Here is a 268,500-nt window from a genome sequence, read left to right as displayed (position 1 = left end):
GCATCCTAGCCCTAGGTGGATGTTCACAGAGGGAACCTGTACTCTGATTTCTTAGGGGTGCGTCCTGTCCACGCGCCTCTCGGAGCCCTGGATCCTACTGGAATGGAGGCCTATTCTAATCCGCGCCTCAAACCCATCCACTGGACTGGTCTCTAATTCCCCTTCCAGGGTAGCCAAGGGGACGGGGCTACCTGTTATCCAGGTCCCAAACCTGGGGTTATCCTGGAATTCTCTGCTGCACCGGTCAACAAGGTTCCTCCACCCAGCTCCGCCACTGCAGCCATTACTGGCTTGGATGGCCTCACCGCTCCTTCCTGGCCTCACCACAGTGCCTCGTCTACGCACAGCCAAGAGGGACAATATCACTCCCGTCCTGGGAACCACAAACTGGCTTCCCCCTGCTCCTCGGGCATGTTCATCTTCAGCCCACACACTCTGGGACCTCATGGACTTCGCACATGCATTTCACACGTGCCCAGAGCCAGCCTTCCTAGGTAGTTGTTCCCCTGACTGCCCCTTGTCCTCCTTTGGCAGTGTCCCCCTTTCATGCACTGAACACGCATGTTCCCTCCATTGTGCTCCCCCCGGGGATATGCTCAGGGACCCAACACAAATGAACTCCTGCTCTGGGAGGTCAGGAGGCAGAGGTGAGCAGGGACACAACACACAGGAACAAGTAGCAGGCACGACATGCAGGGCCTCGAAGAGAAGCCAAGTGTAGCAGGGCATGGGAGCATGGGGTGAGAGTAAGAGCTGAAGGAAGCAAGGCAGGGAGCAAGCCGTTCAGGCCTGGCAGCTTCCGGGACAGAGGCCCTGAGGTTGGAATGATCCTTCCACTTTCACTGCACAGGAAAGCGGAGCCATTGAGCTGTATTGAACATAAGTCCGGGCAAACGGATGGGACCCCAGCCAGGCTGGTGGTAGCTTGATGACCTTAGCATCTAGAAGGATGATGCATAGCTGTCTGAGAAAGAGCAGCTTTGGGGCTGACCTGACATGGAGTTTCAGCAGGGTAGTCTTGTTTGGTGGCACTCACAATATGTTGGGTTCCATTATCTCTGCCAGTCTTAACAAGGCGAGCCTGACAGTGCAGCCCACACAAGGGAAGAAAGATGGACACGTGCCCCGGAGCTCCCTGGCTGTGCACCCAATAGGCTCCCAAATTGGGAAAGCCATCGACGGGGAGTCTGTGCACCCCCAGGATACTGGGCTGGGGGGAGTCCTGCGCCCCAGGACCAACACTCCTTTGATTCCCCCTTCCCCTGAGGTCGAGGAATCGTGCGCCGTGGACCTGGAACGGAGATTCAGCTGCCTCTGGAGAGGGCGGCTCCGCGTGGGGAGGGGGCGCCCGGGAGCGTAGGCTCCGCCCCCCGCCCCCTCCGGAAGGGAAGGAGAGGCGACGGCCGGCGCGGAGCAAGCGAGCGAGACGCGGTGGCGAGTGCGGTTGGGGCGGCCGGCCGGGGACCGGGCGGCACCGAGCTGGTCGGAGCTGGCTAGCAGCCAACGCGATCACGTGTGCAGCCCCTCCTCTCGCGCCTACCTCCCCCGCGCGCCGCGCTCTCCATTCATAAATTCTCCTCCTGCTGCTACCGCCGCTACCGGGCGCCGGAGCCAGCCGGGAGCGCCGCGCAGCCGCCTGCCCGCCGCCCATGGGCCGCGCACCCCGGCGCTGAGGTAGGCGCGTGCGGGCCTGGGGTTGCACTGGGTCGGGCGGGGGGCAGGGCGAGGCCGCACGGCTAGCTCTGGCTAGAGATCTCCGGCCCTTGCCCGCGAGGCGGCGAGGCCGGAGGCTGAGAGCGGAGGAGCCGTGGTCGGCGTGGGGGCCAATCTTTAGCGCTCTGCACCCGAACTTCAGCGCCCGTGATAGGGACCCTGGCCCACGCCCACCGCAGCCTGTTTCCCCTTGAGAGATTCGGCCAGAGCCGTGGCATTTCCGCCCCCTGGCTTAGCCCGAGATTGAGACAAGCCCAAAGTCGGTTATCTGCATCTCACTTCTCGCCATCCCCATCTCCGGGGCCGGTTGGGGACGCGGGGGTGGGCGCAATGGTGAGCCCGATCCGGAGCCGAGACCCCGCGGGTCTTAAGGGTGGCCTGTGGCCAACCTTCGCCCTAGGTTCACGTCCCCGACTGCCCCCTAGAAGCCCACCTCCCTTACCCCTGGGCCTCCTACTGTCTTTCCTGGTCTCCTGTCAACGTCTCTGTGCCTCTGCCACCTCCTCCTCTAGCCTGAACTCATTTCCCGACCTACATAGAGGGGCCCCCTCCCCCATGGATGCAGGGGACCCGCGACCAGCCTCTGACCCGAAGTGCCGAGGACACCTGGCTTTTGCCAGGCCCCTCCCCTGCTATGGGCCTCGGTGCCCGCCTCCCTTCGTCCAGTTGGGTGAAAACCCCGATGGATTGGGGGCGCTGGAACCTGTGCACAGTCTCCCATTCCTGTGGGCAGGGGCCGCGCGCAGTGCCCACTCAGAGCTGCTGGTCATCCTTGCCCCAGACTCCGTTCCCTGACAATCCAGAGTGCAGCCGCCGGTCCTTCCCACCGGGAGGGCGCATTGGGGAGGGCGGTCAGGTGCAACGTCCAGGCAGTCCCTCTGCTGAGATCTGAGACCCTTCCTATCTCGGTGCCCCCAGCGTCAGGCAGACGTGGAGCCGGCCGGCTCCGGCAGGGAAGGGTGCGGCGGGGGCACGCGAGCGGCCGGCACCGGCGGGCGGCGGCGGCAGCAGCCATCTTGCCGCCCCGGGCTGGCTCCAGCCGCCCCAGTAGGAGGCCTCCCTCCCCCGCGCCCCCTCCCCTCCCCAATGCTCCCTGGCAACCCGCCTCCCCCTCCTCCCCCCCCCCCCATCTCGGCCTGCTAGCTCAGTCACCATGGGAACCAGATTCTTGAGGGTTGGGAACAGATGCGCCTCCTTTGGCCTTGTCACTCCCACTAGCGCTGGGCGGAGTGAGTCCTGAACCTCCTGGAGTCGTGACCTGGGGATCCCAGGGCTCGGCCTCTCCGCCCCCTCCCCTGGCTGGACAGCCCGGCGGATGGTCCGAGTCCCGGCTATTTTGGAAGCCGTCTCCTGGGGCCGAGGCAGCCCCTCCCTCTCCCCGGATGGGGCAGGCCGGACCCCAGAACCCTGGGGTCTGGCGGTAGTGAGCTGATTCGGGTCTCAGTTTCCCCTCTCCTGGGCAGGGCTCCCGGCCTGCGCCACCTTGCCGGGCTGGCCCCACCGGCTGGGGAAGCTGGCTATTGGTACGCACGCGCCTCCTCCTTTACAAAGATGGGGACATGGAGGTCTGATCTGAGCCAGTGGGGGCTGCCTCGTGGCTCCCCCAGCACCACCACTCTGTGAGTCACCGCCCTGTGTGGGCCCCTGCTCCCGCTCCCGGGAAGGAAGACGGGAGAGGGAACGCGGGAGCTGGAGCTGAGCAGGCCCTGCCTCCGCCCCCCACCCCTCCTCCTAGCCTCATCATGCAGCCCACGGCCACCATGGCCACGGCCGCCGCCGCCACCACCACCGCCACGGTTGCCCTCACCACGACGTGGGACAACGCCACGGATCGCCCTACAGTGAGTGAGGGATGGGGGGAAAGGGGGGGACGGGGCTGCCAGAGGTCATGCCCACTGGCCCTGACCCCTGACCTGCTGGCCCCGCAGGCAGAGCCTGGCCCAATCCTGGACAGCTATCTGCTGCTGATGGTGGTGATGGCGCTCTTTGTCGGGGGCGCCCTCGCGGTGCTGTCGGGTGCGCTTCTGCTCTGCAGGCGCTGCTGGGAGGCGCACCGACGCCTCCACAGGTGCGCAGTCCCCTCTCCCCCACCCCCTCGGGGAACTGGGACAGGTCAGCGTGAGAGCTCCCCTAAGAGCAGGTGCAGGCATGCAGGCGTACTTCTAAAGGACAGTGCCCAGGCTCCTGTGAGCTCGGGATGCTGCCTGTTGGGAGCCCTGCTGGGGCCCCAGGGAGGGCAGCCAATCTGAGTCCTCAGGCCCACTGTGCTCTCTCGCTGCACTCCCCAGAGCCCCAGAGGAAGCAGAGAAGACCACCACCACCTACCTGGACAACGGTGCCCACCCCACCCAAGGTGAGGCTCCCTTCCAGGCCCTGTCCCAGCCTGTCTGCCCACACCTGGCCACCCCGCAGCCGCCCCCCTTGGGCCGCCTGACCATCTGTGTCTGTCTGTCTCCCCCACCAGACTGGGCGCGGCTCGATTCCGACTCATCTCTGTTTCCTTAAGCCCACGCGTAGGTGCTCACAGGCGCGTGCTGCGTGAGTGAGTGTGTGAGCGGATGAGCGAGTGCCCGTCCACCTTCCCACCCTGCCCCGCCCCTGGTGGTTAGCCGGGCCCTCTGTGCTCCCTTCCCAACCACTCCCCTCCCTAGTCGCCTGCCGGCCCACTCGTGGCCCACCCTCTCTTGGCTCTCCTCGCAGACCCCGAGTTCAGGGGGGAGGATCCGGAGGGTCAGGACACCGAGACCCAGCGCTTCTTGTCCACCAGCTCCACCGGCCGCCGGGTGTCCTTCAATGAAGCAGCCCTGTTTGAGCAGAGTCGGAAGGCGCAGGACAAGGGCCGCCGGTAAGGAGGGCCAGTGCAGCGGCTAACCTGGGAACTCGCCTTGCCGCCCCCGCCCTCCCCAGCACCTGGTGGGCAGTGACAGCGGGGCTGGAGAGGGCACTGGAGTGTGTGTGGGGGCCCGGCTTGCCCGAGGTGACAGGCAGGCGCGCTGGGCGCAGGTACACCCTGACGGAGGGGGACTTCCACCACCTGAAGAATGCCCGCCTCACCCACCTGCACCTGCCGCCCCTCAAGATCGTCACCATTCACGAGTGTGACTCTGGTGAGGCCAGTGCAACTGCCACACCACACTCCACGGTTGTCCCCAAGGCCAGCCTTGCCATATTCCAGGTGAGTCAGGTGGCAGGTGGCCCGGAGCTCAGGGGTGGGACCCCAACCCCACCCCCACCCAGCAGGCACCACCTTGCCCACCCACACCCTCCCCCAGCTGTGCCCCTCACCTCAGACTGGGAAGTGGGGCCTGGCCAGGTCCAGTGGGTGGGGGTCCAGCACGCCCCCTCACCCACCCATGCTCTTTGACCTGTCACTGCTTCCTCCTCCCCCCTGGCTCTGTCCCACAGCCCCCGGGGAAGGCCCTCACCGGCCGCTCCGTGGGCCCCAGCTCCGCCCTGCCAGGTGACCCCTACAACTCGGCCGTGGGCCCTGCCAACTTCGGGATCAGCCCCTCGGCCTCCAGTGACTCCGGGGAAGGCAGCTCGGTGAGGCCTCCCCAGCTCCGTCCTCTGCCCCTCTCCAGCATGGGTCAGCCTATGGGCCTCTACCTGGTCCCCGCCCCGGGAGGAAGAGGGTCAGGTTATACATGGGGCCCACGTGCATTTGGCTCACCTCCTCCAGGATTGTCCAGCAGCTGGAGAGGGCATGGTCAGGACCATCCCAGGCTGTGGGACAGGACACCCCCTACCCTGTCCTGTTCTGGGCTGGGCAAGACAGAGCTGGCCTTTGCCTGGAGAGCCTCTCAGGCAAGGTCTGGGGGTTGGGGAGAGGCCCAGCCCCCCCTGGTTTAGCGTGGCCCCCACCCAGCCCCAGCTCTCTGCTCTTCCTCTGCACTCCAAGTGAGTGACAAGTGGCCCAAGCCAGGCGGGCACTCGGGCAGCAGGGAGGGGTTAGCGGATCTCAGAGCATCTCTCTTCTCTCACAGCTGGACACTGGGGCCAGGAGCGCCAAGCCTGGTGTGCAGGGGGCTGCAGCAGGGCCTGGGGAGGCGGGCCCAGGCTCTGGGGCAGGCCCCGTCCTGCAGTTCTTCACCCGCCTGAGGCGCCATGCTAGCCTGGACGGGGCCAGCCCCTATTTCAAGGTCAAGAAATGGAAACTGGAGCCCAGCCAGCGGGCATCCAGTCTGGACACAAGAGGTGAGCTGCAGCCGCTGGTGGGGAGTGAGGCCCAGGGGGATGTGGAGCAGCAGGTGGCTCTGCACCGTCGGGGGGGGTGGGGAGGTGGTCCCCAGTCCCCACCCCAGACTGGCCAGCATCATCTGCTCACTAGTGGGCATCTGGCCCACAAGCTGGTCAGGAGGATGACCGGGGCTGCACACAGTGAGCCAGTAAAGCCAGGGCTTGTCCAGCTAGAGCGGACAACAGTGAGCTTCTCCCTTGAGGCCTCGTACAGTGTTTCTGGCGCTGTAGTCAGCTAGATGACATGTACTATGGTATGGCTGTGTGCCAGTAAAACTTTATTTACAACCACAGGTGGTGAGCCTTTGATGCTGCAGACCCCTCCTCATGGTGCCCTGGACACAGGGCTTCTAAAACCTCAACCCAGGGGCCATGCAGGTCGGGGGTGGCGGTGGCGGGTGTGGCACCAACTCCTGGGACCAATGCTGCTCACTGGAGCTCAGGAGGGCCAGGCTGCTAGGGCACTTACTGCCCTGGGTCCCAGTGCCAGGAGAGGCAGGGTGAGGGGATTAGGGACAGCACCTTGTTGGAGCCAGGCTCCGGCGCCATGGGGCGAGGGAGGGCTGATTTCTGGTTGAGTGCTCCTGGCCGGGAAGGGGAGGGGAGGGCTTGTCCTGCTGCCCCACTGGGAGCCTAGGTGGAGCCTGTAATTCCAGAGGTGATTACAGGCAAATGCACACAAGAAGCACGCAGAACCTGTCTGCTGGGTTACTACCATCCCCACCCCTGAGGCTCTACCACCAGTTTCCCTGGCCCACCAGTGAGGTGGGATCTGGAGCTGGCAGGAGAGAGCATCACCTCTCCCCCTCCCCTGTCCCTTACTTGGCCCTACCTTCACCCTTCAGCCAGGCCGTGTCTTACTTGATGACCAGGACAAGTCCTTGCTCTGGCCACACCTGCCTGCTGCCTTGGCACCTCCACGCATGCCCACCCTGGCCGCTGGGCTTGGTCCTGGTCTTCCGGCCCTCAGCACCTTCGTTTCCCAGCTGCACCACAGGGTGGGATAGACACTCACCTGGTCCAGGCTGGTGTCTGCTGGCCTGGCTCAGATGTGGGCAGTGGGCCTGGTGCCAGGAGGGACTTAGGCAGGTGGTCGGTTTTCCTTTACACAGGCTCCCCCAAGCGACACCACTTCCAGCGGCAGCGGGCAGCCAGTGAGAGCATGGAGCAGGAGGAAGGGGATGCCCCCCACGTGGACTTCATCCAGTACATTGCCAGCGCGGGTGACACCATGGTCTTCCCAAGCCCCCGCCCCTTTCTGGCCAGCCCCACCAGCCCGCCCCCCAGTCTCGGCAGGTATTTTTCAGTAGATAGAGGTGCTGGGGTGGACCTGTGGGCCCCTGCCCCATCCCATCCCCCATAGGTGGCCCCGAGGAGGGGCGGTCGAGTCCCTCTGGCTCCACAGTCTTCCTGGAGGCTGCCTCACTGGGGCCATCTCTCCAGCATGGGCCGCAGAAGGGAAGTGGGGGAGAATGGGCAAGGGTTGAGGGATGGGTGGGGCCCCTGCTTCCTGCTGAAGCCTAGGGCGTGAAGGTCTCTGCTGTGGACCCAGGGTACCTCCCGCTTGCTGGTGCTCCTGGGGCTGGACAGCTGCTACTCAGAAACTGTTGTGACCACTTCTGGGGGTGCCACCCTCTCCCTCAGCCTAAGGGCAACTCCCAGGAAACTCTGGGCCCCTGTCAGCAGGATGGACAACTGGACCCAAGGAGCAGGGCAGGCTTCCAAGTCCTGGGTGCTTCCTGGTCAGGGAGATCACAACACTTTCTATGTGTTATCTTCCTCCTGGGTCCCTGTCAATCTGTGGTGGGGGCCCCTGGAGGGGTCACCCAGGTGTCCGGGCTCAGGTGGACTCCACTTGGTCCAATCCAACCCCAGCAACCCCTTGGTACACGAAGTTCTTAGTAAGAAGGCATTTCCTGAGAAGAACCTTAACTCTTTCAGGGCGAGGGGCCAACCCCCTGCACTACCAGCAGATGCCCTGGTCACATTTTCTTTTAACATTTTATTTATTTTTAATTGAAGGATAATCGCTTTACAAATCGTGTTGGTTTCTGCCATACATCGGCATGAGTCAGCCATAGATATACGTGTTATACATATATCCCCTCCCTCTTGAACCTCCCTCCCATCTCTCCTGTAAGACCCTGGTTGAACTGGCAGGCGCCAGGACGGCTCTGGGTTAACCCAAGAGCATCCAGGCCAAAGTGGACAGGCAGCACTCAGAAACATCATCTTCCACAGCCCGGCCAAGCCTAAAGGGTTCCCATCTGTGCCCATCGTCCTGGACCGAGAAGCAGGGTGGTCAGGAGGGGGCGGGGAGGGGACGCGGGGCGGGGGGAAGAAGGGGGGCCAATGCAGCCTCCTGACTGCGGCCTGGTTTGTAGGCTAGAGGCAGCCGAGGAGGTGGGCGCCGCAGGTGGAGCGAGCCCTGAGTCCCCCCTAGAGCGTGGCATCATCGCGGGGCCTGAACAGCTACAAGACTCAGATGGAGAGCGAGACGCGGGGCTCGAGCAGGGCCCGACCATCTACCGCGATATCTGGAGTTTGCGCGCCTCGCTCGAGCTGCACGCGGCTGCCTCTTCAGACCACAGCAGCAGCGGCAACGACCGTGACTCGGTGCGCAGTGGCGACAGCTCGGGCTCGGGCTCCGGGGGCGCCGCACCCGTCTTTCCACCGCCCTCGCCGCCACCCACACCCATGCCGCGGCCGGCGGATGGAGAGACGGGCGGACCACGCAAGCTGCTGCAGATGGACAGCGGCTATGCCAGCATCGAAGGCCGCGGTGCGGGGGATGATGGGCCCCCTAGCGCGCCCGAGAAGCGCTCCTCCTTTACGAGTGCAGGCCGCGAGGCCACCGTGGGCTGCAGCTTCGAGAGCCCCGCACCAGAGACACCCGTCCGTCCCCGCAGCCCGCGTGCCTGGCCTCGCCGCGCTCCGCGCCGCGACTACAGCATCGATGAGAAGACAGACGCGCTGTTCCACGAGTTTCTACGCCACGACCCGCACTTCGACGACGCCCTGTCTGCCACAGCACGCCATAGGGCGCGCGCGCACCCGCACCCTCATGCACGCAAGCAGTGGCAGCAGCGGGGCCGGCAGCACAGCGACCCTGGAGCACGCGCTGCGCCCCCCACCCCATCCACGGCCCAATCTGGTGCCCCCCGCCCCGCGCGCGCACCCCTGCGCCGCGGAGACAGTGTCGACTGCCCGCCCGACGGCAGAGCAGGCGATGACCCGGCCACGTCCTCCATCCCCGTCATCGAGGAGGAGCCCGGTGGTGGATGCCCGGGGTCCGGCCTGTGCGCTGGGACCCCGGGTGCGCTGCTGGACAAGCTGGCGGCCAGCCTCGACGACAGGCTCTTCCCACCGCGGCTGGCCCAGCCGGTCGCCGTGGCCCCTGCGTTGGCCACGGCCGCGCCCACGTCCCCTGACCACAGCCCGGTCTAAGCCTGCGCCCCGTGCCCACCTCGTCAGCTTATTCGGCACCGGCGGGGCCCCGGTGCCGAACATACCTGGGGTGCGACGCCCCGGCGCGCCTGCGCTGGGACCGCGGGCCTGGAGCACCAGCGCGGTTCCCCAGGCGCCCCAACGAGCGCACGCACAGTCCCCTCCAGGCACTTGGTAGAGTCGACTAGAGGGAGTGTGGGGGATTCTAACCTTGGGGTCCCGAGGGCCACACTCAACTTCCCTTGGCCCCAGACTGTGGCCTCGGGGTGTTGACGGGGGTTGCCAAGTGCGCGGCGCTGCGTCTCTGGCACATAGATACGGAAAGCGCATGCGCAGGGCTTGCATCCAGACGGTGTGATACGGGCCTACCGCGCAATACGCATGCGCACAGCGCCTCTTCCAGAGACCAATGAAGCCTCGAGATTCGCTCGAAGCGCACGCGCCACGATTTGCGCCAAGACACAAGCGCAGGGACCGCAGGGCGTCAAAGCTCAATCTCTTGATTGAGCCGTCCCTGGCTAGGAGGTTAGCTCGAGGCCGCAGCCACCAACCCTTCGAAGCCGTTTACCTCACCGCGGCGAGTGCTCGCGGCAGTCCGCACCCCCCCCACACACCCCCGAGCAATAACCGCTGCCGCCGCCCCCAGCCCTGCACACGCCTTCCACCTCGCTCCTTCCCCGTGTCTGCACCCCACACCCGCCCTCCGCATGTTGAGCGGCCGCACGCCCCGTAACCGCTCCGTCCAAAGAGCCGCCAGGACTCACCAGTGTTTGAGACATAAAACCCAAATGGTCAAGGTTTCAAGTTTCCCAAGCTTTATTTATTGCCAAAAGATGGGGCAGCCCTCGCCAGCGGCCGAGTCGCCCTGCCCCGCCCCTCCTTTCGAAGCTTCCTGCAGTCTGTGTACCATCCAGTGATGGAATTTGTGTTCTGTTTTCTGGTTGATTATAAATATTTACTGCATACTCTTGCTTGCTCTGGGTTGTTTCTGGGGACCCGAGAGCGCAGACATCTTGGGGATAAGGGGATGAGGCACCCCCTAGCCACGATGCTGTGAAGCTGTGGGCCCTGGGCTGAGCAGAAGGGCCTGTGGAAATTTGGGGAGGCCGGGCTCCCGCTGAGAGCAGAGAGATCCAGCATGGCTAGAAGCAAATATGCCTAGGAGGCCCAGGTCTCCAGCAGGTAGCCCGGCCAGCCCCTCCACTGTGGGACCCACAAAGGGACCCAGGCTCAGGCTCAGATCCCCTGACAGCATGCTGCCACCCATAGTTCCCAAACATCCCTCACAACCACAGCTCAAATCCACCTGTTTTATTTTTTGTTTAAAAAATAAAAATAAAAAGGAACCAACCAAACAACAAACACAAGGAGGCCGCCTGGTTCCCTTGGGCATGGGCATGCATCTGGGTCAGCAGGCCTGCACATCATGCCCATCCCGCTGCGGCTGTGGTTGATATGAACACATCACCAGGTGTGGGAGGTGCTAACCAGTGGCAGAGTAAAAAGAGGAGTTGGGGTGGACGAGAACCAGTAGTCTCAACGTAAAGTGCATGGCGAAGGCTGGCATGGGGCCACGCCGGGCCCTCTCCCTCCTCCCCTAGCTGGGGGAAGGGGCTCAGCACAGGATTGCAGTCAGCAGGAGGTTGTGTCCACCGGCTACCGAGGGAGGGCCAGATTCCAGTCCCTGCTGTCCCCCAGCCACAGCCCTCCAGGACCCTCTGGCTTCCAGAGGAGCAGTCAGCACAGAGGGCGCTGTGGCAGCCTTCCTGGGCGGTGAGCAGCAGGCCAGCTGTCGATGGGAAGACTGAGCAGGACCAGGCCAGGCTCCTGGGGACGGACTAAGACCAGGACACAGGTGGGTCACTTCTGGGCCAAGCAAGGTCCTGTGTCACAGGCAGCATGCTCTCCCTGGATCCCTCCAGAGGGTGGGGAAATGGAGACCTAGTCACACAGTGCTGTCAGACACCTCCACTGGCCAGGGAGAGCTGCGCTGCCTCAAGGGCCCACCCCAGGAATCTCTGGTCGCCTGGTGGGATTAAGCAGGGCCCTTGTGCCACAGATCCAGGCCTCCCTGCAAAGAGCTTCTACCCTACCTGACCGGTTCTGATACTGGCAGGTAAGTTCTGTGGGGGCCATTTCAGGGGCAGCTCCCAGGGAGAGGGGGCATGGATGGACAGGGGCTGGACCCTCAGGCCTCCACCCCACTGCTCATATCCTGAGTGGCAATGAGTGTGCAAGCACCTGTGAGGCCCACCCAAAACACCCTTTGTGGACTGGGTGGTCAGGGCTGGGAGGAGGGAACAGGGAGAAATGACAGCCTCAGTCAGAGCACAGCCCCCTGCACTACCCCACCCCCCAAACTCCTCCAATGCCAGGAGCAGCCCTGGGCTGGACAGGAGGCAAGCCCCTCGGGTCTGCAAAACAGCCTGTCAGCTTGAGGGGCCCTCCTCCTGCACACACACCCCTCCAAGCCCCCGCCCCACACCAAGTAGCCAGTGTTCTGCAGAAAGTGACTTCCTTCAACTGCAACCCAGACCCCAGGAACAGTGACACAAACCAAGACAGTAGTGTCCACAATGTGCCCCACCCCCCTGACCCCTCTGGTCCCGGTCCCATCCTACCTGCGGGCAGCCACCCTCATTGCTGTTTGCAGGCCGACAGCCGGCGGATCTTGCTGCTGGCCGAGCAGGCCTTGCGGGCAGGGTTGGAGGCGGCGCTGGCCCGGCGCTCTGCCCTCGACCTGGTATTCAGCTGGGTGGTGTCGGTGCCATTCACGCACACAGCCTTGGGAAGGACCCGGTTCTGTGCGCTCCGCCCAGCCTCCTCCTCCAGAACCTGACCTTAAGAGGAGAGGGCCAGAGTGTGCTGACTGGGGATCCCAAAGCACACACACTCTGCATCATTCCTGCCTGAACCCAGGGCCCCCACCACCTGTCCCATCTGACCTGCCACAGGGCCTCATCCAGGGAGCGGGAGGGCGGGCCTTCGAACCAACCGACCAGAGTCAGGCCCAGCCCACGCTCACCTGCCCGTTCAGCTGTGAGAGGGGCTCCGCACTCAGGTGAGTGGGAATGTGGTGGAGGACCAGAGGCCTGGGGCCCGAGCCTTAGCTCTCTCACCTGGGTGAAGGCCAGAGCCCACTGGGCCCTGTGGAACACAAGTGGCTGTACTCAAGCCAGGCGTCCAGACTTGATGTCTCTCTCGAAACAGCCCACCCTGGTTCTCCATGCCAGGCACAAAAGAACACAGAGGCAGGTTCGGGCGCCTCCCATACCCCATGCCTTCCTGCACGGCCTGCCAGCCCTCACTGGTTCCTGGGGCCCTGCTTCGTGCCTGCTGAGCGGTGGGGGAGGGAGGGGTGCAGGAGCCCATGCTGACCACAGCACACCCTCCTCCCGTGGATACCAGGAAACCACCACAGCTGCCTCGAGCCCGTCTGGTCCTCACACAGGAATGAGTTTCCACCAGCGGCATGTGGGGCCTGACTCGGCCTCTGGACCTTACTGGAAGCCCCCTAGGCATGTGTACAGGCAGCAACTCAGGTCAGAACTCAAGAGCATGGCAGGGTGGGCGGGTGTCAGGAGCCTGCTCTAATGGGGGACGGGAGTGCCAGGGCGCCGAGTACCACAATGCTGCTCAGACCACCAGGGTTCAACCTCCAGCACAGCAACCAGAGCTGGGGGTTGGCCGGCAGGTAAGGAATCTGCTCCACTTGCCCTCAAGGCACCAAGGGCACTGGCCCAAGCAAAACCCCTCAGGGTGGGTGGCAGGACGAGGGACAAACCAGGGAGACCCTGGTGAGCAGATCATGAGATAGGACTGAGCACATCATAAGACGGGACTGGAGCAGCCCCAACACAGCCTGCCGTTGGCCTAGGGCAGTTCGGCAAGGGGCAGCTGCCTGATCCCGGTGCAGGCTTGTCCCCCATCTGGAGTACGGACATTTCTGGACTAGGGGTCTAGCTTGGGCCCAGACAACTGCTCTTGAACAAACATTTCACACCAAGGAAAAGTAGCCCAGGCCTCTGGCATAGGCCTTAAGGGACAGCGTGTAGTCAGTGCCCAGCGGGGCTTGGGGGGGGCCCAGCAGGGTCCACACTCAGCCAGCCAGACACCTGTCCCAGAGCCCCAGTGCCTCCCAAAAGAACACCTTGATCCTATCCTGCCAGGAACAGAGGTCCAGGAGGCCTGACTTTGGACTGGGCTGTGGCCGAGTTTCCCAGCACAGGGTCTCTGACCTGACCCCAAGACCCCAGTGGGAAATGGCTACAGCCAGCCACCATGCGCACCAGAGGCCTGACATGTCCTGGGAGTTTGGGTCCGTGCCCACAGGCCACCCTGCACACAGGCTCTTTCTACAGACAACACCTAAGTCCTGGCCGACGAGCCAGAAGGAGGCAAGCAGGACCTCACGTGCGATGCAGGCAGACCTTTATGCGGAGCCAGTGGAACCAGCCCTGGGGCAGCACAGAACCGCGGACGCGGTGGCGGGGCAGTGGCCCAGCCTCCCTCACACCCTGGGCAGGGTCAGCGAGAGCCCGCAGTGCACAGGGTGCGGGCAGGGCGGTGCTACACTAGGGCCTGGGCTCTGCCTGGAGCTCCTCCAAGGCCCTGGCCTCAGCTTCCTCTCCAGAAAGTTCTGAGCACGGGCTCTCCCGTGGGCCTCTCTCTCTAAGCCCTGCCTCAGACGCCTCCTCGCCACCTGGGGAAGAAGGCCAGGCATCAGCAGGGCACTGGCGCCAAGAGGGCCACTGGACCCTTGGGCAGAGCCCCCGGCCCTCCCCTCGATCGGGGCTCACCCGGCACTGTGAAGTCCTGAGTGTAGATGACGTCGTCCTCAATGTCGAAGAGCTCGTCGTCCACGTCGTCAGCACAGCCGTGCAGGTCCTCCAGGTAGGGCATCACTGTCATGCCCCGCCACCGGTCCTTGCAGTCCGCGCTGGGCGGGATGGGCACCGGCTGCTCAGCTGGTGGGTGCTTCTTCCGGAACCAGCTGTGGGAGCAGGGCATCAGGGTGTCCAGGATGGCTCCCCACACGGGCCCACCCTCAATTCCCACAGAGAACTACGTGGCGTGCAGAGATGGAGAAGGGTGGGGCCAACAGGAAAGACTGAGCCGGCAAGACCCCTGCACCCGACCCTCCCCCTCCAGCACCCAGCCGGGCCAGGGACTCACCTGTGCTGCCGGATCTGCTGTATGGAGAACCGCTTGGCCGGCTCATACTCCAGCATCCCTGCCAGGAGACCAGCCGGGGGCGGGGTCAGCGCGGGCAGAGGCCCCGCCCCTGCCTGGGAGGGGTGGGGGCGGAGGGCGTGGCGCATGTGAGCGGAGCCCCGCCCCCGCTGCAAAGCGAGATCAGGAAGGAGACCGGAGCAGGCTGGAACACAGGACAAGAGCCCACCCCAGGGATCCTGAACCTGTCCACACGTCCCAGGAAGACAAAGCACAGGGGTCGACCCTGCAGTGCCCACCCGGCTCTGGCCAGCAAAGCCGGTGACTGGCAATTCCTGCCGGAACCCCAAATCCCCAAGGCGGCAGCAGGAGAACCAGGGGCCTCCAGGGGGACACACTCTAGAACCTGTGTGAAGGCCTTTGCCTGGAACCCGGACATGCAGAATGGGCAAGGCAGCCCATAGGTCTTGCTGGGCTGCCCTGAGGTGGCAGGGCTACAGGGGTGCAGAGCCCACAGTCCCTGTCTGCCCGGCCCCCCGCAACCACCGCCCCCCGCAGGTGGCTCTGTTCTCAGAAAAGTGTAACTCTGGGATGCTGGCACTCAGAGCTGAGCCTGAGTGGTGCAGAAGAGGAAAGATCATGGTCACAGCCCTGTTGTGGGAGAGCAAAGGCAGGGCTGGGGTGGTGTTCCAGAGACCTGTGGGCAGGAGGCTCGCCACCCAGCTAGGCAAGACCTCTAGGCAGGCCCAGGCAGAGAGGACAGGACACTGCCTGGACCTGGGGGACAGGGACAACCAAGACCCTCCGCCATCTCATCAGCCAGACTTGGGGCTGCTTCTTATTTATTTCGTTGCACTGGGTCTTAGGTGAGGCATGAGATCTAGTTCACTGACCAGACATCGAGCCAGGGCCCCCTGCATTGGGAACTTGCAGTTGTAACCACAGGACCAGCAGGGAAGTCCCCCTAACTTGGGACTGTTTCAAGTGTTTTATGAGTGTGAAGGCAATAACAGGTCATCATCTGTGTCACTGGAGCAAAGAAAGCTTAAAACTGAGAGAATTCCAACCCATCAGTCCTCGATGAAGGAAGGTCTAAAACATCAGTCCTTGCTAGAGCTGGGGGGGCTGGGGGTGTGTGGTGGGGGGTTGGGCTGTGAGCCTTCAAGGAACACTTGGGCAGGGAGGGCCAGGTCTGAGTCTGTGGGGCTGCCACCTCCCACATTCCAACAACACCCTGGGAGGGCGGGAGCCCAGTGCCTGGCTGCCAGGGTGACCCTGATGCGGAGGGTGGGACTGGGTTGCACCACTGCAGAGCACTTGAACTGCAGCTGCTCAGCTTCACTTCACCTTCACTAACAACCAGAGAACTGGCGTGACTCCGTCATCAGGAGGCTCCGGAGCCACGCAGGACTGTGAAGCTGCTTGTTCATCTGTAGGCCACATACAGGCTAAAGCACGGATTAGGTGTCCGGCACAAGCCGAACGTCAGGTCAGTTACACAAGGCCCCAGGATTGCGGGCAGAGGACCTAGGACGGTACCAGTCACACAGGCGATATCCTGGATGTGCTGTATCATCAAAACTAACTTCACCAGGGAGCTCCCTGCCAGTCCAGGAGTGAAGACTCTGTGCTTTCACTGCTGTGGACCTGGGTGCAATCCCTGGTCAGGGAGTAGGATCCCATAAGCCACGTGTGGTGTACAAAAACATAAAACACTAACTTCAGCCAAACCCCAGGATGCTGGTGTGGCTTTATGGGGGCCACCTTGGGTCAGGCTCCTGTGGGGGGGGGCAGTGCCACCTACTGAGCATCCTGGGAACTGCAGCAGAAAGAGGTCCTGCAGGAGACCCCCCCACTCACTGTTACTTCCCCCAGGGATGGGTAATCAGGACAGGGTGGAACCAAGACCCAGGGCAGGTGGCAGAGCCCAAAGGAGCCAGCGACCCCTCCCATGCTCCACTCGGGCTGCTCTCCAAGCCTGGCTAGGCTGTGCCCACCTCCCATGGCGGGGGGGGGGGGGGGGGGGTGCAGGCGGCTGCAGCACAGAGATGGCTCAGCTCTCAAGAAGCCAGTGGTCTATGGAAGACCTTCGGGAGCCCCCACACCTGCAGCCTAGCATTCACCCTGAAGGCCTCACCTCTGAGCAGGTCTGAGAGTGGGGGCCCACAGTCCCCCGGTATGGTGTAGTCCCCCTTCCCGATGTTCTCAAACAGCTTGTAGATGTTGTCGCCCTCGAATGGGTACAGGCCTGTTGTGATGTTGTAGCTGTGACCCAGGAGGACAGACCAGTCAGAGCCTGCCCTGTGGCCCTGGAGCCTCTGCCACACTCCCCCACCCCCACTACACACACACACACCCCACCCCCTGCAGGGATTGGACGTGAGGACGATGGTCTGGAACACACAGTGCTGCTGGCTCACTGTGAAGACACGGAAAGCCACTGGACTGCGCGCTCTAACAGGATGGGTCAGGGGACATCTGTCAGTGAGCTCTCAGTGGAATAAAACGGATGCCTCTTTGCCCAGACCATTGGCTGCCTCACGGGGCTGCAGCACCAACTCGCCTTGGGCGGGAGAACACAGGCCCCCTCGCTGCTGCCGGGCTTATAGAGGGATAGATGCAAGGCAGTCTGGGTGGGAGCCAAGCATCACTGGCGACTTGTGGTATCTTTAAGAACTCAGGCCCAGGAGTCAGGACAGAAAGCCTCGCCCGAACAGTGATGGGTGACTCACGCAGAACACCAGCACAAGGCCGAGGTGGGCAAGAGGACAACTGGTCCCAGTGCATGTGCCCCTCCCCACAGGCCTCCTGACCGTGGCCTCCCCAGACATAGGGGACCTGCCAGGAGGGGCAGGTCGTGAAGGCCTGGAGTCTGAACCGAGTGCCTGGGGCTGGGTTGGGTGAGTTAGAGGGACCCTGGGCTAAAGGCACCAGGCCCAGGGCACTTACAGTGTGACTCCAGCTGACCAGATGTCCACCTTGAAGCCAGAGAAGGTGTCCAGGCCATTGGCAATCTCAGGTGGCTGGAATGCTGGAGAGCCCTGGCTGGTCCGGCACGTGTCATCCTCAGCAAACGGGTGCAGTGCCTGTGGCAGCGCCAGGTAGCCCTTAGGAAATGGCCCCAGGGACTGGACCCCGTGCCCCGTCCGCCCCGGGCCCCCCTACGCACCTCAGCCACACCCAGGTCAGAGATCTTGAGCGTGCCACCAGTGGTGAGCAGCAAGTTGCCGGGCTTGATATCCTTGTGCACGATGCCCTGGCTGTGCAGGTATTCCAGGCCGTCCACCAGCTGGCAGAAATACCTGCGGGCACAGCTCTGTGACCACCACCCAGGGCCAGCCACCTGGGCTGTGCTGTCACCCTAGTCTCTGGCCTGGAAAGAGCCATGCTGCTCACCGCCCCTGCCCCCCGTCCCCTCCTACCACAGGCCAGCTGGTCCTCCAAGCAACTGGGGGCTGACTCTCCAGGAGAAGTTGGCCTTGGGGCAGTGAGGCCCAGTCAGGGGCTCCCCCAGCACCAGGAGGCCTCACAGCCTCAGGCAACGGGCATGCAGGGCAGTGTGTGTGCAGAGAGGAGCCAGTGGGCTGTCACAGGGCATGCACAGCAGCCAGGGTACACAGTCGCAAACTGGGCGCCAAAGCCCTGAGTTTTAAAACACACTTGAACTTCCATCTCACTCGTGCTCAGAATAACCTCTCTGAACACAGGACCAGGTCCCTTAAGGCCCTGGCCCTGAGTGACCTGCAGGGGCAGGGGCAGTGGCGGAGCTCGAGCTCACTCACCCATGGGCCTGGCACACAGGGAAGCGCTTCTCGGGCACACTGTCCAGCATCTCCTGCATGCCACACACGCAGTACTCCATCACCATGTACGTGGGCCGTGCTAAGGAAAATACGCAGCAAGCACCCCGCTCTGGACAGGACGGGCCCTGGGACACAGACAAATGCTGGGGGTGGGGCTGCACCAGAGGAGTGAGTGGGAGCACTTGGGAGGGATCATGGGCATTGCAGTGGATCCCCACCTCTCCACAGATCCTCCAGCGCCTTCCTGTGGAGCTCTGTGCCGCCTCCGGGCTCAGGCCACACAGCCCAGCATGAAGGCCCCTGGTTGTTCCATCCCAAGGAGGAGCTTAAGCCTCGCCCCCAAGGGGAGTGAGGGATAGAGGCCCATGGGGGCCCTGGGGAAGAGAAGGCTGGAGTAGTGGGGGGGTGGGGAGGGAGTGAGAAAGGGTGGGAGCCAGGGTCAGGTCGAGGCCCCCCAGCCACACCTCTTTGTGAAAAGCCCAGTAATTCTGCATCTAAAAGGTCAGAGATAGACCCCTCAGCAGGACCCCAGGCCCCTAGACCTGGCCTCTGGGAGTCGCAGCTCAAGAGGAGAGGGGAAGGCCAAGCAGACTGCCAATATGCCCACCCACCCGTGGGGACATGCCCAGCTCCCCACCCCCTGCAGGATATATCTTCTGCTTCTCCTCGTTGTACAGCACATCCACTAGCTGGATGACGTTCCTGTGCCGCAGCCTCCTCAGCAGCTGGATCTCCCTGGAGAGAGGACGGGTGGTCAGTCGAGTCCCGGCAGCCCGGGCGCACCCAACATGTGGAGGGCACCGCATGGAGGGTGCCAGGTCTGCCAGAGCCCAGCAGGGCTTCAACACAGCAACAAGACCAGGAACGTCCAACACTTGGACTGAAGATGCATGGAGACCACAGCAAGGGCGCACAGGGGCAGCACAAGGGGTGTGGGAGCTGGGACTCCAGAGACAGCCTTCTCCACCCCCACCCCCACCCCGTTGCCAGTGCAGCTCCTGAGGATTCTCTGCAGGAGTCGGTGGTAGTAAAGGCGGAAAAGTCAGAGGTCTGTGAGGCGGCTTCGAAGAACGCCGAACAGTCACCAACTGACCCAGCACCTTCACTCAGGGTATGTGCCTTGGAGGACTGAGAACATGCGACATGCGCACATGTGCTCATGGCAGCACCATCCATGGCATGGAAGCCCAAGGGTGGACACAGTGTCCCTCCACACCCAGGAGCATCCCTCAGCCCTGAAAAGGAGAGAAGCCCTGATACTTGCTACCACATAGACGGGCCCTGAGAACACGATGCTCAGTGAGAGAAGCAGACACAGGACACGCAGGGTGTGATCCCACTGATGGGAAACGTCCAGAACAGGCTGATCCACAGACACAGAGAGTGGGTTCCTGGTTGTCAGGGGCTGGGGAGGGGATAGAGTGACAGAGGAGACAGGGCTTCTTTTTGGGGTGATGGAATGTCCTGGACCTACACAGAGATGACCATTACTAAAAAGATACCAAGTGCCACGAAACTGCATGATATGTGAGTAATACCTCAATAAAGGTTTTGTAAAGTTCTCACCAGGAAGCCCATGCATGATACATAAGATATCAGGGCAGGTGAGGGCCCGCCCTCTTGAGACTCAGCTCCCACCCCTCTCACTGTCCACATTTCATGAAAAGGTCGCCTATTCCAGAAAACCCACACCCCACCCTCACAGACCAGTGCACGATCCTGGGCCCTCATAGTGGAGGTCCTCCTTCCACGCGGATCATGGCCCGGCACTCAGAGCCCCCACTTCCTAGAGCCAGTGCGCAGGAGGCCCTCCACTTGCAGGAGGAAACACAGCTTCACAGTGGCTTCTTGCAAGCCCACTGGCTGCTCCGTCCCTGCCCAGGGTCCCCTCTAGGCCAAGGGGATGCACATCTAAATTCTCCTCTGAACTGAAGCAGGGGGAGGTGACTCAGAGGCTGAGCCCCGGGTTCACATCATCTGGCCACCAGGGTGAGCAGGGACCACACACACGGCAGCTCCACCTGGGTACTGACCCTGGCTGTGCGGGCTCTGTGGGTACGTGGGGAGCAGACTCTGATGTGAGGAGTCCCCCTACATCGTGACACAACCACCACGATGTCTCCCAGTATCTCTGGGTGTCCCTGGGGACAAGGCAGTATGGTGAGTCCTGGTGGGTGGGAGCAGACTCCCCAGCCTGCCTCTGGCAGGGCCTCCCTCAGCCTGCCCAGCTTGGGCCCACTGTGGACCAGCAGGTCCCACTCACTCCTGCAACAGGCCTTCCCAGGCTGCTGTGGGCCAGGCACTGGGTCCGTGGGCACCCTGTCCTGGGGGTCCCCTCAGACGCTCCAGGCCCACCAGCACTCCTTGGCAGTGGCCCTGTGCTCCCAGGCTTCCTTCCCCCATCATCTCATAGCTCTGACTCCCAGCCTGCTGCCGGCTCCCCAGGGCCAGAGCTCAACTGTGGTGACTCAGGGCCCCTCCCCTGCCTTTAAGTTCTCCACCCCTTCTATCCGACGGAGAGGTGGACACCCCAGGCCGCCCAAATGGAAGCCTTTGTCCTGACAGTAGTGACGAGGCCTCTGGGGTCTCTGCCGCGTGCTGCCTGGTCGGAGTACAAAGCAGCTCCTTGCAGAGGTGCCAGGAGAGAGGGCCCCAGGGAGGGGTCCTGGGGCAGCTCCCTCAGTGTTTGATGTCTGCTAAGGTAACTGGCCAGCAAGGGCACCCACCACGGGGACGGGATTTGCAGCCCAGAGGGGAAAGCGGCACATGGTGGCAAACTCAATAGAGAGCCCGCAGGCTGGGGCGGGGATGGGACACAGGGCCCAGTGCAGACCAAACTCCTGAGGCATAGGGACAGCTCAGGTGACCATCCCCATCAGCCTCCTGAGAAGTGAGTGAGCCCGATGTCAACACCAAGGAAGGGGCAACACCACCAGGGAAGGGGTCACGGTGTCAAACTCTATAAGAAGAGAATTGCACGCCCACAAGGCCAGGACTGCAGCGTAGACAGCACAGACACACACTCCGAGTGGGTGAGGGGATGCAGGAGGATCCCTGAAACATGCACTGCAGGGGCCGAGATGTTCTCGTCACCTAGGAATAGCACCACTGGCCAGAGAAAAAGAAAAACATTATTTAAAGAAAGAGGAAAGCCGGGCGCTCAGCCAGGATGCAGGAAGTGAAATGAGAGGAAGCAAGCCTTCCGGTCCAGCCACAGTTGCTCAGGGCAGGCATCGCAGGGACCTGCCTGTGGTGCTGGGAGCAGAGTGGAGCTGGGGTGGGCTCGCTGACCGCCCACAAGGGGAGGGCAATGAAAGAGCCGCGTCCTAAAGCACTGGAGTTCACAGAAGAGTGCAGCTGCCCCCATGGCAACCCACCTCAGGGCCCCGGGACCGGCCACCTCGTTCCCTCTAGATGCTGACCGGTCCACAGAGAGCAAGGAAGGGGTGATGGCTGCTCTGGCCGAGGGACACTGAGCAAGACCCCCTCACCCCTTGGTCCTTCTGCTGATGCTTCCAATCATGTGGCGAGGGGCAAGAGACGAAAATGAGGAGAAACTCAAGAAAAGTGAAGTTCAACACAACACGTGCTCGCACAACTGCCAAGCACCACAATTCCTAATGGGCATCAACAGGGGATGACCCATGCATCCACTGATGGGGATGGATACACATGTCCACACACAGGGGCAACAGGAGTAGATAACCCACACGTCTACTGCTAAGGATGGATACACACGTCCACACAACACACCCACGGGCATCAGGAGGGGATGACCCACACATCCACTGATGGGGTCAGATACACATCCCCCCCCACACACGGGCAGCATCAGAAGCTCTGACACTCGCTATCATGTGGATGCACCTGAGAACACGAGAGGAGCAGACACAGAACACATAGCGTGTGATTACACTGATGGGAAACGTCCAGAACATGCCGATCCACAAACAGAGAGTGGGTTCCTGGTTGTCAGGGGCTGCGAGGGGGAGCAGGGGTAACTGATGACAGGGATGGGGCTTCCTTTTCGGACATGGGCTGTTCCAGAACTAGAGATAGGTTGTGGTTGCACTCTCCAGGAAAGTACCTGACCCTGAGTTACCTGCTCACAGCTGAGTTTCAAATCATGTAAAACGTGTCTCACTAAAGCTGTTCAGAGAACATGCCACCTCCAGCTGTGTAGTAGACACATGATGATGGGCGACTGGGCTGTGACTTCCAACAGGCTTCTGGGTGAGGGGCCAGCGTCCCCCATGCTCTAGCCTGGGCTGTCCCTATGGCCCCTGGGCTCCATTGCATATAGTCACCCCTAAGTCAGGACATGCAATGAGATCCTGGGTGCCTCAAGGAGCAGCTGTGCCCTAGTGATGACAGGTGGCCTCAGGGAGGAAGCTTTACCAATACCTGGATAGTGGGGGTACCAGCAGATGCCAGGACCTGGCAGAGGCCACTTGGGATGGGAACGAGGGCCAGGAAAGTCCAGGCTAGGCTACAATCCCAAGTACTCACTCTCGGGTCCAAGAGCCCACCAGTCACCACTGCTGGCCTGGAGACTGGCACTGGGCACTTGGGCCAGGACGCAAGGCAGGAGCACCAGGAACACTGATAAAGAAGGAGGCTGGCAGGGCCCCAAGTTGCCAGTCCCGGCTCTGCACAGCTCACCGAGCACATGCATCAGGCACACAGCAGGCACAGGCCCTGAGCTGCCCTCTCACAGAGGGAACGTGGGGCGGGAGCATGGAGACTGTCCCTGCTTCTCAACAGCTGATGGAAAAGCTCACAAAGAATAGGACCTTGTGACAGGTGAGAATCCTGTGAGCTGGGCCCATCTGCCCTCCCAGGGGTCAGGGCAGAGGGGTGTGTACCCACCATCTGTACAGGCATGAAGCCCCAGGGCTGCTCCCAGCCAGGGAGGCACCAGCATGGCCTCTGTGGCTGACCGGAAAAACAAGCAGATACAACTTATATGGAAAATGACCCTTTTCATTCAAAAGTCCTTGGATTGGTAAAGAGAAGTTCAAAGGTGTCAGTGTTAAAATGACAACTGCTTTCTTTTTCACTTCTTGATGCTTTTCTGAATGTTCCTATTTTACAACAAGAACAAGTTAGCAGGACTTCCCTGGCAGTCCAGTGGCTAAGAGTCCAAGCTCCCAATGCAGGGGGTCCAGGTTCCATCCCTGGGTCGGGAAGATCCTGGAGAAGGGCATGGCAATACCCTCCAGTAGAAAACCCACGAACAGAGGAGCCTGGCAGGCTACAGTCCATAAGGTTGCAGAGTCAGACATGACTGAGAGACTTACACACATAAAAAAAGAACAAAGAGGGACAAGCACAAACCACAGCAGCCCTCCTGGGAGGAGTCACAGGAGGGGAGACTTCCTCTGTCACACACTGCATTTCGTAAGGAATGCGTCCATCCCAACTGGAGCTGCGGGACTCCTGAGGCTTGTCTGGAAAGTTCTGGACACTTCACTCCATGAGAAGAGTCTGGAGTTGAGTTTATTAAGTCTCTCCAAGACAAAGGAGCCTTTTTTCTTCTTTGTAGCTGCCTGCCAGCAAGGCTGACCCAGAAGCCTGGATCTTGGGGCCCTGCTTGAATGCCCGCACAGAGCAGTCCAGCACATATCGTCAGGATTCAGGACAAGGGAACAGGGCACTCAGAGCAGGGCTCGCCCTCATGACATTCAGGAAGGAGGCACGGGGGTTCTAACCTGAAGGCACATACCCAGCAGGCCCTCCCAGCACCAGCCCACAGGTGGCCAGCCGGCACGGGGCCAGAGCTGAGCTCCGAGAGGGGAAGACCTGTGCCTCTGGGGCTGAGACGGACAAAAGGGCCCGACCCTGCAGCTGTGGCACCTCACAGCAACTCCCAGGCCGCTGTGGATGCCAACCACCCTGCCTCCCCAGGCTCAGTCTCCCCAAGGCTTCCTCCAATGGACACTGTCTTCACAGTTCCAGAGACCACAGCTGATGGCTCAGGAAACCAGAACTGGGAGCCGTGATCTTCCGTCGGATGGCCAAGCAGGAGGGAATCTCTGGGTGGTGATCGCCCTGTAACTTGACCTTGGGCACATACATTTGCAGATGGGGAGGGGCTACCTCAGATGTGCGTCACCCTTTGGAAGAACTGGGCACTCACCCACCTGACACCTCTCCCTCATCTCAGGGTGGGGCATCTGCAGATGTTCCGGGTGCCCCACTTTCTCTGAAGCCCCCGGGATGGCCAGCAGTGGCTGGGGTGGCCCTAACCAAACATCAATTGGTGCTGGAAATGAGCCTGGCCCCTCCCAGCTTGGGATGCAGCAGAGCATAAGGCACCAGACACTAGGGCGACCTGCGCCAACTCCATCCAGGAGGGCTTGTCCAGGCTGGAAGAGTCCAGCACCCCACTCCTGGGACAGACCAAGGAATGAGGCCTAAGAGGAGCCAGGAGGACAAGGACCAGCCCTGGAGAGAATGTGTGTGTGTGGGGCTTCCCTTTCTGCCAGCAGCATCCAGAAGCCCACTGGCCCTCAAACCACAGTGGTGGCCAACTGGTAGCCCGAGGGTCACCTCTTCCCCACACACTTCTGGATTAAGAAGAAAAGGTGACTCAGAGAAACAGGGAGTGGGGATTGGATCAGAAGTGTGGCCTAACTTAGCCTGCAGGAGGGCACTGGCACCCACTGTCACCTGGCCTGTCTCACCCAGGACACTGGTGGCCCCTGCCTAACCCTCACCATGCAGGTGGCAGATGTGCACAGAGAACTGGCTGGGCTGGCTCTGGGACGCCTGGTCCTGCCGTTGCTGGGGGTCCATGGCTGGGGCACAGTCTGCAACCGGTCTGGCCCCACTGCCCTGCTCTCCAGGTGTCCCACAGCAGACAAAAGCAGCTGGGCGCTCACTGTCAAACTGCCCGGAGAGCAGGGGGGCTGGGGGGAGGGGTGAGAGTGATCAGGGAGCAGCACTCCCAGGACCGGCCAAGGTCACCAGCCAGTCCTGCCGCCTGGCCCGTTAGATAAAGCCTTGGGCTGGGGTAGGGTGGGATCCCCAGGCAGCAGAGATAAGGAGAGGGTGTCCCCTCCCAGAACTAGCATAAAGGACGGAGGCAGGGCTCCCACCGCCTTGGGGATGCCTATGGCCAGACAAGCGCCTGAAAAAAATCTGTGTAAAAAGTTCGCCTGGACACAAGCCGACCCCCACTTCTCAGGAGCCACCGAGCCTGCAAGTCGTGGATGTGTCCTGTGGCACATCCCAGGCGAGTGAGAAAAGGCCAAGTTCCCCTCTGCAGACTGATAAACCGGTGCAAACAATTATTTTTGGCAACCGCAGCGTCCCCCTCCAACAAGGTAAACAAATGGCGTGTCCCGTCCCTAGTAACAGCCTCACGCTGGGACGAAACCTGCTGGCGGCAGGCAGAGCCCTTTCCGAACCCAACTGCTTTTGGTTTTCCGAAGCCAAACCAACGCTGGCCGCCTCCGCCGGGTACCTGAGCCCTCCGGACAGCTAAGAGGGCACAGAAGGAGAGGGGCGCCCCCTTCCGAGGAGGGCCCCGCCGCGGCTGAGAGCAGGACGCAACGAGCGATCCTGACTTCACTAAAGTTCCCCAAAGAGTTGCCCACGACTCTCCCTGGCTGGTCGACTCGGGTGCTTAAGGAAACGGAGGACGGAAGAAAATAACCGAGAAGAGAAGGGAAGAGGAAGGGAGGGAAGGGGGAAGAAGGGGGCCGCCCAGCGGCGCGCGTCCCCACCCAGGAAGCCCGGACTTACTTCTTCACGTTGGCCTCCCCGTTAGGGATCCTCCGCAACTTCTTCTTCTTGAGGATTTTGACGGCTCTTCTGCACAGTGTCTCCGAGTCCAGCACCTCCTTCACCTTGCCGTACGACCCCTCCCCCAGCAGGTCCCCCATCAGGTACTTTCCGATGAGCTTGGCCCGCTTGCGGCGGGGCTGGTAGATGACCTCGGTGGAGTCGATCCGGTGGATGAATGTGTCCATCCCCACCGACATCAGCTCGCCCTCTGTAAACATGCCCAGTTGCTGCGGGTCCGCCACCTCCATCCTGAACTCCAGACCTCCGACTCCGGCCGGCGGTCCCTTATCCCCTTTGTGAACTTCGCGGGGAGCGGTTCTTCCTTTTGTTTCTCCCTCCCCGCCCCGCCTCAAAATTCCCTTCTCCAAAATTAAAAGTCAACAAAATCGAAAAAATAAGAGAAAAAGAAAAAAAATAACAAAGGAAAACCCTCTTGGAAAAGAAACGATTGTACTGAACCTAAGTTCAAAAGGCGCGGCTGGTCCAGAGCCCGGGCAGCCGGGCGTGCGCAGCGTCCCAAGTTTGGGGGCCACCCGACCTCGGAGCTTCGGGGCGGGCAGGCGCGTCCACGGGGGCCCTCGGGAGGCCGGTGGGGCCGGGAAGTGCTAGGTCATCCTCCAGGGACTTTAGACCCTCGAACGAACACGGACGCGGCCGGGCCGAGTCTTCTCCGCGCCGTCCATTACCAGCGGGCCATGGCGCGCGCCCGGGGTCCCGCGCAGGCCAGCTCTGGGGCTTCCAGAGCTGGACAGGTGAGCTTTGCCGGGAGCAGGGCGCGCAGCTCGGGGGCGTCTCCCGCCGTCCGGGGCGCCCGGGACGCCGGCAGGTGCGTATCCGGAGCGCGCGGGGCACCTTCGTCCAGCTCGGCCGGCTCCCGCCAGCGCCGGGGCTGCCCGGGGCCCGCCGGCTGCAAGGAGCAAGGCTCGTCCAAACCAGCCGTCGCCCGGGCGCCCGCACACCGGCCCGGGACACCCAGCGACCGCGCGGGCCCGGCGGGCGCCTCGCCCCAAACGGCAGCCCGCGCTCGCTCTCCGCCCGAACGCCGTCGGTCGCGGACAGCGGGGCGCGCGGGGCTCCGGGCAGCCGAGGCGGCGCAGGCCGCAGGCCCCGGACCGGGGTTCCCGGAGTTGCCGGGGCCCGGGCGGCGCGTATCGCGCCGCGGCCGCCGCGCGCGTGGAGCAGGCGGGGCGGCGCGGGGGCCCAGCCCATGCAAAGCGGCCGCTCTGCCGGCCGGCGCCCGCCGCCGCTACCGCCGCGCCCCGCCTCAGTCGCGGGCGCCCCGGGCCTCCTCCCCCTTCCGCGCCCGACACGCCGCCGCCATCTTGTTTACCTCCTCCCCCGCCCTGCACCGCCTCTCCGCCGCACGCCCGCCGCGGGCCCGCCCCTCGCGGCGCCGACGTGCACGCCCGTTGGCCGAGCCTACCAGCCCCGTCCCCTCAGCGAACCCTGCCGCCACCGCCCATTGGGCCATCTGGACCCAGGCGGGCCCCGGAGCGGGGATTGGTTCTCGTTCGGCCCCGCCCCAGGGGTGGTTACTGCTCGCTCATTGGTCCGCGGACACGCCCGTCAAGTGGAGGGGGCGGGAAGCAAGTGCGGGGAGGTGAGGCCGTGGCGTTGACCTGGGAGGGGTTGAAGGCTGGGGTTGGAGTTCGCGAAGGCCGAGGGTCGCCTCGGAACCGGGAGTCGTGGGAGGGAGGGTGTCTGAGCACAGCCCTGGCTGTCCCGGATACGGCCCACAGATGCTGGTGGGCGCCTGCTAGGGCCTGTCCCCCGAAATCTCTTTTGAAGCGAGGTGAAGGGTCAAAAAGTAGCCGAAAGTGGCCAATTGAAGGCAGAAAGCCTTTATTAAGCATCTCTCAGGCCAGACGGGGCGAGAAGTGCGCTGGACCGTCTCTACCCTAAAGAATCTCACGGGGTAAAACGCAGTACTCAGCTGGCATGGTGCCAGCAAAGTGCTTTGGATGAAAAATACAGAGATGGCAAAATACTAGGGCTTGATGAAATTGAAAATTCCTCCAGGCCTGTGGGTTTTTTCTACCTTTCTGTTTTTTATCACTTGATTATTTTGCCAGAGCAAACTGCTTGAGTGGGAACGGTGGGAGCTGACACTGTCAGATTCGGGCTCTAGGCTGCGAGTTCTGAGCCTGACACCTGTGGACTGCCTAAATCTATGTGTGAAATTGAGTGTGTCCTTGTGTGTGTTCTTGGGGACATCTAGGACTTTCATCAGATTCTCAAATGACCCACAGAAGGCAGATTGCTGTGGCTTTGGGGATGGGGGGACCACAAGTCACACCAACATACAAGCCAGCCCTAATTAGAACATGTAGATTAGCCCCAAATTCCTTTTCCTTAATCATAAAGAGCAGAGCAGAAACCAATGAAACAGAATAGAAAAAAAAAAAAAAAAACAGGGAAAATTGATGAAGCCAAAAGACTATTCATTGAAAGGATCAAAACAACTGATAAAACTCTGGCAAGATTAACCAAGAAAACTAGGTGACCTAAAAGGATTAGATATAGGAACAACTCTATGCCCAAAATTCAATAGGAAATAGACCAACACCTGAAAAGGCACTAAAATGAAAACTCAATGAAGAAGAAATAGATAATCTGCATAGTATTATATCTTTTAGAGAAATTAAATCTGTAGGGAAAAACCTTTCAACAAAGACAATTAAGGCCCAGATGTTTTCATTCATGAATTTCCATCAAACTTTTTAGGAAGGACTTCTCTGCTGGTCCAGTGGTTAATTGAGAATCTGCCTGCCAATACAGGAGACACCAGTTCAATCCCTGGTCCAGGAAGATGCCACATGCATCAGGGCAGCTTACCCCCTGTGCCACAAAAACTGAGCCAGCACTTTAGAGCCTCTGCTCTGCAATATGGGAAGCCCCCAGCAATGAGAAGCCCCCACTCTGATGCAACTAGAGAAAGCCCACAAACAACAATGAAGACCCAGGGCACCCCCAAAAAATTTTTAATAATAAAAAATTTTAAGAAGAAATGATATTGGTTCTAAACAATCTTGCAGAAAACGAAGAAGAGGCAACACTGCCCAACTCAAATTCCTTTTGGTATTTTCTGTTTTTAACTGCTGACTTATGCCCAACTTTCTTAGAATCTGGGGGTATTTGATAATCTTGGCATCCCACTCTCCTGATGTGCAGGACATATGGAAGGACATAGGAAATGTTTGGTGACCATTGCAGAAAGAGTACATGAAGGTGAAATCTTGGCTCAGATGTGACCTCCTCCAAGAAGTCCTCCTGGTCATTCCCTCGAATGTAGCCCTTTTCAAGTTTAGTTTTCTTCTTAACACTTGTCACCAGCAGAAATTATTTATATATTTCTTTCCCCATATTTCTTTAGTCTCTGGAACTGCACTGGAAACTCTCTGGGGCTGAGGCTGGATATGTCTTGGCCACTGCTGTGTCCTCAGCAATTTGAGCTGTGTCATTCAGTACAACAGCCACTGGCCACATGTGTCTGTTAAGCTCCTGTAATGTGGCTGCTGGAACTGAGATGTGTTATGAGTGTAATACACACTGGATTTATATATACATACACACACACACATATATATATATATACATGTATATATATATATATATATATATATATATATATAATGTATTTATTTTTTATTGCGCTGGATCTTTGTTGCTACGCTCGGGCTTTCTCTAGTTGTGAGTGGAGGCGACTCTTCGTTGTGGTGCATGCACTTCTCACTTCAGTGGCTTCTCTTGCTGCAGAGCACGAGCTCTAGAGTATAGGTTCAGTAGTTGCGGTGCATGGGTTTAGCTGCTCCTTGGCATATGGGAGCTTCCCAGACCAGAGACTGAACTGGTGTCTTTGCGTTGCAAGGCAGACTCTTAACCACTGGACCACCAGGGAAGCACTACACACTGGATTTTGAAGGCCTAATGTGAAGGGAAAAAAAGTATGTATGATATTTACGTATGGGGCTTCCTGGTGGCTCAGCGGTAAAGAATCTACCCGCCAATGCAGGAGATGCAGGTTCAATCCCTGAGTCAGGAAGATCCCCTGGAGGATTAAATGGCAACCTGCTCCAGTGTTCTCTCCTGGGAAATCCCATGGACAGAGGAGGCTGGCAGGCTACAGTCCATGGGGTCACAAAAGAGTCAGACACAATTTAGCGACTAAACAACAACAACAATATATGTATATATCTTATTAATAACTGTAATATGAAAGCACTCAATAACATATTAATCGCATAGTGAAATGATAAATTTTGGATATATTAGGTTAAAAGAAATATATTATTAAAATTAACCACTTCAGGGAATTCCCCAGTGGCCCAGTGGTTAGGACTGGGTGCTTTCACTGCCTGGGCCCAGGTTCAACCCCTGTTTGGGGAACTAACATTCTACAAGCCACAGGGCGCAAACAAAAAAATAAATAAAATAATATAAAAGTAACACTTCATTGGAGAAGGAAATGACAAACCACTCCAGTATGCTTGCCTGGGAAATCCCATGGACAGAGGAGCCTCGTGGGGTACAGTTCATGGGGTTGCAAGAGTCTGATACAACTGAGTAACTAAACAACAACAAAACCACTTCATACCCACTATGATGGTTATGATTTTTTTAAAATGGAGTATCAGCAAGGATGTGAAGAAACTGGAACTTTCATACAGATGGTATAGCCAGGTTGGAAAACCAGTTGAAAGGTTAACACTAAACCCACTCCAGTGTTCTTGCCTAGAGAATCCCAAGGACGGGGGAGCCTGATGGGCTGCCGTCTGTGGAGTCGCATAGAGTCAGACACGACTGAAGTGACTTAGCAGGAATAAAAGGTCATAATACACTTTGTGAATGAAACAAAAAAAAAAAAAGAAAGAAAGAAAGGTTAACACTGAATCACCATATGACCCTTTAATTCCAACCTGAGATTTCTGCTCAAGAGAAAGAAACATACATCCACATAAGAACCTGTACACGGATGTTTACAGCAGCACAATTCACAATAGTCAAAAAGTGGAAACAACCCACATATCCAGCAACAGATGATGGACAAACTCATCATGGCATGTCCACATACTGGAATATTATTCAGCATGAAAAGGACAGAGGCATTGACACACATGGATGAACTTGAGAACTCGATGCTCAGTGAGAGAAGCCAAACGGAAGGAATCTCATAGTGTGTGATTCCATTGATGGAAAACATCCAGAACAGGCAAGTCCACAGAGACAGGAGAGTGGATTCCTGGCTGTCAGTGTCTGGGGTGGGGATGGGAGTCAGGTGGGGGGTGTGTGGCTGCTGATGTAGGCGGGGCTTCCCATTCCTCTGAGTGAGGAGTAGGAGTACCATATGTCATGAAATATAAGAGGCCATTGGAAGTGAGGTGTGCTATTACTTTATCAGTTCAGTTCAGTTCAGTTGCTCAGTCGTGTCCGACTCTTTGCGACCCCATGAATCGCAGCACGCCAGGCCTCCCTGTCCATCACCAACTCCCGGAGTTCACTCAAACTCACATCCATCAAGTCAGTGATGCCATCCAGCCATCTCATCCTCTGTCATCCCCTTCTCCTCCTAACCCCCAATCCCTCCCAGCATCACAGTCTTTTCCAATGAGTCAGCTCTTCGCATGAGGTGGCCAAAGTACTGGAGTTTCAGCTTTAGCATCATTCCTTCCAAGGAACACCCAGGGCTGATCTCCTTTAGAATGGACTGGTTGGATCTCCTTGCAGTCCAAGGGACTCTCAAGAGTCTTCTCCAACACCACAGTTCAAAAGCATCAATTCTTCGGCGCTCAGCTTTCTTCACAGTCCAACTTTCACATCCATACATGACTACTGGAAAACCATAGCCTTGACTAGACGGACCTTTGTTGGCAAAGGAATGTCTCTGCTTTTCAATATGCTATCTAGGTTGGTCATAACTTTCCTTCCGTAACCCTGGGGAAAAACAGCTTTTACGGCATGCTCTCACCCTCACCATTCTTCAGGTTCTACTAAGGACTCTGGGTTATAGGTTGGAGGTCCCAGGGTTGGGTTTCAAGTTATCACTGAGAGGCCCATTTCTAGGTGGGGTCCCCAGGTTACATGTGGAGGCTCTAGGTTACAGGTTGGGGGCCCAGGTTATAGCAAGGGGTCCAGGGTTATAGATGGGAGTCCCAGATTATAGGTACAGAGCCCCAGGTTACAGGTGGGAGGTTTCAGGTTATAGATGGGGGCCCCAGGTTATACTGGGAGACCCAAGGTTATAGGCTCATGTTAAAAGTGAGGGGCCCCAGGATTGAGGTGGAGACCCCAGGTTATAAGTAGGGGCACCAGGTAATAGCTGGGGGAGCTAAGGTACAAGTGGGGAACACCTGGTTATAGATCGGAGCCCCAGGTCATAGCAGGGGGCCCTGGTTACAGGTGGAGGACTCCAGGGCAAACATGGGTGGCCTCAGATTATAAATGGAGAGCTGTAGCTTACAGGGAGAGGCAGGTTATACTCAGACCCCTCTAGGGCTCAGTCATCCCCTCTGCCTACCCCATCCCTCACACCTCTATCATTTCTCCCGCCCCGCTACAATTCTCACAGACACGCATGCACAGCTGGTCCCCAGACCCGTCTGCTCCTTCGCACTCCTCTGGCTGACCCCCTTGCTTCCCTCTGATGCCAAGTCCCCTCTTACCCCCTCCTTGAGAACCGAGGAGGCAGACGTCCTTCTGGCCCTTCTCTTGGCTGACTGCCCCACCTTGGGTCTCCTCCCAGTTGGTGCGTCTCTTAAATGTTAAGCTCTTGGCCCCAGGGCCACCCCTTTTCCAGGGGCCCAGCTGAGGTCCCCACTTGAGAAATGAGGCCACTGGGAGTCAGAGAAAGTGAAGTGAAGTTGCTCAGTCGTGTCCAACTCTTCGTGACGGCCTGCCAGGCTCCTCTGTCCATGTGATTCTCCAGGCAAGAATACTGGAGTGAGTTGCCATTTCCTTCTCCAGGGGATCTTCCCAACCCAGGGATTGAACCCAGGTCTCCCCCATTGTTCAGTTCAGTTCAGTCACTCAGTCGTGTCTGACTCTTTGCGACCCTGTGAATCGCAGCACACCAGGCCTCCCAGTCCATCACCAACTCCCGGAGTTCACTCAGACTCACATCCATTGAGTCAGTGATGCCATCCAGCCATCTCATCCTCTGTCATCCCCTTCTCATCTTGCCCCCAATCCCTCCCAGCATCAGAGGCTTTTCCAATGAGTCAACTCTTCACATGAGGGGGCCAAAGTACTGGAGTTTCAGCTTTAGCATCATTCCTTCCAAAGAAATCCCAGGGCCGATCTCCTTCAGAATGGACTAGTTGGATTTCCTTGCAGTTCAAGGGACTCTCAAGAGTCTTCTCCAACACCACAGTTCAAAAGCATCAATTCTTCGGCGCTCAGCCTTCTTCACAGTCCAACTCTCACATCCATACATGACCACAGGGAAAACCATAGCCTTGACTAGATGGACCTTTGTTGACAAAGTAATGTCTTAGTCAGATGCTTTTACCATCTGAGCCACCAGGGAATGCTGGGAGTCCTAGGGGTCCTTCCAAAATCAAGGTCAGTCCCCACCAGGAATCCAGCAGGCATTGGTTAGGGGATGGCTCAGCCTGGGCTAGTGTGGCCACCAGGGGGCAGGTAAGGATCATGGCTGAGGCTGGCCTGGAGTGGTATGAGCATGTATTTGTGTGTGTATGTGTGTGTGACCTTCTGTGTGTGTGTGTGCATGTTGTATATGTGAGCATTTGTCTGTGTGTGAGCGTCTCTGTGTGAGCATCTGTGTATGTATATGTGTATATGTATGAGCTTCTGTGCATGTGTGTGTGTGTGTATGAGTATCTCTGTGTGTATGTGTGTGTGTGAGTATGCATGCCAACATCCACTGCATGCCAAGAGAGTCCCCAGTGGTGACAACTGCAGATGCCCCCAGAGGTGGCTCAGTGACCCTTGTGGGGCAGGACCACCCCACACCCCCAGTTGGCAATCAGAGCTTTAGAGATACACATTGAATTATCTACAGATAAAAGGACATAATGTCCAGGGTTTTCCTTCAAAATGTTCCTGGGTGTGCTGTTCAGGCCCAAGGATTTGGAAGAAAGTGTTCTGATGTGGCCACTACTGTTTTGTGTGTGTGTTTAAAAATATTTATTTATTTGGCTGCACCGGGTCTTAGCTGTTGTATATAAGATCTTTAGTTGCAGCATGTGAATGCTTAGTTGTGGCATGTGGGATCTAGTTCCCTGACCAAGGATCGAACCCAGGCCCCCTGCACTGGGAGAGTGGAGTCTTAGCCACTGGACCAGCAGGGAAGTCCTGTCACTACTGTTTTCATTTTTAAGTAAAATGTAACATGTTGAGTGGAAGCTCCCCAAAGAAATGTTCCTGTCCAGATCCCCAGAACCTGTGAATGGGACCTCAATTGGAAGTAGGGGGTCTCTGCAGTGGTCATCAAGATAAGGATCTTGAGGTCAGCCTGGGTTACTTCAGTGCAGTTCAGTCACTCAGTCGTGTTTCACTCTTTGCAACCCCATGGACTACAGCATGCCAGGCCTCCCTGTCCATCACCAACTCCCGGAGTTTACTGAAACTCATGTCCACTGAGTCAGTGATGCCATCTGACCATCTCATCCTGTGCCGTCCCTTTCTCCTCCTGCCTTCAATCTTTCCCAGAATCAGGGTCTTTTCAAATGAGTCAGCTCTTCACATCAGGTGGCCAAAGTATTGGAGTTTCAACTTCAACATCAGTCCTTCCAATGAACACTCAGGACTGATCTCCTTTAGGATGGATTGGTTGGATCTTCTTGCAGTCCAAGGGACTTGCAAGAGCCTTGTCCAACATCACAGTTCAAAAGCATCAATTCTTTGGTGCTCAGCTTTCTGTATAGTTCAGCTCTCTCATCCATACATGACTACTGGAAAAATCATAGCCTTGACTAGACGGACCTTTGTTGGCAAAGTAATGTCTCTGCTTTTTAATATGCTGTCTAGGTTGGTCATAACTTTCCTTTCAAGGATTAGATCAGATCAGATCAGTCGCTCAGTCGTGTCCGACTCTTTGCGACCCCATGAACCGAAGCACACCAGGCCTCCCTCTCCATCACCAACTCCTGGAGTTCACTTAGACTCACATCCATCGAGTCAGTGATGCCATCCAGCCATCTCATCCTCTGTCATCCCCTTCTCCTCTTGCCCCCAATCCCTCCCAGCATCACAGTCTTTTCCAATGAGTCAACTCTTCACATGAGGTGGCCAAAGTACTGGAGTTTCAGCTTTAGCATCATTCCTTCCAAAGAAAGCCCAGGGCTGATCTCCTTTAGAATGGACTGGTTGGATCTCCTTGCAGCCCAAGGGACTCTCAAGAGTCCTCCCCAACACCACAGTTCAAAAGCATCAATTCTTCAGCGCTCAGCCTTCTTCACAGTCCAACTCTCACATCCATACATGACCACAGGAAAAACCATAGCCTTGACTAGACGAACCTTTGTTGGCAAAGTAATGTCTCTGCTTTTGAATATGCTATCTAGGTTGGTCATAACTTTCCTTCCAAGGAGTAAGCGTCTTTTAATTTCATGGCTGCAGTCACCATGTGCAGTGATTTTGGAGCCCAGAAAAATAAAGTCTGACACTGTTTCCACTGTTTCCCCATCTATTTCCCATGAAGTGATGGGACCGGATGCCATGATCTTTGTTTTTTGAATGTTGAGCTTTAAGCCAACTTTTTCACTCTCCACTTTCACTTTCATCAAGAGGCTTTTGAGTTCCTCTTCACTTTCTGCCATAAGGGTGGTGTCATCTGCATATCTGAGGTTATTGATATTTCTCCCGGCAATCTTGATTCCAGCTTGTGTTTCTTCCAGTCCAGCGTTTCTCATGATGTACTCTGCATATAAGTTAAATAAACAGGGTGACAATATACAGCCTTGACGAACTCCTTTTCCTGTTTGGAACCAGTCTGTTGTTCCATGTCCAGTTCTAACTGTTGCTTCCTAACCTGCATACAAATTTCTCAAGAGGCAGATCAGGTGGTCTGGTATGCCCATCTCTTTCAGAATTTTCCACAGTTTATTGTGATCCACACAGTCAAAGGCTTTGGCATAGTCAATAAAGCAGAAATAGATGTTTTTCTGGAATTCTCTTGCTTTTTCGATGATCCAGCAGATGTTGGCAATTTGAACTCTGGTTCCTCTGCTTTTTCTAAAACCAGCTTGAACATCAGGAAGTTCACAGTTCACATACTGCTGAAGCCTGGCTTGGAGAATTTTGAGCATTACTTTACTAGCATGTGAGATGAGTGCAATTGTGCAGTAGTTTGAACATTCTTTGGCATTGCCTTTCTTTGAGATTGGAATGAAAACTGACCTTTTCCAGTCTTGTGGCCACTGCTGAGTTTTCCAAATTTGCTGGCATATTAAGTGCAGCACTTTCACAGCATCATCTTTTAGGATTTGAAATAGCTCAACTGGAATTCCATCACCTCCACTAGCTTTGTTGATAGTGATGCTTCCTAAGGCACTTGACTTCACATTCCAGGATGCTGGCTCTAGGTGAGTCATCACACCATTGTGATTATCTGGGTCATGAAGATCTTTTTTGTACAGTTCTTCTGTGTATTCTTGCCACCTCTTCTTAATATCTTCTGCTTCTGTTAGGTCCATACCATTTCTGTCCTTTATCGAGCCCATATTTGCATGAAATGTTCCCTTGGTATCTCTAATTTTCTTGAAGAGATCTTTAGTCTTTCCCATTCTATTGTTTTCCTCTATTTCTTTGCACTGATTACTGAGGAAGGCTTTCTTATCTCTCCTTGCTATTTTGTGGAACTCTGCATTCAAATGGGTATATCTTTCCTTTTCTCCTTTGCTTTTCACTTCTCTCCTTTTCACAGCTATTTGTAAGGCCTCCTCAGACAGCCATTTTGCTTTTTTGCATTTCTTTTTCTTGGGGATGGTCTTGATCCCTGTCTCCTGTACAATGTCACGAACCTCAGTCCATAGTTCATCAGGCACTCTGTCTATCAGATCTAGTCCCTTAAATCTATTTCTCACTCGCACTGTATAATCATAAGCGATTTGATTTAGGTCATACCTGAATAGTCTAGTGGTTTTCCTTACTTTCTTCAATTTTAAGTCTGAATTTGGCAATGAGGTGTTCATGATCTGAGCCATAGTCAGCTCTGGGTTACTTAGGTGGGCACTAAAGCCAATGACAGTTGTCCTTATAAAAATCATACAGGGGAGATCTGACTGCCAGAGAGAAGCCATGTGAAGATGGAGGCAGAGACTGGAGAAGTGCGGCCACAAGCCAGGGCACCTACAGCCCCCAGAAGAGGCAGGAAGGCCCCTGCCCTGGAGCCTCCAACACTGCTGTCACCTTGACCTCTGAAGTCTGGCCTGCACAGTATGACTGTGTACAGTTTTGTTGTTTAAAGGCCATTTGTTATGGCAGACCCAGAAAGCTCATATGCAAGTTTCTGAGAATTATTTATTACAGAAAAATTCACCCTTTTTAAGTGCACAGTTCTATGAATTTTGACAAAAGGATATAGTTGTGTAATCACCACCATAATTAGGAAATAAAATATTTTCATCACCCCAAAAGGTCCCCTTTGCCCCCTGTAGTCACCTCCCTCCACCCCTAGCCCTCCCCAAGCACGCATTGAGTTTGGCCTCATAACTTGGTCTTCTCTGAGGTACCATGCAATGGAGTAGGAAAGTATGATCCTGGCTTCCTTCATTCACCCACAGAATTCGTCTGAGATGCATATGTTGTGACCACTGGCTCCGTGTTAGGTCTGGATGATGTCCGTTCATATGGACATTCTGTGTTGTTTTTTTCCATCCATGCACCAGTTGAGGACCATCTGGGCTGTCTTCAGTTTTCTGTGATTACAAATCCTCCTGCTGTGAACACATGTGCACAGCTTTTTTGGTGTACAGAAGACTTTATTTCTCTTGGGGTAACACCCAAGAGTGGAACAGCTGAATCACCTGGCAATTCTGGATTTCCCATTTTGAGAACCCTTGATCCGTCTCCCAAAGTGGCTGCATTCCACTGGCCAACAACATCTGAGGGGCCCGATGGTTCTGCCTCCTTGCCAGCAGTTGGTTTTGTCTACTTTTTTTGGTTTTGGCTTTACCATTCAGATAGGTGGCACATTAACATATGCGTGCGCAAACATGCAGCCACATAGAGGAAAGGATGAATGTTCAGTTATGTGCTAAATAAAGTGTTAGTCGTAGGAAGTAGGTTTTGTGTTTTTAACCACAAAATCCTTTCAATTCTTCTCCACACTTGAAAATATTCATAATAAAAGGTTGGAAAAAAATAATCCAAGGGTGGACTAGAGGGAACACAAGACTCATCTGGAGTCGATACTGGTTGAAGCTAGATAGGGGGATGGAGGGGTCAGTCTACCTTTTCCTCTCCCATGTGTCTGAAGTACTCCACAGCGAAGAGTTGGGAAACTCATACCTCATGCTCCTTAGAATGGCTATGAAGAAAAAGGAAAGCCAGAAATAACAGGCATTGGTGGGGAGGTGGAGAAATTTTTTGGAAGCCTTGTGCACAGCTCATGGGAATGTAAAAGGGTGCAAGCACTGTGGAAAGCAGTCAGCAGTTTCCTCAAAACAATTAAACATAGAATTACCACATGACCCAGCAATCCCACTCCTGGGTATAGAACCAAAAGAGTCGAAAGCAGGGACCTGAAGAGATATCGGTAAACTGGTGTTCACAGCAGCATGACTTAAAACAGCCAAAAAGTGCAAGCAACTGAGTGTCCATCGATGGATGATGGACAGACACAATGTGGTCCATTCACACCACGTGGTATATCCATGATCATCCCCAGCCATGAAAAGGACAGAAGCCATGACTCTCGCTACCACATGGACAGACCCTGAGAACACAAAGTTCAATGGGAGAAGTGGACACAGAAGGACAGACACACAGTTTGTGATTCCACTCATAGGAAGTCTTTATGGTAGAGATGGAACTCTCTATGGTGAAGATATAAGTCTTTGTGGTGAAGATGGAAGCCTTTATGGTAAAAATGGACATCTCTATGGTGAAGATGCTGAGTTTTATGAGGGGGGCATACCTTTTTGTGGTAAAAACATAACATAAAATTCACCATCTCAGCCATTTTTGAGTGCACAGCTCAGTGGCATTAAGCACATTCACATTGTCTTGCAACCATCCCCACCATCATCTCCAGAACTTTCTCATCTTCCCAAATTGAGGCTCTGTCCCTGTGAAACACTGACTCCCTGTCCCCTCCCCCAGTCCCTGGCCCCACCATCTACTTCCTGTCTCTGTGGATCTGACTCCTCTAGGGACCTCCTGTGACTGGAATCAGACAGTGTGTGTCCTTCTGTGTCTGGCTTCTCTCACTGAGCATCACGTCCTCAGGATTCATCCCTGTTGTAGCAGGCGTCAGAACCTCCTTCCTTTTTAAGGCTGAGTAACATTTCACTGTGTGTATGGACCATGTTTGTTCATCCGTCATCCATCGATAGACACTTGGGTTCCTTGTAACTTTGACCATTGTGAACTCACTACCAGGAACAGTCCCACACAAAGGGTAATTGGTCAAGTCTCTGCTTGCAGGGCTTGGGACTCACACCTGGGAAAAGAACTTCTAGGTCAGGTGGTGATTCTGTTCAACATTTTGAGGAGCTGTAGGAGTCTCTCCCTGCAGCTGCCCTCTTGGTGGACTTTTGACTCTCGAGTTTTGAAACAAGGGGATGAACTACATCTTTGAAAATTTAACTCATCACAGGGAAACACATCAGCAAGTTCTAGACTGTGGGAAACTTAACAGGAAAAACAACCGGGTTTCAAGCAAAAAAACAAAACAAAACACACAAAGAACAAAAAAACCCACCAAACCACAGAAAAGAATGGGGGAGGGGAGTACAAAGTTATAAATTGAAATGTGAGCGGCATCAGCTACACTTTGTTTACATGTTTATGCATGAGCAGGTCGGACTGGGTCATCAGGGCTAGCATCTACTCAAACGCTTGGGCACCAGAAACCCTGAGTGGATGAATGGGTGATCAGGGTGACGAGGGGGAGAAAGCCTGCCCAGTGCTAGCCACACTATCCATGCCTGCTCCCGCTCACTCAGGACCCCAGTTCCCAGCCCCAGCTCTGGGGTCTCATACCTCCTTTGGGCCTTGGCAGGCTCACCTATGCAATGGGCCACTCACTGGGACCCAGGGTTCCTGGATGACTGTGGAATCACCAAGGAAGGGGCAAGGCAGGTGGCTAGCCCCGTGAAAGCGGGGTCCTAACAGGCGGGGGTCACTGGATATTCATCCCCAACTGTGCCCAGGACTCTCCTCTCCCTGACACCCACAGCCTCACATTGATCCCTCTTGGCCTGCATGGTAGGGTGGAGGCTCTGGGAGAGAACTTACCAGAATCAGAGAGCAGGGACATTGTCAGCATCCCCCAGCCCCGGACCATTGGCCCATTCCATTGCTCAGTTTGGCCTGGGGAGCCAGAGATGTGGTGGCCAGCTTGGCACACAGTCAGGCCAGCACAGACCTGAAATTCCAGGACATCACTGGGCTCTGGCCGCCATTCTGCAACTGGGGTCAGTGAGGCTTGGGGGAAGCTGGACTGGAGGTGGAGAGGGCCCCGCCAGCTCTGTGTGCTCAGGTGTGGCCCTGGCTAGGGGTCATTTTGCTCCAGCCACATTGTCTTTTCATCTCCAGTCATCAGACCAACTTCTACCTCACCCCAGGGCCTTTGCTCTTGCCCCTTCCCTGCAAGTGTCCACACCACTCCCTCTTTCACTCATTCCAGTTGCGGCTTCATGTCCCCTGACCTCCCTGGCTAAGCCCCTACCCCTGATATACACTTGCTGCCCCCATCAATGCAGGCTGCAGGGTCCTGTTGCCCCATTTGAGATGATCTCACAAGGTTGTGCTATGGTTCTAAGACCATTAGAATGTGCAGAATGTGGCTGCGTTTCCCACCTGCTGCCTGTGGATGCCCCTGCCCCAGGCCACCCGAAGAGCGACAGTGATCATCACCCAAAGGTCACCTCTTGCTGGCCTGGTGGCCAAGGTCCTTCCTTCCTCTCACCACCCCATTTGAGAGAGGAGATTTCTGGGCTAAGAGAGATTACAGCATCCTTTGTCAGGGGCATCATCATCGTTCAGTTGCTTAGTCATGTCTGATTCTCTGTGTCCCCATGGACTAGAGCACACCAGGCTTCCCTGTCCTTCACTATCTCCTGGAGTTTGTTCAAACTCATGTCTGTTGAATCAGTGGCCATCCAACCATCTCATTCTTTGTTGTCCCCTTCTCCTCCTGCCTTCAGTTTTTCCTAGCATCAGAGTCTTTTCCAATGAGTCAGTTCTTTGCATCAGGTAGCCAAAGTATTAGAGCTTCAGCTTTAGTATCTGTCCTTCCAATGAGTATTCAGTGTTGATTTCCTTTAGGATTGACTGGTTTGATCTCCTTGCTGTCCAAGAGACTCAAGAGTCTTGTCCACCACAGTTCAAAAGCCAGGAACATAGGACCGTGTAGAGCAGGGCTCAGCCAGCCCTTTGTGTCAAGGGCCTGAGAACAAACATTTTCAGCTTTGTGACTTGCTGGACTCTCTTGATTGTCCACCTCTGTCCATCATGTCATGGAAGCAGTCACAACAGATGCTTAGTGGGAGGTATACATCTTTGCCAGGGAAACTTTACTGGTGGACACCAACATGTGAATTTCACGTCATTTTCATGTGTCACGAAAGAAGTCTCCTTCATTTTTTTCACCTACTTTGAAACGTAGACATCACTCATAGGGTGATGCGGTCCTCATACACACGGACGGCAGTTGGCCTGGGCTCATGGGCCGGGATCTATGGATGTCCCTCCAGGCGATGTCACTCTGACACTCAAGCTCTGAGCTACACAAGGCTGATGTTTCCGCTGCTGAACCTGGAGGCTGTGTGGATGACAGACCCTAATGTGACCCAGATCCTACCTCCTGCTGGCCACTTCCCTTGAGAGGGTGGGGCCAACAGACTGTGGACAAGGTGACATCATGCCATGCATGGTCAGACCTATATCCCCTCCCTGTGGGTTTGACAATGTGAGTATCCGAGTTGGAGGAGCCCACGTGTGGCTGAGGGCAGCCTCCAGTCAACACCTAGCAAGAAAAGGGTCCTCAGTCCTAAAGCAGCAAGAGTATAAATCCTGCAACAATGTGAGGGGGCTGGAAAGTGACCCCCTCCCCAGTCAAGCCTCCCAATGAGCTCTGATCCCTGGTCAACACCAGTGATGCAGCCTATGCAAAGGACCCAGCTCCACTGGCCCTTGGAGGGCCACATAATCAATGTGTGTGTTGTTTTAAGCCTCTATTGTTTGGGGAAATTTGTTACATGGCAGCTGCTAACTAATACAGGCCACATGTGGTGATAACCCCAGCTTCTGCCATTTGTCCATCCACTCACTACTTTACATCCAGCATGCATTTACTGAGCACTACTGGAGAAGGCAATGGCACCCTACTCCAGTACTCTTGCCTGGAAAATCCCATGGATGGAGGAGCCTGGTGGGCTGCGGTCCATGGGGTCACTAGGAGTCGGACACGACTGAGCAACTTCACTTTCACTTTTCACTTTCATGCATTGGAGAAGGAAATGGCAACCCACTCCATTATTCTTGCCTGGAGAATCCCAGGGACGGGGGAGCCTGGTGGGCTGTCGTCTATGGGGTTGCACAGAGTCGGACACGACTGAAGCGACTTAGCAGCAGCAGCAGCAGTATACCACTCACTCATTTATTAATGCTGCCCTGCTAAAGCCCACAGTGGGATGACAGGCCAACCTTGCCCAGCAGGAGACTCTACTGCCCAGGGTTACTCCCCCTGCTTCCAATCCAGTCCACAGTGTACTCACCCCATTGGCTGACTCCATATACCCCATTGGCTGACATCATGGGGTTCTAACCCCATTGACTGACTCCGTACAATCATGTGATCCCAGTTTGGCCAATGAGGGCTTTCCCTTACCTGGCCACAGAGACTGATTCAACAAGGACATGTGACTAAAGTTGGGCCAATCAAAACCTTCCCTGGGACTTTTGCTGCTTCTCTTGCAGAAGAGGTGCTGACCTTTTGCTGGGGCTGTTAAGCTCATGTGGGGATTTAGTCAAGGGCTGCTGCTACCATCTTTGTCCCAAGGTGGGGAGACTTGAAGAAAAAAACCAAGAGCAAAGATGGCAGAATTGAGAGATGGAGAGGTGGACAAATCTTTGTGACACTATTTGAGGGTCCTGGATCCAGCTGAGTCTGAAACCAGCTGGATCAGAGGGAGTCCTGCTCCCAGGGATACTGGGGCATCTGTGGTTGTCAAGACTGTGGGGCTCCTGGCATCGGGTGGGTAGGGAGCAGGGATGCTGTCCATACCCCATAGTGCCCAGGACAGCTGTAAAACACAAAGAACCATCTAGTCCCAAATGTCAGCTGTGCTAAGGGGGAGAACTCTGAGTTAAATCTATCCCTGGACCTTTCAGTTCCACAAGCCCAAAATTCCCATTTAAAAGAGGAAAAAAAAAAAAAAAAAACTGCCAGTTTCAGTTGCAGTTTCTATCACTTGCAACCAAAATATTCTAACCAAACTTGGAGGGAAGACTCATGCAGGGGGTTTTGGCAATGGAAGCTGCAGGCGTCCAGCCAAGGAGGGCTTCATCCCATGGGGTGGCGTGGGAGGATGGATCAGGTCTTATACTTTGATCATTTTTAATATGTTTAGAAATCTAAAGTTGCAGGGAATGGTACAGGGAGTTCTCGTCTTCTGGCACCCATTTTGTCCTGACGTTAACATCTTCCATGAGTGTAGAGCATGTCATTATATTGTGAGCGACTAAATTTCTCACTTCAAAAAAAATATTTCTTTAGTTTTTCCCTAAGGTCCTTTTTCTGCCCCAAGACTCCCCATCAGGATCCCACATGACATTTAGTTATTACATCTCTGGGTTGTGACAGTTTTTCAGACTTACTTTGTTTTTACTTATTTATTTATTTATTATGGCTGCATTACAGGGTATTTGGGACCTTTGTTCCCCTGAGCAGATGTCGAACCTGTGCGCCCGCATTAGAAGTGTGGAGCCTTAACCACTGGACCACCAGGGAAGTCCAGATTTTCCTTGTTTTTGATATCTGGACAGCTTTGAAGGGAGACTGGTGGGATATCTTGTAGAATGTCCCTTGATTTTTTCCAGTATTGTTCTCAGACCTTCACAGGCAGCGCTAGTGGTAAAGAACCCATCTGCCAATGCAAGTAGATGTAAGAGATGTGGGTTTGATCCCTGGGTCAGGAATATCCCCTGAAGGAGGGCATGGCAACCCACTCCAGTATTCCTGCCGGAAGAATCTCATGGACAGAGGAACCTGGTGGGCTACAATCCATAGAGTTGCACAGAGTCAGACACGACAGAAAGCAACTTAGCATACATGATGTTGTTCTCAAGGTTAGACCAGGGTGATGGGCTTGGGGAGGAAGACCACAGGGTGAGGAGCTATCCCAGCCCATTACAACAAGGGTCCCTGCTGTCCACACTGAAGATCACGGTCAGTGGTCATGGAATTTCTCCAGTGTGTCTGAAACCTGTTTCTTTTGGAGGCCTTCCTGGGATCTGAATGCAACTTTAGGATTTCATGACAACTTGATTGTGACATCTGTCACCCCTTTGATTACAGGGTTGATTGCCTTTTGCTTTCTCTTTCGTTAGTCTGGTGAAATTCACATGACATACAATTAACTGTTTTAGTATTATTGCTTATTTATTTTGGCTACTCTGTGCCCAGACTTTGTCTAGTTGTGGCAAGCAGGGGCTACTCTCTAGTTGGGGTATGCGGGCTTCTCTTGTTCATGAGCACAGGTAGGGCACTTGCACATCAATAGTTGTAGCACATGGGCATATTTGTCCCTTAGCTTATGAGATTTTCCCTGACCAGGGATATTGAACCTGTGTCCCTTGATTGGCAGGTGGACTTTTAACCACCAGGGAAGTCCACAATGGACCATTTTAAAATGTACAGTCCCGTGGCGTTTAGTACATTTACCTTGTACAACCACCACCTCTAATTTCAAAACATGGTCATCACCCCTTTAAAACATCGAATCCCCAATAAGCAGTCATCTTCACCCCCTCCCTAGCCCCTGACAACCAGGAACCCACTCTCTGTGTCTGTGGATCTTCCTGTTCTGGATGTTTCCCATCAGTGGAATCACACCCTGTGTGTCTGTCTGTCTGCTTCTGTCACTGAGCATCATGTTCTTGGGGTCCATCCATGTGGTACAGAGTGTCAGGGCTTCATCCCTTTTCATGATGAATGATGTTCCTGTGTGTGGAGGGACTGGTGTGTGTGTCCACCCATTAACTGAAGTTGACGTTGTTCCTGTTCAGTCGTGTCCAACTCTTTGCGACCCCATGGACTGCAGCACACCAGGCTTCTCTGTCCTTTTCACCATCTCCTGGAGTTTGCTCAAATTCATGTCCATTGAGTTGGTGATGCCATCCAACCATCTCATTCTCTGTCATCCCCTTCTCCTCCTGCCTTCAATCTTTCCTAGCACCAGGGTCTTTTCCAAAGAGTCAGCTCTTCGCATCAGGTGGCCAAAGTATTGGAGCTTCAGCTTCAGCATCAGTCCTTCCAATGAATATTCAGGGTTGACTTTCTTTAGGATCGACTGATTTGATCTCTTTGCAGTCCAAGGGACTCTCAGGAGTCTTCTCCAGCAACATAGTTCAAAAGCATCAATTCTTTGGTGCTCAGCCTTCTTTATGGTTCAGCTCTCACATCTGTACGTGACTACATTAACTGAAGTACATGGGGTTGTTTCCACTTCTGTTATGAATTGTGTTGTGATGAATGTTTTTTTAAAACATTTTTACCATAACGTCCCCAAGCTCACAGTGATCCTCACCAAATTCTCACAAAAACCCTCCAAAGGAGGTACTGTGATTTTTCCATTTTACAGGTGGAGAAACTGAGGCACGTGGAGGTTAAGTAACCTGCCTGGGGTCCCAGAGCCACTAGCAGAGCTGGGATTTGAACCCAGGAGGTAGTAACCTCATGCTCTGCTACTGGAGCTCCATCCTCTTGGCTGGTCATTTGTACAGCCCTGGGGATATCAAATGACCAGCTCAGTATCCCACTTGGAGAACAGCTCTGATACCCCCAAATTCTCACCCTTTGTAACCCAGCTTCCTGGCTTCACCCAGCAGGTTCTGATGGGGACTCCTGAGCTGAGGCTGGGGAGTCTGGCTTCTCCCTAAGCCTGGGGGCAGATCCCACAGAGTGATCCAAATGCCCCCGATGCCCCTCAGGAACCTGGCCACTTGCACGCCACTGGAGCCTGGACATGAGTCAGCTGGTCCCCGCCTGGCTTGGAATTTCCCTGTGGGTCCGGGCAGATCCAAGGTGAAGGTTCAGGAAGTCCCAGCACAGGTGACATCAGTGCTCAGAGCTGGCTGTGGTTTATAGCCGGGAGGTCAGGCTGGGGCAAGGCAGGGCCTGGTCCACCTGCCTGGATCCTCCTCTGGCACTTGTGTTGCAGGGACCTGTCCTGCGCCACAGGGGCAGGGGGCCCATTTCCTTATGACCCAGGAGCATAACGGATGTGTCCGGTGCTCTGTTCTATCCCTCGTGCCTGGCCCCGGGATGATAAACATTTAGTGGATGAATGCATGGCATGGCACCAAAGCTGAGGTCCACCTCCTCCCCTCACCACAGCCCTCCCACCCTCCTCTGGGTAAGCACCCCCCACCCCTGGCCTACATCTACTCCTGCTCCCCTCACCAACCACCCCCACCTTGGCCAGCTCACTACTGGCCCTGGATAGAAAGAAATGCAGAGGGACTTCCCTGGGGTTCCAGCAGTTAAGAATCCACCTTCCAATGGAGGGGAAGCGGGTTAGATCCCTAGTTGGGGAACTGGGATTCTACATGTCTCAGTTAAGCCTGTGCACTGCAAATAAGATTCAATGCAGCCAAAAAGAAATAAATAAGAAAGAAATACAAACTTTGGCTCTTTTGGCTTTGGGGCAACAGCTCCACCTCCTCCAGCCTCTGTCTTTCCACCAGATGAAATTCGCAGATGTGGCCTCTTGTCCAGCATATGTGGCAGATCAGGTGACCTCCAGCCCTACCCTGACCATACCATACCATTGCTTCAGAACCTTCAGTGGCTCCCTAGTGCTCCAAAGGCCTCGCCCTAGCTTTCTGTTGGGTGGGGGGTGGGAGGAAGGGTAACAACACCTCCTCCCTCTTCGCAGCCTCACTGCCCGTGCCCCCCATAGGTGTTCCTTGGGACCTTGGCACATGCCAGCTCTCCCCCTACACTTCTTCCCCTGTGGGCTTGGTGGGTGAACTGCTGATCTTTCTTCCCCTCCCACCTGCTCCCCAACCTCAGGGCCCAGCCAGGACCCAGCCTGGGGTTGGGGGGTAGTAGTCAGGTGTCACATTTAACCCCTGCAACCCTGGTGTCCCCGGCCCAGCGGAGAGGCGGGAAGCCCTGTCTGGGGCGGATCTCAAACCTGTTGGACAGGTTTGCGGTTCCCAGAAGTGGCCCCGGCTCAGAGGCAGCCTAACCGAGCCTGGCAGGATCCAGCTCCCGGTCAGACCCGGCGGGAGGGAGCTGTAGGGCCCTGGAAATCGCCAGCCAACGCCGGTGACTGAGGACGCCTCGGGGCAAGTGTCAGGTGGGCACAGAGGGGGCGTGGTGGCTGGACAGGGCGGAGTCGGCTCCGTGTGTGCGGGAGGACTGGTGGAGCCGGGGACAGAGGTTGGGACGAACCGAGGGACAAGGGGACAGCGATCGAGAGAGAGACTCGGGGTGGGGGCGGAGGAAAGACGGAAAGTGACCGGAGGCCGGGGGACACGGACATGGCTCGTGGGACCTTGCTGCCTCGGTTTTCTGTTCTGCACCCTGGAGGCGCCGACTGGGTCTCCAGGAGGAGAGAAAAAAGGAGAGCCGGAGAAGAGATGGGAAAAGGAGAGGAGGCGGGGAGAGGAGGGGAAAGGGAGCCGGGAACCGACCACTGGGCTGGGGGGAAGCGGGTGCAGAAAGGAGAAGTGGTGAGGGACCCGGGCCCGGAGGAGCCGGGAGGGAGGAGGCGCTCCGCGGCCCGGGAACGCTGGGGCTTTCCAGAATGTGGAGAAACAGGAAGTGGCGAGTCCCCGCCCCTGCCCCCGGGCCGGGTCCACCTGCCCCGCCTCACCTGCTCATCACCCGGCTCCTCCTCCCTGGGCGGGCCTAGCTCCGGGGTCCTTCCCGGGAGGGAAACCGAGGCTGGTGGGGGACACCTGACTTAGGCCGAGAATCGCCTGGCTCAAAGGCAAGCCCCCAGTGATCTGACCTCCATCCGTGTGAAGTTTTCTGCTCTTTTGAAATAATGATCCGCATGGGGAACTCGCCTGTGTGTTTGGTGCTAACATCTCGCCCATTTAGCAGGTGGGAACGCCAAGGCTCCGCGAGAGGGAGCCGCTCGCCAGGGCTTCTCCTGGGTCCCATTTCTGTCCGTGGTACTTCCCACGTCGAGTGCCTGAATTTCACCAATAAAAACATAGGACTTCCATCCCAGTTAGATGTGAATTTCAGATACACGGAGGGTAGTTCTTTGGTATAAATATAGCCCTAACGTTGCCTGGGCTCTACTGGCAAGAAAAATTATTCTTCCTGTACTTGAAATTCACACTTAACTTTGTGTCCTGCATTTTATATGGCGACCCTACTTCCTTGAGCCTGGTCAAAGTGTCTGGGGGACAGTCAGGTGCCCCTCCATGGGGCAGGGGCAGAGGGAGGGGTTGAAGAAGAGGCTCTTTAACTTTAAACAGAACTCCACCAGCAGACCCGTGGTCTTCTGTGAGCCTGTCCCCACCAGATGAAAAGCCTTGGTCACTTCTGACGATTGAATGGGGTCACTTAGGTGACCCCATGATCCAGACATTCACCTGGAAACATTCATAACATCTTAATACTAGGCACTGTTCATTTAGCTGTCTGAAAAATAATAGCCACTATTATCTGTGGGAAATGGAGGCACAGAGAGGTTAAGTCACTTTCTGGGGGTCACACAGCACCTAGGGCCAGGTTTTGAGCTCCAAAGCAGCATCCATTCTGGTCTCCCAGGCTGCCTTTCGCAATTCCCTGGAAATCCCCAAATCTGACTAATTCCCTAGACATCCCCAGACTTGGCAGTTTCCTCCATGCTGAGATGGCTGGACCCACCCCGGCCTGGGCAAACTGCCCCCATTTCAGGCAGAATTACCCATAGAGATCTCGTGCTTTTCTGAGGTGGACGTGGTGGAGGTCAAGTCCACGCCTTTCAGCGGCTCTCTCTGTGACCTGGGCCATCTGTGGAACAGTTCTGCGCCTCAGTTTCCCCACCGGCAAAATGCAGGTACTATCAGTCAGACCCCAAAGGGCCACAGTGGGGGCAGGGCCAGCTTCATGGGTGTGTAACTTGGGACTTCACTCAGGCCTGGAGCTTGGGGGGCTGTGCTCAGTTTAACGGTCCCAGTCTTGAAGTTCTTGCTACTTTTTGAACAAGGGGCCCTGCGTTTTCACATGTCACTGGGCCCTGCAAATTGTTTGATGGTGTTGTGTGAGCAGAAACTGGAACATGCCACCAGATGGTCCGCAAATCAGTTTATTCACCCTTTTGAAGCTTAAGTCTGTTGCTCAATTGGATTTCTTCTCATTAGCTATAAAGAATAGTTCCAGGGTCAGGGTTACAACTCAATTGCCAAAGAACGCACGCCAAAGTGAAGCTCCATCTGGATATGACTTCTCTCTGGGTCCCAGTTTCCCCATCTGCTCCCTTGTGCCTGTGGGTTTGGGTACAGGAGGTCCTGAATTTTTACGGCAAACAGATTTTTTCTTTTTTTGGCCACACCCCATTGGGTTGGGATCTTAGTTTCCCAACCACGGATTGAACCCACACCCCCTCCAGTGGATGCAAGGAATCTTAACCACTGGACTGCCAGGGATGTCCCAAGGCAAACAGATTTTTTAAACATACTCATCTTCCTTACCAGATCTGGCCTTTGAACAGCTTTTAATTTGCTCTTCCTAAGTTTAACTGTCTGGGAAACTCCTACTTGAACTTCAAAGCCTCAGCCTCAACACCCTCTCAACACCACCCTCCATGATGCCCTAGGCAGACTTTGTTCCTCACTGGCCCTATGCCTGATCTTGCAGATGGGAGTGTCTGGTCCCAGCTCTGTTTCCCCTAGACTGGAGGCTTCCTGAGGGCAAGGATGAGAACTGAGTCCTCTCTGGGGGCCCCGGACTTGTCCAGCTCAAGGCCAGGCACATAGCAGCATCCATAAGAGTTCACTGAATAGACAAGCAAGTGAAGAGGTGGCCTCTAAATTCAAGGGGTTGGACCAGGTACAGGAGGTCTCTGGCTGGCTGGTGAGGTGGGTCCAGCAAAAGGCGGCAATGTCTTCATTCCCTGCTGGGGAGGGGGTGGTGCCTCCTGCACTGGCTCTGTCTGACCTGCCAGGCCCAGCCCCTGGTGGGTCCAGTAGTTGCCAGTCACAGGAACACAGCAGGCCTGTGCCACAGCTGAGTCCCATCCTGTGCCTGACAATGAGGCAGATCCCAGCGTTGTTTGCATGAGGCCCCTGGAAGCCCTGATGGGGAAGGAGACAGCAGGGAAGCCACTCAGGTCTCAAGGCCCCTGCCTGAGAGGATCCTGCTTTTCTCAGGGTGGCCTCTGGGGCTAATCAGACCCTGTGTGCCTGGCTCCCTGTCCGGGGGCGGGTGGTCCCAGGACTCCTATTCTAGACTGGAGATAGATTAATGAGCAGACTACTATTGGTAGGGAAGCAACAAAGAGAGGGAGCATGATAGGGGGACCCAGGTCCCTTTCAGATGGTTGCGAGGCCAAGGTCTGGGCTGTCCGAGAACCCCAGTGGCTGAAAGGTCAGGGTCAGAGTGCACCAGGGGAGGGCAGAGTTATGCAAAGATCTGCAGGTAGGCATTGTACTTCATGCTGCAGAGGAGGAAACTGAGGCTCACTCGAGAATTCGAGCCCCTTCCAAAGGCAGAAGGGCTTCAAGGGGCTGGGGGAGGGGGGTCACCGCGAGAAGGCCCCGCGCCCAAACCCCGCCCACCAGAGGTTCCGCCCCCACGGCATGACCGGAAGTGCGCGAGCCCCCCCAAGATGGCGCTCGAAACCCGGAAGTGAGCGCTGCCGCGGCGAAGCTCGGAAAAACGGAGGCGCCGCGGGCTCCGCGCCCGGCCGGACCCGGGTCCGAGGTGAGGCGCGCCCGGCTCCACCCCTGGCCCGCTCCCGCTACCCCTACCCGGCCAAGCCGCTCTCCCCGGCCCGCGCAGGCCATGGCACCTCGCGGCCGCCCGCGCCCCGAGCCGGGGGTTACGGAATTCTGGGGTTCCGGGACCGCGGGCGGGGGGAGCGCGGCGGCGTATCCCCGCCCTCATGGGCGACCCCCTGATCCCGCCCTCCGCCGCGACCCTCCCGATCCCGTCCTTCGCAGTCAACTCTAACCCGGTCCTCGGCGACCCCGGACCTTGCGCCGCTCCGTCACCCCCGCCTGACACCCGCCTTGGCATGAACCCTGAAACAGGGCGACTCCCAACCCTTTCCTGTCTCTTTCCTCGCTGATTCCCTGATCCCCCTCTATCTGGCGGTCCCTGGTGATACCCGGACTTCACTTTGGTGACCCTTGACCCCGTGCTTCTCTGCTACTCTCCTGCACTTGGTGATTTCCTGGCTGCTCCCGGGTCATTCCTTGACTCTTCTCTTCTTGTGACTCTCCAGCTCCGTAACTATAGCCCCTCCCTCTCTGGGTGACCCCTGATCTCAGGCTCCTCGCAGATTCCCACCCTTTCTCCGCAGTGACCCTTCTCCCCAGATTCCTGCAGTCCTGGCTTCTCCGCCCTGCGTTTTTACTGGTGCGATCCCATGGCCTTGGGATGGGACCCTTGCTGGTATAAATTGAGCAGGCAGAGCATGTTGGGTGGGAGTGTCTCCTGGAGCTGGGCGGGGAGCGCTGGTGGGCAGAGGTGGCCCCCACCCCAAGGCTGCCGAGACCTGGAGCCTGTGGAGCAGTAGCCTGTGTGGATTGATGGGGAAGGTGAGGTGTCCTCCCAGCACCAGAGCACTGGCAGGGAGAAGCTGGTGCCTGGGAGCAGAGGCGTGGATAGCCAGGCAGGAGTGTCTAGCATCATGTTGTTACATTCTGGAAAGGGAGAGAGAGCTGAGTGTGGGAAGTGTGTTGGTCCTGCCTACCCTGGGCCTCCTTTCTGCCTGTCCACTGCCTGATTGGCCAGGTATGGTCCCCTCTGTTTGCACCTGGCCTGGAAGCTGTCTGGGAGGAAGCCTGCTGGCAGTTGGAGGGGTGGTGAATGTTGCACCTGTGATGAGGGGGGCTGGTGTTGGACAGACTTCAGGTGGGAACCTGCCTACCTCCTGCCAGGCTAGGTGACCCACCTCAGAGGCCAGTGTGGTGGATCTGTCCCTGCAGGAAAGATTCGAGGCAAGTGGGGTTGGGCCCCCAGAGTCCAGAGGGAAGAAGGGCCACCTGTCAGAGGCTGAGGTTCCAGGGAAATCTGGAAATCCAGCCTGAGCTGGATCTGACCCTGATTTTGTGTCCCCGCCTGGGGCTCTGTGTACCTGACTGGGGGCGGGGGGGCTCAACAGTTACAGAAGCTGCAAGCAGAGGAGTGGCTGTGTACCCCATCCTTGGGCTGAGACTTGGGCCTGCTGGGCGGCCTGGGGAGGCCACTCCCTGCCCATCTGCACTTTTTCTTCCAAAGGCCCTGTATTTTCCTAGGGGAGTCCCCAGAGGTGGGTGATGGCTCCTCAGGGCTGTCTGCTTGGGCCCTGGGTGAATGGGCAGGAGATGGGTGATCCCCGGACACCCCTGAGCCGGGGAGACCCAGGTGGGCATCGGACAGACCCTGGGGAGTCTGACAAGCGTGAGATGCTATCCCCAGGGACAGCCAATGTGAGGACCTAGGGGAAGGCATTCGGGGATTTCAGAGGACGGGAGGGCCCTTTGTTTAACTCTGCCTCTGAGCAGATGTCTGCTCACACCTGTCTGGAGCTGGACCTGCCGAGTGTGTGTGTGTGTGTGTGTGTGTGTGTGTGTGTGTGTACGCGCGCGCACATTTGGGGGAGATGTCTATGCTTTGATAAGCGGGTGAGGGGCTTTGTTTCCAGGGGAACCTGTGTGGCAGAGCGCAGAGGAGGCAGTTGGCTTTGAAGTTGGGGTGGGGCAGCATTGGCCTCAGGTGTGCAGTCCAGGGCCAGGTCTCTCCAGCTGCCTGACCACCCCGACCCTTGGTGGGGTGGGGAACAGAGGCTGGACCGCCACTGCGGACATGACCAGCTGGCTGGCCCAGCTCATTTCTAGTAAAGTCTCAGAGCACCCCCCACCCCACCCCCACCAACCAACAGGAGCTGGGCCGGAAACGCTGACCCAGCAGAGGGCTCTGGCCTCATGAGCGAGCCGGCTGGGAATAAAGAGGCAACTGTGTCCAGTCTCCAGAGGCTGCCTCCCTCCTCACAGGGCCTCTGCCCGGTGAAGCTTTCACAGTTGCTGGCGGGGGCGGGGTCTGCCTGTTCCTCATGTGGGGTCAGGTCATGGAGAGGTGGGGGCACCTAGAGTCTGACACGAAGAGTGGGGACACGGGCCCCCTGGGCAGCCGCACAGGTCCAGGGTGTGTGTGTGAGTCTGCCCACGTATGTGCCAGTGTGTGTCTGTGGACACACATGTGCAGCAGTGCACGTACTTGCTGGAGTGTGCGTGTGTCACGTGTGAGTGCTGCGTGCACACGTGTGCGTGGTGTTGCCTGTGTGCATACATGTGAGAGTTCATGCATGTGTGCCTTGCGTACGTGCAATCAGTCAGTGGGCCAGCTTGGAGCATCTCCAGCCACTTTTCCGCAGCCAAGGGCTGCGTGGTCAGGCTCAGGGAGGGCTGGCTGCAGCCAGCCGCCTGGGGTGGCCAGGAGCAAGGTCACTCAGGCCCAAGCTTGGCCAGCCCTGCTCGCCCACCATCTCCCTGTCTGCTCAGCCCAGATACGGCCTGGTGTCTGTGGGCCCGTATTCCCCCTGGAACTGCCCTCTCCCCTGCTGCTGGCAGGTCAGTCCCCCTTGGGACAGCTGAGCAAGGCTGGGACAGAGCCAACTTTCTGCATCTTTCTGCCATGGTGACAGCTGCCAGCCTCCCTTGCTGGGGGGTGTGGCTGCCCTGTCCTCAAGTGGGTGTCTCAGGTGAGGACGATTTCTGATGCTCTGGGCTGGCCCAGGTACCCACTGCTAAAGCCTGTCATTTATATATGGTGATGTGGATCCTGAGAACACAATGCTCAGTGAGGGAAGCAGACACAGAACGACACGCACGGTGCGATTCCACTGATGGGAAACGTCCAGAACAGGCAGATCCACAGACACAGAGAGTAGGTTCCTGGTTGTCAGGGGCTGGGGAGGGCGTGGGGGAGACTACTGATGGGAGTGAGCTTTTCTTTTGGGGGTGATGGAATGTTCTGGAATTAGATGGAGGTGGTGGTTGCACAAGTCTGTGGATGTATTGAAGGCCACTGTGCTGTTCACTTTAGATGGATGAAGTATATGGCACGTGAATTGTGTCTCCATAAAACAGAAAAGTAGTTAAAAGAGAGAGACAAAAAAAAAAAAGACAGCAGGGCCTGGCCTGGGGTGAGTGGGTGTCGGCTGGCCCCACGAAGAGGGCAGAGGAGGTGCTGTCTCCCTGTTTTATGGAGGGTGAACAAGACTCCCCTGGGAGCTCCCCAAGCCCCAGCTCTGCCCTGACAGCTGCCGGCAGGAAGTGGGCTTGTGGGGAGGCAGGCTCCTGGTGCAGGGGTGCCTGAGCCGGGTGTGGGCAGTAGGAGGTCCAGGAGCCCCTCCCTGAAGCCTGGCCCTGTGGGAGGAGGCGCCCTGGTAGCTGTAGATGGTAGTGCCCTGATGCTCCTGTAGGCTCCCGGTTGGCTGCGATACCCGGCACGTTTCCCCAACCCCTCCCCCTCCACCCCCCCATTACTGTGACTCCTCTCCGGTCAGCCCTACACTCCCCCTGTGCTGCCCACGGGGCAGAAAGGGAGTCCACGGCCAGCTATGCTGGGACACTTCAGGGAAGGCGTTGACTTGACCCCTGCAGGGGGTGGGGCGGGGGAGCAGTGGTCACCCAGTACCTCCCTGGGTCCTCAGGCACCCCTTCCGTGCCAGGCGCTGCCTAGCCTCCCCTGGGCCCCAGAGAGGGGCAGGTGCCTCCAGCCTGGCCTCCGTCCCCAAGTGAAACTGAAAGTGGCCTCCCTGGCCTTCCTGCCGGGCCACATCCCGGAAGGCTGGCGCCTGGCATTTCCCGGGAGTCCCGGGTGGGTGGGAGTCACAGCAGGCTGAGGTCAGAGGCTGACCCAGGAAGTGGGGACGAAGTGGGGAGGAGTAGTATTGCGGGGCAGGGGGCCTGTGTGGCTCTGAGTCACAAACTCGGATGGGGTGAGAGTCCCGCCCAGAGATGCCCAGAGCCAGCAGGAGCCAGGGCCGCCCCCCCCCCCCCGCCCCCGGAGGTGAGGTGCAGTGAGGGAAGGCTGATCTAGGAACTGTGACAGTAGGGGCAGGGGTGGATGGACAAGCCTGAGCACTCCGCCCCTGAGCTCTCTCCTATTCTGAACATTCGGGTGTGTCCTCAAAGATCAATGCCACCAGGGCCACTCTTCCCCAGCTTGAGGGTGTGGCTTCGCCCTGGAAGCTGCAAAGTGGGGTAAGAGACCCCTCCCTACCACCTACCAATAGCCCTGTGGGGGCCCTTCTGCTGTCGCTTGGGGTATGTCAGCTGACTGGAGATTTGAGGGGGGGTTTCATCAGATTTGGGAGCTCAGCCTGTTGTCTGGGGGGCAGGACTCAGAGTGAGTGAGCCCCCAGGTGGGCGTCGGGGGCTGTCCGGGACACCCTTGGGGGTGGGTGATCTTTACCGTGGGAACCTGGAGGAAGGCGCCCCATGCTGGGACAGAATTGGAGTGCAGCTGCCCCCACCAGATCCAGACCTGCCACTTGACTTGCAGAACCTGCCCATCTAGACTCCCCAGCACATTCCTGCACTTGAGAGGGGGAGGCCCCACCAGCCTACAGCTCCTCCGTGGCGCTGAAGAGGCTGCCCCGTGAGGGGCCACTGGGGGCTTCATCACCTCCAGGCACTTCTGGGGTCTTACTGTGCCTAGCCCTACCGGCCACCTGTCTACTCACGGGCTGTGTCCTAGCTGTGTTCTGGGGTCAGCTCAGTAAGGGCCCCGGAGATGCCCCCGTCCTGATCCTGGGACCTGCAGATGTGTCCCTTCACATAAAAAGGGATTTTGCAGGTGGGATTAAACTAGGGGCCCTGAGATGGGGTGACCCTGGGTCCCTGGGGCTCCAGCATCATCACGGGGTCCTCATGAGCCGAGGACTCTCTCCAATGAGGCCAAAAGGGACGGAGGGTCAGAGTTCAGTGTCTGTGTGCTGCGACTGCGGCTGCCCTAAGCATGGGGCAGCCCCTTGGAGAGCTCTGCCCTGCTGGCAGTGTCAGCGCTGAGCCAACCTTGGGAGACCCAAAGCCAAGGCTGGTAAGCTTGCTTGGACGTCTGACCTGCAGGCCTGGGGGAGGATTTGAGTTTGTGGATGCTCATCTGCACAGGAAAAGCAGACATAGGCCTGTTGGTGGGTCTTGGGACCCCTGCTGCTGCGACTTAGGAGTGTCTGCCCTCTTCCCAGCACAGACCCTTTCTCCTGCGGCACAGGGGTGCCCTTTGGCTTGGGCGAAGGTCTCTTGTGATGTTCTTGGCACCAGGCTGGACCATAGGAGCCCAAGGAGGGCGCTGGCCAGTCTCACCACTCGCCCGGGACTAGTGTGATCTAGCCGTGGGGAGCACCCTCCTCTCTCCATCTCTGGGCTCTCCAAGGAGCTGGGCAGAGGGACGTGGTGTGCCAGCTGGCCTGAGACTCTTGTCATCAAGCAGCAAGCGTCAGGAGGAACAGACTCTTCTCCCTGCCGACCCTGGACATCAGTGTCCAAGGACTAGGATGTCAGGCCTGCGGGATTCAACTTAATGTCCACTCAGGGGAGGAAGATCCGGGGGTCCAAGGAGACCACAAGCTCAGTGTATCTAAAGCCTTTTCAAGACCACGAATAAACACGAGCCCTGAACAGGCACTTCCCAGAAGAGGAAGCCTGCGTGCATGTGCCCTGTCATCATGGGCAGCCACTCCAAACCTGTCCACACAGATGCAGGTTGGAAGGTCCATCAGCTGCAAGGGGAGGCCAGCTGGAGTGCCATCCTGCGGGCTCTCTCCTGATAAGGCTGGACTGCACCTGAGAGTGGGGACCAGGGATCAGGGCCCCGAGACCTAGGCTCAGCATTTCCAGCTGTGACTAAAGAAGCTCCTTGTCCTCATCCCCCTTCCCTTCTGGGCTATTGACTAGGTATGAAGGGCTCCATGCCCCTAAGCTGTGTCCTCAGAGCTGGTGGGGGTGCTGGCTGACCTCCCGAGGGCTGTGAGACTCTGACAGGTCCTTATAGATTTGAGGTGGCCCTCTAGGTGTGGGAGCTGCTTTGAGAAGCACCTGGCTTGCGGTCGGCCCTCAGAGTACCCTCGGCCAGCAGCTCTGTGCCCGCTAGCGCACAGGTCTGCGGGCGCAGACACAACCAGCGCAGGTGACCCTGAATCGGTGCCCACAGGACTCAGCCTTAGGGTCTCCTCTTCTACATAAACGTTCATTTCCTCAAACATCACTCCGTCACCTGGGTCTGGGGTTGGTTCTCCTCCAGCTAGGGTTTGTCTTTGCCTTCCATCTGAACGTCCATGGGCGGCTGTAACAGCTGACCACAGGCTCAACTTAAACCACAGGGATTTACTCTCCCAGTTCTGGAGACCAGCTGTCTGAGATCAAGGTGCAGCAGGGCGGTGCTCCCTCCACCCACTCCAGGAAAGGGTCCTTCCTTCCTCTCCCAGTTTCTGGAATGGCCTGTGGTCCTTGGTGTCCTGGCCTTGTGGGCACAGCACCCGTCTCTGCCTCCATTACCACACGGCCACTCCCAGGGTCTCTGTGTCCAGATTTCCCTCTTGTAAAGACACAGGCCCCACCACCCCATCTTAACTGGTTTTGTCTGTGAAGAGCCTGCTTCTAATTAAGGGCCTGTTCCTGGTGGACCTGAGCTTGGGGGTCACCCCTCTCTCCAGCATGCCTCCTCTGTTCCGTCATTTCCGCCCACACACGCTGGGCCCTCCTCCATAGCCCTCTGCCTCCATTGCCCACCAGCTGGCCCTGTGTCCCCATGTGTCCCACCTGAGTACCTGGCCTGGTCAGTCAGTGAGGAGGGGCCCCTGAGGCTTCCCTTGGGACCCACCCCCTCCCTTTTTGGCCCACCCACGGAGATGGCCATCCAGGGGCCTTTGCCCTTCCAGGGGTCCTGACAGAGTAAGCTATGCCAGCCAGCCCAGATGGGACCTCAGGACGTGGCCAGTGCCCCCAGAACAGAGCTCCTTCCCCTTGCCTGACCTTCCCTACCCCTCTGCCCCTCCGACTGCAGCACATCCTGACCCAGCTGGACCCCTCTATCAGGAGTAGAGGAGACTCTCCGACTACCCCTGCTGGGGACTGACCCTAGGCTTTCTCTGACCAGTAGGGCAAGAAGGGGCGTCCGCACCCCAGCCCTCCCCCAGACATCCCGGACCCGGCCCCCTGATTCCACCCAGGCCACTGCCCCCACCAGCCCCCCAACTCATTCCCCCATCCCAGATCCCAGGGCCAATGCTCAGAGTCTAGCCGAGGGGTGGCCAGAGGGACTGCTGTCCTGTGGCCTGGGGGAGACTGGCAGGTCCCTGATGCCTGGAGAGGGGGTTCCTGGGGGGCCTGGTAACACGTGACCACCTGGGCCCAGGCAGCACCAGGCAGGGGTCCGGGTGGCTGGTTCCGAGGGTGCCTGGGAGGCTGAGCCCTTAGTGCGCATCAAATGGCCCACTCTTGGGGCACTGGCCCTGCACTGAGGTCTGGCCAGGGCACCGAGGTGAAGTGGGCTCAGCTGAGAGGCAGGAGTGGCCATGGTCACCCACCAGCTGGATGTATCCCAGGGATCAGGCTGCCCCAGACCTGGCCTCTTCCCACATTCCATCCCTTGCCCCACCATCGTCCTGTCCAGGCCACCAATTCCTTGATCTTTCTGTTGTACAATGACTCATTTGAAATGTGATCTCAAAAGGAAATCCTGCAACTCAAAGCTGGATGAAGTGCTGGCCCCTCCCCGAGAGCACCTTGCGAGCAGCCCTGCTGCACGTGCCATGGGGCTCACGTCTCAGCAAACATATGCTGTGGTCCGGCCTCCTTCATACCCGGATAGTGCAGCCTCTGAAGCTTGGGAGCTGGTAATGCTGTCCTGACCCCAGGGAGGTGGGCAGGTTGGGGCCGCTCAGCAGAGGTCAGAAAGTTAGGGGATGGGAGGACTGTGTTTGAGTGTGCAACAGGGTGAAGTGGGCTGAAGTTGGTGGTGGGGCCCAGAGATGACCTTGAGTCTGGGCATCCAAGGACGGCGATGCTGTAAGGGTGGCCTCTGGGGCTGTGGGGATGGTGGTGGGCACAGTTTCAGCCCCACCCCAGCCCCTGACAACCAGGAACCCACTCTCTGTGTCTGTGGAGCATCCTGTTCTGGACGTTTCCCGTCAGTAGAATCACACCCTTTGTGTCCTTCTGTGTCTGCTTCTCTCACTGAGCATTGTGTTCTCAGGGTCCATCCACATGGTAGCGAGTGTCAGGGCTTCACCCCTTTTTGTGGTTGAGGGGTGGTCCCAGGTGTGGAGGGACACGTGTGTTGATCCATCACCCGCTCGGGGACACTCGGGCTGTATATGCCCTTTGGCTGTTGTGGATGTGAGTGTTCAGGTTGCTGTGTGGGTGTGTCTCCATTCCCCCGGCTGGACACGTGGGAGCAGGACTGCTACCTCCGAGGTTACTGTGTAGCCAGGGGAGGTGCTGCCAAGCCCCAGGTGGCACCATGTCCCCTCCCCCCATTTGGGTTCACGATCCCCAGCGGCCCTCTTGACTCGCAGCCCCATTGATCCCCTCCCCACAGCGCCCCCCCAGGTCTAGGTCTGAATGCTCTGCTTGGTCAGAGAAGACCTCTGGGGTCCCCAGGGCATGCCCCCCCACATGTCTTGGTAGGACAGGACAGACAGGTCCCGTCACAGTAACCCCCCTTCCAGTCATGACTTCCCCATGGAGCATAGAGAGGCCTCCCCACGGGGACAGCCTCTTCCTCTGGAAGGATGTGATGCCCTGGGTTGTGATGTGGGGCCTGAGCCTGCAGGGCCAAACGCTCAGAATGGGTGTAACACAGGCCTGGCCTGCTGCCAGTGGGGGTCCCTGGGGCTCCATGCACCCCAAGGACAGCCCAGGGGTCCCCCTCCTGTGCCATTCGGCCATGGTCTCTGGATGGTGCTTCCCAAGGGAGCAGCCCCAGCCTCTGCAGGTGTGGAGCTGAGAAGCGCCTGGGAGTGAGTATAGGATTGGCCCCATGTAGACCTGTTGAGGAGTCTCTTAAATCAAGGAGCTTGAATTGAGGTTTTCTGTGATAGCGCAGTCACTTGAGTGGCTTGGGGTCTTGGAGGCTTCAGGTTCTATGGAGCTCCTGACAAGCCTTATGCCCAAACAGCCCATTCTCCTGATGATCAGACTGAGGCTCACAGAGCTCTGGGCCCCGAATCTTTGGAGGTTATCCAACCCTTAGACGTGGAGCTGGGTTTGACCATCCGCTTGACCGAGGCCACGGGTCCCAGAGCAGCCATGTGTTCCTCCTGGTGCCGCCAGGTCCTGCTGAGAGCCGGGGGGACTGGCGTCCTGCCAGCCTCTCTAGCCGAGGCGGGGCGGCCCAGCCCCCAGGCTTCCTGAAGGGCTGGATGCAGCCCCTGTCCCTCTGGACCTCGGGTGAGGCACTCACGGTCAGCGAGTGGGTGCAGGCGGCTCTCCCCGCCCCCCCGCAGGATTGCACAAGACTACGTGTGGCAGAGATTACTGGAAGTCCTGAGGATTTCTTCACTCAGGGCTTGGCCGGGAGTGGCAGCCGCCTCCCCTTCCTGCCTCTCTGGGTGATTAACGTCCCGAGGCCTTGTCCTGAGGGGCGCTCAGTCAGCCTGGGGTCCCCACCCTCCACTGGCGATGTGGCCTGCAGTATGTTGGTCTTACCCAGGCCATGGGCAGGTGGGCATGGCGGGGTGGGGAGATCACATGGGGCTGGGTCGTCCTGCTTTGCTTTCCCCAGCTGGGTGTCTGCCCCCTTGTCAGTGGGACCCTATGTGACCCTACCTAGCCCCACCCAGGTCTGGGGGCTCCTCCTGGCTCAGCCCAGCTGCCCAGAGAGCCTCGGCACACTTGACCTGGCTGCAGTAGGATGGGGCTCCCGTGGCCCTGCGGCCCCTCCAGCTCAGAGCTGCCAAACCTCTTCTCTTCCAGACACTAGTCACAGATCTGGGGGTGTGTCCCTGTGGCTCAAGCTAGGCTCCCAGGGCTCAAGGTTCCCTTTGTGGGTGGTGGGAGCAGCCCCGGAGCCCACAGGATTCAGGGGCCTGAGAACAAGGGTGGGAGTGCAGCAGGGCCCCCACTCCCAAGGGGCTGCCCTTATCCTGGAGGTCTTGGCCATTTGCCTAGGAGGGAGTGATGGGGCAGTTGATGGATCCCCCAGCATAGCCCCCGTGTGGGTGGGGTAGTCAGGTGGGCTGGGGTCATCTGAGGGTTCCCCTAGGGATCCTGCCGCCCCCAGCCCACTGTCCCCAGAGGCACCCTTCCCCATCCTTTGGGGTTGGAGGGCAACCTTGGGACATGCCTGTCTTTCCCCAGGTCATGATGCCACCACCGCGGAGCAAGAAGCCCAGATAGCTGCCCCTGCAGCCTGGCTCCTGGAGCCCCCTGATGCTGGCAGTGGGGCCCGCCATGGATGGGGAGCTCCCTCCGCACGAGGCCCCGCCAGCTGGCAGCGTCCTATACAGCCCGCCGCCGCTGCAGACCCCACTGTGTGGGCCCAGCGTCCAGGTGAGCCCCAGCCCCGGGTGTGTGGGGAGGACCCTCTGGGGGTCATGCGCCACCCCCGAGTCTCTCACACATTTGCTGTATGGTTTCTGATGCCAGGACCACAGCCGGCCCTTGGGAGGCTTGGCCTGGGTTACTGGCCCCACCCACGAGACATCAGTGGCTGGGATTGCTGGCCAGTCACGCTCATCCACTCTGCCACGGCACTTCTTTCTCCTTATTTTTCAAGACTTTATTTCTGAAGCACTTTTAGGTTCATGGGAAAACTGCACAGAAAGTTCCCATACAACCCTCCCCGCTCCCCTCCCCTCCGTTAGTGTCTCAGGGTCCTCAGGGTGCTGAGCCCAGGAGCCGGTGCCCATCAGCATCACTGTCTGAGGACCATAGTGACATTTGGTTCACTTTTATTGCTAGGTGTTCTGTGGGTTTTGACAGATGTCAGGTGACCTGTATCCCCTGGTCAGCATTACAGAGCAGTGTTGCCACCTAACCCCACTGCCCCATCCATCCTTCTCTCGAGTCTCACCTTTTTCAGAATGTCCTAGGGAGGACACTAGGACACTGTGTAGACTCTTCAGACCAGCTTCTTCCCTTTAATGATGTGCGTGCAGGGCTCTTCTGAGTCTTTCCATGGCTTCACAGCCCATTTCTTCCCATCGTCCACATGTCCCACGGTTGGTTTATGCTTCCACCTGCCGAGGGACACCTCACTCGCATCTGAGCTCTGACGGCTGCAGTGAAGAACCACAAGTGATAGAGTGACTGTGGGTGCTGGGCCTCCTCATGTCACAGAGGGTGTGGAGGCCTTGCACAGAGGGGCCAGCGTACTCCAGAGTCCGGCCTGCCTGGAGCAGAACAGGGCTCCTTCCCTGCAGAAAAGAAAAGAAGTTGAATGTCTTGGTGGGGAGACTTGAGCTGCTCGGCAGGGGGAGCAAGTGGGATGTGGGCTGTGTGGGCGCAGCAGCAGCAGCAGGTACACTCAGGCATGTCTTCCCCCGACATCTGCCGGGATGGAAAGGAAAGGCCGGCAGGGGGAGAAAGCAAGGATCCAGCTTGGGGTTCAGAGAGGCCGGGCACTAGGCCACTGGAGCAAGGCAGAGTTCCAGGTCAAGGGCCCAGAGCTGTCAGGAGGCACCCCAGACTTCCAAGTGTAGTATCAGACGGGGCTGTAGGTCATGCACAAACCCAGGATCCACCCCATGCTCAGCTGTGCCCACGAGGCGCCCTGACATGGCAGAGCACAGCAGCAGGTCAAGTCGAGCAGGCCTCACTGTTTGGTAGGGAGGGAGCGAAAGCAGATCCAGCTGAAGACCCCCCACAGCCTCAGGCCAGGCCTTCCCCCAGGCACACCTGTACCCATGTAGCTATGCCCACAGGGGCCCTGCCCTCCTCGGCCCTGCCTGTCTCCAAGCCTCTGCCCACCCATGCCCTCTCTGACTTGTGGCATGAGGTGTGTTCCTTCCTCACATGCCATGTCTCTCCGTTTCGTGGGCTTGGAGCCTGTGCCTGTCATTCTTAATAACCCTTCAGGATTCCTCCTCCTCAGCGTCTCATCATCTGCTTAATTATTTCCCCGTTGTTGCGCCTTTGGGGTGACTCTAGTTTTCTGCCGCTATAAATAGTGCCACTGTTTTCTCCCCGCTCCTGGATGAGTCCCTGGGGGTGTGCTTCTGGAGTAGAATTCCTGGGTCAGAGCAAGCCCCAGCTCAGGCAAGTTTGCAGACGAGGGAGCTCTTCTGCAGGGAGTAGGCTCCTGCCATGTCCCATGGTGGTGACCCAGGAAGCCAGCCACAGGCCAGGAGGCAAGATCTGCAGGGACAGCACATGCGGACCACAGGGGCTGAGATACTGGAATCTGGGGGAGGATGTTTGGGCCGAGATGGGGACCTGAGTACAGGGAGGTGCTGCGTGGGGGCTGAGCTTCTGCAGTTGGAGCCCACAAAGCAGGCTCTTGGGCTGTGCACAGAGCCTGTCTGTCTCTGGCCACTGAACGTGGGGGTGGCCCCTCAGGCCACACTGGGACTGGCCCACAGTATTGACACTAAGAGCTATCTTTTCTTTATCTGAAATTCCAATTTCATTGGCCAGGTTTCACTGGCTGTTCTGTATCTTATCTGGCAGTTCTATATTATCTGCTGCACTGCCTGAGCAGGAGTGTCATCTCCTTCATCAGTTTACATGAGGCCTGGGAAGCTCCTGGCTAATCTCCCAGGACGTTTTCCTCCCCAGGGGAGGGCCAGCCTCTTTTCTCCAGGCAGGCTCTGATTGGCTAGCCTGCATAGGGACCCATCTTGGGACCAGTCAAGTCCCCCAGGCCTGCCTTCTGAAGGCGGTGTCAGTCCCACTGGCTGTAAATATAAAATCCCAGGGAAGGCTCTGACTGATAGGTTGGGGTCATGTGCCCCCTCTCTGAGCCAGTCATATTCTATGGACCTTCCTGTTCACCCTGGCCCTCTGGAGAAACGGAGGCACAGTGAACCTGCTGGGAGGCCCCTGGTGGGAGAGGGGCTCAGTGCCCTCTGGACCCTGCCCCAGGGCAGTGGCGGGGACCAGGGACCCTGCCCCACCACCCCCTCCCCTGATGCCCACTGCTTTGTCATAGGACACCATGCTGCACTACCCCTGGTGGAACAGCTTCTCGCCCACGACATACCCAGCCTTCTCCAGCGAAAGCCAGTAAGTGTCCAGCTCCTAGGGTCCTGCTAAAGGGTCCCCACCCACAGGGCTTCACTTTGCTTCTCCATCCCACAGTTGGGACTAAATGGAACCAGAGCTGTCAGTTGGGGAGTGGGGCTTCAGTGTCCAATCAGGAGGGTTGAGACCCAAGCCCTAGACTGACCTGCTATGATCTGCCTTAACGAGAACCCTCCAGGGAGACAAGCAGCAGTAGTGGGGACAAGGGGCCCAGGAAGGGTCCCACTGTGGGGACATCATGTGGGCAGTGAGAAACTATGGGGCTGAAAGGAGCCTGGAGGGGAACTTCTCTTTGAAGGGCATTGGCAAGCTGGGTTTTGAAGGATAAATAGGAGTTTGCCGGGTGGGGAACAGGCCTGGAATCTGGCCAAGGAATGGCCTGTGCAAAGGGCATGAAAAGAGCATGCAGCCAGAGCCTCAAGGTTTTTCTGGGGTTCCGTGTCTGGGGATGTGGGCACGTGGGCCCTTCCTAAGCAGAGTTTCTGAGGTACCAGAATTGTTCTTGCAGGCTGGTGACCCCCACCTCTGTCCTGCATGCGGGGTGGGTGGGCAGAGTTCTACCACGCCCACCAGCTCAGCTTCCTTTTCCTCCTGCAGCCAGTTCATGAATTCCTCCTTCATCATGGGCCAGCCCTGCACGGACCCCAGCTATGGCCCCGCGGCCACCGCCCCCAGCTTCCCACCAAAGAGCAGTGATTTTCCTCAGGTAGGAGACCTTGGCTGGGCTGTGCGCCTCTTGGAGGTGTGAGTGCCAGCGGACGGGGCTTGTGTGGGGGGATAGCCGGTGTCACTTTTCCGTAGCAGGGATGCTGGGTCAGAGGTCATGTCACTGAGGCCAGGGGCCCATCTGCTGTCACTCTCACCTGCATGCAGGTCATAGGCCGTATCACAAGCGCTTTGCCCACGCGCTTTCTCCATTCGGGCGCCTTGGTGGGTCCACAGTCCCCATGCCTCGTCCAGGGGGTTCACAGGTGGTGCCGCGCTTCCCTCCACTCAGCAGCCCTTGATCGAGAGCTGCAGAGGGGTCTGCGGGAAGAAGCCCAGTGCTGTCCTGGGGGGGCCTTAATGCCAGGGTGACCCCCACCTGGGGGCAGGAAGTAGGGGCAACAGGGGCTGTGTGGTGCTGAGTCTCCCTTGGAAGCTTGGAATTCTCGGCCCCCAAGTGGCTTCTGTGTCTGGGCAGACTCAGCGCACAGTCTGGGGACGATCCAGTGGACCGGCTGGGGTGGGGGTGTCAGGTGCTCAGGTTTCCTTCCATAAAGTGGGAGCTTGTGGGCCCCACCAGGTGACAGGCTGAGGAAGGCCATGGACACACAGGCCAGTGCAGGCCTACTGGGCTCTCATGGACGAGGCCAAGGCCCTTCCGACTGGTCTACACCCACTGGGGACAGCAGGACTGGCCAGAGAGCTAGACGGGGCGGTGGGAGTGTGTGCTGCGATGACTGCATCCCCCCAAATTCACATCCTCCTGGGACCTCAGGATGAGAACCTACTCGGCTGTCGGGACTTTGTGGGTCAATTAGTAAAGACAGAGCTGAGGTCATCCTGGTTAGAGTGGCCCTAACCTTGCCAGAAGTCCCTGTAGAGACACAGCATGGGGAGGCATGTGATGAGGGAGGCAGAACCTGGGCACTGGGGAGGCAGGGAGATCCCAGAGCCTGGAGGCGTTGCCCCCATGCCATGCCCTGGACGCCTGCCCTGAACGCAAGATGTGTCTATCATTTGAGCTGCTCCATCACTGACCTTTATGGCTGCCCAGGAGGTGACATGATGGTCTTGTGGCCTGGGGAGCAGAGCCTGAGACCCCGGGGGACACCTGAGACCCTCAGGGCAAGGGTAGTGGGGTGGGGACAGGAGTCCCGTGGGTCTAGCCTCCCGGACTCTATAGAAGGATTTGCGGTTTCCACTGCCGGCCACTGGTCCGTGAGGACACCATTGACCACCAGAAGAGGAAGGTTTGTGGGTTCACACTCCCAGGGCGTCTGCCATGACCCCTCATCTCTGGGCATTTGCTAGCCATGCGCTGGCAGCTGATGGGCCTCTTGTCCACTGGGTCCAGGGCCTGACTCTGTGTCCAGGCTTGTTCCCTTGCTGGGACATCCTGTTCTAGATGAATGAGGCCTAGGCCATGCCGAGTCTAGGGCCAGTGGAAGCCTTTGTGGGCTGACCCAGCTCCTGCGGTGGCTCAGGGGCCTCACTCCCCATCCCACTCAGCGCTTCCACCGTCTCCTGGGCTCTGTCAAGAATTCACACGGCTTCCGAGCCAAGAATCCCCTGGGGCACTACTGCATCCGCTTCTTGCCCCAGGTGGGAAAGAGCACCCTCATTGGAGGTGATTGGAGGTCACATTGGAGGTCACACATCCACCCAACAGAAGCTCAGAGTGTGGCCGCGGCCCACTCATCCTCCAGTCTCCCATGTGGGGGCCGACTTGGACCAGGTCTTCCTTTAAAGCAGTGAAACGTCTTCAAATGAGCTCTCACCCCATTGCCGACCATGGGGTCACACAGGTGCGAGACTGTAGTGCAGCCAGGGTCTGACTCTGTCGTCAGCATCCTCCATCTCCCCTGGGACCCCATGCCTGTAGCCAAAAGCAGGACAGAGTCCAGAGTGGGCCTGGCGTTCAAGGTTGTTCCCAGCCCAGCTCCTGCCTGGTGGGTCCACTCTGCTCCTGGTTCAGACTGAGTGACATCGCATGGTGGTTGGCACAGGGACAGCCCCAAAGACACCCTCATCTTGGGACCTGTGGACGTGTCACCTCATGGGGCAGAGGGGACTTGGCAGGTGGAATTAAGCTAAGGCCCCTGAAATGGGGTTGACCCCTGGGGTCACAGTGTCATCACAGGGTCCTTATAAGAGGGAAGTAGAGGGTCAGAGACATAGAGACAGGAGATGCTGCTCTGCTAGCTGTGAGGATGGAGAGGGAGAGGCTGTGAGCCAGGGATGTTGTACCTCTAGAAGCTGGAAAAGCGGGGAGCCAGTGTTCACTGGAGCCTCCAGAGGTTACCAGTCCCATGAACCCATCTCGTACTTCCGACCTCTAGAACCATGAAGTAATAAATGTGCTGTTGTAAGCCATGGAGTTCGGGGTAGTCTTATTACAGCCGCTTCATCACGTGAAGCCCTCATGAGGCCCATGACACATACCAGCAGCTGTTGCTCCTGTTAGTACATCAGGAGTTTTGGAATGGGGAGTGCAGACCTGGGCTGGCGGCAGGCAGTGGATGTACACCTGCAGGCCCTAACACATCCCCCTGGTAACTAAACCTGAGCCCTGAGTTTCCTGCTGGCCAAAGTGAAAAGGGAAAGACTGTTGGGGGGCTGTGTGACCCTCACAGCCCAGAAGCAGAAAGCTTCCCCCTGCCTTCCCTTGGGGCCTGGAGCAGTTCCCTGGAGGCTCCACACAGCCAGCTTGAGCCCAGGACCTGGTGGGGTCCCCATCCACCAGTTACCTGGGAGGGATCTACAGCCGAGGGAATTTGTTCAGCCGAGGGAATTTGTTCTGGGGGTCTAGGGCAAGAGGTCAGTCTGGCTCCCACTTGGAGGTAGCTCTCTTTGTCTGGACAGTCCTGGCCATCAGACCAGGCTCCCGCTGAACTGCCACAGCTGGGGGCCCTAGTTCCAGCCAGGGAGGGGTCCGCTGAAAATTTCATCCCTGATGCTCTTTTCTGTATGTTTGAAGGTTTTTATAAAACACAATGAACTTTAAAATGTTTTAGCCTTACAGGGACTTGGCTGGCAGTCCACTAGATTAGAACTCCTTGCTTCCAATGCAGGGGGATGTGGGTTCCATCCTTGGTCGAGGAGGTAAGGTCCTGCATGCCACATGGTGTGGCCAAAAAATAGAGAAAAAAAAAAAATCTTAGATTCTCAGCAAAGTGGCCAAAATGATACAGAAAATCCCTGAGCGCCCTGCCTCATCTTGTGGCTCATATGGTAAAGAATGTGCCAGCAGAAAGAATGAGACCCAGGTTCAATCTCTGGGTCGGGAAGATTACCTGGAGGAGGAAATGACAACCCACTCCAGTATTCTTGCCTGGAAAATCCCATGGACAGAGGAGTCTGACGGCCTATAGTCCTTGGGGTCGCGAAGAGTTGGACACGACTGAGCGACTAACACTTCCACTTTTCTCACTGCTTCACCCAGTTTCCCTGCATGTTACATGTACCAGCTTACATGGCCAAGGCCGACATCACAGGTGCAACCCACATGACTACACTTGTGTGCTGAGGCTTCGAGGAGAACCAACCAGGTGTCTATAGGGTGCCCCATGCTGGGAGGGGTCAGAGTCCCTGGCGGGAGGCCCCCAAACATAACACATCAACTCCAAGGCCCTATCTCGTTGCTGATGGGTTGACTTAGACCCCTGCTGGGGCAGCGTCCACTGAGTCCCTCTACTGTGCACCACGGTTGGCACTAAGCCACTCAGACCCCTACACCCCTGACGGCTCGAGGGGCCCCATGTGGGGTCTCCAGGCCTGGGGTGTACTGTGTGTTTGGGGGATATGGCTTTTGTTCATTATTTTTTAAATTAAAATATTATTTGAATTTCTTACAATTTAGCAGTTTTAGTACATTCATAGTTGTACAACCATCACCTTTAGATCCAGAACATTCCATCCTCCAAAAGAAGCCCCACCCCCATGACCAGTCACCCCCACCCCCTTTCCAGTCCCTGACAACCAGGAACCTACTCTCTGTCTGTGGATTGTCCTGTTCTGGACGTTTCCCATCAGTGGAATCACACCCTACGTGTCCTCCTGCCTGCTTCTCTCACTGAGCATCGTGTTCTCAGGTCCCCTCCGTGTTGCAGCCAGGGTCAGGGCTTTAGCCTTTTTCCTGGCTGAATCATATTCCACTGTGTAGAGGGACCACATTGTGTTTATCCATCCTGTGGATGAACTTGTGGGTCATTTCTGCTTTTCCACTACTGTGAATCGTGCTCGTGTGAACATGCATGTACAGACTTTGCTGTGAGTGTGTGTTCCAGATGGGACTGAATCTCCTCGGGGGGATGTTTGGGGCCTTGTTAGGGTCCGGGCTGAGGGGGAGTGCTCAGCCTTCCAGACAATTGTTCAGGCTTTGTACCTCCAGCTGCCCCTACCCCTCCAGGCCCTCCTCTAGTCCTCCTTTTTCTGGAGTCCTGGCTGCAGGGGTAACCAACCCGCCCTCCTCTGTTGCTCCCCAGTGCCCAGCCCCCTGCAGCCCCCCGGGAGCAGGTGCTACCCTGTCCCTTCCTCATAATCTTCCCTGGATCCTTGCATCTCTGCCAGGCCCTGGGGAAGGGGACTCTTTGCAGTCCACTGAGCCCTTCTCTGTCTGTCGTCAGGGTGAGCATGTGCCCTGAGGGTCCCTCCAGGCATCCCAGGTGGGCCTGGATGAGGGTGCTGTCCGTTTGCCAGCTGGGCTTCTGGGAAACAGGATGAGGTCATAGCTTGGGGAAAGTGCTTCACAAACTCTCAGCAGCATCCTATGCGGGTTGGGGGGAGGAGCAGCATCATCTGCGTTGCGGGTGTATCTCCCACAGTTGGAGGCCCCGCCTACCCAGCCAGCAGTTCCCACAGCTCCTGGTACTGGCCGCCAGCACAGAGTTGCTTCCCACGGGAAGCCCCTGGTTCACTTCCATGGCCAAGGCCCCTGCTCCGGGGTCCTCTGAGGGGAGGGCCTGTCCTGCCTCTCTCAGCACCTGGGCCCCAGGTGTCCCGGGATTGTGGTCCCATCACACCCCTCTCACCTCCATCTTCACCCAGTCTTCTCTTGGTACACATCCAGATCTCCTTTTGTAAGGGCACCAGCCATTACTTTAGCATGACCACATTTTAGTTGACTATTTCTGCAGCAACCCATCCCCAAAGAGGGTCCCATCATGGGCCTCACCCACCCCTACGTGCCCAGCCCGGTGGTGGCCTGGGGACCCGAGAGCGTCCTGGCAGCTGGGCAGCCCCATGCCAGTCAGGGACGACCAGCCATCTGGTGATGAGATACAGGGGACCGAGTGTGAGCCCACTCCTGGCAATCTGACCAGTTTCCTGCCCCTGAAATCTAATAACAAAAGTTTGTGCTTGTCCTTTGTGGGTCTTATCATCATGTCAGTTTCCTAGTAGTTCTTTTTAAAACTGAGACAGAATTTACACATCTTAAAATTTATTCCTCCAAAGTATATTTGCACAGCTGTACAACCACCACCTTTATGTAATTCCAGAACAATTCCATTACCCTAAAAAGAAACCCCATCCTCATTAGCAATGACTCCCCAGCCTCTGATAATCAGGCACTCTCTATGTCTGTGGATTGGCTTGTTCTAGACATTTCCCATCAGTGGAATCACACCCTGTGTGTCCTTTGTCTGCTTCTCTCACTGAGCATTGTGTTCTTGGGGTCTGTCCACATGGTAGCAAGTGTCAGGGCTTCCCTGTTTTCCATGGCTGAGTGATGCTCCCGGATATGGAGAGACACGTGGCTGTGTTCACCTTTGGGTGCTTTGCATGTGTGGGTTTCCATGTGGACCTGTGTCTCTGTTGCCCCTCATGGGTGCCTGGCGGTGGAATCACAGGGTCGTGGGGTGACTTTTCTGAGGACGCTGCCCCGTTTCACAGCCCACCTGCCGTGTGGGGTTCCAGTTTCTCCTCATCCTCCCACACTGGTCCCTGCCGGCTTCATGGATCCAGCCATTTGGGCTGGTGTGGAGTGTGTCCTGCTGGTTTCAGTTTGCATTTCCCTGTTGCCAGACTGTGTACGTCCTTACCTCTCCTGGTTGCCATTTCTACATGTTCCTTGCCTTCAGCAGTGGCCTCCAGGCCATGTGCCCCCCCACCTCCTCCCCAGCTGTGGGCTGCAGACTGAGTGGGGCTGCAGCATTGGGCCAAGTTCTCCCTGACCTCTGGGACCCTCCCCAACTAGAGTCCCGGGGCACTGGGCAGGTGCAGGGAGGCCTACAGGCCCACCTGCTTCTCCTGGATATGGGCCAGCATTAAACTGTCCTGGGATGGGGGTGATCAAAAGAAATAGTCCAGGATGGGGCGCCCAGCCTGATGGCTTTGTGCTCCCCAGCCACTGGCCCTGTTTGTATCTCTCCTTCTGTGCTGGGCTATGGGTCGCAGGGGGAGATGGAGCTGGGGAAGGACAGAAACCCCTCGCCAAGGCAGGAATGGGAGCTAGGTGGGATCTCAGAGCCCTGCCAGGGTGGCCCTCTAAGTGGGAGGTGGCGGGGAGGCTACAGCATAGGCAAAGGCCCTGGGCTGAGCCTCCTGGAGAGGCAGACACTGAGGGTCAGCTCTAGGGCAGCCAGGACAGGCAGTGAAGGTCAGGGTGTAGGCTGAGGAACCGAGGGCAGACCCAGGAGGGGCCAGCCTTGGTTTCCTCCCTACAGCACGGGGTCTACGCCCCTTGAGTTCCTGCTATGGGCACCCCCAGGACAGCCATGGTCCCTGCCAGGCACAGTTGGGCCTGGGCTCTGGGGGGCAGCGATTTGGGGAAACTGAGGCTGGGGCGGGGAGGGTGCCAGGGCAGCAAGGTACAGGCCAGCAGCAGCAGGGTTCAGGCTGGTGGCGGCAGGCCGGCATTGTTGACAGCCGTCTGTGGCTAGAATCCGCCCCGTTCAGTAATTCTCTGCACTCTGCCAGTAATCGCCCTGACTTACCAGGCAGGCATCATTTCCTGAAAGTCAGCCGGCCTTAGGGGAAGTAGGCGCCGGCGGTGACTAAACCAACATGCAAATGCAGCCGGGCGGGCGCAGGCTGAGGGCTGAGGGCCGGCCGGGCTGAGCCCCCGCGGTCATGAGGCAGCCGCTCCCGCCACCTCCCAGAGACCCTGCCATCACCATGTCCCAGCTGCGCTTCTGGCTGCAGTTCGCCACTATCGGCAAGGTAATCCCGCTCCTGCCAGGCGCCCAGGGCTGGTGGGGTGGTGGGGCGGCGCGGGGGGAGGGGGGGTGGGCGGGCCGGCCCGTGGGAACAACCAGGGTGGGGGTGGGGAGGCGGGCTCCGTCCGGCTTTTTTGGCAGCCAGGGTGATTCCGCTGGAGTTTTCCGGGCAGAGCCACGTGGGATGTGGGGACAGCCAGGGAGGGTAGGCAGCGGGGAAACAGGGGGCCAGAGCCACCCCACCTGGAGTCTCGGGGGCATTCTGGGCACAGCGGCACTGGCTCCATGGGACCGGGTGGGGCACGGCTTGAGACGGGCTCTGATGGGACAGGTAGGAATGGTCCTTTCCTGTCCTTCTGTCCTCCCATCCTTCCGTCCCCCCTTCCCTTCATCCTCCTCTTCTCCATCCCCCTGACCCCATCCTCCCATCCCTCTGTTTCCCGGTCTGCCCTCTGGGCCCTGGATCTGTGTCGAAGGGCGTTTCTGGTGTCGCTTCCCCAGCTGGGAGGGGTTGCTGAGCAGACCCAGAGCCAGGTCCAGCCTCGGGGCTGCCCTATTCCGTCCTGCTGGGTACTCGTGGTGGACGTGAGGGGGCATTGCTGCGTGGGCAGCTCCTCCAGGTCCCCCCAGCTCCTCACTGGTCCGGGGTCTCTGGGATGCTGAGAGAACTGTCAGGGTAACCAGCCAGCTCCCCACTCGGGCTGCAGTGGAAGAAGCAGGGTGGGGACACAGGTCAGGAGGTGACGGGGGGTGGACACAGGCTGCTGAGTTGGCTCTGGTGAGGGCCGGGGAGCTGCTGCCCTGGCCTGACTGGGCCCTGGGACCCAGAGAGGGTGGATCTGGGTTCAGGTCATCTTGCAGGTCTGCTGTGGCTGCCGAGGGTCAGGTCCTGACATGGGCAGGCGCCTTCTCACTCGAATCCAAACACCCACCCTGCGCAGGGCAGGAGGGGCCCTGGGAGCCCCACCCCCAACCCTGGTGACCCCAGTGAGGCCCCACCTCCCTTTGCCCCTGAGGATTCAGGGGCCCCCAGACGATGCTGGCTGCCCTTCTGGGCATCTGGTAGGGACAGTGTCCACAGACAGGGGAGAGGGCACCCACTTCTTTAATAAATTGTACTTTTCAGAACAGGGTTAGGTTTATAGCGAAGCTGTGGATCAGTTCAGGGTCCCCATGGGTCACACCTCAGCTCAGCACCACCTGCATCCCAGCTGATGGGCTGGTGCTGATATGTCATCCTCAGCCAAGGTCTGTACGTCCCCTTGTCCTCTCTGCCCCAGGACCCCATGTCACCATGCCCCCTTGGTCTTGCCATTGTCTCCCCTTGGGAATGGGGGCCTGGGCAGTTGTGAGTGGAGAGCTCGGGTCGGTTGTCCTGCAGGATGTCCCCAGTCTGGGCTTGTCTGGTGTTTTCTTATGGTCACCCTGGGACCATGGATTCCTAGGGGAGGGACCCAGGAGGAGACGTGCCCTTCTCATCTGTCACACCAGGGGTCCCTGCTGCCAACCTTGACCTGACCTCCTGGCTCCTCCATGGGGGAGGGGGTGTCCTTCCTCTGCACGCTGTCCTGGGAAGGGTCTCCATGCAGCCCTCTCAGAGGGTATAGTTCCCTTCAGCCCAGGGACTCTACCATGGTCAGGGCTGGCCCCCCAGCCCTGCCCCGCTTCTTGCCCACTGCTCAGCAACTGTTCTGCCTTCAGGGAGCAGGGCAACCCCTCAGGGCTCCAGGTCTGCTGGCTAATGGCTCGGGCCATCATCACTCTGCCCAAGCTCAGTGCCATGCACTGAGGAGGACCACGCAGATGTGGTGCCAGGGGATTTCAACAATGACAGCTGTCCTTGCTTGTACCCAAACCCACCCCAGCCAGCCTCAGTGTCTGGGGACCTCCTCATTGTCCACCAGGCTCAGGATGGGCCACCTCTGACCCCAGCTGACCAGGGATGGGCTGGGGAGCAGGCAGGCCAGACCCCCCAGCCCTCACTCCCTCAGTGTCCCCTGAGATGGGTGCTCTGGCCTGTTGAGTCACCCAGCTCTTGTGTGAGGGTGCCAGGAACCTCAAGTGGATCACGGAGCACCTCTTCCCACTCCTGGGGTTGGCATTCCCCTCCTGCTTCCCTTCCTGTTCTGTCCCAACCTCGAAGATTTTATTCACTGCCTCGCCTAGATTTCACCAGGTCATGGGGTCCTGCCATTGCAGGTGGTGGGGGAGGCTGGGGTCTGTCCCCGCAACACCGTGAGACCAGGCTGTGGATGGCAGGGGGCAGAGGCCCGTAGGAGCCTAGTGGGCAGAAAGCTGTCCTTACAAACCCCCCAAGCCAGGGCAACCGGGTTGTGGGAAGCCGTCTTCCCAGGGCCCCCAGCCTCAGACTGGCTGACTTGGCCCTGACCCTGCCATGCCCCTTCCTGCCATTCCCCCTGTCCTCTGGGCATGGTGGGTCCCACCTGCCTGTTTGGGTTCCCCTGCCTGCTAGCATGGGAGCATGGGGGTCTGGGGAAGCTGGTCAGTGTCACCTGGAGGTTCCTTCACCCCAGGGCCGGGGCAGGTGGTTTGCATGTAGATCAGTGGGAGGGGAGCCCCAGAAACACTCTGCAGGGGGGTGGGGCAGGGCTTGGCACTGCCTGAGCCAGGATGCCTAGTCTTAGTGACTTGGGGGGGACGTCCCCCTCTACCCCCCCCCACCCAGCCAGGAGCTAGCTCACCTGTGGCCTCCAGGCCCCAGCTGGGCACATCGGGTGGGCCCCACTCCCCAGCATCCCTTCCTCCCCAGAGTCCACTGATCTTGAGTCCCTAGGTTGGAGACCCAGCTGGTCTGTCCCTCCCATCTTCCTTGCCTCCCCCACCCCCTGCCACAGGTTAGTGGGACACATGCAGCCTTCCTGGCAGCCTGCCTGAGCCCACCTGGCTGTGGCCCTCCAACTGCCCTAGTGGGCGGGTGACCTGTGGAAGGTGCGCTGGACTGGGTGCTCCCAAAGGGCTTGTTCCCTCCTCCTCTGCCTTGGCCCCACCTCCTCCTTGGCCCCTCCCTGCTCAGGAAATGCTCTCACTGACATGCCCTCTGGGACCACAGTCTGTCCATAACCCCTGCCCCATGTCAGGCAGGCTTGGGGGCTCATTCCCTGGAGTGATTAGCTGAGCGTACCCCACATTCGGGCACGGAGGGGCTAAGGGAGGTGGTTGGGGCCTTCACCTTCCCCAGCTTCAGGCACTGGGGGGGCCCCCTGCATCTTGGTATCACCCTTCACAAGGATGGGTGTGCCCTAAGTAGACTCCAGCGTGTACTTGTGGGGTCTGCTTTCTCTTACCTCCCCTTCCTTTTCCCCTTTCTTTTTTAAAAAGAAAAACCAGCTTTATTACTATAATTCACATACCATACAGTTGACCCATTTGAAATGTGTAATTCAGTGTTTACAGTGCATTTACAGAGTCATGCAAGTGTCATCTCTGTTTAGTTCCAGAACATTCCATTACCCCCCGAAGATACCCCATCCCCAAGAGCAGTCACTCCCCTCTCCTCCCCAGCCCCTGACCACCAGGAACCCACTCACTTTGTGCGTCAGCCTGTTCTGGACGTTTCCCATCAGTGGAATCACATGCTACGTGTCCTTCTCTGTCTGCTTCTCTCACTGAGCATCATGTTCTCAGGGCCCATTGCGTGGTAGCGAATGTCAGGGCTTTATCTCTTTCTATGGCCAAGCATCATCAATGGCATGGCTGGGCCTGTGGCTCTGCCGGTGTGGCCTCACAGCCGCCCATACCTAGCCTGTCTTCCAGGACTCCTCATACCTCGATGACCTCTCCAACGCTTCCATCTTCTCCTCATCCGTGGACTCCCTCTCGGACATAGCCGACACGCCTGACTTTCCGCCCGCTGACAGCCTCAGCCAGGTGCCTACCATCTGGGACGTGAGCACCGGCCCCTCCGCCCACGACAAGGTCAGTGCGCCCAGCCTCCAAGCTGGCAGCCATGCCAAGGCCACTCAGACCCAGACAACACTGCTACTCAAGGTTGCTCCTGTCTCCTATGTGGGCCTAAAGATGCAGGGGCTCCCAGGGGGAAGGGGGACTCTGGGGAGCACAGCACACACTAGTGGATATTGGTGGATATCTGCCCAGCTGCCTGACAGGTTCAGTGCCTGTGAAACCCCTGGACCCTCAGGAAGGGTTAGGGAGATGTGACATGCCCAGAGCAGGTGCAGTAGGCAACGCAGGCCCAACCCACCTCTGGCTGCAGGGGCCCAGTGGGGCAGTAACCCTGCCCTCCCCTCACCAGGGCCCTCCCACCAGCTCCTAGCCTCTGCCAGGCCCAAGCGGGCAGCTGAAACCCCACACGTACTCCTGCTGCGGCCAGCAGGGCTGCAGGAACCTGACTCAGCCTTCCAGGAACCTGAGCCCGAGGCTGTTTGTTTGTTTTTGTTAATTAAAAAAAAAAAAACGGGAGAGGGAATTGAGGGTAGGTTTCTGATCTCCTTGTACCTCATTTCCATTTTATTTTCATTTCAAGAAAACTTTGTGTGTTTTTTTTGTTTTTAACTTCCCTGGTTAAGATTTTTTTTTTAACTTCCCTGGTCCAGGGGCTAAGATTGTGCTTCTGCCATAGGGAAACACAGGTTTGATCCCTAGATGGGGAACTAAGATGCCGCATGCTGCACAGCACAGGCCCCCCCCTCCAAAAAGAAAAGAAAAGGAAACTACACTTTGATTAAAAAAACAAAAGTTTGTTTTTACTTTCCTTCCAGTTTTATTGAGATGTAATTGACACATGGCACTAAGTTTAAGGTGATGCCCACACAGCACAACGATTGACTTGCATATGTCATGAAAAAGGACCACAATAAGTCAGTGAACATCCACTGTCTCGTATCGATATAACAATAAAGAGATAGAGGGACTTCCCTGGTGGTCCAGTGGTTAGAACTTGGCACTGTCACTGCTGGGGGCCTGGGTTCAATACCTGGTTGGGGAGCTAAGAGCCCACAAGCCACACAGCATAGCCAAAAGAGGAAAAAAAAAAAAGTAGAAAACCTTTTTTTTTTCCTTGTGCCTAGAACTCCTTGCATTTACTGTTAATTTTCATATACAACGTACAGCAATGTTGTCTACTTATCATGCTGCCTCTTGCGTTCCTAGTTCTTATGTGTCTAGTGCTTTGTATGCCCCTAGTACTTATTTATGCAGCAGATCTAAGCAGGCAGACAGCAGGAGGGAGGCTTGTAGCCAGCTGAGGGGCTTGAGGACAATCAGGCGAGCCCTCCTGGAGGCTGGGGGCCTATCCAGGCACTTCAGCCCCACCTCTGGCCTGCAGGCTCATGCCCCCTCTCCCTGCCTCTCTCTCCTCTCCAGCTGTTCCCGCCCAGTGGGACATTTACAGGCCTCGAGGACCCTGTGTCCTCCCTCTCCAGCACCCCACTTCTCATCAGCTACCAGGTGAGCCAGGTACCTTCCCTAGCCCTGCCCAACCCTCCCGGACACCAGGGAGGGCCACTCAGGCACTTGCTGTGTGCAGTCTGGGCCAGCTTGGGAGCACGGTCTATTTTACAGACGGGAAACTGAGGTCCCAGGGAGGCACCATGCTGTGGGGGGCAGGTGGGGAGGGTAACACCTTCCCATCACCTGAGTCACTGGGCTGGCTAGTGGTTCAGGCTCCTGCCCCTGACGGGGAGGCTGGCGGGCTGCAGGGGACAGGACAGTCCCCAGTGTGACAGCATGTCTCCCCAGGCTCAGAGTCAGCCTGAGGAGGACGACGAGGCTGAGGAGGATGAGGCGGAGGAGCTGGGTCACGCGGAGACGTACGCTGACTACGTGCCATCCAAGTGTGAGTATCCTGCTATGGAGACTCCTAGCTGCACAGCGCCCAGGGCCTGGGTCCTCTGGCCTGGGGCGCCCATTTCGGGGGTCTCTGAAGGTCCCAGGGAACCTTAAACTGCCAGAGCAGGTGTGGGTGGGCTCCTGAGGGACTCTTCTGTAATCAGGGTTGTTTGTGGTCCTCACCTGGCACAAAACCAGCCGCAGGCCAATGTTGCAATGGAGAGGCAGGCCGCCTTCCTCTGCACCTGGGAGGGTTTTAGGAATCTGCCACTAGCTGGCACTACGCTGATGGGCCCTCCCTTCCACTTCGTGGGGCGTGCCCCACCCATCCTGGCCCCAGGTGGACCTCCCTAGTGCCCTGGTCACATCCGGGCCACACCCCTGACCTGCCCCCTCTGCACATCCCTACAGCCAAGATTGGGAGGCAGCACCCGGACCGTGTGGTGGAGACCAGTACGCTGTCTAGCGTCCCGCCGCCAGACATCACCTACACCCTCGCCCTGCCCTCCTCAGACAGCGGGGCCCTGTCTGCCCTGCAGCTGGAGGCCATCACCTATGCCTGTCAGGTGATCCCGGGGTCTCCCACCGGGTCTGCGGCCTGCGTGGGGATAGTCTCAGTGCCCACTCTGACCCTGTCGCACGCTGACCCCCTCTTCCCCCACCCCCGCAGCAACATGAGGTCCTGCTCCCCAGTGGGCAGCGCGCAGGCTTCCTCATTGGCGATGGCGCGGGTGTGGGTAAGGGCCGCACGGTGGCCGGCGTCATCCTGGAGAACTATCTGCGGGGCAGGAAGAAGGCCTTGTGGTGAGCTGCCTCCCCTGGGTGTGGGGCGGGCCCGCAGCCGGGGAGGGGGCTCCTGAAGCCTACTGGCCCGCAACCCCAGGTTCAGCGTCTCCAATGATCTCAAGTACGACGCAGAGCGCGACCTCCGGGACATCGCCGCCCCCGGCATCGCGGTGCACGCACTGAGCAAGGTGGGGTGGCCGCAGCCCCAAACCTGGTGTGGGTCGGGGTCACGGAGCCCAGCTCTGGCCAAGCCACCTCATGCACAGATGTCCGCCCTCTCCCCCAGATCAAGTACGGCGACAACACTACCTCAGAGGGCGTCCTCTTCGCCACCTACTCTGCCCTGATTGGTGAGAGCCAGGCGGGTGGGCAGCACCGCACGCGCATCCGGCAGATCCTGGAGTGGTGCGGGGAGGCCTTCGATGGCGTGGTATCCTCGATGGGATGGGGGCGGAGCCAAGCGCAGAGGCGGGGCTAGAGGGGCAGGGTCTAGGACAGGGGGCTGGGAGACCCTGACAAGTCCCATCCTGGCAGGCTCTGGAGAGGTGGAAGTGCGGGAGGAATTCCCGGCAGGGAGGGTCTGGTGTTGCATGCTCGCCCTCAGTGACCGTTGCTACCCGTCCCTGGCTGTCTGCCTAGGCCTCCTGGCTTCAATGGGCCGGACCCATGTCCACAGGGTCAGGGTGGTGGTGGCTGAGACACTCCAGGCGGTGAGACTCAAGGCCTGGAGAGCACTTCCTGCCCTGTCCTCATCCACCTCCCTAGTAGTGGAGCTGAGTGGGCCGGCTAGGCCAGGCGATCCAAAGGGGAGCCAGGCCAGAGGGCCCCCCTGCCCCAGCTTGGCCAGCTGGTGTGGGTCCCAGGCCTCTCTCCCTCCTTTGCTCTTAAGTCTGAGATCACTTCCTTTTTGTTCACACCAAACTGTAGGAAAATGAAGTGTAGGAGAGTATAAGCTAGAGTCTGATGTTTGTGTCCTGTCCACCTCTTCATGTTTCCACATACTCCTTTTACCAGTAACAATCTTCCAGAGGACCCACCTTGGCCTCCCTACAGCTTGGGCAACTTCTCCTGGGGATTTCTGCAAGGGCCCACAGAGGATCCTCAAGCTCTATCCTCCCAGGATCCACCCTTGTTCCCAGAAGTGGGGTGGCTATATTCTCTGGGGGCTCCCCCTCCCTCTTGATGAGAGGAGACCTGGGGTCCTCTGCTCACAGGGCGAAGTCTGTACAGAGGCCCTCAAGCAAGACACAGCAGCAGGTCTACTGATGCATCAGCTTAGCAACAGCATGAAAAATAACAAGGTTGATCTCACACCCGGGGGCAGCCTGTCGGCATCAGGCTAACCTTCTCACCCATGTTCCCACAAGTTCTCCTTCGACCTTCTGTACATTTGTGTGGACACGTGTGCACACACATGGCACTCACACCTTGTCTTTCAGATAGGTTTGTGACAGACTTGTTCATAACTTGCTCCTCTGAAAACATGAAGAACTGTCTATGTTTTCCAACTCCTGTGAACATCACTGGGGTCTAGAGGCTGTTTTCCAGTGGCCCTGGTGGCCTCACACCCCAAGGACCCCGCCCTGTGGCCAGAGACCCCAGGCACCTTCTGGAGTTCCCCCAGCCAGGAAGGGAGGCAGTGTGGTGGGTCTGTGGGGTGGCCTGCCTTCCAGAACAGTCCTTAACCCATGCCCAACCCAGATTGTGTTCGACGAGTGCCACAAAGCCAAGAACGCAAGCTCCACCAAGATGGGCAAGGCCGTGCTAGACCTGCAGAACAAACTGCCCCTGGCCAGGGTGGTCTATGCCAGCGCCACAGGTGAGGGCCCACTCATCGATGGGTGATACCTGCCCCAGCGCAGCTGTAGGGGCATCCAATCTGCAGCCCAGCTCCTGCCAGCCACCTTGCAGCCTGTCTGCAGAGATACCAGCCCCTGTCACTCTGCCCACTGGCTGTGGGCACTTTTCCAAGAGCCTCAGGTCCTTGTTGCTGGCCCTCATGCCATTTCTGGGACCCCATCCAAGGCTGCCAACCTAGCCAGGTCAGAGGAGCTGACAGTGGCCCCCTTCCCCAGGTGCCTCTGAGCCCCGGAACATGATCTACATGAGCCGCCTGGGCATCTGGGGTGAGGGCACGCCCTTCCGGACCTTTGAGGAATTTCTGCACGCCATTGAGAAGAGGTGCGCTCTTCATGTCCACGTGATGGAGGTGGGGCCACAGAGGGCCCTGCTTGTCATATGTAAAGGTGCACCCCTCCCACTCACTCTCCTGTAGCAACCAGGGGGGGTTTAGAATGAAAATTCCATGCTTTGTCTGCCTAGTACTTCCAATCATCTCAGGATAAGGGCCTTCCCCTGCCTCCTGCCAAGGTAGACCACTTTCTCTTTCCAAGGTGCACCCACAGGGCCTTTGCATATGCTCCCTGCCCCACACACCGCACCCTGTGCACCTAGTCCTTCCTCACTCTCCACAGTGACAGCCCCCACCTCGCTGGCTCCATCTCTTGGGACCCAGCATGTGGTCCCTAGCTGGCACCCAGGCAGCCTGTGCTTGCCCACAGGGGTGTGGGCGCCATGGAGATTGTGGCCATGGACATGAAGGTCAGTGGCATGTACATCGCTCGCCAACTCAGCTTCTCTGGTGTCACCTTCCGCATCGAGGAGATCCCGCTGACCCCGGCCTTCGAGCGCATCTATAACCGGGCAGCCCTGCTGGTAAGCCTCTGACCTAATGGACAGCCTTGGTGTCCCCTTGGAGTTCTGCCTCATCACCTTCAGTGTCTGCCCTTGAGGGCACCACTCAGATTAGTAAGACTGTAGACAGGAGGAAGCGGCTGACCCACCCACCTCATCCTTGGCGGGAGCCCAGCATCTCAATCCCATTCTAGCTGGGGATTCTGTCGGACTCCCCTCCCCACTTTGCCCCCAGGTGTGATCCAGAGCTTCAGGCTCTCTCTGTGGGGCCGTTCTAGGTGTTACAGGGTGTGGAACAGCCTCTCTGGCTCCACCAGGTCAACACCAAGAACCCCCTCCCTGGTGACAACTACAGATGCCCCAGACATGGCCCGCTGTCCCCTGGGGGCCAGTGGCAGGAGGCGGGCAGGGCAGATATCCCCACCACTCTGGAGGTGTTGTCCATTTACCCTCTGATTACATGAGTGCCATTTTCACTGTGGCTTTCTGAATGTTACACATTTTGGATTTTTGGCATTTCTGACCATCCAGCTATCGCCAGGGCCTCTGTATAGCCCCACTTACAGCCCCCATCCTCTGGCCCTACATTTCTGTAGGGCAGGGGCTGGCAGTAGCAAGCTGAGCTGGGCATGTCGTTGCAGTGGGCCGAGGCCCTGGGCGTGTTCCAGCAGGCAGCCGACTGGATCGGCCTGGAGTCGCGCAAGTCCCTGTGGGGCCAGTTCTGGTCAGCCCATCAGCGCTTCTTCAAGTACCTGTGTGTGGCTGCCAAGGTGCACCGGCTGGTGGAGCTGGCCCAGGAGGAGCTGGCCCAGGACAAGGTGAACTGGGCTGGGCTGAGTCCCTAGAAAGAAGCAGGCACAGGCTTATGTGGAGATCGGGGTTGTCTGGGAGCTGAGGCCAGCCATTGGTGCCAGGTTAACATCCCAGGGGATATGGGCTTGTTGGGGTCTGGCAGCCTGAGTAACACAGGGGAGGGGAACGGAGTAACAGGTCAGCCCCAGGTTCCCAGCTGCAGGGGCAGGTGTGGGGGCAGGGGTGCCAAGCCTGCTCACACACACCCACCCCCGCAGTGTGTGGTCATCGGGCTGCAGTCTACAGGTGAGGCGCGGACCCGGGAGGTGCTGGGCGAGAAGGAGGGACAGCTCGATGGCTTCGTGTCCGCTGCCGAGTGAGTGACACATGAGGGCCCTTTCCCTGTGTGACCAACCCTGGGGCCTGGCCCTGCCTGTGACCCCAGCCGAAGGAGCCGACTCCGACCCTCAGAGACCTTAGGTCCAGCCCAGGTTATAAAGCCAGAAGGGGTAACCATGGGGACCTAGGACTCGGTGGGCACCAGCCCAGGGTCCTGAGACTTTTATCGAATGAGGTTTTCCCAGCCTTGCCCCCTGCATGCGTACTGGGCTGATTCAAGGACTGCACAGATTTTAGGGACTGTCCCTGGTGGTTCTTAAAGCCCCTGGCCTCCCTTCTCATCCTGGATGAGGATCCCAGCACAAGGCCCCTTGTCCGCTCTGCCTCATCCCGTCTCTTCCCACATGGTCCAGCATGTCCTTCCTTCCCCTGGGCCTCCCACCCTGGGATGCCCCCCTTCTACTTCAGAGCCATCAGCACTTGCAGGCAGAGCCCCACCCAGCCCCCCACCTGTATTTCATCCATTGCCCACCATGTGTGGGTAGGACCCCAGTGGGACCCCTGCCCGGTCCCTGCAGCTCCTTCCCTCTCTTACCCATCTTCTCTGAGCCCCTGTGCCCAGACCCACCCTTTGGGGCCCCTTGGTGCTAGGCGTCCACTCTGCAGAGTAGCCCTTAACACATGGGACCCAACCCCTCCATGTCTCCCAGTGAAAACAAACTCTGTGTCTCACTTTCAGAGGCGTCTTTTTGTCGCTAATTCAGAAGCACTTTCCTTCGACCAAGAGAAGGCGAGAGAGAGGAGCAGGCAGTAAGAGAAAGCGTAAGTGCCCACTGCCTGGACCTTGTGCCTATGGCCCCTCACTGCTCCTGCCGGTCCTCCAGCCTCCCTCCTTTCTGACCCTCGACCTGGGTTGGTGTGCTGCCACACAGCCACATGGCCTGAGCCCGTCCCCACCCTAGCTCTCCAGCGCAGCTGCTCAGTCAGCAAAAAACCCCAGTGCTGCAGGATGATGGTGTGGCTAGTGCATCCCCAAGGCCTCCAGCCTCATCCCCAGAAGGCAGGGCCTCGTATTCCCCAGGTAAAAGTGAGCCTGAGGCTGAAACTGCACTGGTTCAGGGGACCAGGATGGGGCTTATACAAAGCACCCCAGGATAGGGGAGTGGCCCGAGCACCTACCTGCAGGCACACACTGCACCCTGTTCTTGCAGGCAAAGGCTGAGCATCCTCTCATCAGGGGGAAGTGAGGCTCAGAGAGACCAAGCAACTCACCTGAGAGCACACAGCCAGCCTTGGGGCCCAGTCCTGCCCCTCTGGCTGGGAACACCCTGCAGGGTGTCTGGGACAGTATCCAGGTTACTTGGGCCCCTGGACTGCCACCCCCCAGGGCTTGGGCATGTCCTCTGGCCTACCCACCCAGTGCCACCTTGTGAGGTGGGGCACGTGGCCTCCCCGGGCACCACCCAAGGACACACTGCTATGTCAGGAAGTCTGGCAGGGTCGGTAACACGTCCCCACCACCAGCAGCGCCCAGACATGCCACAGCTGCACAGGGGGAAAGGGCTTGGGCTATAAGCCCTAACCATCCAGGCATGCAGCCTGTCCATGGACCACTGGGAGTCTCCCTGGGACCAGGCTGCAGTGACCCTTGACTGCTCCCCTGCAGGGCGGCCACGGGGCCGTGGGGCCAAGGCACCCAGGCTGGTGTATGAGGCAGCAGGTGTGATCCGCATTAGTGACGACAGCAGCACAGAGTCGGACGGTGGCCTGGACAGTGACTTCCACTCCTCCCCCGAGTCCCTGTTGGACGACGATGTGGTCATCGTGGATGCCATCGGGCTCCCAGCCGATGACCGCGGTGAGGCCCAATGCCGCCTTCCCCATCCTTGCTTCTCATGCTCTGAGCAGGAAGTCAGGGGCACATGAGCAGGAGCAGCCAGGGGTTCGGGGAAAGATTCTAGACCCCCACTACCCATGGACTCCCTCACCCTTGAGGGCCCAGGGAGGGGAGCAGGGCTGTGGACAGGCAGCCTGGCCCAGTTCCCCCTGACCCTCTGGCCCCACAGGCCCCTTGTGCCCCCCACAGCGGGACCTGCATGGCCCCGGAGTCCTGGAGCGGGTTGAGCGGCTAAAGCAGGACCTGCTGGCCAAGGTGCAGGCGCTGGGCCGGGAGCTGCCAGTCAACACCCTGGATGAGCTCATTGACCAGCTGGGGGGCCCAGAGTGCGTGGCCGAGGTGAGCTCTGGTGCCCCCTGGTGGCCAGCTTGGTGGGGGTGGCTGCTGGGTCCAGTGTCCTGCTCTCCCCTTCAGGCAGTGCTGCCCAGGCCCAACCCCCAACCCCCCTCCCTTTCCCTTCCTCTCCCCCTGTGTGCCTGCGCGCTTTCCCGGGACGGGCCCTGGTGCCACCTCAGATCTGTCTTGGTCCTGTGTGGTCGGGTTGCAATAAAAAGACTCAGGAAGATGTAGTGACCGTGCCTGCTGACGACCCCATGGGTACCCGAGCCTAGGGAGAGGCCAGGTTCTGGCAGCCCCCACCACCCACCCACACCCAGGAGCCCCAGGAGCCAGGTGGGGGGACAGATGGGGAAACTGAGGCCCGTGGGGACCAGCCCCTGGGTGGCCACACCAGCTGACAACCTGTCCTCTCTCCCCACCACGGCCATAGATGACCGGCAGGAAGGGCCGTGTAGTGTCCAGACCTGACGGGACGGTGGCGTTTGAGTCACGAGCGGAGCAGGGTCTCTCCATTGATCACGTGAACCTCAGGGAGAAGGAACGCTTCATGAGTGGGGAGAAGGTGGGGGCCCTGGGGCACCCCGGGTGTGGCTGCATGTGGGCTGAGAGGCGCAGGGCTCTTGATAGACTGGCTGGAGGACCACCAGCTGTGTATAGGGGTGTGTGCTGTGCTTGTGTGCCTGAGTGGGCCCCCAGCCCTCACCAGTCCCACTTTCAGTTTGAATCGTCCAGGCCCTCTGTCAGTGCCTAGCCCGCTGATGCTGAGCCACCCCATGGGAGCTGATGTCTGCAGGGCCAGCAGACTCTAGGGGTGCCTCAGGATGGTCCTGACTCTAAGCCCACAGAGGCCCCTCAGGGACACACATACCTGACCTTCTTGTGTGGGTCACCCTGAATGCTTCCAGTTAACCCAGGGCACATGGGGTGTGGGGCAAGGTGGAGCAGGCTGCCCGCCCTGCCACCCCTCTGATCCATCCCCGACCCTGCGTCCCAGCTTGTGGCCATCATCTCAGAGGCCTCCAGCTCCGGTGTCTCCCTCCAAGCTGACCGCCGGGTGCAGAACCAGCGGCGCCGGGTGCACATGACGCTGGAGCTGCCCTGGAGCGCTGACCGAGCCATCCAGCAGTTTGGTGAGCCCTGCTCCCGACCCAGGCCACGCCCCAGGGGGCCCACCTGGTCCCTAAACACCTCTTCTGCCTCCAGGCCGGACCCACCGCTCCAACCAGGTCTCTGCGCCGGAGTATATCTTCCTCATTTCAGAGCTGGCAGGGGAGCGCAGGTTTGCTTCCATCGTGGCCAAGCGGCTGGAGAGCCTGGTGAGCCTTAGGCCGGGGGCGGGCTGGTAGCTCCCCAAGTGGGGCGGGCCAGGGAGGAGCAACATATGAGTAACATGTGACGGCCTCCCATCCTGGGCAGGGGGCTCTGACCCATGGGGACCGCCGTGCCACTGAGTCCCGGGACCTGAGCAAGTACAACTTTGAGAACAAGGTACCCAAGGAGGTGGGGCCCAGGAGAGGAGTGTTCCCGGGGTGCTGAGACCTGGGGTGCCCTGGTCTCTGACATGGCCCTTGGGCCTCCCCGCAGTATGGTGCCCGGGCGCTCAGCTGTGTCCTCACCACCATCCTAAGCCAGACGGAGAGCAAAGTGCCACTGCCCCAGGGCTACCCTGGAGGGGATGCCGCCTTCTTCCGTGGTGAGCTGGTAGACCCCCCCACACATACACACCAGGGGCACAGGAGACACTGGTGGTGAGGGGGAGCCCTGGTAGGCTGTGGCCAGCAGTCGTGCGAGGCTCCCCCTCCCCACAGACATGAAGCAGGGGCTGCTGTCAGTGGGCATTGGCGGGCGCGAGTCCCGGTCCGGCTGCCTGGACGTGGAGAAGGGTGAGTCCCTCACTGGCTGGCACCTCCAGGATGGGGAGGAGGGGGCGGATATGAGGGGAGAGGGGGAGACAGGGAGGCTGCCTGGACATAGCCTGAGGCACCCTGCCATCCGCAGACTGCTCCATCAGCAAGTTCCTGAACCGCATCCTGGGGCTGGAGGTGCACAAGCAGAACGCACTCTTCCAGTACTTCTCCGACACCTTTGACCACCTTATTGCCGCCGACAAGAGGGAGGGCAAATACGACATGGGCATCCTGGGTGAGCCCTGGGGGGATGCCCTCCCCTGGGCCCGGCCCCAGACTACCACTCGCCCCACTCACCCGCTCGCCCCACTCACCCGCTCGCCCTCTACAGACCTGGCCCCTGGCATTGATGAGATCTATGAGGAAAGCCAGCAGGTGTTCCTGGCACCTGGACACCCGCAGGATGGACAGGTGGTCTTCTACAAGGTGAGCAGCCCTGCCCCTCCCCGCCCCACTCACTGTCCCTTCCCGCCCTGTTCACTGCCCCTCCCATCACCTGACACCTGCGTGCCCGCAGATCAGTGTGGACCGTGGCCTGAAGTGGGAAGAGGCCTACGCCCGGTCGCTTGAGCTGACGGGCACCCACGACGGCTTCTACATCTCCTACAAGGTGGGCCCTACAGCAAACCCCCAACGCTCTCCCAGGGGCAGGAGCCAGGCTGGTGGGTTGGCAGGGGAGGGCGGTGGCCATCCTCATGCCGTCTCGCTTGACATGCCTTCTCGTATATGTGGTGCACTGCCCCATCCAGGTCCGCGGCAACAAGCCCAGCTGCCTGCTGGCCCAGCAGAACCGCGGCAAGCTCTTCACCGTGTACAAGCCCAATATAGGGCGGCAGAGCCAGCTGGAGTCCTTGGATAGCTTGAGCCGGAGGTTCCGCCGGGTAGGTCCCCGGGGCACCTTCTGTATCCTTAATGCTCCAGTGTCCAGCAGCCCCCAGGCTGCTCTGGCCACTAGGTGGGGGATGAGCAGCCCTGGGTCCTTTGCACCGCAGTTTCCCCCGACTGGCTAGGGAGCGCAGACAGGCTCTTGCAGGGGCTCAACCCACTGTGTCCACAGGTGACGGCAGAGGAGGCCAGGGAGCCCTGGGAAAGCAGCTACACCTTCTCGCTGACGCACTGCAGCCACACCACATGGTGAGGGCCCGGGGTGGCCTGGGGGGACTGTTGGGGGCACGCGCTCGCTTGCGCAGCAGTTGGTTTGAGCCGCGGTCCCCCACAGGAACCGGCACTGCCGGCTGGTGCAGGAGGGCAAGGACTGCGCGCAGGGCCTGCGGCTGCGCCACCACTACATGCTGTGCGGGGCCTTGCTGCGCGTGTGGGGCCGCATCGCCGCCGTCATGGCCGACGTCACCAGCAGCAGCTACCTGCAGATCGTGCGCCTCAAGACCAAGGACAAGAAGAAGCAAGTCGGTGAGTCAAGGCACCAGCGGGCTGGGGGAGGTGGGCGGCCTCAGCCCCGCCCAGCAGGCCCTGATGCTCCAGCCCCGCTCCACACCGCCCCCACAGGCATCAAGATCCCGGAGGTCTGCGTACGTCGGGTCCTGCAGGAGCTGCAGCTGATGGATGCCGACGTGAAGCGCAAGCAAGCGCGCACTCGGGGTCTCCTCGCGCCGCCTTCCACCCCACGCCCCCTTGCTTTGCCCTTCGGCCCCGGTGAGGTCCTGGACCTCACATATAGCCCGCCGGCCCAGGCCTTCCCCGCGCCCTCACCATTCACCTTCCCGGCCCTGGGCCCCGGCCCCGGCGGCCAGCTGCTGGGCGCCCCCGACACCCCCGACGCCCCGGCTGACCCCGTGGCACTCCTGCACCAGGGCTGCGAAATTAACTTCAAGGAGGTGCTGGAGGACATGCTTCGCTCCCTCAACGCCGCGCCACCCGCCGAGCCGCCCGGCCCTCTGGGCCCTCTGGGTGCAGGGGCTGCGGGCGCACCGGCAGGTGGAGCACCAGAGCGGCAGAGCGTCATCCAGTTCAGCCCCCCCTTTCCCAACTCCTAGGTCCAGGCATCCTTTCCGAACGAAACTTATTTATCCGTAATAGGCTCCCGTCTACACGGGGAAGAGGGTGGCTAGCCGAGCAGGGCCAGGACCCCAGCCGACTACTGAGAGGAGCAGGGCTAGGGGCCCCTTGTCCAGCCTCCCGAGGCCTCTATTGCAGTGCCTTCCCGCCCGGTGCCTGGGCAGATCCCCCAAATGCTGTCCGCCCTGGGGGGCCCTCCAGGGCCTTGCCTGGTGGGCAGTGGCCTAGTGCAGCCCCCACTCAGGATACTTGGGGCCAGGCAGGGCCTAGAGTGGCGGCCCTTCTTCTCTGTGCCTCTATCCTCTACTGCCCCACTCCAGGCCTGGGTTGGGGCTCCCACCCCACCCACCTTAGAAGGCCCGGTCAGGCCTGTACCCCTGACATCCACAAAACTGGGTGGCCCCAAGAGCTGGAAACTCAGGAAACCCCAGGTGCTCAGGGCCCCACCGCTTCTGGGGGGCTCCAAGGGGCAGATCCCCTCTTAATATATGCAACCCCTCCCTGCTCTCTGTGCCCTAAATTATTGTCCAGCCACCTCTCAGGGGCCTGGAATCCCTGCAGAGCTGGTGGCTGGCCCCCTGGTTTCTATGTGTATTTATAATTAATTCAAGTGTATATATGTAAAGAGATCTTTTTTTAAATATATGTGCCTTTTCACTACTTCCCAGGCTGTCTGCTGCTGCTATCTGCAGGGCAGCGGGGCGGGAGGTGGGGCAATGGTGGTGGGTGTGCACTGCATGTTCCTTCCCAGTGGGGTGTGGGTGAGATCAGAGTGACTTCTGGCCCTCATCTCTGCCAGCTCATCTCACCGACGATGGCACCTGGCCTTGTGGATGCCTGGGGCTAGGCTAGGGGAAACCCCACCCCACTGGGCCCTTTGTCCAGTATGATCCTGGCATCCCCGCAGCAGGCCAGTTGCCTCTGAACTGACTATACCAAGCCCCTGGAGCCTTGGACCAGATACCCTGCTCCCTGCCCACTTGAGATGTGACCCGCCCACCCATCCCACCCCACCCCCATCCCACCCCTCCCCAGGCCCCTCTTGGTGATGCTGAGTCCTGTTCCTTAGAACCCCTTGATCTGAACTGACTGCCATCTCTGCCTTGGTTTCTTCCCAGGTCTGCTCCAGATGGTGTTGGGTATGGCAGGCAGGGCAGCCCAGGGACAGGAGAGCCCAAGAGTTGGGCTCAGTCTGGAAGGCAGGACGGGATGCCCAGCTGTTCCTGGAAACTGGGGAGCATGCCCAGCCCATAGCCTGGAAGTTGGAGAGGGACTAGGGAGCAGTCAGGAGACCCTGCTATAAGCCGCCAAGGGTGGTGGAGGTGGCTCTTGACCCTCCATCCAGACCCAGCCAGTCCCCTCCCTCATAGGTCCCCCACTCCTGGGGGAAGGCTGCTGATCTTTCTGGCTGGTGGAGGCAGGAGAGGAGCCAGCTCAGCCATTCTACAGCTGTCTGCCCGCCCCCCACTCTCACAGGATGGCCCCTTTGAGCAGCAGGCAGGCTGTACCCACCCACAGCCCTTCCCGGGGAGTGGGGCTGCATCCGCCAGGTGAAGCCCATGGGCAGGCCTGATGCCCGGACTCTGTGTCTTCGTCACAAGGCCAGCATGGTGAGCAGGCCCTGCCAGGCATGGCTCGGTGCTCAAACCAGCTTGGCCTGATGCCCAGCCTGGGTGCAGCGGGCCTCCCAACAGCAGGGTCACCAGCCCAAGTCCCCTGATGTCCCCACACCTGGGTACACTGGAGGAGACCAAGGCTGAGAGCAGTAGCCAATGAGGAGGCATTATCTCCTCCAGCGGCTGGGCCGGGCTAGGCTGGGCTGAGGAGATTAGCAACCCCAGGCAGGACAGGTGGAGCCCTCTGAATCCTGAAGGAACTCCACCTCCCACTTGCCCCCACCCCCCTCAGCCTAGGGAGTTGATGACACCTGCCCCTGAGCCCTGGGTTAGCAAAAGCCAGGAGCAAGCCAATCTGTGTTGTACATTTTATTCCCACAAGGCAGCCAGAGGTGGGGTTGCCAAGCCGCAGCCAGGCCAAGGGACCTTCCTCCGGAAGGAGTGCACGCCAGGTTCTCAGGTCTGCCCCACCAGGGGCTGGTTTTCAGACAGACCGTCATAGGCACCGGGGGAAGGCTCCTCGGAACACAGGCAACAGGCTTGGGTAGGGGCAGCACCTTGTGGAGCTAGAGGTAGCACGGCAGGTCCTTCTCTATCACCTGCGGGGGAGAAGGGGGTGAGGGATGCCTTTTCCCGAGTCCCCCCAGCGGGCTCCCCAGACAGGCACCTACCAGGGGCTCTTCCATGGGACCATACCGCTTCACCACACAGCCGTTCTTGTCAATGAGGAACTGCAAGGAGGCCACCGTGGGGCTGAAGTGAGCTAGTGGCCCCTACCTGCCGTCCCCATGGCTCTGGACTCTCAAAGCAGTACATCTGTGGCTGGTGGCTGTGTCTGTCCACCCCGCCAGGGCCCCTAACCCCCTTACCTTGGTGAAGTTCCATTTGATGGCGCTACAAAAGAAGCATGAGGTTGTGAGGAATCCCCTGGCAGTTGCAGATCCCCTCTCCACTGCCCTGGGGAAGCCATCCTGTCCTCCCCTGTCCCCCAACCCCCAACTCACTTTCCCAGCATGCCTCTCCCCTTGGGCTGGACTTTCATCCATTTCCACAGAGGGTGGGCGTCGTCCCCATTTACACAGATCTTGCTGAACAAATCGAATTTGACGTTATAGCCAGCGGCGAACTCTTTGATCTCTGCATTACTCCCTGGCTCCTGTGTAGACCCGGGTTGGGAGGTGGGGGTGAGTGGGGAGAGGCCTATACCCACTTCAGTCCCCGCTTCCACAGACAGCTCTTCTCCCCAGCCCGCACAAAGGGACACACAGGGACACCCAGGGCCAGCCAACGACGCACCTGCCTCCCAAACTGGTTGCAAGGGAAGGCCAGGATCCGTAAACCACACTCGGCGTATCGGGCGTGCAGGTCGACCAGCTGAGTGTAGTTTACGTCAGTCTTGCCTCATTGCGAGGCCACATTGGTGACGATGCACACGTGGCCCCTGGAGACGGGATGAGGCGGTCAGGTCAGGGCCACGACCTTACCCTCGCCGCCCCCACCAAATGGGCAAGGACCCACCGGTACTTGTCCAGGTTAACCATGCGCCCGTCGATGTCCTTGGCTGAAAATTCGTGCATGGAGCGAGCACAGCGCCAGTCGTCGCGGGACGCGCACTACAAGGCAAGGACTGGCTGAGCGGCCGACTGACCTCGGGGCGTGGCGCCCGCAGCCGTTCGGCCCACTCACCCAGCCCAGGGTACCTAAGGGAGAAAAACCCGGGCCCTGGGACTAAGCAAAATATGAGGCTCCTCCTCAAAGGCTCCCCTGTACAACACGGCGTATTGGGCCGGAGTCATTGAGACCTAGGGAAGCTCGGAACCCTGCCAGGTGCCCCACCGGATGGGGGAGGCCGCTGGGTGTGGGGGCCTCCGTGCGCACCGGGTCTTGGGATTCGGTGGCGCAGCCGCTCTCCCCGGCCGGGGGTCCCGCCAGCCCAGGGCTCTCAGGAGCTGGCCTCCTCCGCCGGGGGCGCGCCCTCCTGCGACGGCATATCCGAGCCCTCCTCCTTCGGGGGGCTCGGCGCCGTCGCCCGGCCGGCAAGCGGCGCCGCTGCCCGCGACGGCCCGGGGAGCAGGCGGCTGCGCGGCCCATGCCCGCAGGTCTCTGACTGAACTTGTGCCCACCGAGCGCCGGGCCCCGGGGACAAAGGGCCGGTAGCCAAGGGCGCCAGGCCGCTCCTCTGTGACGCCACCGCAAGGGGCCCCGGGGCGCGCAGGGCTGGGGAGGGGTAGTGACGACCCGCGGCGCGTGATCCCGGATTTCCACCCCTTCGGCCGCCCCCGCTCTCCAGGCCGCAGTCGGGGAGCCAGAAACCGACGGCGCCACCCTCAGCTGCCCCGATACAGGAGCCTGTGCGCGTCAGGGGCTTCAAACCGTGGGTTCCGACCGCCCAGCCCTGTCCCCGGCCCCCCGGACGCCGCCTCGGTCCCTGACCCAGACTCTGACCGTGACCCCACCCCCCACCCCCGCCCCCGCGCTCTAGCCCCGGTCCGAATGGCCGCGGGGGGGGGGGCGACCGGCGCCCCCCGCCCAAGGTCGCCAGAAGGCAGGTCGCGCGCCCGCCCAACGGCCCACTGGCCGGCCGGCGGCGCCGCACTCACCATGGTGCTGGCCAGGCCCGGCGCAGCCAGAGCCCCGCAGAGTAGCGCTGGCTTGAGCAGGCGGTACAGACGGCTAAAGCTCATCTCGGCGGTGGGGGGCTCGGGAAAGCAGCGCTCCTCCCCTCGCCGAACCGACCAATGGACGCGCGCCGGCGGGCCTCACCTCCCCGCCCTACGCCACGCCCAGCAACACTCTCACTGGTTGGATGCTCAGGCGTCGCAGACGCGTGCCCACACAAGCCAATGGGAGGCCGGAGTGAGGCTGGCGGGGCGGGGCCTGGGCCGGGCTGCGGTTTTTTTCGCTGTATGTGACTGCGCATGCTTATGCGCAGGCGGGCGGGCGGGTCTACGCGAGCGGCGCGTAGATGGGTTGCGGACAGTTATCCGCACTGAAGGATGCCCGACAACTTGAGATACTACTGGAAGCCCGTGGCAGCGGATCGGGGTGGTGGGGGGAAAGGTTGGCTCGAACTTTCAGAAAACATGCCTCAGCTTACTGAAAACGTATTTGTTTCTTTGAAATGTAAATAAAACCACGCTGGGCGTCGGACTACCCCGACTCGGGCTGCGGTGTCGCTACGAGGGCCTGGAGGTCACCGGCGGCGATAGGCCCGGATGGCGGTGGCGCTGCCGCAGGGATGCGCCATGAGCGCACGGCTGAAGGTTGCCGCCCTTGGACAGTGCAGGCTTAGCCGTTTATATAAGTGACACGTGAGCCCTGGGGGGGAAGGGAAGCTCGGGCAGTTACCTTGTGGTCCCGCCCCCTTCTCTGAGTGGACTGGCAGGTGTGTGCTTAGAAAGGAAAACACCAGAGAGATTTTTTGTCACTTCCAACGTGACACAGCACGAGTGCACGCGGTAGGGGACAGAGCGCCCGCTGATCTGGCTCCTGGAGCATTTCCCCTAGAGGCTCAGGCGTTGGGCCACCGGCCAGAGAGCAGGCCCATCCCATTCTCGGGACCTGAGTCACGGAATTCCACAGCCCGCCTGGCTGCCCCCCACCCTCAGCCGCGGAAGGACGTTGACCTGCGGCCTGAGGGTGGTTTCAGCTTGTGCTGTTGGTCAGTTTCTCTCTTCTTGGATCCTCCCCCGTGGACGTTTCTGCAGAGGTCTTGGGGGCAGGACTTTTGGGGCTGGGCTCATTTGGGGGAACGCCCCCACACACACATACACACACTTCCTGCAACCTAGGCCTGCCCCAGGGGTCTTAGTAGGCCTCATTTGGTGGCAAAGGGGACAGGATCCCTGGGGCCAGGTTGCCACACTCCTGTCTTGCACAACAGCCTTCATGTACTTATGCCTCTCAGCCTGATCAACCAGAGCCGGTGAGTTCTGAAGTCACAACGAGCTGGAGCCCTCATTGTCTCAGCTTAGCTATCTCACTTCTCAGGAAATGCCCCCTCACTTCCGCCGGGGGTGGGGGGCGGGCAGCACTGGGTGTCATCGCCCACACCAGCCAGTCTGAGTGGCCCTTAGAACGACACAGCTGTTCCTAGTTTCCCTTATGGTGGGATCTGTAACTTTGTCATGAAGATGGCCACCCTCTGACTGGTTACTTGAGGGTTTCCAGGAAAATAGCTTAGGATGACTCCCCCTCCCTGTGGAGCCCACTGCAGGGGAGACATGGGCAAGGTCTCACCCCATTCCTGACTTCATACTAGTTACAGTGAGAGCACAGGGGGCAGGACGAGCTGCTGGCTGTGGTTCCACTGGCTCTGGGAGGGCTTTGTGCCTGGGGATTCACTGCTTTTCCAAACATTCCTCCCCTTACAGAGGAGGCAGTGGAATCTTGGGGAAGCCCCAGCCAGACTCCAGGAAGGCTCCCCTGGTGGTGGCCTTTGAGTTTAAAATTCACAGGACATAAAATTCACCATTTTCACCAAAGCATACAGTGATTTTTAGAATATTCACAATGTTGTGGGACCATCACCACTACGCAATTCCAGAACATTCTTATCACCCCAAAATAAACTCCATCCCCGTTTGTAGTCACCCACCCCAACCCCTGGCCCCCACCATCTATTTCCTCACCCCGTTCAAACTCCTGTGAGTGGAATTAGACAGCACTTCTTTGCTTTCTATGTCACTTATGTCATTCGAAAAGAAACCCTGTCCCCATTACCAGTCTCCTCCATCTCCTTACCTCAGCCCCTGACAACCATGAATCTACTCTGTGTGGATTTGCCTGTCCTGGACTGTTCACATCAATGGAGTCATATACTGGTGGCCTCTTGTGTGAGGCTTCTCTCTATGAGCATCATGTTTTCAAGGTTCATCCACATTATAGTGTGTGTCAGTGCTGCTTTTCATGGCTGAGTAATATCCTATGATATGAATGGACTATATTGTGTTTACCCATGTATCCATTAATGAGTATTGTGCTGTTGTACCATTTGGCTTTGTGATGCTGTACAAGACTTTTTGCATGGGCTTGTGTTTTCATTTCTCCTGGGCATGCACCATGGAGTGGAATTGCTGGCTCACATGGTCACTTTAGGTGTTAAAAGGAGCTGCCAGGTTTCCCCACAGCTGCTGCTGGATTTCACATCCCTGGCCAGGAGTGTGGGGGTGGTGGCCTGATTTCTGGCCCCTGGGCTCTGCCAATTGGCAGAGCTGCATGGTGGCGGGTTCCCAGGAGAAAGTTGCAACTCCATGTCCCATTGCTGAGGTCATGCAGTCACAGGCAAAATTCTGATTCATAGGCGATGGGGTGGGGCCCACCTGCTTCTGTGAGCCCATTCTCCCCTCTTCCCTGCCCCAAGGAATAGCTGCTGCTGCTGCTAAGTCACTTCAGTCGTGTCCGACTCTGTGTGACCCCATAGACAGCAGCCCACCAGGCTCCCCCGTCCCTGGGATTCTCCAGGCAAGAATACTAGAGTGGGTTGCCATTTCCTTCTCCAATGCATGAAAGTGAAAAGTGAAAGTGAAGTCGTTCAGTCGTGTCTGACCCTCAGCGACCCCATGGACTGCAGCCTACCAGGCTCCTCCGTCCATAGGATTTTCCAGGCAAGAGTACTGGAGTGGGGTGCCATTGCCTTCTCCCCAAGGAACAGCAAGGTCACCTAACATCCCCTGCCACCCACACCTGGGCCTTCCCCGGCTAACCTCTAGGCTGCCCTCGGGAACTTCCAGCAGTTCTGCCCCCTCCCCCACTCAGATTTGCCCATCACCTAGCCAGACACTCTTTCTCCTGTCTTAAAACTCACTCTAGGACATCCCTGGTGGCTCAGTGGTTAAGAATCCACCCGCCAATGGAGGAGACATGGGTTCAATCCCTGGTCCAGGAAGATCTAACATGCTGGAGTAAGCCTGTGAGTCACAACTACTGAGTCCAGGCACCCTAGAGCCTGTGCTCTGCAACAAGAGAAGCCACTGCAATGAGAAGCTTGTGCACCACAACTAGAGTAGCCTCCACTTGCCACAACTAGAGAAAGCCTGTGCTCAGCAGCTAATACCCAATGCAGCCAAAAATAAAATAAATAAAACCGACTCTAGACTGCCTCTCTTTCTCCCCCGGTCATCCACATCTCCAATTTCTTTCCTCCCATAAAGAAAGTCCCCCTCCCTGGATCTGCCCTCTGTGGTCACAAACAGTGGCCCCTGGGCCAGTCCCCTTCTCAGTCTGCAGACCTGCTTTGACAGCTGCTCCATCCCCCCTCCTCCAGATACCTCCTTCACCTGGCTCCCTCTATTCTGTTTCAGGAACACTTAGGTAGTGCCAGCACCCTGCAGTCTTCAGCCAAGTACATATGCAGTGGGTGCTGTTCTTGCCCCTGTTCTACAAAGGGGGAGGGGAACATTGAGGCACAGAGAGGTTAAGTAATGTGCCCAGGTCACCCAGCCAGCACTGGAGCCCAGGTAGCCACATCTCTTTGCCTTCTGCCGTTTCCTTCCCCCTCCTCCCAGCTTCAGGGCTCAGGCCTGACTTCTGACGTGCTCCGTGACCTCATCAGACTCTCAACTCCAGTCTGCACTGTGAGCCCACAACACCCACATCAGCCTCCACTCCAAGCTCATCCTGAGTTTCAGGCTTGTACCCTACTGTCCCCTGGATGTCTCCCCGTAGGGTCCCCCAGGAGTCCCAAGCTCACTATGTCCAAAATCTGCTCCTGATCTGCCTCCTACGCCTCCCCACTGAGGTCTGTTCTTCCTCCTCTGCTTGTCTCTGTGTCTTTCCACATTCTGTCCACCTACAGATCCTGTGAGTGCTGCCTTCCAGACACCCTGGACCTACCCACAGCTCACCCTTCACTTGAAGCCTCATCTATCTCTGGCCAGGATGGTCCTCCCTAGCCCACTCCTTGGTCTCCCTGTTTCTGCCCTGTGGAGATGCTGAAAATGGCTGCAAACACAAACTTCTCAAACCCAACCAGCAAGGGCTCCCAAGATCTGCCCCACCTGACCTTCTGACCCACAGGCCTCCTTGCTGCCAACACACTAGGCCTCAGGGCCTTTGCACACGCTGTACCCTCCACCTGATACACTTTCCTCGACATCCCCAGGGCTTCTACCCTCTCACCCTTTGGATTTTTGTTGGAACCTTCCCTGACCACATTTGAGACTGCTCTATTTTTTTTTCCACAACACTGTCTCCTTCTAACACACTGTATCATTCACTTATGTCTACTGTTTCTGTCCTGTCTGTCCCTGGCATGTAAGGATGCTTGGTCTGTTTTGTTCCCCGTCCCTTTGGCTCATTAAATATTGAATCATTGAATTAATATATTACTGAATGAGAAGTTACTGACACAAGTAAGCTGGGCTTAGCAGGCCTGAGCAAACCTCCTGAACGAACTCGGAGGGGAAGGGCCGATGCAGAGGTTGTGCACTCTTGGGGTATCCAAACAGGGGCTGGGCTGGGCCTCAGGGGACAGGAAAGGGGGAGAAGAGAGATGGGTGCATTTCATAAGCACCAGGAACTATACCAAGCTCCTCCCAAGTACGACCATCTCTTTAGATCCTCTAAAATGGGGGACACTTTATTCTTTCCGTTATAAAACGGAAAACCGAGGCTCCTCTCACACCTCCTCCGACTCTCCAGATTCTAAACACTGTCCAGACTGAAGTTGAGCAAAAACCACCACTCCCGAGAGGTCTTGCGGTCAAAGCATCGCGAGAACTTCCGAGGGGCGGGTGGGCGGTGCTGTTTGAAAAGCTGCTCGCCCAACCAACAGCCGCTTTAGTAAGGCTGGGGCTGCCCTTGGCAGTGCCGCTCCCGAAGGTCGCTGTATTCAGGCGTTCGCCTGCGACAGCCGTGCCCGGGTAGACGACGTGTTGGGGGCCTGATCAGGACTCGGAGTAGGCACAGTGGGCGCGGGTCGTACCGGTCGCAGGCGCAGTGTGTGAGAGCGGCGGCAGTCATGGACGACGAAGAGGAGACATACCGGCTGTGGAAGATCCGCAAGACCATCATGCAGGTGATCCGCGCGGGGGCCGCCCTCCTTGGAGAACGCGGTGAGGGCGGGCCTGGCTGCGCCAGACGAACTGGGCACGCGGCGGCCGAGGCGTGAACGGCGGGTTCAGGGCCCACTGATGGTGACCAGCCTCTCCATCCGGGGCCGCGCGGCTGGAGCGGAGGAGTCGAGCCCCAGAGCCCCCCGAGAAGGGGTCAGGATCTCGCTCGAGCTGGAGGGAGGGAAGGCGGGACACGCTGGGCCGCCGTGTATTTGTGTTCCTGGAAGGTTGTGGTGTTACAGCCCCTGATCCTTGAAGTTCTTAATCAGTAAGAATTGATAACAGGCCAGACTAGAAGTTCAGGCAAGGCTTTGTTGGAGCTTATGCTGCAGCAGGAGGGAGCGAAAACAACAGGCGCCCTTCTTAGCTCGTCTTGAATGGGGTGAGGGTGGGCGCGGGTCCAGGGGTCATGCCAGAGTGATGACTTGGGTGGTCTGCCTACCCTCTGGGTGGTGCTGTGTGCAGGGATCACGCCTGGCACCCAGCTTTTGCTCCCGGCACCTCAGAAGTGGCAGTGGAGTTTTTTACTTTTTGTTGTCTATCATTTGCTCCAGCTGGGCCATTGCACAGTTATTTTTAGTCCCGCATAGTTTCTGGGTATTCTGTTGCTGGAGGAGATGTTTGTCCAAGTGCAGGCACTGCTGCAAAGGGTCCCAGCTCCCAGCCTGTCTTATCAGCACCACCTTAAGTGCATAACGCAGAATCCCGGGTTCTTGACGGTGGAAGGAACCCTGGGGCTGGTCTGACCCCTGTCTGGTGGTTACTTAGATGCCTTGCCCACCAACTCAGTCTCAGTGTCACAGCAGTCATACCAGCTTTTTCTGTATACCACATGCTTTAAGCCACCTTGTGAGAGGGGTCCAGTGTGATGCCTTGGGGACTTGATCAAGAGCACCCAGCCTCCTGGGAATTGTGTTGGAGCTAAGGCTGGGCTGTGACCCAGCCTCTCCAACACTTGGCAGAGCTACCCAAGACAGGGCTGGACGAGCTGCGCTTCTACCTGATGGTGTCCGGGCCGCGGGAGAGGAGACCCGGGTCTCTAAGTGGAGACTCGGCGGGGGGGTGGGGGATGTGGGCAGGGCTGGGTGGCAGCTCCAACCTTCCTTTCTCTGTCCAGGTCCTCACCTAGTCTGTGTGCTCACAGAGCCCCAGTTTCTGAGCAGGACCTTGAACTCCTGGGCCTCACGCTTAGGCCTGGTTTCCCAGCCGACACCCTCCCGGCCTGCTGTACCTGTCAGACCTACATCCTGGGGCCTGGCTCTGGACTCAGCATCCCCGCTTGCATCCCAGGCCTTTCCCCAGTCTCCTCTGTGGTGGCCTCACCCACCGGAGCTCTGGCTGCTGTCCCATCTCCACTGTGCAATCACCTGCCCTTTCTCTCTGCAGCTGTGCCACGACCGTGGCTACCTGGTGACCCAGGATGAGCTGGACCAGACTCTGGAGGAGTTCAAGGCCCAATTTGGGGACAAGCCCAGTGAAGGGCGGCCGAGGCGCACGGACCTCACGGTACTGGTGGCCCACAACGACGACCCCACCGACCAGATGTTTGTCTTCTTCCCAGGTGAGGGCTGCTCAGGGCCAGCTCACAGCAGCCACCTGCTGTGCACCCCAGAGTCATGCACCCACCCTTATCCTTCTGTCCCCTGCCCTCCTTGCTGTGGGGACCCCTTCTCCAGCTTCCCTCTTCTCGATCACCCATCCATTCTCTCTGGGCCTAAAGATCACATTTCCAAATACAGTTTCATTCTGAGATTCTAGGGCCAGTACCCCAACAGAGGGACTTTGGGGGCAGAGTGGGTTAGTGGAATGGGAAGTGAGAGCAGCTTGCGGGGGTGGATGTACTGCACACAGACCGTGGGACCGCCTTAGGTGCTGACCTGCTGGGCTCCTAGGGTCCGGCTGTTCTGTGGTAGGCCCTGCGTGCTGCCAAGATCATGAGGACCCCCACTGCTGCAGCATGGAGATGGGTGGTCTGTGTCTGGCAGGACCATGCTTTCCGGGTCATCTCACCTCAGCTCAAACTCTGAGAACTCCAGCCCTTGTCTTATGAACTCCCAGACTAAACCACTTAATCCAGGGCTTCCCAAACCTCAGAGCCACTGAGTCCTGGGCAAGCCCAGACTCCCAGACCCCACTTCTAGAAGAGGTCCCCGAGGTCCAGGGCGCCTAGGGCACTGTCATCTCCCATGTGACCTGGAGGCAGCCAGCCCCTCCATTCTGGGAACCAGCGCCCAGTTCTTGCTCTGCACATGGGGAGGCTGAGGCCTGAGAGTGGGAGTGGCACCGCAGTGCCTTGGCAGAGCCAGGCTAGAATCTGGGTGCCCGATGGGAAGGGGCCCAGCAGCACAGACCAGCCTGTGCTCTGCCTGCAGAGGAGCCCAAGGTGGGCATCAAGACCATCAAGGTGTACTGTCAGCGCATGCAGGAGGAGAACATCACGCGTGCCCTCATTGTGGTGCAGCAGGGCATGACGCCCTCTGCCAAGCAGGTAAGCCCGCCCCACTGGGGTGGGATGGAGCCTGGCCAGCACCTCTGTCCCCAGGCCCAGGGACCGGCTGCCACACTAGCTCCCAGCAACCCTGGGAGCATCCTGACAGGTGCTCACCTTTCTTGATGTGAGACCAAGGCCTTATTACTGTGCTCAGAGCCTGGGCGGAGTTGGGTGGTGTTTCCCAGTTTATGATGCGAGATGTCTTTCTGAGCCACAAGGGTAAACCTTGCTCCACTTCCAGGGTGCCAGCTGCCCACGAGGAGGAGCTGGGTTGGGGTGGGCCTGGGGGCCACACAGGGGCGGGCAGCTGCCCCTGCTGCACTTGAGGGTTGATGTCTCTTCCAGTCCCTGGTTGACATGGCACCCAAGTACATCTTGGAGCAGTTTCTGCAGCAGGAGCTGCTCATCAACATCACAGAGCATGAGGTAGGAGTGCGGGAGCTCGGGTGGGATGAGATTGGGGACCCACCCCCCAGCCCCTCACCTTTTTAGGAACAGCAGACGTCCGGGGGCCCCCCAGTGTGGAAAGAAGGTAGGGCGATCCAGCCTTCAGTCAGGAGTTGGGGGGCGGGGTGCAGTTTCTATCTCTCCTGGAGCCCTGGCTCCCAGGATTGTGCCCTGTGGCCCATCTGCAGGGCAGGGTTGTAGGCTCCAGACACCACCCCCTCCCTCGCAGTGTGGAGTTAGGACTGGCGCAGACGCCTAGATCCCGAGCTGTACCCATCCCCTGGGGGCTCCCAGGGTCTGTGGTCCCATGGAGCCCGGGTTCTCTTCTCACAGCTGGTCCCGGAGCATGTGGTCATGACCAAGGAAGAGGTAACGGAACTGCTGGCCCGGTAGTATCCTTTCTGGCCCTTGACTGGGCCTAGCTCCTCTCCCCACCCTGCCTTTCACCCCGACCCCAGACCCCCAGTCAGTCCAGCAAGGCCTTTTCCCTGACCTGCTACCCAGTAAACTCCGAGAGAACCAGCTGCCCAGGATTCAGGCAGGAGACCCTGTGGCGCGCTACTTTGGGATAAAGCGCGGACAGGTAAGAAGCCCTCCCAGGGTGGAACTAGAGCCAGGGCTTCTGGGCAGGGCGGAGGGAACCCAGGCTGCTACTCCTGCACTGCTCCAGCTCTGCTTCCTGCCCCTAGGTGGTGAAGATCATCCGGCCGAGCGAGACTGCGGGCAGGTACATCACCTACCGGCTGGTACAGTAGCTGCTTGTGGACAGACAGCTGGCGTCGAGGGGCCAGGCAGTGGTGTTCATTCCACTCCTGTGAGCGTGCCACACCACTTCCCTCTCTGGAGGCAGCCCCAGTTCTGGCCTAGTTGTGCCCAGCTTCTGTGATGAACAGTCACAGATCACACGACTAACTGCCCGTTTTTCTGCCAGCATGTCCCCTGGGGGACAGAGAGATGGTCGTGACCACCCCCTCACCCTACCCCACCCCCGCCGCTCCTGGCCAGGAGTGTGGGAGCTGGTTGCCTTAGGAAACTTGCCTCTGCTTCTCCTGGATCCTAAGGCACTTTGCCTTGGGCCTTGGATCTGCCGTTCCTGGGCTGAGAGTCCCTGCAGCCTCTCCTGGATGCCAAGCCGTGGCCCTGGATCCCAGCTGACGGTGCCTCTGGAGGGGCCAGGACACCTCAGGGTGGCCCGGCATCCTCTGGCCTCCCCTCGCTGTGTCCCCCATGGTGGCCCTGATGCTGCCTGTCCAGGGGCTCTGAGGACAGTAGCAGTGAGAAGAAAACTGGAATTTGGTTGCTTTGGAATGCTGGGTGTCTTAAAGAATTAAAGCTATTTTGAGTAATAAGTTCACTCATCTGAAGACCAAGGCAAAACAACGCTGGGTTTGCTGTGAGCAGACTTGCTCAGGCTCTAGGCCACTCCACAGGGTCACTGCCCACTTCCCCTGGAGGAGGCAGGGGTGGGGCTCCCGCACGCCCTCTAGCTTTGCTTCTTGGTGCTCTTCCATAGAAGTTGGGGGTCAGACCACCTAGTTTTCCTCTATACTAACTTCAGAGGCCTCCCTCCCCAGGCTAAGTGCCACTGTTTGTATTTCTAATTAATAGCTTCGTTGACGTGCGATCTACATACCATACGGTTCACCCGTTTAAAGTTCATGGTTCTGTGATTTTTAGTACATGCACAATTGTGCACCACAGTCAACTGTGGAACACTCCATCACTCTAAAAAAAAGCCCCATCCTGTTAGCAGTCACCCCAGCCCGACTACCACTAGCTCTGTCGATCGGCCTGTTCTGGACGTTTCCCACCATTGGAATCACACCCTGTGTGTCCTGTGTCTGCTTCTCTCCTGAGCATCGTGTTCTCAGGATCTGTCCACGTGGTAGCCGTGTCAGGGCTTCTCCTTTTCCTGGTTGAGGGACACTGTGTTTCTGCTTCAGTTGATGGACCCAGGTTGTTTCCATTATGAGTAGTGTTGCTGTGAGCATCCAGATACACATTGCTGTGGTTGTATTTATTTTTCTGGGTGTGGTGTGTACATTGGAGTAGAATTGGTCTTGCAGAAGCTCTGGTCACCCTTTGGAGAAGCTGTCAGACTGTCTTCCCTGTGGCTGCCCCATTTCTCATTCCTGAGCCCCATAGAGAGGTCCCACTGTCTCCACCTCCTTGCCAGCACTGGTTCTATGGCCTGGGGGATGGGGAGGGGGTACAGGGTGGCCAGTGGTGGCGCTGTGGTTCCGGTTCCCTTGCCAGGTGCTGTGGTGGTGAGCATGGGGCTTGCTGGCTGCCTGTGGGTTACCTCAGATACGTGTCTGTGCACAGGTCCTTTACCTCTTGTTTAACTGGGTTGTCTTCCATTACTGAGTTTCAGGGGTTCTTTATATATCCTAGGCACAAATTACAAAACGGTTTCCCCACATTTTATATCTCTTAGGTGTCCCCATGTAGTGTTTTTAGTTTTTGACTGCCTTGGGTCGTAGTTGCAACATGTGTGAAATTTTAGTTCCCCAACCAGGGATCAGACCACCTCCTGCTGTGCTGGCAGGTGGATTCTCAACCATTGGACCCCAGGGATGTCCATCCCCCTGTAGTCTTTATTTGTGGGTCTCAAATTCTGGGTTTACTCCTGGGCATCATGTGACCTGGGGTGGTCACTTTCCCACAGACAGATGGTGCTCTTGACGCTGTTTACTGAGGAATAGTGCTGCCCTGAGTCTCCACTCTCTTGGAGTGAACACATAGACCCATGTGAGTCTGTATGGAGATCCTCTTTTCATTGATAAATTTAGGTTTTTTTTTTTTTAATTTCATTTATTTTTAATTGGAGCATGATTGCTTTACAATTCTGTGTTGGTTTCTGCCACACATCAACATGAATCAGCCATAGGTATACATATGCCCCCTCCCTCTTGAACATCCCTTCCCAAAACTTAGAATTTAAAATCGTAATTTTACAGTACATCTTAACAGGCAAACAGGTCTCCCCTTTCTCCAAAACAGACATACATTGTTTTCCAAAACTGTCTCAGCCAGAATAAGCCAGATGTAGATGGACAAATTCTGTCTGATTCCATTTACTTGAGATCTCTAAGCAGTCAGGTCCACAGAGACAGAAGTAGATGGTGCTGGGGGGCCAGGGACTGGAAGGAGAGAGGGAGTTGGTGTTTCCTGGGGACCAGAGTTTCAGTTTGGGAAGATGAGAAAGTTCTGGAGATGACGGTGGGAATGGTTGCACAACTGTGTCAATGTGCTGTGCTTGTGAACTCTGCAGGTTAAAATGGCAGAAACAGTAAACGTGTAGTTTACAGTCTTGGATGTTCTTAGATTTTTACTCTTGCTAATGAACTCCAGAATCAGTGCATTGATTCCCTGAAAACTCCTTTTCTTCTGGTTGGGGGCCTAGTGGGGGGCGCTGGGTGCAGGCCTGTCCACAGGTGTGGGGCCTCAGATGCGAGGTATGGATGTTCCACCAGCGGTACCAGCTCTCCTTTGGGGTCCCCCCCAACCCCCGCTTGTTGCTTGGGGATCGGTTCTGCTGCCGCAAGTCCCTGAGATTGGTCCAGACGCCAGCCTCAGAGCTTCAGGAAGTGGGCACCTTCCCGATTGTGACTCTGGGTCAGGCCATGCCTGAAGGTGGCACAGCCTGTTAAAAGTCCTTTGGTGGGGTCGCGTCTGGAACCGTTTGCAGGCCAGGCCAGGCTCCTCACAGGCACTTGGGTGCCTGGAGCCGGGTGCTTCTTACCTCCTCCATGGAGAAGTGGAGGTCCCCTCTGCCCTGCGGAGCACCTGTAAGTGTTCATAGATCTTTTCACGCATTCTGTCTTAAAAACTTAGGGGTCAGCACACTTGTTCTGTAAAGGCCAGAGGGTGAGTGTCTTGGCTGTGCTGGCCAGGTTGCCTTGCTGCAGTTACTCAACTCTGCTACCCCGCGGGGCAGAAGTGGCCATAAGTCACATGCAACCACAGGGTACGGCCTGGGCTTTTATCTTTGTTTGCCAAACTGCAGGCCACCTTCTGGGCTCTTAGGAAGCTTAGGCAGGGGCAGAGCTCTGACCACCACAGCTGGTCTTACCTAAGCTTGGGGAGGACAGCCGTTTTGGGGGGCTGTCCTGTCAGAAAGGGAGACCTAGCAGGTTCTACCATGATGGGATGTGAATCCATGTCATTCATCTCGTGAGTAGTTGGGTCTCTGCTTAGCCATCCCTGGCCCTCCAGGATAAACCTGTAGGAATGGAGGCAGAGCCTCGCCTCTTCCTGGCTATGCTGTCTTGGACAGTGGCTACTGTCTCCCTGAGGCTCTCTAGTCCACGTGGGTTTCCTGAGCCAGGAGTGCAGGGAAGTGATGCCTTGTGTCTATGTCCCCACGGCCACCTGGGCTCACACGCCCTATTGGGGTTGCCCTGCCATGTGGTGGAATTTCTATTCACAGCTCCCCCCACTGCCCCAGGCCCAGCGAGGAGCTGGGAACATTGCTGAGGAGCTGGGAACATTGCTCAGGCTGCTGCTGCCAGAGGAGGCAGGCTCAGGTTGAAGACTTTATTGTATGCAAAAGGAAAGTACACATTGGAAAACTCCACTGTGGGAACTTCCTGTATCCTAACACCAGTATCCAAACCCGCTCATCTGTAAGAACCAGTTTGTCTTGAGGCCAGCTGGCCCACTCTCCACAAGGCGTCCAGCCCTCCTCCCAGGTGCCCTGTGACCTCCTTGGCCTGGCTCAGGGTGGGCAGGGTCCTCCATCACATCAAGTCTGAGAGCGGGTGTGCAGAGTAGCGCAGGCAGAAGCTTCTGGGAAGGCGGATCAGTAATGCCCTGGCCGCTGTGGCCGGAAGGAGAGGCCTCTCAGTGACGTGTCCACGGGGGCGGGACCTGCCCACTACCCCAGCTACACAAACTCTGGCTGCCTCTTGCAGCTGTTGCCCCCTACCAGCCGCCCACCACGCAGCCTCACAGCTGGCAGCCAAGCTGCAGCCACGTTGTTGCACCGGTTGGTGGCGTTGCACTGGGTGGTGGTGGTGCACTGGCTGGTGTTGTTGCACTGGTTGGTGTTGTACTCGGAGAGCCTCCGGGCTGGCTCCTCCCCAGGGCCCTCCCAGGCCCCAGGCCCGTACTCGCCGGCTGTGGCACCCAGCTGCTCTTCGCTGCCGCTGCGGCTGCCCTGACTGCCCTCTGTGCCTGCCTCGCCGCCCTGCCTCTCCAGAAAACTGAGCCGGTGCAGTGCAGCCCCACCCACCGGGGACTGCAGGTCTGAGGCCTCCTCCAGCTCTGAGTCGGAGTCATTGGAGGCGACATGGGGTTCTGAAAAGTCCAAGGGAGAGGGACAGAGATTCAGAGGGACAGATGGACGGCCTGTGAGCTGGGGGTGGAACCACTGGGCATCTGCCTCTGGTGACACCAAGAGGCTCCCCCACCCCCCCAGCAGGCCTGTCTCCCTGCTCAGAACCCTCTCAAATCAGGTGCAGGGTCTCAGACACATGGGGTTGTTTCCACTTCTGCGTGCCTGTTTCTTGGACCTGGCAAAACACCTTGAAAGGGTATCTCTTTGCAAGGGTTTGTAACAGATTAAAGACAGGTAACACTTGTGTCTGGGGAAACAGTTCAGTCTGCAGCCCTTGACATGGACCCACTACATCACCCCCCATCTGCCCAGCACCTCCAGGGCCACCCCACTCACCAAGGACCCCATCCTCAGCCTCCTCTGTCAAGGGAAAGGCTGCACCCCCGCTGCCCCCCAGGTACGGTGCCTGGACCACCACCTCGGGTAGCTGGCTGGATACCCCATCCTGCAGAAGCAGAAGAGAGGTCAGGGAAGCGCCACGGTTCTGGCCATGCCACGTTCCATTTACTTTCTTGTAAGTTAACCAAGTAAAAACCCTAAAAACCATTAACACCCGCTGCAGCTGAGCATATGAGGGCTCTCAGCCCCCCATCCCATGTCTGGACAGTCTGAGCTCATACAAAGGGGGCTGAGTCCCTGTGGACACCAGCACTGGAGCCACTGTCCTGAAGCTACAACCAGGCATATCCCCTCCACAGCCTGCCTCCCCTAAAGGCAGCTGATGAGGCGTTAAAGATGTGCAGTGGGGACTGAGCATGGGAGCCAATGCTGCCTGGAAATAAGACCCTCTACCAAGGAGAGCAGCAGGCTGGACCCAGCTGAGCTTGTGGGAGCAAGGACACAAGGACAGGCTACAGAGCGGGCAGAAGTGGGAAACCAGAGGGGCCAGGACGGCTGGTCAAGCGCAGGTTCCACCCACAGATCTGAACCCACACTTCACCCAGTTCTTTGCTTAAAATGTGCCTTGAATGCCCCGGACAGCCCTGTCCAAGCCAAACATCTCCCAGCAGAACCCCCTGTATAATCCCCCCATAGGCAAGCAAGGTTCCTAGCCCCCACCATGCTCAGCCCTGCATCCCTCGTCCACAGTGGGAAGCCCTCACCTGGCCCCCTGGGGCCTCTTCGGGCTCCTCCTTGAAGACCAGGCTGAAGTGGGTGATGAGGGTCTCCACGATGCAGGCCTGGTGGGGGTAGTCCACCAGGGAGGAAAGGGACACCGTGGCCTCAGTGGGCCGGGGCCGCAGCAGCGTGGGCCCAAACACAATGCCCAGGTTCCCTGGTGTCATCTTGTTGTCCTGTTCCACCTCCACGATCCTGGGGGGTTGTAGGGTGCAGGGGCAGGTGTGAGCAGCTCCCAGGACCCTGCCACCCTTGACCCTGGCCGACTCGGCCCTCACCTGCGCAGGTGCCGCATCAGGTACCGCAGTGTGGCCCAGTTATCCCGAGGCAGGTCCCGTAGGAGTTCCCGCAACCGGCTCGCCATGGCCATGGCTGCAGCCTCCCTCTCTGTGGCATCCGGCCGACCCCGAGATGCTGCCTTGGCCTCGGCCTCGGCCTTCAGACTGTCTTTGGCCATCCCCACAAGCTCATGGTAGAAGCGGAAGGAAATGAGCGGCTCAGGGAGCTGCAAGGTGGCAAGGTCAAGTGTGGAGGGTCAGTAGGCAGGGCCCACAGACTGCTAGTCCTGCACTGGCCCCGCCCCTGACAGCGGCCCCGCCTCTACGTACAGGTCCCATCCACTCAATACTGACCGTGCCCCAGCTTAGCAACCACGCCCCTTCCTAGCGCTGGTCACGCCCCCAGCAGGCTCCCTGTCCAGCCTAGGAATTGCTCTGTCTTGTCACCATCTATCTTACCTGGCGCAGATAGAGCTTGAGGACATTGCTGATGTCGTGGGGTGAGGCTTGCGACAATTCCACCAGCTCCTTGCCATTCTCGAAGGCCTGGCACAGCTTCTCTACACGTGTCTTCACCCCATTGACCCGGTAGATGCCCTGTGAAAGCCTGCAGTCAGCAGGGGCCCATGCCTCTCCCTCCCTGTGCAGTCCCTTGGCTGGAGTCCCCGCTGTTGTGCCGGCGGTGGTCACCTTGGTGCGCAGCGCCCGCTGCTCGATCTCAAAGATACACTTCTTGATGATGAAGGGCACGCCGTCGGGGGTGCTGCAGGCAGCACGGCTGAAGTCCTGGCCAAAGAGCTGCAGACGGCCCTGCAGCTTCTTGTGGCCACACTGGATGGCCAGGGTCTCCAGGCACTTCTTGTGGCAGGCCAGGCAGCACTGGGGGTGGGCAGTGTGAGCAGCCCTACCTGACTCTGGTCCAGCTCAGACATCCCTGGCTCCATCTCCTGCCTCATCTCAGTGCACGCGCACACAAACACACACCCCCACCCCACCCCTGACTCCCCACCACAGTGCAGCTTCTGAAATAGTTTTCACCCTTCAGCCTGGGCTCCTCCCACTGCTCTGGCCCCACCTCCAGACCGCAGGTGCTCTCTCCCGACATGGGACGCACATCCAGGCGCCTGGCTCCCCTGGACCCGACCGGAACCACTCACCTCCTCACACTCGGCGCCCTGGAAGTACACGTAGCTGTTGCATTCCCGGCACTTGGCCGGTGTGCGGAGCTTCCGAAGCCGGTGGGTCCGGGCCGCCTTGGACAGCCCCACGTGGCGGAAGGGCCCGCTGGGCACAGCCACAGGCAGCTCTGGAGTCATGCCATTGAGGTCAGCTGGTGGGGGAGGGGGAAGGTGGTCAGTGTCACCGAGGGAGGTCAAGGCCAGACCCACAGAGAGTCTCCAAACCCTTCCTTCCCCCACTGCCCCGTTTAGAGGCTCCCTCACCCTGATCAAAGGCTGATGCCCCTGCACTGCCCTCCTGGTCGGCCAGCTCCTCGTTGGACGACATGGTGCCACAGGAAGACATACGCTCAAACTTCTTAAAGTCCTCTGAGCAGGAAACAGGGTGTCAGAGGCTCCCCCTGCACCCCCACCCCTGCTGCCCGCTGCACAATGAGCCCACTGAAGCCTGGGATGGGTCGCAGTGTTCCACCTCCCGCTGACCCAGCAGGCCCCTTCACCTGAGCCAGGGCTGGGGTCCAGACTGGCCTCCGAATCCGAGATGGAGATGGGCCACGACTTGTGCACCTGGTGGCCCCGCCCACCTGTGAAAGAAGTATCCCCAGTGAAGGTCTGAGGGGGGCTGCAAGGGGGCTGCGTCCGCCCCCTCTTGGCACTCACCCCTGCGCTCCTTGGCAATCTCTCCCTGGCTGGGCCCGCCGTCCTCCGGGGGGCTACTGGCAGCCTCTGCCCCCACAGCATCGCTGACATTGAAGCTGCTTTTCCGAGCACGCAGGACTGGGGACCTGGTGGGACCAACAGCCAAAAGGAGGGGCTGTGATGGGGGTCACAAGGGCTCCCTGCCCCTGCCCTCATCTCAGGCAGGAAGTCTGGCTCCCTGGGCATGCGCAGAAGGTAGTGTACCAGGCACTGGCGGACACGTGGGGCTCGAAGTCGTAGTGCACATCAGGCTCCTCGCCGCGCTGCAGCTGGCGCACATGGGAAGCGTACTGCTGGCCTGGGTCGTACAGCTTGCTGCTCTCATACAGCATGTGGAAGTGCACGGGCAGTGGGGCCGTCTGCGTGTGCATCATCTGGTAATATGAGATGGTGGCCTGTGGACGGGCGGGAGGTGAGCGCTAGTGGTCCTGGCACCTGACAGGTAGGTGCTCCTCCCACCTCTCCAGGGGAGCCCCAGTGCGCACCGACTTGATGGTCTGGTCACTCTGCCGGATGACCTCCTGGATCTGCCGTAGTGCCGTCACCTTGGTATCCTCCAGCTCCTGCTTCTGTGTCTTAGCATCGGCCACGCATGTACGGTAGGTGGCCATTGCTTCCTCCGCCTGGGGTGGGGGTGGTAGGTGGGCGGTTGCCCAGGGAAGCATTAGCCCACGGTTCAGCCCTCAGGGCATCTTCAGGCCCCACAAAGAAATCAACTAGGTACAAAAGGATGGGAAGGCATTCCTGCCAGGAGGCAGAGCCTGGACAAGGGACCGGAGGTGGGCAATTCTGTACAGGGCGTGAGGATCTGTCACCATGGGCCTTGCCCTCCATCACTGGCCCTCACCTTGTTCTTGGCCTCCTCCTCCAGGCGACGACGCTTGTCCAGGGTCTTGGAGGCTGCACCCCCTGCACCGGGCCCAATGTTGGCTTGCTCCTCCTCCGCCTTGGCCACCAGGAAGCGGGCCTTGTCATGGTCCTCGCAGCGCTGCATGTAGCCCTGCTTGGCCTTGCGGAGATTGGACTCTGCCTCTTGCTGTGGGTGTGGCAGTGAGCAGATGACCCCAGTCAGTCAAATACACATTAGAGACCTCTGCCACCCACATCTCTTGTGCACAGATCCTGTGGCCAGTGAAACAAACGGGACTGATGGTGGAAGAGCAGGAGGTGACACCCATAGTGGGACCCTGGGAGGAGCCAGCATCTGGCCTGCCCATTTTACAGCTGGGGAAGGTAAGGCTCAGCTAAGCTCTGAAGGAGACACCGACGACATCATCCTCTTGACACCTACACCCACGCCCACCACAGTGACTTGCGCTTCTGTCTCTTTCACTTCCCTTCTTACAGACGAGACCAGTGAGGTCGCCCAGACAGGAAGTGAGGCACCCTCAAAGAGCACTCAGTTAAAACCCAGTGAGCCTTCTGGGGGCCACACCTTACAGCCTACACCATCAGAAGCTCAAACATATAAGAATTCATATGAGTACTAGTAGAAACATAGCACAGGGAAGGCCTTTCCATGTGACACAGAACCGAGAAACCATAAAAGGAAAGACTACTACTAACGATCACGGGTTTCAACTGGGAAAACAGGCCAACGGGTTAAATAAAAAATCAAAAATCAAAACAATAAACTGGGGGTGAAGGAGTCTGTAACACGTATCATCCAAAGCTGGGTTCTCTAATAGGTAGAACGCTCTGGGAAGTCAATAAGAAACAGGCTATTGTCCAGTCCAAGGTAAACAAAGGATACGAACTGAGAGCTCACAGAAGAGGAAGAGCGTGGCTGTGGCTCTGGAGGTCAGCCTCCCACACTCATCCCCCATGACCCAGCCATTATCTTTTGGGCACTGATCTGAGATGAATGCTAGGTCACAGGTCTGAGTAACAGGGGCACAAGCTCATCAGAGCAGTGATGTTTGAAACAGCAACAGCTCAACCACAACTAAACTCCATCAATAGGGACGTACTGAAATGCGCCACATGGCTCTGTAGCTGAGAATGCCTAGCTAAGAGAAAGGCAGGAGGGGTTTCACGTGGACTGAGACGGGGCAAGTCCCTGAATATGGAGGTGTGTTTAAAAGATCAGAAGCAGAATGGGGTACTCGGCAAGCTGTCATCAGGTGTGCAAAAGTTGGGGAGAAGGGCATTTGCCAGACATGCTAGATGGAGCTGCAGGACTCCACTAACTGGAGCTGGTTTCACCACCTACCCTGTTAACACACCTAAAAAGCAACACAAAAGATTCTAGTGCCTTGGAACTGCCCAAAAAGAGGTGAGAAGAGTAACCTGGAGGAAGAAGCTGGAGCATCCACCAGACCTGGTGAGCCCGTTTGGTCTACCCCAGACCTGCTCCTGGCAGCCACAGGTGACCCTGTTCCCCCGTGACAGCGAACTCTGACACTGAGGGGGGCCCCAGGGCCAGGGCCAGGGCCTTTCCTACCACAGCTTGGAGGTCAGGAGCCTGAAGCAGCTTGGAGGCAGGACCCGCCTCACATGGGCACAGGGCACTCTGCACGATGTCGGTAAAACTCGGGAAATCTTCATCTGGGTGCGTACCAGAGGACTGTGCATGTGTGAGCTGGCCGCCCTGGCCCCTCCCAGCCCCCGTGCCCCACCCGTGGTACCAGCTTCCTCTGGGCGCGGTGCCAGGACTCTTTGATCTCCTTCCTTCGCTTCTCATGTTCGAGCCGCCGCAGATTCAGGGGCTTGGGAGAGACAAGTGTGAGTGGGGACCCCGGCACCTTCCATCCCGCCCACCCTCCCAGGTACAGCCTACCTGCATGAAGGTCTGGGTCAGCAGCGTGCCCACTGCCTGCACCAGGCCATGGCCGAACTCCAGGTCCTGTTCCAGCGCCAGTGAGTAGATGGACAGGAGGGGCATGTGCGGCTGTGGGGTGGGGCCGGCATCAGGGTCACGTGGGGGTGGGCCAGGAGCCCCCCTGCTCCCTCAACCGCCTTTGTACAGACTGGAAACCCCTTTTTTCCGGTCCATCCTGGAGGTATTGAGACTCACATCCAGGCCTGAGGAACCCTGCCCGGTGCCCCACCCACCCAGACACTCCCCCCAAGTTCCCCACCTCCTGCATGACACTCTGTCTGCAGTTCTGGACGATCTTCTGCAGGCCTTTGGCAAAATCCATCTCTGCAGGGGAAGGGGTGTGAGGGCAGGGGGGCAGAGGGGGCCTCCAGCCAGACCCCACCCTGCAGACCCTAGCTCTCACCCAGCGCGCTCCGCTTCTCCAGGTAGCCGATGAGGTCCTTCATGTATTTGGCCATGTTCTTGGCGTACTGCAGGGCAGCGTCCACGCCCCCCTCACAGCGCTGCAGCAGGGTGTCCACGTCCTCCGGGGACAGGCAGCCTGCAGAGTAGACACCCCTCAGCCCAGGCTCCACCCCTGCCCAGCCCTCCCCTGCCCCAGCCCACCCCTCCTCCCATCCACCACCCCAGTCCTCTGCCACTTGCTGGGCTCAGGGACTCACCCGCATCACACTCCTCACCGCTGGGGGGGGCACTCTCACTCGCCTGTCCATACAGGTTCTCCATGGACTATATCAGAAGGAGACAGGTGAGTCCAGCCTGGGCTTGGCCCTGTTTGAGGCCCACCCTGCAGGAGACAGTCGCCACCCCCCTGGACAGAGCGAGTGGCCGTGGTCCACAGAGGGAACAGGGGCACTCACCCACCCTGCCAGCCTGACCCCAAGCGATATGCAGGCCACCCTTGCTCACCTGGCCTGGGTCCCCAGGGGGCACGGACAGGAGGATGCTGCTGTCCACTTCACCCATGAGGAACTCGGATACACTGCAGGGTAGAGGGGCAAGTGTCAAGGGGCACATGGGTCCACATGGGTCCCCACCCTTCCCCACCCCCACTCGTCCCCACGCCTACCCCAAACTCACGTGCTGCTAAAGGAGACAGCAATGGTCTCCAAGGCCTTCTCAAACTCCTGCTTGTCTGACTCATTGTTGCACTCATAATGGAAGGCTGGGGACAGACAAGGATGAGAGAGGTTGGCCCAGTCTGTTTGGGAGGTGACCAACCGTGCAACTAATTGAGGGGGGAACATTGGAGCTGTTGTGTCCATCACACTCCTATGCATCCTTCAAAACCCACTTCAAACATCCCCTCCTTCAGAAAGCCCTCCCAGACAGAAAGCTCTCTGTGCCTCGTCCCAGCCGGCTGACCTTTGACTTTGGCAATGAGGGTGCCAGCAGCCGTGAGTGTCTCCACAGTGTTCAGCAGTGGGTACTTGGAGATGACCTGGTGCATCACACGGAGGGCCTCACCCAGGCACTCATGGGCCAGTGGCCGGCGGGCCTCAAGGAGTTCTGCCAGGTAGAGTGGGTATGAGCAGGGAGGAAGGGAAAGCCTGTCCACCTAACCACCCAACCCTAACACTTCTCTCCCCAGGTGGGGAGACTGAGGCAGAGGAGGGAGAAGGCAACTGCCTGAGGCTCAGTGTGTGATCTCAGGGGGTGGGGTGGGGTGGACTGTCCCTCTCTGGACTGCTGGCCAGGTCGACAAAGGCCAGATGTCAGTCTAGACAGTCCTGCTTAGAACACCCTTTCCTGTCACTCCAGAAAATAACCTTCCACTGTCGTCCAAGTTGCAAAGCTCTGTTCAGTTCTCTCCTGGCCCTGCCGGCCTGGGAACTGAGGCTTAAACACCCCATTATCTCTCTCCAGACAACCACCCTATGAGGCAGGCCCTGTTATCACTTCCATTTAGAAGATGAGGAAACTGAGGCACACAGGGGAGAAGTCATTTCGCAAGGATCACACAGCTTTTCTAGCTCTGAAGATAGAAGGACACTGCCTGGCTTTATCACGAGGGCAGTGGGAAGCCATGGAAGGTGTCAGAGCAAAGAAAGGTCAAGGTGTGACCTACATCTTTGAGGGAGGCTTTAAGTGCCCTCCTCAGATATTCTTAACTGGAAAAAAAGCAGAGTGTGCAGGCAGAACATGCACCATGTAGTGGAAACAAAACTAAAGAAGCTTGTAGATGGTGAAGGAATGAGCAGACCTGCTGACACCCAGGAGGGTCCTACCTGTACCTCCCCCACCTGTGCGCTTCTGACTCAGCCTGGTAGGTGATACTCAAAAAAAAGGACTCTGGAAATAGGTGTCTGATCCCTTTTCAACACCGAGGACTTCCACTGAATACCAGACTCCCACTGAATACCACCGACAGGGAGACCCCTATGGAGTCCTTGGCCCCAACATTCCTCGGATTCAGGACTTGCGCCTGAATCAGCGGGGAGCTTCGGGAGGCCGGAAGGAGCTTCAGGAATCCAGGGAGGCCGGCCACGCCCCTTCCCCAGACATTCCTCCCAGGCACCCCGCCCCTCGTGTCTCCTGGGCCTCCGCCACCTGGGTCCCCGCAGCACCCCAACCAGGGCAGGTGGGACTCTGACGAAGCCCAGACATGCCCAGCTCTGCACCAGCCAAGGTAAGCGCCCGGCAGCCTTGTGTCCCCAGTGGGCCGGCAAATGCCCAGAGCACCACGTGCTCCTGACCAGAGCCTGCACCCCCACACCCCGCCCATCCCCTCACCTCGGGGCCCTGCCTGGCAGCGCACAGGCCTCTGGTCCAGCGCGGGGTGCACCGTCCCGCAGATACACATGGTATACCATCAGAGCGCAGGGATCGTGAATGCGCACGACGGCCTAGGGTCTTTGGTACCGGGTTTTCATCAGCCAAACCAGCTCTGGCCGGTCCGAAGACCCCGCCCCCGCCGAGGAAAGCTCCGCCCCCGGAGTCCTGCGAGCCCTGGCTGGGGTTCTCAGCTCCCCAAACTCAAGGATCAGGACTCAGACCTGAGTAGACGAGGAGATGTGACTCCATTCGGGATCGGGCTGCCAAGGGCAGACAGAGAAACAGGCCCAGGTACATGGTGTGGAGAGGTGCAGGGAGACCCCGCCCACGTGGATCCCTGCACTTACTGCCTCCCAAGCTGAAAGCCGTTCTGGCTATCCCACAACTATCATTGTAGGCTGAGGACCTCTGGTCACAGCCAGCATCCGTGCAGGGCGTGTCGTTGCCCCATTTCACAGATGAAATACCAGGGTCTCCCAGGCCAGCAGGGGCAGCACCAGCATTCAAACCCAAATCCTCTCTACTCCAGTCCCTTCCCTCTGCCCAGGGCTGCCCCAAGGTGCAAAGAAGGGGGCCCCTGCCCTGGCCATCCTCCTGCACAATGCCCACAGGCTCAGCTCCACCCAGGCCTGGCCTCCAAGGAAGCGCTAGGATCGGAAAGGAACCGAGATTAAAGAGTTTCCCCAGGAAACAAGTCCAGCTCCACCCCAGGACCAGATAACCCCACAGGCTGACACCACCCCCACAGCAGAGGCTTGGCCAGCAAGGGAGCTCCCCATTACAGCCTTTAAAGCTGAGGTCCCTCTCCAGGTGGAGGTTGAACCTGGGCTCTGGCTCAGGTGAGCCAGAGTCAGGGGGCCACCCTGGGCCTCAGTTTCCTCATCCGTAAAATGGGCACATGAAAGGAGCAAGCCAGGGTGTTTAGCATGGCACTGGCACTGCGGTTTCCTGCAGGAGAGATCACAGTGCCCTCCTTGGCTGTTAGGGACAAACAGGAAGCAGATGAAAATAACTCGGCAGGAAGCTGAGCTGTCAGCGGACGCGTGGAGAAAACGGAACTGCCATCCACAGCCCGCTCACTGCTGCAGCTTACGTGCCGGTCCTGCCCCTCATCCCTCCTGAGTCTCTCTCTGTCCAGACCTCAGCGTGCCTCTCATTCACTTCAGTCCAACATGCAGATCTGACCTTGTTCCACCTCTGCTCTGACACCTTCTATGGCTCCCCAGCACCCTCAGGATAACATCCAGGGTCCCTCTGCTTGCCATTCTCAATGTCTTCAGCCTTACACATTTCATACACCTGAACCTTATTCCCCCAAATGCATCTCTACTTTGTATTTCTATGCACATGACATTCCTTCTACCTCAATGCCTTTCCTTCCTAGTTGCCACTGAACTCCTATTCATCTGTCAGAACCCTAGCTGCAATGTCTTTTTCCACAAAGCCCTCCGAACCATTTCCATCTGAGCCTCCCCAAGTCCTTCCCCAACTCTGTGCTGACCCCCTAGGTTTTAAGGTCTGACCCTGCTTTCCTCCACCCAGGCCTTGGTGTCCCTGCCAGTTCTCACCATCATGCAGAACACACTCCTTCAGTTTCTCAAGACCCTCGGCAAAGCGGGCCACGTCAGCCAGCAGGTGGGAGATGTCCTCCACGGTGTCTGGGCAGGGTCCCTGGATGGGTGCCTCGGCCGGGCTGGCCGCAGACAGTGGGCTGCGATGGCTGCGGCCCAGCGTCCAAGTGCTGGCCCCCGACAGAGGGAAGCCAGCAGCGCTGGCATGGCGGCTCAGGCTGGTTGGCCTCTTGAGAGTGCCCGTGGCCTTAGCATTCGAGGCCACACTTGGGGGTTCTAGGCTGGGCCCCAGGGACACTGCATCAGCCCCGTCTCTCCTAGGCAGCTCCTGGGAGGGTAGGGGGAGCTGGTAAAGCAGGTGCTCCCATTGGGCCCTGCCTCAGTTTCCCTGGAAGTGAAGTGGGGCTCTGGAGGGTCTTCAGCCTGACCCCATAGGGGTCAGAGGCCACAGGTCAGAGGGCTGAGATTTGGTGTTGGGCCCCTCCCACACCTGTTACCCAACGTCCTCTCCTGGAGCTTTCACAAACAACGTCTCTGCCCAAACCACAGCCGGGGTGGGGGAGGGGCGCCCCACTTCCGGAGGTAAGGAAGGGAGGGGGGTAAGGGGGAAGGGAGAGGGGTAGGGCTGGGGTCTCCTGAGCTGTCTCAGTAGAGGCCACTGCAGATGCCTACTCATTGGTAGACACCTCCTCAGTTCCTGTCCTCTGAGGGTCCAGCAGACTCCTGAGCCCACAGACACCGCAGGCCCTGTAGATGCCCCCAGGCTTGCACCAGGCCTGCCCCCGTGGGTCTCCTTCCACAGTCTGCTCCCTTATAAACCTTCTGCCTAACAGCCTGGCTATAGCTCTCACATCTAACGGTGCCTGGAGACCCCAAATTCCCTGAGCCCCCACCTGAAGGAGTCCAGGCCCAATGTACCCATACCCTGGTACCCACCCCACCACTCCTGGACCCCACAGCCGGCACTGGACAGGGTGGGAGGGTGCATGGCCGTCCCAAGGGCTCCTACCGTAAGCTGAATGCGAGGATCCCAGCCCATCCTGCGAAGCCCCTGCAGTCCAGCCTGGTGGGGGCTGTAGCTGGCTCGTACCCCCCGCCACTGGCCCAGCATGTCACTGCCCGGCCCTGCCCTGCTGGGCCTGATCACAGGGTGTCCTCCTGCCCTGGTGCTGCCCAGCTGTCGCTCTAAGGTCCCCGCCTGCCCCGTGCTCCCCTTAGAGGCTCACTCACCCCCGAGGGCTGTGGGCAGGGGCTTCCCGCCCTGTTCTTTTTCGAGATAGACGGGGTTTTCATGAGCTCTCTCTTCTTCCTGGAGAACATGGCGGGGCCAGGCCCGAGAAGCCCAAGGGGGCCTGGCTGGGGGAGGTAGGCCAGGGGTCTCAGTACCACAGCTCCTGGTGTTGGTGGCCTCGGGACCACATTGCCGCTGGCCACCCCCTCCTCAGCTGTCAGGCTCACGTGACAGGCACAGCCCTCATTGGCGGGCGCTTCCCCCCACAGGAAAAGGCCTCCGGAGGCGGTGACTCAGACCCGCCCCTGACCCTCCCCAGCTTCAGCCTCAGCCTGCCCCTCTGCACAGTGGGCTCGAAGGTGGGGTCCCAGGCCCCACCCCCAGCTTCCGCTTTCCTGAGCTCTGCGTGTGCATGTTTGCTGAGGTGCCCTGCCTGGCGGCAATGCCCCAGGCAAGACACTGATGCCCCAGGCACGATCCCGGCAGGGACACAGCGATTGCAGAGATGCTCACCCCCACTCAGCCACACCCAGATGCACCCAAGAGTGCAGATACCTGAACACGACGGACATGTGGGGACACAGACTTTGACATATGCTCAGAAGCCACCCAGCTCCACTGATGCAATGGGTACCCTGGACACAGGCACCTGCCTTCCAGTCCTCCCACCGCTCCTCTGTGTGGCCGCCTTCCACCCTTTGGCAACTCCCCGTGAAGACCCCAGGGAACAGTGCATGGTATAGTGGGTTGCCTTCCCTCCATCCATCTCCCACCCCCACCCCTGATTCTACATTCTGGGGACACTCAGCAGAACAGGTTAACCCTAACGCTAACTGCTGAGGCCACCATGCCACCTCCTCCCTCCCTGGCTTGGCCCCCAGACCTGGGGTGTTGGCAATGTGTATAGCACCCCCTGTACCCTCTCCCCCATAACCACCTCTTCTCTTGGAACCCCCCTAATCTGAGCCTTTTCCCCTCCCCCAGTCTTCCTCCCCTCCCCTTCTGGAGTCTCACCCTCTCATCCCCTATACCTTCCCCACTATTGGCCCCCACTGACCTCAGGTGGGAGGGGTGGATCTCCCGGGCACAGGGCACGCAGGCCACAGCCCCTCACGGCAAACCCAGTTCTCCAGGCCCGGGTCCATCCACTAACCCATCCCAGAAGGCCCTTGAGGATCCTCTGCCCACCACTCATCGCTCTGGATGCCAGGATCGGAGGGTGAGGGCCCACTGCAGGGCTGGCTAGCTGGTGGGCCTCTGCCTGGTTGGAGGCCTGAAGTCTGGGCCACCCCTTCCGGGCTTCCCCAGCTGCCCCAGACATTCCTGAGCCCTGACCTCATGCCCACTTCAGATCCAGCCATTCACAGGTACCGCCTTCAGGCGCCAGAACTACAGGGGCACTCAGGGGCTCCAGGAGCAGTGTCCAGGCTCTTATGAAGGGCACACCTGCACAGGAGACACTCCCCAGCCACCACACAAGCTTTCACAGCTAGGAGTCCAGCTAGCTGTAGCTAGGTTCACATCTGCATCCACACACGCACTCCAGCACACACTCTGTGCCAAGCCCAGTGTCCAGGCACATGTACAGAGCCGTTTTGGGATGAATATGCAACCTGGCACAGGGACACAGGTACACAGTGCTTCACACCACAGCTTCCCTTTATTTCCTCCAGGGCCTCTGGAGTCTGGGTCAAGCTTCAGCCCCTCTGCCCTGCTTTGGTCCCTCCAGCTCCACAGAGGAGGAGGCTCAGAGGACCGTCTCAGCCATGCTGTGGTCATCGAGGAACTGGGTTATGAGTTTGGGGTGCTGCGGGCCTAGCACAGGGTCAGCCCCCACTTCTGTCTCCTTCTCATCTTCCTCTTTGCCCTGATCCTTGGAGAAGTACAAGAATACCTAGAGGTGGATGGCCCAGGGAAACAGGAGGAGAGGTCAGCTTGAGGGCCTAGCCCCCAACCCCATCTTTACCCCCAGCCCCGTTCTGGCATGGCGGTCACCTCCTCCAGCGTGGTCTGGCTCACAGAGAAGTCCTCCACACCATGCTCTGCGCCGTGTGCTGCCAGCAATCCAAAGACTAGCGCCAAGGTGCAGCGCCCTCCTGGCAGCAGCTGGAAGCGCAGGCGGCCACCATGCGCCTCCCGCAGCTCAGCTCCCGGGAACGCCTGGGCCACAAAGTCAGCCGCCAACTTGGATCTCGACAAGGGCACCCTCAGGGTCAGTGTATGGCCAGCCCCGAATCTGGGGTGGGTGGGGTAGACGATAGCTAATGGACCCGCCCATACCATCTTCCAGCCCTCTTCTAGCCCCACCCCTATACTTGGCTCCTCTAGACCCCCAGGCAAACCTGACCCCAACCTCTGCTCCTAGCCCTGGCTACATGCTCATCAGTCTCTAACCCTGCTGCTCCCCAGTCCCACCCACGCAATGCCATGCCCCACTGCAATATCCAGGTCATGCTCACTTGCCGGACCCTCTTTGGCCTCTGCCCATGGACACACCTTCACCCATCAGACCTCCTCCCCATCTCCGTCCAGCCTTGTCCCCTCTCCAGGACAGTCCATGATCCCTGCCTGTTCCCTGGTTAGAACCCAAACTGGCCCCACCTGATCTCCCCTCCAGGCCCACCTACACCTCCACCCTGATCTGCCCGCACCCAGGCCTTGAGGCCTTGCCCCGCTCACCTGCCCTTGAGGTGCTGCGCACTGCCCAGGCAGCGGAACCGCCCATTCACCATGATGGCCAGGCGTGTGCAGAGTGCCTCGCACTCCTCCATGCTGTGGGAGCCCAGTGACGTGAGCTCCAACCAGGCCTGGACCCACGGCACTTGGCTCTGGGCTGCCCCTCCCAGGGACCCTCAGCCTGCAGCTCTGGGCCACCTTGTGCTCTGGACATTTCCTGTCAGTCCCAGACTGCTCGTTCCCCAGGCCCACCTGTGTGAGGTGAGAACCACGGAGCGGCCCTCCTGCACCACGGCCAGAAGACTGTTCCAGAGGAACCGCCGGGCACCAGGGTCCATGCCAGTGGTCGGCTCGTCCTGGGCGCAGAGCAGGGAGATGCTTAAATGCGGCCCCTTCCCCCTCCTCTGTCCTCCCATCCTCACACACATACCAGAAAGACTAAAGCCGGGTCCCCCACCAGAGCCACGGCTGTCGCCAGCTTCCGCTTGTTGCCCCCGCTGTAGGTGCCAGCGGGCTGGTCAGCATACTGAGAGAGGCCCAGGCGTGTCAGGCCGTAGCTTGCTGTCTATGGCAGGATGGAATGGGAAGGGCAGAGTGAGAATGGGGTGCAGGGTGAGTGGGAGGGGCTAGGGAGGGGATATGGTGGTGGTTTAGACGCTCAGTGCTCAGTGGTGGACTCTTTGTGACTCCATGGATTAGAGTCCGCCAGGCTCCGCTGTCCATGGGATTTCCCAAGCAAGAATACTGGAGTGGGATGCCATTTCCTTTTCCGGGGATCTTCCTGACACAGGGATCGAACCCAGAGCTCTTGCATTGCAGGCGGATTCTTAACCGGCTGAGCCACCAGGGAAGCCCGGGGATACCGTGGGAAGGTAACTAAAGAGGGTGGGGCCAGAGCCAATACGGGGCGGGGCTGCGACTGGAGACGGGGCCAGACCAGGAGAGGCAGGGCCTGGCCTGGTGGCCGGAAGCGAAGCCCTAACCCGGAGGTGAAAGTAGGCGGGGCCACAGCCAGGAAGGTCTAAGAGAGAAGGGGCGGGCCCCTAAGCAGAGACGGGGCGAGTGCAGCCTGAGGATGGTGGGAAGGGCTGGGGGTGTGGGGGTGGACCCGATGAGTGTGTAGGCGCTCAGGGAGGGCAGGGCAGGGCCAGAGGACCTAAGGTCAGGGGACCGAGAGCAGCAGAGACTGTGGTCCAAGGGAGAGATTGGGGTGGGGACCGGAGGGGTTAGTGGGGAGAGTGATCACCTGGGCAACTTGGGCTTCGGGGACTCCTCGCAGGCGTGCATACAGCTCCAGGTGCTCACGACCGGTCAGCAGCTCGAAGATGGCATCCGACTGAGGGCAGTAGCCCATGCGGCGGTGAGCTGCAGCCGGTTCCTGGGCCACGCTGGGGATGGGGGATGGGGGACAGGGAACTCAGGGCACTGGCTGGCCCTGGCCATGCGAGGGGCAAGCAGGGGCCTTGGGGCTCACCCACCCTGATAAGGGACAGGAGGTAACTCAGGGCCGGGTCCATTGCAGGGGGACTCAAGGCCAGGCTGATCCTGTCCATATATGCGAGAGCAGGGGAAGGTGGGGAGGAACAAGAGCCCAGGAGCCCCTCACCTGTGGCCTTCCAGAATGGCCTCACCCCCACTGGGCAGCGTGTCCCCAGTCACCATGCGGAATGTGGATGTTTTCCCTGCTCCGTTCACGCCCAGCAGCCCGAAACACTGCAGGTATACCCACAGAAGGCACTCATAGAAGCCCGGACAATTGTCCCAGCATCTCTGACTTCTGGGACAGGCTTCTCAGCTTCCACTGGGAGGGCTGTGGGCAAGGGGATCCCTGGGCAGATACTGGGGTGTGTGAGTGGGCACAAGCTGTCACATAGCAGAAGTGCTAGATGACACACAGCATGTATTTAATCAATGGACACAGTAGATGTTCTATAAAGGTCACTTGCAGTCAGTGCTCCATAAATATTGAGGCAAGAGTTGGCTGAATGTTTCCTGCCATGCAGTGGGTACCGACAGCAAGAGCACCTGGTGAGAATTCATGCTGGGCACACAGTCAACCCAAGATGGAGAGGTTGACTGAACACAGTAGGCATTTGCTAAAGAGTGATGGCAATTTATACCAACACACCACAGGTTTTCACAGGTGTGTGCTAGCCCCTAGTAGGTGGCCAGGAAATGGACCACAGCAGACAAGTTTGCACAAAGTAGTTGCTTGAATGTGCATTGGTACAGAGCAGGTGCCTACTAAATATTGGTTGTGAGCAAGTGCTTAATACATATAAAGTATGGACTCATAAATGTTGGTGTTTGATAAAAGTTGATCATCACAAAGGTGGCATTCAATACACTTTTGGTACACCAATGGTGGGGGGGTTCAACAAGCTTTACTGTATACAGTTGGTACTCAATAAATGCTAACATATAGTAGGTGCACATAGTAACTGGCACATGTATGGGAGGCCAGTAGGTGTTCAATAACAAATTTATCCTCACTAAGATCTTGTTAATCTTATTGCACACAGTGGGGATCAATAAATGTAACCATGCAATAGGAGCTTCATATTTGTTGGCTCTAAATAGGAGCTCAAATACTGACAGCCAGTAGGTACTCAGTATAGGACAACAGACAGAGTAGGTGTTCCATAGGGGGAGGTAGACACAAACATGGTAAAGACCAGTGGGCGTACAATAGGGCAGCCTCTCACCCTTGCACCACCTGGACTTACCTCACCAGGGGGGATCCCCAGGCACAGGCGGTCAACAGCTGGTGTCCTCTGCCCAGGGTACACCTGGGAGGATGGAAGTCCATGAGAAAGGTGGGTGGGCCAGTGGAGGCCCCCCCAACCCAGCAGTGGAGGCCCCCCAACCCACACCCACCTTGGTCAGGTCCCTCAGTACCAACACATCCCCCTGGGTGGCCCCTTGTACTACCCGTTCCCGCTCACGGGCCACATCCTCATCCTCCTCTCCCAGGGCGGGTAACGGCCTCAGCTTGGGTCTAAGGACAGAGATATGAGTGGGCCCAGAGCGAGACCCCAGTCCCTGCCACCCTCCCTGGTCCCCACTGACTGTGGTAGGAGGCGGTTGTGGTGCTGAAGCAGTAATGTAAAGAGGAGGAAGATTGGCCCCTGTATGAACATGGCCAAGAGGTTCTTGCCGACCACCTCCCAACGCAGGGGCGACTGGAAATACCCCTCTCCTGTGGGGACACAAAGAGGGATAGGGTCATTTTAGGGTCTTGGTTACTGGGCCTCTCCCCATTCAGGTCACCTTGGGTTCTTAAGGGAAAGCACCAAGCTGAATAGACACTCAACTGAGGTCTAATTGGCATGGAAAACAGTGGCATTGCCACCTCCTTTATTTAGTGCCTTAGACCTCTTGTGACATGACCAAGATGGAGTTAACTTTTATGGCTGCTTTGCTGCACTTTTAACTTTGCCTACCCACCCTTCCAGGTCATCTAAGACCTCAAGTTCTCTTCCTAGGGGCTGCTGTTTGTCCCTGCACTGTAGGATTGACTCTTGTCTGGCACTTCCCCTCCTGGAGAGAAGTTCTCACCCAAGCGCTCAAAGGCATCAGCCATGGCCTGGTTCCGCACCATGTCGATGAGGCCCCGGCCCAAGCAGAAGTGAGGAAAGATAAGGAAGACCTGTTTCAGGATCCGGCTCACCTTCTGCAACTTCTGCTCAGGGGCAGATTAAGAAGGAGGTGGGTCAGAAGCCGAGGCTGAGGCCCAGTCTGACCCCAACCCAAGGCCCAGCCTTGTGGGTCCCACCTGATCAGAGAAGAGCTCAAGCACGAAGGTGGCCATGCTGCCATTGATACCAATGAACAGATTGATGCAGGTGAGCACAACATAGGCTGTGCTGGGCACGGAGAAGAAGAAGGAGGCTGGGTACATGAGTGGCGTGATTGACCAGCTGAGGGGGAACAGGAGCCACTGTTATTGCCAGACAGGCTGAGCAGCCCTGAGAAGAATATAGATCTCCCATCCCAAACTGTGTTGTAGACCTCTGTAACATGGTCAGGTCAAGATGAGCTTTTAAGGCCTCCTTGGCATACCCCCTGAATAAGATCACACTTGGAGTCCTCTCAGATCTCCATATCTCTCCTTAGGATCTGCTATAGAGTCCCAGCTCCCTCAGCAGAGTTGAGGGAGAACAAGTCCTGGAGGGGCTGGGAACCTCACCCATACAGTAGTAGCAACAGCAGGAGGGCAGGCAGGTTGGCAGGGGCCACATACGCCCTCTGCTGGAAGGCCAAAAAGATGAGCACCACGATGCACGCTGACACCAAGTAGTTACACTGCATTGGAGATGGTGGTTATACCTTCAGTATGCTGAGCTACCAGGGAAGCCCACAGGCATCCTTGGCATTGTGTCCCACCCCAACCTCCCTGTGCTTTGGATAATAGGACGAGGTCTCCATCATCCCCAAGACTTCAGTGGTGCCATCCTAGACAAGTTCCTGACCAGAAAGGGCCAGAAGAGGCAGTGGCAAGTGGTGGCAGGGCCCCCAACCCTCCAGGCGGTCTGCGTACCACGTCCCAGAGAAAGTTGCCAAGCCAGTAGAGAGTGGGGGGCAGGCCCCCCATGCACTGCAGGTGTTTGGCTCGGGTGACACGCTCGTCAATGAGGACAAGGATGAAGCTGGCCGGGACAAAGGACATGGCGAAGACCACGCAGATGGAGACAAGCACGTCCACTGAGGAGGCCATCCTGGGAGTGAAGGGGCATGAGCTGCTCAGAGAGGAGCTGTGCTCACCACTGATGGGACTGAGGTCCCCAGGGCTAGACACAGCTGGTGGGGAATGTCCTGAGCCATTTTGAACTGTTAGGCAGGGAGAGATCGTCCAGGTCTCTAGTAGGATAGAAGTGGATGTGACAAGGACGTGCAGGCAGATGGGGGAGACTGCAGCCCATGAAGCCTGATGATGCCCCATTACCCTGGCCTAAGGGGTGGAGAGGGGAAGTTCTTGTTCTCTGTTTACACAGCAAGAGTGTGGCAGAGCGTAACTTCAGCTTCCACCACCAGAAACAACAGAGAGACCAACCGGGGTGGGGGGATACATGGGACAGGGGGACACGCAGGGTGGAGTGGCACACAAGGTGGCGGGACACACGGGGTAGGGGCACTCACAGTGCAGCCTCAGACAACTGCTCCTTGGTGAGGTTCAGGGGGTGATTGAGCGTGGTGATGCTGTGGGCATGGTGGGAGGAGCCTGGTGGCAGGTGGGCACGCAGGAGAGCGTTGTTGGCTCGGTTTACAAAGGCCACCATGGCGTGCCAGCCCTTGTTGTTAAACCAGATCTGTGATGGAATTGGGGCCAAGGGGTCAGTGACCTGGGATCAGACCTCCCCCACCACAGTGCCAGCTGGCCACCGCCAGTTACCACCTTGAGGCCATCTTGAGTGTCCAGACCAACAGCCCATGCTGTGAGATTGTTCAGGAGGTGGTCGAGGGCCTCGCCTGGTGCGGGGTTCAGCAGTGCCCGCAGTTCCTCCAGGGAGCGGCCCACCTCCAAGCCCGAGGGCAGGCCTGGGTCTCGGCCCTCCAGGGAGAAGCCCCCATACCTGAGGGGCAGTGGAGGTGGGAGACAGCTGAGGGTTGGGAGGGTGGGGCGGCAGGCAGGCAGAGGGCACAGGAAAGGAACCCATGCAAGGGACCCTCCTTACCTGACCTCATTCACCCATTTCTTGGTCTTCAGGCTGTGAGAGAGACAGACACAGAGAGGTGAGTGGGACAGAGACAAAGATGCTGGTGAGTTGAGTGAGACAAATTAAAAGAAGGAGGCACAGAGGGCCCCCAGTAGGCCCCAGACCAGAGCCCCAGCCTGGGCATCCCCCCAACCCCTCCCAGGACTGTACCACATCCTCCCCACTGGACCCCTGCTACAGCTGGCCACGCCAAGTCCAGGGTGGTGCTCACCCTTGGCGCACCAGGCGCGGGTAGGTCTTGACCAGGAAGTCAGACAGGTTTCGGCCCGTTAAGTTCTGGACCACTTCACCAGAGCTGGTTGGCGCCTGGGGTGGCGGGGGACCACCGGCCGCAGCAGGGCAGTCAGGCAGCAGGCGGCGGGCACCAGGCTGGCTGCACTGGCAGGCGGGGGATGGAGACTCCGGGGTCCAGTTGCCACTGGCCAAGACCTCAGCCACGTCCGCAGGGACATCAGGCACCGAGAAGTGGCAGAGGGCAGGCCGTGCGCATGCTGGTGCCCTGTGGGGGTAGGAGCAGGGTGGGGGTGGGACTGGAGGCCCCCTGCTCCCAACCAGGCATGGGGGATGCTCCAGAGCCCAGACAGGGAAACCGAGGCCGGAGAGGAGCCAGGCCCAGGCTGGAGGGCCCTCACCTGCTGGAGTTACTTTTCAGGTAAGGCTCCTCCAGTCCAGCCTCCTCCAGCAGGGCCTCGAGCAGGCGGGCGTGTTCAGGGTCCCCTGGAGTGTCATCACTGTGTATAGTGGGTGCAGGGTCAGGGCTGTGCCCACAGGCCCCTGGGCCCCGTCTCCCCACCAGGCCCCTCTCCTCTGCACCTACCTGAAGAAGGACACCTGGGAGCCATACATGCTGGGGCTCAGCTGCAGAGCTGGGTAGTATCCAAATGGGGGTGCAATGAGGCTGAACACCAGCGCCAGGCCCACGAAGAGAGCAGGTAGCACAATCTGAAGGGCCAGCCCATCAGTTCCCCACCCATTGGCTGCCAGGCTCACCTGCAGCCTTCCCTGATCCTGTTCTAGAACCATCCATGGCTCCCCAGTGCTCTCAATAAAAGTGTTCAAAGTGGGGCATACACCTGGGCTTATGGGGATGAATTAGGTCGTAGAGTGTAAGAAAGACACCAAGGGGCTTCCCCCACACTCCCCTACTAGGTGGCCCCTCACCTGAGCAAACAGGCCACGGCGGCTGCGGCGGGCAAGCAGGAAACGCTTGAGAAGTAAGGCCCGGAGTTGCTGGTAGGTGAGCGCCCAGCTGTGTACGCGGCCTGCGGTGGCCGGCCCAGAGCCCTGTAGTGCCTGTGTCTCAGGGGCAGAGCCAACTGTGGGGGATGGGAGGGTCAGTGCTCGGCCCTGGGGACCAGGAAGGGCCACAGGGTGGGGCAGGGACAACTCACCCAGCCCTCCATTCTCCAGGGCTGTCTCTTCTGGCGGAACCTGGAGCTTCCTAGTCGCATCGGGATGAGCAATACCCAAGCACGGGCCCTGCCTGGGCCTACCATCTGCAAAGTCACCAGTGTTGGGGTCAGGCTTAGTGTTTGGCCTGGGGTCTGGGCCAGTGTCAAGGCTCACAAAGGAGGGGTCAGGAATCAGGGTGGAGGTCAGGGCTGTAGGTTGGGTCATGTTAGGCAAGAGTGGGGACTTGGTCTAAAGTCAGGTTGGACTCTGGACCAGGGTGAGGGGTTAGGACAGGGGCCTGCAGGCATACCCTCTGGGCCTGCGTCCACAGCACAATCCTCCACCACCTTCAAGAAGATCTGGGAAGACAAAGCAGGGGGCTCAGACAGAGCCTGGGGACACACAAGAGGGAGGGGGACTCAAGGGCCACATATCCCTCAAACACTGGGGGTCCCCAAGCCTCCCTGAGGGCCTCTGAGCCTCCAGGCCTCCATGTGGGCCCTGCCTCCTCCCTGGGACACCCAGGTGTCCACAGGCAGACTCTTCTTCATCCTTCCAGGCACCACCTCCTCCAGGCAGCCCTCCTCCTGCCCCCCACCTCATCCAGCAGCCACACCTCCTCCAGGCTGGTGTCAGAGATCCCATAGCCAGCCAGTCCCAGCTCCCCCAGCCGCTGGTCCAGATCATGGAAGAGCTCAGCGAAGCTGCCATCCAGGGCACCCTTGTAGGGCAGCGCCAGCACCAGCTCATGTGGCAGATCCTTGACCAGCCGTGTGCCGGGCACGTGGCGCTGCACTATGGCCCACAGCTGGGCTGCACCTAGGTGGGCGGCAGGCATGTCAGGGGCCCTGGGGTCCCATGTTGCCCTGGCTCCTGCCCTACCCCCTTGAGGAAGGGGCTTGGGTGACCCACAAGGGACCAGTCCCTGAGGGCAGAGGAGGTCAGGATTAAGCACCCAATGGCAGGACTTGACCTGGGGTCAGGGCCAGAGTCCACTCAGGGTCAGAGGTAGGTTTGTGTGTCAGCTCAGCTCAGGGGTCAGGTCAGGGGTCAAGCCTGGGGTCGTCAGGCCTGTTGCCCTGAACCAAGTCACTGCCCCCCCACTGGCCCCTCCCTCTGGCTCTCCCAGCCCCATCCACAGCCCCTCACTCAGGCTCTCCCACCCCCGCCCTCACCGGCAGAGCTGGCCTGGCTGCCTGGCTCCCTTTTCTGCCCAGCATCCATGCTGTTCTTCAAGCCGGCTTCACCCTGGGGGCAGAGGGGCACCAGCTGCCATGGCCATCGCGCCTGGATGGGGTCTTAAGAACTGGGGTCGGTCGGAGGTCAGTTCCAGCCCTCACCTTTTTGCTGGTCGCCAGACGCGGGGGACCCTTGGCCAAGGTCAGGTAGTATCCGGAGCCCAAGTGACGTCGCAGGAACAGAGGAGAGCCACAGCAGCACAGGCGGCCCCCTGCCACTACCGCCACCCTGTCTCCCAACAGCTCCGCCTCATCCAGGTGGTGGGTGGAGAGGATCAGTGTGCGACCTAGGCAGGGGACCCAACCCACACATGTCATCAGGCTGCCCAAGCTGTGGTCCCTGCCCCATGCGGTAAACTCCTACTTATCACTCAAAACCCCATCTTCCATCACCTCTTTGTCAGAAAGATCTGACCTTTCAATCAGCATCCAGGGAAATCTCAGGCCACTCCCAGTTCTTACCTTCACGATATTTGAGCAGTAGCTCCCAGATGCCTCGACGGGAAGTGGGGTCCACACCAGCTGTGGGCTCATCCAGGATAACAACTTGGGAGCCACCCACAAAGGCAATGGCCACTGAGAGCTTCCGCTGCATCCCGCCTGGGTTGGGACAGGGGTCAAGATCTCCACAGTCTTGGGCAGGGCTGCCTCCCTTCTTCCTGTACCTTTCCCTACCCACCTGGACCACAGTGCCTGATTCCTCCTGGGTCCCCAAGTCTGCCCATCTCCTCTGGCATCCCACAGTCCTCAATATAAAGTCCCAGCACCACCCCCCAGCCTCATCTCTGCAGACCTGGAGGCTCCCCCAAGTCCAGGCTCACCTGACAGGTGATGAGTCTGTGCATGCCTCTTGGGGATCAGCCCCATGTCCTGCAGCAGCCGGTCCTGCTCGGGACCCACGGCAGCTGCGCTCAGACCCTTCAACCGCCCATAGAACCAGATGTGCTCATCCACAGTCAGTCTGAGGCCGTGTACAAAAGACAATGGGGGGAGTTACCATGGCAGGCAAGGCCCCAGAAAGCACCCAGCACCCCCACTGCCATGCCCATGGAGACTCACAGGTCAAAGAGCACGTTGTACTGCGGGCAGACACCCAGGCAGGGCCGGATGGCTACCATGCTGGTCCGGACGTCGTGGCCCAGGACAGAGGCGGAGCCAGCCGTGGGTGGAAAGAGGCCACTCAGGATGGACCTGCAGGTGCAGGGGTCTCAGAGCAGCTTCAGAGGGGAGGCTGAGGCTCCCAGAGCAGAGGTACCAGCATTTACAGGGCACCTACTGTATGCCCAGACCAAAGAGGTATTATGTTCCCATTTTACAGGGGAGGGAAGACGAAGCTCAGAGAAAATATTCATCACCTGCCTACTGTGGATCCAAAGTGAACTACAGGGGAGGTCCAAAGGGAACTGGGGCTGGGGGGCTGCAGGGGGGCATCAGGGTCCTCTGTCACTGTACAGATAGGGACCTTCTGACCCCAGAGGTCCTTTCCCTTGAACAAGTGTGCAAGTTGAGACCCAAGAAGAGGAGCTGGAGGGGAGGGGAGCTGTGAGGGGAAAGGAGTGATGGCTGCTCACATTGTGGTCGTTTTGCCAGCCCCATTGTGGCCCAGGAAGGCGGTAATGTGGCCCTGGTAGAAGTCCAGGCTGAGTCCGCACAGCGCCGGCTGCGGGTTGCCAGCAAAGCGCTTTTCCAGGCCGCGTATGGAGACCCCCGGAATCAGGCCAGGGGGCGCCTCCTCCACCAGCACTGAGGAAGGAGGGCAGACTCAGTTATGGGCGCCCTCAGAAGCCTGGGGACTGTTCAAGCTGGTCTGTGGAGTCAGGGACTTGTGGGGCTGGGGTCTGTGGGAGTTAGGGGAGCCTCAGGACCTGGGAAAGTCCAGAGAATTGGGATCCATGAGGACCTGGGTTTTGTAGGGGCTGAGAATCCAGACAGGGAAGTGACAGCCAAGGTTTGTTGGGCCTTACCCTTGGGGTCCTGTGCGGTCAGAACTGGGGCAGGACCCTTGGGGGTCTGAGACCCAAACCAGTAGCTCCTCCGAAAGGGAAAGTTCCACGGTTCGGGGATCCCATACTCGCCTGTGGGGAGTGGTGCTCAGTTACCCCTGAGGCGCTCCCCCTGGAGTGTGCCCACCCGGGATGCAGGGATGCAGGTAAGGGGTAACCAGGAAGCCCCGCCCACCTGCCTGCCTGCCCCAGGCCGTCCCTCAAACACAGCCACCAGTGCGCAGGTGCCAGGAAGACCCACCCTTTCATCTGTATTCCAGGCCCCCTCAGCCCCACCCCGTCCGCGCCGCCCTCAGCCCAGTCTCCCCTGCGTCTCCTACGGCCCACCTGGACACACCGCCTCCAGGTACCAAGTGGCAAGGCCATAGAGAGCAGCATCGAGCAACAGAAGGCCAGAGACCTGGGCCAAGCTGAAGACATCTGCTGTAGGCCCGGTGCCCAAGTTGTGCCACTGCGCGCCCTCGCCCTGCTCCTCCAGCAGCGCCAGGCTCTCGCAGCCAAAACCGAAGGCCACGGGCGACAGAAGGCTCTATGGGTGGGGGCGGGTAGCGGCGGGTAGGTAGGTCAGCAAACAAGGGCAGCTAAGGGTGAAGCACCCCTGCACCCACACGGCCCGGCTCTCACCGCGGCCACGCGGCCGCCCATTGGCAGCTGGTCCCTCCAGGCCACGCACAGCACGTAGGGCAGATAGAGTACGAAGTAGGCAAGACCCCCACAGGCGGCTGCCAAGTTCGCGCGGGAGAAAAAGGCGCTCAGCAAGAAACTCTGGACCACTGTGGCCACAGCGAAAGCCGCCAAGAACAGGAACAGCACCCCCGGGTGGCTGTAGGGGAGGATGTCTCCGAGCTGCAGGAGGACAAGGGAGCTGGAGGGAGAGCGCGGATTCGCCTAGGGACGCGCAACCCCGCGAGGTGCCCCCTGCCCGTTACCTCCCCGTACACACGCACCAGTCCCGAGTCGGCAAGGCGGGGGTGCACGCACCTTGAGTACCAGCACAAGCAGCGCGGTGCTGAGGAGGAAGGGCCCGAGGCAGCTGAGGAACCAGCCCAGCCACAGTGCAGTGGCGCTGAGCCCCATGGCGCGCATCGTGTAGCGCAGCCGAGTCTCCTTCTCACGCACCACGGCCTTCACCGTCAACGCCACAGAGTAGATCCAAGCCAGTGTCAGGAAGAGTGGCAGTGACCGGCTCAGCACGCGCAGGAACCTGGGGCAGTGGGCAGCTGCGGTGGATGCCAAAGACCCCCGCGCTGCCCCCATCTGGCACGACAGTTCCCGCCCTGGGACCCCAAGGTGCGGCGAGGACATTGGCCCTTCCTTGTCCTCGGACTCCTGATGGTGCTGTCAGGTTACGTTCTCCCTGTATCCAGAGACCCCAGACCCTGAAGGATCCCGGCTCCTCCAGCTACAAGGTCACGGGGAGTGGTCCCTCTGAACCGTAGTTCTCAGCCTTGACTGCGTGAATATTCCAGATGGCACCCAGGCCCCCACCCTGAGACCCAGGATCTGGCATCTGGGAGAAGTGAGGAAAGGGTGCTCACGTATCGTCCACATAGCAGGGGTAGGGCATCTGCTGGAGGTAGAGGCCGGCATGGGGGGTGGTGCCTGTGAGCACGCGCACAGCTGCGCGCTCCAGCAGGTCTTGCAGGTACACGAAGCCACCCCACACGTAGCGCAGGTCCGTCAGGGGGTCAGCGGCCGGACCGGGGTCCCAAAACCTGAAAGAAGTATGGGAGTAGCTGGGACCTGCCCATCACAACTTTAGCTCCGCCCTCACCTGTGTACAAACTACCTAGACCCACCTGCCAAGTGCTTTAATCTTATCCCAGAAGCCAAGGCATTGACCCCACCCACCAAGCCCTTGGCTGTGCCCATCACACCATAAACCCCGCCCATCGTGGGTTCCTATTGGTCTAAGGACTTGGGCCCCACCTACCAAGATCTCTGATAGGTGAGATGCTCCCTAGCACTCCCCCTCTGGTTCCGACCCACAAGGCCCCCCACCTGTCCTTGATCTTATTGGTTCTTGCGACATCATCGATATCCATGCGGATCTTGATGCGCACGTGGCCAGGGCCTGGGGACTGCGCGGGGTCCGGGGAGTCCTCGGGCCCCAAGAAGACGATGCCGGCCCAGAAACGGTGCTCGGAGAGCAGCTTCAGGGCCCGCTCCACCAGGGCGGCCTCTGAAGGGGCGGCCTCCAGCTTGTCCAGAGTCACGCACTGCGGAGGAACCTGGGCGTGAGTTCGAGGCCCCAGGGTCCTCCCCTGGACCTGAAGGCGGAGCCGCGCTTCCTCCTAAGAGGCCCTCAGCAGGGCTGCCTCTCCCCTCGGAGATGTTTTCCCAGGTGGACGGTCCCTCACCTCCATCACACGGCCCAGTGTGACCGCCAGGTGTCCCACATCAGCGTGGGCCTTCTGCCAGCTGTAGCCACCGCTGCGGGGATTCAGAAAAGCACGAAGAGCTTCCACTCTGGCCCCACCTCCAGGTCTTGGCTGCCTCCTTCCCTTGTCCTGGATCTGCAGGAGCCTCTGTAGGGGTGTCAGAGAAGATGGGGGTCTGCATTGGACGTTCAGGGCCTGTTACCCCTCTTTCCATCCCAGTGAGCGGCCTGAGCTCACCGTGGATACCACTCCCCACCTCCACACCCTCGCCTGGAAGTCCCTGCCCTTCTCCCAAATCCTCATCAGGGGTGACCCTGCTGCCACACACCCCCGCCCCCCACACCCCTCTCCCACTCCTGTCCTGGCCCCACCTGTAGCATGGCGACATTGGCACTATCGTTCAGGAAGTTGAAGAGCTGGGGTCCCAGCAGCTCCCACACCTCCTGGATGTCCTTCAACAGCGCCAGCTCCTGGAAAGTTCGGTTGACCTGGAAGAGGTGGGTGCTGAGGTCCACACTAGCCTTAGCCGTTCATGACCCTTCCCTCTAGTGAAGCCCCCTGCCCACCCCTCTTGCCTTCTCCCCTATGCTCTATCCTGCACCTCTGAGCACTGTCTGAAATCTGGCAATCCCTCCATTTCAAACCCCGCATCCTGGACCCAGCCCAGGAGCAGCCAGTCTCGGGACTCAGAGCTCTCCTGTGGCCTGGCTCTCTCCTCCTCAGCCGAGGCTGGGACTGAGGGCCCCTCGCACTGTCACCTGGGCCATGATCTGCCGGGTGAAGGGTGTGTCAGGCGTGAACAGTACTTTCCCCAGGACCAGCGGCTTCAGGCGCCTCCAAAGTAGGCGGGACAGGGGGTGGGTGTCCAGGCCCCCCGTCAGCTCAGCGCAGGTGGGGCCTAGGGCCAGGGTGGGAGCACCATGAGGCCCTGTGCCCACGTCCTGGCCCTGCTTCCCCAGGGAGAGGGGTAGAAACCAGGTTGGTCACTCACTCAGGCTGTTGTCCCGCAGGGCCTGCGCTGGCTCCTGCCCCACAAGCTCCTTCAGGTCACTGGCCTCATACCAGTTGAGGGAGGGCCCGCCTGGTTTGCTGGGCCCCCTGACACTGCAGAGGGCTTCTGCCACCGCCTCCAGGGGACCACCTGGCCTGTGGGGTCTCTGTAGCAGGGCCCACAGCTCTCCCAGGCTGGGCAGCTCCAGGAGCTGGAGGAGGGGGGTCACCAGAGGGCTGGGCAGGCTTCCCTTCCGTGTGACCCCACCACCAAGCTATAACCAGGGCAGGGCCCTCCACCAGGAGCACCCTTGCCCTCTCTTTCTGCCCTAGTACCCCCATACAACTACTGAGGACAGGTGCCCAGGGTTGCTCTGTCCTCTCCCCTTCCTGCAGCCCACCCCTCTAGTTTCCTGGCAGGGGTGGAGACTGCATTGGCCTCCTACCTCCTGGGCCATGTCCTCTGCAGTCTCCACAAGGCTGCCCACGGACTCCTGGGCATGACCCAGCACAGAGCCCAGGGACTCCTGGGAAGAAAGATGACAAGATGACAATGAGGTTTGCGGACGTCTTACTCGGGATCCAAGTTCCCAAGGGGTCCATGCAATCATAGCCTCATTTTACTAACAGAGAAACTAAGGCTCCAAGAGGCACCTGAGCTTGTTAAAGGTCTCAGGGCTGGAATCTAAGGAATATCACTGCAGGGAAGGCCCAGGCAAAGGCCTGGAAGCTGGCCCCTGAAAGGGGCAGGGTGAGACTTGGTGAGGTCAGGGTCCCAGATCCTGCCTTGTCCCCACCTCACCCCTTGCAGCAGTGTCCCCAGCAGCTGAGTGGCCAGGGACAATCCCTCCTTGGGCTGCTCACTGGGCCAAGGAAAGGCTGAGGGAGTAAAGCACAGAAGACCAGGGTGAGGCCAAGTTTAGCTGGAGCCATGTCCCACTTGTCCCACTCCAAGCTGTGCCATCAGGTGGAGGCGCAGAGCCCAGCCCCGCCTACCACAGGCCCGCCTTCTTACTTGCTCGGGCTGTGTGTGCAGCCTTCAGAATGGGCATCAGCTTTCTCAGGCTAGCTAGCATCCTATGGGCACTGGGGCCCCCCAAAACAGTGCGAGCATCTGCCAGGAGCCGCGAAACCCTGGATACAGAGAGAAGGCTGGAGGCGGAGGCTAGGCGAAGCTGCCCACCCCTGTCCCGCCGCTCCCAGTGGTTTACAGGGAGTCCTTGAAGTTGCTGAGGACGCCAGGCTCCTCGCCAGGGGTTTGCCACGGGAAGCAGGTGTTGTTCACATTGCAGATGAGGCCCTGGAGCCAAGGGATGGTGCCTGCTGAGGGCAGCGGCTTGTTGGGAAAATGACCTGCAGGGACACCAGGTGTGGGGTTCTTGGCTGAGTCCCCACCCCCAGTGACAGAGTGCCCCCCTCAGCCATTATTTGAGCGTCCGGTCTGTGCTCCGGGTTCTCACTGGGGCCCCTGTGCATAGAGTGACCACTGCTAATCCTAACCCCAAAGCTCTGGACGCTTGGGGGCTTACATTCATGCTGCTCGAGTGGGGGGTGGGAATGGCGAACGGCCACCAGGATGAAGAAGAGAAAGAGCGGCCACAACAACTCCACCAAGAGTTGGATCTGCGGGGGCAGAATAGGCTTGGGGAGTGGCGGCCTATGGGGGGCTGTGGGCCGCCCCACCCCCGGCCCACCCGACTGGACATTACCGGCTGCCTCCTGCGATATAGGAAATTCTTCCAAAGCAGCAGCATCAGCTGTGTCCAGAAGGCCATGGTGGAAATGGACAGCAGACAGGACGGAGAGGTCAAGCTGAGGACGTACTGTGTGCTTGCGGGCAACTCTCTGTTCCTCTCTGAACCTCATCATCTATTTCATTGCTCAGCATTCTTGGAAGCTCTGCTTGGAGCCAAGAAAACAGTAGGTGCTTATTAAAGGGGCTCTATTCTCCGGAGGGGTGGAGTAAGCCAACGGGAGACCTGCTCGAATCCTTCCTCACATCTGATTGGTTGCGCGGGATCTGTCGCTTCCTCCAGAGCAGCAGCTGGGGTCCCAAAGGCGGGGAATTTATCCTGCAGGGGGCGGAGCCTAGGCTTAACTCTTTCATTATCAGGCTCCACCCTAAGCCCTCCTGGGGTGGGGGGGCTTCCAGGTCCCGTCCCCCAGCCTCATCCTTAACCCAGGCAAGGATTCCCTTTCCCCCCTCTCTCCTCCAATAATGATAGCTAGGAGTATTTTATACTGCTGTCTGGAAGAAGGGCTATCCCAGGCCACCAGAGAGGCGAGTCACCCAGCTGGAAGGGGGCTCCAGCTCTGCCCACCCGTCACGTACTATTCGTCGCTCAGAAGAACCCCAAGATCCAGAAAATGAGTAAGAAGCAGGGACGCTTCTGGAAGCAGCTATTATTGATAGTGTACCTTGCTTGGAGTCCAGCCTGGCCTACTTCATCATCGTACACACGGAGAAACTGAGGCCGCCAGAAGGACAGGGAATGGACCCAGGACCCCTGACCCCCACTTCAGGACTCATTTACAAATGGGATCGGGGGGCGGGGAGCGGCCTCAGTTTTTCTATTGGTAAAATGGGGGAGAGAGCTTAGCGGCGTATCAACTGGGAGAGCGGCTGCAGGTAGGTGAGTCTATTGCCCAACCTCCTCTTGGAAAATTAGTGGTCAATTCTGCAGCTTCCAACACTCCCCGGCCAGGGAGTGAAAATGAGTGAGAGTCTAGATTCGGGCCACACCCTTTAATTCCCACGGAATCTGCCTCCCTTCTACCCATCCGCACCTCGGCATCCTCTCAGGACCTTCCCACCATTCCAGCCCCCAGCTCTCTCCACTTTCCCTACCCTCCGCAGCGGCCGCGGAGAGCGGCTCCTTTAAGAGGAGCCCTTGCCGCTGGCGAGGCGCCCCTGCTGCGGATAGTACCTAGCACCCGGGGCCTGCGGCCGCCGGTCTCGGGCATAGCCCCGCCCCGTCCACTCCCATTGGCTTCTATATGCGCCACTCAAAGACCTGGCCAGCTGGAGCCCCTCGCGCTAACGCGGGAGGCGGTGTCACAGCGAGGCCGCGCCGAGCCGGGTTTCTTAAAGGGATCGCTCTTTTCTTGCTGCATCACCGCGAGGAGGAGGACCGCCCGGGTCAACTCGCACAGGTTGTCCTCGGCACAAAATCTCCAGGCTCTTTGCACGTTGCATAACCGCCTGCAATACCGCAGCTCTGGGTCTCAGGAGATCTCTTTCTCCCCTCTTTCTCCAGAGGGGGCCCCAGTCCTAACCAAACTCGCCCTGGTACCCTGGGACTCTATTTGTCCATCCAGAAAAGGGGAGTTTGACTAGAATCATTTGTTCATTCATTCATTCCACAAACATTCCTCGGTCCCTACAGTGGGCCAGGCTATAGCAGAGGGGGAGGTGGCCCTCAACATTCTAAGATTAGAATCTGGGGTCATAATGGTCACCCCGATTTTGAAGAAAACCTCCAGAAGTTTCTCCTTCCAGGAAATTGGATATATTTCACAAGATAATGATGAAAATGAAACAAGTGTGTGAATCCACAGCTCTGAAGGTGCTGGGAAGGGTGAGCAGTGTGGGAAGGGCTCCAGAAAGGGGTTGTTGCTGATGGGGCTTTGAGGATGAAGAGGAGTTTGTCAGGATAGAACTCCTCTGTGAGGAGTAAATGCACTAAGGCCTGTAGGCTGGATGAAGCTGCAGTCCTGAGGACCCACTCAAGAGATTTGCCCTTTGCCCGACCCTGGAGGCCCCAGAGGGAATCCAAGACAGGCACCACTTCCAGGTAGTTTGGACACCAGCTCCAACACCTTCATTTCCAAAAAGAGGTTTTATTTACTTTGGTCCACAGTTGGTATTTTCACATTATTTCTTGGTCCTAGGGCTCCTGGGCAGGGGCTGGTCCCTGTGGAGGCCTTTGGGTGGGGGTCCCTGTGCAGTACTTGGTGGGGGAGTGGGGACAAGTGCGGGGGTGGGGGCTGACTTTGTCTCAAGCGCTCAGAACTCCACTGTCCTGCCTGGGCCTCAGTGTCCCCACTGGGCCCCTGGGAGGGCCCAGGATTGGTGATCTGAGAGTCCTAGGGAAATCCATGAGGCCTAAAATATTTTGGGACTGTGGCCTGACCTTCTCTCAGCATCCTCACCGCCCCCCGCCCCCATTCCCCTGAACAAAAAGTATTTTCATTTCATTAAAACTGCCTGAAACTTCTGTGGGTACAGAAACCACAAACTGATCGGCAGAGAAAAGAGAAGCAGGGAAGATGTAACCGGAAACCACTTGGGGCCAGTTCCCCTCCTTGCCTGGGTTTCTTCTTCCCCCTAACAGCTTGGCCTAAAGTCTGCTGGGAAACCTGATGTCTGGAGCTGCCCTGGTGGGGACCCCCCACCCCACATGCATCTGGATATGGCCTTCACCCCTTTCCCCCAGAGTCTCAACTGGCAGCATTCAGACATGTAGAAAAACAAGACAAAAATCACAGAAAGACCCAAAAACCCAGATGGGGCAATGATGTGGGGAGATGGCCCGCATGGGTGTCTTAGTAGCCTGCCTCCTCCTGGTAGTAGGGAGGACACTCTGAGGGTTCCCCTGGGCCTGGGCCATCTCCAGCAGCTGCTGGAGCCCCGTCGGCCGCTGGGCCTTGAGGGCAGTACTTGGGGTCGTATATCTGCCGGCCCAGGCCAAAGACCTGACCACTCTGGTTGGCACCCTGTGTGTAGCCCATCTGCAGGGACATGGAGGAATTATCACATTTGTCTGTCCCCAGCTTTGTGTCATAAATGTGCCGCCGGGTCCCTGGAGCCGTCATGCCCACCTGGAGAGAGAGAAAAGACATCAGGGAGGGAAGAGGAGAAACAAACCCCAGAGGAGAACTTCCTGAGGGTTCCCACACCTTTTCCCGCCTCCCTGTGTGCACTCACAGTGGACATTCCTTTTGTACAGATTCTTCCTAGCCCTGCTCGGAACCCGCTTTTTTCTGACTCTGTGTTGAGTCGATCTGACATTTGGGTCCAGATTCCCTGCCAGCCAGGAAGCTCCCCAGGCTGGGGCTCAGGCCTGACTCGGACCTGAATGCTCCAAAAGCATCACACTGATACATCAAACTGATACACAGCAGGAAAAGTGATGACTGCAGGATCTAAAAATATCAGAGTTGGATGGGCCTCTGGGCATCCAACTTTGAAGGAAACCAAGGCAGAGCTGGGTAGTAACTTCCCTGGGGACACACAGAAAGCTGAGGCAGAGTCAGGGCAGGGGGGTCTAGGGGAACTGGGGCGACCCACCTGGCTGGCACACTTGTTTGTGCCCATCTGGAGGCTGATGGTCGAGTGGTCCATGGGGGGCAGGATATGGTTTTTGGGGTCATACAGATGCCGTCTGGTGCCATAAGCTGTCATACCGGACTGGCTGGCACATTTGTTGGTGCCCATCTGCAGGGAGGCAGGAAAGGTCAGGCTGCCTCCACAAAGCCTCCAGACCCTGCCCCGAAATTGAGGAGCCACCAGAAGCCCACCACCTATGCACCCCGATGCTGAAGCAGCCAGGTGCCCACCTGGAGCCCAATGACGCACTGGCCCGCCTTCATGGTGGCATCATCAAAGTTTCGCTCCTGCTTCTCTGAGTATTTGACGCCAATGTCCACACCACTCTGCAACCCCTTTGTCTTGGCCTGGGGAGAAAGTGGGAAGGGAGTATCATGGTTGGGGCAGCCAGGTCCCAGGTATCCAAGTCCAGAGGAGGACCGGTGATCCAGCTACAACCTGGCCTTGTACCATCCACCCAGCACTGTGGACTCAATGGCTTTCCCTGACCCCTGGCTTTCCCTCCCCAGGCAAGAGCAGCCCCACCCTTCCAGCTGCACAGGCCAAGAACTGTGGGGGGCATCCTCACCTCCCATCTCTCTCACCTTCTATCACCTCCTTCTACCCAGCCCCAGCCACCATCTCTCCCCCACACCTGTCCCCTACTCCTCACTGGTCTCCTGGCCTCACTGCCCACGTAGTAGCCACAGGGGGTTCAAAACACAATTACCTGACACAACCCCCCCAACCCCCCATTCCCATGGCAGAAGGTCGCTGTTCCCTCCTCCTGAAATGCTGTTCCAGCCTGCCCTGGTCTCAGTTTTAGACCCTAGATGTCACCATCATGCTTTCTTCTTTCAAGGGGCTTCTCCCAATTTATAATTTGTAAAGCAATGATTTGAAGAGCAAACCCTAATGTGAACTCTGGGTGTAACAAGGTGCCTGTGGAGGGTCACTGACTGCATGAGAAGTGGGGGAGCCTGTGCAGGGGTGGGGCCATGGGAGGTCTCTGTACTTTCCACTCCATTTTGTTGTGAACCTAAAAATGCTAACACATAAATTTTTAAAAAATAATTAAAAAGAATAGGTTCATTTATTGCCTGTGCATAAAGGGGTGGACTGTGTCTGCCTTGGTCACCCTTGAATTCATAGTGCTGGGCGCCTCATGAGTGCTCAGAAATCTTTGTAAAAGAATGAATGAAGAGCATCTGAAAAATCTCTGCCTGGCTTGCTGTGTGACTTTGGGCAGGTTGCTGACCCTCTCTGAGCCTCACCTTCCCAGCCAGGGCAAGAAGAGACACCTGCACCTGAGTCAAGTTCCCACTTTCAAACAGGTCGTTGGCCTCAAACAGGTCAACAGGATTCATGCCGTAGCTCACCATGGCCTTGATGAAGTTGGAGAGGTTTTCTAGCTGGGAGGAGACAAGAGAAGGGTGGTGAGGGGCCTTGGTCTCCCCACCTGTCAGATAGGGTCCCCCAGCCCCATTCTGGTTCCACTTCCCTCCCCCTGGTCCCTCACCTGGTGCCAGTTCTGCATGGAGCGGTTGATCTTAGGGACTGAGCCTGGCTGCAGTTTATTCATGAGTCTGAGGAGGACACATGGGGTGGGGGGAAAGGGGGAACCTCCATTAGTGTAGGGGAACCTCAGAGACCCAAGACTCATTCACGGCTTCCTGGCCACCCTCTCTCTGGACCTAAGTTTCCCCTATTACAATCCAGTCTCCACCCACCAAAGAAACAAAGATGCCAAAAAATGACACCAACCAGTGCTGGGAATGCAGTTCAGAACCACTGAGCTATCCAGTGATTCTGGGAATTTCCATGAAGATTTTTAAGGTGCAAACCATGGAATGTTTGAACCACAGCTGAATTAGGGGCAGCAAAGAAAGGCCTCCAGAAACCTTAAGGCTCTCCTAAGAGAATGCTCCCTGTTAGAGATCAAAGAAGTAACACAGGAAAAAGAAGAGCAAGACCAGACACTCATCAAGAAGCAGCAGGCAGGAGTCACACACAGCATGACCTCATCATGCATAGCATGTCAGGGTGATGGGCACAGTGCACACACACACTCACGTGCACAATATGATCCCATCCTTCAGACCCTTCTGGAAGTCTGGGCCAACGGAGAGACCAGTGAGTCCCTCAATCCAGCTTCGGAGCTCCGCCTCCTTCTGAGGGTCATATTTGGACTGCAGCTGGAGGGGTAGAGGGCACAGGGTTGGGATGAGCCCAGTGGAGCTCCTCATAGGGCAAGACCCAGTGTTTGCGGAAAGAAGAAACATAGTAGTCAGGAGGTCCCCACACCATTGGAGGAGACTCTTCCCTTTTCCCATCAACACAGATAAACTCCAGTCTCTCTCTGATAAACATCCGGGCTAATCTACCTTCAATGGTGCTAACCCCCCAGGGCAGCCAACATGGCCCTGCCACCACCCTCCACCTAAAGGATCTGCCTCCATGCCTGCCACCTCCCTGGTCTCCCAGCACAAGAGATACTGGCCTTTCTCTGTTGTTTTTAAAATTATGGTGAGAAACATACAACATGTACCACTCTAAAGCTCATAAATCAGTGACATTCAGTGCATTCACGAGGTTGTGCAACCGTCATCTATTTGGTTCCAGAACATTCCATCACCTCAAAAGTTAGCCCCTCCCTATTAGCTCTCCCCACCTCCCCAGCCTCTGACAAGCAGGAACCCACTCTCTGTGTCTGTGGATCTGCCTGTTCTGGCCATTTCCCATCAGTGGAATCACACCCTGTGTGTCCTTCTGTGTCTCCTCTCACTGAGCATGGTGTTCTCAGGGTCCATCCATATGTAGCAAGTGTCAGGGCTCCACTCCACTTTTTATATAATTTTATTTATTTGTTTCGCTGTGCTGAATCTTCATTGCTGTGCCTACTTTTCTCTAGTCATGGCCAGTGTGGGCTTCTCACTGCAGTGGCTTCTCTTGTGGAGCACGGGCTCTAGGGTGAGTGAGCTTCAGTAGTCAGAGCTTCTCGGCTCTAGAGCATAGGCTCAGCAGTGGTGGTGCACAGGCTTAGTTGCTTCATGGCATGTGGGATCCTCCCAAATCAGGGATTAAACCTGTGTCTCCTGCATTGGTAGGCAGATTCGTCACCACTGAGCCACCAGGGAAGCCCTTCACCCCTTTTTCTGACTAAGTGATGCTCCTGTATGTGGAGGGACCACACTGTGCTTATCCATTAACCCGCTGATGGATATTTAGGTCACTTCCATCTTTTGGCTCTTGTGAGTCAAGCTGTATAAACATCCATTTATAAATTTTATTTGAAAACCTGTTTTCAGTTCTTTGGGGTATATACCAGGGAGTAGAAGTGTTTGGTCACATGATAATTCTACCTTTAATTTGGAACCACTGAACCTTTCTCTGCTCCTTGAACTGGCCACACTAGTGGCTGCCTCAGGGCCTTTTCATATGCTGCCACCTTGGACTCATGTTTGCACAGGTCCCTCCTTTCAATCCAGTTGTAGCTTGAAGGTTACCTCCTTGGAAAGGTCTTTCCTGACCACCTGGCTGTGACGACCCTCTGCATCCCCCACCCCCAGTCCTTATTATCTTCTTTTTAAAACAATATTTATTTATTTGGCTTGGCTGTTGCGGCATACAAGATCTTTAGCTGTGGCATGCGGACTCTGAAGTTTCAGCATGTGCAATCTAGTTCCCTGACCAGGAACTGAACCCAGGCCTCCTGCCCTGGGAGTGTGGAGTCCTAGCCACAGGACCACCAGGGAAGTCCCTGCTTTATCTTCTTCCTAGCTTTTTCTACCTTTTGCGGTATGATCTATCTCCTAGCTGATGGTCCAAGCTCATGACAAGTGACAAGAGGTAACCCAACTCAGACTCTCTCTAAGGAGGCTCATCCTCCCCCATCAACACACACTGCCCACACATACAGCACTGGCTGCCCCCAGGGCAGCATCCCACAGCGTCCAGGGAGGCCTAGGACAGGGTGTGTGTGTACAGCCCCAAGGCAGCTCCCTGGAGGGGTGGTAAAAACCTGAGGACCTGGCTGCCCAGTTGCTTTAGTTGTGTCCAACTCTTTGCGACCCCACAAACCATGGCCCACCAGGCTCCTCTGTCCACAGGATTCTCCAGGCAAGAATACTGGAGTGCTATCCTCTAGGGGATCTTCCCAACCCAGAGATTGAACCTGCGTCTTTTATGTCTCTTGCATTGGCAGGCGGGTTACCACTAGCACCACCCGGGAAGCCCCAACCCCAGACCCCTCTTTCACCTCTACTCACCCTGTGCCCGCCGTGCTCTCTCCTCCACACCCCCTAGAGACAAGGACTCAGAGTTGCCCTTGCAGCCCCCACCTCGATGACCATGGACAGGTTTCACCTCATGCCTCTGTCTCCCCAGCTATGTTTGAATGGTCTTCCTAAGGCTTTCCAGACCTGGGCTCCACTTCCTGCTTCCTGCATATAAACCCCTAGACATGAGATCAGGGCTGAGCTGCTCAGAGTGCAGGGGAGACAAAGGCGGGAGGCTGGCCTGTGAACCTGATCTGTTCAGCCCACTCCCTCCTTGGATCTCCTCCCTCTCCTGTCTCTGGTTCCCACGCCTGGCAGAAGGGTGGTGGGGGAGGAGGGGGTGTTATTAGGGTCGCTGAACTTGAAGCAGGCAGGCTGGTCTGGATCTCTGGCCTGCCTGCCCAGCTGGGCCCCATCCTCGTCCTCGACAGCTCACTGGGGCTGGGGCCAGGGAGGGTCCCGGGCAGGGGTGCCTGGTCTGGCCCCACCAGCTAGGCTGCCTTCCACCCTGCTGCCCAGCTGGCCTTCAGCGCATTCCTCCCCACCGCAAACTGCCAGGAATGCAGCCGCTGCCTCCTTGCTAAATCAGGACCAGCTGTTCCCAGCGGTCCAGACCCCCCAGCCAGCCAGAGATCTCAAGGGTATGCACTGGACCTCAGCCTGCCTGTATGCCATCCAGCAGTGGGACTGAAGCCTGGGGTGGGGGGCAGGGGGTCTTCTTCCTCTCAAAGTGGACGGTCTAGAAACAACAGGAACCTGGTTTCCAATTCAGGTGGGTCCCTGAGGTGACTCCGGTGAGGGGGTGAGGGCCCTGCCCATTCTCCAGGCCCGCAGACTGAGGGCTGGTTACAAGGAGCTTCTGACCTCATCCCCCACAGGGCAGGTAACAACCTGCCTCCATCCCACTCCATCGCAGGAAGCTGCCCCCACCCCGCTGAGGTGCTGCGCCCTCACCCACTTCCTGCTGCTTCGGGGGAGATGCCCGGCTGCCCAGGAGGACTGCTGGCCATTGGACACTGACTATGCCAGGTCTGGGTTCGAGTCCTGACCCTGCCTCTGATCTGCTACGTGGGTCTGGGCCGTCTTGAGCCATGTCTCTGAACCCCATGTGCTAAGCAGGGTCTCGGCTGGGTGGGGACTGTCAACACTCTGCACCCACCAAAGCATTACTGCTGGAGTGTGGAATTGTGTGTTCAAGGGGGAATCGATGGGGAGCTTGCTGGGTGACCATGCTCAGATCCTGGGCTTCCCAAATGGGCTAGTAGCTCACAGAGTTGAGATGTGTAAATTCTCCCTCTGGTCTGATGACCTGGCAGAGACCTGGGGGCCAGCAGGGCTGTGTCCCCAGTGTGCCCAGGCAGGCTCCTGTCAGCCGCTTCCCTGGGGCCACATTCCCAGGTGCCTGGTGACAGTGTGTGCCTAGGGGGTGGACAGGGATGACAAACTTCCCTCCAGCTGGAAAACCCTTGTGTGTCCGGCTTAGGACCTCTCCCCCTGCCCTCCAGGGCAGGGATCACTCTCTGCTCCTGTTTCCTTGGATGCACTGAACCTGCTGTGTTACCTTGCAGAAGTCCCTGCCCTCTTGGGCTAGAACCAAAAGCACTTTCTGAAAAAGAAGTGTGCCCCATCCCCCCATGCCCTAGCCCGCATTTTCAAGTTACAAAACCCACATGCTAGGGTCACATTCAGGGGACTGGTGGACCTCTTTGCTATTTCTTTAAGTGTGTCAGATGGTGACAAAGAGAATGGGGAAGGTAGGCCCCCTCGATTCTAACTCCCCCCACCCACCCAGTGCCCCACCTCCCAGGTGTAAGAAGTCGGGAAATTCTTTTGGGGGGCCACACCCTTCTCAAAAACACCTGGCCCGCCCCTTTCCTTCCCCGAAGCGTTAAGTGGTCCAAAAGCAGAAGTGGGGGAGGGGATGAGAAGGGGCCGCTGGGGTTCCCTCAGGACCTTCTCAGGCCTTGAAGCGCTAGAGGGGCCCAGGGCTGGGGGGTTCAGAGCGGTGGGCGGGAGGCTTCGGACGAGAAGAGGCTGAGGGAGCAGGGCTGGGTAAGGGGTTGGACCCAACCGCTCCTAGATGTTGGGGTGGGTGCCAGAGCACAGACCTCACTGTTTCCCCAGAGTTTAAGGAGCGTCGGAGGCACCCTCGGAGTTTCGGGGGAGGAGAGCCGCCCCCGATGCCCAGGGAGGCCAGCGGGGCGCCCGCCCTGCAACCGCGGAGGGTGTGACGGACTGGGCTGGCGGAGAGGGCGCTCCCCTCACTCACCCGGTTCTTGACCTCGGCCGAGAGCCCGTACGAGGGCCCCTTGTTGAACTGCGTGGAGCTCATGGCTGGCGGGCGCGGCGCCGCGGGACGGGACGGACGGACCGACGGCCGGGCTGGCGGGCGAGCGGACAGGGGACGCGGACCCAGCGCCCCGCCCCCACCGCTGATTGGCGCGGGGCGCACATGTCCTTATATGGCTGCGCCGCGCCGGATTCCTGAGGCCTCGGGCTTCCTGAGCCCCTGAACCGCCCGACCCCCGCCCCGCCCCCTCGGAACCCCAGGGAGACTGAGGCCGGGAGGGACGGGGCCCCGCACAGCGGAGACCCGGCACCCTCTCCTACTCAGTGCTGGGAGCCTCCGGGCGGCTCTCCCCATGCTTTCTGGGCCTCAACTAACCTTTCTACATGATGATGGGAGGGGGACAATGGTTGAATGAGACCCTAATTCCCTTTGGACACTAATGCGGGGAGGGGGGACCCTTCTCTGATGCTTAGAAGCACCTCCCAGTCTAGGTCCGCTTCTGGAAACCCTCCTAGCTGGGTGGTAGGCAAGGGAAGTAGGACAGGCTCTTCAGCGGAGGGGGTCATTGGCGCTGGGACTTTGATGGAGGAGTAGGAGTTTGCCAGTCCAAAGGGTATTGTTTGTCCTGGCAGAACAAAAAGTGCAAAGACTTGGAGGGACCATCAGTGGTTGAAAGTGTGCAGAGATCAATCAGATAGGTTGGGGAAGTGGGGGATGAGAAGGGACCCTAGATTCTGGGTTGGGGGATGGTGGGAATGGGGAGAAGATGTAACATCAGAGAGTTGAAGTCAGGAGATGCCTTGGGGGTAGAGTTGAGGACACCAAGGGAACCAAGCCAGGCACACACTTGCCACTCAATACATGCTGCCTGCTTGTGCAGATAAATCAATAAATTGGTAAAGGAATAAATTTCACTTTTTCAGTAACATTCATTCACACACCTATTTACTTGTTTATCAAAAGCTCTATGACAGGGTCACTGGGCCAATCCCTTGCTAAGCTATACTGACTCCCTCCTGGCTCTGGCCCTGCCCATCCCTGGGAAGACAGACCCTGGCATAGACACTCCCACCCCATGTGAACACGTACAGGACAGAGAGAGGTGTCTGGGGTGGAGGAACCCCAGGAGGGAGTGGGTGCTCCCCTGGAGGGGTAAAGGAAAGAGGCATGTAAGAGTGGGCATGGGAAGTGGGGTTTTGAAGCATAAGTAGGAGTTTGAAACATTTGACAGGTGATCTGTGAGGGCTTAAGAGATTACTCACCCTGCCCTTCCCAGGAACACCCCTCCCAGTGCCCCACTTTCTCAATGTCTATTGACTCTTTCTCTGACTATGCATCTTCTATGCTATGTGAAGGCTCCTTTCTTCAGAGCTCAAGTCCTAGCTGGATGGTCTTGGGTGAGTCCCTTCCCATCCGGGTCTCAGTTTCAGTATCTGTGAAATAGGGACCAGTGGTCAACCAGACAGTGTGGCTGAGTATGGGAACAGGGTGGTTTCTCAGTGTCTAGGTGGGGAGTTGTTTGGGTGGGGGCTGTACTGGTGGACTCCTTGCAGATTCCACAGGGGGCAGGACCAGGGCACTGTGGGGGCTGGCAGTAGTGGGAAGGAGGCTCGAGCCAGCCTGGTGGGCTATAGCCCATGGGATAGCAAGGAGTCGAACACAACTGAACAACTGAGAACACACTATATTCTTAGCCTCCTGAAACCCAGAAATTCAGATCAGACATATGAAAATTCAAAACCCTGAGGTTCCAAAAGCTTAGAATATTATAATTTGAGAAACTCCCCTCAGGACCTGAGGCTTACAGAACTATGTGGTTCTGTGTAATCTTACAACCTCAGTGGGCCCCAACTGGGTTCAAATTCCCGGTCAGCTGAGATAAGGGCATGTCAAAATCTCAGGAATTTTGGCTCAGCCTCGGAACCTGGCCAAGAGGCCTGGGGCCTCTGCAGTTTGCCCTACAGCCTTGAACGCTGGCGCCCATCTCTCCGTCCAGGACTGACCCTGGGGACACTGTAGGGGTAAGGAGGGCTGTGGAGTGACGCAGGCTCACTGGGGACAGATTCAGGTACTCTGGGATGGGGGCCACGGCTGGAGGACTCAGGGTTGCAGGAAACCCTGGAGCCTCAGCCTTGGGTGCTGGGCCCCAGGGTCTGGGTGGGTGAGCACAAGGGGCTGCAGGTGCGATGAAGGCCTTCTGGGCTTTGCATGAGACCCTGGGGGTCCTATGCGCCAAATGATGCAGTAACAAGAAAACAATGATAGTTACAGTAAAATGACAAGCCTGTTAACTCAGGTCAGCATCTCCCTTGCTCACAATCCGCCAGGCTCCCTATCACCCCTCAACAAAGGTGTCCTCCAGGTCCCCAGGTCTCCCTAGCTCACTGTGTTCCAGAGGCATGGGGCTTCTCCTCGCTCTGCCTCCAATAATCAGCCACAGGCTTGCCTCAGGGCCTTTGCTCCCGTGGTGCTCTCTACCTGAAACTCCGCTTGGCTTGTTCACTGTCTCCCTTCTAGAACCTTCTCAGTAAGCCGTAAGCAGGGCTCCCAGCTCCAATGCCACTCACACATCCCAGACAGGTCCCAAGTGACACTCACAGCGTTCTGTGAGATCCAGCCATCTTCTGAAGTCCCCAACAGAAGATGAACCCAAACCAAAAAACAGCAGAAACCAGCACAACATTGTAAAACAGTTATCCTCCAATTAAAAAAGAATAAAATAAAGTAAAATAAAGTCTCCGACTGTCCCCAGAAGTGCGGAGCCTGGTCCTTCTCCGCATCTTTATCTCAGATTTAGAACTGTTTCCCCCCATTTTCCTTTTTTGTGACAGTAACTTTCATTTGCTCCCCTGGGTCGAGTGTCTCCCTAACATGGAAGTAAGCGCTAGACGGGGATTACTGGTACAGCAGTCGCTTGCCACACGGCCCTACTTCAATACAAATTACCTCAATAAAAATAAAGTTTAAAATTCCATTCCTCAGCTGCACTGGCCACATTTCCAGAACTTAGGAGTCACATATAGCTAATGCATTAGACCTCGCTGCACATTTCAGGGACCCACAGCCTCCTCACTCACCCCCACTGAGTGGCTGGGTTTTCTCCCCAGGTCAAGGGTACATCAACTGGCCTCACCATTATAAAAGATGAGTTTGTGTTCTCCTTTTGTGACCGATAAATGATCTGGGGGTGACCTGTAACAGTGTCAAGAATGTGCATTGGTTGAGCAGCCACTGTATGCTAGGCCCCCATACAGGGCATTCTCTATGAAACAGGCAGAGATGGGATGACCTCAGCTTCCTGTCCACCTCAAGGAAGTGGGGCTCCCTGGATTATGAAGCCAGGCAGGTAGGTCTGGAAAGTTCTCTGAGGCTCTAGAACAGCTGAAAAGTGTCCTCCCCGCCATGCCTGCCTCACACCCTGGTCTTTCTCAGAGACCCTGACTGTCCCTTCTTAATGTTCCCTGGGTGTCCTTTCCCAACGTCTGTACTCAGGTGTCCTCTCCCACACCCAGCCTCTGGCTCCTCCTGCCCTTCCATGCTCCAGGCTGCAGCCCACCCGTTCTTGCTTTGGAGAATGGGGTGGAAGTACTGTACCTGGCGTACAGTAAGTGCTTAGTGAATGTTGGATTCTGTTACTACCGTGGCTGCTAGGAGGCGCCCGGGCTTTTCAAAGATGAATGAATGAGCATGTCTGTAGTCCATATGTGGGCTCTCAGGTCTGGGACATCTCGGGCAGTCAACAAGGAGGGCATGGTCAGGTATAGACCATTTGCGATCCCGCTTTAGTTGACAAAGGGCTGTCCGCTCAGCCGTCCTGGAATGACTGGAACGGCAGGTCTGGCGCCCTAAGAGCCGGAGAGAGACGGGTGGTGCTGAGCGGCCCGCGTTATCAAAAGGAAAACCTAGTCAGGATGAGACGGTTGGATGGCATCACCGACTCAGTGGATACGAGTTTGAGCAAAATTCTGGAGATTGTGAAGGAGAGGGAAGACTGGCGTGCTGCAGTCCATGAGATCGCAGAGTCCAATAAGACTGAGCGACTGAACAACCAAAAGTCGGGAACGGACCGAAGGCTGGAAGGTTGGGCAAAAGTAGTTCACTTAGCCTCTTCTGGACCCCTAAAATCCCCCGGACCACCACCAAGTGCAGAGAGGGTGAGAGGTCCGCCAGTCCTTCCATTCACCGACCTCCGCGAGAAGGGGGAGGTGGTACTTAAGCAAGGCCCTGCAACATCACGGGCCTTTATGACGTCACGGCACATCAGGTTAGTCGGCTTGGGGGAACAGCGGCCCCGGCCTAAAGGAGAATTCCGCAGAAGCTTTCTGGGGACGTAATTTAAAGACCGCAAATCAAATCATTTTTCAGCCAGAACACTCTACTGTGAGCCTGTTTTCAGTATAGTTTTCTAGAGTGCAACGTAGAAAACAGCTCCAACAGTCGTATTTCCTTTCAGTATATTTTATCACTTCTAAACGCCTCAGATATTGACTAATTTTGACGCTCGAATTGCAGAGGTGGAGGCTACTGGGGGCAATATGCAAAAGACCGAGGCCAGACGCAGCCCCACCCCTCGGCGCTCCCGAGCCGGCTGAGACTCCAGAAGGCGGAGCCACCGCAGGCCGACCGCCGGCTTCCCAGAGTGCCCCGCGAGCGCAAGAAGGCCGCTCTAGCCTTCGCGGCGATTCGCTGGCGTCAGCTGGGGTGCGGAGGCGGAAGATGGCGGCGGCGGCCCGGCGGCCGTGAGGAGCGCGGCGGCGGCGAAGATTGCCGATGGCGGCCAGGAGGCGCCCTCGGGGAGCCGCGGGCCGTTAGGGTGCTACGCTGGGCGGCATGTCGGAGCACGCGGCACCCGGGGCCCCGGGGCCTGGGCCCAACGGCGGTGGTGGCGGTGGCGGCGGCGGCGGCGGCGGCCAGGCCCCCGCGCGCGGGCCTCGCACCCCCAACCTCAACCCCAATCCTCTCATCAACGTGCGCGACCGGCTTTTCCACGCGCTCTTCTTCAAGATGGCTGTCACCTACTCGCGCCTCTTCCCGCCCGCCTTCCGTCGACTCTTCGAGTTTTTCGTGTTGCTCAAGGTGACCGCAGCCCTGACCCTTAACCCCAGCGGATGGACCCCTTACCCCTGAGTTTCGACCTCTGACTCCGTCCGGGGCAGCGTGCCTCTCCCTCCCGGAGGCATAGACCCGGCGGGGCCGGTTGTGACCCTTCCCTTAAGCCTGCCACCCCCGTCACCCTTCCCAGAAACTTCTACCCGGCAAGGCCCGAGCCTCCCCGAGTTAGTGACCCCCTGATCCCGATTCCAGGAACTCACTCCCAGCCCCTCCAGGCCGCACCCCACCGCTGGCCTCGCCCTTCCTGGCGTCCCCACCTCGGGAGACCGGAGCCCAGTCCCGCGACCCTCGACCCTGTCGCCTGGGATCCTCATCCCGGGACGACCCCGTCCCCAATACCGAACCTGACCTCTCCGCGAATCACATACCCGGGGATTCCAGGCCCTACCGCCACTGCCGCCTCTTTGGACACACCCCCGGACCGCCCACCTGCACCGGAAGCTGCTCCCCACTTTTCTCTCCCCCTTTTTCTTGGGGCGAGCCTCCTGGACCCTTCTGCTCCAACTCAGATTCTACTCCTTCTGAACCTCTGGGGGAAGGTGACCAGGCCGAGATCACGTCACCAGGGTTCCTGGCAGAGCCCCAGCCAGCGGTGCCGCTGGTGGCTCGGTGAGGGGCGTCCCGCGGACCCGCCCCTCGTCCTCCCTCGGCTGTGCAGGCGGTTCGCCGGTTCCTGGAGGGCCGGCGCGGGTCCCTCCAAGGAGGGGTCTTACTCAGGGAGGGAGCCGCTGGGTGCCGGACCCCGGCTGTCTGGCGGGTCTGAGGAAATGGAGAAATGGCTGGTCCTGTTTGTGTCCTGTCCTGGGGGGCCCCCTGGGTGGGGGCCGGGGCTACGGTTGCCGACTTACGAGGGAACTTGAATTCCTTGTCCACAGAAAAGGGTCTGAGGCAGGTGAGGCACGGGCCAGCGAGGTTGGGAGCCACCAGCTCTTTGGGGTTGGGTAGCAGGGGCGCGTGCAGGGCTGTCCTACAGACCTGGGAGTGGGTCCCCACTGAGCCTCCCATTTCCTGAGCAGCAGCAGGTGTCCCCCCCCAGGGGCCTCGACTCTGGAGGGTTCCTCAGTAGGGCTTCCCTTACCTGGTGTGTGGGACCCATGAGCAGCTTGAGAGTGGGCAGAAGGCCGGGTGTGGGCGTGGTTGCCTCCTGGAAGGAAGCCCTGGCCTCCCTGCACCCTCAGGAGGAGCCCGTGTCACCCGAGGGAGTGAGTGCCCTGTGTGAAGTGGGCCCCCACGGACCTCAGCCTTCCTAAGAGTCTGGCCTGAGGCCTTGGCTTTGTCCTTTCACTTGCTTCCCAATTTGGGACCAAGGAGCAAGTCAGGGATTGGGCCGACTGGGCAGACAGGCCGCACATCCAGGCTGTGCCCCTGGTGTGGGGGCCCGTGGGATCAGGCCACCCTTAGCTCCCTACATCTTTTCTCTCCATGGGGCTGCGGCCAGAAGGCCCCCCTCAATTCTCAGGTCCTTCCCTGACCCCTGGTGCTTTTGGTTTCCCTCCTTTGCAAAGTGAAGGCCGAGTTAGCCAATCTCTGAGGTTGCCTGAGTTCCAGAAAGCTCTCTTCTTTGCTTTCCAGCTGCCTAGCTTCTGGACTCTTGCTGCAGAGATCAAGTTCCCCTCCCCACCTCACTTGGTTGCCTCTTCCTGTGGCACCTGTTCTGGTCCCGCCTGCAGAGCTGGTTCCCACCCCTTCCCGCCCCCGCCTTGCTCCCTGCCACCACGTGCCCCCTGCCACCTTGTGCCAATCTTTGGGACCAGAGATGAGTGGCTGACCAGGAGGAAGAGGGGAGAGGCAGCAGCCACCAGGGCAGGGTCCAAGTCAGAGCAGACAGCCTCAGGCTGGGAGGAAGGAGGTGGGTGCAGGGATGGCGTGTGCAAAGGCCCTGGAGCTGGCGGGACAGCGTTGCCAGTAAGGTGGAATGTTCAGTCACAGGGTACCAGAGGTTGGGGGCTAGAGTACCCAGGGCCTGTGATATGGCCAGGCCAGCTGCCAGGCAGAGGACAGAAAAGGCCTTGGATGGATTCCTGAAATGCTGAGGGGGATAAGGGGGCGGGGCCACCGGGTGTGTCTGCCGATAGGGTCTTAGGAGGCAGCTGTTTGCCAGCTTGTTCCATGGAGGCCGTGGGGAACCAGGTCCAGCTCAGGGGCAGGCCTTGTCCAGTGGGGCGAGACTCTTGGCCCATCTCTAGGCACCCACCCAATTGGTCAGGGTGATGGACCCTACCTGGGGTTTCAGTTCATGGTAGGGGGGCTGTGAGGGGCGCTGGAGGGGACTTCAGGGTGACAGTGGGGACTTGGCCACTCTGAGGTCACAGGTCCCCCATCTATCCATATGCCCCTCTCAGAACCTAGATACCCTGCCTGGTGTTTCCTCCAGGTTTAACTCCTGGCTCCACCCTCTCCTGGCTGTGTGGCCTCTGCCTTGGTTTCCTGTCTGCAAACTGGAGATGATGGCAGGCACGTGCCTTGCAGGGACGAGCCCAGGCAGCCCCTGGCATCGTGCCACCTGCATGTCAGCACTTTCTGTGATGTCTCGGCATGTGGTGCAATGTTGTCCTCATGGCCGAGGGTGAACAGTGTCCTGGACATGGCTCCTGCTGGTCATTGGGGCCCAGGGAACACAGCTGGAGCTGTGGGTCAGCTCTGACCGCAGCCTTCTGCCACTGTAGGCCCCACACTTTGCTGACTCCCGTCGTCAGCTCACAGGTCCCCATACACGTTGTGGAGAGGTGGTTGGGGTTCCCAGGGACACTGAGCCTGTGGCCACATCTCTGGCCCCGGTGCAGGCTGGCCTGTGGGAGGCTCTACAGCTGTGGGGGCCTGTACTGGGAAGGGTCCTCCATCTGGGGGGGCGGGTCCCAGGCAGGCCCCCCCCTGACCACTCCCTGCCCTGCAGGCCCTGTTCGTGCTCTTTGTCCTGGCCTACATCCACATCGTCTTCTCCCGCTCACCCATCAACTGCCTGGAGCACGTGCGTGACAAGTGGCCCCGTGAGGGCATCCTGCGGGTAGAGGTGCAGCACAACTCGAGCCGCGCGCCCGTCTTCCTGCAGTTCTGTGATGGTGGCCATGGCAGCTTCCCTGGCCTGGCCATGGAGCCAGATGGCCTGGAGCTAGAGGAGGAGGAGGAGGAGGAGCTGACCATGGACATGTTCGGGAACAGCTCCATCAAGGTGAGCAGCCGGGGCGTGGTCAGGGCTGCAGGGGACACTCCTGATCTGCTGGGCTGTTTCCCAGCTGTTTACTGAAGGCCTGGTTCTGGGGTGCTGAGGACAGACAGGCTGAGAAGCAGGCTTTGGGCTTAGAGCTCTGAGGTGATTCTGGCCATCCTTGGTGGTGTGGCTGCCTACAGGATGGGGAACCTAGAGGGAGAGCTGTGCTCAGGTGGCCAGAGGCCAGGGGTGGGTGTGGGCGGAGTGTTGGTACAGACCCAGCAGGAGGCCCCACCTCACTGATCCTATCCCTCACACCCTCACCCAGAAATCTCAGGGAGCTCAGTGTTGGGGTTAGGGCTTTTATGGGTCAGCAGTACATCTCCTTCCATTGGGGGGTGCAGAGACCTTCAGGCCAACCCTTAGGTACCAAGGGCCTGCTGACCTCTGCCTCTCACTGTGCAGTTTGAACTGGACATCGAGCCCAAGGTGTTCAAGCCACCAGGTGGCCCCAAGGCCTTAAATGACAGCCAGGAGTTCCCATTCCCTGAGACGCCCCCAAAAGGTACCACCACTCCTTGGGGCTACGTCCAGTGATGGTGGTGGGGGTGTGGTACAGTCCCCCGAGCCCTTCCAGGAGAGGGCTCCTTTGCTGACCAGCCGTCCCTGCACGCAGCCTGGCCACAAGACGAGTACATCGTGGAGTACTCGCTGGAGTACGGCTTCCTGAGGTTGTCGCAGGCCACGCGCCAGCGGCTCAGCATCCCCGTAATGGTGGTCACACTGGGTGAGTGCCCCTGCCGAGCAGAGCAAGGCCCAGGGGAGGGAGCTCCTTCCTCCTCAATCTTGGGTATTTTCCTTGGGGAGAGGTGACCCAGAAGCACTTGTGTCCAAGGTCTCAGGGTTGCCCTTGCTGCCCAATTGCAGGAAACTTCCCAAGGCTCCATTCCTCCACACTTGTCAGTCACAGCTCTGCTGGGCAGTGGAGTTCTGCAGCCCTGGACTAACATCCCTGTCCCGGTCCTGCCCACAGATCCCACGCGGGACCAGTGCTTTGGTGACCGCTTCAGCCGCCTGCTGCTGGCTGAGTTCCTGGGCTATGATGACATCCTCATGTCCAGCGTGAAGGGCCTGGCGGAGAACGAGGAGAACAAAGGTGCGGGGCGAAGGCGGGGCCTGTTTAGGTGGGGCTTGGGCTGAGGCGCTTGCTCACTGCCTCTTTCACTCCACCCCTCTTGCAGGCTTCCTGAGGAATGTGGTGTCCGGGGAGCACTACCGCTTCGTGAGCATGTGGATGGCCCGCACGTCCTACCTGGCCGCCTTCGTCATCATGGTCATCTTTGTGAGTGCCTCAGGCAGGGTGGGGTGGGGTGGGGTGGGGCTGGAGGGGCGGGGCAGCCATCCAAGGCCTCACGGTGACCCACTTGCAGACCCTGAGCGTGTCCATGTTGCTGCGCTACTCCCACCATCAGATCTTCGTTTTCATTGGTGAGTGTCCCCTCTGGCCATCTCCCTTGTCCCTCCCCCATTCCGGGCGCCTCACCCGGTCTGCCCGCCCGCCACCCTCTCCCGCAGTGGACCTGCTGCAGATGCTGGAGATGAACATGGCCATCGCCTTCCCCGCAGCGCCCCTGCTGACCGTCATCCTGGCCCTCGTGGGTGAGGACCCTGCGCCCCCACACCCTGCCCCCTTACCTGGCATGCTGGCCACCCACCTCAACTGGTGGCTCCTGTCTCCCCCCACCAGGAATGGAGGCGATCATGTCTGAGTTCTTCAACGACACCACCACGGCCTTCTACATCATCCTCATCGTGTGGCTGGCTGACCAGTATGACGCCATCTGCTGCCACACCAACACCAGCAAGCGGCACTGGCTTCGGTGGGCACCAGTGGCCATGTGGTCCGGGGTGGAGGCAGCCGGGTGGGCAGCACCTCATTGTTCCCCTTGCAGGTTCTTCTACCTGTACCACTTTGCCTTCTACGCTTACCACTATCGCTTCAACGGGCAGTACAGCAGCCTGGCACTCGTCACCTCCTGGCTCTTCATCCAGGTGAGGTGGGCTTTCCTTGGGACTGGCGGCCCAAGGGTCCAGCCTTTTGGGGGTCCCTTGCCTGACCCAGTGCCTACCCCCCGCAGCATTCCATGATCTACTTCTTCCACCACTACGAACTACCTGCCATCCTGCAGCAGATCCGTGTCCAGGAGATGCTGCTGCAGACACCACCACTGGGCCCCGGCACCCCCACAGCCCTGCCAGACGACCTGAACAACAATGGAGGCATCCCACCTATCACCCCCGACGCTGCCAGCCAGTCCCCTGCCCTGGGCCCTGGCTTGCCAGGTGCTGGCGGGGGCCCCGGGCCCATGGCTGAGGCACCTAGCTCCCTGGTGGCCGCAGCGGCCTCAGTGGCTGCAGCAGCCAGTGGTGACCTGGGTTGGATGGCAGAGACGGCTGCCATCATCACAGACGCCTCCTTCCTGTCTGGCCTGAGCGCCTCTCTCCTGGACCGGCGGCCAGGCAGCCCCCTGAGCCCTAGTGGGGGGCTCCTACGGGCCCCCCAGGACAGTGCCCCTGCAAGCAACTCTCCAGGGTCTGATGCAGTCTCTCAGACCACCGGCGGGGGCAGGCCCAACCCTGTGTCTACCGATCTAGTGGACACACCCTCGGAGGTCGGCTCCTGAGCCCTGGGCAGCTGACTGCCTCTATCCCTGGCTTTCCAAGCCAGCTGGGTGTGACCTGGCTGGAGCCCTTGGGGGTCAGGGAGACTGTCCCCAGTAGCTCTGGGAATGCTCAGCCTGCCTTGGGTGGTTTGGGGTCCATCAGGTTTGCTGGGAGGCAGGCGTTTCTCCCCCAGGGCATGGGGCCGGCCTACAGCCTGTCTCTGTCCCTGGTGGGTCTCCTCAGCTAGTAAATCAAGACCAGCCTGTGAACCAGGGTAGAAGGGGTGGGGGCTCCATGGAAGGTTCTGAAAGGGTGGTGAAAGGTCTGGAGCAAGCTGCCCTGGAGCAAAGCATCGGGTGGGGCTGGCTTAGCTGGTGCTCTGTCATGCCCAGTGCCTTTCCATGGCCACCCTACGTGCCCGGGCTGGGGGCCCGGGAATGTGGAGCTCGGCCCCGATGGCGCATAGACGCCAACATCTAAGGCAGCCAGGGGAACCAGGGTTCTGCCCTGCTGTGGGTGGGGAGATGGCCGGTGACCCAACCCAATCACTCTGTGAGGAATGCAGAAGAGCGCTCATTCCACTCTTATTTAATTGCAGTGTACAAAATGGTGTTTGTATATAGAATAAACTGTTGACAGCGTCCAGCCAGCGTCTGTGTGTTGGGGGGTGGGGTGGGGGGAGCCTGGGGAGCCGCGCGGGAAGGGAGGTTCCACCCTATGGACGGGTGGCCCCCCTTCGGAGCAGGCACTGCAGGTGGAGAAGGGCTGGATCCCACTTCAGGAGGCCACCTCCGGTGCTTCCTCGCAGGCCAGAAGCCATGTGCACGGCGGCTCGCAGGTGCTGTCCCCAAGCTGGGCCAGGAGCGCCCTGCGCCGCAGCAGCGCCTGGCGGAGCCTCTCCTGCGCGCCCGCGATTCGCTGCTCCAGCTCCTCCAGCTCCCTGGGGAGTGGGGCGCCAGACCGCAGCTCCGCGGGCGGGCCATTGGAGCAGACTGGGGCCTCGGGTGGCGCGGCCGGATCCGCATCTGGGACGGCCGCGTCGGGAGGAGAGGCAGAGACCACAGTATGCTCCAGCAGGAAACGCACGCGACGCTCCCTCACCGCGGCCCGGCGAATCCGTGTCCAGCCCCCGGGGCCCGCGGGGGCGGCCTGTGTGTTGTTCTGCGGCTCCTCGAGACCCCTGGGGGATGGATGGGCTGGGCAGCCACGTCCTACCCACAGTCCCCGTCTGCCCTTTAGGGTCAAAGTTCCTGAGGAGGCCGCCAGTGGAAGGTGTGGACCCAGTCGAGGTCGGAGGGCAGGTGTGGGAGTTGCTGGGGTGGAGAACCGCCCCCCAAGCCCCTTACCTTGACGCCGCCTCCTCCTGCCCCTCTGGTGGCTCTGTGTTGAGGGCGCGATGAATTCTCTAGGAGCCAAGAATTTGGCTCAGCGGGAAGACAGGCCCCCCTCCCCCCCCCCGCCCCAAGCCCCGCTCCCGCCCCACCGCCGGCTGGGTTGGCCAGCTCCTCACCTGGCTCGTGTGCAGCCAGTACTGCAGCTTGTTGCCCCTTCGGATGCGCGGCAGTGCCAGGTGGTAGAAGACGTGCTCACCCAGGGAGCTGAGCAGAGCACTACCCAGACCCAGGCAGAGCAGCACGAAGAGTCCGGAGAAGTGGTAGACGCCCATCTGCAGGGTCTGTGGGCAGGATGCAGGCACATAGTCCCTCCAGGTCATAGCAGACCCCGGGGAAGCCCGGACCTTGGAAGGGAGCGGGAACAGAAGTTGGGCCAGAGAGAAGGGCCTGGGGCTACATTTTCAGAGGTTTCATGGACAAGAGGGCACTAGAGCTGGGGTTTTGTAGGATGAATAGAATGCACAAAAGCAGGCAAATACACTGGTCTTGGGAATGAGCAGAGGTTGACTACCCTGGTGAAGGACCACGGAGGTTCGGGGGCTTCCCCACGCCGACCCCACCCCACATGCGGGGGACCTGCCGCACCTCCGTCACGGCGAAGACCCGCTTCCCACAAGGCACCATCTTGTACCACTTGTCGTGCAGTAAGTCGATGAAGCCGGAGGACTTGTAGCGGCTGATGAATTCGGACAGGTTGGAGGTGAGCGGTGAATTTCTAGGGAGTCCGATACCATAGCCTGGGGGAGGCCGGGCAGTGGGTTGGGACCAGGCTGGACGCAGACCCAGAGGAGCGGAACCCTCCTGGAGCCCGCAGATCACTGGTTCTGGGGACTCCTCACCCTCGATGACGAAGGGTTTGCCCACGGTCAGCAGCCTGCAGTCCGCGTCGATGGACACCTCATAGTCCAGGAGCGACTTGTCCATGATGAAGGCGTTGAGCTTGGGGGGATCGCTCCTGAGGAGGGCATGGGGACAGGATGAGCACCCGCGCCCGCCCGCGTGGCTCCGCCCCGCGCCCCGCCCCGCACGCCCTCCTCACGTAAGCATGGCGACGCCGTGGGGAGTGGTAGGTGCACTATGGCGCCGCACGTGCGAGTACATCTCCGGGAAGCTTTTCTTGATGTAGGCCTCAGCGCTGCTCTCCCACACCGTGCCGAAACGGAAGCCCTGAGACGGGTGGTGCAGCTGCGGGCCAGTGCCCAGTCAACACAGAAGGGCCTCGACCCCTGCCCCCGCTCCCCCCTCGCACCCCACTTTCGCCGAAGAATTGATGCTTTTGAACTGTGGTGTTGGAGTTGAGAGTCCCTTGGACAGCAAGGAGATCCAACCAGTCAATCCTAAAGAAAATCAGTCCTGAATATTCATTGGAAGGACTTAGGCTGAAGCTGAAACTCCAATACTTTGGCCACCTGATGCAAAGAACTGACTCCTTGGAAAAGACCCTGATGCTGGGGAAAATTGAAGGCAAGAGGAGAAGGGGACAACAAAAGATGACATGGTTGGATGGCATCACCGACTCGATGGACAGGAGTCTGAGCAAGTTCCAGGAGTTGATGATGGACAGGGAAACCTGTCATGCTGCAATCCATGGGGTAACAAAGAGTCTGACAGGACTGAGCGACTGAATTGAACTGAACTGAGGCCACACTGACCGGGGCCTCCTTGGTGGGGCTATGAACCTCCAAAAAGCTGGACCTGAGGTAAGCAGGGCTGTCCACAATTTTCTGTGGAAGAAAAGGCTCTACAACTGTGCTGTTCTCAAATGGCTGTTGCATGCTTTCAATTAATCAATTTAAAAAGTAGCCACATGTGGAGAGTGGCTGGCCCATCTAGATCTCCTTAATGGTTTACAGAGGACACTGGGGTGGTGGTGGATTGGGCGGGCAGCATGTGTGCTAAGTTGCTTCAGTCATGTCCAACTCTTTGCGACACTATGGACTGTATAGCCTGCCATGCTCCTCTGTTCATGGGATTCTTCAGGCAAGAATACTGGAGTGGATTGCCATTGTCTCCTCTAGAGAATCTTCCTGACCCAGGGATCAAACCCATGTCTCCTAATATGTCTTCTGGATTGGCAGGTGGATTCTTTACCATTATCGCTAACTGGGAAGCCCTGGATTGGGAGTGGACAGAAGAGGCTAAACACCACTCAGAGACAAGATCAGCCAGATCCAAACACTGGGAGATACTATGGGGCAAAACACAGAACAACTTCAACAAACAAATCACTAGTGAAAAAGACAGGAGTGTCAAAATAACCCTCTGGGGCCTTCTCAGGACAGACCACCCCGTTGTCCTCTGCCTGCCTTTTGTCTATAGGAAATAGCCTCCTAGGTCTTCCCTGAGTTCAAAAGAATAAATCAAAGAAATGACAAAATACAGAAACAAAGGAAAAGAGTCAAGACAAAAATAGTTTAGTCATTAAAACCAAGGACTTTTAATTCCTTCTCAGGTGCTATAGCTAATATCCAGTGCCAGCGGATCCTCGGTGGTCCAGGGGTAAGATTCTGCACTTCTACTGCAGGGAACATGGATTCAGTCCCTGGTCAGGGAACTAACAGCCCATATACCATACAGTGTGACCAAAAAAAGAAAAAAAAAAAAAAAATCCTGAGCCAGAGGTCCTTTAAGCTGTTTCCCCGCCCCCCCCCCGCCCCCAGATGGTAGAAGTTAACTATGCTGCCCATAAGCACAGAGGCCCTAGGCTAATTAGAACCAGAGGGTTAATGATGTTGACTCCTGACTACCTCACCACCAACCAGTCAGAAGAATGTCCACCACCTGATCAGGGTACAGGGTACACATCCTAAAACCCCCCCTCCCTCACCCTGTCTTTAAAGTCTTTTACCCAATATTAAAAAACAAAGGAAAACCACTTTTCCCTGAGGGCCACCTAGGCGTTCGGGTCTTAAGCACTAGCTGCCTGGACTCCTTGCTTGGCACCTGCGATAAACCCCATGGTTTCCTTTGCCATGACCCCATGTCAATAGAATGGTCTCACTGCCCACCAGTGAGTGGACCTAAGTTTGATTCGATAACTAAGAGGTTTCTGCCATCCTCGATGTCTGTGCATTTTGGATCCAGATTCAAACAAACTGTGGCAGGGTTGGGCGAAGACAACTGAGAAAATGGGTCCCTGATGTTTAAATTTCCCAAATATTCATAATGAAATGACAGGAGGCCTGGGTCTTACTTTAGGATAATTCAGTGACTGGGGTTGGTGTGTGAATGAAACTGGCCAGGAGTTATTTTAGAGCTGGGCAATGGTTTCATTCATGGTTGTTCTTGTTCCAGAATATTAAAAATTTTTTCATTAAAAGAGAAAAATAAAAAAAGATAAAAATAAAAAATAAAAGAGAAAAATATGTAGGCCAGGGTATGCCCTGCTCTGCCCACAGTCCTCTAGGACTCCTGGAGAAAATTCTAACCAAGCTATTTTCAAGGGCCACATCCTCCCACACCTGCAGGCCCTCCCCTGTCCCCTTCCTGCCCTCCCCTCCTCCCTCTACCCTCCTCAACCCCTCTTCTCCAGACACAAGGCTTCCTCGCTGCTCCTCCAATACATCAAGCACAGTCCTGCCCCAGGGCCTTTGCACAGGTTGCCACTGCTTACCACATTCCTCCCTGATACCAAGCACCTCATATGTCACGCCTCTCAGAGGCATTCCTGACCCCCACTGGAGAAATCTTCCACTCCATCGTGCCCTGTGTCCCCAACTCTAATTTTCCTCCATGGTCCTTTTTTGGGGGGCTGCGCTGGATCTTAGTTGTGGCATATGAGATCTAGTTCCCCAACCACCGATGGAACCCAGGCCCCCTACATTGGGAGCACGTAGTCTTAGCCACTGGACTACCATGGGAGTCCCTGCCTGGAACTTTACCACCACCTCACACACCATCCTTTTTGCTTCTCTCTCAGTTCTCACCAGCACCCTTGCCTGTGTTGTCCCAGCTTGGGGCTGGGCTCAGTATGAGTTTGAGAGAAGGAACAGCTGCCCTCTCTGGGGTGAGGATGGGGGTGGGGGGATTAGACTTCTCAGCTCTGACCACAAACCCCTTGCAGTTGCCCACCTTGGGGTCATGGATCCCAGACAGCTCCTCGAAAGTCTTGTCCCCAACCATGACGGCAGCCAGGTTGGCTGTGTAGCTGGACAGCACGAGCAGGCAGAAGATGGCCCACAGGTTCATGAGGAGGCGGCCCGTTGGGCACTTGGGCGTCTTGCTGGATACCGTGCGTCCAAAGAGGATGGCATAGCAGAGGTTGAGGGCAGAGGAGTAGGAGAACACGGTGTCCCGGTTGCGTCCGCGGGGTGTTAGGCCGAAGGGGCTGCGCCACTCGTAGAGGGTGAGGAAGAGTGCGGTCAGGTGCAGCGCAGCGAAGACGCCCAGCCACATGGACCAGTGCAGTGGCCACATGAAGGCGCCAATGGGCGACGCCGTGTCGCGTGCGCGCACCATGATGCCCAGGCTGGTGGAGAAGAAAGGGCTGGTGAAGTCCACCACCTGTGAGCGGGCCGAATTGATGCTGAAGCTGGTGACGGCCATGTGCGCCCTGCCGGCCAGCAGGTCGCCCACCAGGCCGGTCCAGCGGCCGTCGCGCAGCGCGCCGTACTTGCCGTCGCCCACGATGTAGAGCTCGAAGTCGAAGGGTGCATCCTCCGCCAGACGCTCCAGCAGGTCGATGCAGTAGCCGTAGCAGCACCTACGCAGTGCGCGGGGTGCTGAGCCGTCGGCCAGCGCGGCAAAGAGTGCGTCCAGAGCGGCCGAATCATTGGTGCCAGGGGCCAGGCACAGTTGCCCTGCCGGGCACCGCCCATCTTCGTCTGGCTGGCGGGCGAACACAAACGGATGCTCCACCAGCGTCACCACCCGCAGCTTGGGCCGCTCCTGGGCGCCTGGCAGTGGTGGGGGCCGTTCGGCTGCACCCCACGCCTCCGACTCCAGCTGCCCGTCCTGCCAGCGACCCAGCGTGGCCCAGGCCGGAGCGCCCCTCAGGTCCCGGCGGAGGCTCCACAGGCGGAAGCGCCGGGAGATGTGCACCTGCGAGGAGTTGGTTACCCACACCGGCCCTGTGCGGCCCCAGAAGGATGTGTTGGCCAGGAACCTGGTAGGGGTGGGGGCAGCGTCAGGGTAGAGGGATCCCTCCCTGCAGGTGAGACCCTTGGCCTTGCGGCTCAGACTCACCCAGGGCCACTGGAGGCTCTATTGAGCCCCCCATTCCACGACCCCTTCCAAGCGGGGTACCCGCGCCCTGGGGACTGGGGCGACGTCCCAGCCCTGAGCCAAGGGCTGCTGCCCAGTTCAGAGGCCCAGGTGGGGCCTTCTGGTTCCCGGGCGGTGTCCCCCTTGAGGGCCCTGGCGATCAGAAGGTGACTGATTTCAGCAGTCTCACTCATTTCTTCTCCTCCCTTCCCTCTTCTCCCAAAGCCCCCACCCCAGCCCTGCAGAATCCTCTTCTTAGGTTTTGCTTTCATGCAAGATCACAGCAAACACTCGATCTTGTCACCTGTCATGGCCCACTGGCAGAGGTGGCTTCCCGCAGCCAGGGCCCTGCTCACCGTGTCAAGAGGCGGCCCGAAGACTCGGGCTCTGGTGGCGGTAGGTCACTGCAGTTGACTGTGGCGGGAAGCAGGGTGTGCTCTGGCTGCACTCGGGCAGCACTGTCCAGCGCACGGGCCACTAGTTCCACCACATCTTGGATGGCAACCTCTAGCGGGGGCCGGGCCACCTCACCCAGTGCCAACACTCCAGGTGGCAGGCCCTCAGTAGGCAGGGCCTCAGCGGGCAGCGGTGTGCCCAGCAGCCAGCGGGGACCAGGGGGTGCAGCCTGCAGCACCTGTTGGGAGTGGGCCACATCGCAGCCTAGGAGTACGGCTGCAGGGACCGGGGCCTTCCCTCCAGCTGGTGCCCCCAGGAGTGCCAGGCGTGCGCTCAGCCCTGCATCACCCAGCTCCTGCCGGCTCAGGTCCAGCACAAGCTTCGGGGCCCGGCCCGCCCGGCTTGTCCACAGGACCACCAGGCTGCCAGGGTCACGTACACGGCAGAGCACCAGGCCGATGTCCTCCCAGGTGTGAGCCTGCAGCACGGATACCAGCACATCCAGCAGTGTCTCAAGGGGGCTGGCCCAGTCCAGCTGCAGGTGGAACGGGTTCTGGCAGAGGGGTTGGTCAAGTTAGGGCTGGCGACCTCACAGTCCCACCACACTCTTCCCACCCCCATCTGTACATGTCCAATAAACACATATCACCTTGAGCCGATGTCGGGAGTGGGCCTTATGGCAGCCCAGGAGTACAGCTGCGGGGACCAGGGCCTTCCCCCCGCCCCCCGTCCCTGTCTGCTAGTGCCCCCAGGAGTGCCAGGGGTGCACACAGCACCTGCTCCTGACAGGTGCTACAGGCTGCATCCCCGTCCCCTGGCTGCCGCTAGCTACTCAAAGGACCTTGAGTCTACCTCCTCCCACCCCAGCCCCTGCTCTATACCCCTCTGTGGCTCCCCATCGCCATCAGCACAAAGGGTGGCCCTGCCTTGACCTGCAGGGCCTGCTCTTTTGACTCCAGTCACTCTGAGGCTTTTTGGATTCCCCAGCTGGAAGACCTTTCCTCATCTAGGTCAGCCAACTCCTACACATCCTTCAAAACCCATCTCCATACCATCTCTCTATTCAGACGTACCCAGGCCAACCAGGCACTGAAGGGCCCCACTTTGTGCCCAGGACACCCCGAAAGTTCTCCTGGATTTGCTTTCAGTGTGGGATGAGAACTTTACCAGACACCTAGGATAGGCAGGATGTTGTCTGGGTGGGGACAGGGTGCTGAGTGCCCGGAGAAAGGCTGGAGACTACTGCTCAGTCCCTGGCGTGGGCAAGGAGGGGGAAAGGGAAAGAGGGGGCAAGCCATTATCCCCACAAAGCCTGACAGGTCCAACTGCAGGGGTGCAGTTCCTGGATCTGGCTGCAGAGGGCCCCACAGGCTTGGATTTGGGTCCTGCATCTCTCCCACTGGGAAGGGGCAGGAACGGAGTGGAGGTGGGTTAAAGAGACCCCAGGCCTCCGCTAGGATCAGGGTCTCCCCGCCCTCAGAAGGAAGACCTGGAGGGGGCTTCAAGGTGGCTTGGGAGGCCCCCTACCAGACCCCACATCCCGGCGTTGTGCCCCTCCCAACGTTGTATCCTGAGAGGAGGGGTCTCTCCCTGGGGCATCGCGGGGTCCCCAGAGCCCTGCCAGTCACCCTCTCTCCTCTTTGTCCCATTGTCTACTTATTCGGACCCAAATTCCAGTCTAGGGGTGGAAATAAGAGAGAATGAACTCCAAGGTCGAGGAGTGGTGGAGGAAGACGAGGGTTTTGATGTCTGGGGGAGGAGGCTGTGGGTCAAGGAGGCTGTGGGTGGGGGCGGCCTAGCCTCGAGGGCCTCTGGGAGGATGCTGACGGGAGGAAGGCTTCCAGCTTCAGCCTCTGAAACTGTTGCCCCTGGAGAGGGGACAGGGAGACCCGCTTCCCCATCCCAGCCTCGCGATCCCGCCGGGTGGGGATCCGAAGGCGCCCTCGGACCCTACAAGGGGGTCCCGCTCCCAGGGGGTCTACACTTCCAAGGCCCAGGGAAGCGCCCTGTGGGATCAGCCGTCTGGAGTCCAGAGGCGTCCCGCGGGGTCCCAAGCCGCAGGTCCGTGGCTCTAGGTCCCTGCGTCCCAGGGCTCCAGTCTTCCATTCCGGGTCCCTGAGCCCCAGGGACATCCGTGGTCCAGGGATCCTGGGCCTCTGTCATCCGGACTCCGAGTCTCCGCTCTTCTACGGTCCAGAAGTCCGAGTCCCGTGCGTCCCAAGGACTGTCTCCAGACCCCCGGACCCCACGCCCCAGGAGCTTCCCGGGGCCTCTCCCATCCGGCCCCGGATCCCCGCGCGTACCGGGGAGCCGAGGGGCGCGCGCGCTTCTCGCCGCAGCACGCTGAGCACGGGGGTCTCGGTGGCGGACGCCAGGAAGTGCAGCTGCAGCAGCTCGGGTCGCGTCTCGGGGAAGGCGATAAGGGCCGCCACTCCCGGTGCCGCCAACACCTGGCACAGACCGCGGGCTAGCGAGGCGGGGTCGCGGGCGGGGGGAGCGGCGGCTACCAGCTCCAGGCTCAGGTTGTGGGGCAGCCGCGGCCCCAGGGAGGCCCGGGCTAGGGCGGCGCGGGCGCGGGCGCGGGCGGCGGGCGCGCGGGGCAGGAGGACGCCCACGCGCACCGAGCCCCCCAGGCGTGCCAGGACGCCGCACGGGTGCGGGTGGCCCCCGGCGGGCCCCGGCCCCAGCACCAGCGCCAGGCCGAGCCACAGCGCCGGCACAAACTCCATCCCAAAGTTGCCGGCGGGTTCCACGGGGCGGAGCCGCGGATGGCACCCCGGGAGGCAGGATCTCGCGCGCCCACGCCGCACCCTCTCCGCCCCTGCCGGGCCGGCTCCTCCCTCCCTGCCGGAGTCCACCCGCCTTTGCCCGCCTTCGCCCGCCCTTGCCCCTCCTGGTCCCCTAGTGCCAGGGAAGCCACTTGGGAGGAATCGGATCCACGACGCAGGGGGAGAAACTGAGGCTCAGATGATCTCAACAGGCGGGGGTGGGGGTGGGGGTGGGGTCTAACCACCGCTATCCCTGGCTCTGTGCCCACTCTACAGATGAGAAAGCGGAGGTTAGCAGCAGGGAGGGATTTTGCATCAAAATTGGTCCCCACACTCACCCCTGGATCCTTCATCCCCCTCCTCCAGCCTGGAAATATTTCTCATTGATAAGGCAGGGAAACTAAGGCCCAGAAGGGGTCTGTTTGCCTCCACAGTCACACAGCAGCACTGGTTCCTCCCCCAGGAAACAGTGTCTACCCTGACCAACCCCCCGGGTGCGCTCTACCATCGTGGGCAGCTGGAGAAACTGAAGCAGACTTGTCTGATGGGAACCTATAGGGCAGATCTCATGCCCTCCAGCTGTGGGCAGGAAACTTGACTCAGACAATTCTTCTTCACCCTTCAAGACCCAATGCCAAATGCCCCTGCTTGAAAATTTTCCCTGAAAGATGCAGAACAGCCACCCTCACCCCTGCCTACATTAACTCCATCACACACTTGTCATCTTTTTTGCTTTATTTACTTTATTTAGTGGTCAACTCTGGGAGACAGGGGTGAGCCTGGCTTGTTTAATGCTGTGTCTCCAGTGCTTGCACACAGTAGGCACTCTGCTTGAGCAACTGTTTGGACAAGGACACTTGATTACATGACTCTCCACTGCTCTAGAACCTTCCATAGCTCCCCGCCACCTACCAATCCCTCAGCCTCCTACGTTCTCTGTGCCTCCCCGTGAGAAACGGCCCCTGGCATGCAGCAGATGCTCAATGAACACTGGTCAAGCAAGGGCCCCAGCAGTGCAGTGCATGGACTCCTCCCACTCCCATCCCAGGTGGGCGAGCAGAGAAAGCCTCCACAGGAGGGCAAGACCCCACAGGGCACAGGGCAGCAGATCTGTCCAGATCATTCCAGCTCTAATGGATGAGTCTACACTCAGTTATTTTTTTCACACGCCAAAAAAAAAAAAAAAATCATCTCCTTTTGGAGCCAGTGTTCGAGAGGCAGGGAACAAACTCCATTAGATGAATAAAAATGCCAGCAGCATAGATTGAATTTTGAGATGACTAATGAGGGCTGGGTGGCTGACTGGCTTCCAGGTGACAAGGCCACCTCATCCAGCCACCTGGCCAGGCATCCCAGGACAATGACGGTCATACCAGAGAGCCCTCCCCTACCCCATTCTTCTGGGTAAGGTGCTAAATTGAAAAGGGTCCTCAGGGACCACCAGGACATTATTCCACCATGGGGAGAGATGCCTTTGCCAGCATGAGTCCTCCAAAATAGGGACCCAGCCTGGGGAGGAACACTTCCTCACCCTAACATAGCCCTCAGCACAGTCATTCAATAGACATCGCTAGGGCTGGTTCTAGGAAGCAGGCACACACCAGAAGGCTCTTCAGGCCCTCCTGGGACTCATGTGGGGGCAGCCCCGGGAGCCCCCACATCTCCCCTCCCCCCAGGCCCACTTGGCCACTATCTCCCCATCTCCTGGGCCAGTGAAGAAGGGACCTGATGGAAACTGGGACTGCCCCCATCTGGGTGACCCGAGGTGGGCGCCTGGCCTCTGCGCCTCAGCTCCCAGCTTTACAGGGCATTGGTAGTAGTTCACATCATACACAAAGACAGGCGAGGTTTTTTCCTTAAATGTAGTAAAATATATATAATGCAAAATTCACCATTTCAACCATTTCTAGAGTCTACAGCTCATGCCATTTAGCGCATTCACATTGTTGTGCAACCAGCCCCACCGTCATCTCCAGAACTTTTTCATCTTTCCAAACAAACTCTGTCCCCATGAAACACTCCCCAACTCCTCCACCAGCCCCTGGCCCCACCATCTACTTTCTCTGTGGATCTGACTCCTTTAGGGACCTCCAGTGAATGGAATCAGACAGTGTGTCTCCTTCTGGGTCTGGTTTATTTCACTAAGCATTATGTCCATCCTCAAGGTCCAACCAGGTTGTAGCAGGTGTCAGAATCTCTTTTTAAAGGCCGAGTAATATTCCACCATGCAAAAGGACCACTCACTCATCCATCATCTTTGACAATTTGGTTGTCTCCACTCTTTGGCTGCTGTGAATCACACTGATGTGAACACGGGTGTGTAAACATCTCTTCAGGCCTCCTGCTTTCATTTCTGTGGGCAAGGTACCTGTAGAGGGATTGCTGGGACACATGGTGATTCCACGCTTAACTTTCTGATGACCCTCCTATTTGCTAGAATAGCTGTACCCTTTCACCTTCCCACCAATGATGCACAAGTGCTCGGAAGACACCTCCACCACATCCTGACACTTGTTTTTTAAATAATGGCTGTCCTGGCCAGGAGAGGTTTCCATCAACTCAGTCACCTGAGAATGTCAGATGCAGTCTACACCTCCCCTTCTGGCAGTGATGGCCCAGGATTCAGGGTCAGGTTGGATTTCTACAGATTCTCAGACAAGCAACAGGAGTACTGACTGTGCTGGGCACCCGTACAGCTGCACGCTGGCTCCTGAACTCCTCACGAACCAAGGAGGTACACGTTTCCTTTGAGTGACAACACAGTCTCAGGGTGAGGTGTGGCTTGTCTGAGGCCATGTGGGGATTTCAGGGAAAGGGGCCAGTGGGCTCCAGCCCTTCCAGCCTACCAGGGACCTTCTCTGGACTGTGTGGCCTGTGGAGGGGGAAGGGGACCTTCCAGGCCCCCATGGACTGGTAGCAAGGAGAGCTCGGGCGAGGCTGGTTGCACATTGATTGAAAGCTCTTCCTAGGCCCTGCTGGGACTACCTCAGGCTTGAGTCATCACAGTGACCACCCCAGGGTGGGACCCCACCATCCCTGCCCAGGGGTGCACACCCTCAGCCCCACAGGAGCCATGAGTGGCCAAGGTCCCCTCAGCTGCAGCCACAGATGGGGTGGGCAAGCCAGGAGGGACCCCAGGACCCAAGTCAGCAGCTGAAGGTCCAGAGCTGTGCTAAGGGCACCCCGGAACTTCTGGGCAGTGACAACAGTATCCCTGCTGCTGAGGGAAGAACCCTGAGCCAGTGGAGGTGACCCCCCGAGGCTGGACCCCTGTCAGCTCCTGCCTGGGACTTGACCAGATACAGGGAACAGTACCCAGGTCTCCAGAACCAGCATCTCCTCCCAAGTCACTGAACTATGAGCTGAGTGCAGATGGCCGGGGTGCAGAGAAGCACCAGGCACAGGATGGCAGCGCCTGGACATGGGGCCAGGCAGGAGAGGTGGCCCTAGGCCCCGGGGGAGCCTCAGCCAACCCTGATGCCCTCCCCACCTTCCAGACCTCCTGGAGACCAAGGGGCGAGGAGGGGAACACTGAGCCCCCAGGTCCCCTTCCCCCACCCTGCTGCCAGGGACCAACCAGGAGCCCAGAGCCTGTTGGAACCTTATTCTGTGTGGGGTGACTGCAACGTGCAGGACTCCTCACCTGACAGCCCCAAGTAAACCTGTCTAGGTGTGAGGGCAAGGTGGGCTGTGAGGGGGTTGCAGGGCCCCAGGAGAGAACACCCATCAGCTAAAAGCAGGAGATGCAGTTACTATAGCACTGGCTAAGTCACATGGATTTTCTGGACCATTAAACAGACTGTCACTTAGGGGCAGCTTTCTGGAAGCTTCCATGGGAGGCTTAGGGCCCAAGTCTGGGCTGGGCTCCAGGTTCTGGCTGGCAGCTAGCGGCGTCCCCATCTACCCTGCAGTGTATATGTATGTGTGGTGCTGGAGGAGTGGTTGGCTTCTCTTGGGCCCTTGACACCAAGAACTTTCTGGTCGAGATGACTCTGGCCCAGAACTGGCTGCCACCCCAGAGTCGGCTGCCCAGAGCCAGGCTGGGGAGACAGGCCTGGTGTAACCACCCTGCTGTCCCTGAGTTACTCTTGCCCTGGGGACCTGGCCCACAGCCTGGCCCCCTGGGAGCTGCACAGGGCTGGCAGGTGAGGGAGCAGGTGAGAACCTAGGCTTCTAGACATTATGTCTGGGACTCGGACTCTGTGATAGCTGTGGCAAATCCCCCTGGCAGGTCCCACGGCGAGGGTCCTCAGCCCAGCGGGGGCACAAGGAGGCCGAAAGGTAGGATTTTAGGTCTTTTGTTAGAAATAGCAGAGCACTCATGTGACACGGCAGGTCACGGCAGGGCAGCCAGTCAACCCTGGACTGAGACCCTGGTGGGGGTGCCAATCCAAGCGATAGGACCTTGCAGAGGACAGGCTTGGGCCATGGGCTCTGCTGGCTGAGGGCGAGTCCAGACGTGTCACTTGGTTGGGTGTGTGATGATGCGTGTGGAGAAGTCAAAGAGGTCGCGGTTGATCTTGCGCAGGTTCCGCACCTCATCTTCCAGCTCAGTCACCCGGATCCGCAGCTGGTCCTGGCCTCCCAGGACATTCTGGGGGAGGGGCGGGGCGCTCAGACTGGGCCGGGGGGTTGTGGGGGGGGGGTGCTCAGACCTCTGCCCTGCTCTGAAGGCCACTGTCGCTACAGTCCGGGATGGTGAGTGGGGGCATAGGTAGATCCTCTCCAATAGTCTGAGCCAAGACTGCCCCTAGGAGCCCACCTGAGGTGAGCCTGGCCATCTTGAACCCAGCCCCTTGCCCACCCTGGGCCTCTCCCCTCCAGGCTCGCTCTCCCACCTTTGGGCCCTGCCCCTTCCCCATCTTGGGGTTGCTCCTCCTCCCACCTTCTCCAGTGTGCTGGACATCACCGCCTGCAGCTGCTCCACCCGCTCCAGATAGCTGGGCTCTGACCCCTGAAACACAAGAGCTGAATCAGTCGGCCACTCCCAGGGATGGCCAGGCGGTCAGCTAGTGCCTCCAGCCGGTGGGGACAGCCTGCCGGCCTGACAAAATGGTTGGACCCTGCTGTTGTTCCAGGCCATTTGTCTCCTGCTGGACACCATCTGGGCGCGCTGCTCTGGGCCAGTAGCCAATGCTGGGTACAGGCATCCATCGAGTCCCCTGGAAGGGTGTGGAAGCCCCTGCAGTCTTGTGTGGTTCTGGGGCACAAAGACAGCAGACAGAGCCCAGCCTCAGTGGGAAAACGTGCCCTGCCCTTGCCAGGTGAGGCATACCTGCTGGTGGAGGCCTAGGCGCAGCATGAGGCCCCCGCGGTGCGGCTCGTCCCCGTGCTCTGCGCCTAGCAGGTGCTTGTTGAAGTGGGGCAGGGGCAGGCCTGGTCTGAAGTCGGAGCTCAGCATGCTGACGGGTGCAAGCATGATGCAGGCATTGGTCACGGGGCCTAAGGGTGGGGTGGAGGAGGTGGTCAGGACCACCCTCAGCCAGGCTGTGCCCTCCACGAGGCGGGCCCTGAGTCCTTCCTCTGCCCTGCCTGGGTTTGGGGAGCAGTGGTGGTGGCCACGCCCACCTTTGAGGGTCACTGTCCTGAGGCACTGCTGGCTCTGTACATCCCAGAGGCGAACGGTCTCATCGTGGGAACCCGATAGCAGCACGCTGCCATCCGTGGACACCGACAGGCAGGTCACCTGGTTCCTGATGATAAATGCATCAGCTGGCTCCCAGGATGCTAGGGCTGGGGGTGGGGCAGCAGCAGGACCAGGCCTGCATTTGTGCCCCAGGGCAGCAACCTCCCTCCAACCCCTGTCCCTGCCTGGTCCCCGCACCTGTGCCCTCTGAACACCTTCCCGTGCTCCTGCTCTGGCTGGAAGCTCTTCTCTCTCTGCCCGGGCTGCAAATGCAGGAGGGCAGGTGAGCAGGGGCCTGGCAGTGCCTCAGCCCCAAGCCCGTCCCCTGACCCTGCTGCCCATAGACACTCACCCAGGTACAGAGATCGACCTGGAAGATGGAGCCGTCGCTGCCGCCGCAGAACATGTAATGCTCAGCCAGGTCCATGGTCACGGCCAGGATGCCCACATCAAAGAGTACGGACAGCAGCAGCTCACCTGAGGAGACCTCCCACAGCTGGGGGCGGGTGGCGGTGTGAGAGCCAAGGACCAGGTGGGAGGCTGGGTCCCACAGAACCTCCGACAAGCACTGTCACCACAGAGGTCTCGGGGGCTCAGGGACCCCTGTCCACCACCTACTTCAGTGACTGTCAGCCCCCAGGCCCCCAGCAGGTCAGCCCTGAATCCCCCAACCATGGACAAAGATCCGAGGATGCCCTTGAATCCCGTAAGGCTTGGTTAGGAGCCGCCAGGAGCAGTGGCCAAGTGGGAATTTCCAAGCTGACAGAGGCCTAGACTGTCCACCCTCTGGCCGTCCTTGAGGCTGGAAGCGTCGGGGGATCAAGAGCTGTCTGGAGCCACTGGCTTGGAGGAGAACATTATGTGCTGGCTCCCTTGGGCCAGGAACCTGCCAGCTGGGCTCAGCTCACATCCACTGCGGGGCACGTGGCAGAGTGAGGGTCCTACCTTCACTGTCTGGTCCAGCGAGGCGGTGGCCACCCGGGCTAGGGGCCCCCCAAAGCCGCAGTGCAGGTCTGTGATGGGGAGGGTGTGGCGAGACCAGACGTGCCGGGGGGCAGGGGTCCGGGAGGGGTCTGCCTGCAGCACGCTTGGGGAGGGGGTGGGCAGACCTCAGCGGGCATCTCCACGCCCTCACCTCATCTCCAGGTGGCAGCCCGGCCCCCGGTCCTCCTGGTACCAGCCCGCCTGACCCAGTGCCCCTTGCTTCCCGCCCTCGTGGCCAAGGCCTTGCCTACCCAGAGGCCACAGCTGGACAAGGAGCCACCGGGGCCATGGTGCTACCTGCAGAGGCTCCAGGCCAGCACTAGGCAGTCCTTGCCCCCTGAGATGAAGTGGCTGCTGTCCCCCGTGAACTGCAGGCATGACACGTCCTGATAGTGGCGGCTCAGGATGACCAGAAGGTTCCCTGTGGACACCTGGGGGGAGGGGCACTGGCTTGGTGGGGGCCTGCAGGGAGAGCCTACCCCCATGGCCCCTGCACCAGGGCTTCACAGCTCCTGTGACAAGCCGGTCACAGTTGCAAGCAACTGCCTTCTGAGCTAAGGGATGGCAGTGGTCACAACCGCAAGTGACCACCTTCTGAGTTGGGGGTGGGACTCATGCTGGGAACCATGGGGGAGGGGGAGCTTGGGTTCCAGGAGAGGAGGCCCCTGGCGGCAGGGACACCAGGGAAGGGCTGGGCAGGGGTGAGAGGGCAGAGAAGCTGCGGAAGGATGAACTTTGTCACCCAGATAAACATGTCCACACCCCAACCTCCAAAACCTGTGACCTCACTTGAATATAGTCTTTGGAAATATAATCCATTCAGATAAGTGACATGGGAGTGAGGTGACCACTGTCTATGTGAGGACACCTGGACACAGACACCCAGGCGCTCACCCCGCAGAGGGGCGGGGAGAAGGTCCACAGAGTACAGGAGTCAGAGCCCAAGCCAGAGCGGCCCTGTGGGGCGCCCCCTTGTGGTCATGATGCACGTTGGCCAGGAATTCTCCTAGAGGGTGGGTCCCTCCAGGCCAGACAGACTCCACCCAGACTGTTCCCCCATCAAGAAGGGCCAACCACTGGCAAGCCAGCGGAGCCCTCTAATGATGGTGGACCAGCTGCTGAAATCTGCCCACACCCCCTGCACTGGCCTGACCACAGCAGAGGAGGATCTCTACCACAGGGTGAGTGCCTCAGTTTCTCTCCCTGCACTTGGGCAAGGCTTCCTAGTTTCAGAATCGCGCAGTGAGGTTGAAGAGCTGGAAGTGAGACTGCCAGCTCCCTCTCCTCTGCAAACTGGTTGCGGGCAGGCGTCAGGAAAGGCTTTGTCCTGGGACCTCGGACACTGCACTATGCACAGGAAGGGAGGTGAGTGTTTCCCCAAACATAACAGCCTGTCCATGACAACCCGCTCAGTGGTCTGACCAGCAGCCCACCAACAGGCTGAGCCCACCCTCGTGTTTCTGAGTCCTTGGGCTCACCTCCCACAGGTATATGTTCTCTGAGATCCCTGCCAGGACGTAGAGGCCATTGGGCGATGTGGTGAGGCAGGTGACTGGTCCCGGGCACATGATCTTCTGTTGAAGCTGGTCCTAGAGACAGAAAAAGCCTCTGAGTTTCATGGGGGAGGAACCTGGGGAAGGGGCAGGCGACAGCTGGTAAGTCCAGGAGTAGAAAGAAGGTGGGGGTGGGTAGGGAAGCAAAGGATGGGATACTCTGAGCAAATCCATGGTTCAGCAAAGACGGACCCACTCCAATTGATGCTACGCATTGTGGGGGTGGAGGCCTGTGGAATCTCTTTCAAAGCAAGACAGCACCTCTCTGGACTGGGGGTCAGAGGGACCCCCAGGTGTTCGGGTGGGGAAGGCACAGAGGGTCCAGGAGGACCCAATGGCCACTTGGCTTTTGCCCTAGTCCTGCATCCCCACTGAAGTGTCGCCTAGGACCTTGAGCCTCAGTTTCCAGATCTCTAAAATGGAACAACTTCTCAAGTTTGTGTGTGGACCACACCACACACAAGAGACAACACAGAACCCACCCAAAGAGATGTCAGCTGGCAAAAGCAGGCAGCAAGCACCGTCAAGGGCTGCATTTTTAAGTTTCTCTAATCGTGGGCCCTAATGGCAAAAGGTATGGCACCCCACTCCAGTACTCTTGCCTGGAAAATCCCATGGACAGAGGAGCCTGGAAGGCTGCAGTCCATGGGATCGCTGAGGGTCGGACACGACTGAGCGACTTCACTTTGACTTTTCACTTTCATGCACTGGAGAAGGAAATGGCAACCCACTCCAGTGTTCTTGCCTGGAGAATCCCAGGGACGGGGGAGCCTGGTGGGCTGCCATCTATGGGGTTGCACAGAGTCGAACACGACTGAAGCGACTTAGCAGTAGCAGCAGCAGCGTCTCTGGGGACAATAAATGCACTAGACTCCTGAGTCACCCTTCAGCGGGCTCCCTCAAGCCTCGGACCTTCACCCTCCAAGCTCAGGATACCGACGGAACCCCTAATGCAAACACTTTTTAACTAAATTTCTCGCCTAACGCGCCGGCTCCCACACAGGGCCCCCAAGGGACCCACCCCCGGCCCTCCTTGTGCGCATGCGCACAGCTAGCAACCCCCCCACCCCGAAGCAGCTGCCCACCTTCAGCTCGGCGTGTGCGCGCAGCGCCTTAGCCGCTCGCAATCACAACGGGCGCGCGACTCCCTACCTTCCCCCAAAAGACCCCAGACCCGCGCGTGCGCAGAACACCTTAACGGGACTACCCACTCCTAGCCCGGCTCAGGGTCCATGTAGCCTCCACCGCCCTTTCCCCCGACCCCTGAGCGCCGCGCAGCTCGCCAACCGCGCCCGGGAACACGCCGCCGCACCTTCCTCTGCAGCTCCCAGGCACAGATGTAGTTCTTGCCCAGCTGTGCGGCCAGCAGGTACTCGCCATTGAGTAGCGCCAGGCCGCGGGGCCCTGCCTGGCCTCCGCGGTACGTGAGCAAGTTGGCGCCAGAGTGCAGCTCCCACACAACGCAGCTCCATAACTGGGCCGCCGAGTCCGTACACACGGCTACCTCCATGGGCGCCGCCATCTTGCCTTCTCCACCGCCCCGGACGTGCGTAATCATCAGCGAGACGCGGGCGACTGCGCCGTGCCGGATAGAGCGGCGCACAGGTTGCCTGGCTCAAGGCTGCCGGCTGTCCTGCGCGCGCGCGCACACCTCAGGGCGGGGAGCGGGGGGCTGCCCTATGAACCAGGCTGAGTTATCTTCCTGCTCTGCGAAAAATAAGGGGTGCACCGCCTGGTTAGAGCTCTTAGAAGGATACTTCTTCCAAAAATAGATGGCGAAACCAAGGCGTAGAGTCTCCTGAGAGCAGTTAGTAGCTTCAGAGCCTGGAGGTCTGGCTTGGCCCTTTGCACTGGGCGCTTTGGCCAAGCACGCAACTTCGCAGATTCTTCTTCTTCTTCTAATTGTGCAAATACTGAGTACCGACCTCACAGGATCGAGACATTGCACGTAAAACAGGCTACGCTCCTAACATAACAGGTAGTGATAGTCGTGTCCGACTCTTTGCGACCCCATGGGCTGTAGACCACCAGGTTCTTCTGTCCATGGGATTTCCCCGGCAAGAATACTGGAGTGGGTTGCTATTCCCTCCTCCAGGGGATCTTCCAGACCCAAGGGTCGAACCTATGTCTCCTGCATTGCGGACAGATTCTTTGCCGGCTGAGCCACCAGGGAAACCCCAACAAAACGTAGCTGGCGTTCAAAACAGCCAGTTAGATGTGTGTTCGTGGACCCAGGGTCCGCCTCCCCCTGGACCTCGCTTCTTCGGGGGCCACAAAACCCACATTTTAATTTCAGCAACTTGGTGCAGGTCGAACAAATCGTGAGGTCTAGGGAGCACTCAACCTCGTGTCAGAGTGCTGGCTGCAGGCTGTGTCCGCAAACAGTACATTTTATTTTATTTTTTAAACAGTACATTTTAAATAGGGAATTAGTTGCCAACCTTTGGAAAGGGAGAATTCGCTCAAAAGTCGCGGTCTCATGCCTGTCCTGGGCGGTGTACCCAGAAGCAATATGGGGACTGGGTGCTGTGTACGTTCCCCAACCCCGCCGCGCGATCTAGGAGGAGAGGATGGGCAGGAGAGGGGAGGAGGGGGCCTTCCTGGAGAAGGCGCGGCGCTGGAGCCGGGGACTCCGCAGGCCCAGGCCCGGCCGCCAGGTGGCAGGCTCGAGCCATTCACCGAGATGCTAGAGGGAGTCGCTCCAAGCCCGGGGGGCCAACAGCAACAAGCAGCAACCGGGGAGAGGGGGCGGGACGCGTCAGAGGGTGTCAGGGGGTACCGGCCTGATCGGTCGGAAAGGCTTCCCTGAACAGGTGTCCAGAAGAGAAAGAGGGACAGACGCGCGAACAAAGGCCCTGAGGCTGACCGTGGTGGGGGGAGCTGGACATGAGGACCTGGGTTTTATTTTATCCCAGGGAAGTTGGGGGGAGGGGTGTGGAATGTGAAACTGAAGGACTTTTGTAAATTGGAGAGAGGTGGGTGTCCAAATCTCCAGAAGCTTCCAAAAGGGGAAACTGAGGCAAGTACTACCTAGTCTGAAGATGAATTGGAGCTAGAACCCCGGTTCCTCAAACTTTTTTTGTTCTTAATGAAACACCTTGAATGGTTATTTACATTTTCCAGATACCATTTTCCCCAAACCACATCTTTCTCTGAATCTTGGGCATTCTCTGGAACCCCAGTTGAGAATGGTGACACCCTGCACCTCCCAGGGGTGGGCCAAGGTGGCCTTTTTCCAACCACCAACTCAGGGCTTGAACCCGGTCCTCCTTCTGAGCAGAGGGGCAAGTCACTGCCCAGCTCTGGGCCTCAGTTTCCCCAGGGGCCAGTCGGGAATGCTGATTTGAACCCTGGATCTGGGTGCTCCTCTGGGGAGGTCTTCCCTGGCTAAGTTGCCAAGCAACTTAGCCTCCTGGGGTTCCAGGAGGAAAGGTGGGCCCTGCAGGTGCAGGTCGAAGGGGGACCTGTTACAAACAGAAGTCGAAGACGTGGAAGCCAGGGCATGGGCAGGCCAGGGCTCCGCTGGAGGGCAGGCAGCTGCGGTGCAGTCCCGGGCCCCCTCCTTCCCCTCCTTCCTTTTCCCCTCCTCCCGTCACGGGGGACCCAGCTCAGCTGGGCTGATGTGTGAGGTCAGAGGTCACCCCACCCCCAGCCTGGTTCCGGAATGAGGACAGACCAGTTGTGTCAGAGGGCCAGGACAAAAGCCACACTTTGGGGGCCTCTCGGACCACCCAGTCGCCAGACCTCCTTGGTGCCAGCCTGGCGTCCCATCCCAGATCCACTAACGCTCCTAGGCCTGAGGACGTAAGGGTAGGGGCGGGGCAGAACGGGGAAACCGAGGCACAGAGGTCTGCAAAACCGCTCTGGGTCTAAGCCCCCCAACCCCGTTCTTTATTCCCTACTCGGGTATTAAGCGCCTTCTGTTTGCAGGCTGAGGGTACACACTGCCCGGTCTCCCGCCCTGCCCACCTGGAGCCGGAGCCCAGAGAGGGGGCACTGTGGGTTGGCGAGGAACGGGAACCCAGGCTCAAATCCAGCGCCTAGCCTGCTAAGTGCACTAATGGCGTTGCGGAAGGCTGATGACTCAAGCGAAAACCCTCTTCTTCGGGCTCCGGGCTGGCTCCCGCGGCTCTGCTGATCAGACTTGGTTTTGAGTTTCACCTCCAGGGAGGCTCCCCCGGCCTACTCACAGGCACAGAGTGGGAGGCTCCGCGGGGATCTGAGAGGCTAGGGAGGAGGGGGTGGGGCCCGACCCCCTCCCTGCATCCCTCCGCAGCCTCGGGGCTGTGTAACCTCAGGGCCTCTGGGCCCCTCTCTGGGCCTCTTCAGAGGAATGAAGATGCTGGACTGGCCGATCCAGTTTGCCCAGAAGGCCTTAAAAAAAAAAAAAAATCACTTTTACTTTACCTCCGAGACCGGGAGGGCAGGGGGGCTCTGAGAGGCAGGTGGGTTAACCCCTGTCCTCTGAGTTCCTCAGGTCCCCCTGGTTCACAGAGGCTGGGACCACGTGAATGGGCTACAGGGAGGCACATGCACCAGGAGGGGTGACATTGTTTTTCCTCCCTCAATGCAGACTTAGGGGCTGACCCAGGCAGGAGAGACCGGCCCAGGCCAGCGGATGCTGGGGAGCCAGGTGGCAAGAGGCCAGTCCTACCCACCATTTGGCCACGCTGACCTTGAGGCCATTAGTCCTCTGTTCATGGGGTGGGGGCGAGAGGTAGATGAAGAAAGGATACTTAGAAAATGCTCAGGTGTTTCCCTCCCAGGTGTGTTGAGCCCGAGGGTCCCAGGGCTAAGTCTGCCTCTTGGTCCGCTTACTTTGGGTCCTCAGGTCAAGTGTAGAAGTGTGGACTGAACCACAGCCGGAAGGCTAGGGAATGGGTGCTGGGTGGACCCATATGGCTGCCAAGACTGCCTGGGCTCCTCCTGGTGGGCGTGTGGGGGTCCCTACATTTCACCCACAAGGGCCAGGCACTGCTGACTTGGGGGTGGGTTGTCCACTGTCCCCTCCTCCCCCCACCATGGCACCCACTGGAGGACATCGGGGATGTGGCTTAGTGGTCCTGGGGGGCACAGTCCCCACTGGGGGACCTCACCATCAGGCCCTCAGCCTCCTGCCACCAGGAGCAGAGTAGGGGTGGGGCGACGCCCAAAAAAAACCACCAGAGGAGCCGTTTTCTGTTAAAAGTCAGAAGTGTTTTGTCTTGTTTTAATATTTCATCAGCTTTACAGGGTTACAATTGTCTTAAATATTTCTGAAGTTTAAATACAATCTGCATAATAATGTTATAAAATGTAAACTTTCAGTGTTCGTTTAAATTTCAAAATCACACTTTTTTTTTTTGTCTTTTTCCCCCCTTCCTTTTAATACCTGAATATCCTGCAAAAACTGAAATAAATCGTCACAGGCTGCCCTGCCACAGCCAAGGTGCAACAGGTTGAGCCCAGCCAGAGGTAGAGAGTAGTTTTACGTCTTTTTATTGGAAGTTTTTTTTCCCTTTAACCTGAGTTCAGGCGTGCTCCCCACGCCTTCTGACAAACCCCAGAGAAACTGAAATTTCACAAGTCAGGCATGAAAGGCTGAAGTCGTGTTTGCCAAGAAAAAAATGCAGAAGCAAAATTAAGGGAAAAAAAATGGTGGTGGGCAAAAATGCTAACAGTGAGAAAAGTGACTGTACAAACACACAACTATTACAAACCAACCCGCCACCCCGTGCCCACCCCCCACCCCCGCCCACCCCCCAGCTGGACAGCTACAGACCTGCGGCCAGTTTGGAGGTCACAAGGAAGGTTCTAGAAGCAGCCCGTCCACAAGCATCAGCAGATCAGGGGTACCCCTCGAGCCCCTCTCCACCCTGAGTTTGGGGGTCCCCATCCAAGGCATGCTGCTAAGCCCCACCTGTTCAGGAATGAACAGCACTCAACCCCGGTCCCCCGGGTTTGCATAAAGGGTGCTAAGTGCACCCCAGAAACCCACACCAATAGGTAGCGGTGGGGCTGGGAGTGTGGGGGTGCTGATTGAAGCGACCTAGGCAGAGGCAGGGCCCCTTGGAGGACGAAGTCCCTCCTGGCCCCAGGACCCCCTGCTATTCCCATGGCTGGTGGGTCCCCCCTCCTGGGCCCATGCCCCCTCCCCTACAATCATCAGCGTTGCCCAGCACCACAGGCACACCCTGAGTCAGATGCAGGGTGGGGTGGGGCATTGCCTGCACGAAGCTCTGTCCCCTGATGCCGGGTCCCCGCGACACAGGTCGATGCAACAGCACACATGCGTGGGACCCTGAACTGGAGGCTAGGGAGGTGGGCACCTGGGCGGGGGTTTTGGCATCAAGAGTCAGACCTGAGGTAGAAACCGAAACTCGCAGCAGACACCCCCCCTCTATGAGGCCGGCAGGAAGCGGGTAGGGGGCAGAGGGCAGCCCCACACACTCTCGGGGTCAGGTGAGGGAAGAGCAGAGAGAGAAGAGAAAACGGCAAACAAGAGGGGGCAGATTGTGTCTGGGAACAAAAGGATCACCCTCCCACAATGATTGTGCCGCTGCAGTGGGAGACGACAGGAGGGGAGACTGTTCCGGAAGCAGGAAGAAAGGCCCAAGCCCTGTGCCACCCTCTCCTGGGAAGGTGGGGGGCGTCAGCAACCCTGAGATACACCAAAGAAATGGGTTCCCTCCCAGAGACACACCTCACCCCACAGGAAGGCAAACCCGATGAGACTGGGGGCTCAGGACCACCCCCAAGGTCTCCAAGGCAACAAGATGACGCCTGGGTTGGGAGACAGCAGGCTGCTGGTGGCGCCCCACCCCTCCGGTCTGGTTAGGCCGGGCTCCAGGGTCCAATTAGAGTTTCCAGGCTCACCTGGGAACAGCTGCGTTCTTCCCAGCCCACCCCCACCCTCAGACGGATGTGAAAAAGCACTACCTCGCTACCTCGCATGAGGGAGGCACAGCCCTAGCCAACACTACCTGGTCCCATGGACGGAAGGAAACTGGGCCCCCAAAAGCACACCTGGGCTTAAGGAGGACGGATGTGCAGGTGCCCCTGACCCCCAGCTGCATGCCACCAATGCCTGCCTTCTGACCCAGGGAACAGGGTTGAGGAGGGGGAGGAGTGCAGGGCCCCCTCGGCCTGTAGTTCCTCGAGTCACTGCAGGGCTCCCAGCATTTAGAGGGACAAAGTTAAAGAGATGAGAATGGGAGTGGGGTGGGGTGAGGGGGTTCAGGGTGCCATGGCCCCAGAAACCTCATCCTGAGCTAAGGCTGGCTCACCCCCATCCCCAGACATGGCATCCCCAGAAGCAGTGCTCTCAGGCAAGGCCAGTCCCCAGGCCGTGTTCATCCCTGAGACAGGAGCCTGGGGTTGGCAGGGGAGCACCCCCCACCCCAGCAATTTCTCCTTTTGAGTTAAGACTTCAGGGCTCCCGACTGAGGAGCCCAGCCTGAAACACAAGTCCGGTGACATCTAGCATTCAGCATCCCTGCCCCTCTTCCCCCAGGACCCCGCCATGCACCCCCCACCCCAGCCAGCCCAGCCCAGCCCACAGCACCTGAGTTCATCGGCTCTGCTGACTCCAGCCCAGGCATCCAGTGTCCTGGGCCCACTGCACCACAGGAAATGCACAACCGAACCCAAATCAGTCATGGGAAAAATAAAGGGTATTACTTGGGTTTTTTTGCCTTTTTTTTTTTTTCTTTTTCAAGTCCAGTTTCCCTGAATGAACACAAATATATAGATATATATATATCCTTTTCCTAGGTTTGATTCCTCCCCCAAGAATAAAATAGAATATTTACAAAACAAAACCCCTAAAACCTCTTAAAAACCCTATAGAGTTTGAATTTCACTATTTCTTTTAAAAAAACAACAACAGTTCCCAAAAGCAACAACAAAAAAATTCAACTGATCTTGGCTCAGGGGTTTCATTCAACACAAGGAGCTGGGTGTGGTGAGTGTGTGACAAACGGACAAAAAAAAAAGCAAAGAAAAAAAACAGATAAAAATGAAAAAACACAGTGCAGGGATGTATGAGGTAAACAGGATTGGCCTGTTGAAACCAGACACCAGTCCACATGGGTCCACCAGGGCTTCAGGAGAGCCCTAGTAGACATTTGCCTCTCTCATTTCTAATTTCCTTTGATATTCTCACAATTCATCTCTGAATGTCCAAAACCTGAGTAATTCAAGTGTTCCTTGGTTTTCCCCTGTTTTATTAAATTTTCTTTATATATATATATATATATATATATATATGTATATATATTTTTCTTTTCTTTTTGGCGTTAAGCTGTCGCTCCTCTGTGGATACCTCCCCTCCCCACCCGTATCTTCCGCCATCCCAGCCCCTGCTTGGCCCACCTGGACCCCCTGCCCATTCTGGCAGGTTCCCAGGGTGGGGAGTGTAGCGGTTAAGGCAATGAGTTGTTTGAGGTAGATGTGGGGGGTGCAGACATCCCTGCCGGCCCTGCCTGGCTGCCTGCACTGCTGCTGCTGCTGCTGTTGGTCCCGCTGTTTCCTCCCCGGCTGCTGCTGCCTCCACCTTTGCTGGGAGCGGAGGGTGGCGTGGGGGCCGGCGGCTGGGCAAACAGCACTCCTGGTGCAAGGACAGGAGGAGAGATAAGTCGTGGAGAATGTAAAAGGTCACATGACAGGGGCAAGCCATTCCTGAGCGATTCCCAGCAAAGTCCCTCTCCCCCAGGACACCACCACTTCCTCAAGCCTCCCCTCATGGGGTCTTTACAGCAACAGAGCTGTTCTGTGTCAACATTGCCACCTGGTGGCCTATAGGAGTCATGGGTCTGACCACATTATTTTTGAAGTACACAACACGTGATATGACCATGCTGAGCACTTAGTACTTGCTGAGCACCTGGCTAAGTATAAGACACAGACTATCTCTCATACTCTAGTCTCATAAGGGAAGAGCTCTGGGCTGAAGCCAGCCACACCGGAGGGGCAACCAGGACTCCGGAAAGACATGGTCAAAGTGGGCGTGCATGCCAGGCCAGCCTACCTGTGTACATGATTCCATTAATCTCTACTGACATGCTAATACTGTTGCTGCCGTTGGTGCTGGTCAGGTTCGCAGCCGAGTCCTGGCGGCTCTCGGAGGCTGCGGGAAGAAGAAAAAACACCCTTTGTCACCGAAAACCAGCCCCCATGCAATGAGCTGTATCATGTGGGTCATCCCCACCAGATGTGAAGCTTCACAAAGCTTCAGACCTGATCTCTCAGCAGCGCACACAGTAGGTATTCAACAAATACTTATTGAATAAGAATGTATTTGTCTTGAATTTGCTTTTTTGCATGATTACAACTCTTGTTTTCCCCTAATAATTAAAAAAATTTTTTTTCTTAATTTTTTGGCTTCACTGCAAAGCAGGTGGGATCTTAGCTCCTCAACCAGGGATGGAAGTCTCGTGCCCCCTGCAGTGGAAGTGGAAAGTCTTAGCCACTGGACTGCCGGGGAAGTCCTTTTCTAATAATTTTTATTGGAGTATAGTTGATTTACAATGTTAAGTTTTTCAGGTGTACAGCATGATTACAAGTCTTAAGCAATGTGCTTGTGCTTAGTCACTCAGTCGTGTCCGACTCTTTGCAACCCTATGGACTGTAACCCGCCAGGTTCCTGTGTCCATGGGGATTCTCCAGGCAAGAATACTGGGTTGCCATTCCCTTCTCCAGGAGATCTTACCGATCCAGGGATTGAACCTGGATCTCCTGCATTGCAGATTCTTTATTGTCTGAGTCACCAGGGAAGCCCAAATCATGTCATTCTTTTTAATGGCCAAAGTATTCCAGCCTTGGTTCATTCATTCCCCTACTGATGGACACACTAGGGACATCATGCAAACATCTGCAGTGAACATCCTTGGACACCTGAGTTTCCCTGAGCCCTTGCATCAACTCTGCTCTAGATACCAAGCAGAATCACCCAGTCCTGGGGCAAGTACATCTTCTATCTTTAAAAGACATTCCCGGGACTTTCCTGGCAGTCCAGTGGTTAACGCTCCATGCTTCCAATGCAGCAGGCACAGGTTTGATCCCTGGTCAGGGAACTAAGATCCCACATGTTCCGAGGCACAGTCAAAAAAAAAAAAAAAGACTGCCAAGTTGTCACCTGTTTACACGCCCACCAGCAGGACCAAGGGGGCCCATTTCTACCACATCCTGAACAATATTTGATATTATCAAACTCTGATGGATGAAAAATGGTATCCCCTAGTTAACTTGCAGAGCCCCAAAGACATGGAGTTGAACAATTTTTCCTATTAGTTTATAAGTTGTACTCCCCAGGTGACTCAGTGGCAAAGAATCCATCTGCCAATGCAGGAGCCACAGGAGACGTGGTGGGTTCAATCCCTGGGTTGGAAAGATCCCCTGCAGGAGGAAATGGCAAACTACTCTAGTATTCTTGCATGGAGAATCCCATGGACAGAGAAGCCTGGCAGGCTATAGTCCATGGAGTTGTACAGTTGCATACGACTGAGTATGCATGATGAGTCCCAGCTGCCCATTCCTTGTACTGGTCTGTTAATCTTTTTTTTCTTGTTGATCTGTAGGCACTCTTTACATATGTTGGCTATGAGGCCCTTCTCTTGTGCTTGTGCAAGAAGCACAGAGGGTCTGAGTGCTGGGGTGGTACCTTGGCTGTTGATCCGGATGCTCATAGGCAACTGTGCTGTCATGGCCAGGAAGTTCTGCTGAAGTGCCCGCTGCATCAGCCGCTGCTGTTCCTCTGCCACCAGGGCCATCTTCTTCTCGGGAGGCTCCCCAGACTCCAGTTTCTCCCTAAGTTGCTCCAGGGCAGCTGCCTGGGCTGCCACGGCCGCCTGGGCTGCTACTGCCTGGGCCGCCACCACTGGGTGACCTGCCAGGGAGACTGGCAGGCGGCCGGGGACTGTGATAGGGATGGCTGCATCCTCCTCTGGACAGGAGAGAAGAGGAGTTGGTGGCCAGAAGGGAATGGAGGTAGCTTAGTCCCTGCTTCCCACACAAGGCAGGAAGGTGCCTCCTTGAATACCTTCCCTGATGGGGTGCTCATTTCCTCTCCAGGGATGAAGTGGACAGATTTTGGAACAAACACAAGTGCTAAGAGCCTTTCTACTCTCAGGCTGACATCAGATACCACCATAATGGTAACAATACTAGTGATAGTATACAGTACTGCTTGGCATTATTAAGTAGTATTATACAAAGACCATAGTAGCACACATTACATACACATACAATACTAACTGCAAGAAGAGCTCGCCACATCTTGTCTAAAGCACTTAATGTGAACCATCTCAACAGCCCCATTTCTACCTAGACACCCTCTTCTCCACTTTACTGCTGAGAAAGCCAAGGCTCAGAGAGGATGGATAACTTTCCTGAGGCCATTGAGCTGAAGAGAAGTTGAGCTGAAATCAAACGCATGCAGCCCAAGCCCAGAACCAGCTCTGGACCATTCTCCTCTCCAGCGGTTGAAACAAACAACCCCATCATTCCCACTCACTGGTCCCACTGTGACCCACTCTCTCTTCTCCCAATTCTTCCTCCTGAGTCTCTCCCTAGTGGCCGGGGGCTGCCTCTCCAGGATGGACCCCATTGCAACTTTTGCACTTGCCAGCCCCTCTGCCCTGGAGTCTCTGCAGCCACCTCTGCTACTCTTGGCTCCAAAGAGCCCCTCAGACCCATTACAACCATCTTTCCCCAGCTCCCTCATGAGCTCCATCGGGTTCAGATCTCTCTTTTGTTCCCCACTGTCCTCCTGAGCTCCAGCACAGGGCTCGCAGAGAACAGATGCTTAATGATATTCACAGGTATGGCTGTGACTCCCTGAGGCTGGGGTGGGGTAAACAGAGGTCCATGGAGGTTGGAGGAGCTGACACTGGTGAGATCTCCTTCACCTTAGATCTAACCAGCCCTGAATTCTCAGGGTGCTGGGAGATCACCCTGGATACCTGGGCCAAGTCTGTGACATAGGGAGTCGCAGTTCGTGTGGCAGATGAGAAACGGGACCTCGGACAGGTGCACCAGCCTGCTTGAGGCCAGGCTGCCACATGAGCTGTTGGTGATTCTGTGTTAGGAAGGATTCAGAGGCTCCGTGATCGACTGGTAATGTCTGCCACAGATGGGGTCTAGGGTGTTGCACGCTGGGCATTTTACACACTGAAGGTCCCCAACAACTCCACAAAGGTATAATCTCCTGCATATTTACCCATAACGAGAGCTAGGCTCAGAAAGGGGCAGTGAGCACTGAGCAATAGCTTCAAGGATGATTACAGTCAGTTTGATGACCCACACTGGGACCATGTGTTTAGAAGAATTTTAAAGCTCAAAGGGAAAAGAATACAGTGATCAACTAGCAATGTCTCCCACATGCAAGGGACTAGAGATAACCAGGGGCAGCAGCCTGGACCAATGCTACAATAAAAGAGTGATTAATCAGCAATGTTTGCCATGAGCAAAGGATAGGAAAATTGGGCATGGTTTGCCTTGTCCACCTTGGCACAGAATTGGAGGTAACAACTATTGATTCGTGATGTACACCAAGGGCACAGGTTTAGGGGAAACAAATTGATTAGAGAGGTCTGCCTGCCATGGGCCAAGGCTGGAAGGAACAGCAATTGACTAGTAATATCTGCCATAGGCATACCACTGGTGGGTAGGTAGCCCCCTTCCACACCTACTTTGGGGCCTATCTTCCTGGTCACCCAGAAAGGGAAAGAGACATCCCCATCCCTAGGTCACACTGCCAGGCTAAAGGAGAATCATGATCAGGCCCCAGGCCCTGCGCAGCCCTCACCTTTCTTGATCTTGGGGGCTGGGGTGATGGAGCTGCCGTTGGTGCTGGCGGCCAGGCCCAGGGAGGACACAGGCAGCTTGGGCGAGGACAGCATGCTGTGGGCCCCGCCCGGCGAGTAGGCGAAGAGGGAGCCCCCAAAGCTCTGGCGCCGGCCCTCCCTCCGATTGCTGTCGATGGCTGCCTGGAGCTCGTTGGGGTTGCTGAGGCCACGCTTCTCACACTCGTAGGGGTACAGGTACTTCATATACCTGTGGGCAGGGACAAGAGGCAGGATGGCACCCAGGACACCTTGGGGGTCTGCTTGAAGCCAAGCCCCACCTCCCTGCCTGGATGCCCACAGGTCCTCTGAGCCCCTGTCCTCACCTATGCTGTTCCCTCTATCGTGATGCCTGTCCTGCAGCACGTCCCATCCCCACGACCACCACCTGCTAATTCTTGAGCATTCAACCAGCAGGGCCGAAAGGCCGAGACTTTCCATGACCCCCTGCTCTGTGGTCCTTTCTACCTAGGGTCCTTTCTGCATGGTGTGAGAGGGCACTTACTGGGTGCGCAGCGTGAAGGCAGCGCTGGTGATGGATGTGGGCAGGTTCAGTCCCTTGGTGATCTCCCGCCACAGCTTCTTGTTGATGACCTCCACCAGGCCACCCTTCTCTGTCACCAGCACGTACAACATGAACAGGTCGAGCACCTGCTTCGCCATGATGGGGATGCGGTTCACAGGTGTCCCTGTGGAGAGGGGGGTGCTGTCACTTGGCACCTGGTACATCAGTGAGAATGGGTACCCCTGGCACAGCTGACCCAAGGCAGCTGGGCCTCTGGAGGGCTGCCCCTGGCATTATACGGGGTAAAGAAGCATCCCTGCTCCACCCAGTGTGACACTCAGCATCCCCTGGGGGCAGGGTCACTGGGTCAGACCCCAGCTTGCAAGAGCCCCGAGGCAGCTGTGTCTCTCAGTGTTTCCATCAGTGATCTGGGTTCATGCTGTTCATCTGTGGATGAGGGGGTGCTTCAGGGCCAACCTGGGGGCCCAGCATGAGAAACACAGCCTCTGTTATTCCTTCTACAACCAACAGCTACTAAAACAACTCCGCTGTGTTCCCAGAGGCTGGCTCCCTCCAGGTCCCCCAGGGCTCTGCAGTGGGGAAGCAGGGCTGGTTAATCTACTTTGCAGTTTAGATAGCAGAGAGGTGGGCCAGCCAGGAGAGAGGGGCCCCTCCCTGCAGGCCTTCTCTCCACTTCTGCCCACCTTGATGGTCTGAGCCCCTGAAAACGTGCCTCCCAGCCAAGGGAGCCCCCAGGTCTCAGGTCAGTCTGCCTGGCACCTTCCTGACAGTGGAGAAGCCCCCAATTATACTTCTCCCCTGGGCAGTGAAATAACAGGTTTACTGTCTGTGGTCCCCACACTGTCCTGCTCACATGGAGTACCCCACCTCGTGCCCAGCTGACATACAGCAGGTGTCAATAAACAACAGTGAAGGCTGCTGGGCCCCTATCGTGGCCCTGAGGGCAGGCCTGCCTCCCCTGCAGAGATGGAATCTGGCTCCCGCCCCCTCTGTCCCCACTGCTCCCTCCGCCCCCACCACAGTGCCCTGGACCTGGGAACCTGGTTTCCTCTCCCCAGCCCCAGCAGGACATCTCAGAACCACCTCCTGCCAACCCTTGCTGCTTCCTAAGTCGCCAAATCCCCAAGGAACAAACAGCCTGGAGGGGAGGTGGTAAGATGGGCCTCAGATCCCCCCCAACTTCATTTTCCAGCTCAAGAAGGAGAGAGACAAGCAACACCAGGTGTCAGTGGCACACCCGGCCCCAGAGGCACCCCCAGCACCCACCTGGCCCACCCGGGATGCTGAGTTAGGCTCTGAGTTAGGCTTCTCCCAGGACCCTGGGCCCTGGCTCAGCAGCAGGCGGATGTTTATAGAAGACGCAGGGCTGGGTGAGCACAGAGAGGCATTGATGGAAGTGGGCAGGGGGGTGATAAGGAAGGGTGGAGAGGTCGTCAAGGAAACAGCAGGAGGGTGGGGTGCAGGCAGGACCCCTCCCCCACTTCTAGCCCCGGAGACTCTGGAGAACCATCCAGTTGGAGACTTTGACTTTGTGATGGGGGCAGGGGAAGGAGGAATTACTGTCCCCCTGGAGTGAAGGGAAGGGGCTTGTGGGATGCAGGACACGATATCCAGATTCTGAGCCCCAAAGCCCTGCAGCCCAATTATAGATAGAGAGTTCAACAGGAAGGTGGGAAAGCAGGGCCTTAGAGCTGGGCTCTGAGGGATGCATAGGAGTTTGTTGCTTCCTATCCTCAGGAGCACCTGGCTTGGTAAGGGAGGCAGGGCTGGACACAGACCCTGAAAGCCCGGGTGGCCAGGAGCTGGGGCCTCAGAGAACCTGGCCTCACCAGCACCCCACTCCAGAGCAGCTCACCATATTCCCTCTGTGCCTCCAGGACACCAGGAACCCAGTCTTGGGCAGAGTGGGTGGGCTTTGGGCCTAAGGGCTTGGAGCCCCATGGTTGAGGGGACAGTGAGGGGCTTGGATAGGTGTGGATGGGGCTGATAAAGGGTGGGGTAGGAGCTCTCTGACCACATAGGGGGCAGCTGGGCTGGAAGATAACTGGGCTGGGCTGGACTCCTCCACCCTTGGCACAGGAGGGGTTAAAGCGGAGGCCGCAGCCCCCTCCCCTTTCATCTCCTTCCCTTCCGGCCTGGGCCTGTGTTTACAGAAGCTGCTAGCAGGGAGAGGCAGGCAGGGGCCCTGGACAAAGAAGCTGCCTGGCTGGCCCCTGCAGCCCACACTGGCCCCACCCCTTCCTGCCTCTCAGGCCTCAGTTTCCTTCCCTGAACGGTGGGGGCATGGGGGTATCAGGGAAATGAGCCCACGGTGCAGTGGGTACTCCTAGGATCTGTGTCTGGCTGGAGCTCTGAGCTGGGGGTAGGGGGATACTGGGGGCCCTCTGGGCCTGGCTCTCCCTGAATGCCCCCCTAGGCCTGGCCTCTGTCCCTGGTCATCTCCTGTTTGCAAGGCTGTGTCTGGCATCTGCCAGACCCCGGGGGTGGGGGTAGGGGGCAGAGGTAGCTCGGGCCTGGTACCCTGTATTTGCATAATAACCGTGGCCCTGGCACTCAGCACATGTGGGCACTGACTGCCACACGGCAGGGGGTGCAGGTGGCCCATCTCACAGACTGAGGAACTGAGGCCCCAGGTGGGAGCAGGGAGAGGTCGGGATCCAAGCCTCCCACCAATTGCAGCAGCAGGAAGGCTGGTCTCCAGTCCGCCAGGAGCTTCTGCCCACCACCCAGCGCCTGCCATCCTGGGAATCCAACCCTGTTCCCCACACAGAGGCAGGCCTGCTATGGGGGATCCTGGGAGCAGCAAGGGAGGAAGCCTGCACTGTTACTTCTGGGTTGGGGTCCTGAGACCCCCCCACCCAAGGACATACCCTTTAGACTCTCACAGCTGTGCCTCCCCAACCAGACCTGCAGCGCTGAGCCTCCTCTGTCAGACACCTATGGCAAGACGGTGCCTCTTCTCTCAGACGCTTGCCACCATGGCAGGGCTGTGTCTCCTCCTCAGGCATCTCTTGGATGCCTCCAGCCATGGGGAGCTCACTTTCTGACACACCTGCCCCAGGCTATGGCCAGCAGGGCCCATCCTCCTGGCAGGCAGACCTCACCTCGTTTCTGCATGAAACTGAACAAGTCGTCCAGGAACTCCTTCCTCTTGGGGTCTGCATCCAGTTCGTAGAGCTGTGAAGGCAGGGAGGGGATGGGTGAGCGGGTGCCGGAGCTGGCAGCATGTCCATATCACTTGGAAAGTTAGTCAAGGGAACTGCCAGTAGGAGAGGCAGCAGGGGGTCTCAGCCCTGGCCCTGTCCCCCAGCGTCCGAACATCTGCCAAGGTCCTGCTCAGCAGGCAGCGAGAGCCTGCCCCTGCCATCAGACAAGGACAATGAGACACTGTCCTGGGGTGGCGTAGCAGCTGACCACACGCTCAGCTTAAACCACAGAGATTGATTTATTCCTGTCTGGTTCTGAGACCAGCCATCTGGAGTCCAGGTATGGCTCTAAGGGGGATTCTTCCCATCTCTCCCAGCTTGCAGGGGCCCAAGTGCCCCAGGCCTATAGCTGCACCACCCTGGTCTCTGCCTCTGTCTTGCCGTGGCTTCTCCCTGGGGATTTGTCCAAAGTCCCCTCTTCCCATGGGGCACCCACTCACTGGCCAAGGGCCACCACATCTCCATCCTTAACTGCTCACACCTGCAGATACCTGACTCCCACGTCATGTTCTGATCACAGGTATGTGCTCAAGCTGAGTCTTGAACATACAATTTTGGGGGACACAATTTGTCTCACCCAGACCATCGCTACCATGAGGGTGGTGGATGTCTGGCACTGTCCACCAAGCCATGTGTGTATGCTCCTGCAGGGCAGAGAGGCAGGCCTGGGACAGAGTCAGGACTCTCAGGAGCTCTGTCTTACATATCCCTTGCCTGGGTCCACCAGTTATGGAGGTCTGCAGTATTTGCAGAGCAGGGTGTCCTAGCCTCAACTGTCAGCTCCCAGGTGCTGGTGGGCAGGGGAAGCCAGTAGAGGTAATTAGAGAGCAAAGCTTGGAGGGGGGATGGGGGGTTGCCCAGGAGGGCCAGTGCAAATAGCAGGCTTCAAATTAAGCTCCAGGGAATGTGCCCCCATGTCTTCCAGGACACAGGGCCAGCAGGACTGTGGCGGGGGGCCTTGAAACCACCAATTAGCTCCAGCTGGGATAATCTGTCATCAAGGCCTAAGAACAGGCTAAGGCCCAGCTCCTGTGGGAGGAGACATCCCTGGGCCTGGGAAGGCAGGGTCCTCGGGGAGGCTACCCTTAGCCATCTGACCCTTCTCTGGGCCTCAGTTTCCTGGTCTGTGCAGTGGAGACAATGTGGGGACTGCAGGGAACAGGCTGGGAGAGCTAGGAGTCCAGCCCTGGGTGGTCGAGGCCCGGCCTTTGTCTCCACCCTGCCCGGCCAGGCCAGCCAGCTGCATTCCTGCACTGATTTATGGTGGCCAGAGGCGTGCACCCATCCGGGCCCCTCCGCTGTCCCCGCCCCACCCCTGACTCCAGCCCACACAGCCCCCAGCACTGTGTGGGCCCCTCACCCCTTCCTCAGAGCCCATGATTCACACCCTGGTCTGTCTGCCCAGGGAGTTTGTCTGTTTTGTTTCTAGTGTCTAAAATGGGGCCTAGCACACAGCAGTTGCTTGACAGATGCTCGTTAAGTAAACCGATTGCTCAGCCGCAACATGGGCCAGGCTGGGCAGAGAAGACCAAAGAGACTTGTGGGGGTTCATCTTCAAATTTCCATCCACCCAGAACCTCAGGACTGGACCTTGTGCAGAAATGGGGTCTCTGCCGATGTCATTAATCATGATAGGTTTTCACAGTAGGACGACTGGGGTCCTCATGAGAGGAAGACAGGCAGATACATGGGGAGATGAGGCAGAGACTGGGCTGATGCAGACACAGGCCAAGGGACGCCCAGAGACCCAGGAGCTGGAAGAGGTGGGAGGACTCGCCTCTGGAGCCTCTGGAGGGAGCAGGGCCCTGCCATGGCCTGACCCTGTCCACTAGTCCTCCAGAACCGAGAAGATCTCTGTAGATCTAAGCCATCCGGTGTGTGGTCAGTTGTCCCGTCCAGTCAGTTGTCATACCTGCTCCAGGAAGCTCACGTGGGGTTCACCCAACCTCAAGCCCGTATTGACGAGGGGCAACACTTCCTCCTGTAAGATCCCAACCCCAGTGGAGGGGGACCCACCCTGCATGAACCCCTTCCTTTCCGGGCCTAGCCCCCACAAGAGATCAGAGCACCCCTCCTGCCTCAGTTTCCCCATCTTTCAGGGACAGTGGTTGATAAGTACAACAGCTTCACCCAGCGCTCCCGGCACCATCAGGATGCCCGTATTCCAAGTGGGCAAACAGAGTTTCAGGGCAGAGACCAGCTGCCTGCACAGGCGGCCCAGCTTAGAAGGGGTCCACTCACTAACCCCCAGGCCAGACAGTGAGCAGAGGTGGTGGCATGGCCAGACCCCCACGGGCTGGGGCATTATGTGAGGTCATAAAGGGGGTGGACACGTCCCCAGGCAGCAGGCAGAGGAGGCAGCTTTAATGGCCGTTGCTGTGGGCAGCCGACAACAAAGACGGACAGTAAAGGCCTCCCAGCTTTATGGGGCTCTTGCCCCAAGTTCCACACCCCTGTGGGGTGTGTCCTGCCCTGGTCAGCTGGCCAGGGCAGCCCACCAAACCCCAGCCAAGGGGGAGCTGTGGACGGTGTCCGCCCCCTCCCCCGCTACCATGAGCTGCTGGGCCCAGCTACCTGGTCTCACAAGGCTTTCAAGCCATATAGCTAGGCCAGGACACCTCCCTGGCCACGCCCAGGCCTCCGGCCCACCTGGGTCCTCTGGCTGAAACCCTGCTCCTTTCCGGCCCAGGAGGTGCTGTCATGCCTAGAGCTGCAAACCCAGGCTGGAGGTTGGGCAGAATCTCAGGAAACCCCCCTGGGGCTGAGGTGGAAGATAAACTGCCTGGCTCTTCCCTCCCCAAAGCTGAGCGCTGGGGCCACAGGTGCTGTGATCACGGGGCCTCCTCCGGCTGAGGGCACCCCACCTCCCTGCGGCCACGTGGTCCTGGAGGACCTGCCAGGGCCCTCCCCACTGACCTCTCACCGGCCTTCCTGCAGCTTCTCAAGCCCGCCAGAGGCTGTGGTCCCACCTCCGGCCTTTGACCTGGCAGCTCCTCTGGCCTGGAATGTTGGCCTGGCCCTGGCTGAGCTCTCTGCCCCCCAGGCTTCCCTGTCACCCAGGTCTCTGTGCTGAGGTCACCCCTCAGCTGCGCTCTCACTGGGACCAGGTCCGCCAACTGTGGGCAACTCTCTTGTGTACCCCACCCCACCTCGCCCTGTCCCCTGCACAACTGAGCCACATGGACTCACACTGTCCTCCCTGGGAGAGTGTCGGGGGTTTTCCCAGTGTCTAGAATTGGGCACACAGCAGCTGCTTCAAAAGTGCTCATTAAAGTGGACTTTGATTTCTCACCACAACTTGGGGACAGGATCCCCCCATTCTTTCCCAAATCCCAGACACGTCTGGACACAACCCATGTTCTGGGGCACCTGCGGCCCAGGATTGGGCAGACAAGCATCTTGGGGGTTCCTAGGGTCTGCCCCGCTGGATTCAGATTCTGCCCTCCCCAAGCCCCACCTGTGAAGGGGGCACAGGAGCCTGAGGATGTGGGTGTGGATGTGTGGGCCTGGGCTGGGGGTCCCCAAAAATGCTCCCAAGTGCACACCTCCCTTCCCATTTTCTACCTGCCAGGCGGGGTCACTGGGACATGGCCAGGTGGTCCCTCCACCTGTCTGGGCTGTGGCGGGGCCCCCACCCATTGGTGGAACTTGTCTGTCATCTAGTTACCAAGGCTTGGCTGCCCGTGGTCCATCTTCCTCCTACCCAGCACCACCCACTTCACAGAAGGGAAACTGAGGCACAGACCAGAAAGAGCCCAGTCCCCACCTCCCCTGCCCTGCAGTCTCCCATCTCCCCATCACCCCAGTGAGAACTATACTTCCCCTGTGGTCACTGCTGACCCTTACCTCCCTCTGCTTAGCCCCTTTAGACCACATCATGGTTTCGGAGCAAAAGGCATAGAGCCCACCTCAGGGCCTTTCCACCTGTGCTCCCTCCCCTGGAGAGCAGTTTCCTGGCCCCTCCTCATCCTCTGACCCCAGCCTCAGCCTCAGTTTCCTTTCAGGCAAAGACACAAGCCAGCCTGGTGCCTCATATGGCTTTCTCAGTGGACACCTGACCACCCTGGGGAGGTGGGATGGATGAGCGTGAGGGCCTGACACCTGCCTTGCTCGGGGTCCAGCACAGGTGTGGGAGAAGGGTGGAGGGGGTACGGAGCAGGGATCTTTGGAGGGATCCCTCCCATCCCACTCCACCCCACCCCACCCCATCCCCCACCCCCACCCCATGGAGGGTGGAGGGGCCAGTGTCCAGGAGGAAGCAGATAAAGCCAGGCAGGCTCGGGGCTCCAGGCTCAGGTAGTGGGTGGGGGAGGGGCTTCGGAGGAAAAAGTGAGATAACCTCCCCCTCCCCCAACTGCTCAAGGGGCAAACAGGAAATTCTTGTTTGTGGCGAATGGTGAGCATTTCCACCACCACCACCCGGCTGCTGACCAGGCCTCCAGAAGCCCTGGCTGCAGCTGGGGGTGGGAGTGGGGATTGGGGTGGGAGTGGGGGTTGGGGTGAGAGGGTCCCTCACTGGAAGCTGCCCTGTGGGGATAGCAGACACCTCAGGAGCCAGGGCACCACGCACACTGAGACACCACCTGCCAGCCTGGAAAAGGAGGACAGGCCTCTATCAATCCACAGGGGGGCCCGATGCAGGGGGGAGGGGCCCCCAGGACCGCCCACACTCGGGAGACCCCTCCCAGACATCACGTCCCCAGTCCCCACGGGGCTGAGGGAGAGGACTGCGTCAGGCCCAAGGCTGAGGGGGCCCTAGCTATAAAGAGACTGCCCGCCTGGGGCCCCTGAGAGGACCTTTGCCCCCTCAACAGTGTCTGCTCGGCCCCCTCCTGCCACCCAGGCGGCTCCAAAGTCCGAGGGGCCCTGTCTTGGATGGAAGAGGCCACTGGGCGGCAGGGGGACTCTGGGAGTGAGGCTGTGTCCTTGGACAGCAGACACAGGGACTCAAATCAGGAGAAACTGGAAGGATTCGGGATCGCGGAGACTCCCGCAGGCCCTGAACAGGACAACTCTGTCCCCAGCAGACACTGATGCAGCTCGGAGAGCCCACAGCTGGGGGCAGGTGTAAAAAGGCCTGTTTTCACACTTGTGTCCAACCACAGCTCCTGGGAACCAGAGAAGGATGCTTCCTCCAGGCTGCAATGGGGTGGTGGTGGGGGGAGGAACAGAACCCCCACCCCACCCCCCTGACCCCCCCACCCCCATGGGGAGCACAGGACTCGGGAGAGGGTTAGGGAAGGGATGAGGGATGGAGGAGGAGCCAGGCAACAACAGGCAGGGCTGGGCGCCACCTTAATCTCGCCTACTTTATCCTGGATTGTTAAAGAAAATATTTATGGAGGTGAAAGTCATGTACCATAGAATTAGCTGTTTTACAGTGAATGATTCAAGGGCCTTCTGCGCACAGTGTTTGACAACCACCACCTCTGTTCGTTCCAGAACCTTCCATTCCCCCCAAACATACCCTGTCCTCCCAGAGCCCCTCCCCCCCATCCCCTGACAACCAGGAGCCCACTCCTTGTGTCTGTGGATCTGCCAGTTCCGGATGTTTCTCATCAGCGGAATCATACCCTGTGTGTCCTTCTGTGTCTGCTTCTCACTGAGTATTGTGTTCTCAGGATCTGTCCATGTGATAGTGAGTGTCAGGGCTTCTCTCCTTTTTGTGGCTGAGTAATATTCCAGGTGTGTGGAGGGACACATGCGTCCATCCATTCACCACTGATGGACATTTGACTCTTCCCTTTTTTGGCTATTATTACAAATCTCACCTATTTCTATATCCTTTGGGTTTTGGACAAAAACAGATTCATCATACCACCAGTAAACAAAGTGAAACTGCAGTGAAAGAGCAGAGAAGGCCCCAGAGCTGGCTTTTAATCCTTCAACGTCCCCCCTCAGAGCAACCAAGATGACATTTCCCTGCAGCTTCTCAGAGTGGAGGGTCCAGGGAGCTTTCAATCTCTACACCAAGATCAGGCTGTGTCTGCCCTGCTCCAAGGCTGCCCTTGGCTCCCTGCCTCTGTCAGGAGAAGCCAGATCTCCTACCTGCCAGGCTGGGTGGGTGGGGCTGACCCCCTGGATGCTGGCACCTGGCGCCTCCCCAGTACTGGCCCCTCACTGTCCCCATCCTGGTCCTGTCTGGGGCCTCTGCATTGCTGGTGCCCCCACCTGGGTCCCCCTCCTCCACCCTTAAAACCCTCTTTGGCTCCTGCTCTGACTCCCAAGCCAGGGCAACACCCTGAGTAAGACTCCCTGCCCCTCCACCCCCAGCATCTGTCACGGGTCACGTGACTCTGCACTTATTTGGGGGATGGTTTCTTTCCCTTCTTCATTCCCACCCAGACGACAGCCCCCAGGGCATAACAGGTAACAGGGGGTGGGCTTGGTATACAGCAGGTGCTAAAGAAGAACTTACATTCCTACCCACCTAGGTGTCCTCCATCACAGCTCAACCCTTTGTCCCCCGGGGGACCCCGCCCCGGGCAGATAAAGCCCCTCCTCACATTATCTATCGGGCTGGGAGGCCTGGGCCGGGGATGACTCAGCACGGGCAGCCGTTGCCAGGTGGGCCCAGGCCTGGGCCGGGTCCCTGGGGACCACTCAACCGCGGACCCATTCATAGAACCGCCCACACACAGGCTGGGCGCAGGGCTGGGGGCGGGGCCGCATCGCATCCCCACAGCCCCGCCCTTCACGTCCACTCTGCACCCGTGAAAGTAAGGCGGGGGGGCGGGGCTCCATGCGCACTGGTGACCAGTATCGGTCTGGCTATGGTGCTGCCCCCACCAGTTGCTGAGCCACTGGGCCCTATAACCGTCCGTAGCATCTGCCCAGGGGGTGCGCTTCTGCCCCTTCTCGCCCCTTCTCCCCAGAGACTCCGAGGGGCAGGGTCAGATGGATGAAGCCAGGACCATGGCCGAGCTGTGGGAGGAGGTGGGGTGGGGTGGAAGGACCTGGAGTCTGGAACCCTCCCTGTCTGCCTCAGTTTACCCATCGTGGCAGGTGGCGGTACCTGGCCGGGTGGGCAGTAAGCAGAAGTTGGTGTGGTGCCCACAGCCCTTCTGGGGGTGGCAGGGGCTCAGGAGGAGGAGGGCAGAGGAGGAGGAAGCCAGGGAGAGCAGTATCAGCCCTCCAGGTTAGGGCCAGGTCAGGCCATTTTACAGCCATAACTGAGCACCTTCTTTGTTGGTTTTCTTGTGGGGGGGCCCACACTGCGCATTTGGGGTGCAGGGTCCATAGGATCTTAGTTCTCCCACCAGGGACTGAACCTGGGCCCAATGCAGTGAAGTACTGAGTCCTAACCACTGGAATGCCAGGCAAGTGCCATCCTTCTCTGTGTGAAGGCCCATACTGGATGCTGGGGACACAGTGCACCCAAGAGAGACCTGGCCTGAAAGGGCAGCAGAATCCCACCCAAGGGTGGCCAGGGCCCCTGGCTCCAGGGTCCCTGGAGGGTTGGGAAGGGCAGTCTGGCTTGTTGCTGTATACAGCAGGGGCTTAATAGTGTCCACAAGGTGACAGGCCCTTCCCACAAGTTGGCCTCCCCATGCACCTGACCCCTGGGGCCAGCCCCGCCCCAACCCAGGCACAGGGCCACACGGCCCTTTCATTTCCCGTCAGCACTCCAGGGCTGCAGGGGCCCCACTCGGCCGGCAGGAAATTGGGGAAGTGATTCTGGGCAGGGCAGAAACATCTGCCTGCTTGGCCACCGCCCCCCCCAACTGGTGTGTGTCCCCTCTCAGCAGAGACGCAGCACCCCCACCCACGACACAGATATTAATAAAAGTTCCAGAAACAAGTCACAGAGCCTGACCGCAAAGTCAGCGATGAAAGGCACTTCTTTCTGGATTTCCGGATTGCGAGGTTCTGGGGACGTGCCCTGGTCTCCAGTCAGCCTTTCATGTGAGTGGGGGCCCCCGGAGCCTCAATCTTCCCACCTGGGAAGTGGGCAGGGGTGCACCTGGGGCATCCAGGTGGGGGAGGACAAGGGGATTGTGGGAACAGGCTGTGCAGAGAGAACAGTCAGGCCCCGTGTAACAGCTGGGGATGCCAGCCAGGCCTGGCATCGAGGACGCGCCCAGAACAGGGAGCAGAGGAGAGAAACTTCTAGGAAGGTAGCAGCCCCAACATGCAAATCCGGGCGGCGGCCTCCATCCACCTGGGAGCCCCCCGCCCACGGGCTTGGCTTGAGTAGACCACTGTCCATGTGGCAGCCCGTTTCTCAGATAGGGAGACTGAGGTGCTGAGAGAAAGCACAGAGTGGGACTGGGACCCGGGACAGAGCCCCTTGACGCCTCTGGCCACGTCAAGAATCTGGTGGGACTGGGGGTTGGGGTGGGACTCCCTGCCCAAGAACACCTGGCATGCGCGGGGCACCGGGCAAAGGCTTTGGGGTCAGAAAGTGAAAAATCCAGCATCTCCTTCTCCACCCCCTCCACCTGCAGTTATGAGCCTGATGGTCCTTGTGTTCTGGGGTCCTGGGACCCCCACAACCCGAGGACAACAGTGTTGTTACCGCTTAGCTGCTGGCTCAGGGCAGCTGAGGAGTCTGAGCCCTGAACCCAGAGCCTGGCACCCGGGAATTAAAACTTCCACCCTGGGGGACACTTCCCTGTGCTCCCAAAGCTTCGATCCCTGGTCAAGGAACTAGATTCCACATGCCACAATTAAGACTCGGGCAAGCCAGATAAAAAAACAACAAACAAAAAACCCACATTGTGCAGGAGTAACTTCTGAAAGAAAGTAGCCCCGTCCGTGTACCTGCAGAAGAGCTGTGGGCAGCCCCCAATAGGCGGAGAGGGACCCTCCTAGTGGTCCAGTGGCCTGTAGAGCTCCACCTGCTCAGGGAGTGATGTTGCCCATTGCCCCCCACCCAGGTTCACTCAACGGAAGCACAGCAGAGTTGTGGGGGCAGGTCCCACCCCTCCCTGGCCCTGCTGACCAGGTCCCCACCGTCCGGGGCGCCCACAGATGGGGCTGGAAGGAAGGGGGCTGCTTCCTGCCTCCTGCTCAGGAGTCAAGAGGAAGGGGCCCCGGGGGGGCTCAGGTTCTGGGGTTCCTGCCAAACACACCTGCAGGAGCTCCCATCAGACCTGAGCCCAGGGTGGAACACAATCTGCCTCACAATGGCCAGCGGACTCAAGGTGCCACCAAAACCTGCCCCCTGATGGCAGGGGAGGACCACTCTCCTGGAACCTCCCACCTCCCCAGCTGCCACCTACATCAGCCGGGCTGGGCTCCCCCAGATAGCCATGGCATGGAATAAAGGAATAACCCCCAGGACTTCAGTGGTTAGGACTCAGCACTACCACTGCCAAGGGTGCCGGTTCAATCCCTGGTTGGGGAAGTAAGATCCTGGAAAGCATACTAAGTGGCCAAAAAAAAAAAAAAAACAAACCCACCCACAATAACCCCAGAAGTGCCCTAGGGCCCCACTTCCAGTCTAAGAATCCAGCACCCTGTCAGCGGGCACATGGACCTGCCAGAGGGCACAGGGAGGGGCTGGGCGGGCTGCTGGCTGGGCAGAGTGCCAGGTGGGGCAGCAGCCACCAGGCCGGGAGAGGTGGCAGCTGGGGCCATGCACACTGTCCCCAGGCGCTCCCAGGAAAAGGGCAGATGAGTAATTACATGGTGATGGGGGCAGGATGGGCAGAGGGGCATTGGGGTTGGAGATCAGAGACAAGAAAGGAAAGAGAGCCATGAGGGGGAGACAGAAACTAGAGACGTGGAGACTGACGGACGCAGTCGGTTTCCAGGCCAAGGCCCGGCTCCCCCAGTGCCAGGCATGGTGGCCTAGCAGGAGGGGGACAGTTCACATTGGTTCCAGCCTTCAGTGAGGACCCAGGGCCGGCTGGAGTCCTGGGGAAGAACTTATGGGGCTCATCCTAAATGAGGGGGGATAAAGAACAAGAGGCTTTCCCAGTGTGGTCCAATGGTTAAGAATCTGCCTTGCAATGCAAAGGACACTGGTTCAATCCATAGTTGGGGAAGATCCCATATGCTGGTGGGGCAACTAAGCCCGTACTCCACTACTACTGAAGCCCGTGCGCCCAGAGCCTATGCTCTGCAACAAGAGAAGCTGCTACAATGCGAAGCCCGCACGCAACAACAAAGACCCAGCACAGCCAAAATAAATAAAAATTAAACAACAATAACAGAAGGAGGACGTGGTCCACCCCATCCAGAGTTGGCAGCCCTGGGGCTGGGGGAGCCCCTCCCTAGGTGGGGACCTCACAAGTCCAGAAGATCCACATTGGAAGCAAGGGGGTGAGGTTGGGGGCATGGCCTAACAGGGCAAAGGCTATAGTGGCCACGGGGATCCTCAGAGGCCCCTCCTGGGGGAGAAAGAGAAAGTGGCACAGCACCAGGGCCATGGCAACTGCAGCCTGGATAGAGATGCCAGACACCCCCTCTGGAGGAGGCTCCATGGCAGACACTAGCAGGATTCACCCCACCCCAAGAGACACAGACACACCACACAGCCCCCCACCTGGACCTGCGTGACTGTGGACACCCGTGTCTGCCCCACAGCTGCACATGGACCTTTCCACCCCCGTTTGGACGTGTGCTGTCACCCCCACATGTGGGCCCTCCCAATGGACACCCCCCGCAGGACAGGTCCCGCCACCCCACTGTGGTTCCCAGGCACACATGGACACACCCGTCCAGCCAGACACAGACACACACAGACACACCCTTGCCTGGCGGCTGGCTCGCAGATACTGGGCCCAGACGCCCCGCCCTCGGCTGCCACACCCACCGGGCCCACTGGGCCCGGAGCCCCCACTGCCACGCAGCCACGTGGGCGGCACTTCTGTGGGCTTTGTTCTCAGGCACACCCCCAGTGCCACACACACACACACACACACACACACATGTGCACATACGCACGTGGGTGTGCAGCCTGGCCTTTCTGCCCACAGCAATCCACGATGCCATGGACCACTCAGTCAGGGTCTGGAGGAGGCTCCATGGCAGACCAGCCCCCTGTGCATCTGCCTAGCACTGCTGAGCCCCAAGAGTCAGGGACCCAAACCCCTCACTGGACTTTGTGTTCATTTCCTGCAGTGGCAACAGGCCGGGGGGCTTGGAACAGGGGTTTGTTTTTCCACGATTCTGGAGCCCAGATGTTGGGAATCAAGGTGTGGACAGGGCCATGCTCCCAGAGGCTCCAGGGGAGGGTCCTCCCTGTCTCTTCCAGTTTCTGGGGGCCCTGGCCTTGTGGCCACATCACTCATCTCCCCCTCCACCCTGACATGGCTATTCTCTGCCTCTGTGTGTCCCTTGCCTTTCTATAAGGACCCCGGCTGCCCTCCTCCACTGTGGCCTCATCTTAACTGCATCTACAGAGGTCCCGTCACTCTGGGGACACCATTCAGCCCCCAATAGATTTCTCCCTGGAACATGGGGTTTTATCTGTCCCTGGTTTGTCGTCTGGAAGGCAGGTGTCCCCAAGGGCCACAAGCCTGCTGGGGGCAGGCGGTGCTGACTCTATGCCCTCCCTGCCCCTGCTCCTACCCCTTGGCCCCGTGAGACGCCCGCCAGCCCTGACCGAGGGGCAAGGCTGAGTCCCGCGCTGGGGCCTCCACAGGCAGATTGGCTAGTGTTTAACCCCATGACCCCCAATTGTCCTCTGGCCGAGCGCAGCCGGGCGAGTAGAGGAGGGCGGTCCCGCCCCGCCCCAACGCGTGCCCACCCATGGCCTGCACCCCCAGCTGCCCCAGACCCTGCCTGGAGCAGGACCCAGCAGTGGGCAGCCATCAGTAGACGGGGTCTTCCACAGGGCCTGGGACGCCCCTAAGTCACGGTGGAGGGTGAAGGCTCAGAGTCAGAAGGATGGGTGGGCTGAAGAGGCTCTGTCAGATGGGGAAACCAAGGCACAGAGCAGGGGAGCCATGCCTGGCATCCCCCGACTGCACCTCTGCATCAGAGAGGGTGTACCCCAACCCACAATCACACAGCATGTGAGGGGAGGAGGATGGGACACACGATGAGAGCCCCTGCAGCCCAGAGGCCCTCGTCACACCTCGCAGCTCCTGGGGCTGCGTCAGCAAGGCAGCACGGGACGCTGACCTGTGTCCAGGCCACTGATCCAAGCCAGTGACTGGGGCAGCTTGACTTTCTGGCTAACGGTTAATGGGCCCCACTACACCCTTAAGATTGCTGAGACAAGGGGCTGGGGGGGCGGTAGGGGGCATGAACGTGTGTTCTTGCAGACCCCCAGGTACACAGCCACGTGCAGAGGAGAGGGTCACCATGGGAGAGGGTCACCCCAACATGCACGGCACTAGGGTTGATGACTCGGATACACAAGCTTGGCCACCCTCAAGTGTGTCCAGACCCCAAGACACACTGGCAGGACATCCACATGGCTTGGGTCCATGTCACGTCCGGGCACATGGAGATGTACACAAACACTCCAGGTGCAGAGACCCACCAGTAGGCATCTAAGATGACAGATACACATAAAAGATGCCGTAGGTGGGTCCATGTGGCCCCAGATCATTCAAATGAACACATGGGAGAGCCACACTGGCACACGCATGGTCACAGACACCACGGGGTCTCACAAGGCCCCCAGAGACCCAGCTCCACAAACAGACTCTGACGCACATGGGGCCCCTTGAGCAGGGACTCCATGTAGCCAGCCCTTCCTCACGTGCACACACGTGCCCACGTCAGCGGCTGGACTCCACGTGCTCCCCATGCCCGCTGGCCACCACGCCCTCCACAGCCGCGTGTGTTATTAGAAAGCGTGGGGAGGGGCCAGGCACTTGGCAGCGGCGACCAGGGTGGGGAGCAGTGGTGGGCATGGGGCCAGGCCACAGTGGCGGTGACCCCACAGTGGTGACCGGGCAGCCAGGCGGCGGCGCCGGGGCCAGATAAGGCTCTTCCGGCTGAGTCAGTGTGGTTCCCAAGGCTGGCACGGGCGGGGGCACGGTGCCAGGACTGTCAGGCGGGCACCCTCCCTGCATCCGCCATGGCCCAGCTGGCTCTGTGCCAGCAGCCACAGTGGCTTTGATGAGGCAGGTGCTGCTCCAGGACGGCAAGGCTGGGCTCCTGGGGGGCTTCACAGCACTGGTCCCACCCCCAGTAGAGGGCCCAGGGCCCTGGCTCCCCAGGAAGACGCCTGGCGCCGGAGCTGGCCCACAGGACCCACGGGCCTGGCCCCTGGCCTGTTCCGCCCCCGGCATGCTGGCCAAACGTCACTGGGCCCAGAAACCAGTGCCTGACCTCCAGCCTGTGCCCAGAATACACTTCTCCACCCAAAACTTCTCACCCTCTTCCCTGGCCCCACAGGCCTAGCTGTGGTGCCCGGCCATGGATCCCAGCAGGGTTCTCCCAGTGTCTCTCTCCCTCCCCTAGCACTGCTAAATCCTGCAAAGGCCCCCTCTGAGCCCATCTTGGCTCGCCCTATTGTTCTGCCCACCTCTACCCCTCCCACTTCATGGTCCAGCCACATGGTTCCAAGATACAGACCCTAACCATTCTCTGGCCATCTGGCTGACTCTTACACATCCTACAAAACCCCAGTTCCAAAGCCCATTCCTCTGGGCAGCCTTCCCTCTAGCCCAGCCCGGACTGCACAGCTGGAGTCCCTGTGTCCATCTCTGGCCTTCCAGGTGAAGAAAGTATCTGCCGTATCCTCCTGCAGCCCCAGCAATTTCAGCTCCCCACCCCCACCCTACAAAACCCCAAGAGATGTTTACTGCAGTGTTGTTTACAACTGGGAAATAGGAAAAAAGACCAATGTGTTGGTATCGGCCCCACAAGGGAAACTGAAGCAGCTAAAAGAACCAGGCTACTCAAAACACTGATAAAATAAAGAGTGAAAATGATGCGAAAAAAACGAGAAAAGCAGTATGTCCAGCTCAGTGAATGGCAGACCCCAGCAACCCCCAAAAGACCACACATCAATATTCTGCCCATCACACTTTAATACCCTGCCCGTCACACTTCTGTGTAAGTGGACAGAGAAAGGCCTGGAAAGACGGTGTGGCTGACACCAGGAAGGTTGGGGAGGAGGCTGGCAGGCTCAGACCTCACTGGAATCCTTCCTTTTTTTCCTACAAGAATGGTATCAAGTGTCACTTCTGAAATCAAAAAAAGGACTTTAAAAATATATGTGTGTATATTTTCTATAATTAAAAAAAAAAAAAGTGAACTGTAAAACCCAGAAAAAAAAAATGTGACCACAGCCCCTTGCTGCAGGAGCATCTGGGGCCCATGGCTGCACCCTAAGTTGTCTGAACCCATTTCCGGGGCCACAGAAGCTTGTGTGGAGAAGGACACCCATGGGAATTCAAGGGGCCCCAGGAGGCCCGGGGCAGGGAGGGGAAGGGGGGACAGGCAGGGTCCACAGCAAGGACGCGGCAGCCTCTCAGGGTCGGGGACCTGAGGCTGATGGTGGCTTTCCTGTCTGGGGGCCTTTGTGTCCAGATCCTGGGTTCTGACACCCTGCTGGGGGGCCCTGACTGACCACCTTCGTTTCAGACGAGGAGACGGAGGCTCAGAGCCACCCAGGTTCCCTCCAAACCCTTACCAGTGGGGCTCGCCCCCTGCCCCTTCCCATCCGTCCACTCCTCTGGTACACCCTGTGGTCAAGTCCCAGTCTGACACATCCCCCGTGTGACCGTGGGCAAATGGCTTCATTGGTCTATGCCTCAGTTTCCCTACCTGCACAATGGTGCAAACGCAGCGCCCCCCACCAGCACCAAGTGAGTATACACAAGACACTCGCAAGACGCTCAGCCTGCCGCCTGTGCATAGTTAGGTGACAAACACTGCCTGGAACCGTCATTTCTACACCTCTGAGCTTATTTACTAGTGATGGTGAGCAGGCATGACCTTGGGAAGCAGGGGGAAAAAGATCCCAACATTTAATGCAAACTGAAACCACAGGGAGATAGCACACCACCCCTGGAGGGACAGCTGGAATCAGAGTCATAACCACAAGTGTCGGCGAGGACGTGGAGAAACTGGAACCCTCGGCTTGGATGCAAAATGGAGCAGCCACCGTGAACAAGAGCAGCTCCTCAGAAGACTAAACACAGAGTTATCATATGACGCGGCACCTCCTCTCCCAGGTACATGCCCGTGAGAACCGAAAGCACACATTCACACGCAAACTCGTGCACACACATTCACAGCAGCCAAAGGGAGAGACAACCCCAGTGTCCATCAGGGGATGACTGGGTAAGTAAAATGCAGTGTGTGTGTGTGTGTGTGTGTGTGTGTGTGTGTGTACAGACACACGCACAAAAGCACGGCATGTGCATAATGGAGCATTACTCAGCCAAGAAAAGGAGAGAAGCACCGACACACACTGAGAACAGGATGCTCAGTGAATGAAGCAAACACAGAAGGACCCACAGGGCATGATTCCACTGATGGCAAACGTCCAGAAAAGGCCGATCTAGAGACTGGCTGTCAGGAGCTAGGGGAAGGAGTGGGCTAATAGTGAAAGGGCACATGTTAAAAGCTTTATTTTTGAAGTGACAAAGTGTTCTAAAATTGAAGGTGGTGATGGCTGCACACCCCGTGAATGCATGAAAAGCCACTGAATTGCACTTTCCATGGCTGAATCACATGCTACATAAATTTCATATCAATAAAACCATGAGCAAAAATTCCAGCATTTATCTACAGAGTCACTGAAACTAATGATTCAAGTCCTTAAGTGGCTGAAGACCCGCGATTGAGTCTGTTTGCTTGACAACCCCACGATAGCACTTTCTTGAGAGCCCTGCACAGCCCTGCTGGTGACAGGAAGCCACTGGGATGTCGCTAGGATGCGATATCTGATGGCAGGAGGCAAGCTGCTGATTGCGCCCTGTGACACACTGCAATCCTGGCCAACCCTGGCCTCCATCAGCGTGTGTCCCTGGGGCCGCCCAGTAGCGAGGCTCTCGGCTTCCAAGGAAAGATTCCGTGGCCGTGAGCCTGCTGCTCCCGGCCCCTCCCCAGCCTGGCTGCCCCCCAAACCCCGCGGCTGACAGCGGGATTTCACGGCTGTCGAGGGTTTTCGGGCGGAAGTCAGGCCTGGGCCCTGCCAAGACCGGGGAGGAAGAGGCAGAGATGGTGCCAAGCAGGCGGCCGGCCGGCCCGGCTGCCACGTGCCAGGAAGGGGGTGGGGGCAGGCGCCAGAGTCAACACAGCCCCAACATCTGTCGGGCTGGCTAGGCCCGGGCCACTGTTGACACTGGCCGCACAGGTGCCTGGCCAGCTGGGCAGGAGGGCAGTGCAGGCAGCTGCAACTGCCACAGCTAGGCAGGAATAAGACCCTGCCATATCCCCACCACCCCCAGCCCCCTCCATCTGGGAATTCAATCCCAGGCCCTTCAGGGCCAAGCACAGTGGCAGCATCTGGCCTCCACACACAAGCCATGCTACATCCTACCCCAGGGCCTTTGCACAGGTGCCCCATGGTACAAGTGCCCAGCTCCTCTGCCAACCAGGCTTGGCCCATGAGCTACATCCCCCAGTGGCTGCCAGACTGGGTATTATCTTCCCACCCATCTGTTTACAGACCTTTTTTGCCCCTGGCAGGGGAGCTGGGCATCCCATAGACACTCCACAAGCATGAGGCTGACTTATGACCTGCGTTCCCTGTGCTTCTTGGGCCTCAGTTTCCCCATCTGTGCCCTGACCCTGGGGGTCCTCAAGACATCACCCATTTCCCAGACCAGCAGGACAACAGCCCCTTGAGTTACTTTGCTCCTGATGGGCCGAAAGGGCTTTGCAGTCAGAACACCTGACCCCTGGCCTCTGCCGGGCCTGGCCAGTCAAAACCAGGTTGGGCGGGGCTGTCCCTTCCTCCTGCTCAGCAGTGACCCTGTGAGATGCGGGGTGTCTGTCTGGCTCTACCTCTGGCCTGGGGCTCCCTGAGGGCTGAACTCAGATGGCAAACATTGATGTAAATCACACATGAGACTCCTGTTTCGTTACTCTCACCCCAACAGACGTCAGGAGCTCAGTTCTGAGAAACCCACCACTCCCTCTGTCCCCCTCATGCCTTGCCTGTTTTCTCATCTGCACAGGTAGACAGACAGCAGCCCAGACATAAGTGGGGCCCCTAGAAGGGGAGGCAGACTGAGGCAGGTTGCAGGTTGGCATCTACACACCAGGATGGGGACTTCAGGCCGAAGGGGGCAACCAGGGTCATGCGTGAGGAGTGGCCAGCCACACCCTGGGAAGGTGACGTCTGCTGGGTGTCATTCCACCCCCCGCACTGCGTGCCAGGACCTAGCCGGAAGCCAGGGCAGCCCCACCCAGCCCAAGATGCCCAGGCAGGGGATTAACCCTCCTGCCTTCCTCAGTCTGGCCTCCTCCCTCAGGCCACTGCCCTGGCCACGCCCACTCCAGGGGCATCTTCCCCTCCTGCCTTTACACCTGCCCCTGCATCATCCACCACTGCCTTGGCTCATCCCCCTCATGCTGCATGTCCGCTTCTATACTTTGTCTGAGTTTTCTGAGGGTTACCAGGGTCCCAGCACCCTTTCCCCACATGGCGGCGGCGGGGCCTCCTGCTCCCTCGAGGAGGGTCCCACTGCCCAGCCCGGAAGCCAGCATGAGTTGGGGGGTGCCCCAAGGCCACACACAGCCACCTCCCAGCTCCCATGTGCCTGGCGCATCCCCAGCCCCGTGGAGCCCAGATGAGGGCTGGGCACTGGGCCTGGTAGGCCAAGTCCCCATGTCCACTCTCGGAGGTCAGGGCAGGGCCCAGCTGGCCTCAGGCTGGAATGCAAGCCCAGCCGGCTACCCCAGCCGCCATCTGGTTTCCATCTGCCCGGCCTGGCGAGGCCTGACTTCAAAGGCTCCCCCGCCTGGCCACTTCCTCTGCCCTGGCCGCCCGCGGGGACGGCACCAGGACGCCTGCTTCCTCCCCGCCCCTCCTGAGCCCAGTGAGCTGCTTGAGTGGCCGTCCACACCAACGTGGCCAACCCTGCTCAGCCCCTTCCACGGCCACAGCCTCAACAGATCAGACACGATGCCACTGACAATGCCTCTGGCCGCGCCTGCTGGCTGTACCCGTGACCCCCCGAACCCAATATAGGACGGTGGCCTTTCCCCAAGCCAGGGCCTCCACTCAGAACCCACTTTGCTTAGGTCTCTCTGCTCGGCCTTCTGGTACAGACAGAGTCTGCCAAACTTCCCTTCCTGACTCCTGTCCCCATGTGTCCCCACGTCCTTGCATTTACCGGCCGGCCCATCCCATCCACGGGCCACAATCCCACACTGGGGCTTCCATGGGATGCCCCAGGCCCAACAGGCGAGCTCGTGGCCCTTGAGGGCAGGTCAGAAGGACTCTGACAGCAACCACCCACAGCCCCAATTACGACGCAAGGCCCACCTGCTTGAACTGCTCCTCATATGTCCAGTCCCCGTGGTCTGGTGGCTGCAGCTGAGGTGCAGCATGGGCACCCCCTCCAGGGACAGCCGGGCCAGTCCCCGGGCGCTCCTGGCCACCCAGCGCCCGGGATCCACTGTCGCCACGGAAGGCCTGGAGCGGCTGAGCCTTGCGGGGGAACAGCGCTGCGGGGCCCAGGCTGGCGGCGCCTGGGGGCCCAAGCCCCTCCTCGTCCTCGTAGTCCTCATCCTCCTCGTCCTCTTCATCGTCTCCCAGGTCTTCCTCCAGCTCCTCCTCCTCCTCCTCCTCCTCCTCCTCCTCCTCCCATTTTGGCTTCCTGGGGCGGACAAGGGGCACAGGTCAGGGGAGAAGGCACCAGCTCAACTCAAGCCCTGGGGCAAGGGTCCCACTGTATCCAGCCTTGGTTTCCCTGTCTGGACGTGGGTGAGCTGTCAAGAGCACCCATGAGCAGAACTGCTCAGGGTGTGGCCCTTACTGCCCTGTTCCCAGTTAGCCCAGAGCAACTAGAGGTGTCCCTGTGGCAATGAACCCCCCCTACCTACCTGCTAATCCCACCTCTCCCGTCCTCGGCACAGGTTTCTTTACTAGGCCCTGAATACATGGACCCTGTTTCTGCCTTGGGGCCTTCGCTGAGGCTGTTCCCTCTGCCAGGCATGCTGTTCTCTGCTCCCCTCACCAGCTCCTAAGGGCTGTCACCTACACAGGTAGACCTTCACTCACAATGCCCCAAAAGTTGATTCCAGCCCCAGCCACCCCTCGCCTCAACATCCCTGCTTTATTTTCTTGGCATGATCACAGCCAATAATCATACTCATGTGAGACTTGTCAAACTTCTTCCCAGGAGGATCCTACCAGTGCCCAGCTTGGGACCCGCATCAGACGCTGGTGAGACACACACAAGGGCCAATGGATGCCCGCTCTGTGCAGGCTTCTCCTGGGCCGTGGACTCTAAGTCTGTCCCCATCACTAAACCTCCTACAGCCTCGCTAGGTGATGGGGGCCACCGATCTCATGTGAGTAGCTCCATTTTAATTAAGGTGAAATAAAGCTACAGATGCAGAGTGTGGCTGTACTGGCCACGTGTGTGTTAGCCCTCTGGGACAGGAGGCCCCCATCTTGGGCGGTATAGATGGAGAACTGTCCACCAGTGAATTCTAAAGGATGGTACGCCCCGGGAGGTCAGCAGGACAGGAGTTTTGCCCTTCCTCTATGGCAGTGCCCCAGGGCTGAGAGTGGCCGGTGCAGGGCATGTGGTTGGCACAAGGAGCCCACAGACCCCGACTCACAGGTCATCGTCGGAGCCTGCATCCTCAAAGCGGCCATCGCCCATGGGGAGGCTGGCTGCCTCCCTGCCTCGGCTGGGTGGGGTGGGCGAGCCCGGTGCCCCCTCCAGGGCCACATCCTCAACCTCCGAGCCGGGGGGCCCATCCTCTGAGCTGGGACTGGGTGCATGGCCAAGGCCGGCGGCAGCGGCCCGCATGGCAGCCAGGGCAGCCATCTGCGCCCGCTGCATCCGGGCGCTCTCAGGCTCCCTGTCCTCCTCCAGAGTGGCCCTGGTACGGGCTGGGGGTTCAGAGGGCGGCGGTGGCTGCCGGGCCTCCAGTTCTTGGCGTGCCCGCTGCTGCCGCTGCAGGAGCGTCTCCATCACAGCCTGCAGCTTCATGGCCCTGCGGGCCGGGCCGCCCCGGGCACCAGGAGGGGGCGGTGGGGGCGGCCCCTGTGGGGAGGGGGCCCGGCCGCACTGCAGTGTGGGGGCTGCAGGGGAGCCGGGGCAGTGCAGGGTGGCAAGGGGCAGGGGCAGGCGCTGCTGGGCTCAGGCTGAGGGCTGGCGGGGCATGCCAGTGGCAGGCGGGCAACACCTCCTTTCTCACACTGGGCACCAGGGGGTGGCGGCGGCTGGCGGGTGGCTCATTCACGTGTACAGAAACCTGGGGGTGACAAGAGACCGTCAGATCGCACCTGGGCTCCTCCCCACTGAGGTCAGACCTCAAAGGCCTCTGGGAAAATCCCTTCCATCCACGATCATCAGGGTGCAAACCTGGGGGCCTCCCTGGAGGTGGAGGAGCATGCTCGCCCCATCTTCCCCCCTCCATCCACCCTCCAGCAGGCTGAGAAGCTGGGTCACTCTGTACTGGACTCCTGAAGGCCTTGAGGCGGCCCCCACCCGTCTGGGCCACAGAGAAACAACACCCCCCAGAAAGAGCTGGATTATGGCTTCATAAACAGAGCAAGGGGACCAAGTATTCCCGGTCTCTGATTGGTCAAAGCCAGCTACTAGGTGCCACAGTCCAGGGGGCTCCGGGTTCCAGTTCTGAGTTCTAGGCACTGCTCACAGACATGCTGGTGCAGCCTGACCCAGGGGGTTCCAGGCACCCTCCTTTCTCATAGAAACCATGGCTGACCCAGATTGAGCACCTGCTGTATACAGGCTCAGGGTTCCCTACTCAAGCTCCCACCTCATCTCTAAACCTCAGTTACTCCAGGCCTCAGTCTCCCCATCTGCAAAACAGGGCCCATACAGTACCCATCTCCCTATGCCAAAGCAGGAATGATGCAAGTTTGTGATGATGCAGGCACAACCCCAGAAGGCACTCGCTAGACTTATGGAAGGAGGCTGGATGGGCCACGTTTCACAAATGGAGAAAATAGGCTTGAGTTGTCCTGCTGGAGGGCACACAGCAGGTTCCAGGCAAGACTGGGGGTCGAATCCAGAACTCAGGTCTAGGGGAACACTGGGCCTCCTAGCAGCCCCCACATGCTCTCTGGCGGTTTCCCTGCCCTTTGGGTCCCCAAGTGGGGCCCAGGACCCAGAACGCAGCCCACTCTGCCCCCTGTCCCCCTCCCCAAGCCTGGGGTCCCTTTGGATCACTGCCAACTTGCTCTGCCAGGGCCTTGGGCGGGCTCCAGGCATAGATGTCCCAGAGCCACCACCAAAGATAGGAGGATGTAGCCCCCTATCTGCATCCCAGCCCCCACCCCAGCCCAGGCCACACCCCCACCCGCCCAGGCCTCCAATAAAATAGACCAGGCAGAACTCAACAGGCCTGGCAAAGATACCCAAGATGGTACATCACTGAGACGCTGTGGGGGGGGGCGGACAGGAGGGTCCAGAAGCCACTCCAGCCGGCCAGTGACCCCCACAGGCTTCTGAGCATCTCTTCAGGCAGAAGGGGCCAGTGGGCAGGGGCTCCTGGTTGACAGCAGACACAGGCCACCAGGCTGGCTGGTCTCCCAGCCCCTCCTGTGACCTGCTAAGAGAAGCCTGACCCCTCCCCCAGGGGAGTCTTATAGTAGAGACCCTCCCAACCTCCCCAGTCATGGGAGGGGGCCCCTCCCCAGTGATAGGGTTCCCAGCAGGACGGGTGAAAGGGCAATGGGGGTGCAAGTGGGGGCCCCTGCAGTAAAGTGGGGAGGGACCCATCCCCAAAGGGCCTCAGTACTCAGCAGGGGCAGGGGTCCCAGGGCACAAAGACCCTCTCAGAGGCCATACTGCTAGAGAGTGACCAGCGCAGCCTGCCCTTAGAGGCAGCAGAAGAGCACCCAGCCCCCACCCCCGGGGATGGGCAGTCACCCGTCCCCCCACAGCCCCAAGAAGTGCTGAAGGGACATTTCTCACCCAGTGTCTAGTCTGGTCTGCTGCCCCTCCCCCACCATTGACAACTTCAAGATGAGCCCCCCTTCCCCACGGAAATGCTCTGGGCATCGCCCCCTCCCTTTGGGGGGAGCAGAAGGAAGAGGCCAAAGGAAGCCACTCCCCCCCAAGCCACCACCCCCAGGCCTACTGGGTTTAATGACCCTTCCGGGTCCACGGGTGGGGGAGGGGAGCAGAGCAGGACTCCACGTAGGGGCTGGTGGAGGGGGCAGGTGGGAACCCCAAAGTCCCCTGGGCCTGGCCACCCCTCCCCCCCCACCGTGGCTGCCATTAACCCTAGGCTGAGGACGCCCACCCCTCCAGACCCCTCCCCCCAAGAGCCCTTTGTCCTTGGCCCTACCCCCACTTTATGACAACCCCAGGGGAAAGGCAGTCCCAGGCAGGGACCGGGCTGGGATGGGAGGGGGCTGCTGGGGGTTCGCTGGGACCTGGCTGGAGGGGGCGGCAAGGAGGGATCTGAGGCCACACCCTCTCCCCCCTCCCAGGCCTCCCGGAGAGAGGTCACCAGCTCGGCCCAGGGCTTGCAAAACACGGTTATTTAAAGAGTTGTGCAAGGCTGGGCCCCGCGGGTGGCGAAAGGGGGCCCTCACTTCACGAGGGGAAGAGGAGGGGGAGGGCGGGGCAGAAAGGTGGGGAGGGGGCTAGGAGAGTCCGGAGGGGGTGGGCCGGAGGAAGTGAGAAAAGAAACACTGAAGAGGGAGAAGAAATTAGACGACAGAAACCCAAGTCCGATTTCAAAGGCTTCTTGGAAAGCGACCGATTTGCATGGTGGTGGTGGTGGTGGGGGCAAACCCTCTGGGCCGGGCGACTGAAAACGGAAGATTATTGACAAACCGGCCACCCCGGGTCCGCGGAACGTTGGAATTGACCAACGCGCTCTCCCCGCGCTTCCTGCGCCCGCTTTTGTATGTGGGGGGTACTTAAAGAGGGAGGGGGCTTTTCCAGAGGATCCCCGCCAAAGAGTTAGGGCTCGGGCCGAGCCTCCCCCGCTCTCCGGCCGCGGGGCCCGTGGTGTCCCCTCTAGGGGCCCCTTTCTGCCCCCAGAGCCGACACTTTATAAATAAACCATCCAGGCTGAGGAGGGTCACCAGAGAACTGCCCTGCCCTCCCGACCCAGCGCTCCCTTTCCCCTCGAAGCTCCAGAATAAAACACGGATTCCAGCGACAATAAATGAAATAACCCCGAACATAGCCCCCCGCGCGCGCGCCTAAAGACCATTTCCTTCCGCTGGGGGTGGGGGGAGACGCACACACTCGCGACCCCTGGTCACTCCCGCACCCGCGCAATATGGTAGGGGGTGAGGGCTCCGAGGGCGTCGAAGAGAAAATCGCCCCAACTCCGACCCACTCGGGTAGCCTTTCCGCACCCACGTTCCTGACCAACTTTGGGGACCCCCCTCATTAGCTTCCAGGGCGCGCGACGCCCACCCGGGACGAAACCCGCGTTTTAAAAGGCCGGCCCACCTACTACCCCAGCCTCACCGCGCGGGGCCCGCTCGGGGGGCGCAGGGCCCGCTCGGGGGGCGCATGCCCCACGCCTGGCGTCCGGCCCTGCCCCGGCCGCGCCTGGCCTCCGGCCCGGGCCGCGAGCTGCGCTCTGCTGGCTCCCGGCCACCGCCGGGTTTGTGCCGCGCGCCGACTCACCGAGTCGCCAGCCGAGTCCGCGTCTACACCCCCCACCGACCCGATTGGTAAAAGTCTCCCCGCGCGCGGCCTCCCCCGCCCCTCCCCTCCCCCCCACCGGCGCGCTCACCGCCCCGCAGACAAATCACCGGGTGACAAATCGCTCTCAGATGCAAATACCTCGCCGGTGATTCAGCGCCGCGGCCCGGGACGTGGGGAGGGCTCTCGTAAGGCCCCCTCCCCCTTCCCAGACACCCCCTCGCCCCCCGCGCTAGGTCTGAAGACGCTCCAAGAGCTCAGGGGTGTTAGGGAAGGGGACAGAGTGGACGGAAATTTTCAAGTCGCGGCCCCTTTAAATGATAATAAATAATAAAAGGGAAGGGGAACAGGGACGCGGTATGCCCCGCCCCTATCTAGGGACGGTCGGTAATGTGCTCTCCGCGGGCCAGAGTGTAGAGGACACCGAGTGGGCAGGCAGGGCTGGAAGCGACCCAGGGGAAGAGGGAGGGAGAAAGTTGGGGCTCCGCCTGGATGGGGTTAGGGCACAGGAGCCCGGTCCGGGACCTCTATCTATTGTAACGACCGCCGAGGATATACCTACCGGGCTCGGAGTTTCGCCTCTGTCCCTTGGACCTAAGCTACTAGCGCTAAAGACTTCACCCCCAGGAATGGTGCCTCGGTTTCCAAGTCTGTAAAGTGGGGATTAGAGACTTGATAAACAAAGGATCTGCGGTGACAGGAAAAGAAAGCAGTGCTGGGTCGGTGGGAGGGGACCAGGGCTCTGCGATATGGGCGCTGCATGGTGGAGGGGGGTCTGGGAGAGGGAGAGGCTGCCAGCCGTGGGCACGGCACTGGCAAAGCCGTGGGATGGCGTCCAGGATTCCTGGTTGGGCTCATCGCTAAGTCCTGATGACCCCTACCCTCCCCACACCCCACCCCCTACAGCCCCCTCCTCTTGGAAACCTGACTGCCCACACCTTCTAGAAGGAGAGACAAGGTTATCTTGTGGGTAATCATAATTCAATAATAATTTCCATCTTCTGAGCAGCGCTCAGTCTCGCGGACACGTGCCCAACGCATGAAGTTCACATTTTTGTGTAATGCAGACGTCTGTCCACATTTCAGACAGCAGGGGAAACTGAGGCCAGAGTAGGTTGGGGTAAGGTGGGGCTTGGGGGTGTGAGCCCCTGAGGCCTCCCCTGGGAGCTAATCTCAGGGGCCCAGGCTCCAGCCCAGATAAGAGCAAAGTGAGAGCATGGAGGGCAGGCAGGGGCCACTCAGAGGGCCCCTATGGGGAGGGACTGGAGTCCCTGATCTTGAGTTGGGGTGGGAGGGGGTTGTGTGTGCAGCCCCTCCAGTACAACAGACAGCATTGCCATCTTCTGGGCGTCCTACCCCTACTCAACATCACCCACCCCCATTGAGGCTCTGTCTCTCTGGGGGATTCCCAAACCCAGAGGACAGTGCAAGGGAGCCACCCCTATCCGTGATGGGTGGTCAGAGGTAGAGTTCTGCCTGCTCCTTTCTGGAACCCAGCCTTCCAGCCCCCCGGGCCATTATAGCCTAACAGGTGACAGGGAGGCCTCCACCTTGAAGCTATTAAACAGCCACCCCCCAGCTGCCCACCTCACCACCCCTGCCACCAGAGGGGCAAAACTGCCCTCCCCCAGGAGAGAGGAAAGTTTGGAGACCCAGGTGAGCTGGGGGAGGGAAGCTATCCTTTAAGGACCAGGCCCCAGGTCAGTTCCAAAGTGCAGGAAAGCACCCCCTCCACCAAAGAGCCAAACAGGATTCAAGCCCTGCCTTACCCCACACAGGAGGATGAGCCTCACTGTGCCTGTTCCCCCTCTCTAAAATGGGTCAATTTACATTCACTCCTCCTTCAGTGGTTTTGAGGATCTCATTCTCCTCTGGTCAAAGGGAAGGAGGCAGGGAGGGGAGTCTCCTGGGGGGCAGGAGGGGTACCGCCTAGCCCCCCACATTTTCCAGAGGAAAGCAGTTGTCTTTAAATAGCCGGGGGCAACTTCCCAGAGGAGCCTGGCCCAGCAGGATGAGGGGCTGCAAGATTCCCAGCTGCCTCTAGTGAAGGGGGTCCTATTTTTAGCCCAGGGAACTAGCTGGGAATTGACCCCAGTTTTGCTGGTTCCTCCAGGGATAGGCAGCAGGTATGGGCTGCACCTGGGTCCTGGCTGTGTGATTTTAGGTTAGCCTGGACCCCTCTCTGGTCTCTGTTTTCCAAGCTGGAAAATGAGTACAGCGACCCCAGCCCTGTAAGGTTTCCTGGCCAAACCAGCTTGTGGGCCACCTGTGAAAACCAGCCTGATTCTCACTGAGCCCCTCAAGACACTCATCCTGCCCTCCATTCAGGGTTGAGGGGCACCTTTTTAAAAGTTCACCAAGGGACTTCCCTGATGGTCCAGCAGTTAAGACTGTACTCCCAATGCAGGGGGCCCAGGTTTGATCCCTGGTCAGGGAACTGGGGGTCTTCCCAGGTGGTGCTAGTGGTAAAGAACCCACCTGAAAATGCAAGACTCCAGAGACGCGTGTTCAAGATCCATGGGTCAGGAAGATCCCCCAAAGGAGGGCATGGCAACCCACTCCAGTATTCTTGCCTGGAGAATCCCATGGACAGAGGAGCCTGGAGGGCTACAGTCCATGGAGTCTCAAAGAGTCGGACACTACTGAAGTGACTTAGCATGCACGCGTGCAGGAAACTAGATTCTACATGCTGCAACGGAGTTCCTATGCCACAATTAAAGATACCGCATGTTTCAACTATGACCTGGTGCATCCAAATAAATTAAAAATAAATTATTTAAATAAATAAATAAAAGTTTACCCAGATTCCAAACTGCCCACCTTTCCACATATATTCCTCCTCAAACATATTCTGCCTCAGGCCCTTTGCCCTGGCTGTTACCCTGGCCATTCCCTTGCCTGGCCCGCCCTTCCCCAGCTTTGCCTTCTCATTCAAACTGGAACCTTGGGTCATACTTTTATCTTCTTCCAGGCTGTTCTATTCAAAACAGCTGTATTTATTTAACCTAGTCAGCCTTGAGCATGGCTGGCTGCATGTCCAGTGCTGAGGCTGGGCCTGACATATGAAGTTGTCTGAATGAATGAATTCACAGGTTCCCTCTGTCTTCCCTAATCCCGTGGTATTTCTGATGTCTGTCTGCACAGAGGTGAAGGGCATATTGAACTATTCACCATTTCAATCTCAAAATGTCTCAGCTCCCCAAACCCCCAGAACCCAAACATTCTCTTGTCACCCACACTTGGCCTCCAGGTTCCCTTGTCTCTGCGAGCCAGGGTCTGTGAAAATGTAATTTTAACTTAGATGAAAAAATCGAGTATAATTATAAGGAATGTATAGTCACGAATCCACCCTAAAATAATTTGTCTTTATACCAAGGCAGCAGCAAAATATGATTAGTAGTATTTTTTCATAGAAGGGGCCCAGGAGACCCAGGACATTCATAATGAGGCTCTACGTGACTTATTTTGCAGCGGGCACACATTGAGCCCGGGGTCTACGTTGGGGTACTGGGGAGAGACTCCCTGCAAATGCTGGAGTTCCTTTGTGGGGTGGACTCGACCCTCCGCGGAGTGCGCGCGCCCCCTGCCGGGTACCTACGGGATGCAGCCAGAGGCGGGACCTCGAGTCCGAGGCCGCCAGGGGGCGCCGTTTCATTTGTAAATGAGTTTCCCAGGTCGGATGAGGAAACAGGCCAGCCGAACCTTTCCTGTGGCTCCTTTGAAATGCCCCCGGGTAGATTTGATGATAAAACACAGGGCTTGCAATTACATTTGAATTTCCAATAAACAAGGAATTTGCTGTTATTGTTGTTCAGTGGCTAAGTTGTATCTGACTCTTTGCGACCCCGTGGACAGCAGCATGCCAGGCTCCCTGTTCTTCATTATCTCCCGGAGTTTGCTCAAACTCACGTCCATTTGAGTCCGTTATGCTATCTAACCATCTCATCATTCTCTAACCCTAAGCCTCCTTTCCTTTTGCCCTCTATCTTTCCAAGCATCAGGGTCTTTTGCAGCCAATCGGTTCTTCGTATCAGGTGGCCAAAGTATTGGAGCTTCAGCTTCAACATCAGTCCTTCCAATGATTATTCAGGGTTGATTTCCTTTCAGTTCAGTTCAGTCGCTCAGTCATGTCCGACTCTTTGCGACTCCATGGACTGCATCATGTCCATCACCAACTCCCAGAGCATACTCAAATTCATGTCCATCGAGTCGGTGATGCCATCCAACCATCTCATTCTTTGTCATCCCCTTCTCCTCCCACCACTGAACTGAACTGAACTGACTCTCCTCCCACCTTCAATCTTTCCCAGCATCAGGGTCTTTTCAAATGAGTCAGTTCTTTGCATCAGGTGGCCAAAGTATTGGAGTTTCAGCTTCAGCTGAATTATTATTCAGTGAATATTCAGGACTGATTTCCTTGAGGATGGACTGGTTTGATCTCCTTGCTGTCCAAGGGACTCTCAAGAGTCTTCAACAACACCACAGTTCAAAAGCATCAATTCTTCGGCGCTCAGCCTTCTTCACAGTCCAACTCTCACATCCATACATGACCACAGGAAAAACCATAGCCTTGACTAGACGGACCTTTGTTGGCAAAGTAATGTCTCTGCTTTTGAATATGCTATCTAGGTTGGTCATAACTTTTCTTCCAAGGAGTAAGTGTCTTTTAATTTCATGGCTGCAGTCACCATGTGCAGTGATTTTGGAGCCCAGAAAAATAAAGTCTGACACTGTTTCCACTGTTTCCCCAACTATTTCCCATGAAGTGATGGGACCGGATGCCATGATCTTCGTTTTCTGAATGTTGAGCTTTAAGCCAGCTTTTTCACTCTCCACTTTCACTTTCATCAACAGGCTTTTGAGTTCCTCTTCACTTTCTGTCATAAGCGTGGTGTCATCTGCATATCTGAGGTTATTGATATTTCTCCCGGCAATCTTGATTCCAGCTTGTGTTTCTTCCAGTCCAGCGTTTCTCATGATGTACTCTGTATATAAGTTAAATAAACAGGGTGACAATATACAGCCTTGACGTACTCCTTTTCCTATTTGGAACCAGTCTGTTGTTCCACATGACTATTGGAAAAACCATAGCTTTGACTAGATGGACCTTTGTTGGCAAGGTAATGTCTTTGCTTTTTAATATGCTGTCTAGGTTGGTCATAGCTTTTCTTCCAAGGAGCAAGTGTCTTTTAATTTCATGGCTGCAATCACCATCTGCAGTGATTTTGGAGTCCAAAAATAAAAAGTTTCTCACTATTTCCATTGTTTCCCCATCTATTTGCCATGAAGTGATGGGACTGGATGCCATGATCTTAATTTTCTGAATGTTGAGTTTTAAACCAACTTTTTCACTCTCCTCTACTGACTAATTTGGTCTTCTTGCAGTCCAAGGGATTCTCAAGAGTCTTCTCTAGCATCACAATTCAAAAGCAAAACAATGAATAATTTATGTATATATCCCAATTTTGCACAGGACATAATGATACTAAAAATTTTGTCACTGTTTATTTATCTGAAATTGAAATTAACCCCTCTCCTGACCCACCCTAACCTCTGGGGTTTATTCTCATGCTGTGGTTTTGGGTTCCATCCATACCCTACCCAAATCAGCTGCACTGGCCTTTGCCTGGTGTTGCTGCTAAGTCACTTCAGTCATGTCCGACTCTGTGCGACCCCGTAGACGGCAGCCCACCAGGCTCCCCCGTCCCTGGGATTCTCCATCAAGAACACAGGAGTGGGTTGCCATTTCCTTCTCCAATGCATGAAAGTGAAAAGTGAAAGTGAAGTAGCTCAGTCGTGTCCGACTCTTAGCGACCCCATGGACTGCAGCCTACCAGGCTCCTTCGTCCATGGGATTTTCCAGGCAAGAATACTGGAGTGGGGTGCCATTGCCTTCTCCATTGCCTGGTTTTGGCACCCCACAAAGGTTAGAGTAATCATAATAATGAAATAATGAATTGAAAAAAATCAAAAAAAAGAAAAAAATCTCCTCATACCTTAGACCACACCCTTCCCTGTTGAGAAGCCTCCTATGGCTCCCACCCACTCAGGACAGACCCAGCACATCTCCTTGCTTATAAGGTCTCAGCCACCTCTCTGTTCTCACTTCTCTCATCTCCTATCCTCCTAGGAAGCCCTACCTGCCTCCCACCTATTTCTAAGATCCACCAGGCATACCCTGCCTCACTGCCTTTGCACTGGCTGTGGCCTCCATCAGATATGCTCTTTCCCCACGTCTGAGCTGAGGTCACATTTCCTGGCTTCACCTCATCTAGGAAGCCTTCCCTGAATCATGATCTGGTTTACAGTTGCTCACAAAGGACACCCATATCTCCTGGGTAACCCTTTGCAGTGCTTTTATTTGCATCTCTCTAGGTAGCTTACCAGAGAAGGCGATGGCACCCCACTCCAGTACTCTTGCCTGGAGAATCCCAGGGACGGAGGAGCCTGGTGGGCTGCAGTCCATGGGGTCGCTAAGGGTCGGACACGACTGAGCGGCTTCACTTTCACTTTTCACTTTCATGCATTGGAGAAGGAAATGGCAACCCACTCCAGTGTTCTTACCTGGAGAATCCCAGGGACGGGGGAGCCTGGTGGGCTGCCATCTATGGGGTCGCACAGAGTCGGACACGGCTGAAGCAACTTAGCGGCAGCAGCAGGTAGCTTACCACTTACTGGCCCCATTGCCGACTAGACAGGGCTCTGTATGGGCAGGGGTCGGAGGGTGCCTCACACACAGCACCTGGCACACAGAAGGGGCTCTGAAAACAGTCCCCGGATGAAGAGACTTGAGGATAAAGCAAGGGTCTGCGGTTTTGGGAAGATGCTGCTTCCTAGATGTCCCCTTTCAAGCTTTTCACATCATTTCTTAAAAACTTTTTTTTCAACAGTATTGTGGATTCTAATGCAGAGATGGCTCCCTCACGCCCTTCACCAGGCTTCTCCCAACAGTGATATTTTGCAAAACTATGTAGTTCAACACTGGGATCAGGGTATTAGGGTTGTTATGTCCCACCCGGGGATCTGGAGCCCCGTTTCATTTGTACCCGTGTGCGCCCATTGCCTTCTCTGCAGCTCAGTCACATGTGCAGATTTGCGTCTCCACCACGTCCAGCGACAGAGTCGCTCCGTCACAAAGGTCCTGCATGCTATCTGCTTCCCATCACCTCCTACCCTGGCCACCCTGCATCTGCTCTCCATTCCATATTTTTGTTACCTTGAGGAGGTTACACAGATGGAATCATATCTTATGTAAACTTTGCAGGCTTCCTCCCTACACTCAGGGTCATTCCCAGAGATCTGCTGTGGGTGTGTGTGTATCAACAGTGTGTTCATAACTTGGAACAGTTGAGCAGTTGTGGATGGACCAGCCCATGGTTTGTTCAACTACTCACCCGTTGAAGGATGTCTAGTTCATTGACAGTTTGGGAGTATCACAAATAAAGCTGCTATGATCATGTGTATGTGGTATGGACTATAGCCCTCCAGGCTCCTCTGTCCATGGGGTTCTCCAGGCCAGAATACTGGAGTGGGTTGCCATGCCTTCCTCTAGGGGATCTTCCCAACCCTGGGATTGAACCTGTGACCCTTATGTCTCCTGCATTGGCAGATGGGCTCTTTATCAATAGTGCCACCTGGGAAGCCATGGTTTTGTGTGAACAGAAGTTTCTATTTCTCTGAGATAGATGCCTAAGAGTCCCCTTGAACTGTTTGCTTGTTTTGGCTGCCCTGGGTCTTCATTTCTGCTCAGGGGATTCCTCTAGGCGTGGTGAGTGGGGGCTGCTGTCTATTGCAGTGCCTGGGCTTCTTATTGTGGTGGCTTCTCTCGTTGCAGAGCACAGGATCTAGGGCATGTGGGCTTAGTAGTTGCTGTGCACAGGCTTAGTTGCTCCTTGGCATGTGGAATCTTTCTGGACCAGGGATCGAACCTGTGTCCCCTGCTTCAGCAGGCAGATTCTTGTCCACTGCACCACCAGGGAACTCCTTGTTTGTTTTTTTTATTCATTTTTCAGAGATAAATTCTGTATACACACCATCTCTTTTCATCACTCCCACTGTGTGCTGAACCCTGAGAACACACTGGGGACCAATCCAGATACATACCCAGCAAGTACAGCACAAGGATGTCAGAGCTGAGATGGGGCAGCCCTGGGCCCAGGTGAGGGGCCTGACCCAGCCTGCTGGAATCCAGCAGGGCTTCCTGGAGGAGGAGGCCACTGAGCTGAGACCTGATAGATGAGCAAGGGTGAGGGTGACCTGGAGCAACAAGGGACCTGCCTGTGCAAAGGCTACAGATAAGGGTCAGGACAACGTCAATGTCAGAATGGCCTCCCCTTCTCACATAACATCTCTGCACATTTGGGCTCTTTGGAGACCTAGGATATCCCCTAATAATTTGGGGGACAGAGCCCTCCTCGAGATGGGCAGTTGTCCTTCAGGGAGACTAAGCCTGAGGCCTGCAGGAACTGACCCTAGCCCTCCCCCGTGCCCCACAGACAAATGCAGTTGAACCCACAATTAGATGGCTCTGCCCCCAACACCTTGAATCTGGTTGTGACCCTGACAGCTCCCAACAACTCCCTGCTGCAGCAGTGAGGTTGCCGGCCTTTGGTCGCTGTGCAGCTCCTCCTCCAATTGGAAGTCTCTGCCCAGGAGGAAGTCTGACTTTCCCCAGACTGCCCTGCTGGGGGGAAGTCCAGGCAGCCATGGAAGCGCACTGGCTACGAGCCTGAGAGCAAAGCCTTCTCTGGCCTTCCCAGTCCAGCCACTGGGTTGGCGGCTCCACCCAATACCACCCATGGATCACAAGAACCGCCTGGCTGGGTCCACTCATCCACAGAACTGTGAGCAGTGATACACTGATGCTGGGGACTTCCCTGGTGGTCCAGTGGTTAAGACTCCCCCTTATGATGCAGGGGACATGGGTTTTATCCCTGGTCAGGGAACTAAGATACCCCATGTTTCAGAGCAACTAAGCTGTGTGCTGCAACTAAGACCTGTTGCAGCCAAATAAATTTTTTTTTTAATGACACTAGTTTTGAAAAATACACTGATGTTGCTATATGCCTCTTTATTTGGGGGTGTGTTATGTGTAGCAATAATCCTGCTTCCTTGGGTTGCTGTTCAGTCATTAAGTCATGTCTGACTCCTTGTGACCCCATGGACTGCAGCATGCCAGGCTTCCCTGTCCTTCACTGTCTCCCAGAGTTTGCTCAAATTCATGTCCATTGAGTCACTGATGCTATCTGACCATCTCATCCTCTGCCACCTTTTCCTTGTGCCTTCAATCTTTCCCAGCATCACAGTCTTTTCCAGTGTGTCAGCTCTTCACATCATATGGTCAAAGTATTGGAGTTTCAGCATCAGTCCTTCCAATAAATATTCAGGGTTAATTTCCTTTAGGACTCACTGGTTTGATCTCCTTGCTGTCCAAGGGGATTTCAAATCTTCTCCAGCACTGCAATTCGAAAGCATCAATTCTAAGGTACTCAGCCTTCTATAAAGATTGTTGCAACTCTCACATCCATACATGACTACTGCAAAAACCAGTTTTGACTATACTGACCTTTGTCTGCAAAGTGATGTCTCTACTATTTATTCAATGACACCTATGATTTTCCAGCCAGGACTCTGAATACTCATTCACAAGGTACCGAAAAGAATACCTTATTTCATCCATTTTAAGATGTACATCATGTTCACTTTTTAGTATCTCTGAAAATGGCATTTGTACAGTCTTACAATTGTACAGTCAACCACAGGGCAGCGTGTGAAAAGTCCTATTGATGCTTCCTCCAAAGTTCCAGAAAAGTCAGCATCAAAGCATCTTCAATTCAGGAAACACAGAAATAATAATTATAGCATCAACAGTGGCAAACATACAGCAGATTTGTATCAAATGTTGCAAGAGGGCAAGGCCTTTTCACTATTATGATTTTGGGCAAAAACAGAATAATAGCAGCTGCTATTTAAGCCCTCCTACTTCAGAGGGGCCCGTCTTGATCCCTTCAGAGAGGGCTCAGAGAGACACCGTGTGTTTCCTCAGAACGCACAGCATGCGCAGCCCGGGACTACCGCTGCCTGACTTCGGGGGGCCTGGCGTGGCCCAGGCGTCGCAGCTGGGTTTGGTGGACGGCCGCAGTGTCCGAGGGTCCAGGCCGCCAGGGTCGCGGGAGCGGCCTGGGAGCGCAGGGGCAGACGCGGCGGAAGGCCTGGCGGAAGTGGGAGCCCAGGAAGGCGTAGAGCAGTGGGTTCAGCGCCGAGTTGCAGTAGGACATGCAGTGTGCCCAGATCTTGAGCGCGTAGGCGGTGTAACTGCGCGGATGCCAGGCGCCTGCCGGGCCCAGCGCCTGCAGCAGCAGGAACAGCTGGATGGGGCCCCAGCAGGCAGCGAAGAGCAGGACCACGGCCGCCACCAGCCTCGAGACCTTGGCCCGCACGGCACCCGCCCGCTCCGCCATCAGCTGCCCCTGGGGAGAGAAGAGGGGGCTGCTACACCCCTCCTCGGGCGCTCCCCTTCTTGACTTTCTCGAATTACGCACCCCCCCCCCCACCGGGGCCACCCCGCCCCCCGTAGATGCGCCTCACTCCCCCTACCCTCAGCCAGACCATGCCGCTCCCCCAGCCGCGCACCTCCAGGGCGCCGCCGGCGGGCGCTGGGCGCACGGCGGCTCGGCCCAAGTGGCGCAGCATGGCCCCGTAGCAGGCACAGGTGGCGACCAGCGGCAGCAGGTAGAGCGCCAGCAGGTTGTAGAGCGCAAAGGCTCGCTCGAGGGCGCGGCTGGGGAAGGCCTCGCTGCAGTAGGTGCGCGGTCCGGACGACAGGCGATGTAGGGCGAACACCGGCGCCGACACGACAGCCGAGCCTGCATCAGGGCCCTGCTGAAGACCCTGCCCGGGGGGACGAGGGGCGCAAGAGGGCCCGGGTCTCCCCGGTGCCTCCCGGGCAGCGGGCCACTGAGCGCCTGCTAGGCGCAGGTCCACTTGGGTCCCCGCCCTCAGGGGCCCTTGCAGGAGCGCTAGTGCGCCCATTTCCCAGATGCACGATCGAGGCAGTATGAGGAGGTGAGCACAGGGACGAAGACTTGTCTCCCCCAGCCGGTGCGACCCCCACGCTGAACTCACCTACCCAGATGCCGAGGCTGACTGCCAGCGCCAGGCGGGGCGTGCGTTGGTGCAGGGCGCGCAGCGGGAACACTGTTACGTACCAGCGGTCCACGCTCATGGCGGTCAGGGTGGCGCACGTGGCCTGCACCGAGACCTGGGAAAACCGGGAGTCCGGCGTGTGGCCCCCTGCCCCGTCAGGGCCTTTCCCTGTCCGCGCCCTCCTTGCGGGTCCCCCACTGTCCAGCCACTCGGGTACAGGCAGGACCTGACCCGGGAAGGTCTCCAGGGCCCATAGTTGAAGGGGCAGGAGAAGGGGGTGCCAGAGAGGAGCCCAGGGAGGTGGAGGAGGGAGGAGCCTTCAGGGGTAGCCTGAAACCCCCAAGACTGAGACTAGGAGAGGCAGAGCCATCCTAGTAGGATCCCAATATCTGCCCCAGCCCTACGCACCCAGACCCAGTGCCCTCCCCGCCCACTTCCACACCGGGTCCCTGGCCCTCACCACGCCGTAGAGAGGCGGTTGCCGCCCCAACCCAGACTCTGCCCCGCCCACCTCCACAATCGCCCCTGGCTCGCACCAGCCTGCAGGGGGTCCGACCCCGCCCACACCCAGACTCCGCCCCCGGTCCTCCTGCCCTCAACCTGCGCACCTGCTGGATGTAGTTGAGAAACTTGCACATGAAGTCGCCCAGAACCCAGGCGGGCAGCGGGTAGAGCAGAGCGGTGAAGGGCACGCAGCACAGCAGGAACGTTAAGTCCGTGACCGCCAGGTTGGCTGCAGGCCGGGGACGCGCGGGTTCTGAATGTGGGGCGCATCGCCCTAGCCCTTCAGCGCCCTGGCCCAGCCTCCTGGGTCTCGCCTTTGTCCGAGTGACCAGCAGGGCGGCTCGGGAGGCACCCAGAGAAACCCCAGCATCCGTGGGCAGAGAAGTTGGGCCCTTCCTCTCTTTTTTATATTTCAAACACCCCTCACCCAGCACCTGCTTTGTAGCCGTTCAAACAGTAATGGGCCCTGCTCACCCCTGTAGGGACTGCAAATAGGCCCTTGCCCTCTGAGCCTCAGTTTTCTCATCTGCAAATTGAGTGGTGCCAGCCAACAGAGAATGGAGAACACGGACTGAGTGAGCACTCACCCGGCTAGGGCACCCTCATCGCGCAAACGCATAAACTGAGCCTCTGGGGCAGTGGTTGCCAACTGGGGGCCCGCGGGCCACTCAGTCTTTCCCCCACTCCTTTTATTCATCCCACATGGTGTTACAAGAACCACATTTCAATCGTACATCTTCCTTGAGTGGCAGTGGCCAGCGCTCCATGGGCCACACTCTCCAACCTCCCTTTTAACTACTCCAGTCAAGGTGGAACTCTTCAACGCCACCTTTGGCGACCTCCAGCCTAAGGTACAGGGACAGTAGGGAAAGGACCAGGGACCCTGCAGCGGAGAAATCCTCAACTGAGAGGACCCCGACTCACCGCTAGGGGCGCCCCCCGGCCACTACGCCCTCTCGTAGACCCCCAGAATGGCCCTCTGGCACCGTGAAGCGCTGGGCGCTCACCGATGTAGAAGTTGGTCACCGTCCGCATCTGCTTGTGGCGGCAGATGACGAAGATGACCAGTGAGTTCCCTGTCAGGCCGAGCAGCATCAGCGCGCCGAAGAAAAGCGGCACCAACCAGGCGTCCACGGGCCAAGGCGCAGGGATCGCGCCGTCCGAGGTGTTGGCGCCACAGCCCGGGCAGACCGTTGTGTTGGCCGGCGCCCACCAGGACGCGTTAGGCCCAGACGCGGACAAGGGCTGCATTGCCACCCTCTTCGTCCTGACCACCCTCCGGGATTTCACCCTGCTATCGCTGCCGTGACTTTCCGGATCGTCCTCCGGGGATGCGCTACAAAGTCTGGGTCGCAGCTTTCCTGGAATCCTCAGCTGCAGCCACTGCGCGTTTATACCCCGCATCCCACCGTGCCCCGCCTTCCCGCCTCTCCTTCAGCCTCTGGCCACTCCCTCCCCTGCCTGTGCGCCCACTGTTCACCCGAGCAACACCCTGCTCCCGCATCCCGTCCTCCGCCTCCAAGGTAAGGATGAGAACACAGGAGGACTGGGGAAGGGAGTGTGGAGCAGAGCAGGGGGAGCGGTAGGCTTCCTAGAGGATGCTGTAGCCCGGGGAAGGACCCATCCTTACCCCAGGAGACTCACCAACAAGAAAAGCAGACGGACAAAGACTCAGAGACTAGGGGATGAGGCCTGTTAGAGGCCATGCCTCTGACCTTCCATGGGGCTGGGGCTCTGGGCTGGTGGTGAGGCCAGCCCTCACAGGCCCTGAGTATCATTGCTGCCAGGGTTTGTCCCAGGACACTGGGGAGCCATGGAAAGTTCAGGGTGAGGGAGGGTTGACCAGAAGCTGGTGGTCAGAAGATGCCTATTCTTTCACTAACTCAACCTTCCCAAGACTCTGATGCAAATCAGATCCCTAGGGATTGTCCACCTTCCCCCTAATGGGCAATCAACTGGCTGCTGTCTGCACTGGGGACACAGTCCCCTGTGCTGCTGGTGGTGGGAACCAGGTGGAGGGCAGTTTATCGAGAACTATGTTGATCTCCAAATCCACACTCAGAAACGTATCCCAGGTAATAGCCTGTGAGGCAGGAAACAGGGCATGAAGGTGCAGAAGAAAAGATGCTGTCCTCTGTGTAAAACAAAGATTAAAAGGCGGAAAAACAATGAAGTATGCACAAAGGACATTCCTGGTGGTCTAGTGGTTAGGAATATGCCTGCCAATTCAGGGGACACAGGTTCAATCCCTGGTCTATCTGGGAAGATTCCATATACCAGGGGGCAACTAAGCCCACATGCTACAACTACTGAAGCCCAATCTAGAGCCTGTGCTTTGCAACAAGAGAAGCCAGCTCAATGAGTAACCTCTGCTATCTGCAACTAGAGAAAGCCTGAGTGCAGCAACGAAGATCCAGCATAGTAAAAAAATTAATTAATGTTAAAAATGCGCATGGGCACCAAAGTGTCTTAAACATCTCCAAAAGAAAGTACAATGAGCCTGGGATGGGGGCAAGGGGAACATTTCTCTGTTCACCCCTTTCATACCTTCAGCATCATGACAATGGCCTAAAAATTCAGAAAAGGGAAAAACATCCCTTTGGGGTGGTATTGGAGGGGCTTTCCCAGTGCCTCAGTGGTAAAGAATCCACCTGCAATGCAGCAGGCACAGATTTGATACCTGGGTGGAGAAGATCCCCTGGAGGAGGGCATGGCAACCTACTCCAGTATTCTTGCCTGGGGAACCCCATGGACAGAGAGACTGGCAGTCTCTCCTACAGACCGCTACAGTCCAACAGGTCACAGAGAGTTGGACATGACTGAAGTGACTAAGCACACAGAGGTGGTAATGAGGGCCAGGTTAGGATGAGGAGACCCCAGGATACTTGGAGAGGGGAAGAACTGTTCTGGGGAGGCTGCTCAGCTGTGTGGGCCTGGGAGAGCAGTGAGAAGGGGGCCGGGGCTCTGGGGGACAGCGGTGGCTCCGAGGCAGGCCAAGGATCTGGGAGGGTGTTAGGAAGGTGATGACAGGGACTTCCCTGGTTGTCCAGTGGTTAAGGCTCTGCGGTTCCACAGCAGGGGATGTAGGTTTGATCCCTGGTTGGGGATCCCAAATGCCCCACTGTGCTGCCCTCCCCCACCTCCGCCAAAAAAAAAAAGGGGGGGGGTGAGGAGAGGAATGAGTCAAGGGGAGAAAATAAAAGGGTGAGGACAGACTGAGTAAGGCTCAAGAATCAGGTCAAGACCCAGGTTGGCACATTTGTTGAGTGGCTGGTCATCGTGGGCTAGAGTTGGAGACCAAATATCACCCCTACATCTAGAGACCCTGCCCAAGCACTGTCCCCAGAGATCCCATTTCCCATCACCTTGATTCTTTCCCTTCTTTCCACATTTATCTACATGAGGTCATACAGTGTGTGGTTTCTTGGGTCTTGTAATAGTTCCTCCTCTTTTTTTTTTTTTTTTCTTCTCTTGCTCTTCACTTGTTCAAAAGTGTGATCATTTGTCCTGTGTAGCATCCACCAGGCTGGATCTGGGTGGGTTGCATCCCTTGCTGTCCCATGTCATGGTCTTGTGAACATGAGTGCTAAGTTGCTTCAGTTGTGTCTGATTCTTTTCGACCCTATGGACTGTAGCCCACCAGGCTCCTCTGTCCATGGGATTCTCTAGGCAAGAATACTGGAGTGGGTTGCCATTTCCCTTTCCAAGAGATCTTCCCCATGCAGGGATCAAACCTGGGTCTCTTATGTCTACCTGTGCTGGCAGGGGGGTTCTTTACCACTAGCATCACCTGGGAAAGGCCATCATGGTCCTAGTTTCCCACTTTTCTTGTGGAATGAAGGATGGATTCTAGATTCTAGAGCAACTCTAAGTTTCTGTTCTTAAACCTCCCCTGGTTACCCATTGCCCTTGGGTCAAAAGCCAGATCTGTCATTAAAGGACCACCTTTGGTCTGTCCCCTCTTCTCTACCTCTCTTCTGTCCACCACCACCCCCTTCTCCCATTATCCTGCTCTGGCTATCTGGATGCCCCAGGACCTTTACACTGACACTTCCTTCTGCCTGCTACACCCTTCTCACGTTTGCATATGCTTGTCCTCTTTCCAAAAGTCCTCTTTTCCTGATCCCACACAGGGGAAGGGGTCTGTTTGATTACCACTGGGTCTGGAGAGCTTAGCCCCTACCCCAGTCACAGTGGGAATTTGCTAAATGAATAAATTCTAAAAGGCAAAGACAGGTGCCGCCAGCTTTGTTCCTTTTTTTTTTCTTTAATGTTTATTTTCTATTTATTTATTTATTTGTCTGCACCAGGTCTTAATTGAGGCAAGCAGACTCTAGTTCCCTGATCAGGGATCAAACTTGGACCCCTGCACTTGGCTGGAGGAGTCTCAGCCACAGGACCACCAGAGAAGTCCGTATTGTATCTTTCAGTTTTGTTCAGTTGCTCAGTCCTGTCCGACTCTTTGCGAACCCATGGACTGCAACATGCTAGGTTTCCCTGTCCATCACCAATTCCCAGAGCTTGCTCAAACTCATGTCCATCGAGTCGGTGGTGCCATCCAACCGTCTCATCCTTTGTCGTCCCCTTCTCCTCCTGCCTTCAATCTTCCCAGCATCAGGGTCTTTTCCAATGAGTCAGTTCTTCGCATCAGGTGGCCAAAGTATTGGAGCTTGAGCTTCAGCATCAGTCCTTTCAACGTTGTATCTTTAGAGAAGAGTAAACTGAGGCGCTCAGCCGGGATCCGGAGGCTGCTCTTTGAAGGAGGTTCCCGGAGGGGGCTGGTGGAAGGAGAGCCCTGCTGCCGCTGGGGGGTGGGGTGGGGTGGTGTGTGGCACGGGGCACTAGGTCTGTCCAAGCATTTGAAAAGGACGTCCCCTTCCTGCCTCCCTCCCCAGGCCTCAATTTCCCCACTGTCCCCCGGGGGCAGGGGTCACAGCCCGGCAGCGGCGAGGGGGCCGCTGTGTCCCCTGGGGCTGGGGCTTCGGTGTCCCCGTCCTTGCCTCGGGGCTGGGTGTCCCTGGCCCGCCGCCGGGGCCTGGCCGGGACGTGGCCGAGCGTCCGCCCGGCGTGTCCAGCCTCCAGGCTCCGCCTTAGCCCGCCTCCGGGCGCCCGTCACTTCCTGCCGGGCCCAGAGAAGGCCCTGCCGGGCGGCGACGGCAGCAGCGGCGGCGGAATCCAAGCTATGGTCGTTCTGGAGAACCCTGAGGCCGGTCCCGAGGAAGCAGCGGCGGCGGCGAGGGTCGTCCCGGGCGGGCGGCGGACGCTGTGAGCGCTGCTTGGGGGCGGGGAGGGCGCGCTTCCGGGGCCCCCACCCCTTACCCATCGCGGGCGGCAGCCCCCGCCCCGCCCCTTTTCCTGGGGGTACCCCACTCGAGTGGAGCTAGGTGGCGAGGGGCTTTGTTGTTACAGGGTGTTCCTGGGGAAACCCCATCCCCGTCACGCCTGGGTACTTGCCAGAGTGCAGGGGCGCACCCCCGCGTCCGCGTTTGCGGAGCCCCGGGCGCTGGAGTCCCGGAGCCTCGGGGGTCCCAGGCGCCGAATAGCCGGCTCCGGGGAGGCGCTGCCGCTGCGCGCGATGTACCCGTCACCGCGCTGGTGGTGATCTGGAGTTTTCCCACTAGCAGCTGTTCGTGTCTCCAAGCTGGGGATTCACCCAGCACCGGTCCTGGGTACCCGTCGGGGTTGTCTGCCCCCAACTTCCAGGCGGACGCGCTCTTTGTTTTTCTCCGGGTGAACACCCAGAAGAAAGGGGGTCTTACACAGCCGGTTAACACGAGGCTGTGTCCTGGGATGTAGACTGGAAGCGGGTGGACGACCCCATATGGGTACCCACCCACCCCCGGGGTTGGGGGGCGTCGTAGGTTTCTTCCTAACCCGAGTATTTATGCAGAAATCCCCGCGGTCCACCCTGGTTGCTTGTTCCGTTTCTGCTCCTTCATGGGCGTCCAAGCGGCCTGGGCAGGTTAGTACCCGCTGTTGTGCCTCGGTCTCCCCATCTGTAAAATGGAACAACGGGCCCCCTCTCAGAGTGGCTGGGGTCGGTGACCCTGCGGTTGGAGGTACCCAGAAAAGTGGACCATCTGTTCTTTGATAATTATCTTAAATAGCATACTATTGTAGGTGTCTTAAAATAATTTTATCATTTTGGTATTTTATGATTGCTTTATTGTATTTTTTATTTGGTGTTATTACTTCCACCCTGCTATTTACCCAGAAGGTATACCGGTGTCTATAGATGTGGTTATTTACCCCCTTTTAAAGGGCCTTAACCACCCAAAGTGGGTAATTTACCTGACAGCAGAGTCCCTCTGACCTGTCCCCACCCTCCTCACCTCTGTGTCCTGGGTGGGGTGGTGGTTTGCTCCCCAGTCAGCCCCACCCCAACCTGAGTCACCTCCGCTCTGAGCCCTCCTTGGTTTCCTGCTGGGGAAGTAGGTTCCTCTCTGGCCTGTCCCTGGGGGAGGGGCTGGTGCCTGAGAAGGTGTATTTTTGCCCAGGGGAGGGGATGTCAAAGGCCAGTCTCAAAACTGGGGAGCAGAGTTGGGGGAGGCAAAGGAGCCTGTCTGTCCTCCCTGGGGCCAACCTGGCTTAGCAGCTGTTCCCACCGTCAGGCCCGTCCATCCCTGTTGGATGTTGGCCCCTGCCAGGTGTAGACTTTTCCCCGAGGCCTGCCTGGTCTAGGAAACCTCAGGTGCCTGTCTGTGTGGTCAGTTTCCCCGTCTGTAAAGTGGTCTCTTTGGGTGGCCAGGGAAGCTGGCCACCCAAATGAACTGGCACTTGGGTGAGTATAAACAGAAGTTCAGGTATTCATTCAACAAATAGCTCTTGAGAACCTGCTGGGGGCCAGGTGCTGAGGGCCCAGCAGGGGCAGAGAGGGACCCTGTCCTTATCATTTGGGGTTAGTGAAGGAGGTGAGAACCAGGAGTAAACAAGTGTGAGGGCCAGCTGGTTGCCGATGCCAACTGGTGAAGCCCGAAACGGGGCTGATTGGGCCAGCTTGGGGGCGGGGTGGTTACCAGGAAGGTAACTTCTGAGCCTAGACTGGGAACCAGGAAAAGGTTGCTTCAGGCAGGAGGCTAAGCACATGCAAAGGCCCTGAGGTGGGTTTAAAATGCAGTAAAAGGACTCAGTGCCTGGAGCAGAGGGAGTGAAAGGGAGAGACAGGGTGGGGCATGGATGCCCTGCTATCAGCCCCAAGGCTCCTGATGGAAGGTGCTGGGATCCTAGAGAGCAGCAAGGCCCAGGAGCCCAGTGGGACCAGGCAAGTGCACTGCCAGGCCAGGGAGGGGCTGAGCCTTGCCTTGAGGGTGCTGGGGAGCCACAGGTAGTGGTGGAGCAGGGCAGGGAGCAGTTGGATCTTAGCACAGTGGGGTGTGGTCTGAGGGGCCCACCAGACCTGAGTTTGAGCCCCTGGCCCCACTGTGGCCCCAGAGGGAAGCAGAGGCTGGTGGCTTGGGAGTGGTCCTGCTCAGACCAGGTTCCAACCCTGGTTCCACGTTGGGTCCTGAGGTAACAGGGAGCCTCACACCCCAAGGGCCTGAGCTCTCCCTGAGCCCTGCCCAGCTCTAATGTTCCCAACAGCTCCCCCCCGGATGTGGTCTTGTTATCAGCCCTACCAGGCACCATCCTGGCATGCGTCCAGCTGCTGGGGTGGAGACCCAGGTTTCAGAGCCCTGAGGAGGCCACGGCTGAATCTGGAGCTTGGGGTGTTGGTGCCTGGGCCTCGGGAAGGTCACATCCAGCCTCAGAGTCATTGGCTATGTGCTGACTTGACTTGCCCCATCCTCTCCTAGCTGCCCTCTTTGCAGCTGTGGGATCTTGGGATAAAGACTTTGCTCCTTGGTTTGCAAATCTGAATAAAGGGTGTCTTGTCTGGACAGTAGTATTTGGCTCCTATTGTGACAGTGATTGATTAACTAAGGACTGTCACTTAACCAGGAATGTTGCTGTGATCAATCTTGTGGCTCAGGGGGTGAGCTCTCACTCATAGGAGGAAACCAAGCAGAGGTGTGTGTCCTGGTTTCTCTTGGCTCTGAGTGTCCCTCCTGGACTGGCAGGGGGCCATTCTTATCCTCTTTGCAGAGAGAGACCTGAGGCTCTGGGTCATATCATTAAGTATCATAGCTGGGATTAAAGCTCAAGGCTGAGATACCAGGCTTGACCCCTGCCTCTGCCTGCATGCTAGTCTCCTATTTTGCTTTTCTTATTGGCTGCTCAGTGCTTCTTGTGGGATCTTAGTTCCCTGACCAGGGACTGAATCCAGGCCCCAGTAGTGAAAGTATGTGAATCCTATCCGCTGATTGTGTGTCTCCACTGATGGGTACTTATGCCAGATTAATTTATCAATCAGCTAATTCTCCATAGATTTTTGCCTAACATATAGTATCATCCATGAAGTCTGCCCCACTCCAATCTCAGGAGACAGGGCTGGGGCTCATCAGCCTGTTTGCTTCCTGATCAAGATGTAACAACCTTTCTGTCCAGGGCAAAAACTTAACGCTGGGGACTCTGTTTTGTTCAATGGCTAAACTGTGTCCGACTCTTTGCGACCCTATCTATGTATGGCCACATGCCAGTCTTCCCCGTCCTTCACTATCTCCCGGAATTTCCTCAAACTCATGTCCATTGAGTCAGTGGTGCCATCCAACCATCTCATCCTCTGCGCCCCCTTCTCCTGCCCTCAATCTTCCCCAGATCAGGGTCTTTTCCAGTGAGAAAGCTCTTCACATAAAGTGGCCAAAGTATTGGAGCTTCAGCTTCACCATCAGTCCTTCCAGTGAATATTCAGGGTTGATTTCCTTTAGGACTGACTGGTTTGATCTCTTTGCAGTCCAGGGGACTCTGAAGAGTCTTCTCCAAGGCCACAATTCGAAAGCATCAGTTCTTCAGTGCTCAGCCTTCTTTATGGTCCAACTGTCAAACATCCATACATGACTACTAGAAAAACCATGGCTTTGACTATACAGGCCTTTGTTGGCAAAGTGATGTCTTTGCTTTTTAATACGCTGGCTAGGTTTGTCATAGCTTTCCTTTCAAGGACTTATATATGTATAAGCCTTAATAAGCATGGCCTTCACTCCTAACCTCTTTGAGGCACCTTGTTTCATATCCTAGGGCTTCATGGCATTTTCTAGCAGCTGTTTGTGCATGAGGACTCACACTGCTGTTTTTAATTTGTGTCTTGGGATCACCCAAACACCAGGAAAGTTTGGGTGAAATTCTGGACTCTGGGTTCTACTCAGTCTTGGAATCATGGAGTTTTGTTGGGGACCTGATTGGGTGATTATTTTCTGAGCACCTGCTGTATGCCAGACCGGGGTGCACTGGACACCAGACCCTACCTGTGCCTGGAGGTCATGGTGGGTTTTAGGCAGGGAGGTAGGAGTTGTGGCCATCAGGAGAAGAAAGCAGTGAGGGGCTGGGGAGGTTTGAACAGAAGGCAAAAGGAGATGGGAGTGACAAGCGAGGAGCCTGGGGCACGGGAATCCACTGGGGTGGGGGACAGCCAGCACAGAGCGGGTGCCTGGTGGGCTAGGGCAAGGAGGAAGGGGGAGTTCTGGCACCCGAGACCCTCCGAAGCTCAGAATCTACCATCAGCCTCTCAGCATGAGGGTTTCTGAGACTGATGGGACCCTCCTCTCAGCCCATAGTCAGGGGCTGATCATGACAGCTCTGCAGCTTCTTACCAGGAAGTTTCCATTCAATACCTGCCCCCTCCCTCCCTCAAAGCCACCTACTGCCTAGCCCTCAGGTCCCCAGTGGGAGGCCTGCCTGGGCCACTAATCCATTTCCAGGATTAGTACCTGTGCTCACAGGGGGCCACTCTGCCTGCTTCCCCCATCCAGGCCTTGAGCACATAGCAGGGGGGCTCTGGGGGCACAAGGCAGGTGGGTTCAGGTAGCGCCTTAGCTTCTGGGGGCTGTTTTCTGGTTTACCTGCTATCAGAGGCTGGGGATTGGGGGGGCAGGTAGGAATGCATCATCAAATTAAATCTCTTGAGAAACTCCCAGAGGAAGGAGACGCGGGCCTCACTGGCTTGCAGCTCAAACCTGGAAGCCCAGGAGCACAGGGAGCAGCTTCCTCAGCCCCCTCACTGCCCCCACCAATGTGTGGCTTCCCTTCAGTGAGCCTTGGTTTACTCATCTGTCCTCAGTGGTATCTGCCTCCTGAGCGATGTGGCACAGTGACATTCTAAGGGTCCAGGGCTCCATGTGCAATGGGGGTGAGCTTCCCACTGCAGAGGGAAACCAAGCTGGGGTTGGCTGTGAGAGAGTGGTGATGGTAGGGTTCTTCCTGGGGGTCCTGGCCTGTTTTGGCCCTGAGGACTGCCCCCCCAACCCCAAACCCGACCCACAGGCCCCTTCCGGGCTGCCTGCCCGCTCTAGCCAGCTCCCAGGTGAAGAGGCTGTCGGCCTCCCGGCGGAAGCAGCACTTCATCAACCAGGCTGTGCGGAACTCAGACCTCGTGCCCAAGGCCAAGGGGCGGAAGAGCCTCCAGCGCCTGGAGAACAGTGAGCAGGGGTCGAAGGGCGCCTCCTGGGGGCTCCTAGGCCTCAGACAGCAATGGCGTGCATGTTCTGTTATCTGAGCCTGGCCCTGAGCTGGACAATGTGAGGAAGCTCTGGGCATTGGAGCTGGGGCCCTAAAGGTGGTGTAGGAATTCAACAAGCCAAGCCAGGGCGATGTAGGAGGAGTTCTGGAGGCTGGATGGTTCCTGTGTCTTCTGGGAAAGACAGCTGGAGTGTGGAGGAGGGGAGGCTGGTGTGAGCCGGAGAGTAAAGGCCCTAAATATAGAAGTGGGGTGGATGGGAGGAAACATGGGCCTCTGGACCCCATGAAGCCTGGGGTGACCCCCAGCCCAGAGACTGTTTGTTTCCATTTAGCACAGTACCTCCTGACCCTGCTGGAGACAGATGGAGCAACACCTGGCCCAGAGGATGGGGACCTGGCACCCCCCGCGGCACCTGGCATCTTTGCAGAAGCCTGCAGCAATGAGACCTATGTGGAGGTGGGGCCCCATGTCCTGCCTGGCTCCCCCCTCCCCCAAACCACCAGCACTGCCTGCACTGAACCCTCTCTGGTTCCTTGATGAACGTCCCTGGGTCTCCCTCAAGAGGCCAGCAACCCCTCCACCCCAAAACCTTCCAGCACCTGAGGTTCGTTTGCTTACCTTGGAATTACTGACAGAATTGGGGATGTATTTGGTCCATAATGACACCCCCCAACACAGATGATCCACAAACTGTTGACCCAGTGGTCAAATGTGTCCACGAGGAGTAATTCCGTGCGCTTGTGGCCCCACCATGTGCATTGGCCAAATAGGGTAACTGAGGCTTGAGAGTGCACAGTTATCAGTCAGGGCCTGCCTGCCTCTCTTCCAGATCTGGAACGACTTCATGAACCGCTCAGGGGAGGAGCAGGAGCGTGTTCTCCGCTACCTGGAGGATGAGGGCAAGAGCAAGGCGCGGAGGAGGGGGCCTACCCGCGGGGAAGACCGGCGGAGAGGTGGGTCTGGATTTAGGGTGCAAGTGGCAGTCAGAGGCATGATGGGTGCGTGGCCTGGGGGGGAGGGGTGTCAGAGGGTGGGGGCGTGGCCTAGGGTGAGAGGGTGGGGCCAGGGAAGGCAGGGAGGAGCCTGGTGTGGGGGTGGGACCAGAACAAGTCGGGGTGGAGTCTGATATATAGGTGGGGCTTGGTAGATGGGAGGACCCCGGTGTGAGCCGGGCCGGTGTGGGTGGGGTGGAGTCTCGTGTGTGGGTGGGGCTTGGGGCTCTGCTCCCTCATCTGCCTCCACTGCTCGGACTCTCGCAGAGGACCCGGCCTATACGCCCCGGGAGTGCTTCCAGCGCATCAGCAGGCGTCTGCGAGCTGTCCTCAAGCGGAGCCGTATTCCCATGGTGAGTACCAGGCCCCGGCCTTGTACTCTCTTGCCTCTCTTTGTCTTTGGTCTTTCTTGAAGGCCTTTTTTCTCAGCTTCTTAATTGGGGGCTGGCTTGAGGGGAGACCAGAAACCCAGTGAACGGGGTGTGATGGAGAAGATGGGCAGGATACAGACCAGTGTGATCAGAGTGCAGGACTCAGGGCTGGTTTAGGGCTCTCCTTGAGGGTGGGAGCGTCAGGGGCAAGGAAGTTGGGTACTAAAGGATGTGTAGGAGTTCACCAGGCAGAAGGCTGAGACATTCAAAAGTGTGGATATGTCTAAGTGCCTGGTATCCTTGGAAACGGTTAAGTAGCTTCATGTAGTGAGTCAGAGGCCACATTTGAACCCAAGGCTTTGGGCTCCAGAGGCTGGCATGGATTTGGGGGGCCAGGGTGCCATAGTTGGCCTGACTGCTGGACCTGTCTCTCCTACAGGAAACACTGGAGACCTGGGAGGAGCGGCTGCTGAGGTTTTTCTCTGTGTCCCCCCAGGCCGTGTACACGGCCATGCTGGACAACAGGTGAATATGTGGGGGCAGGTGCAGTGGGCACCCCCCTCCCACGGTGCCAAGCTCAGGCCATTCACCACCCATTCTCTGCAGCTTTGAGAGGCTCCTGCTTCACGCCATCTGCCAGTACATGGATCTCATCTCAGCCAGTAAGTACCTGGTGGCCCCTGGGCCCCAGTTAGCTGATTCTGTCCTGGGGAAACTGAGGCTGGGCTTACTGGAGTCTGTTCACCCAGCAGTAGGCATCAGGGGAGGAGGGACCTCATGAGCACAAAGGTAACAGGGGGATGCTGCCTTAATTCAACAGCAGCTCCTGTACCTCTGTCCCCATGATGGATGATGCTGTGGACACAGACAAGCCTCTGTCTGCATCTTCAGGGGCCTGATGAAATGAGGGGACCCCAGTGTCTGTAGAGTTCTCACTTAGCTGTAGCCCACCTCCACAGTGCCACAAGTGTGACTTTTGGCAAGTCTCCCCTCCAGGGGCCAGCACCCCCTTTTTCAGTGTGGAGGCTCTTGGGACAAAGTCCCCCCAGGGAGGGTCCTTGCAGGCCCTTCGTGGCCCTTGGCATCCCATCCATACTCTCCAGGCCTATATGTCTCCTGCCCAGAGTTGCAGAGGAGACAGTTTCCATGGCAACCCCAAGATGATTCCTCTCAGGATGGCTCTGAGGGAGGTGTAGCTCCCACACTTGCTTTTGTTCCCACTGACTTGGTATGGAGGGGCTGGCTGGGGGTGCTTCTCTGCCAGAGTAGGACCCTGGCCTGAACATAGGAGAACAGCCCTGGAATATGGGGATCAAGGGAGAGGGAACAGCCAGGGCAGAGGCTGGGAGGTGGGCCTAGCTTGGGTTATGTACCTCTATATTCAGGTTTTGGGGTGACACGAGTTGGGAAAAGGGAGGTCAGTGGGGACTGAGTCACCCAGGGCCTGGAGTGTCCTCTGAGGGGGTGGGAGACCAAAGGGGCAGGACCCTCGTTTAGTCCCCTTGACACTGGGCCAGTGTGTCTCAGTAGTACATCTGGGTGCCATTAGGACACGGGATAAGTAATGGGAGAGGGAAGGCAGGCTGGAAGTAGGAGCTGCTGAATACACTGCCCTGGGACCTGGGGGTGGGGCAACCTAACTCACGCGGGAACCCTCCCTCAGGGTGGGCGGAGGGCTCGGTCTCTGGGTGTCAGCACCCTCGCCTTTCTTCCCGATCTTACCTGTCTCCGCTGCAGGCGCCGACCTGGAGGGCAAGCGGCAGATGAAGGTCAGCAATCGCCACCTGGATTTCCTGCCGCCAGGGCTGCTCCTGTCCGCCTACCTGGAGCAGCGCAGCTGATGGCGGCCCCACCCCCATCCCCAACCCCAGCGCCAAGACCTCCAGTACCATCCGCTCAAATATCTTTTATTATTTTTAGAATTCTGCCTTGGAAACGTGCTCTTCCCCTTGGGGTGGCCCCCGCCCCCTCCCCGCCCAGCTTTCCAGATTAAAGCTGGCAGCTGGGCTGCCTGAGCTATCCGCCTCCAGGCTCTGACTGGGGAGGAGGCACCCGGCCTGGTCACTTCCCTGCCACTTCCTCGGTGGGCGATTTTGGCCCCGTGTGATGCTCAAGTGAGGAGGGAGAGGCTGGGTTTTTATCATTCTTAATGAATTTGGCATGATTTGTTGTGGATTTTTACATATCCCTTTTGAGAAGAAAAAAAACCAAAAACTCACCCCAAGTGATAAATCGGGGGGCTTCATTCCAGTCCCTGCTTGACCCTCTCCCAGTTTTTGGCTTGGGTCTCTGGGGCTGCGCCCCTCTTTGCAGGAGTGTAACATTTTTGTGTATGTGTGTGTGCGTGCTCGAGCCTGTGTGTTCCCGGTGACCCAGGACAGGAGCTTCATCTTAAAAAATGTGTCACCCTCTTTGGAGAATGTGTGTTGCCTTCCTGGTGCCCTTTGGTTGCCCTTAGGGCCCCATCTGCTCTACACACCCCTCTCCCATTGTACTGGGGACGTGGGACTTCCAGACAGAAGCCTCCACCCTCAGACTGTCCTCTTCCCCTCTCTGTGTCCTCCGCCCCCAGTCTGGCTCTGAGGTGTCCTCCTGCTGGTCACCCTGGCCTGGCACAGGAGCGCAGGGCTGGGAGACTGCCCCACTCTCTCCCTCCCACAACCCCCGTGGGTGTGGCTAGTTGTGCTTTGGGAAAAGCAGAGTGTTCAATAAATTTCTGGTGCTCTGGTCTCTTGCTGTGGTTTTCCCTTGGGGCAGGGCTGGGGATGCTCCAGGCACTCACGATGCCCTTGGGTCCTGGTCATTGAGGGATGCAGGCCTAAGGAGAAGGCTAGTGCTGAGTGAGACCCCAGGTGGAGGCAGGTGTGTGTGAAGACTCTGCCAGGAGATCCTGGCTCTTGGCTATGCTGCCCTGGCTGGTCCTCTCCTGGGTGCCCAGGCTGAAACCCTAACTCTTCCACCTGCCACCTGTGTGACCTCCAAAGAGGTCACTTGTGTGAGCTTCCCGAGTGGCTGAACACAATACACCACACTGCAGTTTAAAAACCACAGGAATTTGAGGGACTTCTCTGGTGCTCTAGTGGCTAGGACAGCACTCCCAATGGAGGGGGCCTGGGATCGATCCCTGGTCAGGGAAATAGATTGTACATGCTGCAACTAAGACCTGGCAAAAAAACAAAACAGGAATTTATTGGCACCCAGTTCTAGAGTCAGAAGTCCAAGATCAAGGTGTCCCAGTGTCCTACTCCCTCTGGAGGCTCCAGGGGAAGGTCCAGTCCCTGCCTCTTCCAGCTTCTAGGGGCTCCAGCCTCCCTTGGCTTGTGACCACATCCTTCAAGCCTCTGATTCTGTCTTCATATGGCTTCCTCCCCCATGTTTTCCATCTGTGTGTGTCTGGGACTGGCTGTGTGTCCTGCAGGGCCCCTTAGCCTGAGTTTTCTGCTGTTCCCATGGAGCCACACCAGAGCTCCCTGCTTTCCATGGGGATCCTTGCTACTGACCTCTGCTGATCTCCAAGTGTCTGAAGGTGGAGTATCCATGTTAACTACTGAAAATTCTCCAGGAGAGATTTTTCTCTTTCACCCTGTGTATTCAGTATTTATTTAGCCAATTCTATCAGTACGGATGCCTGGGCATTTACTTTTTAGTTTGTGTTGTGATCTAATATTCCTTTTTCTTGCTTAGAGTGTTCAAGATTTGGCTTCTGGGAGCCCCTTCAATGGCTTGTGTACAGGTCTCAGTGAGGCACCCCTATATTTATTTATTTGAGAAACGGCCTTACTTTCTGCTGCTACAAGATGCACAGGGCTTCTTGGTATATTCCTGCTTTATCCTGGTTTGGTGGTGGTTTAGTCGCTAAGTCGTGTCTTGCTACCCCGTGGGCTGTAGCCCGCCAGGCTCCTCTGTCCATGGGATTTTCCAGGAAAGGATACTGGAGTGGATTGCCATTTCCTTCTCTAGGGGATCTTCCCGACCCAGGGAATCAAACCCAGGTCTTCTGCATTGCAGGCAGATTCTTTACCGACTGAGCTACAAGGGTGTCTTCTATTTTAACAGGCATTGAAAAAGTTTTACATGTAGATACTAAATAATGGAACTCCCAAGGGCTTGTTAGGAGGACACAAAGAAATATTAATACTCGAATAACCAGCTTGAAGCTTCCCCACCTGCCAAGGGCACTGAATTTCCAGTGCCCGGAGGACACCCTTATGGGCAGAAAGAGAAGAGGAACTAAAAAGCCTCTTGATGAAAGTGAAAGAGGAGAGTGAAGAAGCTGGCTTAAAACTCAACATTCAAGAAACTAAGATTTTGGCATCAGGTCCCATCACCTCATGGCAATAGATGGGGAAACAATGGAAACCGTGACAGACTTTATTTTCTTGGGCTCCAAAATCACTGCAGATGGTGACTGTAGCCATGAAATTAAAAGACTTGGAAAAAAAGCTTGACCTTGGGAAAAAAGCTATGACCAACCTAAACAGTGTATTAAAAAGCAGAGACATTATTTTGCCTACAAAGATCAGTCTAGTCAAAGCTAGGGTTTTTCCAGTATGGATGTGAGAGTTGGACCGTAAAGAAAGCTGAGCCCCGAAGAACTGATGCTTTTGAACTGTGGTGTTGGAGAAGACCCTTGAGAGTCCCTTGGACTGCATGGAGATCAAACCAGTCAATCCTAAAGGAAATCAGTCCTGAATATTCATTGGAAGGACTGATGCTGAAGCTGAAGCTCCAATACGTTGGCCACCTGATGCGAAGAACTGACTAATTGGAAAGGACCCTGATTCTCGGAAACATTGAAGGCAGGAGGAGAAGGGGACAACAGAAGATGAGATGGTTGGATGGTATCACCGACTCGATGAACATGAGTTTGAGTAAGCTCCGGGAGTTGGTGATGGACAGGGAAGCGTGGCATGTTGCAGTCCATGGGGTCGCAGAGAGTCGGACACAACTGAGCGACTGAATTGAACTGAGAGCACCGGCTGGGGTCAGGGCACGGGTGTGGGGCCCAGGGCAAGCCCACAGGCTGCCTCCAGATCCACGCGGACTCCATCCTGTCCAGCTTCCTGGTTGGCTGTGTGGGTTCTCCACACACCGCGTCCCTAGACAGCCCGGTCCCCAGACCTTTGCCCAGGTGTTGCCTGCTGACTGCATACCCTTCCCCTGCAATCAATCCCTTGTCTTTATGGAAAAGACCTTCCAAACTGGGGAGAGTCCGACAGCTTTTGGAGCAGGAATTGAGGATAGAGACTAATTCTACCGGCCCTTGATGGGTTAAGTTAGCTTGCTTATGAGCGATTTACAACACCTTGGCTAGATATCGTGAAATTAAGCCAAAATATGGAACGCTTCACGAATTTGCGTGTCATCCTTGCGCAGGGGCCATGCTAATCTTCTCTGTATCGTTCCAATTTTAGTATATGTGCTGCCGAAGCGAGCACGAACTAGAAGGAGACGCCAGAACTATTTATAGTAGAAAGAATCAAATACTTTTCGCTGAGGGTGAATTCTATTAAAACCCAATCGAGCAATTTTCCCCTTTTCTTTACGAAACTAGTACAATCACAGCTTAATCTAAGGGAATTATTCACTTAATTAAGAAAGTGTTTGTTTTTTCCACCAAATATAACGCAGATGGCTGTTGGAAAGCCGCGATCGCATGCAAATTACCCCGGAAGCGGGGCGGAGCCACTGAGGTCCCAGAAGTCTCCGGGAAGCAGCCGGGCTGCGCGGGAGACTCGTTGGTCCTGGGAAGATGGCGGCGCCGGAGTTGGGGCGTTAGAGCGAATGCAGACGGCAGCCTCCTTCTCGGTGGGCGTACAGGCTGGTCCAGTGAGTGCGGGGCTGGGGGCTTGGGCAGTCGACCAGCCTCCGGATGGCGCCGACGCTGCTGGGATTGTGGGTCGGAGCAGGGCCTGTGGAGTCAGAGGGCGGTCCTGGAGAGCAGAGGGTGCTGGGTACGCTCCCTGAATGCGCTGGGCGTGGTCTGGGGGTCGTGGCGGAAATTTGGGGTGACCTGAGGCGCCCTGCGTTGGGCGGTGGAAAATCGGGGAGGGCCTAAGGTTGTACCTCCCCGGGGAGGGCCTGGGATGCATTTGAGGCGGATCTTAGGGACTGTCGGGTGGCTTGGGGCGGGTCCTGGGTGGCCAGGTGTGTGGAGGAGGCGCTTTGGGATTGTTTTGGAAACTTTGGGATAAAAACAGAAGTTCAGGCCGGGCCAGGGGAAGCCAGGGACAAATTGAGAGTGGGGTCTGGAAAGCACATTTTGTAGGGGCGGGGCCGGAGGGCTTTGGGGCAGAGCTTAAAAAGACTGCTGTTTGGGCTTGTGGACGGGGTCTCAGTGTTCCGGGGCGAGGCTTTAAGAAGGAGCGGGTAATGTGATTGGGAAGGTGAAAGGAAATAACCTTAGTCGCTGCTGGGCGCAAAGAGCTTGCTCAGGAAGGGTTCACTGACCCTTTCTGTACCCCTGGAAGCCAGGCCCCAAGGTGCTGCCTAACCCCCACCCTGCCTCCCTGCCTCTGTCTAAGGCAGCCTCACTGGTTCTCCTGTGTCCACGGGCTCCTTCTTAAGAATAGACCTGGGTGCTACCTCTCATCGCAGCTTTCACTGTCCTCGTCACGGTGCACCTGGACCAGTGCCATCACCTCTACCCCATTCCCCAGCCGTGCCCTCCAGACAGCCAGAGGGGCCTGTGAAACAGAAACAGGCTTCTTGGGGCTCCCATCTCCCTCCAGGTGAAACCCCCAGGCCCTGCAAGACCTGCCTCATCCCCTCCCCATCCTTACCTTGCTCCACGCCCCCACTCACTCTGTTCCTGCTCTGCAGGCCCAGACACTGCTTGAGCACCCCAGGCTCAGTCAAGCCTCTGGGCCTTTGAACTGGCTCTTCTCTCCGCTTGACATGCTCTTCCTTCCAGCTGCATGGATTGATCCCTGGCCATGCTTGTGTAAAACGCAGCTCCCTGGCCACACGCAGGGCAGGGGTTGAGTCCACTTTGTCCCCTGTGGTAACCAGCATCCATCAGCGCACTCAGGGCCTGCAGGCACCCTGTGAAGATGGATGACAAGCCTGTCTTCCCTCCTGTAGGAGCTGGTGACCGTCCTCCCTGTGTGACCTTGGCAATTGGGAGCCATGGACCTGGCTTACATCTGTGAGTGGGAGAAATGGCCCAAGAGCACCCACTGCCCGTCGGGTCCCCTGGCCTGCACCTGGTCCTGCCGCAACCTCATCGCCTTCACCACAGACCTGCGCAGTGATGACCAAGGTGTGCCACCCCCCATCCCAGGGCCCCTCATAGGGCCCTCCCCCCCCAGCTCCCATGGGCTTTCCTCCTCTGAGACAGGGGTGGTGAGGGGCACAGAGATAACCTTGAGGAACGGCCGCGGCTGCGGGGCAGGGGGAGAGGGGGCAGTGGCCGCTTGTGGCTTGCTGAGGCTCCTGAGGGAGTTTTCCAGCCGCGTGTGTCACCATCAGCTTTGCGGTGCACTCAGCCACAGGGCTGGTATTCTTCCCACCACAGAGCAATATGCACTTCTTAGAGAGAATTAGGAAAACATGAAACTTTAGCATGAGAACCCTAACCTTCCATGGAGAGACACCTGCTGTTAGTGTTTTGGGTCCATTTTGAAAGCACAGTTGTAACCTCACAGAAGGCAGGGTCATGGGTCTCCCCTCAGGCTGCCTGTGTATAAATCATGTTTCTGGAGCCCCTGCAACCTGGCTTCAACACTTCCTAATGGGCTTCGACACCCCAATCCCCTGGGGTGGTTGGGCACCAGGCCGTTGTTGCTGCACTGACCTCACTGTCCTTGCAGACCTGACCCGCATGATCCATATCCTGGACACTGAGCATCCCTGGGACGTGCACTCCATCCGCTCAGAGCACAGTGAGGCCATCACCTGCCTGGAGTGGGACCAGTCCGGTGAGGGCAGCCCCCACCCTGAATGCCAGGGCTACCTGCTCTGTCTTCCTGGCCTTGGCCCTGGGCTCAGAGCTGGGACTTGAAACCCTGACCTGTGCCTTTGAGGCTTCTGCTCTTCTCGCCCCTGTTTCTGAACTCGCCTGTGCTGGTCCCTTGCTCTACACCTCCAGTCTGGCCCCCCACCCTGATGGACTGTGGAGATGGGGCTTGTGACAGAGGTTTGCCCAATCTCCCCCTTCTCCCCAGGCTCTCGTCTGCTGTCAGCTGATGCCGATGGGCAGATCAAGTGCTGGAGCATGGCTGACCACCTGGCCAACAGCTGGGAGAGCCCCGTGGGCAGCGTGGTGGAAGGGGACCCCATTGTGGCCTTGTCCTGGCTGCACAACGGTGTGAAACTGGCCCTGCACGTGGAAAAGGTGGATGTCCTGCCTGGGGGAGCAGGCCTCAAGCCCAAGGAGGTCTTGGCTCCTCCTCTCATGGTGCCAGGCTGTCATACCTGCCACCCAGTTGTCAGCATCTGTGTTGCTAGCATCTCGTACATGGTTGATGTGGTGACAGCCCTTGATTCCTGTCTGCACCCCACGGTTCAGCCTGGTGTCCCCCTGAGAGGGGAGCCTCCTGGATTAGGGTGCTGAGTTCAGTCTCCAAGTCATACCTCAGCCATCCTCATTGTCAAGTGGGGCCAGGGGCTGGGCCAGGGTTCAGTATGAGAAAGCAAGGGGGGCTTGGTCAGGGCCATGCCTGGGTGAGGCCTATGGCAGCAGCAAGAGCTCACGTGGCTTGGTCAGCTCTGCTCCCAAGCCAGGAGGCCCTCCTAGAATGATGCTGTGGGAAATGACCTTTCCGTCCCTTCCCTGTGTCTGCCTCCTGTTCCTTCTCCCCTAGGGAGTGACTCATTGCAAGGCTTACTGCCTAACCATCTGGACCGTTTTTTCTGTGGGAGGTTTCTTTTTCAGACTTTTAGCATCTCCCCTTGGGGCTCATTTGGGGGCTTTGGCTTCTTTCTTTCCAACACTGCTCTCACCTACACGTCCGGGAAACTCAGCTGGGGCTGTGGTCAGCCCTGCCCTCCCTGGATGTCTAGTCCCATGAGCCTGGGGGTGCCTGGGTGAGCTTAGTAAGTCTGCTCCTCGTCCCCAGACAGAGGGGCAGAGTCTCCCACTGCTCGGAGGAGCTCTGTGCAGTCTCCAGCTCGTGCTGTTTCAGTGACAGATGCTTTGTGCTGACAGAAAGGAGTCAGGGGGGCAGGCCTCCCTAGGGTCTGCCCCTAGGGATGCTGGGAAAGGCAAAGCTGGGGCAGAGGCCAGCGCAGCAGTGGCTGGTGGCCCAGGGGCGAAAAGATGAAAGAGCAGTGGCAGCTGCGCTTCCCAGCACTGCCTGCAGGGGGCATATCTGAGTCCTGCAGCCACTTGCCTGGTGCCCAGCTTGTTCTGTGCACTGGCTCAGGCGTGCTCCCACACTGCCCACGCACGGAGCCCGGAGTGGCTGAACTGAGCAATTGAGAACACTGGATGTCTGTCTGGCCCTAAGGAAAACACAGCTGACTGCTGTCCCTCATGTGTCTAGCTATGACCTCCTTATGCTTGGACATGCAGACAAGGACACTGAGGGTCAGAGAGGCCTGTGTCACCCAGCGCTCAGTGGCTGAAGCTGAATCTGACCTCAGGCTTGGACTCTTGAGGCTTCTGCTGCCTGGTTCCTCTGTGTTCCTGAGGGTGCGGTTCCCAGGAGGGGGTCCTTGGGCCACGAAGGTAGACCCCTAGAGGCCGAGCATGAACTGGACCCCCCACCCCCACCCCCCTGCAGCTGACCCCTCCCCTCCCTTACAGTCTGGTGCCTCCAGCTTCGGGGAAAAGTTCTCCCGCGTCAAGTTCTCGCCATCGCTCACACTGTTCGGGGGCAAGCCCATGGAGGGCTGGATCGCTGTCACGGTCAGCGGCCTGGTCACTGTGTCCCTGCTCAAGCCCAGCGGGCAGGTGCTCACCTCGACTGAAAGCCTGTGCCGGCTGCGCGGCCGCGTGGCTCTGGCCGACATTGCCTTCACAGGTGGCGGCAACATTGTGGTGGCCACGGCGGATGGCAGCAGTGCGTCACCGGTCCAGCTGTACAAGGTGTGCGTGAGCGTGGTCAATGAGAAGTGCCGCATTGACACCGAGCTCCTGCCCTCGCTCTTCATGCGCTGCACCACCGACCTCAGCCGCCGCGACCGGCTGCCCGCCATCACCCACCTGAAGTTCCTGGCCCGCGACATGTCGGAGCAGGTGAGCCCACCCTGCCACCTCAAGGCTAAACCCCCACCTGGGCGGGGCTGCTCCCTCCAGGGGCTCCTGCCTTTTCCAGCTTCTAGAGGCACCGCATCTCTGCCTTGCGGCCCCTCCCTCCATCTTCACAGCCAACAGTGCAAATCCCCCGTCTCTCTGCCTCTGACCCTCCGCCTCCCTCTTATAAGGACCCTGTGATGACACTGGGCCCCCTGGGGAAACCAGGGTCATCCCTATCTCAGGGGTCTTAGCTTAATCCCTCCTGCCAAGTCTCCTCTGCTCCATAAGGTGATGTATCCCCGGGTCCCAGGACCAGGATGCGGGGGGGGGGTCTCTGGGGGCAGAGTTGAGCTACCTGCACCAGGTTCCCTGAGGTCCCTCGTAGCCTTGTACTGACCAGCCCTAGCTTCACCAGTCCCTGATGTGTTTCCCTGGTACCTTTGCTTCCCGCCAGGGCACCATGGATGACCGTCTCCAGCACAGCACAGCACTCCCCAGGGCAGTGAGGACAGTGGGTGGGCAGATGCAGACGCGGGCCAGGCGGGCCTGGGTTGTACCCACAATGGCATGTGAGCCCTAAGACGAGCCAGAACCCCGCAGAGGCCATGGGCTGTTCTAGGCCCCTCACCACGCACCCATCCCTAGGTACTGCTGTGTGCATCCAGCCAGACGAGCAGTGTGGTGGAGTGTTGGTCGCTGCGCAAGGAGGGACTTCCTGTGAACAATATCTTCCAGCAGCTCTCTCCGGCTGGTGAGTCGCCCAGGTGGCCAGGCACACTCAGACTACCCTGGGTGCAGCGAGGCGGCACCATGGTGGCCTGAGTTTGCTAGAACGTGCCCACCTCTCCCTCCCTCTCTGACCTTGCACCCACGTGGATCCCCACGTCCCCGCCAGAGGGGCCCGCTTCCTGATACCTATGTGGCTGAGATGCCGGGGGTGAACCGCGGCCACATAGCCCGGGGCGTTCCTGCTGCCAGTAGTGCTCATGGCCCTGGAGTGACTGGCCTGAGTCAAGAGGCCCCTGAGGTCCATCCACCCGCAGGTGGGTTACATACGCTGCTCAACACAGTCCCAGAGGAGTTGTGTGAGGGTGGTCGGCTGCACCTCCTGAGTGGGGTCCTGGCCCTTCCCGAGTCCCAGGCTGGCCCTGCTCCCCACCTGCTGTGCGGTCCCACCCTGGGACCTTATCACAGTAGGACCAGACTTCACTCAGAAGGGCCTCCCGTCCTGGTGGAGCCTCTTCCCGAGGCAGGCATCCAGGTGCTCAAGGGTCTCTGCTGAGTTCACCTGCTGCCCCCACACCCCATCCCTTGTCCCAGCCTCACGGCCCTGTGGGCTCTTAGACCTGCCTCTCCTGCCCCTTCCTCCTAACCTTTGCCCACACTGGTCTCCCTCGGGCCCCACCCTACCAGCTACTGTCCAGCCCGCAGTAGAGGCGGTGGCCTGACTTGGGTGGATAGTGGGTCCAGGTAGACTCAGGCAAGCTGTTCAGCCTCTGACAGCAGCCACTGTCCTCTGTGACCTAGAAACGGCCAAGGCCGTCAGGAAGCCAGTGTGGGCAGCTGGTGCGGGCCTGGCCTGAACGTGCTCCCTCTCTAGGGATAGCCTTGGCTGTCACCGTGACAGCTCTGCTCAGTGCTGCCCCTCTCTGGGCCTCTCTCTCCCTGTGGGATGACATTTTCCAGGAGACTCCTCTTGCTGAGACGTCTGGGGCAGAGCTCTCAGGACAGGTGGGCGCAGAGGTGTGTTATCACAGCCAGCCTCAAACTCTTGTTTCAGAAACAGAGCTGGACACTCCTGGGTCGGGCCACCTCACTGCTCCTGGATGCTCCTAGGTTGGGCCACCTCACTGCTCCGGCCTGCTTCCCTAAGTCTGCCGGCCCCCTGGGGCAGCTGGAGTGCTGGCCACCAGCTGGGTGCCTGGGCTTGTCTCAGCGTCACCTTGGTGTCTGGGCACCTCTGCCCACAGCACGCAGAGACCAAGCCCAGATGGATGGGAACCACCCCGCCTCTTGCTGGGGGGCTCCATTGTGGCACCGAGGGTATGGGTGCCAGGAGGGGCCTGTCTGTCCCCCTCCTGAGGGAGCTGGGGTCCACCTAGGACCTCTTGGACCACAGGGACAGAGAACCCCGTGCACACCAGTCAAGTCCACAGGAGAATTTTGGGGTTTGTGTGGCAGCAAGGTCTGGGATGGGTTCCCCTCCTCGGCACGTTGGCTCCTTCGAGGGGACAAGGTGGCCACCCCTGCCCCCTGACAGCTGCTTGCCCAGGCAGACACCTCCTCCCGTCGCTGTGAAGGGCCCAGAACCGGGCCCTGTGGGGGACCCCCGCCCCCTTCCCTGCTCCTGTGAGTTGGCTGGGAGCCCCAGGAGGGGAAGGGCGCTGGGTCCAGTCCACCCTTGTTGCGTTTCAGTCTCGTCTTCGTTTTGTTGCCCCTTGTCTCCCACACCCCCTTTCAGTTGGTGACAAACAACCCACAATTCTCAAATGGCGGATTCTGTCAGCCACCAATGACCTGGACCGTGTGTCTGCTGTGGCACTGCCCAAGCTGCCCATCTCACTCACCAACACTGACCTGAAGGTGGCCAGTGACACCCAGTTCTACCCCGGCCTCGGTACAGTGTTTCAGGGTTCCTGGGGGTCAGAGGGAGGGGTGCACTGTGGCCTTGGCCTCCAGTCTCAGGGTCATGGGAACCTGGCCCAGCCTTATGTCAGTCCCAGTGGGGATGAGGACACTGCTCTTGATATCCAGTGAGCTAGAAAGGCTCTGAGGTTGCCAACAAGCTGAGCACGGTGCAGCCACTTCCCATTGTCCAAGGCTGGGCTCAGCCGCTTGACCTGCATGTGCCCCCAGGGCTGGCCCTGGCCTTCCACGACGGCAGTGTCCACATCGTGCACCGGCTCTCACTGCAGACCATGGCCATCTTCTACAGCTCTGCCGCCCCGCGCCCCATAGACGAGCCAGCTCTCAAGCGCCCCCGGACCACAGGCCCCGCCGTCCACTTCAAGGCCATGCAACTCTCCTGGACCTCCCTGGCCCTCGTGGGCATTGACAACCACGGCAGGGTCAGTGCTGTGCTGGGGGTGCCAAGAGTGCGGGGCCTATGCCTCTGTGGGGTGTGGTCATTGTTGCAGGGTGAGGCCTGTGGCCTGCGGGGGTTGCGCAGGAGGTGGCTTAGGGTGGCTTCTCCTCACGTGGGGTTCTGACGCCTCCCCCACCTTTCCCCCGCATGCACGCCAGGTGCCCTGTGTTGGCCTCTTGCCTCTCAAAAGAACCCATCCATGGCCTGGCAAGAGGACAGGTGCCTCGCAACATCCACTCTCACACTTGCTTACACACATCTACATGTGTTTACACACTTGGTCACACATGCATGTGCCCCCTACTCCCCAGGAAATCACTATCGGGCAGTGTACCTACTTGGCCCTACCCTCGGCATCTGGGATGGGTGGGGTAGGGATGGGTTTGGCCTGGTGAGAGGGACCATGCGGCCCCCAAGTGGACTTGCAGGCCCTGCCACCCCACAGGCACACCCTTGGTGGAAAGGGCTCTGTTCATGCCCCCTGGCCAGGCTGTGGCTCTGTAGCCCTCCCAGGTGACAGGAAATGAGGCAGGCCAGGACCCCACATGGGCTGAGCCCGCCCTGTCCCTGGTGCTCAGACTCCCATCCCCTCACGCCCCGCCCTCTCCCCACAGCTGAGCATGTTGCGCATCTCGCCATCCATGGGCCATTCGCTGGACGTGGGGTTGGCCCTGCGGCACCTGCTTTTCCTGCTGGAGTACTGCATGGTGACTGGCTATGACTGGTGGGACATCCTGCTGCACGTGCAGCCCGGCATGGTGCAGAGCCTGGTGGAGAAGCTGCATGAGGAGTACACACGCCAGAAGGCCGAGCTGCAGCAGGTGCCGGCCCCTCCCCGCCCTCCCCTGGGGCCCCCTTCTTACCCGTGGGTCAGGCAGCCCACCTCCCTGCCTTCTCAGCCCAGGAGGGTGCGGTTGCAGGCCTGGCTGCACCTGCCTCTGAGTGTCAGTGGAGGCCTTTGCCCCTGCGATAAGAACAGTGACCTCGAGTTTTAAAGATGAGAGGGGCAGGAAGAAATGATCCCCCAGACGCAACCTGGCGTAACTGCAGACCTAGAGCCTCCATGAGGTCAGCACTGCTAGGAATCCGGAATTGTCCTCTGTGCCTCGGTCTCCAACACGAGGAGGAAACAGAAAGGAGAAGTCGCGTGGTTTTTAGCAGCCCGCTCAGATGTGCGAGAGCTCGGATGTGCGGGGCTTAGATCTGAGAGAGCTCAGATGTGAGAGGGTGCTGCCGGTGTGAACTGCACAGGAGGGAGCTGGCTTCAGAGCCAGGAATGCCGCTAGCGTCCAGCCACTCAGTGCTCGGCTGAGCTGTGTACGCGCACATTGATGCTGTCAGTCCTTCAGTCGTGGCATCCCAGGAGACATCAGGGTCGAGGAGTGAGGTGGGGTAGAGCAGCATCCCCGCCCCTATCCACTTCATGCCAGGCACCCCCAAATCGTTAGGGATCCCAGACGTGGCCCTTTGGCCCCTGGGGTAGACCCACCCACAGGTTGAAACCCTGCTGTCCTGTGAGGGAAGGTTCTACTTGATTCTGCCAGAAGGAGGGCAAGGCCCAGAGATTTAGCCCCTTGCCCATTGGGCCCAGCGCCTTGCTCTGGCCCCGCCCTGAGGCGCGAGCCCCAATTGCTCACATCATGGCCACCCAGGTCCTGTCCACCCGGATCCTGGCCATGAAGGCCTCGCTGTGCAAGCTGTCGCCCTGCACGGTGACCCGCGTGTGTGACTACCACGCAAAGCTTTTCCTCATCGCCATCAGCTCCACGCTGAAGTCGCTGCTGCGCCCGCACGTGCTCAACACACCCGACAAAAGTCCTGGCGACCGGTTGACCGAAATCTGTGCCAAGATCACAGACGTCGGTGGGTCCAGCTCCATCCTGCAGGCCACCCTGGGTCCCACCCCCACCCTCCAAGTGCCCTTGCTGTCTGCCAGGGAGGATCCCTCAGGTGTCTTGCATGTGCTCCCCTCCCCCCACCACTGCCCTTGGGGACATGGTGGGTGTTACTGGGAACAAAGATGAGGCAGCCTGGGTGGCATCCCCAGGGGCACTGTATGTGTGGGCGCCTGGAGGCCGGTGGGAACTCCAGGCTGTCCTGCCCAGGGGGTCCAAGGGGCGTCAGGTGTCCTGAAGCCCTGCTGTGGGTACCCGGAGCCTCTCCCTCCAGCCCTGCCCTCCAGGACCCCCTATGTGAGGTCCCAGCCTCCCCTGACTGCCTGTCCCCTCCCAGACATTGACAAGGTCATGATCAACCTCAAGACGGAGGAGTTCGTTCTGGACATGAACACGCTCCAGGCACTGCAGCAGCTCCTGCAGTGGGTGGGCGACTTTGTGCTGTACCTGCTGGCCAGTCTGCCCAACCAGGTGTGCCCTCCGCCCCACTTCCTCCAGCTCAGCTCCTCCCAGAAGCCCCACCCTTCCCCAAAGGCCATCTGATGGCAACTCACAGAGGTCCTGGAATGCTCAAACACGAAAGTACACAACCAGAACCTTCCTCCCCATAGGGCTCCCCGCTGCGACCAGGCCACAGCTTCCTGCGGGATGGCACGTCGCTGGGCATGCTGCGAGAGCTGATGGTTGTCATCCGCATCTGGGGCCTGCTGAAGCCCAGCTGCCTGCCTGTGTACACGGCTACCTCAGACACTCAGGACAGCATGTCCCTTCTCTTTCGCCTGCTCACCAAGCTCTGGATCTGCTGTAAGACAACTACTCCTCTTCTCTCATTTCCCCACCAAAATACAAGCCCTGGCTGAGTCCCCCCAGCATAATGTAATCTCCTATTGGTCAAATTTGCTCTGTTGTGGTCCCCCTACTATTTCCCCAGCACCTAGCACAGATCCAGGCACACCGTGGGTGCTCAGTAAACATTGGCCACTCTTAGGCTCCTATTTGTCCTGTCTCATGTGTTTCTGGGACCAGGCTTTGTCATTGTTGCCTCCCTGATGCCAGGAAGGGCACCCAGTACTCGCTGCACATTTTTTAAATAAATAAACGGGTCCCCATTTTACAGAGGAGAGGACCAGGCCCGAGAAGGGGGAAGAGCTTCCCAGGCTCCTCACGAAGTCAGGGCAGGGCTGGGGCCTGCACCTGGCGCTCTGTGAGCCTGGAGGAGGCCATGATGCCTCCTGGTGGGCAGTGCTGTGGGCAGGGCCGCTAAGCATGATGTCCTGTGTCCCCTGTTCCCCCCGCAGGTCGTGACGAGGGTCCCACAAGTGAGCCAGACGAGGCGCTGGTGGATGAGTGCTGCCTACTGCCCAGCCAGCTGCTCATCCCCAGCCTGGACTGGCTGCCTGTTAGTGATGGACTGGTCAGCCGCCTGCAGCCCAAGCAGCCCCTGCGCCTGCACTTTGGCAAGGCCCCTGCTCTTCCTGGTAGCTCCACTGGTCTGCAGCTGGATGGCCTCATCAGGTATGCGCACTCACCTCTGACTCAGGGCCCTGGATACCTTTTCTTTCAGAAGAGTCTCCCTTAGACCTGCCTGACATTCCCTGTCACACGTCTGTCTCAGGGCCTCTGCCCATGCTGCGCCTGCTGCTTCCTTCCAGCCTGACCTGAGTGCTACCCCCGATACTCCTCCCCTCCCTTGCCCCTGAGATTCCTCCTTGCCCCCAGACTCCTCCCCGCCCCACCCACCTCCCCTGCCCTGTCACTTCCCTCCATCCAGACACTATACTGTACTATAGTGTACAGGTCATCGGCTTGTACTAATTTGTGTCCTTGCTTGTCCGGGTGACGTCATCTTCCCCCTAGCCTGTCACGGCCCGCATGGAGGGCCCACTTGGCCAACCTTGGTTACTTGGGCTCCAGCCCCTCTGGAGCTCAGGTTCACACCCCAAGCCCCCACCATAAATCGCGCTGCAGCCCAGAGTGCCTGGCAGGTCCCAAGGTGCCAGGAAGCAGAACACTCTTAGGCAGACCTTGCTGGGAGTGACCTCGGGGGCCATTCTTTGGATGTACGGAGTCCAGAAAGCCCAGGCCTGCTGAGGGAGCAGCACCCTGGGTGGGGGTTTGTCCCCACTTTACAGGCAGGTAATCTCAATCTCCGAGGGACAGTCCAGAGATAGACACCAGGCCAGAAGGCGAACCTAGGACTCCACAGGCCACCTCCCATTCAGGGTGTCATGGGATGGATTCTCAAGTGGTCCTTTACTGGGGAGGGGCCTTAGCGTCCCCACAGCCCCCTTCCCCTCCGGGAAGACTCTGGGCCTTCCTCCTCCACTTCCGGATTTTCTTTCTCATCTCTAAAGCCGTGGGAGGAACGGCTTGATGAATCACACACTTGTGGTTTGTGCTCGAGTTTCAGGAAACACTTTACACAGAGAGGCGGCTGGTCGCCAAAGGGCTTTCACACTCTAGGAAGTTTTCAAACTTGTGTGATACGAGTGCCCCAGCCTCAGAAATCCTGATGGGCTCGCTCCACTCTGCTCCAGGCGTCACCCTCAGCAGGGGCCTGTGGGCAGAGGGTGTGTAGGAGTCTGGCTCCTGGATTCTCCGTGTTCTTACACACGCTTTGCCTCTAGGAGATTGACCCGTACGTCTGTATGTGCGCATGTGCTTGTGTCTGCGTGTGTGCATGCATGTGTGCGCCCATGCACGTGCACACCCCCGAGCCTTCCCCTGCTCCTCTCCATCAGGGCGCCGGGCCAGCCCAAGATGGACCACCTGCGGAGGCTGCACCTGGGCGCCTACCCCACGGAGGCCTGCAAGGCGTGTACCAGGTGAGTGGCTGCAGGAGATGCCATTCCACTCCGCCACTGGCAGCTTCGCAGCCGACGGGCCAGGGTCCCAGGATTGTGTCTGTCTGGGGCTCCTGAGTGGGTATCCCTGGCGGTCTTGATAAAGGGTGAGGCCGAGGTGGGGGGTAGCAGCGAGCGGCTGGCCCAAGCCTGCCTTCTTGGGGCTCCCAGTGGTCTGACAAGGGCAGAGATGGAGGAGTGGCCGCCTCCGCGCTGCTCGTGCACATGGGGCCTCGCTTGCTGCCAGACGACCCCAGGGTCACACCACTAGGCTTGGCCCAGCCTCTGTCCACTCAGGGAAGTGAGGGGTGGTATTGAGTGGGGACAGAAGGCTATAGAGGAATTAGCTCACTGTGTGGGGTGTAGGGGTGCAGGGAACACGATCCTGAGGTGGAGTAGCATGTGCCAGGCCCTGTGGCTACAGCCGGCCTGCCTGGCACCCCACCCACCTGCTTGCTCTATCTGCAGGTGCGGCTGCGTCACCATGCTCAAGTCGCCCAACAAGACCACCGCCGTCAAACAGTGGGAGCAGCGCTGGATTAAGAACTGCCTGTGTGGGGGGCTCTGGTGGCGCATGCCCCTCAGCTACCCCTGACTACATCCCGGCTTGTAAGTGCATTCTTTTTCTTTCTTTTCTTCTCTCTTTTTTTCACTTGTTATGGCCTTTAATTCTTAGTTGAATAATTTTTTTAAAGTTATTATAGTAAGGATTACAGTGTTGTTTCTGGCATACAGCACAGTGATTGAGTCATATGTATACACACGTGTTCTTTTTCATACCTTGTCCATTATGGCTTATGATAGCATATTGAATATAGTTCCCTGTGCTGTACAGTAGGACCTTGTTGTTCATCCTTTTTATAGTAGCAGTGTGTATCTGCTCTTCCCACACTCCCAGTTTACCCCTCCCCTCTCTCCCTTTGGTACCATAAATTGGCATTCTTTGTTTGAGTTGGGTTCTGTTTTGTAAATAAGTTCATTTGTGTCATAGTTTAGATTGACATGTAAGTGATACCAAGTGATATTTGTCTTTTTTTGTGTGTGTCTGACTTACTTCACTTAGCATGACAATCTCTGGGCCCATCCACTGCTGCTGAAAGTGGGACTCTTCTTTTTTGTGGCTGAGCGATATTGCATTGTGTATCTATGTGCCATGTGTCTATCCATTCATCTGTTGATAGACCTTTAGGTTGTTTCCATGTCTTGACAGTCCTGAATGGTGCTACAGTGAACATTGAGGGGCATGTGTCTTTTTGAATTATAATTTTGCCTGGATATTTGCCCAGGAGTGAGAATGCTCATTTTCTGAGGAACCTCCGTACTGTTCTCCACAGTGGCTGCACCAACTTACATTCCCACCAACAATGTAGGAAGGTTTCCTTTTCTCCATGCCTTCACCAGAATTCGCAGACTTTTAAACTATGGCCGTTCTGACTGGTGTGAGGTGAATCCTCATTGTAGTTTTTGTTTGAGTTTCTTTAATAATTAGCGATGTGAAGCATATTTTCATGTGTCTATTGGCCACCCATATGTCTTCTTTGGAGAAATGTCCATATAGATCTTCTGCCAATTTTTTTGATTGGGTTGGTTTTTGATATTGAGCTATATGAGTCGTTTATATACTTTGGAAATTGCACCCTTGTCAGTTGCATCGTTTCCAAATATTTTCTCCCATTCTGTAGGTTGTCTTTCGTTTTGTTTATGGTTTCTTCTGCTGTGCAAAATGTCAGTGGATTCCTGAGGAACTTACAGGAAAGCCATGCTATCCTCTTGCCAGTGACAGAGCAGCCATGTGCTCCAGACCTTCGCTGGGTGTTCTTAGACACCACCACCCTGGAACTATGCTTTGGGGGCCTTGTCTGCTGCGCCAGCACCCCTGTAACCTACAGGGCCAGTGAGGACACAGCCTGAAGCCTCAAGTTGGCACCTCAGCCCAGCCGTCAAGCCTCTTTCTCCCTCGGAGCCTGTTGATTTATCTGGGAGGAGGACCTAGCCACGTGATCACCCTGCGAGGTGGTAACTGAGATAGGCTGGGGCCTGCCCCAGGCAGAACCACGGCAAGTGCCGCCCCTCAGGACCCCAAGGACCCCTAGGTCCCAGTTCAGAGGGTCCAGGATCTGAGGACTCTGCTTTAGAACATGACACATGAAGCTGCCAGGCGTCCAGTGGCCGCTGTCAACTGACACCAACCGGGTGTCAGCCTCGGGTCCCCCACCTGTACCTGTCACTGCTGTCTCTGACATGGGCAGGCCCCAGAAACGTCCCCCTGGGCAGCAGGTGTCTTGTTGGTGTCCTGGGCGCCACCCCCCCACAGCCCATCCCCCTCCACAGGCATGGGATTCTGTGCCTGTGTGTGTTGCTTTCCTGCTTGGCCAGCATTTATTGAGCACCTACTGTCTACCAGACGCAGGCGTCCCAGCGGGGAGCAGTGGGCTGGATGTGGGTGGGGGCTGCTCCCTACTGCCTGGGTTCCTGCACACAGGAGTATCTCTGTCTCTTTCTGCCTCCCTGCCTTCCTCCCCTCCCCCACCAGGTTTTTGGGAGCTCAGGCTGTGGCCCCCAGGGGTCCTGCCTCACCAGCAACCACTCTCACCGATTATGTGGCTCCCCAGAGTCCAGACACAGTACTTGCCTGTTAAGCAGTAATTGCTTCTCTTGTTTTCCTTCTGGAAGCTCGAGGGAGGGCAGGCTGGGTAGGCGTCCTGCGGAGGTCAGCATGCTGCCTGCTGTGTCAGGCTTTCAGGGACTGGCAGCGCTCCAGGGGCCCCATTACCTGGGCCAGTTGGCCCACCTGCCTGTGGCCCCAGCACTCAGGGGTGTCCATGTCTTGCTATCTGAGTGGTGCTTTCTGCAGGGACCTGTGGGGTACCCCCCACCCTGTGCTGCTGCTGGCACCCCAGCCCCTTGGAGAAACGGGCCTGAAATGGGCAGCCTCTCTGGCGGAGCGGCACATGGCCCAGGTTCTTGCATATATTTTCTCAGCCTTTTACCTCATTTGACCATGTATTTTTTAAGCCACTTACCTTTCTGAAGTCATTCTAAAGTCTTTAAAGCAGCTACTTGTTTTAGAAAAGTGAGCGTGTTTCTTGCACTCATATTTCATTGCTGTAAGGTTAAATAGTGGGGGTTTACACCACAGCCACCATCCTCAGATGCTCCCTGGAGGACGAGTCCTGGTCCCTTCCCCTTGGACCTGCTCCGACCCATCCTGTGCAGGGGAGGTGGTGCCGGCTGACCTGGGGTTGGTGGGACCTGGCCTGGCTCCTGGGCCTCCTCCTAGAGCCTCTGGACACCTGCAGGCTGGCCCCTTGGGTCTGGTCACCCAGGGGATGGAGCAGGGACACCCCCATGCCTGTGTGACCCCGACCCGCACAAGCTGAGTGAGATGAAGGGGATGGGATGGCTCAGCATCACCGAGTTTAGGGCAGCTTGTCACTGAGTGGTGGATGACCGGAGTGTCCAAGAGCCGCTGTGACGAGCCCAATGGGCATGCCCATGCCTGGCTATCCAGAAATGTCAGGTCATCTGAGGGCCCTGTTGGAAAGCCTTCCAGGTTGGGAGGGGGTTTGTGGGTGGGGAGGTTTCCTTGCCCCTCATCCTTCCCCCACCCCATGTCCACACAGGTCCCCTTCTGGGGACAAGAGCAGGCATTCCTGTGACAGGAAGAGGCAGTTCGGTCCCTCTGATTGGATGTCTCCTGTGCCCTCAGTCTCCTCAGAGCCAGGCCCATGGGACCCCATTGTGGCTGAGGAGGCTGAAGACACCATCCTCCAGATAGAAGTGGAAGCAGAAGCCCTTCAGGGTCCAGGGTCACAGATGACTGCAGCAACGTGCCCCCCACACACACACACCCGGGTATATGGTAGGAGCCTGTGTCTCCCACTGGAGGCCTACAGTCCCCTCTACCTCCACCTGCCCCACCAGCTCCATCTGGTTCTGCTCCAGCCACTGACCTCAGGGGCTGTTGCTCACTGTTTTATCTCATCTGTACCCCCAACTAGTGTTGCCAGATAAAATGCAGGAGAACAGTTAAGTCTGAATTTCAGATGGACAATGAATGGTATTTTAGTCTAAATCTGTCCCCAATATTACATGGGACATAGGACATACTTAACAAAATTTTCCTGAAACTCTCATGTAACTGGACAGCCTGCATTTTTGTTTGCTAAATCTGGTAATCCTACTGCTCCACCTCCCAACTGGATCATTTCAGGGTCACTTCCCAGTGTCTTGGCTTAATTCAGGAAGTAACCATGGGAGGAGTGAGTCTGTGATGGCTGACTGACCAGCAGTTACGTTTTCCTTTCCACTCTCACTTAAGTGCATGCAGCTTCTTAAATCCCACATGAAAAAAAAATCCTGAGCACACCTAGGAGAACCCCCAGCCCATCATCAGTATCACTCAGAAGTTCCATCCATGCATCTGGGAATATTTGACCTGGTTGCTATGAGCAGGGCTGGGTCTTAGCTGTGTCTCAAGAGCTTCCATGTAAATGAACGCTTCATAGCAGGAAAACACCTGGCCAGTTTCCAGTTCCAGTTCCTCGGGCACATGACCATCTCTCAGACCCTCAATCTCTTTATTGACCAAAGGGAGGTCAGAGGTTCCCTTTGTGGGTCAGGCTTAACATCTGGGGCCAAGTAGGTGCTGGGCTTCAATGGCCCCTTGTCCAAGTGGGAGAGGGCCCAGGGCCTCAGTCCCTGGGTTCTGCCCTGTCATCTTGCACAGAAGGGTAAAACCAAGACCCAGGAAGGTGGTGAGTCATCTGGGCCCCCAATCAGTGGAGCTGCTCTGGGACACCAGTCAGCTTTGGACAGTCAGTGAGTCACACTGCATGTGAGGCCGGCCTCTGAACGCGACCAGGTGCCTTGCTGGGGGCTGAATTCCAGGCTGCTCAGGAGAGTCGCATAGCGTCTCTGAGCGTTTCCCCATTTGGGACACGGTTCTAAGAACACAAACTGTCTGTGTACCTAGATCTCAGCCCAGAGCAGGGTCTTGCACACAGTAGGCCTTCACATTCCTCTTGAGAAGTGGAAACCAAGGGGACACTACCCCAACCCGCACCCCTTGCTAGGTCTCAGGACACTTCTATTTCCTGGGAAGAGTAAGGGCGCCACCGTGTGGCCTAGGCATAAAGTGAAGCCAGGCTTGAAGGGCATGGGGCCTCCGGACTTGAACCTGAATGCCCTTCCTTCAGGCACGTCTCAGCCTTTCGGTTGCCTTCTGGTACATCATTACCAGAACTCCGCCACCCCCTCAGTCTGCTCGCTTTGGTCGACTCCTGCAGGCAGCATGCAATCAATAAAGGCGGACCGGGTGCAGGAATGGATGATTTTATTGCTCGGGCCCCGTGACCGCAGCCTCTCAGGGCCTCCTCAGGCGGCTGCGCCCTCAGCCATGACGCCGTCGATCCAGGACACGTAGCTCGCCAAGCGCGTGTAGATACCGGGCTTCTTGTGGTTGCCGCAGATCCGTGAACCCGAGGTGACCACGCCCTCGGCCACGCTGCCGCACACCAGCGGGCCTCCGGAGTCGCCCTGCGGGGAGCAGGGTCGTGAGGTACGGTACAGGCCCGCCCTCCCGCATCCTGGTTCGGCTCCACTAGAGCCTGCTGCCGGAGAAGGCAATGGCACCCCACTCCAGTACTCTTGCCTGGAAAATCCATGGACAAAGGAGCCTGGTAGGCTGCAGTCCATGGGGTCGCTAAGAGTCGGACACGACTGAGCGACTTCACTTTCACTTTCCACTTTCATGCATTGGAGAAAGAAATGGCAACCCACTCCAGTGTTCTTGCCTGGAGAACCCCAGGGATGGGGAAGCCTCGTGGGCTGCCGTCTCTGGGGTCGCACAGAGTCGGACACGACTGAAGCGACTTAGCAGCAGCAGCAGCAGAGCCTGCTGCAGTTCCAGCCTGTTGCAATTCCGCTCAGCCCTGAGGCCCCAATCATTCCCTCACTGTTCAGTTTCCCCAGGGTACACCCACCTCCGCCCGTCAAGGCCTCGCCTCCGGATTTTCGGTTCCGCCACTTCAAGCTCCACTCCCGCCCTCCGTCCCAGTCTCTGCGCAGCAGCCCCTCGAAGCCTTCAAGCTCGGGTCCCAACGCATCCACATCCTCTCCCAGTTGTCACCTCTCCTCCCAACCCTTTTTTGTCCTCAGGCCAGCCGTGCCCGTCCGGCCTGTCCGAGTGCGCTGCCCTTCTGCTGGCCCCGCCCTCCAACATACGTGCCCTTCTCTGCCCCGTCCCCAGGGCGCCCCGCCCCTCTCCTGGACCCACCCCCAACAGGCTGGTCCCCTGTCTGTCCCGCCCCTCTACTGGCCCCACCCACAGTAGATCTGCCCCGCCGCCCCGCCCCTCTACAGGCCCCAACCCAAGCAGGCTGGTACCCTCTCCGTCCCGCCCCGCCTGCGCACCTTGCAGGTGTCCCGGCGGTTGCTCTCCGCGCACATCATTCGCTCAGTGATGGTGCCGTCGTGATACGTTCGCAGGTTGCAGGTGGCGCGGTCGAGCACCGGCAGGAGTAGGTGCTGCAGGCGGTCGGGTTTCCGGCCGGTGTGGCTGACCACGCCCCAGCCTGCCACATCGCAGAGAGTGCCCGCAGCCACGTCGCGGTCTTCGCGCTGCCATGGCAGGAGCTGCACGGCAGGGCCCAGCACGGCTTTCTCAGAGAGCTGGGGGATGGGGCAGAAGCCAGTGTTATGGCCAGGGCGGGGCGGAGCCCCAGAGCAACGGGGGGACTGCGGCTAGACCCAACAGACCTGCAGCAGGAGTAGGTCGTGGTCTATGGTCTCTGTCCGGCTGCCCGGGTGGGGCACTACTCGGAGCACGTCGTACAGGCGCTTGGAGGGCTCCGGCTGCGACAGGGAGTGCGCGCCCAGGAGGACCTGCACCTTCCCATCGGCCCTGGGAGTGGGGTGGACGCACATCAGAACCACGTCCCTTCGCTCCGCCCCGCCCCGCCTGGCCCCGTTCTTTGCCCCGGGCCACTCACACGTCCTCCAGGCAGTGCGCTGCGCTCATCACCCACTGCTCTGCTATCAGGAAGCCTCCGCACACGTGCTTGCCGTTCACCTGCACGGATGCCATGTAGGGCCGGGAGTGGGATGGAGCCTCCTGGCCACGCAGGATCCGGCCACGGGGCTGTGCCGCTAGAAGTAGGCAGGTCAGCGTGAGGACCTCGGGGGTAACTGCAGCCCAGCCCTCGGGATCCCCCATCGACTGCAACACCCCACCCTCCATTGGCTGTAACACCCCCTCAGACCTGGAATTCCATCCTGCAATCCTCCCCAACAGAATCACAACCTCCGGGGGCCCCAGGGAGGAACAGCTGAGAAGACATACAATAGGGAGTGAGGGAACCTGGGGAAAACCCCATGCCTACACACTGGGCCTGATGGCTTCAATTTAAACACGAGGAAAGTGGGGCTGCCCAAACCCAACATCCCTGCCAGCATTTGCCTCTCGGTTTTCCAGTGTGTGGAAAGCTAGATGCAAAGTTTTAAGAATATCCCCTGGCAGTCAAGTGGTTGGGACTCTCATTGCCAAGAGCAGGGGTTCAATCCCTGGTCAGGGAATAAGATCCTGCAAGCTGCTTGGCACCTCCAAAACAAAAAACAACCCCCAAATCCCTAAAATTTGGAGAATTCCTTGGTTTCCAGAGCCTTCTGTTCACGTGGGGCTGGGGAATAGTCCCGTTTGATGGAGGGGCCACCTCGATGACTGCCCTGCAAGCTGGTGGCCCCCATTGGTCATCCCGCATCCACTCACCACACAGGGCTGTCCCGAGGAGGATCAGAACCACCAGGTGCAGGGATCTGTCTGCCATGATGCCTCCGTGGCCTTGACACTGACCCAGTCAGGACCGTGGGGGTGCTTTTATGAGGCTGGAAGGAGGCGGGCGCTCCCACAGGCCCTATCTGCCGGGTGGGCATCGGCCCAGTTGGAGAAAGGGAAGCTGCCTGTCCATTCTCCCCAGGGGTGCGGTTCTCTCCCATGGACTTTGTACTGAGTATAGACGGGCTGCTGGGTATGCCAGCTACCCCTGTGAGCCTGACCCAGGGCCAGCCCTGGTGTGGGAAGCTGCCCCTCCGATGGGCAGCAGGCTGAGCAGAGGGATGGACCCACCCTTAGCCCCCCAGCCCAGTCCCCCCTAGTGCCTACCCAGCTCCAAAAGTTTCGCAACAGCAGCTGAAGACCACAGTCTGTAAACAACCCACTTCCTCCTTTTCCGCTCCTCCCTTTTTTCTCTTCCTCCTACAACTTGGAGAAGAGGTCCGGTGGGGGTGGGGAGAGGTCATCCAACACCCTTGTTCCCACTGGTGTGGCTCTGGAGCTTGATACCCCAAGTAGAATATGGGAAAAGTGATGTGTAGGGGTGACTGGAAAGACTGGATAAAAGTGACAGAAAACCAAGGCAAACCGGGTAGAACTTTCAACAAGGAAATTACACGCAAAGTTCATGGGTCCACCTTCAGCTATAGTTTGATCCAGGCACCTTAACAAGGTCAGGTCTCCCTCTGGTTCCTTCTTTCCTCCTTGATGACTTTTTTCCTTCATTGTTGTGGCCCCAGGGGCCCTAGACTCAGCCCAGAAGCTGGGTCAGTCCCTCTACAAATTCCCCATCACTGTAGCCAGCGTCTCAAGCCTGTCTCGGATTGGCCGAACTTGGATCTCATGCCCCTAAACCATCTTTTGCAGGCAGAGGATGAAAGGTTCTGATGAGCAGAACCTGAGTTACATGGTCCTCTGTAAGTTGGGGATGGTGGGTCAATATCTCATGAACCTACTAGAGGGAGATGCTGGGTACTCCCAGAAGAGTGGGGAGGACCTCAAGCTGTGAGCTGTTCCCAGTGGAAGCAGTGCACCATCTTTCCCCTTCTCCTTCTTTTCACAGTGAAAAGAAAATTAGAAAACAACATAGCAAATGTGATTTGTTAGATCCTGACATGTTTCCATACTAAAATCAGAATCTCTGAAACAAAAGCACATTTGCAAGTGGAGTCCAGATTATGTAAGTAAGCGTATTGGAAATTGCGACAAAATTTGGAAATGACCCAACAAGACAGGTCAGTTCAATGAATAACCCCACGTGTCCCCAGATGCTCTGTTGACCTGGGAAGACTTCCAGGGTATAGTATTAAGTGGAAAAAGCGATTGCTGGGCAGTGGGTCACATTTCTGAGCCACTGGCACTAGTTGGGAGGTATACCTTCAGGAAGAGCCAGCAGACAGAGGGACTAGCAAAAGTCAGGACCTTCAGGTAGGGCCAGGCTGGTGTGCCCCACTAGCGGGATGGGGGGGTGTGGTGCAGAGAGGAATTTATCCTGGCCTCGTGGTGTGGGGTCAGGGGTGGGGGAGGGGGCACTGCCTGATGTTACTTCTCAAATTTATTTGCTGGCTTAGGCAATTGATTCTCCCACCATCAGCCTGTGAGCTGCATGATGGCAGAGGCCGCATGTGTTGTGGGCCCCTGGGGGTTCCTTCCCAAGCCCAGGGAAGCAAAAGAGGGGTACAGGCTGGTCGCCTCCCCAGGGCTGTTGTGACCCCTTTGGGCTGAAGTGTTTCCTTGTGAGACATCTGACATCTTTGCCTCCCTCCCCCCCCCCACCTCCCCACCAAGGCTGAGGAGAAGGGGGAGGGACTGTCTCCCCACTCAGTGAAGCCGAGGCTGGCCTAGGACCCCAACTCCTGGCTGGCTGCTTCCTAGACAGTGCCTCACTCTTTACTGCAGGGAAACAGAGGCTCAGAGGCAGCACACAAGTTACTCAAAGTCACAGAGCTGGGGCTCGAACCCAGGCTCTTGAGAGTGACTTCATAGCTGTTTGCCCCTCTGCTTCCTCATCTGTAAAGTGGGGCACTCATGGGACCTGCCTCAAGGGCAGAGAGAGGACCAGCTGAGTGAATACTTGCAAAGACTCAGAATGATGTCTGTGCTTGTAAGCACGTGTGAACACCTGCTGTAGTGCTCTGCGTTATCACCACCTGCAGCACTGGTTTAATTGTTTGCTGCTCCTGCTAAGTCGCTTCAGTTGTGTCCGACTCTGTGCGACCCCATAGATGGCAGTCCACCCGCCTCTCGCATCCCTGGGATTCTCCAGCCAAGAACACTGGAGTGGGTTGCCATTTCCTTCTCCAGTGCATAAAAGTGAAAGTGAAGTCGGTCAGTCATGTCCAACTCCTAGTGACCCTGTGGACTGCAGCCTACCAGGCTTCTCCGTCCAAGAAATAGCAACTGGGATCCTTTTGTGGAAGGTAGAGACGGGACTTCTTACCCCAGGGCCCTGAATCAGCCACCACCTGGTGGCAGCGTACTCGTGACACTCCCAAGACCTTCTCCTGAGGACTTTTCAAGACTCAGTTGTACAACCAACAAACACGCAGACACCTTCTACAAAACAGAGAGAGGTTTTTATTGTGCCAGATGCTGAGTGATGCTTCATGGGAAGGGCCCAGCCAAGGGCAGGTGAGGGGGCGTGACAGGTACAGCCTTTCTAGTGGGTCCTGCCCGTGGGGTCCCTGGGGTGGAGAGAGGGGCCATCGTCGTCACTGTAGCGCCGGATGATAGAGTTGATCCAGTTGGCAAACTTGGCGACAGAGGCAAAGG

The 268,500-nt window shown here is 58.1% G+C and overlaps 17 protein-coding genes, 2 long non-coding RNA genes and 1 other non-coding gene across 78 annotated transcripts in view; 8 read left to right on the top strand and 12 right to left on the bottom strand.

Annotated features, from left to right (window-relative positions):
* The first annotated feature begins 1,381 nt into the window (after positions 1-1,381).
* On the top strand, positions 1,382-10,361 carry CBARP (CACN subunit beta associated regulatory protein). 9 transcript variants are annotated; one of them, XM_086411319.1, is made up of 10 exons: positions 1,382-1,674; positions 3,449-3,554; positions 3,642-3,781; positions 4,002-4,066; positions 4,414-4,558; positions 4,717-4,888; positions 5,119-5,256; positions 5,697-5,907; positions 7,062-7,245; positions 8,334-10,361. In XM_086411319.1, exons 2-10 carry the CDS (start codon positions 3,456-3,458, stop codon positions 9,394-9,396), a joined length of 2,217 nt encoding a protein of 738 aa, XP_086267445.1. In that variant the 5' UTR covers positions 1,382-1,674; positions 3,449-3,455; the 3' UTR covers positions 9,397-10,361. The 9 variants fall into 9 exon arrangements, with proteins under 9 accessions (XP_086267445.1, XP_086267443.1, XP_086267442.1 ...); XM_086411317.1 differs by lacking the exon at positions 3,642-3,781 and adding an exon at positions 4,178-4,251 and having other exon boundaries at positions 1,541-1,674; XM_086411316.1 differs by lacking the exons at positions 1,382-1,674; positions 3,642-3,781 and adding exons at positions 2,728-3,332; positions 4,178-4,251.
* On the bottom strand, positions 10,195-27,432 carry STK11 (serine/threonine kinase 11). 12 transcript variants are annotated; one of them, XR_015167337.1, is made up of 10 exons: positions 26,121-27,432; positions 19,023-19,106; positions 18,351-18,440; positions 17,738-17,870; positions 17,518-17,654; positions 16,706-16,833; positions 14,572-14,629; positions 14,196-14,389; positions 12,018-14,098; positions 10,195-11,234 (listed from the first exon to the last, which is right to left on the bottom strand). XR_015167337.1 is itself a non-coding variant. In XM_086411328.1 (10 exons), the coding sequence occupies exons 1-9, from the start codon at positions 26,408-26,410 to the stop codon at positions 12,034-12,036; spliced, it is 1,461 nt and encodes a 486-aa protein (XP_086267454.1). In that variant the 5' UTR covers positions 26,411-27,432; the 3' UTR covers positions 10,195-11,312; positions 12,018-12,033. The 12 variants fall into 12 exon arrangements, 11 of the variants coding, with proteins under 11 accessions (XP_086267454.1, XP_086267455.1, XP_086267453.1 ...); XM_086411328.1 differs by having other exon boundaries at positions 10,195-11,312; positions 12,018-12,236; positions 14,572-14,773; XM_086411329.1 differs by having other exon boundaries at positions 10,195-11,304; positions 12,018-12,236; positions 14,572-14,773.
* Positions 27,433-47,734: 20,302 nt separating this feature from the next.
* Positions 47,735-90,010, top strand: SBNO2 (strawberry notch homolog 2). Of its 10 annotated transcripts, none has more exons than XM_086411291.1 (32): positions 47,735-47,872; positions 62,028-62,219; positions 64,819-64,892; positions 65,508-65,616; positions 76,535-76,708; positions 78,116-78,199; positions 78,491-78,587; positions 78,992-79,146; positions 79,251-79,384; positions 79,464-79,554; positions 79,653-79,796; positions 81,068-81,185; positions 81,442-81,547; positions 81,928-82,081; positions 82,702-82,878; positions 83,131-83,228; positions 83,931-84,013; positions 84,858-85,049; positions 85,258-85,427; positions 85,858-85,989; positions 86,422-86,557; positions 86,631-86,743; positions 86,844-86,915; positions 87,012-87,120; positions 87,236-87,310; positions 87,426-87,569; positions 87,666-87,760; positions 87,852-87,944; positions 88,084-88,215; positions 88,392-88,468; positions 88,554-88,744; positions 88,841-90,010. In XM_086411291.1, the coding sequence occupies exons 2-32, from the start codon at positions 62,100-62,102 to the stop codon at positions 89,326-89,328; spliced, it is 4,137 nt and encodes a 1,378-aa protein (XP_086267417.1). In that variant the 5' UTR covers positions 47,735-47,872; positions 62,028-62,099; the 3' UTR covers positions 89,329-90,010. The 10 variants fall into 10 exon arrangements, 9 of the variants coding, with proteins under 9 accessions (XP_086267417.1, XP_086267420.1, XP_086267418.1 ...); XM_086411294.1 differs by having other exon boundaries at positions 47,738-47,872; positions 76,547-76,708; XM_086411292.1 differs by lacking the exon at positions 47,735-47,872 and adding an exon at positions 51,289-51,438 and having other exon boundaries at positions 76,547-76,708.
* Positions 90,011-91,320: 1,310 nt separating this feature from the next.
* Positions 91,321-93,766, bottom strand: GPX4 (glutathione peroxidase 4). Its single transcript, XM_086411313.1, has 7 exons — positions 93,567-93,766; positions 92,485-92,579; positions 92,263-92,407; positions 91,971-92,122; positions 91,836-91,860; positions 91,638-91,697; positions 91,321-91,565 (listed from the first exon to the last, which is right to left on the bottom strand). The coding sequence occupies exons 1-7, from the start codon at positions 93,648-93,650 to the stop codon at positions 91,533-91,535; spliced, it is 594 nt and encodes a 197-aa protein (XP_086267439.1). The 5' UTR covers positions 93,651-93,766; the 3' UTR covers positions 91,321-91,532.
* A 571-nt stretch (positions 93,767-94,337) lies between these two features.
* LOC147369311 (uncharacterized) lies at positions 94,338-97,055 on the top strand. Its single transcript, XR_015167336.1, has 2 exons — positions 94,338-94,891; positions 96,778-97,055. It is a non-coding gene; the product is annotated as an uncharacterized LOC147369311 (long non-coding RNA).
* A 1,802-nt stretch (positions 97,056-98,857) lies between these two features.
* Positions 98,858-103,307, top strand: POLR2E (RNA polymerase II, I and III subunit E). Its single transcript, XM_086411311.1, has 7 exons — positions 98,858-98,983; positions 100,407-100,581; positions 101,393-101,508; positions 101,857-101,937; positions 102,292-102,350; positions 102,463-102,541; positions 102,648-103,307. The coding sequence occupies exons 1-7, from the start codon at positions 98,927-98,929 to the stop codon at positions 102,711-102,713; spliced, it is 633 nt and encodes a 210-aa protein (XP_086267437.1). The 5' UTR covers positions 98,858-98,926; the 3' UTR covers positions 102,714-103,307.
* A 3,176-nt stretch (positions 103,308-106,483) lies between these two features.
* ARHGAP45 (Rho GTPase activating protein 45) lies at positions 106,484-120,166 on the bottom strand. 4 transcript variants are annotated; one of them, XM_086411304.1, is made up of 23 exons: positions 120,029-120,166; positions 117,738-118,068; positions 114,760-114,903; positions 114,475-114,559; positions 114,304-114,376; positions 114,057-114,123; positions 113,798-113,935; positions 113,654-113,718; positions 113,353-113,463; positions 113,201-113,281; positions 111,421-111,609; positions 111,059-111,196; positions 110,778-110,968; positions 110,535-110,659; positions 110,375-110,458; positions 110,139-110,243; positions 109,854-110,026; positions 109,387-109,575; positions 109,156-109,293; positions 108,697-108,923; positions 108,403-108,613; positions 107,636-107,744; positions 106,484-107,259 (listed from the first exon to the last, which is right to left on the bottom strand). In XM_086411304.1, exons 1-23 carry the CDS (start codon positions 120,164-120,166, stop codon positions 106,847-106,849), a joined length of 3,525 nt encoding a protein of 1,174 aa, XP_086267430.1. In that variant the 3' UTR covers positions 106,484-106,846. The 4 variants fall into 4 exon arrangements, with proteins under 4 accessions (XP_086267430.1, XP_086267427.1, XP_086267426.1 ...); XM_086411301.1 differs by lacking the exon at positions 120,029-120,166 and adding an exon at positions 118,971-119,230; XM_086411300.1 differs by lacking the exon at positions 120,029-120,166 and adding an exon at positions 118,750-118,963.
* A 446-nt stretch (positions 120,167-120,612) lies between these two features.
* Positions 120,613-137,442, bottom strand: ABCA7 (ATP binding cassette subfamily A member 7). Of its 12 annotated transcripts, none has more exons than XR_015167329.1 (47): positions 137,368-137,442; positions 137,078-137,267; positions 136,898-136,991; positions 136,580-136,721; positions 136,384-136,502; positions 136,171-136,247; positions 135,815-135,895; positions 135,370-135,580; positions 135,137-135,276; positions 134,750-134,866; positions 134,358-134,525; positions 133,999-134,216; positions 133,536-133,712; positions 132,979-133,201; positions 132,622-132,843; positions 132,325-132,526; positions 131,959-132,069; positions 131,566-131,737; positions 131,054-131,185; positions 130,816-130,955; positions 130,457-130,594; positions 130,097-130,281; positions 129,932-130,004; positions 129,373-129,575; positions 129,067-129,115; positions 128,756-128,860; positions 128,526-128,680; positions 128,182-128,306; positions 127,997-128,095; positions 127,576-127,863; positions 127,323-127,355; positions 127,043-127,220; positions 126,787-126,956; positions 126,188-126,365; positions 125,837-125,952; positions 125,423-125,567; positions 125,206-125,329; positions 124,717-124,846; positions 124,525-124,645; positions 124,374-124,436; positions 123,254-123,360; positions 122,894-123,035; positions 122,078-122,212; positions 121,900-122,003; positions 121,651-121,743; positions 120,967-121,131; positions 120,613-120,865 (listed from the first exon to the last, which is right to left on the bottom strand). XR_015167329.1 is itself a non-coding variant. In XM_086411282.1 (47 exons), exons 2-47 carry the CDS (start codon positions 137,141-137,143, stop codon positions 120,719-120,721), a joined length of 6,459 nt encoding a protein of 2,152 aa, XP_086267408.1. In that variant the 5' UTR covers positions 137,144-137,267; positions 137,368-137,442; the 3' UTR covers positions 120,613-120,718. The 12 variants fall into 12 exon arrangements, 7 of the variants coding, with proteins under 7 accessions (XP_086267408.1, XP_086267410.1, XP_086267409.1 ...); XM_086411282.1 differs by having other exon boundaries at positions 120,967-121,207; XR_015167330.1 differs by lacking the exon at positions 123,254-123,360 and having other exon boundaries at positions 120,967-121,207; positions 124,379-124,436.
* A 1,746-nt stretch (positions 137,443-139,188) lies between these two features.
* CNN2 (calponin 2) lies at positions 139,189-152,928 on the bottom strand. Of its 4 annotated transcripts, none has more exons than XM_086411308.1 (7): positions 152,724-152,928; positions 142,750-142,871; positions 142,196-142,262; positions 141,951-142,088; positions 140,928-141,044; positions 140,659-140,805; positions 139,189-140,189 (listed from the first exon to the last, which is right to left on the bottom strand). In XM_086411308.1, the coding sequence occupies exons 3-7, from the start codon at positions 142,256-142,258 to the stop codon at positions 139,914-139,916; spliced, it is 741 nt and encodes a 246-aa protein (XP_086267434.1). In that variant the 5' UTR covers positions 142,259-142,262; positions 142,750-142,871; positions 152,724-152,928; the 3' UTR covers positions 139,189-139,913. The 4 variants fall into 4 exon arrangements, with proteins under 4 accessions (XP_086267434.1, XP_086267433.1, XP_086267435.1 ...); XM_086411307.1 differs by lacking the exon at positions 152,724-152,928 and adding an exon at positions 147,223-147,352; XM_086411309.1 differs by lacking the exons at positions 142,750-142,871; positions 152,724-152,928 and adding an exon at positions 147,223-147,352.
* TMEM259 (transmembrane protein 259) lies at positions 151,932-158,812 on the top strand. 2 transcript variants are annotated; one of them, XM_086411306.1, is made up of 11 exons: positions 151,932-152,319; positions 155,249-155,524; positions 155,969-156,068; positions 156,180-156,290; positions 156,537-156,659; positions 156,745-156,845; positions 156,934-156,991; positions 157,082-157,162; positions 157,251-157,383; positions 157,456-157,555; positions 157,642-158,812. In XM_086411306.1, exons 1-11 carry the CDS (start codon positions 152,074-152,076, stop codon positions 158,185-158,187), a joined length of 1,875 nt encoding a protein of 624 aa, XP_086267432.1. In that variant the 5' UTR covers positions 151,932-152,073; the 3' UTR covers positions 158,188-158,812. The 2 variants fall into 2 exon arrangements, with proteins under 2 accessions (XP_086267432.1, XP_086267431.1); XM_086411305.1 differs by having other exon boundaries at positions 157,079-157,162.
* Positions 158,740-167,950, bottom strand: GRIN3B (glutamate ionotropic receptor NMDA type subunit 3B). Its single transcript, XM_086411314.1, has 9 exons — positions 167,463-167,950; positions 165,120-165,712; positions 163,633-164,665; positions 160,601-160,746; positions 160,401-160,516; positions 160,147-160,298; positions 159,678-159,842; positions 159,514-159,572; positions 158,740-159,347 (listed from the first exon to the last, which is right to left on the bottom strand). Exons 1-9 carry the CDS (start codon positions 167,886-167,888, stop codon positions 158,945-158,947), a joined length of 3,093 nt encoding a protein of 1,030 aa, XP_086267440.1. The 5' UTR covers positions 167,889-167,950; the 3' UTR covers positions 158,740-158,944.
* On the top strand, positions 160,738-161,950 carry LOC147369305 (uncharacterized). The gene is made up of 2 exons (XR_015167335.1): positions 160,738-161,261; positions 161,640-161,950. It is a non-coding gene; the product is annotated as an uncharacterized LOC147369305 (long non-coding RNA).
* A 2,092-nt stretch (positions 167,951-170,042) lies between the features above and the next one.
* Positions 170,043-177,624, bottom strand: WDR18 (WD repeat domain 18). The gene is made up of 10 exons (XM_086411281.1): positions 177,403-177,624; positions 176,016-176,126; positions 174,835-174,968; positions 174,499-174,640; positions 173,906-174,049; positions 173,752-173,816; positions 173,496-173,620; positions 173,203-173,369; positions 172,813-172,881; positions 170,043-172,521 (listed from the first exon to the last, which is right to left on the bottom strand). The coding sequence occupies exons 1-10, from the start codon at positions 177,610-177,612 to the stop codon at positions 172,390-172,392; spliced, it is 1,299 nt and encodes a 432-aa protein (XP_086267407.1). The 5' UTR covers positions 177,613-177,624; the 3' UTR covers positions 170,043-172,389.
* Positions 177,625-184,277: 6,653 nt separating this feature from the next.
* ARID3A (AT-rich interaction domain 3A) lies at positions 184,278-216,652 on the bottom strand. Of its 3 annotated transcripts, none has more exons than XM_086411278.1 (9): positions 216,472-216,652; positions 212,303-212,944; positions 210,999-211,332; positions 192,542-192,614; positions 189,417-189,600; positions 188,875-189,122; positions 186,730-187,011; positions 185,098-185,196; positions 184,278-184,677 (listed from the first exon to the last, which is right to left on the bottom strand). In XM_086411278.1, the coding sequence occupies exons 2-9, from the start codon at positions 212,677-212,679 to the stop codon at positions 184,493-184,495; spliced, it is 1,782 nt and encodes a 593-aa protein (XP_086267404.1). In that variant the 5' UTR covers positions 212,680-212,944; positions 216,472-216,652; the 3' UTR covers positions 184,278-184,492. The 3 variants fall into 3 exon arrangements, with proteins under 3 accessions (XP_086267404.1, XP_086267405.1, XP_086267403.1); XM_086411279.1 differs by lacking the exon at positions 216,472-216,652 and adding an exon at positions 216,313-216,424; XM_086411277.1 differs by lacking the exon at positions 216,472-216,652 and adding an exon at positions 216,151-216,310.
* An 8,731-nt stretch (positions 216,653-225,383) lies between these two features.
* Positions 225,384-229,380, bottom strand: KISS1R (KISS1 receptor). The gene is given in 6 exon segments (XM_086411276.1): positions 225,384-226,436; positions 226,438-226,799; positions 226,963-227,195; positions 227,455-227,590; positions 228,084-228,208; positions 228,987-229,380. Coding segments are annotated over 6 exon segments (1,188 nt in total). The 5' UTR covers positions 229,231-229,380; the 3' UTR covers positions 225,384-226,348.
* A 2,082-nt stretch (positions 229,381-231,462) lies between these two features.
* R3HDM4 (R3H domain containing 4) lies at positions 231,463-242,624 on the top strand. Of its 3 annotated transcripts, XM_086411271.1 has the most exons (9): positions 233,106-233,244; positions 233,870-233,941; positions 238,336-238,490; positions 238,863-238,987; positions 239,361-239,484; positions 239,791-239,876; positions 240,334-240,419; positions 240,501-240,556; positions 241,632-242,624. In XM_086411271.1, the coding sequence occupies exons 1-9, from the start codon at positions 233,162-233,164 to the stop codon at positions 241,733-241,735; spliced, it is 891 nt and encodes a 296-aa protein (XP_086267397.1). In that variant the 5' UTR covers positions 233,106-233,161; the 3' UTR covers positions 241,736-242,624. The 3 variants fall into 3 exon arrangements, with proteins under 3 accessions (XP_086267396.1, XP_086267397.1, XP_086267398.1); XM_086411272.1 differs by lacking the exon at positions 233,870-233,941; XM_086411270.1 differs by lacking the exons at positions 233,870-233,941; positions 238,336-238,490 and having other exon boundaries at positions 231,463-233,244.
* A 2,601-nt stretch (positions 242,625-245,225) lies between these two features.
* Positions 245,226-245,332, bottom strand: LOC147369299 (U6 spliceosomal RNA). The gene has a single exon (XR_015168671.1). It is a non-coding gene; the product is annotated as a U6 spliceosomal RNA (small nuclear RNA).
* Positions 245,333-245,615: 283 nt separating this feature from the next.
* MED16 (mediator complex subunit 16) lies at positions 245,616-260,970 on the top strand. 9 transcript variants are annotated; one of them, XR_015167328.1, is made up of 17 exons: positions 245,616-245,702; positions 246,492-246,625; positions 246,978-247,155; positions 247,706-247,813; positions 248,060-248,229; positions 249,643-250,074; positions 250,720-250,825; positions 252,536-252,691; positions 252,931-253,142; positions 253,774-253,980; positions 254,922-255,022; positions 255,392-255,525; positions 255,666-255,858; positions 256,353-256,569; positions 257,796-257,879; positions 258,366-258,506; positions 259,580-260,970. XR_015167328.1 is itself a non-coding variant. In XM_086411269.1 (17 exons), the coding sequence occupies exons 3-16, from the start codon at positions 247,023-247,025 to the stop codon at positions 258,490-258,492; spliced, it is 2,490 nt and encodes an 829-aa protein (XP_086267395.1). In that variant the 5' UTR covers positions 245,616-245,702; positions 246,492-246,625; positions 246,978-247,022; the 3' UTR covers positions 258,493-258,506; positions 259,580-260,970. The 9 variants fall into 9 exon arrangements, 6 of the variants coding, with proteins under 6 accessions (XP_086267395.1, XP_086267393.1, XP_086267391.1 ...); XR_015167327.1 differs by having other exon boundaries at positions 245,616-245,723; XM_086411269.1 differs by having other exon boundaries at positions 254,812-255,022.
* Positions 260,971-263,215: 2,245 nt separating this feature from the next.
* CFD (complement factor D) lies at positions 263,216-265,746 on the bottom strand. The gene is made up of 5 exons (XM_086411273.1): positions 265,666-265,746; positions 264,890-265,046; positions 264,657-264,801; positions 264,312-264,569; positions 263,216-263,435 (listed from the first exon to the last, which is right to left on the bottom strand). The coding sequence occupies exons 1-5, from the start codon at positions 265,721-265,723 to the stop codon at positions 263,274-263,276; spliced, it is 780 nt and encodes a 259-aa protein (XP_086267399.1). The 5' UTR covers positions 265,724-265,746; the 3' UTR covers positions 263,216-263,273.
* A 2,539-nt stretch (positions 265,747-268,285) lies between these two features.
* The window catches only part of ELANE (elastase, neutrophil expressed), a 2,449-nt gene continuing 2,234 nt past the window's right edge, over positions 268,286-268,500 (bottom strand). The window contains exon 5 of the mRNA XM_086411274.1: positions 268,286-268,500. This exon is cut by the window's right edge and continues 94 nt beyond it. Within this exon, the coding sequence (XP_086267400.1) occupies positions 268,388-268,500 (113 nt within the window). The 3' untranslated portion in view covers positions 268,286-268,387.

The sequence above is a fragment of the Bos grunniens genome, chromosome 7 (genome assembly GCF_055505025.1).
Source record: "Bos grunniens cultivar Pamir isolate PY7600 chromosome 7, Bosgru_T2T1.0, whole genome shotgun sequence".
Lineage (NCBI taxonomy): Eukaryota > Metazoa > Chordata > Mammalia > Artiodactyla > Bovidae > Bos > Bos grunniens.
The sequence above is the reverse complement of the archived record's forward strand: the minus strand, read 5'-3'. Positions and strand labels throughout refer to the sequence as shown.

Coding starts and splice junctions, on each gene's coding strand:
- CBARP (XM_086411315.1), top strand. CDS start 3,265: ATGGGGACATGGAGGTCTGATCTGAGCCAGTGGGGGCTGCCTCGTGGC. Junction 3,333..3,448: donor TCCCCCAGCACCACCACTCT/GTGAGTCACCGC, acceptor CCCTCCTCCTAG/CCTCATCATGCAGCCCACGG. Junction 4,559..4,716: donor GCGCAGGACAAGGGCCGCCG/GTAAGGAGGGCC, acceptor CGCTGGGCGCAG/GTACACCCTGACGGAGGGGG.
- ABCA7 (XM_086411282.1), bottom strand. CDS start 137,143: ATGGCCTTCTGGACACAGCTGATGCTGCTGCTTTGGAAGAATTTCCTA. Junction 129,576..129,931: donor CAGCCAGGCCAGCTCTGCCG/GTGAGGGCGGGG, acceptor CCGCCCACCTAG/GTGCAGCCCAGCTGTGGGCC. Junction 128,681..128,755: donor CCTGGAGAATGGAGGGCTGG/GTGAGTTGTCCC, acceptor CATCCCCCACAG/TTGGCTCTGCCCCTGAGACA.
- POLR2E (XM_086411311.1), top strand. CDS start 98,927: ATGGACGACGAAGAGGAGACATACCGGCTGTGGAAGATCCGCAAGACC. Junction 100,582..101,392: donor GATGTTTGTCTTCTTCCCAG/GTGAGGGCTGCT, acceptor CTCTGCCTGCAG/AGGAGCCCAAGGTGGGCATC. Junction 102,542..102,647: donor TTGGGATAAAGCGCGGACAG/GTAAGAAGCCCT, acceptor TCCTGCCCCTAG/GTGGTGAAGATCATCCGGCC.
- CNN2 (XM_086411307.1), bottom strand. CDS start 147,285: ATGAGCTCCACGCAGTTCAACAAGGGGCCCTCGTACGGGCTCTCGGCC. Junction 141,045..141,950: donor TTCTTGCCCTGGCTGGGAAG/GTGAGGCTCAGA, acceptor CTTTCTCCCCAG/GCCAAGACAAAGGGGTTGCA. Junction 140,806..140,927: donor AGTGCGTCATTGGGCTCCAG/GTGGGCACCTGG, acceptor GCCTCCCTGCAG/ATGGGCACCAACAAATGTGC.
- ARHGAP45 (XM_086411304.1), bottom strand. CDS start 120,166: ATGAGTGGTGGGCAGAGGATCCTCAAGGGCCTTCTGGGATGGGTTAGT. Junction 114,904..117,737: donor GGAGTGTGTTCTGCATGATG/GTGAGAACTGGC, acceptor TCTACCTGGCAG/AACTCCTTGAGGCCCGCCGG. Junction 113,936..114,056: donor CGGTGAGGAGTGTGATGCGG/GTGAGTCCCTGA, acceptor TCTACTCTGCAG/GCTGCCTGTCCCCGGAGGAC.
- SBNO2 (XM_086411291.1), top strand. CDS start 62,100: ATGCTGGCAGTGGGGCCCGCCATGGATGGGGAGCTCCCTCCGCACGAG. Junction 65,617..76,534: donor AGAGCAGTGATTTTCCTCAG/GTAGGAGACCTT, acceptor GCCCATACCTAG/CCTGTCTTCCAGGACTCCTC. Junction 88,216..88,391: donor TGAGCCGGAGGTTCCGCCGG/GTAGGTCCCCGG, acceptor CTGTGTCCACAG/GTGACGGCAGAGGAGGCCAG.
- WDR18 (XM_086411281.1), bottom strand. CDS start 177,612: ATGGCGGCGCCCATGGAGGTAGCCGTGTGTACGGACTCGGCGGCCCAG. Junction 174,050..174,498: donor CGCTGGACCAGACAGTGAAG/GTAGGACCCTCA, acceptor ACCCGCCCCCAG/CTGTGGGAGGTCTCCTCAGG. Junction 173,370..173,495: donor CAGGACAGTGACCCTCAAAG/GTGGGCGTGGCC, acceptor CCCCACCCTTAG/GCCCCGTGACCAATGCCTGC.
- CFD (XM_086411273.1), bottom strand. CDS start 265,723: ATGGCAGACAGATCCCTGCACCTGGTGGTTCTGATCCTCCTCGGGACA. Junction 264,802..264,889: donor GCGCACTGCCTGGAGGACGT/GTGAGTGGCCCG, acceptor CCCCACTCCCAG/GGCCGATGGGAAGGTGCAGG. Junction 264,570..264,656: donor ACGACCTACTCCTGCTGCAG/GTCTGTTGGGTC, acceptor CCCATCCCCCAG/CTCTCTGAGAAAGCCGTGCT.
- R3HDM4 (XM_086411270.1), top strand. CDS start 232,452: ATGGACTGCAACATGCTAGGTTTCCCTGTCCATCACCAATTCCCAGAG. Junction 239,485..239,790: donor CGGGGAAGACCGGCGGAGAG/GTGGGTCTGGAT, acceptor GGACTCTCGCAG/AGGACCCGGCCTATACGCCC. Junction 240,557..241,631: donor CATGGATCTCATCTCAGCCA/GTAAGTACCTGG, acceptor TCTCCGCTGCAG/GCGCCGACCTGGAGGGCAAG.
- STK11 (XM_086411325.1), bottom strand. CDS start 26,410: ATGGAGGTGGCGGACCCGCAGCAACTGGGCATGTTTACAGAGGGCGAG. Junction 12,232..14,195: donor TCAGGACTTCACAGTGCCGG/GTGAGCCCCGAT, acceptor TCTTAAGGTCAG/GTTCTGGAGGAGGAGGCTGG. Junction 11,235..12,017: donor ATGAGGGTGGCTGCCCGCAG/GTAGGATGGGAC, acceptor TCCTGGTCTTAG/TCCGTCCCCAGGAGCCTGGC.
- GRIN3B (XM_086411314.1), bottom strand. CDS start 167,888: ATGGAGTTTGTGCCGGCGCTGTGGCTCGGCCTGGCGCTGGTGCTGGGG. Junction 165,713..167,462: donor GCGCGCCCCTCGGCTCCCCG/GTACGCGCGGGG, acceptor CCCCTCTGCCAG/AACCCGTTCCACCTGCAGCT. Junction 160,517..160,600: donor CACGGCGTCGCCATGCTTAC/GTGAGGAGGGCG, acceptor TGCCCTCCTCAG/GAGCGATCCCCCCAAGCTCA.
- MED16 (XM_086411265.1), top strand. CDS start 247,023: ATGGACCTGGCTTACATCTGTGAGTGGGAGAAATGGCCCAAGAGCACC. Junction 253,981..254,811: donor AGAAGGCCGAGCTGCAGCAG/GTGCCGGCCCCT, acceptor ATGGCCACCCAG/GTCCTGTCCACCCGGATCCT. Junction 256,570..257,795: donor CAGCTGGATGGCCTCATCAG/GTATGCGCACTC, acceptor CCTCTCCATCAG/GGCGCCGGGCCAGCCCAAGA.
- TMEM259 (XM_086411305.1), top strand. CDS start 152,074: ATGTCGGAGCACGCGGCACCCGGGGCCCCGGGGCCTGGGCCCAACGGC. Junction 152,320..155,248: donor AGTTTTTCGTGTTGCTCAAG/GTGACCGCAGCC, acceptor CCTGCCCTGCAG/GCCCTGTTCGTGCTCTTTGT. Junction 156,992..157,078: donor TCAGATCTTCGTTTTCATTG/GTGAGTGTCCCC, acceptor CCTCTCCCGCAG/TGGACCTGCTGCAGATGCTG.
- ARID3A (XM_086411278.1), bottom strand. CDS start 212,679: ATGAAGCTGCAGGCTGTGATGGAGACGCTCCTGCAGCGGCAGCAGCGG. Junction 192,615..210,998: donor ATGAGGAGCAGTTCAAGCAG/GTGGGCCTTGCG, acceptor CTGCCTTCACAG/CTCTACGAACTGGATGCAGA. Junction 185,197..186,729: donor CATCCGGATCAACAGCCAAG/GTACCACCCCAG, acceptor TTCTTCCCGCAG/CCTCCGAGAGCCGCCAGGAC.